Source organism: Schistocerca cancellata, chromosome 1 (assembly GCF_023864275.1).
Source record: "Schistocerca cancellata isolate TAMUIC-IGC-003103 chromosome 1, iqSchCanc2.1, whole genome shotgun sequence".
NCBI lineage: Eukaryota > Metazoa > Arthropoda > Insecta > Orthoptera > Acrididae > Schistocerca > Schistocerca cancellata.
Window position 1 is genome coordinate 152,257,125 of NC_064626.1, and position 269,049 is coordinate 152,526,173.

Consider the following 269,049-nt stretch of genomic DNA (forward strand, 5'->3'; position numbering starts at 1 on the left):
AGAAAGACGAAGGTAATGAGAAGCAGCAGAAATGAGAACAGCGAGAAACTTATATGGATTGATGGTAACGAAGTAGAGCCGCGCGGTCCAAGGCGTCGTCCAAGCGGCTCGCCTCATCGGAGGTTCGAGTCCTCCCTCGAGCTTGGGTGTGTGTGTTGTCCCTAGAGACAGTTTGTTTAAGTTAGATTAAGTAGTGTGTAAGCTTAGGATCCGATGACCTAAGCAGTTTGGTCCCATAAGACATTACCACAAATTTCCAATTTCCATGAATAGATGAAGTTAAGGAATGCTGCTACCTAGGCAGTAAAATAACCAATGACGAACGGAGCAAGGAGGAAATCAAAAGCAGACTAGCTATGGCAAGAAAGGCATTCCTGGCCAAGAGAATTCTACTAATATCAAATATCGGCCTTAATTTGAGGAAGAAATTTCTGAGGATGTGCGTCTGGAGTACAGCATTGTATGGTAGTGAAACAAGGACTGTGGGAGAACTGGAACAGAGGAGAATCGAAGCATTTGAGATGTGGTGCTACAGACGAACGTTGTCCGCAGCTCGTGGTCTCGCGATCGCGCTCTCGCTTCCCGCGAGTGGGGACCCGGGTTCGTTCCCGGTGGGGTCCCAGATTTTCACCTGCTTCGAGATGACTGGGTTTTTGTGTCGTCCTCATCATTTCATCGTCATTCATGAAAGTGGCGAGGTCGGACTGAGCAAAGGTCGGGAATTGGTACAGACGCTGATAAGCGCGCAGTTGAGCGCCCTAGAAGCCAAAAAATCATCATAAACAGACGAATGTTGAAAATTAGGTGGACTGGTAAGGTAAGGAATGAGGAGGTTCTACGCCGAATCGGAAAGGAATATGTTGAAAACACATAAGGAGAACGGACAGGATGATAGGACATCTGTTAAGACAAGAGGTAATGACTTCCATGGTACTAAAGGGAGCTGTAGAGGGCAAAAACTGTAGAGGAAGACAGAGATTGGAATACATCTAGCAAATAATTGAGGACGGAGGTTGCAAGTGCTACTCTGAGATGAAGAGGTTAGCACAGGAGAGGAACTCGTGGCGTCAGAAGAGTGATGACCAAAAAAAAAAGTGGGAGGGGGGGGTATCTCAACAACACGCACACAGTTCATAGACACACATGTAATGTGTGGGCGAGCATTGTCATGTCGAAAAATGGCACCACGACACTGTCGCATGGGAGGTAACACATGAAGACGTAGGATGTCCTTGACGTATCGTTGTGCTCTCATTGATTTCTCAGTCATTACCAGCAGTGACCTGATATCATACCCGATGGCTCCCCACATAACGATGCCGGGAGTAACACCGCTGTGCTTTTCCAGAGCGTTGGAAGGATGTGACGTAACTCGGTCGCAGACATACCACAATGCGGCCACGGAAACACTTTAAACACAGACGTTTGCGTTGCCTCCGTCTGGGACCGCTCTGTGCATGAGACGGTAAATCCCATGTTTGGCTACTGCTAGACTCCGTCCAGTGCTGTGGGATGACATAGAAGATTACAGGAAGCCCATTGCTTGTTCCCGGGATGACAGGCGCTGATAGAGTAACGACGTTCTTATTGCGTAAGACGACGGTCAGATGGTGTCGGCAACAACGTAGAAGACAGTATGTCTGCCCTCATGTTCCCATACAGTCCAACATCAAGTCACTGGCACATCCTGATGGCCGACTAATCTGGATATTGCACGATTCGATCAGCCAACCAAATTGACCCCCAATGACGCCCCAGTCCAGCTCTGTCTGGTGCTATTAATGCTGTCTCAGACGAGCACCCGGCATCTCCGTGTTCTCAGAGTGGTCAGTCAGCTTGTTACGCTGTCCGTCTTCCTTATATCCCTACCCTGCTAGGTGTGGTAACAACTAGGACTGTTGATATTTTTAAAAATATCGAGAATCCGATATATTGATATTTTAAAAAATGTCATTATCTGCTCTCGGTATATCTGCCTATGAAAATATCGACTCCACATAGTAAATATATTGCCGGTTTTAGAGCTCTACATTTAAGTACTGATTTATTATTAGATATTCTGTAAATCAACAAGCTAGCAGCCTCATTATTCCCTTAGAGCAAGAATTGAAAGGAAAACGATGCACGTTCAAGATTGGCGATAGCCACTATGGTAACAATGGTTACTGCATATAAGTGGCACAATAAAAGGTGTCTGAAGGGTCCATCGTTCGGTTTCGTCACATATCGGATCTGTCCGGAACACTTCATGCTGACTTTCCTGTTTTCGTTTCTGGAAACGCCGGCGACGTAGCAGTTGTGGTGCCAAAACTGCGTGGTGCAGCTAAACGTCACAGTTTCTTTTGGTAGCGCCGAGCACCGATAATGTCAGCATTTCCCCTCACACATCTCCGGCACCTCGAACACCAATCTTGTCGTTTAGCTTCTTGTTCATCATTTTCGGCAACTGTTTTTGAAGAACGGCGATGTGAAGAAATAGCACACTAGGCGCGTTAAAATTTGTTTTGTAACGTGACTAGTGTGCTGTTTATTCACACCGCCACGCGCCAGTGCAGTCGGAGTTCTTTTCTGCCACACGCAATTGCTTCACACAGTCAGAGAGAAAGATTGGACGTGGTGAAAGCTCAAAAAGTGGTAAGGCTCCTTCACACAGTGAAAGTAAATGTATGCTCTACTACAATTTCAGTAGAACAACTTCAAATATTTTCCGAAAATTGTGAAAAAAATGTAATATAAAATAAGAATATCGGCACTCGATATTGCCGTTTTGATATCCATATATCGGGGGAAATGTATCACCATTGTATATCAGTTGGAAAATTTATCAATATATCTATATTTTATCATCAGCTCTAATAACAATACGAAACATGAGCAACACCTATGTACTCTGTTGGCTGTTCTACACGTCACAGAGAATTGCAACTCTAATCATTTACGTACCCGCTGATTGTCTGCATGTGTATCAAGTTGCACTGAAATCCCACCACATCCTCTGGGTGCTTCATTTTTTTCGTCAGGCAAAGTGCGTGATCAGTTAGCGTTGGTGCGCCAAAACAGTTGACATCTTATCTAATTTGTGAACGTTTTGATGTTGTATCATTTAGAAATACATAGTATGTGCAGTTATATAATATAATGTTAACATTCTTATGCAAGACAATCACACTCATTGCACCAGTTGTTTTATTCCACTCTTTTTTCCTTGGACACAGGGCAATCGTTATGGTCAGTACTAGTTTTATTTAGTGGCAGTTGTATTAAAAAGAAAAACTGTACGTCCATTTCAGCTACTGGGCCATTCTCATGTGTCAGTTTTGTCTCACTCCATCCGAATAGGCCTCGGAAGATCCAACGATATTGACCAAACGCCGAGTCTTCCTCAGCCGATAGGAGTCACTGGATTCGGATATGCAGGGGTATGTGGTCAGCACATTGCTCTCCTAGGCGTTGTCATTTTTCGTGACTGTAGCCGCTACTTCTCAACCAAGTAGCCTCAATTGGCTCACAAGGGCTGAGTGCACCCCTCTTGCCAACAGCGCTCAGCAGCCCCAGACGGTCCAAATGCTAGCCACGCCCTACAATATTTTACTTCGGTAATCTGACGGAAACCGGTGTCACCACTGCGGTAAGGCCGTTGGCTTCACGTGCCCATTAGCGGACTACAAAAGACAGACAATATTGCGTATCTTAAAACAAGAGATTAGGAGAATGATATTTTTACTTTGCGGCGGAATGTGCGCTGATATGAAATTTCCTGGCAGATTAAAACTTGCCCGCGAAAGGCAAAGGTCCCGAGATCGAGTCTCGGTCCGGCACACAGTTTTTAATCTGCCAGGAAGTTTCAAGAGATTAGGAGTTATACACAGCATAACTATGATAATCCTGTGAACAAGTCGTTATAAGTGAAGTGTGACATATATTTCACTAATGACGAGGTGTTACTGAATATCTGGGAGTAGGCATTAGGAGTGATTTAAAATGGAATGATCATATAAAGTTGATCGTCGGTAAAGCAGATGCCAGACTGAGATTCATTGGAAGAATCCTAAGGAAATGCAATCCGAAAACAAAGAAGTAGGTTACAGCACACTGTTCGCCCACTGCTTGAATATTGCTCACCAGTGTGGGATCCGTACCAGATAGAGCTGATACAAGAGATAGAGAAGATCCAACGGAGAGCAGCGCGCTTCGTTACAGGATCATTTAGAAATCGCGAAAGCGTTACGGAAATGATAGATAAACTCCAGTGGAAGACTTTGCAGAAGAGACGCTCAGTAGCTCGGTACGGGCTTTTGTTGAAGTTTCGAGAACATACCTTCACCGAGGAGTCAAGCAGTATATTGCTCCCTCCTACGTATATCTCGCGAAGAGATCATGAGGATAAAATCAGAGAGATGAGAGCCCACACAGAGGCATACCGACAATCTTTCTTTCCACGAACAATAAGAGACTGGAATAGAAGGGAGAACCGATAGAGGTACTCAAAGTACCCTCTGCCACACACCGTTAGGTGGCTTGCGGAGTATGGATATAGATGTAGATGTATATTTTGTATAGCTGCTAGTCCTTTACTTTAAGATACATATTGTCTTTATGTTATAGCGTCCGCCCCGATTGCTGAGTGCCGCCGGTACGGTAGCTCAGCGTGTTCGGTCAGAGCCGGTTCGCCTCTGTAACAAAAAAACTGAGTGGAACGATCAACCACATAATTTGAACAGGATGTCTTGCGACGTCCGCAACGACCAAACACAACGAAAAAAAAAAAAAAAAAAGTGGCCAGCGTGACGGATTGCCGTCGTACGGGCCAGGGTTCGATTCCCGTCTGAATCGGGGATTTTTTCCGCTCAGGGACTGGGAGTTGTGTTGTTTTCATCATTATTTCATCCCCATCCGGCGCGCAGGTCGCCCAACATGGCTTCGAAGGCCATGGCGGCCGGACCTGCCCCGTAAGGGGCCTCCCAGCGAGTGACGCCAAACGCTGATTTCCATATTTTATAGTCACATACTGAACACATGAGAATGGCCCAATGGTCAAAGCTGGACGTGCAAAATTTTTTGATACAGCTGGAGCTGCCTTTCAATAAAACTAGTACTGACTTTGTCCTTTGTCCAAGGGAAAAAGTGTTGGAGAAAGTAACTGATTAAAATACTGTGATTCTCGTGCTTAGGAACATTACTATTACATTATATGATACTAAACTAAACTCCGTCCGAACAGGCCTTGGAAGGCCCAACGGTACCGACCGGCCGCCGTGTCATCCTCAGCCCACAGGCGTCACTGGATGCGGATATGGAGCGGCATGTGGTCAGCACGACGCTCTCCCGGCCGCATGTCAGTTTCCGAGAATATACTTTGATAGGTTATATATTTTTAAATGATGCAGTTCCACAATGTTCACAAATTAGTCAACACGTGCATTTGCTTTTGTGCATCAATACGAGCTGATCATGTATTGTTGTGTTCCTCTCGTGGTCAGATATAATAACATCCCGTACAATGTACAGTGATACAAACGGTATCGCTGAATTTAGGTGCAGCAATGTCCGAAAATATAACATGACGAACTACTTTTTATTTTTTTAAATCACTTTTATTTCTCTGAATTTCTTTGACTAGTATTATTGGATAGTGGACCAACTTCAATAAATTTCTTCTAAAATAAAATATTCATTGCATATACATGTTGTCCAGTACTGACATCGGAATCTTTGACTATGCGCAAAATAGAGGATGATTCGGGCAGAAACAGAAATCATTTGCGATTTACTGTCCTGTAATTACTATGTATCATGAGCTATCTTCAATCATTGAAATCCCAACTATCAAAATCAGTCTAAATGATACATAGGTGAAAACGCTGTTGAGTTACAAAATATGATTTGCTGTGTTTGCAGGTTCTACATCTACATTTATACGCCGCGAGCCACCCAACGGTGTGGGGCGGAGGGCACTTTACGTGCCACTGTCATTACCTCCCTTTTCTGTTCCAGTCGCGTACGGTTCGCGGAAAGAACGACTGTCGGAAAGCCTCCGCGCGCCCTCGAATCTCTCTAATTTTACATTCGTGATCTCCTCGGGAGGTATAAGTAGGGGGAAGCAATATATTCGATACCTCATCCAGAAACGCACCCTCTCGAAACCTGGACAGCAAGCTACACCGCGATGCAGAGCGCCTCTCTTGCAGAGTCTGCCACTTGAGTTCGCTAAACATCTCCGTAACGCTATCACGCTTACCAAATAACCCTGTGACGAAACGCGCCGCTCTTCTTTGGATCTTCTCTATCTCCTCCGTCAACACGATCTGGTACGGATCCCACACTGATGAGCAATATTCAAGTATAGGTCGAACGAGTGTTTTGTAAGCCACCTCCTTTGTTGATGGACTACATTTTCTAAGGAGTCTCCCAATGAATCTCAACCTGGTACCCGCCTTACCAACAATTAATTTTATATGATCATTGCACTTCAGATCGTTCCGTACGCATACTCCCAGACATTTTACAGAAGTAACTGCTACCAGTGTTTGTTCCGCTATCATACAATCATGCAATAAAGGATCCTTCTTTCTATGTATTCGCAATACATTACATTTGTCTATGTTAAGGATCAGTTGCCACTCCCTGCACCAAGTGCCTATCCGCTGCAGATCTTCCAACATTTCGCTACAATTTTCTAATGCTGCAACTTCTCTGTATACTACAGCATCATCCGCGAAAAGCCGCATGACACTTCCGACACTATCTACTAAGTCATTTATATATATTGTGAAAAGCAGTGGTCCCATAACACTCCCCTGTGGCACGCCAGAGGTTACTTTAACGTCTGTAGACGTCTCTCCATTGAGAACAACATGCTGTGTTCTGTTTGCTAAAAACTGTTCAATCCAGCCACACAGCTGGTCTGATATTCCGTAGGCTCTTACTTTGTTTATCATCATCCCGGAGTGTCTGGATATGCTGTTTCGAGCCACTTACTGATTTAACGTAAGACCAGAACTTCCTAGGATTTTCTGTCAAGTCGGTACATAGAATTTTACTTTCGAATTCACTGAACGCTTCACGCATAGCCCTCCTTACGCTAACTTTGACATCGTTTATCTTTTGTTTGTCTGATAGGTTTTGGCTGCGTTTAATCTTGGAGTGAAGCTTTCTTTGCTTTCGCAGTAGTTTCCTAACTTTGTTGTTGAACCACGGTGGGTTTTTACCGTCCCTCACAGTTTTACTCGGCACGTACCTATCTAAAACGCATTTTACGATTGCCTTGAACTTTTTCCATAAACACTCAACATTTCTGTCGGAACAGAAATTTTCGTTTTGATCTGTTAGGTAGTCTGAAATCTGCCTTCTATTACTCTTGCTAAACAGATAAACCTTCCTCCCTTTTTTTATATTCCTATTAACTTCCATATTCAGAGATGCTGCAACGGCGTTATGATCACTGATTCCCTATTCTGCACTTACGGAGTCGAAAAGTTCGGGTCTTTTTGTTATCAATAGGTCCAAGATGTTATCTCCACGAGTCGGTTCTCTGTTTAATTGCTCGAGGTAATTTTCGGATAGTGCACTCTGTATGATGTCACTCGATGCTCTGTCCCTACTACCCGTCCTAAACATCTGAGTGTCCCAGTCTATATCTGGTAAATTGAAATCTCCACCTAAGACTATAACATGCTGAGAAAATTTATGTGAAATGTATTCCAAATTTTCTCTCAGTTGTTCTGCCACTAATGCTGGTGAGTCTGAAGGTCGGTAAAAGGAGCCAACTATTAACCTAGCTCTGTTGTTGAGTGTGAAACGTCCCCTTAGAACAATTTCTAAATTACTGTGCTGATAAACCTCTTGCATTATTTGCTTTTCAAACAGCTGAGCAAAACTGAACGTACTGAAACATTCACTAAAGTGACACACAATATTTTTTAGCGCAACGCAATCTGACTTTCAAAAATCCCTACAAAAGAATGGCCCTGACTAACATTAACCTATACCTTTCAAAAATCACTTACCTCACAAAAATCTTCATTACTCGAACTACTGCAATACAGCGAGCGCCACTATTGCCAGCTAAATAAAAGATTCAAACTACGGAAGGCACTAACTACTGATAGGGATAGTTAGCAAATGAAAGATTTTGATAGAGAACAAACAATGTATTTACCTTAATAGTCATAATATATATAGCAGTTCATGACATCCAGTCTTACAAATTTCAAAACTCCGCCATTTCTCTCCCCACATCCACTACTGCTGGCGGCTCACCTCCAACTGCCCAACGCTATGCGTTGTTAACAGCCAACAGCCCAACACTTCGATGGCTGACAACAATGCAAACTAGCCACAGACTGCACACAGCACAGCCAGTAATTTTCATACAGAGCGCTACGTGGCGTTACCAATATAAAAACCTAAACAGCCTACTTACAAGTGTAACCTCCACCCATAATAATTAACAGGAACCATCCACTTCTACTTCACTACAAGATAAACTACTACTAACAGCGATAAGCACGCCACCAGCGGTTGCATGCAATCTATCCTTTCTAAACACCGTCTGTGCCTTTGTAAAAATTTCAGCAGAATTTATCTCTTGCTTCAGCCAGCTTTCTGTACCTATAACGATTTCAGCTTCGGTGCTTTCTATCAGCGCTTGAAGTTCCGGTACTTTACCAATGCAGCTTCGACAGTTTACAATTACAATACCGATTGCTGCTTGGTCCCCGCATGTCCTGACTTTGCCCCGCACCCTTTGAGGCTGTTGCCCTTTCTGTACTTGCCCGAGGCCATCTAACCTAAAAAACCTCCCAGTCCACGCCACACAACCCCTGCTACCCGTGTAGCCGCTTGCTGCGTGTAGTGGACTCCTGGCCTATCCAGCGGAACCCGAAACCCCACCACCCTATGGCGCAAGTCGAGGAATCTGCAGCCCACACGGTCGCAGAACCGTGTCAGCTCTGTACCAAAGGTCCGCAGTCAGTCCCGTTGACGCTGCAGGTGAGCTCTGCTTTCATCCCGCTAGCGAGACTGGCAGTCTTCACCAAATCAGATAGCCGACGGAAGCCAGAGAGGATTTCCTCCGATCCATCGCGACACACATCATTGGTGCCGACATGAGCGACCACCTGCAGATGGGTGCAACCTGTACCCTTCATGGCATCCAGAAGGACCCTTTCCACATATGGAATGACTCCCCCCGGTATGCACACGGAGTGCACATTGGTTTTCTTCCCCTCTCTTGCTGCCATATCCCTAAGGGGGCCCATTACGCGCCTGACGTTGGAGCTCCCGACTACCAGTAAGCCCACCCTCTGCGACCGCCCGGATCTTGCAGACTGAGGGGCAACCTCTGGAACAGGACAAGCAGCCATGTCCGGCCGAAGATCAGTATCAGCCGGAGACAGAGCCTGAAAGCGGTTCGTCAGACAAACTGGAGAGGCCTTCCGTTCAGGCCTCCGGAATGTCTTTCGCCCCCTGCCACACCTCGAGACGACCTCCCACTCTACCACAGGTGAGGGATCAGCCTCAATGCGGGCAGTATCCCGGGCAGCCACAGTCGTAGTCCGATCAGGGGATGCGTGGGACGAGCTGGCCGTTCCTGACAAACCCACATCCAGACCACCACAGTGATGCCCATTGGCAACAGCCTCAAGCTGTGTGACCGAAGCCAACACTCTCTGAAGTTGGGAGCGAAGGGATGCCAACTCAGCATGCATCCGAACACAGCAGTTGCAGTCCCTATCCATGCTCAAAACTGTTGTGCAAAGAACGTCTGAAATAATCTACAGAGAGCACAAACAATTTGACACAAAATTTAAACGGTTATTAAAATACAAGGTTGCCTAGTAAATGCAGTAATGCTCCTACTTGCAACTGCTGACGCACTGCTCGGCGGCAGAAGGAGACTCCGCGATTTTACACTATTCAGGTACTAAAACGCGATGCTACAACTCTCAAATACTATAATACGCCTGAAATTTATGAATTAAACAATGCAAGTACCAAAAACACGCAAAAAATTAAGAATTAAACTATGTAACAAATAAGTGAGCTAGGAGTATACGACTTGCTGCTGGCAGCTGTTAATCCAACGGCAGCAGGGAGCCTCTGTCATTTCATACGCATACGACCAGAAAAACGAGGAATACATATTCCTTACTAGCACACCTTCTCAACTAGCAGCAGATTCTTGCACAGATCAAAAAAGTAATATCATACTAAGCTTATCATTGCAAAAACTTTCGCATGATCCAGGGAAGGCAGCTGATTCCATTGATCAAAAATTTATGGTATCGTGACACAGTTACCTCATGATGCAGTTTTTGGCCGAGCTGAGTTGGCAGTTGATGACTCGCTACGACATAGGTTTTATTGCGAAGATATGCCCATCGCATTCTCACGTTAATGCATGATATGTTGTGGTTGTTGTCAAGATAGTATACATGTTGTTGTTGTTGTGGTCTTCAGTCCTGAGACTGGTTTGATGCAGCTCTCCATGCTAATCTATGCTGTGCAAGCTGCTTCATCTCCCAGTACCTACTGCAACCTACATCCTTCTGAATCTGCTTAGTGAATTCATCTCTTGGTCTCCCTCTACGATTTTTACCTTCCACGCTGCCCTCCAATACTAAATTGGTGATCCCTTGATGCCTCAGGACATGTCCTACCAACCGATTCCTTCTTCTAGTCAAGTTGTGCCACAAACTTCTCCCCAATCCTATTCAATACCTCCTCATTAGTTACGTGATCTACCCACCTAATCTTCAACATTCTTCTGTAGCACCACATTTCGAAAGCTTCTATTCTCTTCTTGTCCAAACTATTTATTGTCCATGTTTCACTTCCATACATGGCTACACTCCATACAAATACATTCAGAAATGACTTCCTGATGCTTAAATCTATACTCGATGTTAACAAATTTCTCTTCTTCAGAAACGCTTTCCTTGCCATTGCCAGTCTACATTTTATATCCTCTCTACTTTGACCATCATCAGTTATTTTGCTCCCCAAATAGCAAAACTCCTTTACTACTTTAAGCGTCTCATTTCCTAATCTAATTCCCTCAGCATCACCCGACTTAATTCGACTACATTCCATTACTCTCGTTTTGCTTTTGTTGATGTTCATCTTATATCCGCCTTTCAAGACACTGTCCATTCCGTTCAACTGCTCTTCCAAGTCCTTTGCTGTCTCTGACAGAATTACAATGTTATCGGCGAACCTCAGAATTTTTATTTCTTCTCCATAGATTTTAATACCTACTCCAAATTTTTCTTTTGTTTCCTTTACTGCTTGCTCAATATACAGATTGAATAACATCGGGGAGAGGCTACAACCCTGTCTCACTCCGTTCCCAACCACTGCTTCCCTTTCATGCCCCTCGACTCTTATAACTGCCATCTGGTTTCTATACAATAGCCTTTCGCTCCCTGTATTTTACCCATGCCACCTTCAGAATTTGAAAGAGAGTATTCCAATCAACATTGTCAAAAGCTTTCTCTCGGTCTATAAATGTTAGAAACGTAGGTTTGCCTTTCCTTAATCTAGATTCTAAGATAAGTCTTAAGGTCAGTATTGCCTCACGTGTTCCAACATTTCTACGGAATCCAAAACTGATCTTCCCCGAGGTCGGCTTCTACCGGTTTTTCCATTCGTCTGTAAATAATTCGCGTTAATATTTTGCAGCTGTGACTTATTAAACTGATAGTTCGGTAATTTTCACATCTGTCAACACCTGCTTTCTTTGGAATTGGAATTATTATATTCTTCTTGAAGTCTGAGGGTATTTCGCCTGTCTCATACATCCTGCTCACCAGATGGTAGAGTTTTGTCAGGACTGGCTCTCCCAAGGCTGTCAGTAGTTCTAATGGAATGTTGTCTACTCCAGGGGCCTTGTTTCGACTCAGGTCTTTCAGTGCTCTGTCAAACTCTTCACGCAGTATCATATCTCCCATTTCATCTTCATCTACATCCTCTTCCATTTCCATAATATTGTCCTCAAGTACATCGCCCTTGTATAGACTCTCTATATACTCCTTCCACCTTTCTGCTTTCCCCTCTTTGCTTAGAACTGGGTTTCCATCTGAGCTCTTGATATTCATACAAGTGGCTCTCTTTTCTCCAAAAGTCTCTTTAATTTTCCTGTAGACTGTATCTATCTTACCCCTAGTGAGATAAGCCTCAACATCCTTACATTTGTCCTCTAGCCATGCCTGCTTAGCCATTTTGCACTTCCTGTCGATCTCATTTTTGAGACTTTTGTATTCCTTTTTTCCTGCTTCATTTACTGCATTTTTATATTTTCTACTTTCATCAATTAAATTCAATATTTCTTCTGTTACCCAAGGATTTCTACTAGCCCTCGTCTTTTTACCTACTTGATTCTCTGCTGCCTTCACTACTTCATCCCTCAGAGCTACCCATTCGTCTTACTTTCCCCCATTCCTGTCAACTGTTCCCTTATGCTGTCCCTGAAACTCTGTACAACCTCTGGTTTATTCAGTTTATCCAGGTCCCATCTCCTTAAATTCCCACCTTTTTGCAATTTCTTCAGTTTTAATCTACAGTTCATAACCAATAGATTGTGGTCAGAGTCCACATCTGCCCCTGGAAATGTCCTACAATTTAAAACCTGGTTCCTAAATCTCTGTCTTACCATTATGTAATCTATCTGATACCTTTTAGTATCTCCAGGATTCTTCCACGTATACAACCTTCTTTTATGATTCTTGAACCAAGTGTTAGCTATGATTAAATTGTGCTCTGTGCAAAATTCTACCAGACGGATTCCTCTTTCATTTCTTAGCCCCAATAAATATTCACCTACTATGTTTCCTTCTCTCCCTTTTCCTACTGTCGAATTCCAGTCACCCATGACTATTAAATTTTCGTTTCCCTTCACTACCTGAATAATTTCTTTTATCTCATCATACATTTCTTCAATTTCTACGTCATCTGCAGAGCTAGTTGGCATATAAACTTGTACTACTGTAGTAGGCATGGGATTAGTGTCTATCTTGGCCACTATAATACGTTCACTATGCTGTTTGTAGTAGCTTACCCGCACTCCTATTTTTTTATTTATTATTAAATCTACTCCTGCATTAACCCTATTTGATTTTGTATTTACAACCCTGTATTCACCTGACTTGTTCCTCCTGCCACCGAACTTCACTAATTCCCACTATGTCTAACTTCAACCTATCCATTTCCCTTTTTAAATTTTCTAACCTACCTGCCCGATTAAGGGATCTGACATTCCACGCTCCGATCCGTAGAATGCCAGATTTCTTTCTCCTGATAACGATGTCCTCTTGAGTAGTCCCCGCCCGGAGATCCGAATGGGGGACTATTTTACCTCCGGAATATTTTACTCAAGAGGACGCCATCATCATTAACCATACAGTACAGCTGCATGCCCTCGGGAAAAATTACGGCTGTAGTTTCCCGTTGCTTTCAACCGTTCGCAGTACCAGCACAGCAAGGCCGTTTTGGTTAATGTTACAAGGCCAGATCAGTCAATCATCCAGAATGTTGCCCCTGCAACTACTGAAAAGGCTGCTGCCCCTCTTCAGGAATCACACGTTTGTCTGGCCTCTCAACAGATACCCCTCCGTTGTGGTTGCACCTACGGTACGGCTATCTGTATCGTTTAGGCACGCAAGCCTCCCCACCAACGGCAAGGTCCATGGTTCATGAGGGGGGGATAGTATACATATACCACTTCTAATATTTCCTTTGGACTCACTCCAAAAATGTATGTTCTTTATTTATAATTCCTCCACTTAGAAAAGTTCGTAATGATCATGAACTCGCTCGAAAAATTTATTTACTTTTATTTATAATCCCTCCACAGTCACAGACGTCCACACCAAGTTAACATAACCTTTTTGATTACAATTGGAGACAAGTCGCTTGCCACATCAGGTAGTAGATCATACGCTGATGAGTCAAAACATTGTGACCACCTGTTTAATAGCTTGTTTGTTCGTCTTTGAAACGATATTCATCACTGATTCTGCGTATCAGAGGTACATAACACAGGCTCCTATTATCTTATCCATTTTCATATTGTCAAACTTTTTAAGCCAATGTTTTGTGCATCGCTCTGTCACTGAAAGATCTACATCTACCTATACAAGGTGGTCCATTGATCGTGACCGGGCCAAATATCTCACGAAATAAGCGTCAAACGAAGAAACTACAAAGAACGAAAGTTGTTTAGCTTGAAGGGGGAAACCAGATGGCGCTATGGTTGGCCCGCTAGATGGCGCTGCCATAACGGATATCAACTGCTGTTTTTTAAATAGGAACACCCATTTTTTATTACATATTCGTGTAGTATGAAATAAAATGGACCACTGTTTTCGCTTTGTGGTAGATGGCTCTGTAATAGTCACAAACATACGGCTCACAATTTTAGACGAACAGTTGGTAACAGGTAGGTTTTTAAATTAAAATACAGAACGTAGGTACGTTTGAACATTTTATTTCGGTTGTTCCAATGTGATACATGTACATTTCTGAATGTAATTTCTGAGAACGCATGCTGTTACAGCGTGATTACCTGTAAATACTACATTAATGCAATAAATGCTCAAAATGATGTCCGTCAACCTCAATTCATTTGGCAATACGTGTAACGACTTTCCTCTCAAAAGCGAGTATTTCGCCTTCCGTAATGTTCCCACATTCATTGACAATGCGCTGACGCATGTTGTCAGGCGTTGTCGGTGGATCACGATAGCAAATATCCTTCAATTTTCCCCACAGAAAGAAATCAGGGGACGTCAGATCAGGTGAACGTGCGTGCCATGGTATGGTGCTTCAACGACCAATCCACCTGTCATGAAATATGCTATTCAGTACCGCTTCTACCGCACGCGAGCTATGTGCCGGACATTCATCATGTTGGAAGTACATCGCCATTCTGTCATGCAGTGAAACATCTTGTAGTAACATCGGTAGAACATTACGTAGGAAATCAGCATACATTGCACCATTTAGATTACCATCGATAAAATGGGAGGCAGTTATCCTTCCTCCCATAATGCCGCACCATACATTAACCCGCCAAGGTCGCTGATGATCCACTTGTCGCAGCCATCGTGGATTTTCCGTTGCCCAATAGTGCATATTATGCCGGTTTACGTTACCGCTGTCGTCGCTAAATAGAACGCGTGCAAAAAATCTGTCTTCGTCCCGTAATTTCTCTTGTGCCCAGTGGCAGAACTGTACACGACATTCCAAGTCGTCGTCATGCAATTCCTGGTGCATAGAAATATGGTACGGGTGCAATCGATGTTGATGTAGCATTCTCAACACCGCCTTTTTTGAGATTCCCGATTCTCGCAGGACTGCTACTGATGTGCATATTAGCCGCGACAGCAGCCAAAACACCTACTTGGGCATCATCATTTGTTGCAGGTCGTGGTTGACATTTCACATGTGGCTGAACACATCCTGTTTCCTTAAATAACGTAACTATCCGGCGATCGGTCCAGACACTTGGATGATGTCGTCCAGGATACCGAACAGCATACATAGCACACGCCCGTTGGGCATTTTGATCAGAATAGCCAGACAACAACACGATATCGACTTTTTCCGCAATTGGTAAACGGTCCATTTTAACAAGGGTAATGTATCACGAAGCAAATACCGTTCTCATTGGCGGAATGTTACGTGATACCACGTACTTATACCTTTGTGACTATTACAGCGCCATCTATCACAAAGCGAAAAAAGTGGTATAACTAAAACATTCATATTTCTTTACGTATTACACGAATATGTAATAAAAAATGGAGGTTCCTATTTAAAAAAAAAACGCAGTTGATATCCGTTTGACCTATGGCAGCGCCATCTAGCGGGCCAACCATAGCGCCATCTGGTTTCACCCTTCAAGCTAGACAAGTTTCGTTCTTTGTAGTTTTTTCCTTTGAAGCTTATTTCGTGAGATATTTGGCCCGGTCACGATCAATGGACCACCTTGTATACCCCACTAGCCAACAAGCGGTTGAAACGTCCCCTTAGAACAATTGTACAAGACTGTGCTTAACCTGACACACAATAATTTTAGCGCAACGCAATCTGACTATCAAAAATCCCTGCAAAAGAATGGCCCTGAGTAACATTAAACTATACCTTTCAGAAATCACTTACCTCACAAAAATCTTCGTTGCTCGAACTACTGCAATACAGCGAGCGCCACTACTGCCAGCTAAATAAAAGATTCAAACTACTGAAGCCACTAACTACTGATAGGGATGGTTAGCAAATGAAAGATATTAATAGAGAACAAACAATGTATTTACCTTAATATTCATAATTGACATCCAGTATTACAAATTATCAAAACTCCGCCATCTCTCTCCCCACGTCCACCACTGCTGGCGGCTCACCTCCAACTGCCCAACGCTATCTGCTGTTCACATCCAGCTATAGCAGTTCATGACAACAATGGCAGGCAACAATGCAAACTAGCCACATACTGCACACAGCACAGCCAGTGATTTTCATACAGAGAGCGCTACGTAACGTTGCCAATAAGAAAACATAAACATCAAACTTACATAAAGAAAACATAAACAGCCTACTTACACGGTGCGTGGAGGAGGGCACAATTCGCGCCAAAGTCATATTTCCCCCCTCTGTTCCACTCGCGGATCGAGCGGGGGAAAAACGACTGTCTGAACCCCTTAGTACGAGCTCTTATTTCCCTTATCTTTGAATGGTGATCATTGCGCTATTTGAAAGTCTGTGGTAATAGTATATGCTCCACATTCTCGGCGAAGATTGGATTTTGGAATTTAGTAAGGAACCCCATCCGTTTAACACGTCGTCTATCTGCAAGTGTGTCTCACTTCAACTTTTCTATGAGGTTTATAACGCTCTCGCGATGGCTAAATGTACAAGTCACGAATCTTGCAGTTCTTCTTTGAGCCTTCTCAATCTCTTGAAGGAGACCCAACTGGTAAAAGGTCCCATACAGACGAACAATACTCTAAGACTGGACGAGCTAAAGTATTGTAAGCAATTTCATTTGTTGAAGGACTGCATTGCTTCAAGGTTCTACCAATAAACCGCAATCTACAGTTCGCCTTACCCGCTACTTGTGTAAATCTGATCATTCCATTTGAGATCATTTCGAATAGTCACACCCAGATACTTGACGGATGTTACCGCTTCCAAAGATTGGGCATTTATTTTGTACTCGTACATTAACGGGGATTTTCGCTTTGTTATACGCAGTAGGTTAAGCTTACTAATATTGAGAGGTAACTGCCAGTCATTACTCCACGCACTTATTTTCTGCAAATCCTGATTGATTTGTTCACAACTTTCATGTGATACTACTTTCCTGTAGACTACAGCATCATCGGCAAACGGCCTAATGCCGCTGTCAGTACCTTCAACCAGATCGTTTACGTAAATTGTAAAAAGCAGCGGACCTATTACGCTGCCCTGGGGCACACCTAATGTTACGCTCGATTCTGTTGAAGTCTCCCATCGCTCGTACGTCGACTGCTGTCTGTCTGTTAGATAACTTTCTATCCAACCGCTTATGTCATCGGATAGACCGTAAGCGCGCTCTTTTTGGAGCAAGCAACTGTGCGCAACTGAGTCTAACGCCTTTCGAAAGTCGAGGAATATGGTATCAACCTGGGAGCCGCTATCTAGAGCCAGCTGTGTCTCGCATGACCGCTGTTCCCTAAAACCGTGCTGGTTTCTGCAGATGAGCTTCTCAGAGTCTAGAAAGGTCATTATGACTGAACACAAAATATGTTCCATCCCCATAAAATATGAAAGAGCACCTTGGAACAAGTAGTGTTATGTAACGTTATTCCCTTTATTGAATCAGAAGAGTATGTCCCTTTGGGAGGGTGAAATGATCTGGGCCGTCTTCAGCTCCACGGCTGTATCAGCCTGTTGTTATTTATATATCGCTGTATTGATTATCCCGGTTGTTCGAAATGGGGTCTGTTCTGCGCAACGTGTTTGAAACATGTGCACTGCAGAAATTTTCCATAATTTCAATTAACACACAGCCAACAGTACTATAAAAACCTAAACCACCAAGGAAATACGAATCAAAATGAGTAACCAAACAATAACAAGTAAACTCGATAATACAAAATGAACTATCCTATGAACAGAAAAAAACAGCTAATCTATCGATTCCCACCTCAAGTTAAGTGTGTGTACCCTGAGAAAGACTTCAGGTGTGCTCTCATGCGAGCAGGGGCCTACTCCCAGTGTTAAGAGACTTTACTACATATATTTTTTATTTCATGCTACGTCTACTGCCACTGGTATATCCACCACACGGTTGGATTGCCCGCATTGTCTATAGCAAAGTAGGATTCTAAACATCGCACACTTTGCGGTACTTGTATTTTCAAAGTAAATGATGCACTTACAGCCCATTAAAAATAATACATCGCATTTCACTGTTTAGCGTTTAGGCGAACGTGTAGTTATCACGTGCGAGGTGGCGCAGTGGTTAGGACACTGTAATCTCATTCGGACGGATGACTGTTCAAACCCGCGTCCGGCCGAACTGATTTACGTTTTCTGTGATTTCCCTACATCTACATGGATACTCTACAAATGACATTTAAGTGCCTGGAAAAGGGTTCATAATCACCTTCACAATTCTCTATTATTCCAATCTCGTATAGCGCGCGGAAAGAACGAACACCCTTATCTTTCCGTACGAGCTCTGATTTTCCTTATTTTATCGTGGTGATCGTCTCTCCCTATGTAGGTCGGTGTCAACAAAATATTTTCGCATTCTGAGGAGAAAGTTGGTGATTGGAATTTGGTAAGAAGAGTCCGGCGCAACGAAAAACGCAGTGTGACGCACAAAGCAGGTGTGAAGAGGTAAAAAAAATTCGTATGACGTGTGTAGTGGACTATACATCTATTGTTTAAAAAAAATTACCGATCAATCAATGGAAGCAAATGTACAAAAACTGTAAATCATACCGACAGCATTTTTTTGTTATTACAGTGTCAATTGGAAACGAACAGTGAAAAGCCACAAATCTCCGTCCGATCCATGTAAATACAATGATGTTCACATGTTGTATGTTGTATATTAACCGGGGACCTATAAACGACGGAGAGGCTCCGTCCCCACGGCAGCCGCAGTAGTCCACAACCCCATGACGACCACCGCAGTCCACATCACCCCTCCGCCGCCCCACACCGAACCCAGGGTTATTGTGCGGTTCGGCTTCCAGTGGTCACGTGCCTGGTACACGTGCCAAACATCGTGTAGAGCCCCCGCGAGCAAGCAAAAGTGCCTCAACACGACGTGGCATCAACTCGACTAATGTCTGTAATAATACGAGGATGTGGAGATCTCTTCTGAACAGCCCGCTGCAAAGCATCCCAGATATGTTCAATAATGTTCATGTCTGGGGAGTTTGTTGGCCAGCAGAAGCGTTTAAACTGAGAAGAGTGTTCCTGGAGCCAGTCTGTAGCAATTCAGGACGTGTCGAGTGTCGCATTGTCCTGCTGGAATTGCCCAAGTCCGTCGGAATGCACAATGGACATGGAGGGATGCAGTTGATCAGACAGGATGCTTACGTACGTGTCACCTGTCAAAGTCGTATCTAGACGTATCAGGAGTCCCATATCATTCCATATGCTCACGCCCTGACATGCAGAGTCCGTGGATTCATGAGGTTGTCTCCATGCCTGTAGACGTCCATCCGCTACATACAATTTGAAACGAGACTTGTCCGACCAGGCAACATGTTCTAGCCATCAACAGTCCCATGTCGATGTTGACGGACCCAGGCGAGGTGTAAAGCTTTGTGTCGTGCCGTCAAGGGTACCCGAGTGGGCCTTCGGTTTCGAAAGCCCATATCGATGATGTTTCGTTGAATGGTTCGCACGCTGACACTTGTTGATTGCCCAGCATTGAAATCTGCAGCAATTTGCGGAAGAGCTGCACTTCTGTTATGCTGAACGATTCTCTTCAGTCGTCGTTGGTGCCGTTCTTGCACGATCTTTTTTCAGCCGCAGCGATGTCGGGGATTTGATGTTTTACCGGATTCCTAATATTCACGGTACAGTGGTGAAATGGTCGTACGGGAAAATCCCCATTTCATCGCTACGTCAGAAAAGCTATGTCCCATCGCTCGTACGTCGACTATGACAGCACGTTCAAACTGCTTTAAATCTTGGTAATGTACCATTGTAGCAGTGGTAACCGATCTAACACTTATTGTCTTACACAGTCGTTGCAGACCGTAGAGCCGTATTCTGCCTGTTTACGTATGTCTGTATTTGAATACGCATGCATATATCAGTTTCTTTGGCACTTCAGTGTATAATGAATCATTTCAGTTAGTATCGTTCTGTGCTCCAGACACTATTACAGCCTGAATCATGTACATATGTAGCATTTTGTCTAACTGCAATATGGTGGATGGTGCTGCTGACATGGATTAGCGAGTACGCAAGCTCAGGAGCACCAACTAGTAGAAACTACACTTACGTCTGTATTCTGGACTACTTTTGTAAATTACTTCCGTGGCAGTATACTCTTTTATCGAGTGAGGTGCCGCAGTGGTTAGCATACTGAACTCGCACTCGGAAGAACAATGGCTCAAACCCGCATCCGGCCATTCTGTTTAGATTTTCATTGATTTCCCTAAATCGCTTCAGGCAAATGCCGGGACGGTTCCTTTGAAAGGACACGGCCGAATTCCTTCCCCGTCCTTCCCTAATCCGATGGGACCGATGACGTCGCTGTTTGGTCCCCTCCCCCGAATCAGCCAAGAACCAACCAATATACTCTTTGAGTAATTGTAGGAGAGATCAATGTCTATTTACTTCTTCAGTTCTAACTATGTAGTAACGCATTTTTACTAAAGAAGAAAGCCATTTCTGCACAGCGTCGGCAAGTCAATTTTGTTTCTCACAAGCTGCCTATGGATAAGTACAGTTAAAGAGAACGCACAACGTAATTTGGTTCTTTCAAGCAACATCGATGATGACGTGAAACTTTATCCCATAGTCGCGAACCTCGGTTTGCATTCTCTGTCGGGAGCTTATCAGATGATGCGCCCATGAAAAAAAGGCAGAGAACATGCGGTTGTAGTGAAGGACAGGGGAGCTGTTGCAAAAAGTAGACGACCTTCATTCGTTAAAAATGCGTTTAATGCGAGAGAAATATAATGCAAAAATATTTTTAACTGAAAGACAAAGCGAAATCACCGAAGAGCATAACCTTAAAATGAAAGTAATGAATTTCAATTACGAAATGGAGAAAACATCAATTCCGGTTCTTTAGACAACGTGCTTCAGAGCTGGTTGGCTGTTTTTACTGTTGCCGAACGTCAGTCACGTTCAGGATTGTGGAATATCAGTATGTTTTGTACAAAGAAAACATATTTTATTTGCTTGATATTTTTCCCACTGGTTGATACGTCATTTTAATATGTCATGTCACGTTTTCGCATGATATAATAATTGTGTTTATTATTTCAGCATCAGCATATTTAGTTTTTGTAATTATCACAATCTAATACATATTTGTATTGCAAAGTTATAAAAGTAGACATGCTGTTTTTCTTAGAAAACATCTTTATTGTATAATTTTGTGTACTGCAGTGAGGCATAACATGAAAATATTAATCCCCTAACTGCAAAAAAAAAAAAAAAAAAAAAAAAAAAAAAGGGCGAGAGAGGAACATTTCAAGTGACGACCCAGTGCCTTATTTATCCATTTAAGAAGGAAAGGTCTTTACACTAACGTTATTTTACTAGTAAATTAGGTACAATTTTAATTAAAATAATGAAATATAATAGGTCCTTTGACAGCTTGGAATGCGGCATCAGCTTGCGGCTGAAATTCAAATTGGTCGATGTCATTCACCTCCACAGCATCTGGGTGAAACACATCTACATCTACATTTATACTCCGCAAGCCACCCAACGGTGTGTGGCGGAGGGCACTTTACGTGCCACTGTCATTACCTCCCTTTCCTGTTCCAGTCGCGTAAGGTTCGCGGGAAGAACGACTGCCAGAAAGCCTCCGTGCGCGCTCGAATCTCTCTAATTTTACATTTGTGATCTCCTCGGGAGGTATAAGTAGGGGGAAGCAATATATTCGATACCTCATCCAGAAACGCACCCTCTCGAAACCTGGACAGCAAGCTACACCGCGATGCAGAGCGCCTCTCTTGCAGAGTCTGCCACTTGAGTTTGCTAAACATCTCCGTAACGCTATCACGCTTGCCAAATAACCCTGTGACGAAACGCGTTGCTCTTCTTTGGATCTTCTCCATTTCCTCCGTCAACACGACCTGGTATGGATCCCACACTGATGAACAATACCCAAGTATAGGTCGAACGAGTGTTTTGTAAGTCACCTCCTTTATTGATGGACTACATTTTCTAAGGACTCTCCCAATGAATCTCAACCTCGTACCCGCCTTACCAACAATTAATTTTATATGATCATTCCACTTCAAATCGTTCCGCACGCATACTCCCAGATATTTTACGGAAGTAACTGCTACCATTGTTTGTTCCGCTATCATGTAATCATACAATAAAAGATCCTTCTTTCTATGTACTCGCAATACATTACATTTGTCTATGCTAAGGGTCAGTTGCCACTCCCTGCACCAAGTGCCTATCCGCTACAGATCTTCCTGCATTTCGCTGCAATTTTCTAATGCTGCAACTTCTCTGTATACTACAGTATCATCCGCGAAAAGTCGCTCGAACTTCCGACGCTATCTACTAGGTCATCTATATTTATTGTGAAAAGCAATGGTCCCATAACACTCCCCTGTGGCACGCCAGAGGTTACTTTAACGTCTGTAAACGTCTCTCCATTGAGAACAACATGCTGTGTTCTGTTTGCTAAAAACTCTTCAATCCAACCATACAGCTGGTCTGATATTCCGTAGGCTCTTACTTCGTTTATCAGGCGACAGTACGGAACTGTATCGAATGCCTTCCGGAAGTCAATGAAACTGGCATCTACCTGGGAGCCTGTATTTAATATTTTCTGGGTCTAATGAACAAATAATGCGAGTTAGGTCTCACACGATCGCTGTTTCTGGAATCCATGTTGTTTCATACAGAGTAGATTCTGGGTTTCCAGAAATGACATGATACGCGAGCAAAAAACATGTTCCAACTTATATTCCAAGGCTGTGCAGAATTACAACAACCACATTAACATTCCAACAATTGTTTCTTATATCGCATGGTTTTAGTTAGAATTTGGAAATGTTTCTCCCCAACACGGGAAGATACGTTCTTTTACACAGCTGACAGCAATATGGGCGCTATCGTAGCGCCTTTCAGCTCTTGTGTGAGATCGAAACACAGGAGTCATAAGATGTCTGAAGAGAACACATCCACGACGTCCAACAAGCAACCCATCATACTGTCATTTTAAATTCTGCAGTAACTCTGCTGTTGTCCCTAAGGCGCGCATCATGTGTGGAGCCCGACGAACGGCTTACCAAAGACTTCACATAGGCATCGCAAATGATTTTTGTATGGACAGAAAAGAAATTCTTCCGATTTTTGTATGGCTCTGCTTGTGCATGACTATCGGGAATCCACCAGTTGACTAGCATTCCCCCTTGTTACTTGATATATTTTCTTGGTTCTGTGGCATGGACACATACAGTGGCTTTAAGGTACGTAAACTGTTTATCACACTGTTGAAAGCACTTCCAGCAGTAGTACGATGGATGTTAATGAGATCCCGTGCTGCGATTTGATAAGTAGTTTTGCCTTATTTCCTCTTAAGTTAATAAAGTATGATCGTACTCATTGATGATGCTCTCCTCCAGTTATAAAGTAAATAAATTTAGTTCGGGAGTAAATGAAAAATTTTCTCCTGTAGTAATTTATTCCTTTAATTCAGTACTCTCGACTAGACGTTGCCGATTTCCTTCTCTCATTAGTAACTTACTACTTTAGTTTCACTTACTCTTGGTTGATGCTCGCCACCCCTAGTTCTCCATTCAAGTAATACAGACACTAATGTTTTCATTGAACTACCGCCCAATAGCCTTCACCTCTAGTAGTTGAAAAATTCACGAGCACATTCTGAGTTCAAACGTAATGATTTACTCTGAAATCCAGAATGCATGGATAAAAGTAACCAGTTGGATTCGGAATTTCGCTTGCCGGCAAAGGAGAAGTAATTCTTACATCGTTCATCTGTGACTGTGGCGGGAAAACACAAGGTACCTTGCAAATACACGCCTTCACTTATAGTGGCTCGCAAAGGACGTTTACATTCGGACGTAGATGACGACGGTTTCAGCGCGAACGCACTTATCGAATGTGTCCTGGGACATCAAATGAACTTCGGACGTAGATGACGACGGTTTCAGCGCGAACGCACTTATCGAATGTGTCCTGGGACATCAAATGAACGCCTAATCAGTGCCGACTGCAAGATTTTGGCGCACTAGGCGAGCTGTGTGTGTTCCCCTCCCCACCCCTTCACAACCCACACTCTCTCACGCCACAATTTATTACAGCTTAGCTGTATTGTAATATTACATGCCTGAAATGAACAATACAATGATTATAATCCTTAATAAGAAAGTATAAAAATCTACAAGATAAGAACATCAGGACCACTGCAAATTGTTCCCATAGGATTTTTATTTATTTGTTTATTTATTTATTGTTTTGGCTGAGAAAACCACAGTCTTAAATTCTGACGAAGTAAATTTAAAGATGAAATGTGAAACCGGAACATGCAATCGTCTATTACCAGAGGTGCAGTAAAAGAAATTGGAAGATTTTTTTAATGAAGCAAACGAGTTCTATCGACAGGTTATAGATACTTAACCGATTTTCAGATGCTCATTCCTAGAAATAAGGACAATAAATGATAATTTTAACAGTAGTACAACACTTTTCATATTCACCTGGTGTTTTCTAACGTTCTGTTGAATATATTAACAAATTTGGTAGCACGTGAATGGTGCTTGCATGGCTACAAGAGTAACGCCTTATATTATGTTGTTCTGGAGCCAAAACCAAACAGTCCAAACAGAGAGAATATATAATTTGAACTGTTTTCTCGATTCACATCCACGATTTGGTGGCCTGTAAATTTCCGCGTATCGCCTATGCAGTAGAGCCGATTCTGCTTCTTTAATAGCGGTCTTGGTATATGCTCTGAGAATTTAGACTCTCATTTTTTCGTTGCCGACTCTTATGAAACGTTTGATAGATTACGTATTCCGTCGTATTTGGCGCGAAAGTCGTGACAGATATTAAAGTCCGATATTAGTGGCGAGAAGCGGTCAGCGAGAGTCGATTGGCGTAAGCAGTGTTGCCAACGGCAGACTGTTACCTAACCTGGTCAACGGACAGAAAACAGCTGACGCTAGCGACAGTTCAGCGTGGGGGTACAGAAGATACGGAGCTGTGGAGTTTAAAACAGCGAAATCTGTTAGTTTCCGCGGCAGTAGTGCGTCGGCATTGCTGCAAGACGTATGAGTGTTGGCAATGACTGGTGCAAACATTATGTTGTTTGTTATAGGTGTGATCTTGTTTGTTGCTAATGAAATATCATGTGTACCACGAATGCCTCCAAAACCCCTATATTATTCGAAGGGTTCTGCTTCGTTAAGGTATTTGGACACTGTGGATGAAAACGTTTGTGGATACAAGGTAAGGCATTACATCAATATCACGTTTAACATTCACAAATTGGAAGACTGCTTATGTCTTTGTACTAGTATTGTAGTGCATGTTTGTTGCCTTTTTTTAATCCTGTGTATGGAGGTTGTACTTCTACTAAAAAGGTTCGCATTACCACGCTTTACGCAACATCGCAACCGACAGTATTCATCATTATCATCATCCAGTATTGTTCTACGGAGGTACCTGTCGAGTACTTCAAATCAATTATAATATCCTTCTACCGGGTTTACTGTACCGGTACACTGTGGTGGCTGGACTTATGTCAGATAAACTACTGCAACAATATTTGTTACTGCAGTCTGTGACACATTAAAGGAAGGTGCGGTTTGTAAAAATTGTTTGTTTTGAATACTGATAGTTGCGTTGCTGGGGCTGACGGGAAGTAGCGTGTGCTAGGAGTGGTCACATAATTGCTAGTGGAAATTGTTTAAAGATTGCCACACCTGCGATGAATGATTGAAGGATCGAACTTCAAGATAATGATAATTTTTTTAAAATTATGCTCTGTATAATTATTTCAGGAACTTTGCTTAAGAAACCACTCCGTTGCTTTAAAGGTCCTTCAGACACCTAAAAAAAAATCCAGGAAGAAGCAATTTTTTTGCTTTGCGCTTAACAGATTGTACATTGAATCTTAAACAATCTAGGCGTTTTTTTGTTTTAAGGCAAAGAGTCATTATTTTAGCTCGCAAATGTACACTGTAACAAATTGCTTATATAGTTTCTTTTTTAATTGTTGCGTTTACTGCTGTGATTTGTGTGTTGCAAATTCTGATTCTGCCTAATTTTTTTCATGAATTATTAAGACACAGTTATTGCAGTGTAAACGAAGAAGTAATTTACTTTTTAAACACTGCTACATCGCTGTAATAAACTGATAGATTTAAATTTTATTGTCGATCTTGTGTGAATATAGCCACGAAGCTTAATGTTTTGAGTCTATGCTCGAGTTGATGAGATGGGATTTCTACTAATAGGTACAGCCTCGAGCGCAATTTGCCGTAGGCGTACATTAATTAGTTACGCGCAAATAGTGGACACTAAGACACGACATACGTAGTGTATTTTTCTGTTTGAGACCATCAGATTAATTCTGAGTTTACGAATACCGGATGAATCGTCAGCAAAACATGTTGAACTTTCTAAATAAAGTTTAGTGTTGTCAAGCAGGATTAAGAATTTTAATGATTGTGAGACAGCGAATGCATGAAGGGCCTTGAATTACAAATGAAGTTATTGCTTAGCGTGAAGTGACGGAGCGTAAGCTCGGATTGGGAACGATCAGAAAAGAAATCGATCGTGCCCGTTTCACCGGAACTGAAACCTCAGAAACTTGAATTACGAAAGACATGAAGTTGCTGTAGAAACCCAACCAGTTCTGCGATGATGAGGCCCTTAAGAGCATCGGTTTTGACTATCGGTTCATTGCAGAATCGTATAGTGTAGGTTGGGGTAGGTGATAAAAGCTTGGTTAGAGATCAGCTGTTTGACTTCAAGCTTTTTTCCAAACGTACACGGTGTGCTCCCACGAAAACAACTCCAAAGCCCCTCCGCCGCGGAGAGTGGTTAACATTAATTTTATTTACCAGGTTTGTTCAGTAATCAAAGCCAATTTTCATCAAGCGAAACGTCCAAGAATGGTCTGCAAAAAAATAGAACTTTTAGCAGGACAACGCCTAGTTTCTCATTTCGATTATTGTAAATCGCCAGCTGACACAATTGTGACTTTAATCTGTTTCTCCGTCTGAAAATTATTTTCTAATTGAGGTTCATTGTAAATGTAAACTCGTATTTGGCGGAATTCAGTGACTTTTTTTCGAAATGGTTCGAAGAAAGCGCGCCGAAGTGTGCGATAATGGTAGGTTGCCAAGTCGAAATTTAAAGTTATAGATATGAAAAAAAAATTTTTTTCTAATTTGTTACTATTTTATCCATCGGTATTCATGTACAAGGAACAGTCAAATGACAACGAGTCAGATGGAAGAAAGTAAGCAAGCTGTTTCAGAAGTTATCACCATAACCACTAATACTCTTACATTTATCCCACCGTGAGACAAGACGCCAATGCCTTCATGGAAAAGAATTTGCGGTTGCCTACAGAACTATGGTTGTACCCAGACGTGCAGCTCTTCGTGCGAAGCAAATCGACGATCGCGAACGTCTTCTCCAGGACTCCGAAAATGAAGAAACCGCATGGGGAGCGATCGGAACTTCAGATCAAATTTCTGCAGCGTAGTAGACAACATGCACGCCCAAGTGTACATTGCAGAAGCTTCGCTGGGAAGCTCTGTAACATCTCTCTCCACGCGATTTCCATATTTTTGGAGATCTTAAGAAAGACATTGGTGGCTGTCGATTAGCTTCGGACGAAGAGATGTACGCCTGGGTACAATCGTGGTTCCCTAGGCAACCGTAAACATTATTCCATGAGGGTATTGACCGTCTTGTCTCCCTATGGGACAATTCATTTAACAGTTATGACGATTACTTTTGAAATAATAAACAGTTTACTTACTTTTCTATTTGGCTTGTTTTAATTTGAGTGCCCCTTATACTTCGACATTTTGTCGGAAGTCCGTAGGCATGCAATTGATCAAATGTAGATTTTGAGGAGACTTTAATTAGGACACTATTGTTCTTATTCCTCCCTTAACATTTGGTTACTGTTCGACTATCTAATGGTTACTAGAACGATGTACGTTTACTTGAGAGAGACGGTTGCGACCAAGCTTTGAAAAGTAGCCTGGCAGTTACGTGATTCGATTTATGGAAGCCATCCAATTGCATATACGTGGTCAGGGCTACAGGATTACGAATGAGATAGTCCAGGGAAAAAGTCCATAGTGTATCATCGTAATAACAGAGAAGCGTACACACTTCATATGTCTCTTCACATAGTTTCGTCTTTCTCGTCGAAGTCTGGCTATTCGCGTAATTTTTCTTTGAAGATTTTGGGGTGCTACTCATCCTCTACTGAGACACAAAGAAATGAGACTTAACATAGTACTAAGGAACTATTTCTCTTGAGCTACCGTTTTTCGAGCTTTAACTTTGTCCTTACGCTGTAACAAGTTTCACCAAAATCAGTCATCTGAGGTTCAGTAGCGAAACAGTTTCTACTACAAAGTTTATCAATTTTGACACAAAAGCACCTACAAAAATGTGTACGCGCCAGATATGTTCAGGAAACGTTTGAATCCACACGTGCCTCAGAGTATTTCTGAATGACGGCTTCTGCAAAGCCGTTTTCGCCTTCCAGCGGAGCTCAAGAACTGATCAATAGTAAGGTGCCTATGACTTTTGATGAAACTTGACAAAACTAGTAAAATAACACAGTTAAAGGTCGATAAGCACTCATACCTAAAGGCAAACAGTCCTTTTTTCTGCACTACATATGCAGATCACAGAAGAACAAGTAACGATCTGCCACCCCTCTTGATGACAGATCTACGTGGAACAACATGCTTCCTTGCCAAACTGCTACAATTCGGAGATGACGTGTTTGTGTATGAGGCAAGTGCCACAGTGCAGAGGAATTGCAAAAGATATAGAACACGCACTAGAATGCGGAGAAATGTCTTAGCCATAGGCCAGAGGGCTGTCAATTCGGCACCCACTAAGGCCCAGGAACTGCTTCATCTTTCGCTCTGACACAAACAGCCTGAACCCGAAATCTGCCAATGGCAAGGAATAGTCGTGAAGAGTTAGCCTGCTGAGAGGAAATGCTAGGCAGCTTCCCGAAGTCCTCCAACCCATACAGATTCTGTGCTAGGCAGCCAAGAGAAGTAGTGCGCGCACTGTAATTAATCTTGGAACAACACACTTAAGAGATACTTTACAAAGTGTTGCCAATTGTTTAGGGCAGTGGTTCCCAACAAAATTTTCTCGATGACCCCCTCATCAAGCATGATTGGTACCTTGTCATATCACAGTATCAAGTACCTAAAAATGCCAAATTAAAGAGTCTTTTTATACGTTTTCTATTTTTGGTACTTAGAACAAACATTAACGTATTCATTATTGAAAAAATATTGAGCTTGAAACTGTAGGAAGCGGTGAAAACAAAAAATCTGGTATCGAACGAAATATATTTAATGTATTTTTTATTCTAATAGCGTCTTGCGGACCCCTCTGGCATAGCTCGCGGACCCCTGGGGGTTGGGAACCGCTGGTTTAGGGAAATCCCCGCAACAAGTAAGCTGTGTATTATGCCAGGTGGAAATTGTGAGTTATTATTCGAACGTAGTTTGCCGGATTTTAGCGAAGTGTACAGATGTTCACAACTTACCGAAGAGGTCTCGAAGAAGTATGAGCCAGCTGAATAATACCATTATTTAATTCGTAGTTGCTGGAGGAAGTAGAGCTGCTCAAGCTCGCGCAGGTAGTGTTGCCAATCATATAAATGGGAGCTGTGCTTCGGACTTCTTTCAAAGCAACTCAAAAATTTAGACTGATGGTCAAAGCTGGCCAACGGATAATTGAGCCTAATAGTGTACGTTATGCTAAAGCTGACATCGTCCTGAAGTTTGGTCTGAACACTGTAGGAAAAATCTGTTGGAGGTGTGCCGGCCGGGGTGGCCGAGCGGTCCTAGGCGCTACAGTCTGGAACCGCGCGGCCGCTGCGGTCGGAGGTTCGAATCCTACCTCGGGCATGGATGTGTGTGATGTCCTTAGTTAGGTTTAAGTAGTTCTAGGGGACTGATGACCCCAGAAGTTAAGTCCGATAGTGCTCAGAGCCATTTGAACCATTTTTTGTTGGAGGTGTTACACACTTGTTTTCCTCTGATCCTTGATCCGACTTACCCTGTCAGCTGAATGGGGACTCCAGTTTGATGTGGGCTCCGAACGGAGCAACTTGGCATTTTTCACATTAACAAGCCATTGCCAGGGGGCATAGGAGATAAGTGACAAAAAAAAGCCACGGATCTTTGAATATGTAGTCTCGCATTTACCCATATCTACATCTACATCTATACTCCGCGAGCCACCTTACGGTGTGTGGCGGAGGGTACTTATTGTACCACTATCTGATCCCCCCTTCCCTGTTCCATTCACGAATTGTGCGTGGGAAGAACGACTGCTTGTAAGTCTCCGTATTTGCTCTAATTTCTCGGATCTTTTCGTTGTGATCATTACGCGAGATATATGTGGGCGGTAGTAATATGTTGCCCATCTCTTCCCGGAATGTGCTCTCTCGTAATTTCGATAATAAACCTCTCCGTATTGCGTAACGCCTTTCTTGAAGTGTCCGCCACTGGAGCTTGTTCAGCATCTCCGTAACGCTCTCGCGCTGACTAAATGTCCCCATGACGAATCGCGCTGCTTTTCGCTGGATCATGTCTATCTCTTCTATTAATCCAACCTGGTAAGGGTCCCATACTGATGAGCAATACTCAAGAATCGGACGAACAAGCGTTTTGTAAGCTACTTCTTTCGTCGATGAGTCACATTTTCTTAGAATTCTTCCTATGAATCTCAACCTGGCGCCTGCTTTTCCCACTATTTGTTTTATGTGATCATTCCACTTCAGATCGCTCCGGATAGTAACTCCTAAGTATTTTACGGTCGTTACCGCTTCCAATGATTTACCACCTATGGCATAATCGTACTGGAATGGATTTCTGCCCCTATGTATGCGCATTATATTACATTTATCTACGTTTAGGGAAAGCTGCCAGCTGTCGCACCATGCATTAATCCTCTGCAGGTCTTCCTGGAGTACGTACGAGTCTTCTGATGTTGCTACTTTCTTGTAGACAACCGTGTCATCTGCAAATAGCCTCACGGAGCTACCGATGTTGTCAACTAAGTCATTTATGTATATTGTAAACAATAAAGGTCCTATCACGCTTCCTTGCGGTACTCCCGAAATTACCTCTACATCTGCAGATTTTGAACCGTTAAGAATGACATGTTGTGTTCTTTCTTCTAGGAAATCCTGAATCCAATCACAAACCTGGTCCGATATTCCGTAAGCTCGTATTTTTTTCACTAAACGTAAGTGCGGAACCGTATCAAATGCCTTCCTGAAGTCCAGGAATACGGCATCAATCTGCTCGCCAGTGTCTACGGCACTGTGAATTTCTTGGGCAAATAGGGCGAGCTGAGTTTCACATGATCTCTGTTTGCGGAATCCATGTTGGTTATGATGAAGGAGATTTGTATTATCTAAGAACGTCATAATACGAGAACACAAAACATGTTCCATTATTCTACAACAGATTGACGTAAGCGAAATAGGCCTATAATTATTCGCATCTGATTTATGACCCTTCTTGAAAATGGGAACGACCTGCGCTTTCTTCCAGTCGCTAGGTACTTTACGTTCTTCCAGCGATCTACGATAAATTGCTGATAGAAAGGGGGCAAGTTCTTTAGCATAATCACTGTAGAATCTTAAGGGTATCTCGTCTGGTCCGGATGCTTTTCCGCTACTAAGTGATAGCAGTTGTTTTTCAATTCCGATATCGTTTATTTCAATATTTTCCATTTTGGCGTCCGTGCGACGGCTGAAGTCAGGGACCGTGTTACGATTTTCCGCAGTGAAACAGTTTCGGAACACTGAATTCAGTATTTCTGCCTTTCTTCGGTCGTCCTCTGTTTCGGTGCCATCGTGGTCAACGAGTGACTGAATAGGGGATTTAGATCCGCTTACCGATTTTACATATGACCAAAACTTTTTAGGGTTCTTGTTTAGATTGTTTGCCAATGTTTTATGTTCGAATTCGTTGAATGCTTCTCTCATTGCTCTCTTTACGCTCTTTTTCGCTTCGTTCAGCTTTTCCTTATCAGCTATGATTCGACTACTCTTAAACCTATGATGAAGCTTTCTTTGTTTCCGTAGTACCTTTCGTACATGATTGTTATACCACGGTGGATCTTTCCCCTCGCTTTGGACCTTAGTCGGTACGAACTTATCTAAGGCGTACTGGATGATGTTTCTGAATTTTTTCCATTTTTGTTCCACATCCTCTTCCTCAGAAATGAACGTTTGATGGTGGTCACTCAGATATTCTGCGATTTGTGCCCTATCACTCTTGTTAAGCAAATATATTTTCCTTCCTTTCTTGGCATTTCTTATTACACTTGTAGTCATTGATGCAACCACTGACTTATGATCACTGATACCCTCTTCTACATTCACGGAGTCGAAAAGTTCCGGTCTATTTGTTGCTATGAGGTCTAAAACGTTAGCTTCACGAGTTGGTTCTCTAACTATCTGCTCGAAGTAATTCTCGGACAAGGCAGTCAGGACAATGTCACAAGAGTCTCTGTCCCTGGCTCCAGTTCTGATTGTGTGACTGTCCCATTCTATACCTGGTAGATTGAAGTCTCCCCCTATTACAATAGTATGATCACGAAACTTCTTCACGACGTTCTGCAGGTTCTCTCTGAGGCGCTCAACTACTACGGTTGCTGATGCAGGTGGTCTATAGAAGCATCCGACTATCATATCTGACCCACCTTTGATACTTAGCTTAACCCAGATTATTTCACATTCGCATTCGCTAATAGCTTCACTGGATATTATTGAATTCTTTACTGCTATAAATACTCCTCCACCATTGGCGTTTATCCTATCCTTGCGGTATATATTCCATTCTGTGTCTAGGATTTCGTTACTGTTCACTTCCGGTTTTAACCAACTTTCCGTTTCTAATACTATATGCGCACTATTTCCTTCAATAAGAGATACTAATTCAGGAACCTTGCCCTGGATACTCCTGCAGTTTACCAATATTACGTTAACTTTTCCTGTTTTTGGTCTCTGAGAACGGACGTTCTTTATCAACGATGATAATGTCCTCTCTGGTAAGCCGTCAGGTATTTTATCGTTTCGCCCAAGGGGGGGTCCCTCTAACCTAAAAAAACCCCGTGTGCACGCCACACGTACTCTGCTACCCTAGTAGCTGCTTCCGGTGTGTAGTGCACGCCTGACCTGTCTAGGGGGGCCCTACAGTTCTCCACCCAATAACGGAGGTCGATGAATTTGCAACCATTATAGTCGCAGAGTCGTCTGAGCCTCTGGTTTAGACCCTCCACACGGCTCCAAACCAGAGGACCGCGATCGACTCTGGGCACTATGCTGCAGATATTAAGCTCAGCTTGCACTCCGCGTGCGATGCTGGTTGTCTTCACCAAATCAGCCAGCCGCCGGAAGGAACCAAGGATGGCCTCAGAACCCAAGCGGCAGGCGTCATTCGTTCCGACATGTGCTACTATCTGCAGCCGGTCACACCCAGTGCGTTCAATAGCTGCCGGAAGGGCCTCCTCCACATTACGGACGAGACCCCCCGGCAGGCACACAGAGTGCACACTGGCATTCTTCCCCGACCTACCCGCTATTTTCCTGAGGGGCTCCATAACCCGCCTAACGTTGGAGCTCCCTATAACTAATAGGCCCGCCCTCTGTGACTGTCGGGACCTTGCCGGAGAATCGGCCACTGGCCCAACAGGCGAGGCATCCTGTGGTGGCTCGGAAACGATGTCATCACCACTAGGAAGCACCCCGTACCTGTTGGAAAGGGGTAAGGCAGCTGCCACGCGGCCAGATCCCACCTTCGCCTTTCGGCCAGGCACGCGCGAGCCCACCACTGTCCGCCATTCACCCTGGAGTGATGGCTGACGGGGTAAGATGCTCACTGCCGGAAGACGCAGCGACATCAGGGGTTCCATGTGATTCCAAGGCCACCGAAGTAGGCATAGGTCTCACCACAGTTGCCCCAACGCCACTACGAGCCGACGCCTGCGCCTCGAGCTCGATGAGCCTAACAGACAAAGCCTCCACCTGCCCCCGAAGAGTGGCCAATTCTCCTTGCGTCCGCTCACAACAACCACAGTCCCTACACATGACTATGTTTACCCTACCCTATACGGTTACAAATTCCCAAGATAATCTTCTGATGAGCTACTCTGATAATCAAGAAACACTCACTGAAATACGAGACGCGAAAACTACGCTAGGTTTTCCCAGAAAAACTATTTAAAAGCTAAGCGCAGCAAGTAAGTACAAAAACGCTTTATACAAACAGTACTCGCTGCTGCTGGTGCTCTCGCTCTGGCTGTCACAAGACAACTGCTGATTCAAGTGACTAGTGGCTAACGGCCGCGAAACAAACAAAGACGGTTTTAGGGCGCTTTCTGTTCTAAACGATCAAGAAAACACTAAGAAATCTAACACGAAAACTACGTAAAGTTTTATCAAGAACTGTTAGTTACTATGCAGAGCAGATAAACACAAATAGAATCCCTTCCTTAGTGGAAGGTCGTAAACAAAATGCAAAATAAACGCTTTATACAAACAGTACTCGCTGCTGCTGGTGCTCTCGCTCTGGCTGTCACAAGACAACTGTTGATTCAAGTGACTAGTGGCTAACGGCCGCGAAACAAACAAAAGACGGTTTTAGGGCGCTTTCTGTTCCAAACGATCAAGAAAACACTAAGAAATCTAACACAAAAACTACGTAAAGTTTTATCAAGAACTGTTAGTTACTATGCAGAGCAGATAAACAGTATTTGTTACAGCAGTGATGTCAACAGCTATCTAACGAAGACAACAGTTTAAAAATACATAATTTTAGCACTTCGAATGATGCTGCTCTGAAGTAATGTTTGACTTTAAAAATTTGTGCCTGCTACCACACATATTGTCATAACACGATCCCGCATTTAATACGACCACCGCGTACGTTGGACGTCAACGTGTATTATCAAAATGGTTCAAATGGCTCTAAGCACTATGGGACTTAACATCTGAGGTCATCAGTCCCCTAGACTTAGAACTACTTAAACCTAACTAACCTAAGGGCATCACATGCACCCATGCCGTGGCAGGATTCGAACCTGTGACCGTAGCAGCAGTGCGGTTCCGGACTGTAGCGCCTAGAACCGCTCGACCACAACGTCTGGTACCCGCAGATGGCAGGTGGCAGTACTAGCAGCGGAGAGTATTGAATCGTGGCGGCGAGACGCGGAAAGCAAAGTGAAGACGTCCTCGTCGTAATGCGGAAAAGAAACTACACTACTGGCCATTAAAATAGCTACACCAAGAAGAAATGCAGATGATAAACGGGTATCATTGGACAAATATATTATACTAGAACTGATATGTGATAACATTTTCACGCAATTTGGGTGCGTAGATCCTGAGAAATCAGTACCAAGAACAACTACCTCTGACCGTAATAACAGCCTTGATACACCTGGGCATTGAGTCAAACAGGGCTTGGATGGCGTGTACAGGTACAGCTGCCCATGCAGCTTCAACACGATACCACAGTTCATCAAGAGTAGTGACTGGCGTATTGTGACGAGCCAGTTGCGTGGCCACAATTGTCAAAGACGTTTTCAGTTGGTGAGAGATCGAAAATCTGCTGGCCAGGGCAGCAGTCGAACATTTTGTGTATACAGAAAGGCCCGTACAGGACCTGCAACATGCGGTCGTGCATTATCCTGCTGAAATGTAGGGTTTCACAGGGATCGAATGAAGGGTAGAGCCACGGGTCGTAACCTATCTGAAATGTAACGTCCACTGTTCAAAGTGCCGTCAGTGCGAACAAGAGGTGACCGAGACGTGTAACCAGTGGCACACCATACCATCACGCCGGGTGATACGCCAGTATGGCGATGACGAATACACGCTTCCAATGTGCGTTCACCGCGATGTCGTCAAACACGGATGCGACGATCATGATGCTGTAAACAGAGCCTGGATTCATCCGTAAAAATGACGTTTTGCCATTCGTGCACCTAGGTTCGTCGTTGAGTACACCATCGCAGTTGCCCCTGTCTGTGATGCAGCGTCAAGGGTAACCGCAGCCACGGTCTCCGAGCTGATAGTCCATGCTGCTGCAAACGTCGTCGAACTGTTCGTGCAGATGGTTGTTGTCTTGCAAACGTCCCCATCTCTTGACTCAGGGATCGAGACGTGGCTGCACGATCCGTTACAGCCATGCGGATGAGATGCCTGTCATCTCGACTGCTAGTGATACGAGGCCGTTGGGATCCAGCACGGCGTTCCATATTACCCTCCTGAACCCACCGATTCCATATTCTGCTAACAAAAATGTCCATATGTGTGTGAAATCTTATGGGACTTAACTGCTAAGGTCATCAGTCCCTAAGCTTACACACTCCTTAACCTAAATTATCCTAAGGACAAACTCACACACCCATGCCCGAGGGAGGACTCGAACTTCCGCCCGGACCAGCCGCTGTCCATGACAGCAGCGCCTTTGACCGCTCGGCTAATCCCGCGCGGCTATTCTGCTAACAGTCATTGGATCTCGACCAACGCGAGCAGCAATGTCCCGATACGATAAACGGCAATCGCGATAGGCTACAATCCGATCTTTATCAAAGTCGGAAACGTGATGGTACGCATTTCTTTTCCTTACACGAGGTATCACAACAACGTTTCACCAGGCAACGCCGGTCAACTGCTGTTTGTGTGTGAGAAATCGGTTGGAAACTTTCCTCATGTGAGCACGTTGTAGGTGTCGCCACCCCCGCCAACCTTGTGTGAATGCTCTGAAAAGCTAATCATTTGCATATCACAGCATCTTCCTCCTGTCGGTTAAATTTCGCGCCTGTAGCACGTCATCTTCGTGGTGTAGCAGTTTTAATGGCCAGTAGTGTATTTGCGAAATGGCTCAGGTTGTGAACAGTTCGCTTGCCGCCGTGGTTGAAGTGTACCACGCATGGCAAAATGGCGCTATCCAAAATCAGCGCAGAGGCAACTGCGGTGCACCACGGGCTATAGCTGACAGGGGTGATCGGTGGATGTGGAGATGTGTACGGACAAATAGATGTGCAACTGTTGAGCTACTGATCGCCCAGGTTACCCAAGGGTATACTAACAGTGTTTCCTCAATGAGGGGCCTCCACAGCAGGCGACTGGTTCGTGTATCCATGCCGACTGCTGTTCATCGGTGACGAAGGCTGGAATTTGTACGCTAGTTCCGCCACTGGACGGTTCAAATGGTTCAAATGGCTCTGAGCACTATGGGACTTAACTTCTGAGGTCATCAGTCCCCTAGAACTTAGAACTACTTAAACCTAACTAACCTAAGGACATCACACACATCCATGCCCGAGGCAGGATTCGAACCTGCGACCGTAGCGGTCGCGCGGTTCCAGACTGTAGCGCCTAGAACCGCTCGTCCACTCCGGCCGGGCTCTGTATATCCGTACAGTTTTTAAAATTAGAAGGAAGGTCAGCATTGGCCGTAATTTTGTTGATTTATTAACAGCAAAATCTATTTTCGATCACATAATGATCATCTTCAGTGCTGGAAGTTAAACATTTCACATAGCGCTCAGAGAATAAGGAACAAAAGACCAGAAATACACCTGAGTATAAACCAACTGTTGTTAGAACATACCTTTAGCATACAAATTAAAGCTCGTAGGTACTGGTGTCTAGTTATTAGCAATAACAGAAGCTATGAAACGATTTCTTCAGGGCTCCCTGTAATGCCAAGTTGTGGTGTGTCTTTATGTCTTGACCGAGCGAGGTGGCGCAGCGGCTAGCACACTGGACTCGCATTCGGGAGGACGACGGTTCAATTCCGCGTCCGGCCATCCTGGTTTAGGTTTTCCGTGATTTTCCTAAATCGCTCCAGGCAAATGCCGGGATGGTTCCTTTGAAGGGGTACGGCTGACTTCCCACCCCGTCCTTCCCTAATCCGCCGGCCAGGGTTGCCGAGCGGTTCTAGGCGCTACAGTCCGGAACCGCGCTGCTGCTACGGTCGCAGGTGCGAATCCTGCCTCGGGCATGGATGTGTGTGATGTCCTTAGGTTAGTTAGGTTTAAGTAGTTCTAAGCTCTAGGGGACTGATGACCTCAGGTGTTGAGTCCCATAGCGCTTGGAGCCATTTGAACCATTTGACTTGTTCAACTGATGCTTCTGTAACAGTCGCATCTACACTTAACCATGCCCGGGTACATAGGTTGGCATTTATCCTCTTGAAAATCGTGCTTTGCCACTTTGTACTTCCTATCGGTTTAATTTTTTAGAAGTCTGCCTGCTTCCCCTGTTGAATGTTTGTACGCTGGTGTGCAAAACTTAATGAAGAAAGTAACTTTCGAATGATGTGTCACTGCCATGTAATGTAGCTCGATGAAACATGTACCATACCTAGAAAGAACAGCTACAGTATGGTACAGACGGTAACTGAAAAAAATACACAATGAGGAGAACATAAATTACACTTTTATTCAAAGACAATAATTACGCTGAAGTCACAGTGCGTCTTTCCAACTCGGCCCACACATGCTGTATGGGATTTAGGTCGGGAAAACTGGAATGGCAGTGCATTCGCCAATATCCTCAGTCAGCGCTGTGCGATGTTTTCGCGCATTGTCATCCATAGAAATGCAGGCAGAGCCGAATGCACCCCTGAAAAGACCCACGTAAGGAAGAAGTACAGTAGCACAACAACATGGACCGGTGAGTGCATCGTATTCAGATTAGTAGGTCAGTACACCCACGCAACATTATACCTCCCTACGCCGTAGAACCACCAAACGATTATATCCGACGATGTACCTGGGTGCATTACGTTTTCCCATCTCTCCCCGTACGAGAGTAGGTAATGCACTCAGGAATATTATCCGAACATGATTGTTTAGGTGGTCCAATTGTCTTGGTGTGTTGCGTGGGTGTACCAACATCCAGATATTTGAACAGTACATTCACTAGTCAACGCTATTTCACACTGTACCCCTTCCCCATGTGCGTCTTTTCATAGGTGCATTCGGCCCTGATTTCATTTTTATGGATGACAATGTACACGAATGCACTGAACAGAACAGGTGGAGAAGCTCAAGAAGGAGAGGGTATTCGGCAAATGGGCGTGGCCTGCCAGTTCATCGCATTTCAATCTCATCTAGCACATGTGGTTTGGGATGAGGAGACACGTAGTAGCATGGCCATATGCATCAGCAACCATCCAACACTGGTCACTGGTGAGCGGAGGACTGGAACTGCCTACAACAAGCAATCCTACCAACTTTGGAGCCAGTGTGGGGGCACATTGCAGAGCTTGCAGTGCCTTCGACTGTGATCACACACCACGACCTGCCGTTTGTAATTGTCGCGAATGGGTCGCGGATGTGAGTAGAAATGCATAAGATTGCATAAGATGAACATGTAGGAAAGCAACCTAACGTCAGCCAGGGCGCTGGGAAGCAGGAGAGGTTGCGTTTTTGTGGCAAGGGACGCTGGAGCTACGTGTCCAGCTACGACAGAATGTTCTGGAAGGAGGACAGGACACGGGAGACGCGCGTGCTCGCGGGGGATTGCATCAGACGAGCCTATATGAGCAGGGCCGCTGGTGCTGCTAGGGAGTTTCCTTCGACAGTTGCCTCAGACGCTGGACCTGAGTTACCCTGCCCTCGGGACAGGACTTTGTTTCTCATGGCACTTAGCTGCACTGGGTACATGCAGGATTGCCCAACTTACATTCAATGTGTTGGTGTCTCATAGGGTTCGACGATGGTCTTATCCTACCTCGCGTTTCATCTCAGTTACTTCATCAGAAATTGTTGTTGTTGTTGTTGTTGTTGTTGTTGTTGTTGTGGTCTTCAGTCCTGAGACTGGTTTGATGCAGCTCTCCATGCTACTCTCTCCTGTGAAAGCTTCTTCATCTCCCAGTACCTACTGCAACCTACATCCTTCTGAATCTGTTTAGCGTATTCATCTCTTGGTCTCCCTCTACGATTTTTACCCTCCACGCTGCCCTCCAATACTAAATTGGTGATCCCCTGATGCCTCAGAACACGTCCTACCAACCGATCCCTTCTTCTAGTCAAGTTGTGCCACAAACTTCTCTTACCCCCAATCCTATTCAGTACCTCCTCATTAGTTATGTGATCTACCCATCTAACCCTCAGCATTCTTCTGTAGCACCACATTTCGGAAGCTTCTATTCTCTTCTTGTCCAAACTAGTTATTGTCCATGTTTCACTTCCATACATGGCAAATACTTTCAGAAACGACATCCTGACACTTAAATAAATACTCGATGTTAACAAATTTCTCTTCTTCAGAAACGCTTTCCTTGCCATTGCCAGTATACATTTTATATCCTCTCTACTTCGACCATCATCAGATATTTTGCTCCCAAAATAGCAAAACTCCTTTACTACTTTAAGTGTCTCATTTCCTAATCTAATTCCCTCAGCATCACCCGACTTAATTCGACTACATTCCATTATTCTTGTTTTGCTTTTGTTGATGTTCATCTTATACCCTCCTTTCATGACACTGTTCATTCCGTTCAACTGCTCTTCCAAGTCCTTTGCTGTCTCTGACAGAATAACAATGTCATCGGCGAACCTCAAAGTTTTTAGTTCTTCTCCATGGATTTTAATACCTACTCCGAATTTTTCTTTTGTTTTCTTCACTGCTTGCTCAATATACAGATTGGATAACATTGGGGATAGGCTACAACCCTGTCTCACTCCCTTCCCAACCACTGCTTCCTTTTCATGCCCCTCAACTCTTATAAGTATACGTCCTTTATTCCACCGAGTTCCCTTATCTGCAAAGAATTTCCAGCTTGGTTTCCAGCACCAGGACTTCCAGTTGGACGAGCCACCTCTTTGCTGGATTTAGCGACTAACTCCCATCCTGATCCGCCCACAGGAAACTACAGACGCGACGTAATGTTCAAGGGAGCATCATGAATTGCGGTGACTTCAGTGTAATTATTGTCTTTAAATAAAAGTGTCATTATAGTTCGTCTCATTGCGTAATTCTGTACTATACCGTAGCAGCTCTTTCTACAAGTGGTTCACGTTTCATCGATATATGTTACTTGGCTGTAGCACTTCATGCGAAAGTTGCTTTCATCCTTGTTTTGCACACCAGTAGATTTTCCTCTTTAATCAACTGAAAGTCTCGCGTATTGTCCAAGGATTTCTGCTGTACATCGTCTTTTTGCCTAGTTTTTTCCTCTGCATCATCTCTATAAGCGAGCTACCCATTCATCTTCCATTGTATTCTCCTTCCCTGTTTGTTTTCCGTTGCTTAAAGCACCTTTCGAAACTCTCAGCGAACTCAGGTTATTACAGCTTATCCTGGTCATACATTCTTAGTTTCCAGTTTTGCAGTGTCTTCAGCTCCAGTCTGCATTTCGTACCCGATAAATTATGGTGAAAGTCAGCATCTGCTCTTGGAAATGATTTGCAGTGTACAACCTGGTTTCGGAGCATATTTACATGAAACCTTCATTTTGTCTTTCGCATGTAGCGCCATCTTTCATGATGCAGAAACGAAATGTTGGCAATGATTAAAATGTTCTGAGAAAAACTCTTATCAGGTGACTACCTTTCATTTCTTTCCCCCATTCCATGTTCTGCCGTTTTTCCTTGTCTTCTCACAATCAAACACCGGTCCTCGATCAGAATTAAATTTTCTGTCGTTCAACGTACTGAATAACATATATTTCAATATTCATCCGCGGAGCTGTTAGGCATGCATATTTGAACTACTTTAGTGGAACGTGACTTTGACATATATGTGATGTACTTGAAATCTTGAAAACTATGTGATGGTGTTACTAGTTTCAAAAATTAGTACGCGGTTAAGTCTCTAGAAGACGTTGTGTGATATTTTATTTGTAAATACGAGTTTAATGGCAAAGCGTGGCATCTACATGTACAAGATGATTTAGCTTGCTGCATCGTTTTCTCTGATGTGTTACTGTAAATTACACATCCGGTGTTTGATTTCACTATAATGTGTTATTACTTTTATTTTAGTTCTGAAAACCAATGAATGGACGAAATTAGTGAAAAATTATAAAACAACAAAATTATTATGTAAGTCAAATAAAATACAAAGTTTTGTTACTCACAGACGTCTCCATTGCGACATTATATCTCTGTTTGCCTCTTCCATTAGTGCATCGTCTAGGTCTCTTATCGCAAGGGATCCCGGGGGGGTGGGCTGCCATACAGAACCGATGACCTTCTTATCGGACGCTAGTGTCCACGACCGCGGTTATCACATGCACAGCATTTTCCATTGGCAGTATCCTGGCTGTAACACTGAAGTAGCAAATAACTGGGAAAATAACATAGACAGTTCGAACTTCTGCTGTTTCCTTCTTTCCGGTCCGTACAGTGCCTGTATTGAAGCTTAGTTGATTTTCCAAGTGTCGTAAATTTCTGGTTAAGCATTCACGGCGCTTTTTATCTCTCTCTTTTCTGACACGTCCAACGATGTCAAAAGCTGCGTTAACCCCTTAATTCCGAATGTCCCGAATTCGCATCATACCAGTGCTGTGCTAATAAATTCTGTTAAGTGTTTCGGGTATCTCTAAAGCAGCACAATTTTTGATTTTTATCTTTTCATGGCAGTTTACTGTGTTAAAACCCCATGAACGGTGGGCGAATAGAAGCGTACATTATGCGTTATGTTTCGTGCGTAGGATACTTTCGTATAATGGGTCGGTGACATATTTAATCGGTAGCAGTTATTTGCGATTTGAGTGGGTGTTTCTACACCCGCACAGCTTAACAGTTGAGCCCTATTCGCTTTTTTGTTTTATGCTGTAAATAAGCAAGGAACAAATGACAATGTAAGAGAGGAAGGAAAATGAGTACTGAACGTCCCGATGACGAAGTGTTCAAAGACTGAGCTCAAGCTCAGAATTTAGAATTAAATCGGTCGTGTCCTTTTCAAATAATTCTCCCGACGTTCGCCTTAAACGATTTGGGGAAAACTTAGAAAACCGAAATCTGAATGGCCGGGCAGGGATCTGAACCGGCGTCCTCCCAAACGAGACTACATTGCACTGACTCGTTCAGTTTAGTGACTAAAGATAGTGACCAGTCCACAGTGACCAGACTGCTTACCTAACATAAACGCCGAATCATCCTTCCCGCATCTTTAAAGAGTGTAGCTTCACTTTGTGTGCGAATCTATTCATTGACGAATTCAGGGGAGGGCGTGGTGTGTTGGCAGAAGCATCAATCCAAACTTTATCCGTTATTACGGAAACGGTTGGCTGGTCGGAGTACAGCGGCTGGTGTTTATACCTACCATGCAAACTGGACAAACCTGCCTCCTTTGCCGAGGTCGCTAATGCAAGTTCGTATTGCGGTAATGGGTTTAGATGATGCCGCTTCCAATCCTGGCGGGGGAAGAAAAGCGATATTGTTTGGCGAACAAGGGAACGGGAGGTGGTAGCGTACAGTATTCTTGATCACCATTTTGCACCAACGTCCTTCCTTAAAATCCAAATCTCCTCACTGTGTCTCGTGGAGTGAGGGCTTGTGACACTGTTGATGGTGATCGTCCATCAGGTGGGGATGTTAAGCAGGCTTTCTCTCTCTCTCTCTCTTCCTCCCTCTCCTCCCCTCCCCTCCCCCTCTCACAGTCATCAACAACACAAACACGACATAAAAATATACACGCACTCAGTGTTGTCAGCTACTGTGGGAATCAGCACTGTCGCAAACAAGGAAGGAGAGAAGTTGCGATGGCTAGTGGCACGAATCCAAAATTATCTGTACATATCACGTGCCGATTAAGAGAGCACTTTATTTCTACATCTACATCTACGTGATTACTCTGCTATTCACAGTAAAGTGCCCGGCAGAGAGTTCAATGAACTACCTCAAGCTGTCTCACTAGCGTTCTATTCTCGATCGGCACGCGGGAAAAACGAGCACTTAAATTATTTTGTGCGAGCCCTGATTTCCCTTATTTTATCGTGATGATCATTTCTCCCTATGTAGGTGGGTACCAACAGAATGTTTTTGCAATCGGAGGAGAAAACTGGTGCTTGAAATTTCATGAGAAGACCCTGTCGCAACGAAAAACGCCTTTGTTTTAATGATTGCCACTCCATTTCACGTATCATGCCTGTGACACTATCTCCCCTACTTCGGGATAATACAAAACGAGCTTCCCTTCTTTGTACTTTTTCGATCAGTCCCACCTGATGCGGATCATACACCGCACAGCAATACTCCAGAACAGGGCGGACAAGCGTGGTGTAAGCAGTCTCTTTAATAGAGCTGATGCACCTTCTAAGTGTTCTGCCAATGAATCGCAGTCTTTGATTTGCTCTACCCACAATATTATTTATGTGATCGTTCCAATTTAGGTTATTTGTAATTGTAATCCCTAAGTATTGTTGAATTTACAGCCTTCAGATTTGTGTGACTTATCGCGTAATCGAAATTTAGCTGATTTCTTTTAGTACTCATGTGAATAACTTCACACTTTTCCTTATTCAGGTTCAAAAATGGCTCTGAGTACTATGCGACTTAACTTCTGAGGTCATCAGTTGCCTAGAACTTAGAACTAATTAAACCTAACTAACCTAAGGACATCACACACATCCATGCCCGAGGCAGGATTCGAACCTGCGACCGTAGCGGTCGCTCGGTTCCAGACTGTAACGCCTAGAACCGCACAGCCACTCCGGTCGCCCTATTCAGGTTCAATTGCCACTTTTCGCACCATACAGATATATTATTTAAATCATTTTGCTAGTCGTTTTGCTCATCTGATGACTTTACAAGACGGTAAATGACAGTATCATCTGCTAACAATCTAAGACGGCTACTCATATTGTCTCCTATGTCGTTAATATACGAGGGCCGTTCAGAAAGTAACCTCCGGTTGATTTAAAAAAATACACCAAGTTAAATAAAAATATTTTAATATATACATCTTACAACTACATCTTTGCACTATTTTTCTACATAGTCTCCATAGCGATTGAGGCACTTATCGTATCTCTTCACAAGCTTTGAAATTCCTTCTGCATAAAAATCACCCGCTTGTGCCTGGAGCCAGCCTGTGACCGCATCTTTGAGCTCTTCGTCGTCATCAAACCGCTGTGACCCGAGCCATTTCTTCAAATGCATGAAGAGGTGATAATCACTTGGCGCCAGGTCTGGGCTGTAAGGTGGATGGTTGATAACGTCCCACTTGAAGGACTCAAGAAGGGCCGTTGTTCTGCGAGCAGAGTGAGGACGGGCGTTATCGTGCAAAAAAACGATACCGGAAGTCAGCATACCACGGCGTTTGTTCTGTGTAGCCCGTCGTAACTTTTTTATTGTTTCACAGTACACGTCTTGATTAATGGTCGTACCACGTTCCATGAATTCAACCAACAACACCCCTTTGGCATCCCAAAACACCGTTGCCATCAGTTTTCTGGCAGAAAAATCTTGCGAGCCTTTTCTTGGTTTGGTAGGCGAATTTGAATGTGCCCACATCTTTGATTGTTCTTTTGTCTCAGGGTTCACGTACCTAATCCAGGATTCGTCACCGGTCACGATTCTGTTTAACAATGGTTCTCCTTCGTCCTCATAACGTGACAGAAAGTCTAATGCAGAGGCCATTCTTTGAGTTTTGTGGTGGTCGGTAAGAATTTTGGGCACCCATCGTGCACAGAACTTACGGTAACCCAATCTTGCTGTCACTATCTCGTACAAGAGAGTCTTAGAAATCTGTGGAAAACCAGTAGACAACTCCGACATTGAGAAACGTCGATTTTCACAAACTTTTGCATCAACTGTCTGAACGAGTTCGTCAGTCACCAATGATGGTCTACCACTCCTCTCTTCATCATGAACGTTTTCTCGTCCACTTTTAAATAAACGTACCCATTCACGGACAACTCCTTCACTCATAACTCTTGGTCCGTACACGGCACAAAGCTCACGATGAATAGCTGCTGCAGAATATCCTTTGGCTGTAAAAAAAACCTTATGACAGCACGCACTTCACATTTGGCGGGGTTTTCTATTGCAGCACACATTTCAAACTGCCACAAAAACTAAACTAGTGCAGGTACGACGTTCACTCGACCACGGCTTGATGCCGACTGACCTGTTGAGTGCGTGAACGCACAGATGGCGTCGCTACTCCCCCCACAACCCGCACTGTGACCGATCGGAGGTTACTTTCCGAACCGCCCTCGTAGATCAGGAGCAATAGACTGCCTATAACATTTCCCTGGGGAACGCCGGATATTACTTCTGTTTTACTCGATGACTTTCTAAAAAGAAAAGAAACATAACTTAATTTCTCATAATAATAATAATAATAATAATGGCGTGTGACGAGGGCCTCCCGTCGGGTAGACCGCTCGCCTGGTGCAAGTCTTTCGATTTGACGCCACTTCGGCGACTTGCGCGTCGATGGGGATGAAATGATGATGATTAGGACAACACAACACCCAGTCCCTGAAGGGAGAAAATCACCGACCCAACCGGGAATCGAACCCGGCCCCTTAGGATTGACAGTCTGTCGCGCTGGCCACTTTTTTTTTTTTTTACTCATTTTGTTCGATATAGTTCGTTGCGTTTGGTCGGGGCGGACGTCACAGGACATCCGTTCAAATTGATCGTTGGTTCATTGACTCAGTTTTTTTATTACAGAGAGCACGCAGCCCTCTGACCGAACACGCTGAGCTATCGTGCCGGCTTCCACTCAACTATGATGTGGCCTGATGTGATTGATGTGCTTTCTGTCTCGGCTGTGTGCAGTTACTGCCCACTACTACTACTCCGCTGCAGGCTAAGTATCGCCTTCCAATTACTTAGTACTGATGCTCTCGAAGACTGCGACCGAACTCGCCCGACCAGCGATGGGCGGCTGGTTGAGTCAGCCTTGATAGGGGACGCTGAACTCTTTCTGGAGGTGTGGCGCTGTCCGCTCTTTCCATTGGCCCGAGAGTTAGCGCCTTCTTGATGCTGTTTTGCGGCGCTGCACTGGTTGGTGTGCAGTCGATGCGAGGACTCTCTTCTCGAAGTAATGGTATCATTGTGCGCTGAGGAAACGCGTTCCCATTAAACTAGGATTTATGCAGCTGAAAAAACCCCTCAGTGATCTGCCAGTGAAGAATTCCGTACTTACCTCGCCAAAAGCCACTCTAAGCCTTTAAAGAATCTGAGGCCAATTGGTTGCTGTACTTGGAAGGTGAAATGTAATACTGTAATATATCATTCACTCTTACGAATGGTACAACGCAGACAAATGATCGACGGGAGCGCAACGAAGTACTAAAGTAAGCTTAACATAAAAGTGCAACGCCATAAACTTTCAGCGCCTGTTTCGCACGACTTCGTTGAGCAAATTTGTCTATTCTTTTAGCGCCACTGGGCTATTATTCTCTGCAACTGTACAGAAGTTGATTCCGTGAATCAGTAGTAGGGAGTAACAACAAATATGTTATTCAAATACCCACTCCGATTCTTCCGCTTTTTTTCTCCATAAATGTTGTAGAGAAATTAAAAAAAAAAGAATGGCGTGCAGCTTTACAAAAGAAATACTGACAATAGGGCCTCAGTAAGTTTCTTGACGTCAGTCTTAGACTGTGGAATAAACTGCCCCCTCTCCTAGGCCAATAACAGGGATTTACCATTGTCTACCACTCTCAAGAAACAGACTGATGTCTTAAGAAAAGGGGTGTCGGAATCAAAGCAGTACCTCGTTTATTTTTCACCGCCATACCTGGAAGATCGTTTTCTGGACAACCAAGCTGAGCCAAGGTCGTCTTTTGTAACGCCAGTGCAGTGCTGCTTTTGATTTCCAGTGATAGTTATCGCCATATTATCTGGTTCTTCCATTTGCAGATAACTTTATAGGGGATTTTTCCTGTAGATAGTATTACAACGGGGATATGAAACTTCTGATCTTATCAATAAGGTGGTGTTGTCATAACTGTTCTGCATCGGAACAAAACTTGGCTGTACCTGTTTTTTTTTCCCTTGATATCAGACAACGCGAACCACAATGTTCTTTCAAGGAAAAACAGAAGAATCAGTCTTTTGACATGCTACCGGCCAAATATAAATCGAAGTTGGAAACTGGACTAAGTAGAGGCAAACTTTCTCAGAGGATAATTTTTTTGCAAAAAAATTAGGGCATAACTTTTTAGTTCGCAAAAGTTTAAGCGTATACGGGGAACATTACAGCTGAAAAGCCAGAGTAATAACTAAAATAGGTCGTTGTGTTAATCTATATTGCTTTGATTGGAGGTGTTTGCTTCTAAACTATGTCTGGAAGATTATATGTGTTGCATACTCGATACGTGCCGTGAGTGCAAACCACGTGGACTTACAGTATTTATGCCTAAAATGTACTTGTGAGCTTATTTCATAAACATTTCCCCAATTTTTTCAGGAAGCATTCTGTGCTTATCATGTGTTTAAAAGTGAACATTGCCTATAAGTAAGCTTCACTCTTCTTTCTGTTTAGTGTGTTCACAAGTTGTTAACGAAACAGGTGTTTGCACAACTTCTGTTGTGTTAAAAGGAGTCGATTGGCGGATGATTCGCGTTTGATGAAATTAGGGTGGCACATAAAACTACAGTGCTGCTCAACCAGGTATATCCAGATTTTCGAATCATTGCTTCGGCGCTGAATTATGGTTCTGGCGTATTCTATACGTATGAAAAGTGATTCAAAAAGTTTTTCAACGAGTGGAGGAGGAATGTAACAGCGGCTTTCATGTTATATGAGCTTGTCACTTCACGTTTTGTCTGTTTTGTGTCCTGTTACCGGTTCAAGCTGATGCGAATAACGTCTGGTGTTGAAGGCGTGTAAAAATGATAAATGCATGAACTGTACATATAAAACACAGGCATGTTCATGCTGAATGCTTTTGGTGATGTGTTGACTACACACAAACGCGCAGCGCTCTTACGCAGTTCCTTTTGTCCACAGTGCAGAGTTATGTGTAGTGTATATTTTAACTTTGTAAGCAACGGAACCGTATAATGATACGCCAAACTGGCTTGGAAGGGGTACAAGGAGTAAATTTAAAGTAACTGATAGCAATTTTATTTTAGTTTATTTTGTTTTTAACTGTCACAGAGTTTCGACGCGGAAAAATTATGAATCGTTGTCTTGGTAGGCGAATAAGAAGAGGGAAGAAAGGGCTACACCATTGATGATGAGGATGGTGGCTTATAGATACCAGACACATGAAGAAACGTAATCATTCCAGGAATAAATCCAAATGTTTCTAATCCAAATGTTCTAAATTCTGAGAATGGGTCTGAAGAATAGCATCCTGTGTATCGAAGATTCGAGCTGACCGGAAAACGACGAAGTTGACGAATGAAACGGATGGAGCAAGATCAAAGCCTAGTAGGATGTCGTTTAAGAAATTGCTCGTGCTGGCCGCTGTGGCCGAGCGGTTCTGGGCGCTTCAGTCTGGAACCGCGCTGCTAATACTGTTGCAGGTTCGAATCCTGCCTCGGGCATGGATGTGCGTGATGTCCTTCGGTTAGTTAGGTTTAAGCAGTTCTAAGTCTGGGGGACTGATGACCTCAGATGTTAAGTCCCATAGTGCTTAGAGCCGCTTGAGCTACGTCCTTTAATATAAATGACCAAGACTTCTATCGTTTTACACAGATAACATACGTAAAAATTGTTGACAAGAGGAAAATGTACTCTTAAAAGGAACGACTACGCATTGACGCACTTCAGTGTGCTGTTGCTTGACAATGGATAATAGGCTGGAATCGCGATTGCGAATAAATATAAGGGGCGATCAAAAAGTTTCCGCTAGAGGTGGTACAATCTAGAATCGGCATGTCAATCAGGAAAACCGCGTTGAGCATAGGAACAATCATCCCTGAAACGCAACTGGTTGAAGATACCCGTTTGGTAAAAGAGCCTGTCCCGGTGCGTGAAGAATTCCGTAACTGCCTTCCGCATATCCTCGTCCGACAGGAATCCTTGACCCTTCAAGGCCTTTTTTAAGGGACCGAAGGTGTGCTAATCACATGGGGAGAGCGTGGGTCTATAGTGTTAAGTGCTGGAGTGTTGAGTTGGCGTAACTTCTGCTTTACGTCATTTAAGATATGAGGGCATGAGTTATCATGAAGCAGCAGCACCCCTTATCGCATCAGTCCACAATGGTGGTTTTGACAGACATGCTCGCCCACACAATTTCTTCATTCTGTTATGGATGTCCCTCGCCATCCAAGAAAAGGTTACTAGCATCTTGATCTTGGTGAGACGCATTTGGTAATAACGTCACCTTAGTTCATTTTTCCGCATTAACGTACGCACATGGGAAAGACACGAATGCCACACTAATTCCTTGCCAACATCTCGGATTCCTCGCTTTGATGGATGATGGTATTAGTGATTCTGAACAAAAAACTTCATATGAACGTATGCCCTACTCCGAATAGTTTCCGAGGTAGAATACATTTAATATAACTTTTGTAAGTTTTTCTTGAATAACTCTAAAACCGCACTCTCCAGCGAAGACGTGTCGCAGTACAAAATTGAATTATATTAAATTTCCTATTAATTTTTTTTTCTCTAGACCTAATGGTTTGTGCGAAGAGAGCGCGAGAATGTTGGAAAAACTCGCTCGACGCGCTGTAGCTTACGTAGTTCTTATAGGCCAATTTGAGATTTACAATGTACCGTACCACAGTAGCGTAGAGAAGTCGAGACGAACAGTTTGATACGAGACACTTGTGGTCTATCAAGTTGGGAAACTACCTCAAATTGGCCTACAAAAATTACGTAAACTACAGCGCATGCGCGTCGAGCGAGTTTTTCAACATTCTCGCGCTCTCTTCGCACAAACCATGTGTTCTATAGAGAAAAATGAATAGGACCATTTTTTTGTATGAAATGTAATATAAAACTGTGATCAGTGATGAAAACAATATAGATTAAAAACTGAGCGTTAGCGGGACTCTGACCGTCGTCTCATCCACGATAAAGCGCGAACGCTAATGACTTGAGCATAATGACTTCTTAGGCCAGCACCTTCGCATAAACAGATCAGATACATAATACACGCGTAAAACTTCTCTTGCGGTTTTCTCGGAATTGCCAGAATAGCGCACCTTACTACTTGTACATTATACTGTTTTAATGGCCCACTGTTGTTGTTGTTGTGGTCTTCAGTCCTGAGACTGGTTTGATGCAGCTCTCCATGCTACTCTATCCTGTGCAAGCTCCTTCATCTCCCAGTATCTACTGCAACCTACATCCTTCTGAATCTGCTTAGTGTATTCATCTCTTGGTCTCCCTCTACGATTTTTACCCTCCACGCTGCCCTCCAATGCTAAATTTGTGATCCCTTGATGCCTCAGAACATGTCCTACCAACCGATCCCTTTTTCTAGTCACGTTGTGACACAAATCTCTCTTATCCCCAATCCTATTCAATACCTCCTCATTAGTTACGTGATCTGCCCACCTAATCTTCAACATCAATGGCCCACTAAAGATGTACAAAGCTTGAAGTAAATCCGTGTGATCCCGACGTCGTTGCCTCCCCTTGTAAGATTGATGGAAAATGAAACCCTCAAAGTATATTACGTAATTGCAAACGGCAGAAAGCTCGATTGGAATGGGCACAAAATGTAAGGGAAATGAGCTGAAGAGACTTGTAAAGGAGTTGTCTTAAGGAACTGAAACTGAGGGTAGCAAAGGAAAAGCAGTATTGCCCCAATTTAATTATCACACCGCTGCAAAGATGACTTATTAGTGACAGTGGTGTTGAGAAAATTGAACAAAGCTCCAAAGCTTCGTGGAGTCGTTATCAGACTCTGTACCAAATCTACCGTAGATCCATCGAACAAAAAACCATGGCCTGTAGTTCGAATAGAGCACAGGTGACACCCATCTACAGGAGGAGTAGCAAAAGCAGGGTGTATACGACCCGGGACAACCGGGAAATCCGGGAAAAACCCGGGAATTTTTTCATCCGGGAGAAAACCGGGAAAAACCCGGGAATTTTTCGGAATTCCGGGAATTTTTCATTGTTTTAGCTTTCGGTTAAATTTTTGTAATTTTGACTTCAGAATTGATTTTCTAGCAAAGATCGTTATTGTATCCTGCTACTGGAGAATGATACTGCAGCAATAAAATATAAACGAGAGGGAAAAAATTTTAGTGGCAAAGGAAATGTGCAATTTACAACGAAACCCCGTGCACGCACAAGCGTCTGCAAATAGCAAAAATATGTCAAAGGCCGTAGGGCGCAGACTGTTAATTCTTCGTAACAATGAACTGCTTGCTATGAGCATGACGTCACAACTGTTCACATTAGGTTCGTTTGACCAATTGCCAGCGGTGTGTTGCGCATGCGCATTTGACTAGCGTATAAGCAGTACCTTCTCCCGCTCCCCGCTAGGGTGCTACTTGTAGTTTGGCTGTTTGAGTTGTAGTGGGGAGGGGGTTAACCTGCACGTGACCCATGTTTACGTTAAGTGATTTCGCTGCTTCTCTTCGTTTACAGCTCCCACGTCACATGAAAACAAAACGGATTTCTGTGGCCGTGAGCTATCAAGTGAATTAAAATACATTATTTTATTTCCAAGTTAGTAGCAGTCAAGCATTAATCGCCTTGCAGAACAATATTTTTGCAAGTTTGCTAAAGAACTTTGGCTTGATTAATCTTTCCGCTGAGGCGATCATTTTATTTGAAACGAAGTGTTTCATTCTACAGTATTGGCTAGTTCCAACTGTTCGCTGAATTTTAGGTGCACGTTATCATCTTTTGCCATGTATGGCATTATGCCATAATAAAGAACCAAAAATGAGATCGCATAGTACTGGTATACTCCAAGAAAATTTGAATCCCAAAAACCACACTGAAAAGCTTAATATCAGATGGGACCTGCTTCATCGTGAATCTGGAAAAAGCCAATTTGCACTTCAAGCTGCATTATGCATTTTAGTATGGTTTACAAAATTCCGATGCTCTTTGGAGTATCGTCTGATGCCCTGTTTCTTTGATGGTGTAATCTAAGCTCTCTTAGTGCTTTATACACACGAACATGCGGGCTTCCTACACCACTGCAGTTGCACACGCACAATAATGTCTGTTTTCTGGCGCTCTCTGGCAACTGGTAAATCGAACCTATTTCTAACAGTCTCCGGGTAATATTGCGAACGGTGGTTAGAAAAGCGTTACTTTCAAAGTAAATTTCTTTTTACCCAAGATGAATTATGTTACGTGTGAGAAACAGGGATGGATATCTAAATCACAGAGCGTTCGAAACTGAACAGTTTGAGGACCAGCCACTTACAAAAATTTCGAGCCGCGAGACATTTATGTCATAATTTTAAATTTACTGGCATATTTGTGTGATGTATCTTAAAGTATAACACACGCAAAAAAAGATCAATATTACATGTGAAAGCTTAGCTTCTGTTGTAGCGTGTTAATCTTAGAGACCAATATTATATGTGAAAGCTTAGCTTTTCTTGTAGATATACGGTACTGTGTACATTAATGTAACCGTTAACTTTTCCTCTTGTGTGTTCGCGCTATGTAACAAGTGATGGTGCTATTGGCTGACTAAAACACGTGTACTATGCTCTGAATAGCTGCTGTCGTCGTCTGGCGAGATTTCGTGGCTTGAGATATGACTCGCTTACAAAAGGACATATCAACCTCGTTTTCAACGCTCCGGAAACTAACGCGTTGTGTTTGGTGCAATTCGAATTTATACTTTCGTAATACGAAAATATGCAGCGTATATGTTGCTGCAAAACAAAGGTCTTTCCAAAACTTCTCTGCCCCGTCTTTTCTTTTTTTCCGGGAAGATCTACGCGATTGTATAAAACATTAACCATTCCAAGGATTGATAAGTTTTACAGTTGCGAGGGAAAATCTACGGAAAACGTACTGTCATTTAGCACGGAAAAGGTGTATTTTCGCCCGGGAAAAAGCATATTTTTTTAAACGGGATATCCGGGAGAAATCCGGGAATAATCCGGGAATTTTTTTTCCTTGTCCCCGTATACACCCTGAAAAGTGATCCACAAACCTACCGTCCAATATCATTGATATACATTTGTTGTGGAATCTTAGAAAATATTCTAAGATCATACGTCTTTCATGCCAACCAGTACCGACCATGTGAAACCCAGTTCGCACTTATTTCACATGACATTCTGAAATCCATGGATCAAGGCGGTCCGGTAGATGCAGTATTTATTGACGTCCGAGAAGTTCACTCAGTACTACATTTGTGCTTGTTGTCGAAGTGGGGTAGCAAGCGAAATTTGTGACTCGATTGAGAGATCCTCGTAGGGATGACACAGCATGTTATTTTGGGTGGAGAGTCATCCACAGATGTAGAAGTAACCAGTGTGTTGGGATCTTTGCTGTTAATCCTGAATATTTTTGACAATGCAAACAATATTAATAGTAACCGCAGACTTTCTGCAGGTGATGTAGTTCCCTATAGTGAAGTATTGAGTGAAAAAAGGCAATCGGATTTTGGTAATATTTCACAGTGGTGCAAAGATGGGCAACTTGTTTTAAATATTCAGAAAAATATGTAGGGTCCTATGACTACAAAATCAAAAAGTCATAGTTGGAGGCGGTCAACTCTTACAAATACTTGGATGTAACAATTTATTGGGCTAAGAAATCGAACGATCAAATAGATTCAGTCGTCGGTGATAGACTTCGATTTATTACGGAAATGCAATCAGCCTGCAAAACTGTCCCGAGAAAGCCTACTTAGAAAGTTTCAAGAACCAGCGTTAAATGATGAATCTAGGATTATACTGCAGTTCCCTACGTAATGTACCGCTCACGTGGGGATCGTGAAGACAATATTGGATTAATTGTAGCACACAGACAGGTGTTCAAACGTCATTCTTTCTGCGCTCCATACGTGAATGGAACTGGTAGAAGCCATAGTAGCTGGTACAATGGGAAGTACTTGGTTGGTAGGACACATTCTGAGGCATCAAGGGCTCAGCAGTTTAGCACTGGAGGGAGGCATGGGGGATAAAAATAGTAGAGGGAGACCAAGCAGATGTAGGATGTAGGTTGCAGCAGTTACTTGGAGATGAAGAGCCTTGCACAGGGTAGCGTAGCATGGAGAGCTGTATCAAACCAGTATGTGGACTAAAGACGACAACGACAACAACAACAACAACTCCGCCATGAACTTCACCTTGGTTTCAAAGCACGGATATAGATATACAACAACAAATACGGGGCACCTCGTGCCCTGACGCGGTTGCCGATATTCCTCCAAAGACAAAGATGTCTCGTAGTCGGAAAGAAGTCGCGTACTGAAGTGATCCAGCGCCCAAGAGAGAACTAGTAGTGTCTTCCCCCTCCCCCCCCCCCCTCTCACAGCCGTAAAAGTACTTTTTTGATTTCTTGCTACGTGAGTTTGCAATTTTGGAGATAGGTGCAATAAAAATGAAGCATAATTGAAACTATAACTATTCACTGAGATATGATACAGGGATTAAACGTTTAGCACAGCGATTAACAAAGAAACTTGACTTCCAGTGCTTTAGCATAAGTGAAGCTTTCGTTCGAGTTGGAAAACAACAAATTACCTGCCTCTGAAATGGCTCTGAGCACTATGGGACTTAACATCTGTGGTCATCAGCCCCCTAGAACTTAAAACTACATAAGCCTAATCAACCTAAGGACACCACACGCATCCATGCCCGAGGCAGGATTCGAACCTGCGACCGTAGCGGTCACGCGGTTCCAGACTTAAGCGTCTAGAACCGCACGGCCACACCGGTGGGCTACAAATTACCTGACACACAAGTTAAGGCCTAGTCAGAGTGATCTTAAGACACTACAAGCTTTAGCAAGCCGTTGACTAATGGCAAAGCATGGTCCATTCGGCTACAGAGACGGCCTGAAAACTGATGTAATATTATTAAGCTGACATAGAAGGGTTCTTCTTGAACTTTTTTATTGGCAAAGCGCACCGTGCGAACTAGGGTTGGTTCGAGAACATGTTACCACACAAGCGACCTATCATTTGGCACCGCCAACCCCCCCCCCCCCAATCACACCCATTTCCCTCGTACACCTCCACCCCTGTCAGTTTTCGCTACTAACTGTGGGCCGGCCGTTGTAGCGGAGCGGTTCTAGGCGCTTCAGTCTGGAACCCCGCGACCGCTATGGTCGCAGGTTCGAATCCTGCCTCGGGCATGGATGTGTGTGATGTCCTTAGGTTAGTCAGGTTTAAGTAGTTCTAAGTTCTAGGGGACTGATGACCTCGGCAGTTAAGTCCCATAGTGCTCAGAGCCATTTGAACCATTTTTTACCAACTGATACGCACTGTATACAAATCCAGCGTTAGCGATAGTCATCTGTTCAATAGTAGTAGTAGTAGTAGTAGTCATTGTCTATATTACGCTAATTAGAAGAAATGACATTGTGACAACAGCGTGCGCCGAAGGGAAGGCTTCTTATCATAGACGGAAGATAGAAACCAGAGATAGTGTGACTCACGACTTCTCCTGGTTAATTCTTAAATCTTGCTGTCTCTTTCTTTCCGCCGTGTTTTGCGCCTCCTGTATGCGCCCATGGCGGGAGCCTATGTCGCCATCCCCTTGGTACGACCCTTGTCGAAGACGAAACGTTAGGGAACAAGCATCTCGCCCGGAAGTTTTTACTGAAGATGTCTTGAGTAATGTTGATTACGTTTTCCAGATAATCATGGTTCAAAAGTGAAAGTGCATAGCATCTATTAGTACTTAAATTAACGAAATTAAATTTTGTTGTGTCTTTCTTTCAGATATTATGCGGAAGTAAAATATTTTTAAAAAGTTAGAACATATTGTAAATAGGGGCCGCGGAACTGTGTGTCCCGAGCGACCTTAAACTAGTTGTTAGCAGAACAGCTCGTAGGACAGGCGTTTGCGGTTGAGTAGCCAGCAACCTTGAATTAGCTGCACGAGCTGTTTGCTGTGCAACAAGCACGTGGCCAGTTAGCTGCCCGCTGCTTGCACTGTGAGCTGTAGTGGTCACACTCCGTAATGCGGATTCAGTGAATAAACAGATTATTGCCCGGCAAATATCAGACGTTTGAGCAGTAGATTGTGCGTGCTTGGAGAAACATATTGTACCACGACTTTTCGTTCAACGGGCCTTCGAACTACAGTGCTGATCCAGGGACCGACGAAGTTCGTGGCTGGAATTAGGCGGCGAATTGTTCTCGGAAGAGCCTTCACGCCTAGCGAAACTCCCTTTGTTATAGTAATCTGCCGAACAAAAATGGTTCAAATGGCTCTGAGCACTATGGGACTCAACTGCTGTGGTCATAAGTCCCCTAGAACTTAGAACTACTTAAACCTAACTAACCTAAGGACATCACACACATCCATGCCCGAGGCAGGATTCGAACCTGCGACCGTAGCGGTCGTGCGGTTCCAGACTGTAGCGCCTTTAACCTCTCGGCCACTCCGGCCGGCTCTGCCGAACAAACCTCATTTAGTTTCTAATCGTGGTTTAGTTTTCACCCTTGATACTTTTGTCTGTTACCTGTCCTTGATCTCAAGTTACTGTGCGTGTTATTGGTAAAATTTTTGATGTGAGACCGCTGCAAGGAGGGGACACAATCCAAACTCCGTGTCCGGTCCAGGATACGTGTTGAGTAGTAATCATTGCGGTTGTGACTTTTCATGCTTTCCCGACGGATCTGTTGCAAATACGCTTCTCGGGTTTGCCACCGGATCGTCTTGTGTATGATTAAGTGTGCAAAATTCTACCAGACGGCTTCCTCTTTCATTTCTTACCCCAATCCATATTCACCTACCATGTTTCCTTCTCTCCCTTTTCCTACTATCGAATTCCAGTCACTCATGACTATTAAATTTTCGTCTCCCTTCACCACCTGAATAATTTCTTTTATCTCATCATACATTTCATCAATTTCTTCATCATCTGTAGAGCTAGTTGGCATATAAACTTGTACTACTGTAGTAGGCATGGGCTTCGTGTCTATCTTCGCCACAATAATGCGTTCACTATGCTGTTTGTAGTAGCTTACCCGCACTCCTATTTTTTTTATTCATTATTAAACCTACTCCTGCATTACCCCTATTTGATTTTGTATTTATACCCTGTATTCACCTGACCAAAAGTCTTGTTCCTCCTGCCACCGAACTTCACTAATTCCCACTATATCTAACTTTAACCTATCCATTTCCCTACTTAAATTTTCTAACCTACCTGCCCAATTAAGGGATCTGACATTCCACGCTCCCATCCGTAGAACGCCAGTTTTCTTTCTCCTGATAACGACGTCCTCTTGAGTAGTCCCCGCCCGGAGAGCCGAATGAGATACTATTTTATCTTCGGAATATTTTACCCAAGAGGACGCCATCATCATTTAACCATACAGTAAAGCTGCATGCCCTCGGGAAAAATTACGGCTGTAGTTTCCCCTTGCTTTCAGCCGTTCGCAGTACCAGGACAGCAAGGCCGTTTTGGTTATTGTTACAAGGCCAGATCAGTCAATCATCCAGACTGTTGCCCCCTGCAACTACTGAAAAGGCTGCTGCCCCTCTTCCAGAACCACACGTTTGTCTGGCCTCTCGAAAGATACCCCTCCGTTGTGGTTGCACCTACGGTACGGCCATTTGTATCGCTGAGGCACGCGAGGCTCCCCACCAACGGCAAGGTCCGTGGTTCATGGTAGGGTTCTTGTGTAACTCGCACAATATTTCCTCGATGCAACTGCTCGACATCCTCAGGTGGTGGTAGCTGCTGCTTTCACTGCTGCAAGGCGCCACTGATGATAATGGCGCGGCGGCATCGGAATTCATCATGACGGGTGCAGGCAATACGCGTGCGCGTGAAGACGCTCGTGGTTGGAGGAAAACGGCGCACCTGGTGCCCCCTGCTGGGAGCCGCAGAAAGGCCACCCGCGCGTCCGCTATGGGCAATGACTGTGCTGCCGGACGTTCCTCCGGTTAAAGTCTGAACTAAATCTCAGTTACGCGTTGCGTCACTTGATGAATCGGAAGTTCTTGTTTTCCCTGTTTTTGATTTAATACCAGCCAGTGTTGGATTCCAGGCGGCGCTTAGTTGAAAACCTGCATCCCTGTTGATAAGATTGTCCTCCGTGCGGATATGTATGGCTTCGTTAACGACACAGTCCCAGAAAGATGACGCTGGGGATAAAATTTCCGTCTGTTCGTAACGCATACGCAGTGCTCCGCTACTGCTGATTTATCATGTTGTCCCAGGCGTGTATGACGATGGTGTTCGACGCAACGTTCTTGCACGGTTCGGCATGTCTGTCCAAATTAATATTTTCCACATTGGCATGGGATTTTATACACGCTACGTTTCCTAAGGCCAAGATCGTCTTTGACCGAGCACAATAAATTCCTTAATTTTGCTGGTGGCCGAAAAACACACTTGACGTCGTGCTTTTTGAGGATTCTTTCTATTCTCGAAGACATGCCGCCAAAAGGGAGCAAGAACGCTGTTGCAGTGGGTGCCTCCATATCTTCATTTACATCCCTGCTTCGAGTTTGCTTGGAACGGAATGCATGGCGTATCTACCTATCGGAATAGTTATTCTGTTGGAATACCGTTCTCAGGTGTTGTAGCTCACCAGGTAGACTGTCAGCATCTGAGACTACATGTGCTCTATGCACCAAAGAGCATAGGACACTACCGCGTTGCGCAGGATGATGGCAACTTGTGGCCTGCAAATATAGCTCTGTATGAGTTGATTGTGCGATAGACGCTGTGTCCCAGCGTACCATCAGCTCTTCTTCTAAGACGTCCAGGAATGGTAAGATGCCATCCTTTTCCACTTCCGTAGTGAACTGTATATTGAGATGGAGCGAGTTCAGATGTCGGAGAAACACAGGTAATGTCTCTACTCCGTGGGGCCACACCCGGATGGGTGCCGACCGGATCAGCAGGTTAGCGCGTCACGATTAGGCTCTGAGCACTATGGGACTTAACATCTGTGGTCATCAGTCCCCTAGAACTTAGAACTACTTAAACCTAACTAACCTAAAAACATTACACACATCCATGCCCGAGGCAGGATTCGAAACTGCGACCGTAGCGGTCGCGCGGTTCCAGACTGAAGCGCCTAGAACCGCTCGGCCACACCGGCCGGCCGCGTCACGATTAACGAGGAGAGCTGTTGGACGTGGTCTTTCGGTGGTTTCTCACGTCCGCAAACATGAAGAAGACTCTGTCACCCGAACATGAGATTTGCGCTGGACGCATACAGATGGGATACACAGATTCTCTCCCAGGTGGTGCATTGCGACGGAGGGGAGGGGGGGGGGGAGGAGAGAGAGACGAATGCGTCCGTCAGGAAGGGTATTCATCGCCAACTGTTACTAACATTGCATCAACCATATAACAATTGCCGACCCCGTAGAGGACGGGAAAAGGCAGGGAGAATGAAGAAGAAGGTCTTGGTAGAGGATTCCAAGCGCTTAGCAACGATGTAATCAGCGTCTTTGCTGAGTATGAACGTATGCATCCGGTAACACAAAGTTCACTCCGTCGAGCAATATTAGTGCTGAGCAGCCGTTACGCGAAGGCGCAAACAACGGAAGTAATGTACGAATCTTCCATCTGCAGGAAACGTGTTAGCACCAGTCCTGACAGCATGCGAAACGTTAGCGAAAGCATTCCGAGCAGATTGATTGCTGCAGAACAATTCAACGTTGTTGTTTTTGTTGTGGTCTTCAGTCCTGAGACTGGTTTGATGCAGCTCTCCATGCTACTCTATCCTGTGCAAGCTTCTTCATCTCCCAGTACCTACTGCAACCTAGATCCTTCTGAATCTGCTTGGTGAATTCATCTCTTGGTCTCCCTCTACGATTTTTACCCTCCACGCTGCCCTCCAATACTAAATTGGTGATCCCTTGATGCCTCAGAACATGTCCTACCAACCGATCCCTTCTTCTAGTCAAGTTGTGCCACAAACTTCTCTTCTCCACTATCCTCTTCAACACCTCCCCATTAGTTATGTGATCTACCCATCTAACCCTCAGCATTCTTCTGTAGCACCACATTACGAAAGCTTCTATTCTCTTCTTGTCCAAACTAGTTATCGTCCATGTTTCACTTCCATACATTGCTACGCTCCATACAAATACTTTCAGAAACGACATCCTGACACATAAATAAATACTCGATGTTAACAAATTTCTCTTCTTCAGAAACGCTTTCCTTGCCATTGCCAGTCTACATTTTATATCCTCTCTACTTCGACCATCATCAGCTATTTTGCTCCCCAAATAGCAAAACTCCTTTACTACTTTAAGTGTCTCATTTCCTAATGTAATACCCTCAGCATCACCCGACTTAATTCTACTACATTCCATTATCCTCGTTTTGATTTTGTTAATGTTCATCTTATATCCTCCTTTCAAGACACTATCCATTCGATTCAACTGCTCTTCCAAGTCCTTTGCTGTCTCTGACAGAAATACTGTGTCATTTTTATTTCTTCTCCATGGATTTTAATACCTACTCCGAATTTTTCTTTTGTTTCCTTTACTGCTTGTTCAATATACAGATTGAATAACATCGGGGAGAGGCTACAACCTTGTCTCACTCCCTTCCCAACCACTGCTTCCCTTTCATGCCCCTCGACTCTTATAACTGCCATTTGGTTTCTATACAAATTGTAAATAGCCTTTCGCTCCCTATATTTTACCCCTGCCACTTCAGAATTTGAACATTGTCAAAAGCTTTTTCTAAGTCTACAAATGCTAGAAACGTAGGTTTGCCTTTCCTTAATCTAGCTTCTAAGATAAGTCGTAGGGTCAGTATTGCCTCGCGTGTTCCGATATTTCTACGGAATCCAAACTGATCTTCCCCGAGGTCGGCTTCTACCAGTTTTTCCATTCGTCTGTAAATAATTCGTGTTAGTATTTTGCAGCTGTGACTTATTAAACTGATAGATAGGTAATTTTCACATCTGTCAACGCCAGCTTTCTTTGGGATTGGAATTATTATATTCTTCTGAGGGTATTACGCCCGTCTCGTACATCTTGCTCACCAGATGGTAGAGTTTTGTCAGGACTGGCTCTCCCAAGGCCGTCAGTAGTTCTAATGGAATGTTGTCTACTCCCGGCGCCTTGTTTCGACTCAGGTCTTTCAGTGCTCTGTCAAACTCTTCACGCAGTATCATATCTCCTATTTCATCTTCATCTACCTCCTCTTCCATTTCCATAATATTGTCCTCAAGAACATCGCTCCTGTATAGACCCTCTATATACTCCTTCCACCTTTCTGCTTTCCCTTCTTTGCTTAGAACTGGGTTTCAATCTGAGCCCTTGATATTCATGCAAGTGGTTCTCTTTTCTCCAAAGGTCTCTTTAATTTTCCTGTAGGCAGTATCTATCTTACCCCTCGTAAGATAACCCCCTACATCCTTACATTTGTCCTCTAGCCATCCCTGCTTAGCCATTTTGCACTTCCTATCGATCTCATTTTTGAGACGTTTGTATTCCTTTTTGCCTGCTTCATTTACTGCATTTTTATATTTTCTCCTTTCATCAGTTAAATTCATATATTTCTTCTGTTATCCAAGGATTTCTACTAGCCGTCGTCTCTTTACCCACTTGATCCTTTGAACAATTCAATAGTTTGACAAAATTCATTTTTTCTTGCAGCTGTGACAGCTTCTTTCAATTGGCGACGGCTTGTGACGTGATGAGTTAATGCTATTCGAAGTTGGACTTGGCCGTGCAGTTCTATGCGCTGCAGTCTGGAGCCGAGCGACCGCTACGGTCGCAGGTTCGAATCCTGCCTCGGGCATGGATGTGTGTGATGTCCTTAGGTTAGTTAGGTTTAATTAGTTTCAAGTTCCAGGCGACTGATGACCTCAGAAGTTAAGTCGCATAGTGCTCAGAGCCATTTGAACCATTTGAAGTTGGCCTTATTGTCGTTGAGGGTGGGAGCGGCGTCATTCATGTCCAAGTACTGGTCAGCAAACCATATCAGAAAATAAACTAAGAGGGCGTGCTGAAAAGTAATGCCTCCGAATTTTTTATATGAAACTTTTTAAGCTTTTAAATAAAACAAACATTTTCTTAAAATTCTCTCAGCGAGAGACTATTTTGTCGATAACGCCACTGTAGAATCTTTGAGTTTGTTGATAGTGCCACAACCACACGTCTGCTTCTGCCGCTTCATCACTGTCAAAGTTGTTCTTTAAACTTTGGAAACAGATGACACTCGGATGGGGCCAAATCGAGGCTGCATGGAGGAGCATCGATCAGATGTCGCAGCGCTCGAGTGTTGTCTGGGATGGTCAAGTTGAAAGAAATGAATTTCAATAGGAGGCACGTCTTCTTCGATTAGAAACTCGATTACAGCAAGCTATTTCTCACTCACCGATATAGTTACATTACACACTGCCATATTAGACACTGCATTTCGGGACGCTCTAGCGGTAAAGGACAGCAAATATAGAGACGATGATAACGAGAGGATAACGATGTAGAATCTTAGCGTTTCTTTTATTTAAAAAGCTGTAAGAGTTTTCGCATAAAAGATTCGAAGCATTACTTTTCAGCACATCCTCGCACAAGACCAATTTCATTAACCAATAATAATAATAATAATAATAATAATAATAATACGTTCCCACATACAAGTATGCACCACAAAACGTACTGGAGAATGATGAATACAAATTATACTGGAACAGAACCATTATAACAGATAAAACAACACCACATAACAAACCTGACGTCATAGTCACCAATAAAAAGAAGAAATTAACACAACTAATCGAAATATCCATACCCAATACAGTAAATATACAGAAGAAACAGGAGAAAAAATTGAAAAATACATCCAACTGGCTGAGGAAGTCAAGGACATGTGGCAGCAGGATAAAGTTGACATTGTACCAATTATACTATCAACTACAGGAGTCATACCACACAATATCCACCAGTACATCAACGCAATACAGCTACATCCAAACGTATATATACAACTACAGAAATCTGTAATTATTGATACATGTTCAATTACTCGAAAGTTCCTAAATGCAATTTAACATATACCGTACAGTTAAAAGGAAGTCACGCTTGATCAAGGTCCGCGTCACTTTCCATTTTTAACCAGACATTACTTCTGAGAAAGGAAAGAAATAATAATAATAATAATATGCTGAAAGTGATGTATATAAAGATCCAAAATGAACAGTTAGTGGCTGACTCATAAGTAAGTGTATAATGCATAAAGAGTACCATCCTGTCACTTCTGTTGGGAGCTGGGAAGACAGGGAAAAATTTAGTAACTTTTCGACAGTTTTAAAGTCATTATCTAGAGAGAGAGAACGTTCCGCGTGAACTCTGTACTGTCATACTAACTACGTGCAAAATGAACTCCTTGCAGACACCACGGTACAGAAGTTTTTAACAACTTCACAAATGTGACGCGTCTCTGCAGAAAAAAATGTGTATGCTAAAGAACAGTATCCAATGTGGAGGCACTCAAGGAAAACATACCTCGGCTTAGTGACTAGACAGAAGTTTAGTCAAATCCAGGTACTTGCCTTCACCAACCGTAGATTTTTGCCGCACTTCCAGCTATTCCACTCCCATTGAGTTTTCTCTGAAGGGTAAAGCTACTGGAATAGCGGACTGTGTTACTATGTTCCTGAAGAATCTGCCGCAGCGCTGCAAATGGAAAAATGACACGAAGCTAACAGTCACCAGTAGATGTCGTTTGATATTCTGCGCAATATCAATGGAGATACTATCGAAGACAGTGCTGCCAAAGCAGCGTTACTAAACACAACCTTCCGAAGTGCCTTCGCAAAAGAAGACGAAGTAAATATATCAGAATTCGAATCCAGAACAGCCGCCAACATGAGTAACGTAGAAGTAAATATCCTCGGAGTAGTGAAGCAATTTAAATCACTTAATAAAAGCAAATCTTTTGGTGCAGGCTGTGTACCAGTTAGATTCCTCTCAGAGTACGCTTTAATACCTCCGTACTTAACAAGCATATACAACCGTTCGCTCGACGAAAGATCCGTTCCCAAAGACTGGAAAGTTGCACAGGTCACACCAATATTCAAGAAAGGTAGTAGGAGTAATCCACTAAATTACAGGCCCATAACATTAACGTCGATATGCAGCAGGATTTTGGAACATATATTCTGTTCGAACATTGTGAACTACCTCGAAGAAATCGATCTATTGACACACAGTCAACACGGGTATAGAAAACATCGTTCTTGTGAAACATTACTAGCTCTTTATTCGCATGAAGTGTTGAGTGTTATTGACAAGGGATTTCAGATCGATTCCGTATTTCCGGAAGGCCTTTGACACTGTACCACACAAGCGGCTTGTAGTGAAATTGCGTGCTTATAGAATATCGTCTCAGTCCTGTTAGAGAGGTCACAGTTCGTAGTAACTGACGGAAAGTCATAGAGTAAAACAGAAGTGATTTTTGGCGTTCCCCAAGCTGTGTTCTTAGTTAGTTTTTAAAAACCGAACAGGAGAGTGATACAAAAATTGGACATGGGATGGTAGTTAGGACCGAATCCGAGCCAAAGACTTAGCAGTCTCGTTCGGTATCATCTACGCTATGAGAACAACTGACATATTTTATCTGGCGGGCCGCCTGAATTTGCGCGCAACGCCAACTGCCTGACTGGCTAACTTCAATGCTAATAAACTCGGAGACGGCGCAAAGTATCGATTTTTCTCTTAACAATTATTTCTCAGCAAAACCTACTCCGCGACACCCTTGCAAGCATATCAGACCGTTTCTGATCACCATATATATCAAGATGAAGAGAGAACGAGTGTGGACAAAAGAATGACATGCACTTGCTGCATTTGTTGCTATAGGTACACTTTTCTTCATAAGTAAGGGAGACTGTAATGAGCTGTTACGTTTTAAACTTTATGTTTGGAAAAAAATCAAATTTTGTAGTTAATTATCTCAATTTTTACCACAGTTTTTAATAGATTTGGAAAATTCTAGAGTTTCATACACCTGTAAGAATGGTTTGTATGCTGTGCAAAATTCATCAAAGAATCTCTCTTACTTGTGAAGAAAAATGTACCTAGAGCAACAAATGCAGCCAACAGTAAGTGGAAAAAATGATGAAATTTCATATGTAAAAAAAAAATTATTTTGTTATGTTTTTGCACTTCCACTGCTATGAGTGTGAATCCTGAATCCTTCCTGGTCATGCTGACAAAGTTTTATGAATTTTTTTGTAAAAGTATAGACAGTAGAAAATAAAATGTCCTGTGGTGCCTCTCCTGCTCCAAGTCGGCCCGTTTGACATCCTACCCCCTTAAAGCCGCGCGGGATTAGCCGAGCGGTCTCGGGCGCTGCAGTCATGGACTGTGCAGCTGGTCCCGGCGGAGGTTCGAGTCCTCCCTCGGGCATGGTGTGTGTGTGTGTGTGTGTGTGTGTGTGTGTGTGTGTGTTCCAGTCAATGTTAACAGCGGAGCAGATCCTTCCTTAATTGGATGAGATACGTAATAACTTGGGTGCCGTTAAAGATAACCCTGGATTCCAACGCTTGTTTTATGTATTTTTTTTTATACGCAAATGAGGATCACATCCCCGTTTTCTCTTTGTTATTTTCCTACATTTTCAATTTGCTTTATCATCTTCATCAAGCTAGGTGGCGCAGTGGTTAGCAGATTGCACTCGCATACAGGAGGACGGCGATTCAAAACTGCGTCCCGCCATTCTGACTGAGGTTTTCCGTGATTTCCCTAAATCACTTCAGGCAAATGCTGGGATGGTTCCTTTGAAAGGGGACAGCCGGCTTCCTTCTCCATTCTTCCCTAGACCGATGGGACCGATGACCTCGCTGTTTGGTCTCCTCTCCCCAACCAACTATCATCTTAAAAAAAAAAAATCATCCAGAAAACTTCACATATTATGGGACACACACACACACACACACACACACACACACACACACACACACACACACACACACACAGATATATATATAACAATTATTACTACAGTGAAATAGAGAACTTAATTTTGACCTTACAATTGCAGGAGATTTGTTTCGCGTGATATAAAAATTCTGGTGCTTAAATAAAAGCTGTGAGCTAACAACAATACCATTAAGGTTTTATGAAACAGTGAACACAAACTGCTTTTGTCTTGTATTGATGATTGCTGTAAATATGTGTTCCACAATCCATGGTGGAATAGTGCTGTCGACAGAAGATCTCAAGTTATTCCATGTTTCTAGAATCTTTTTACGCCGTTCCCCACAAATGACTTTTGATAAAATTGCGAACCTATGGCGTATTGACTCCGTTGTGTGAATGGCTTCGTGATGTCCCCCCGGAAAGGCCACAGTTCGTAGTTATTGACAGGAAGTCATCTAGTAAAACGGAACTGATATCTAGGGTTCCTCAAGAAAGTATTATAGGTCTTCCACTTCTTTTATTCCACATAAACGATTTAGGAAACAATTTGATCAGCTCTTAGAGTGTTTGCTGATGATGGTGTCGTTTACATCTACGTCTATACTCTGCAAACTACCGTGAGGTGCATGGCAGAGGGTATGTCCCGTTGTACCAGTTATAAAGGTCTCTTCCTGTTCGATTCACGTATGGAGTGCGGGAAGAATGCTTGTTTGAATGCCTCTGTGCATGCAGTAGTGATTCTAATCTTATCTTCACAATCCCTAAGTGAGCAATACTTAGGAGATTGTAGTATATTTCTAGATTATTCATCTAAAGGCGGTTCCTGAAACTTTAACAGACTTTCTCGGGATAGTTTGTCTGTCGTCAAGAGTCTCCCAGATCAGTTCTTTCCGTATCTCTGTGACACTCTCCCATGGATTAAACAAACCTGTGAGCGTTTGTGCTGCCCTTCTCAGTTTACGTTTAGTATCCCTCTTAGGCATATATGGTACGGGTCCCACACACATGAGCAATATTCTAGAATTTCTAAGCAATCTCCTTTGTAGAGTGATTACACTTCTCCAGTATTCTACCAATAAACAGAAGTCTACCATCTGCTTTACCCACGACTGGACCTGTGTGATCATTCCATTTCATATCCCTGCAAAGTGTTACACCCAGCTATTTGCATGAGTTGGCCGATTCCAGCTGTGACTCATTGATGTCACTTATAGGATACTACGTTTTTTCGTTTTGTGAAATGCAAAATCTTACAGTTTTGAACTTTTAAAGCAAGTTTCCAAGCTCTGTACCACTGACTGAATATTTATGCAGCTTCTTTCAGATAGTACTTGATTGTAAATAACTGCATCATCTGCAAAAAGCTTGATTTTACTATTAATATGGTCTGCAAGGTCATTAATACACAACATGAACAGCAAGGATTCCAATACACTTCCCTGAGGCACACCTAAAGTTACTTCTATATCTGACAATCTCTCTCCATCCAAGATAACATGCTGCGTCCTCCCTACCAAAAACTCCTCAATCCAGTCACAAAAATCATTTGATACCCCCCTATGATTGTTCATTCTACAATAAGCGTAGATGTGGTACCGAGTCAAATGCTTTTCGAACATCAAGAAACATTGCATCTATTCGGTTGCCTTGAGCCGAAGCTTTCAGTATGTCATGCGCGAAAAGTGCAAGTAGGGTTCCGCATGATAGATATTTTCTAAATCCATGCTGGTTGCCATAATTATGTTCGAGCTTAGAATATGTTCTAACATTCTACAACAAAAAGATGTCAGGGATATTGGACAGTAGTTTTGTGGATCACTTCTGCTACTTTTTTGTAGACTGGTGTGACCTGTGGCATTTTCCTCGAACTGGGCACAGTTTTGTGTTCGAGGGATCTATGATAGATTATAGTTTGAAGGGGGATTAACTCAGCCGCAAATTCAGTATAGAATGCAACGGCGACTTCCATCGGGCCATGAAGCGTACTTAACACTGTTACCAGTACTTATTCCATTCTTCTTTGCAGTGGTATGGCGCAAGTCTCTTGTGTTTTCCTTTGTAAAGGATCATTTGAAAATGGAATTAAGCATTTCGGCAAATGCTTTACTACCCTCAATTTCAGTTCCTGTCTCATTAGTGACTGGACACTAACTTTGCTTCCACTAACAACTTTAACATACGACCAGAATTTCTTTGGGTTCTGTGAAAGATCACTTGACTATATTCTGCTATGGCAGTCACTGAAGTAATCATGCATTGCCCTCTTGACAGCCAAAAGCGTTCATTCAGCATCTCTCTATCTGTAGCCCTACTCTTTGTTTTCCAACTATTATGCAGCAGTCTCTGTGTTTATTTAGCAGTTTCTTTGCAGCGACAGTATACCATGGAGGTTACCTCCCATTAGGAACTTTCTACTGATTACATACACTATGTGATGAAAAGTATCCGGACACTTGGCTGAAAATGACTTAAAAGTTCATGGCGCCCTTCATCGGTAATGCTGCAATTCAATATGGTGTTGGATCACCCTTAGCCCTGATGACAGCTTCCACTCTCGCTGGCATACGTTCAATCAGGTGCTGAAAGGTTTTTTGGGGAATGGCAGCCCATTTTTCATGGAGTGCTGCACTGAGGCGAGATATCGATGTTGGTCGGTGAGGTCTGGCACGAATTCAGCGTTCAAAACATCCCAAAGGTGTTTTATAGGATTAGGTCAGGACTTTGTGCAGGCCAGTCCATTACAGGGATGTTATTGTCGTGTAACCACTCTGCCACATGCTGTGCATTATGAACAGGTGATCAATCGTGTTGAAAGATGCAATCGGCATCCCCTAATTGCTCTTCAACAGTGTGAAGCAAGAAGGTGCTTAAAACGTCAATGCAAGCCTGTGCTGTGATAGTGCCACACAAAACAACAAGGCATGCAAGCCTTCATGAAACACACACCCACACCATACCACCACCACCACCACTGTTGGCCCTACATACGCTGGCAGATGACGTTCACCGGGCATTCGCCATACCCACACCATGCTATCGGATTGCCACGTTGTGTACCATGATTCAGCACTCCAAACAACGTTTTCCACTGTTCAATCGTCCATTGATTACGTTACTTACACCAAGCGAGGCATCATTTGGCATTTATCGGTGTGATGTGTGGCTTATGAGCAGTCGCTCAAACATGAAATCAAAGTTTTCTCATCTCCCGTCTAACTGTCATAGTACTTGGCAGCGGATCCTCATACAGTTTGGAATTCCTGTGTGATGGTCTGAATAGGTGTCTGCCTATTACACATTAGGTGCCTCTTCAACTGTCGGCGGTCTCTGTCAGTCAACAGACGAGGTCGGCCCGTACGCTTTTGTGCTGTACGTGCCCCTTCACATTTCCACGACACTATCAAATCTGAAACAGTGAACCTAGAGATGTTTAGGAGTGTGGAAATCTCGTGTAAAGACGTATAAACAAGTGACACCCAAAAAATGGTTCAAATGGCTCTGAGATCTATGGGACTTAACTTATGAGGTCATTAGTCCCCTACAACTTAGAACTACTTAAACCTAACTAACCTAAGGACATCACACACATCCTTGCTCGAGGCAGGATTCAAACCTGCGACCGTAGCGGTCGCGCGGTTCCAGACTGTAGCGCCTAGAACCGCTCGGCCACTTCGGCCGGCTCAAGTGACACCCAATCACCTGACCACGTTCGTAGTCTGTGAGTCCCGTGGAGCGCCCCATTCTGCTCTCTCACAATGTCTAATGACTACTGAGGTCGCTGATATGGAGTACCTGGCAGTAGATGGCAGCACAATGCACCTAATATGAAAAACGTATATTTTTGGGGGTTTATGGATACTTTTGATCACATAGTGTATCTTTATACTTGTTTTAGTTGTCTTTTGTACTTTGGTTATCATTGTTGCCACAACCGCTTCTGTGGCCTTAATTAGAGTGAAAAGCTTACAAGATGTTGCAGTTTGTGAGCAACATATAAATCTGAAAAGAGAAAGAGAGAGAGAGAGAGAACTGTACAAACCAAACATGTGAAACCACACACTCTAATTTAGAAATGAATAAGCCATGGAATGAAATACATTTTAGTTTACAAATTAGAAGGTAACATTTGTTAATTACATGCCAAGTTCATGTTGCAGGCTACAATTGTTGGTCAGTGTGACCACCATCTGCATCCAAGATAGCCTGGAATCACACTAGATGTTCCATTTCACAACTGTTCACTGCACTTTGAGAATGGTGGGCCATGGAATATTCAGCTGTCCTGACCCTGCTCATGTATTGCTTGAAGATGTCACATTGTGTCCAGCATTCTCATCCACGGGGCCAGTAATTTCTGCAACAGTTTGTGGCAAAAATAGCTGTTAGCCTGTTTCAGAAGCAATTCCCAAATCTCCAGTTAATTTGAACACTCTTCATTTATTTAATTTGTCAGTACTAATGAAGAGCAGCAGCACTATGCTACATATTTTGATAAAACTGGTTTACAAGTAAAGTCCTGTTCACTTTGTTCAGACTTATGTTGACTGTCTACAACTGTAATGCGCACGAAAACTTGTTTCAACCCTATGTTGCCATACCTGTACTGGTACCTAACAGCATGTCATGTTACTGACACCACTAACAATACAAATCTACAGCACAGCCTCAACAACATCCCTATAAAGTTGGGTACCCACATGATAAATAGCTTTTCTCCAACACTGTCTCATGTTGTGAAAGCGTAACTATAAACATCCTGCAAATACTGTTGAATAGAAGACTTTTGAAAAAGAGCTTGCAAGAATCTGTATGTCGAGCAAGTTACATTGCCCTTAAAGTTCTTTTTCGAGACAAGAAGACGACTTGGAGAGGTGTCATGTTGTAAAAGAAAGTAATTATGTATTGAATTATATTGTGGTATTGGGAAAAATAAATTATTTAAATTGTAAAAAATTGTTTTATGGGAAAGTAAATGTGGGAACTGCTAAGTGATGTATTATTGTTTTGTTACAGGCATGTCCAAAGCCAAAACCTGGATATCTGAATGTGCACTTGGTGGCACACACACATGATGATGTTGGTTGGCTGAAAACAGTGGACCAGTATTACTATGGAAGTGAGTAAAATTTTAAAATGCGTTGAACATCTGACTATATATATATATGATTCAATTTTCACCCTTTGCTCCATCCCCCTACCCTACTTTCTATTCCCCATCTCATTTTTAAGGGAAAAGTAAGGAAAAAATAGAGTATTTCTCATTTTACATAAACTATGGTTGTTTTTTATATACTCATAGTTGTCACCTTGTAATAAGAGTCAGTTTGTCAATAAAGTACCAAGCCATGAATTTTAAAAGAGAAGTTCAGGTCACAGATTTTATGAAAAATATGGCTTTGACACGGTATTGTAATTTAAAGATATTTATCAGTATTCAATATCCAATTAACGGCTTCACCCGTAATTTCTGGGAAATCACTTAATTTCCCATAGTATCTTCTCCTGGATCACAGTTAGCAAAGGGCACCACAGTCTGCTAGGCTGTTTCACAGTTACATTGATATGCAATGATTGTTCATGAGATTATGATTCACAAATGAAATGTCTTAAGAACTTGCTTTGTGTCATTTTTCAGTTAATCTGTACCAGTAGTCTTGAAATTTTCCTGTTTGCATTTTATATACTTTTTGCCATTTCAGTACTAATGGTACTGATGAAAAAGTGTGTGTTCTTCATTATATGAAAAACTGAGTACTCTGCATATACTAACATATTTTTTCATAAAGTATATTGTTGTTTACAATTTTTTTCAGGCAAAATGCTTGTTTTTACGATCAGCAGAGCGTTTTATTGCAGTATTTTCTATCCAGTCATTTTATTTTGTGTGTTTATGATTTAAACTATTAAATATTAATGATGTTGGCATTCTTGTTTCTTCTTTTAATTCTTGAATGAGTGCTCTTTTATTTCCATTTTTCTTCCATAGCATAATGTGTTTACAAATCTAACATCATACAGAATATGAATTGCACTGTAATAGAGTTAGTAGATGTGTGTGGCAACTTCTTTGCACTTGTCATGTATTAGAGTTTGCTACTGCAAGAGAATTCACAGAACAGGGTCTTGAACTTAATAAAAAATGGAAACTCAAACTATGCAGGAGTTTTGCTGCCTCTGCTAGGTACACATGGAGGATGATGCCATTAGGAAGAGAATGTGCTCTGATAATTTCATTTTGAATGTTGGTAACAGTGGCTGTCAGTCATATGGAGACAAGCCTCCAATAGCTGTAGCAGCAAGTAATTTGCAGTAGACACTCAAAGAGTTTTAGGAAGCAGAAGTCCGAGAGGAAAATTGAGGAGGAGAGGATTCTGCAGTGAGGTAGCAGTCATGGCTGAGACTTTAGGTGAGGAGTACCAGGTCATGATCATTTTTAAAACAATTGTTGGGCTCAGTAAGGTGAGGGAGGATTTAGTAAGGATTTTACTAAAGAGGATCATGGTTGGCAATAGTCTTGATAGGGACTAGGCTTATGGTAGGACAGTGACTTGGATAGGATTGCCACTCACTCAGACCATTAATGTTAATTTTATACAGGTGCTCCAACATTATGGTCACCCTCACATTAACAGTGCTATGCAGCATGTGTTGGACTAAGAGTGTGCTGATGACTACTGACAAGGCACACACTTTGATGGTACCAGTTGAATATATCCTTAGTTCCAGCTAGACAGGCCTGCACCTAAACTGGATTGAGAAGGAATGGTTGGTGAAGCCTGTAAGTGACTGTAGTGTCGGTGGACCTGGGCTCTCATTAGGCCAAATTCTGGTGATAATGTGTCGAAGAGTTAGACCTTTTTTTAAGATGAAATCCAGTAGAAGGTGTCTCTCCTGAGGAAAGTTCCTTTCACGCTGGTAGAGATTTCAGTAAAGGGGAATGTAGATCAGAAGATACAACAATATTATTTCAACAAAATATTAATGGAATTAAAGGAAAAATCAGTGAATTTCTAATAAATCTTGACTCTGACATTTCTAGTATATCGGAGCATTATTTACTGGGTGAAGAAATACAAAGGCTTTCTTTGGAGGGATACATTTTATGATTTCTATACAGAGAGTTTGTTGCAGAAGAGAAGAGGAGCCATTTATGTCAAATGTGCTGACTCATTCAAAAGAACTTATATACAAAACATTGCATGGACAAAATATTTGAAGTGAGTCCAGGAGTGTTTAAATTTTCTTGGAAAAAAACTTTTCCTTAGAGGCCTCTTAGGTCCCTAGTTTAGGCTGGGTTGTCCTCTCCAGACTGTGCTCGGCTGGATTCTTTAGAAGAACATGATACTGATTTTCTGTGGGGACTGCAACATAAACTTTCTGACTAATTCTCCAGAAAAATGAATGTTAATGGATTTATTTGAATCTTACAACCTGATACTGATAGTATACTTCCTAGCTGGAGTTCATGAGAATAGCAACATGACCATATTATTACCTATTTGATGGGCACAATGTGAGAAAAATTAGTAACAGTCAGATCATGATGCACAGATAGTAATACAGGAAAGAATCAAGGCAGACTCATATCTCAAAGTAGTAAACAAAAGATTGTAATGCGGACACTTAGTCAGGCTCGTGGGGTTAAGTTGGCAAGAAGTCTGCACTGCAGAAGACCTGAATGACGAGTGTAATACATTTATTCAGATCCTTATCACTTGCTTTAATAGTAGTTCCTCTTAAAAAAAAATGCAGTCACATATGCAGTGCTAATAAGCAACCTCTTTGGATAACTAATGGCATTAAAATAATAGGAAGAAATAAAAGCTTTATCATGATATGAAGAACATTCAGAGCTCAGTAACAGAATTTTAGTACAAATAATACTGAAAAGTGCTGAGTAATGTCATCAGTCAGGCTAAAACAATATATTATACCAAGAGAAATATGAAGCTCACGGGCCGGTATTAAAACTATATGGTCATTTATGAATATAGGTGCTTATCGTATTACACCTTCTTTGTGTGAGAATGAAATTATTAGTGATCCACCATAGTTGTGCAAAATATGTAACAATTGCTTCATGTCAATAATTGGTGAGTAAAATGAAACTTTTATTTGTACAAGTAAATATGTAGAACTTTGAAAGCTGGTATTTTGACGCACCTAAATCACATACAGCTACAGGAAACAAAGACAAAACTGAATTAGTCATTGCACCATTAAAGAGTAAAAACTCCCAAGGGTTTACCCCCAGGGGTCACAAATCTTTTTTCTGAGTATATGCTTGGCTACCATGGCACCCCGGCCCTTGCAGTGCTACTTACCTTTCCATGCTGCAAGTCTATCCTTCTACTATTCTTCTTTTTCCCCCTCTGCCTTTCCATTGGGTTCTTGATGCCAGTCATGCTTCAATTTGATTTATTATTTTGGACACTCGTTTTTCTCTCTTCCAGCACTTTCCACAGCTTTCCATCCTTTACTATATAGTCACCTTTGTTGGGTTTGACCTACAGTTCCTCTTCTAAGTTTTACAGTGGTGTGGATCATACATTAAAGGTTGCAGACTGTGGTCTACATTCCATCTTTTGTGCCTTCGTATTTTTGCGACCTTCCTTTCTAGCAAAAGTAATCACCAAAACCTAACACGGTAGCCATCCTGTTGTGGGAGGGGGCAGGGGCACAGGCATATGGCTCTTATTTGGCCATTGATCCTTGCCTGGTTCTCTCCCCTCCATACATGGGAGAGTCCGTGATGACCTGTGTGACAGTGATTATTTTCTGGTTGTCCTCTCCCTCCCTCTGCATCACTTACTTGGGTGTCCATCCAGATGGGCTCTCAACAATGCTGACTGAGATGCCTTTGCCCTTAGCATAATACCACATGGAGGTATCAATGTAGCTGTCCAGAGCACAACCACAGTTATTTTATTGGCAGTGGACTTAGCAGTTACCTATTCCTCGGGATCCTCCTGTTGGAAGACAGTCCTCGGTGTACTTCAGAAACCACCATGACTGTTAGACTGGAGATGGGTTCTCTATCGACAGAGAACCTCATTGGCCTTAAACAGCTCCATGCCTGCGTCTGGTACCTAACAAAATGACATAAACAAGAATGCTGGGAACAGTATGCACTGGACCTTGCACTCTTCCTTTGCATGTTAGGGCAAAGGTTCAACACCTCTATGGATACCAGTCCCCCACTGGTGTACTTGGTGTATAACAGAATGGTGTTTTCTACACTGAATTGTGGTTTATTAGACTCATAACGTACATAATCTAAATCATTTGATTCAGGTACAGGAGACACGTCAAAATTTTGGTAAAGTTTTACCATATACATACAACACCTGATTTTTAACAAATGGTACCATACCAATAATACAATATAAAAATACACATACAATAAAAAACTAACAATTAATTACAACAACTGATTTTAACAAATGGTATCATAATAATAATACAATTTTGTTACAGATACAATAAAAGACTAACAATTAATTACCCCTTGCTCAAATTATCATTTCATCCTCTATGAATTCTTCTACTGAATAGTAGCATTTATCCCACAGAATCTGCTGTAGCCTTATTTTTAGACACTCTGGCTTCATATTAAATATATTTTTGCCCATTAGCTTGTTATATATTGTCATCCCCATATACTGTGGAGTTCATGCATATAATTTCAAATGGTGTGTGGGTAACATAAAATTATTTTTATTTCTTGTGTTGTATGTGTGGTTAAAATGATTTTCCTCAAATAATTTTTGTCTGCTGTGTACAAAGATTATAATTTCATAAATGTATATGGAGGGAACTGTTAGGATTTGCAGGTTCCGAAATAAAGGGTGACAAGATTCTGTTTGTTGGGCACTACACATGTATCTTATAATTTTCTTTCGCAGTTTCAGTATTCGAGATACACTATTTGAATTTCCCCAAAAAATGATACCATACCTAATGACAGATTCAAAATAACTATGATATGCAATTTTCCGTGTACTCATGTCAGTAGAGTTTGCTAGTATTTGCATTGCAAATGCGAAGCTGCTTAGTTTATTTAATAGGAACTCAATATGTGTGCTCCAGTTTAAGTTGTTGTCCACATTTAGTCCTAGGAATTTGACTGTGTTAACTTCTTCCATAGGATGATTGTGATGATGTATTTTAAGATCCACACATTTCAAATGTTTGGTTTTGAAATGTACCATATTGGTTTTTGTAACGTTCAGTTTCAAGCCATTTAACTGGAACCAGTTTTCTAGAGTGCCCATTATGCTCACAATGGAGCTCTGAATTTTTTCTGCATCATCTTCAATTAAAACAGAAGTGTCATCCGCAAACAGAACTGATGGGGAATTTATATTTATGGGCACGTCTTTTACATAGAATAGGAACGGGATTGGCCCCAAAATGGAGTCTTGAGGCACACCTTGTGATACTGTACTCCATTTAGAATAATAATTCACTGCATTTGATGTGACACGTACCCTTTGCTTTCTGTTCTGCAAGTATGATGTGAACCATTTCAGAGCTTTGTCCTTAATCCCATATTTGTTTAATTTCTAGATAAGCAAGTCATGGTTCACCGAGTCAAATGCATTTGAAGAGATCGCGGAAGATACCAGCAACTTTACCCCTCTGATCCAATGATTTGCATATCTTCTCAATAAAGCTATTTACTGCATCCAGTGTGTTGTTTCCTTGTTGGAATCCAAATTGGTTACTTACAATAATATCATTTTTTACGATAAAATTTTTGATCTAATTTGCAGCTACTTTCTCTAACACTTTTGACAGGATTGGGAGAATAGAAATAGGGCAATAGTTTCCCATATCTTCCCTCGACCCTTTCTTGAACAGATGATGATGTTACTGAAAAATTTTTCAGCGTTTTGCTTGAGCCTCTTTGAGAATTATCAGCCTGCATTTCATGTTCTCAAACAGTGGATGGAGTAAACTGACTTACCTTTAACTACACATCACCTAGAACCATCTTCACTGAATGTGAATTCTGCAGTGCTCTAGCCCTTTGCCCTGATGCACCACTAAGAGCCAGACCACATCCACAGCCAAATGCTGAAACACCTATCAGTCCATCGCCAATGCCACATCCTAGACACTTTTGACTGTATCTGAAGTGAGAGTGAGTTGCCACTGCGTGTTTGCCCCGATACCGAAAATGGGCAAACACCACACTGAGGTAAACATCTATCATCCATTGTCTTACTAATGTTCACTGCAAGTTGCTCAAATGTATGGTGAGCCAGCAGCTATGTTGATATCTTGAGACCTGGGGTCTTTTGGCTCTGTCCCAAAGCAGTTTTTTCCAATACTATTCTACTGCAGACAGTTTGGTCTGTTTAGAGTCTGCCATGCAGGTAGCTTTTGCCTGGTGTCAACATCTTATCACTGTCTTCTATGACACTACATGGTGTCATCACATACTCACCACATGGCGTCATCACATTAGTGGAGTCTCCAGGCCCCACACCATGTTTTTGTCTGTAACGTCTTGTCACAGTATCCTCTTTAGGTTCAAATTAGTGATTCTACGGTATCTGCCATATACAAGAGAATAGAGCCCTGCAAGGCTCTTTATTGAGTGTTCTTTTTCTAGTGGCTACCAACGATACATCTGCAGGTGTGGGATATACAGTGTTATCTTCTCTGTACGCTGCCGATTTTTGCATTAAATACTGTTTTTCCACTGTGTGTGTTGCTGAACACATGCTGCAGGGTGTCATACAAAGGTGCAATCCTAGGCTCTCACCATGGCTTCCGATTTTCAGCTGCCAAGATGTGCATCATACACTTTCACCGCGTTCACACTGTCCGTCCACTACCAGAACTCTACCTCAGTAACAAGTTGCCCCATGTGGTGGAGTGTTATCTCTTTTTGGGACTGGTCTTCAATGTTTAGTTGACAAACCTTCCCCATTTTTGTCAGTTTAAGCAAACTTATTGGCCACACCTTTATATTGTGCTGCCTCAGTAACACCACCTATGGCATAGACCACTCAACACATTTGCAACTTTACGAGGCTCTTATCCTGTTCCATCTTGATTATGGATGTCTGGTATATGGCCTGGCATCACCTTCAGAATTGCAAATGCTGTATCTGACACACCATTGTGGTGTCCAGTGTGTGATGGTTGCCTTATGAACCAGTGCTGTGAACAGTCTTCTTCCAGAGGCTGGGGTCCCTTGACAACAGATTAGGTGCCAACCACAGCTGAACTATGTGATACACACTTTCTGTTGCCTTGAGCATCCAAAACACAATGTCCTCTTTCTTGATAGGGAGATCCATCTCTCACAATACAGGCTCAGGACTGCAGTTCACATACAGTCTCTCTGATACGAATTCTAACTTTCTCCAGTGTTGGCTCTAGTCAAGGAGCAATCACATATACCCCCACAATGTGTACCCCTTCCTCAAATCTGTCATGACCCATCTTTTGGACTGAAACTCTCTGTTGACCCCATTGTTTTTTGCCACCTGTACCTGGCCATCCTTGATGCATTTCCTAGTTCAGAAGTGGTATACACTGACGTTGGTTGACAGATGAACTGGTTTTGACTACACACATGCAAGATGCAGTGATCAATCTTACCTGCTGAAGGAATGCAGTGTATTCACCACAGAAATGAGGGCCATCACTCAAGCCCTCAGTCATGTTGGTTCTTGCATCAAGAGATGTTCTCAGTTGTCAGTGACTCCCTGAGTAATCTTCAGGCAATTGGTCCGTGCTACCCTTGACACCTGTTGTTCATGACTATCCAGGATCTCCTTTCTGACGTCTATCGAGCTGGATGGTCAATTGTCTTTATCTGGACCCCAGGTCACTATGGGATCCCACGGAATGAACATGCTGACATGTTGGCGAAATTGGCTGCCAGGATGCTGACTTGGATATGGGTTTACCAAAACTCAACCCTGGATTGACTCTGCACTGTCAGTTGTTGGAGGCTTGGAACATGGATTGCTGTGCCCCGCTCTCTCCGAACAAACTGAGCAGTAAAGGGGACCGTGGCCATGTGGCAGCCTTTCCTTCATGGCTCTCACAGGGAATCTACCATTCTGTCGGCTTCGCAGTGGCCACACTTAGCAAACCCCTGCCACTCTTTGGCAGGTTCATGCTTGGCTACCTCGGGATCCTAGTCTTTGCAGCATTTTTCCCTTCTGGGCTGTATGTCTATCCTCTTGCTATTCTTTTTCCCCTCCCTTGGCAAACATGTCTGGGATATTCTTGAGAATATTCTGCATTCTGTCACTGACATGCGAACAGTCTCACCTTTGTTTTTCACTCCCTTCTCCTTTCTTTGTTTCCCTTCTCCTTTCTTTGTTTCCCTTCTCGTCTCGACCCTCCGCTTTGGCGTTTGAGGATCCTCTTATCTCTTCTTCCTCCCAGTGCCCTACTGAAGGCCGGCCATGCATCTGATGCATAACAGGTGACTGAGTAATGCGTAATTCCCAGCCCTGGGTCGACACGTAGTGATCGCACGTACTCCTTGGTACAGGCCAGGCCCAGGGAGGGGTGATTGCCTGAGCTGTAACCTTCCAAAATTGCTGATTGGTCCCTTTGCCAGATGTTCGGGAGGTGTGACCTGAGAGGTGAACAATCACCTAAGGCAAGTGTGCCCCCTTGTGAAGGGGGCCTCCAGTTGGAAGTAGCGTGCCATCGGAGACACTGGCAATCATCTACCCACTCATCTTCTACAAAACGTGAATGCAACAAGGCTAATGAGTCAAAGAACCTCCCCCGCTGCACCACAATTCCTAGTGGTCTCAATACTGAAGATGGTCAGTCCTTCGCCATGGTAAATCTGTTCATTATTCAGAAAGGTGTGGATGCAATTGCTGCCCCTGTGAAATCCTGCTCTCATTTGTGGAATGGCACTTTGCTTTCGAAGACCACTTCTGATTCTCAAGCACAACAACTGCTTGCTGCCTTGCTTCTCCACGGTTACCCTGTTTATGTCCAGGCTCACATAACTTTGCATTCTTCTTGTGGTGTAATTTACACCAGGCCACTCGACGGTCTAACCAAGGCTGAAATACAATCTTCCCTCTCAGATCAGGGTGTCATTGCCATTCATCCCTACTGCCCACCCGCTCTCTTTATCACCTTTGATACAGTGGTGCTTCTGTCCAAACTCAAAGCAGTCTATCGAAGGTGATAAAGAGAGCGGGTGGGCAGTAGGGATGAATGGCAATGACACCCTGATCTGAGAGGGAAGATTGTATTTCAGCCTTGGTTAGACCGTCGAGTGGCCTGGTGTAAATTACACCACAAGAAGAATTCAAAGTTATGTGAGCCTGGACATGAACAGGGTAACTGTGGAGAAGCAAGGCAGCAAGCAGTTGTTGTGCTTGAGAATCAGAAGTGGTCTTCGAAAGCAAGTGCGAGTGGTGCTTCTGTCCAAACTCAAAGCAGGCTATGAAATTATCACCGTCTGGCTATACATTCCGAACCCGATGCGCTGCTACCAGTGTCATGATTTTAACCACACTAGAACGTCTTGTTGACACCCAGCCAAATGTGGCACCTGTGGTAGGGATGCACATGAGGGTGATTGTCCACCTCCTTCTCACTGTATAAACTGCAATGGTGGCCATGCTGCCTCCCCTCGGGAGTGTCCAATGTATCTTGATGAACGGGCTGTTCAAGACATCCTGGTCAAAGAAAAGCTGCCTTATCCAGTTGCTCGCAAGTTACTGGCTAGTCGCAAACTCTGTGTTCTCCCATCTGGTAGCTATAGTTCTATTCTTGTTACCCCTCGCTCCATGAAGGACATGATCATGCAGACATGCAACCTCCAATCAGATCTGAGGTCGTGAAATTGTCCAGTGTCAAGGTAGCATCCCCATACACCGCCCCCCTCCCCCCCTCGCCCCAACCCCCCATCCAGCTGTGCAACAAGCCATCAAACTCTTGCCTCCAGGGGCGAAACCACATGCTATACAACCAGTAGGCTAGAAAGGAAAGGAGTACTCCCATGAAGACTTCCTCTGTCTCTCCAGCCAAACAACACCTGAGTTTTCATCTAACCAGAGAGGCTTGAAGAAGTTCTCCAAAGAGAAACGGTCCTCTCCTTCACCACCTCGAAGGTCCTCTTCAATGGTGTCAGCACGTGATAACCTTAGATCGGCCAGCGTCCATGTGGCTGGTGCACACCAACAACTGTTTTTTGGCGTTGGACTTCACAAATCGACAGCACAAGCAAGCTGATGCTTCTGTGGACCCCATGGAGCAGGATCCTCCTGCTTCTATGCCCTGTAATAGCACCTCTTCCCCAGCTGTCACTTTGCAGCAGCCGAGGTGACACCTCCACGTCTTCTCCTCATCATGACTCTCCTCTAATGGAACGTTTGCGGTCTTCGGTCCTACAAAGAGGATTTATGGCTGCTTTTAGCATTGCAGGGTCCCACTGTACACTGCCTTTAGGAAACGAAATTGTGCCCTCATGACTGCTCGGAGCTTTTACATTTCTTACCAATTCGTTTTGACCATTCCCCTGGGGTCGGCATTCCCTCTCATGAGGGCATCATGCTGCTCATATGGGGTAACATTCATAGTCAACACATCTCGCTGACTACCAATCTTAAAGCTGTGGCAGTTCACCTTTACCTTCCTCACCTGACGTTTGCCCTGTGTAGTATATATACGTCCCTCCATAATTCGCTGTCACTAGGCAGGCTTCCTTCAACTTATTGGGCAGCTACCTCCTCCATTTTTGCTACTTGGTGACTTTAAAGCACATCATTCCCTTCTGGGTTATCCCAGGGCCTGTCAGACAGGTGCCCTCTTGGTTGACCTTCTTAACCAACTTAGCCTCTTCTGCCTTAACACCGGAGCACCCACTTTCCTTCTCAACTCCTCACACACCTATTCCCATTTGGACCTGTCCTTCTGCACTGCCCAGCTTACCCATCGTCTTGAGTGGTTCGTTCTTTCTGACACCTACTTGAGCAACCATTTCTCGTGTGCTATCCGTTTGCTGACCCCCTACCCCATCCACGTGAATGCCTAAATGGCAGCTTCCTAGTTCTGACTGGCAGCTTTACACCTCCCTGGCGACCTTTGAAGAACCAGATCTCCCCAGTTGGGATGACTGGGATGATTATCTCACAAAAGTTATCCTTACTGCTGCAGAACGTTCCATCCCCCACACTTCCTCTCTACCACGTCGTGTCCTGGTCCCTTGGTGGACTGAGGCATGCCACGATGCAATTTGCTCACGTAGATGTGCTCTATGCCCTTTTAACTGCCACCCTATGCTGGCAAATTGCATTAATTATAATCAGATGTGTGCTAAGTGTCATCACGTTCTTTGGGGTAGCAAAAGAGCTAGCTGGATTTCATTCACTAGTTCTTTTAACAGTTCCACATCTTCCTCTGCCTTATGGGCCAACCTCTGGAACCAAGATCCGTTCCCCAGTTTCCGGCCTGACAGTCACTGACAGTGTCACCATGGACCCTATTGCTATGTGCAACACTTTGGGCTGCCATTTTGTGGAAGTTTTGATCTCTTCCCACTATCACCCTGCCTTCATCCATCGGAAATGAGCAGAGGAGGCTTGGATGATACCCTACTCTTCTCCAAATCGTTAGGGCTACAGTGCCACCTTTACTATGAGGCAGCTAGATCGTGCTCTTAGTTCATCCCAATCCTCCGCCCCAGGGCAAGATGCCATCCGAATTCAGATGTTGCAGCACCTTTCTCGTGCGGGCAAGCACTTTCTGCTGAACTCGTGTAACTGAATCTGAGCAGAGGGCACATTTCCTGGATGCTGGCATGAAGCCACCGTCATACCCATACCTAAGCCCGATAAGGACAAAAACCTTCCTTCTAGCTACCACCCCATCTCTCTTAACAGCAGTGTTTGCAAGGTGATGGAATGTATGATTCATGCCCGGCTGGTGTGGTGGCTCGAGTCTCGACATTTACTAATGAATGCACAGTGTGGATTTCAAGCGTGGTGTTCTGTAATCGACCATCTCATTACTTTGTGCACCTGTGTCATGAATGGTTTTCTGCGGAAATCCCAGACTGTGGCTGTGATTTTTGACTTGGCCTCCAACACCTGCTGGAGAACTGGTATCCTCTGTACTTTTTACACGTGGGGCTTCTGTGGGCACCTGCCCTGTTTTCGTCGGGCATTTTTACAAGATCAAGTTTTCAAGGTGCGTTTGGGTTCTGCTTTGTCAGACACCTTTATCCAGGAAAATGGTGTGCCTTAGGGTTCCGTCCTGAGCATCATCTTCTTTGCTATTGCCATTAACCCTATAATAGCCTGTCTCCCGCTGGGCATCTCCGGCTCTCTTTATGTAGATGATTTTGCCATCTATTGCAGTTCTCCATGGACCTGTCTTACTGAGCGGCGTCTTCAATGCTGTCTTGACCATCTTTACTCTTGGAGCATCGACAATGGCTTTTGCTTTTCCCCTGACAAAACTGTCTGTCTGAATTTCTGGTGGTGCAAATGGTTTCACCCAGCATCTCTACATCTTGGACTTGTTGCCCTTCTGTTCGTTGAAACTGTGAAATTTCTGGTGCTCCTGCTCAATAGGAAACTCTCTTGGTCCTCCTATGTGTCTTACCTGACTTTCTCCTCTGTAGTTATGTATACCGTTTGTCTGCCATGCATGGCGACCCCTCCTATGCCTCCTTCTTTGATGATTTCTTTGGTTGTCAGTATGGGCTCGTCCCTCTTCTGTTACCGCCTGGAGTCCGATTTCGCCACTTGCTACAGTGGGTTAACTTCACACTACCTGCAACACTCCCAGTGAGTGTGAACCCTCCACCACCTTGGCTTCGTGAAGTAGCCCGTGTTAACCTTGGCCTTCATTCACATCCTAAGGACACTACACCAGCCTTGGTGTATCGCCTCCGGTTTCACGACCTTCGTGTGGAACTTCGCGATAGTACCTTTGTCTACACTGATGGTTCTCGGACTGACTGTGAGGTCAGGTGTGGCTTCGTCATTGGCACCCGTGTCTTTCGATATCAGCTTCCAGCACACTCATCAGTATTTACAGCTGAGCTGTTCGCCTTGCATCAGGCCCCGGAGTACATCTGGCGATACAGTCTTTCCAATTGTGCCCTCTGCTCAGACTCACTCACTGCCCACCAGAGTCTATGTGCTCTGTACACAGCTCATCCATTATTGCAGCGGGTCCAATAAAACTGTCACTTGCTTCGTGGAGTCAGTGTCATGTTTCTGTGGGTCCCTGGCCATGTTGGCCCAGCAGTAAACGAGGCTGCTGATGCTGCTGCCAAAGCTGCAGTCCTCGTACCTCAGCCCGGGAGTACCTATATTCCCTCTGATGATCTGTGTTGCCGTCTGTCAGGAGGTGTTGTCCCTTTGGCATTGCCAATGGTCCTCCCTTCATGGGAATGAGCTTCGACTTATTTCCCACTGCCTTGGACGACCTCCTCTCGGCCCTCCCACCAGGAGGAGATTATTTTAACTCAGCTGTGGATTGGGCACTGCCTTTTTAGCCATTGTCATTTGCTAAATGGCACTACCCCACCGCTTTGTACACACTGTGCCCAAATTTTAACTGTCCACCACTTCCTGCTGGAATGCCCTTTTCCAACAATTTAAGTTCCAGCTTGGGTTTGCCATCTGATTGATCAGCTGTTTTAGTGAATGACGCGCGGGCTGTCAACCGCGTTTTACTTTTAATCCACGGAAGCAATATGGCGAAGGCCATTTAACTTTTAGTTTTGGACCTCCATTTCTGTAAGGTGTTTCTTTACCCTTTTCCAACATGCCAGTTTTTAGCTGTCTCCTATTTTGTCCATTGAGACTGACGTATAGTCGTTTAACTCCTCTCTGTGTTTGTGTTCTCTAGTTTTGACTAGGGCGCGTATGACCCCAGTTGTTTTTTGGTGCCTTAAAGCAAAACGAAACAAATACCATAGTGATATGTTATGATGTGAGGATCCATCCCACTGTCAGTGTGGCATCTATCTAATAGTGGCCCACATCCTACAGGACAGCCCTAATTTGGCCACCTCTCAGCGAAACCTTAAGCTTGCTGACACACTGCCTCTGGTGCTAGTGGACTACTGGCCTACACCAATGCAGCTAATCTGGTTTAATGCTTTATGTTTGAAGTTGCTTTCTACTCCTCTTTGAGGGATAGGTCACATTGGCCTTGCCAACCATTTCAGGGATTGAAGGGGTCCGTAGCCAGCTCCAAAACACAGTACCATTGGCTGCCCTTGCTTGATGATCTGACCTGGCTTCTGCCCCTTCAACTTTTTAAATTATTCTTATTTTTTTATTTTGTCATTGGTTTACTGTCTCATTTTCATTGTTCTATTTCCTTAGGTTTTATCAGCTTGTCTGTGTTTCAAGTTTTTCTTGTGGTGTTAGAGGGTGTGGAAAACTGGCAGGATGCAGAGGGTGCATCTACCATTGCATTAACATGCCCTGGTGACTTCATGCTGCTTTCTGAATGGCAACTTACCCACATTCACCTTCTTACACCCCTCTCTCACTTCTATACTTGCTTCTCTCTTGTGGTTTAATTGATTCTTAGTTACATTCAGTTTCCTCAGGATTTGTCTTCTGTATCTTTCCTCTCCAATAGCTTTCCCAACTTGAAGCATATAGGATGTAGAGGCTGAGACCTGGTAGTTTGGTCCTTTCAACATTCCAGTCCAACCCAAAGGGAATGATAAAATTTCAGGTAGGATTATGAAGACTATGTAACATACATTAGTTCTGTACTGCTCACCTGTGCAAGAAGTCTTTCAGATGTCGTTCAGTTTTCTGACAAATTGGGATACTCATTAGTAAAACCACCTTATAAAAAGGGTGAAAGTGGTATTGTAGAGAATTACTGGTCTTTCTTATTTGCTACCAGCATTTTCAAAATCTTTTGAGAAACCAATGTACAGGAGCACACCTCAGTACACATAATATGCTGCTTGAAACATTTGTAGCATTTTTACATAAGTTTAATAAACACGACAGAGGCACATAACAGAGACTCGTCAATAATATATTCTTCTTCACTATTTACAACAATCTGCCAATGCCTGGGATAACTTTCTGATTGTGCGACTGTAGAAGTCACATGGTTTTGAGGCAAGGAACTCGTCGAGCCATATTAGGAGTGTGTTTTCATCTCAAAAGGTGAAAACCTGTGGGTGCAAGATCAGGTGAATAACGTGGGTGTGGAATGACTTCCCAACTCAATACATGTGTAGTTTTCTTTGTTGGTTTAGCAGAAAGTGGGTGGGCATTATCGTGGAGTAGTATCACTTCACACAGTCCTCCTGGTCATTGTTCTTGAGTTGCATCTGCAAGGCATCTCAGTTGTTAACAGTAAGTATCAGCAGTGATGCATACACCATGGGGAAGCAATTCATAGTACACCACACTGTCACTGTTCCATCAGGTTCATAACATTATTTTTTGTTGGTGTATGCATGTCTCTGTATGGGGACTTGTTGCTTTGTTTGGTCTGAACCACTCCCTTGTTTTCCTTATGTTAGCATAAAGACACCATTTCTTGTCACCAGTAATGATACAAGATAGGAATGGCCTGTGTTGTTCACAAATCAATTGATAATAAAGAAGCAGAGACGCATATATGTGGCCACAGTGGTTTAGGCTCAGAGCATGTGGTACCTGTGCACCTGATTTTTGAACCTTTCTGATTGCATGCAAGTGTCACACAATGGCAGAATGATGAGTTCCGCAATTGTCAGTCCTTGAGTACGCTGATGTGGATCATTGTGGATTAATGCATTTAAATATCTCCATCAAAGCCCGAAGGTCTTCCTGAACGAAGAGTGTCACTATGTCAAAACGATCCTCCTTAAAACAAGAAAACCATTTTCTTGCTGTGCTCCATCCAATGGCATTATCCCCATACATGGCACAAATGTTTCTGATTGCTTCCATTGCTGTCACCCCTTTACTGAACTCGAATTGAAGAATGTGTCAGAAATGTTCAGATTTCTCCCCTTCCATCCCATTTTCTAGTGTACACAGCTCCACTCGCTTTAAAGTTCAGTTTCTTATGCAGAAACTGTCTCTGACAATTAACATGGAGGCTCGTCTACTTTGCTCACTTTCACTCTTTTATCATATGCAGCATTATACTTTTGGGCAACTCTGTGCTCTCACCTAGAATATTCGTAACCCAGAAATGGGCAATCAGTCTTATATGAGGTGTGAGTTTATGAATTTTGTGTATGCTGTTGTTCTGGTGTCTTGCAATTATATATGCATGGTGACAGCAGAGGAAGAAATCCAACATTCATTCACTGAACACTAGGGGGAAAAACAATATGCACTTGAATCACACTTCCTTAAGCACTGTATGGGAAAGTTTGTGCTGTTCAGCTGGTTTCATTTTCAACAGGCTTCCAGCAGAACTGAAAATACTGAGTGCTAAACCCCAAATATTCAGATCCAAGTTGAAAGATTTCCTGTTGGCACACTTGTATACTGTACAAAAGTTCCTCTCAGTAGTTGAGAATTTTCTCTGCAATGTGTTCTTTATTCCTATACATTCATTCTTGTGTTTTAGTAATTCTTTGTTCATAAATTGGGTCACATAGCCCCAAGGAAACTGATAAATAAATAAATAAATAAATATAAAATGCACTGCAAGCAGCTATGTTATTGCTCCCCACATTATAATTTATAATTATACCTGTATACTGTTCACCAAGGCAGTTATGAAGCATTTGATCTCAAGATAAAAGTGATGTTACATTTTGAAAAAAAAAAAGAATTGTCTAACTATAGGATTTTTTTGACATCGCTATTGATGCCTGGCTGAAGGCATGCAGACAACTTAATTTACCTCATATGGAAAGACATATGACTTGTATTAATGAAAATTCTAGTAGACAACCTTCCTGTCTTGATAACATTGTCACCAACATTCAGCAAATCAGTAAGGTCTAAGGTTGTTTAGGATGTGTGTTAATTTTTTAAATCAGATTATAAGGGTATGAGGTTAAAAAAAGAAAAACTAAAATATCTGTATTGTAATGAAATGATGACACTGATAATTACAGGTCAGTTTAAGACGCTAGTATGGAATAGTGTCATTGACAATGCTCTTCATGAGGATGCATTTACATTATTTATCAATGCACTCTCAGATATACTTAAAAAGTATTGTTAAAAAAAACTGCTGGAAAACATGATCTCACTCCTGTGCATGAATGCTCCACACCTGAACTGCAGAGCCTCACAACTCCAGTATATGGGTTCCAGAGAAAATGAGCTGCATAAGGTTCAAAAACAACTACAGAGAAGAAATAGACTATCCATCCAACAGGAAGGCAATTTATATTTTCATAAATAGCTCCCAAAACAATCATAAAGCTGCACCACATATTATCAAGGTTCATGGATGGAAGTAAGGATCACAAGAATACTTCCTCCAAGTATGGTATCATATCTAATTTAAATTCTTACTTCATTAATGCAAGTAACACAAATAAGACTGCAGAAAATGAACAAGGCCATAAATTTGACAATACCCAAAACTAAAATTATTCCAACGGTTTCCTGAGTCGTTTTGAATACACATTTTCTACATTTTGATAGAAAGAGGTAATGTCATTATCATAGCCATATCAAACTAAAATCACTCAAAACGAGAGGACATGAAATTGTATGGTCTCTCTCTCCAGTTTTGTGATTAAAAACAGTGAATATAATAGCACATCCGCTGTGTCCACTGATTATGTGGATAGTTAGAAGTGACTGTTTCCCTTCACCCTTAAAAATTAGAATTGCTATGCCTTTAAACAAAAAAGATAATGTATCATATTGTAACAGATGCTGCCCAGTGTCTTTTGTACATATCCTTTGAAAAGTAGTAGAGTACTGCTTGCAGTTCCAAATTTGTGAACATGTTTACAAATAAAATTCTATGTGATTTGTTGACATAGAAAATATTCTATCATGCACAATTCCTTTGCAGAAAATAGAATTATTTGAGATAAAAAATTAGCTGAATTTGTAGAGTAAACAGTAAAGAGGCACTGTCACACATATATCAAAAAACTAAAAATTGGCTATATGCGAGTGGGATTTGCGTGCTGAGGGTTCTGTGCAAACTTAATTTTTGTGTATGTGTCATTGAAAACCTAGATTCCCAGTATGGATGGGTTATATATAGAATCTCAACATCTCAACTGTTTTACCTGTTTTCAATGCAGTAATTGGCAAGATATCTGTCCTGGGGAAATCAAAGGTCCCTCGAACACAAAACTGTGCCCAGTTCGAGGAAAATGCCACAGGTCACACCAGTCTTCAAAAAAGTAGCAGAAGTGATCCACAAAACTACTGTCCAATATCCCTGACATCTTTTTGTTGTAGAATGTTAGAACATATTCTAAGCTCGAACATAATTATGGCAACCAGCATGGATTTAGAAAATATCTATCATGCGGAACCCTACTTGCACTTTTCGTGCATGACATACTGAAAGCTTCGGCTCAAGGCAACCGAATAGATGCAATGTTTCTTGATGTTCGAAAAGCATTTGACTCGGTACCACATCTACGCTTATTGTAGAATGAACAATCATAGGGGGGTATCAAATGATTTTTGTGACTGGATTGAGGAGTTTTTGGTAGGGAGGACGCAGCATGTTATCTTGGATGGAGAGAGATTGTCAGATATAGAAGTAACTTTAGGTGTGCCTCAGGGAAGTGTATTGTAATCCTTGTTGTTCATGTTGTGTATTAATGACCTTGCAGACCATATTAATAGTAAAATCAAGCTTTTTGCAGATGATGCAGTTATTTACAATCAAGTACTATCTGAAAGAAGCTGCATAAATATTCAGTCAGTGGTACAGAGCTTGGAAACTTGCTTTAAAAGTTCAAAACTGTAAGATTTTGCATTTCACAAAACGAAAAAACGTAGTATCCTATAAGTGACATCAATGAGTCACAGCTGGAATCGGCCAACTCATGCAAATAGCTGGGTGTAACACTTTGCAGGGATATGAAATGGAATGATCACACAGGTCCAGTCGTGGGTCTTCAAGAGGCATGCGGGGAATCGGCATTGCCATAGAGAATAGTGGCACATTGGGTGAATGCCTTCAATGAAGGTCGGCAAACTGTGGTGGAAATGCAGCAGGCAGGTCATCCTAGCGTCTCTGAAGAAGAAGCGCATGCTTTTGCTGCATTAGTGGGCTGTGATTGGCGCCATACAATTTGTGAGATCACCCACGAAACCAGATTAGCACATACAACTGTGCTTTGCATCCTGAAGGAACTCCTGGGTATGAGAAAAATTGCATCACGATGTGTTCCGCATGACTTGACGGAGATGCAGAAATGGATGTGTTAAGATGCTCCTCAGACGCACTTGGAGTGCTATGAGCATGGAGGAGAGGCTTTCTTACACCGTATCGTAACACTGGATGAGACATGGGCCACATTGTACAAGCCAAAACTGAAACGCCAGTCTAACAAATGGTGTTATTATGGGTCTCTGCAAAAGTGCGTCAGAGCCCCAGTACGGTGAAAGTTTGGCGATTCTCGTATACAACTGTGATGGTGTTATCCTAGCGTATTACGTTCCTCCACGGCAGACCATCAGTGCACAGTATTACTGTTCATTTTTGGAGCATCACCTGTGACCGGCTTTGCGATAAAAGCGGCGACACTTTCTGCGCAACCACCCATCATTTTGCACGAAAATGCACAGGCGCATACAGCACAAGCTGTGGCTGCTCTGTTCGGTCGATGGAACTGGGAAGTACTGTACCATCCACCATATTCTCCAGACTTAAGTCCTTGTGGCTTTGATTTGATTCCGAAGATGAAGGAACCACTTTATGGCATTTGCTTCAGAACTGTTCCAGAGATTCTACAGGCAGTAGACCGCTCCATTCGCAGTATCAACAGAACAGGCTCTGCTAACAGTATACTACACCTTCTACATCGCTGGTAACTGGTTCTACACAATGCTGGTGACTACTTTGGAGGACATTAACAGGTGCAAACATGCAACTTTTTTGTATCGGTTGTGAATAAATAGTTTCCACTATTTAAGTTCCAACTCTCATATTTAACATTTTGACAGCTCAGTCACAAGATGTATAAATGAGTACATTCAGAAATAGCACCTACTGAAAATGACTCAGAGGAAAGGCGTTGTATTTAGTAGAGAAATTCAGAAGGTGTCCTAAAGATCTATATCTACACTCTGTAAACGCCATGAGGTGCATGGCAGAGGGTACATCCCAATGTACCTGTTATTAGGGTTTCTCTATGTCCATTCACATAAGGAGTGTGGGAAGAATGATGGTTTGAATGCCTCTGTGTGTGCAGTAATTATTCTGATCTTATCCTTGAGATTCCTATGTGAGCAATATGTAGGGGTTGTAGTATATACATAGAGTATTCATTTAAATATAATTCTTGAATGTTAATAGACCCTCTCGGGATAGCTTACGTATGCTTTCAAGAGTCTGCCAATTCAGTTCCTTCAGCATCCCTCTGACATCCTTCCATGGATTAAACAAACTTGTGGCCATTCATGCTGCCCTTCTCATTATATGTGCAATATACCCTGTTAGTCCAATTTGGTACTTCAATATTCTAGGTTGGGTTGCATGACTGATTTGTAAGCAATCTCTTTTGTACATTGATTGCACTTCCCCAGTATTCTACCAATAAACCTAAGTCTATCACCTGGTTTAACCACAACTGAAACTATATGATCATTTCATTTCATATCCCTACAAAATGTTACAGCCAGGTATTTGTAGACTCCAGTAGTGACTCATTGATATTATAGGATACTACATTATTTCATTTCGTGAAGTGAAGTGCAAAATTTTACATTTCTGAACATATAGAGCAAGTTGCCAATATTTGTACCACGTAGAAATCTTATCAGGACCTGATTGAATATTTATGCAGCTTCTCTCAGATAGTATTTCATTATAGATAACTACATAATCTGCAAAAAGCCTCATGTTACTATTAATATTGTCTGCAAGGTCATTAATATACAACATGAACAGCAAGGGTCCCGACACACTTCCCTGGGGCAGACCTGATGAGAACTCTCCATCCAAGATAATATGCTGTGTCCTCCCTACCAAAAAGTCCTCAATCCAGTCACAAATTTCGCTTGATACCCCTATGTGATCGTACTTCTGACAATAAGTGTAGGTGTGGTACTGAGTCAAATGCTTTTCGGAAATCAAGAAACATTGCATCTATTCGGTTGCCTTGAGTAAAAGCTTGCTGTATGTCATGTCAGAAAAGTGTGAGTTGGGTTTCATGTGATCGATGTTTTCAAAATTAATTTTGCAACAGATGTATGTCAAGGATATTGGGCAGCAGTTTTGTGGGTCACTTCTACTACTGGTTTTGTAGACAGGTGTGACCTGTGCCTTTTATCCAAGAACTGGATGCAGTTTTTTTCAAGGGATCTATGATCTATTATAAGTAGAAGAAGGGCTAACTCGGCCACAAATGCTGTATAGAATCTGACAGGAATTCAATCAGGTGCTGAAGCTTTTTTAATTTTAATGATACCAGCTGCTTCTCAACACCACTGACACTAATACTTATTCCATTCACCTTTACTGTGGTATGAGGATTGAATTGGGGCAGTTGTCCCAGGTTTTCTTTTGTAAAGGAACATTTGAAAATGGAGTTAAGCATTTCAGCTTTTGTTTTCCTACCCTCAATTTCAGTTCCTGTCTCATTCACTAGGAACTGGGCACTAACTTTGGTGCCACTAACAGCCTTTACATATAACCAGAATTTCTTTAGATTTTGCGAAATGTCATTTGACAATATTCTGCTATGATAGTCACTGAATACATCACTCATTGCTCTCTCAACAGCCAAATGCATTTCATTCAGCATCTTTTACATATAGCCCTACACTTTATTTTACACCTCTTGTGCAGTAATCTGTTTCTTTACAGTGACTGTATACCTTGGAGGTTCCCTCCCATTATGAACTGTTCTGCTGGGTACACATCTATCCAGTGTGTGGTCAACTGTTCTTTTAAAAGTTTATATGACACTACCTTTAAACTTGAACAAGAGTTTCTCCACATGCTCCTGCCCTGTGGTGAAAGTTTAAAGTTCTTCATTGAGATATGACACCACTGATTTTTTATCTCGATTACTGAGTATATATATCTTTCTACTTGTTGAATTGTCCTTCGTACTTTGGTAATCATTGTTGCAACAACTGCATCGTGGTCACTGATGCCAGTTCCGATGTGGGAATACTTGAAGAAGTCAGATCTATTTGTTGCCAGTAGATCCAGTATATTTCCATCATGAATGGGGTTCCTAACTATGGTTTGTGTGTGTGTGTGTGTGTGTGTGTGTGTGTGTGTGTGGTGAATATAAAGATGGATTATAAATAAATAAAATTGTTTCTTAGTGTAATTTTATTGAGGTAAATATTTTTAATGAAACTAATGGGACATAACTATACTTTTATTTATCTACATCTACATCCACATCCATACTCCGCAAGCCACCTGACTGTGTATGACATATTTGTGTAACAATAATGAAACTTCCTGGATGAAGCAATCTGTAAAATAAGGGAAGGTAACCACTTACTTATAGTGGATAATGTATGGAGCACAGAAAGACTTAACTGAAATCAGCATTCACACTAGCTTCCAGGCATTCACTCTTTTTTTCTGGCAACAGTGTACACATTCACATACAAGACACAGACACACCATAACACACACTCCTGTGGCAATGTGTGTACTATTGCTAGAAAAAGAGCTATTGCTGAAAACTAGTGTGAATGCTGCTTTCTGTTACATATTTCTGTGCTCCACTCATTGATCCGCTAGAGGTAAGTGGTTGCTTTTCCCTTATTTTACCTATTGCACATTTGTGTGTCATTTCATCATCATCATCATCATCATTTAAGATTGATTATGCCTTTCAGCGTTCAGTCTGGAGCATAGCCCCCCTTATACAGTTCCTCCATGATCCCCTATTCAGTGCTAACATTGGTGCCTCTTCTGATGTTAAACCTATTACTTCAAAATCATTCTTAACCGAATCCAGGTACCTTCTCCTCGGTCTGCCCCGACTCCTCCTACCCTCTACTGCTGAATCCATGAGTCTCTTGGGTAACCTTGCTTCTCCCATGCGTGTAACATGACCCCACCATCTAAGCCTGTTCGCCCTGACTGCTACATCTATAGAGTTCATTCCCAGTTTTTCTTTGATTTCCTCATTGTGGACACCCTCCTGCCATTGTTCCCATCTACTAGTACCTGCAATCATCCTAGCTACTTTCATATCCGTAACCTCAACCTTGTTGATAAGGTAACCTGAATCCACCCAGCTTTCGCTCCCATACAACAAAGTTGGTCGAAAGATTGAACGGTGCACAGATAACTTAGTCTTGGTACTGACTTCCTTCTTGCAGAAGAGAGTAGATCGTAGCTGAGTGCTCACTGCATTAGCTTTGCTACACCTCGCTTCCAGTTCTTTCACTATGTTGCCATCCTGTGAGAATATGCATCCTAAGTACTTGAAACCGTCCACCTGTTCTAACTTTGTTCCTCCTATTTGGCACTCAACCTATTTGGCACTCAATCCATTTATATTTCTTTCCCACTGACATTACTTTCGTTTTGGAGATGCTAATCTTCATACCATAGTCCTTACATTTCTGATCTAGCTCTGAAATATTACTTTGCAAATTTTCAATCGAATCTGCCATCACAACTAAGTCATCCGCATCTGCAAGACTGCTTATTTTGTGTTCACAAATCTGAATCTCACCCAGCCAGTCTATTGTTTTCAACATATGATTCATATATAATATGAACAACAGTGGAGACAGGTTGCAGCCTTGTCTTACCCCTGAAACTACTCTGAACCATGAACTCAATTTACCGTCAACTCTAACTGCTGCCTGACTATCCATGTAAAGACCTTTAATTGCTTGCAAAAGTTTACCTCCTATTCCATAATCTTGTAGAACAGACAATAACTTCCTCCTAGGAAACCGGTCATATGCCTTTTCTAGATCTATAAAGCATAGATACAATTCCCTGTTCCACTCATAACACTTCTCCATTATTTGCTGTAAACTAAAGATCTGGTCCTGACAACCTCTAAGAGGCCTAAACCCACACTGATTTTCATCCAATTGGTCCTCAACTAATACTCACACTTTCCTTTCAACAATACCTGCGAAGATTTTACCCACAACGCTGATTAAAGAGATACCTCTGTAGTTGTTACAATCTTTTCTGTTTCCATGTTTAAAGATTGGTGTGATTACTGCTTTTGTCCAGTCTGATGGAACCTGTCCCGACTCCCAGGCCATTTCAGTTATCCTGTGTAGCCATTTAAGACCCGACATTCCACTGTATTTGATGAGTTCCGACTTAATTTCATCCACCCCAGCCGCTTTATTGCACTGCAATCTATTGATCATTTTTTCCACTTCCTCAAATGTGATCCTATTTCCATCATCATTCCTATCCCATTCTACCTTGAAATCTGAAACATTACTGATCGCATTTTCACCTACATTGAGCAACTCTTCAAAATATTCCCTCCATCTGCCCAAGGCATCCACAGGATTCACCAGCAGTTTTCCTGACCTGTCCAAAATACTTGTCATTTCCTTCTTACCTCCCTTTCGAAAATGTGTATCATTTTTGAAAATAATTTTATTTTTTGTTTAATCTGCAAGAGCACATTTGATCTGCAACCTGTTTTCTCTTAAACAGCTTGTAGTTGAATGTAAAAGTGTGAAAGATGGCTCCTTAAAATGTTTGTTTATTGTATGTTGTATAAAATTATCATCCTTGTTATTGGCCTTGCAGTTCTTGTCTTACATAGACTGTTTTCTTCCATAGGCCGTTCTATGACACAGAAGGCTGGTGTTCAGTATATATTAGACTCGGTGATTCAGGCTTTGGCCCGTGATCCATCAAAAAAGTAAGTAATTATTATTTCTGTGTGCACATAAATTTAATTTTGTTGTATAGACATCACAAAATTTGGCAAACAAGGTTTTAAAATGTGAGAGATGAGCTCATATCGAGAACAGAATTTCTAGGTTTGCATGTATGCAATGTGAAGAGTAATGAGACCTAATAACAGTATGAATGATATGGCAATGCTGTATTGTTGTACTTGTATAGACCGGTGTGTTCATCCCTTCCAGAGTTTTTCAGCTCCGTAAAGCCATCGCGTGGTTTTTGAAAGCTCCATCAGTGAAGTTTAGTTTTTGTTGTGTGTTACGAAAACGGAACAGCAGAGTTTAGAGTAGCATTATGTTCAACTTGGGTAATCTGTGAGAGTGACTTTTCAAAAGTTGAAGCAGCCCTATGGGGAACATTCCATAACAAGAGCACAAGTGTTTTTCTTGCAAGGCCAAGAACATGTTGAAGATGAACCTCATTGAGGAAGACCTTCACTTCAAAAACTGATGAAAGCATCAAATGTGTGCATGCTCTTGTGAGATCAGACTGACATGTAACAATAAGGATGTAGGGTGACTTGTTAAGCCCCAACACAGGCACAGTACATCAAATTTTGACTGAAATTTTGCACATGCAAAAGGTTTGTGCCAAAATGATGCCAAAACATATCACAACTGATCAGAAGGACAATTGAAGAAATGTGCATTGATCATCATGAGAGGATTGCCAATGACCACGAATGTTTGTCACCTAATCACAGGTGATGAATCATGGATTTTTTAGTACAATTATGAGACAAACCCGCATAGTAAGGAGTGTTATAGTGAGATATCTTTGTGACTGAAAAAAGCTCGAATGAGCAAATTGAAGATAAAAACGATGCTGATTCCCTTTTTTGACAGTAGGGGTATCATGCATAAAGAATTTGTTCCTCTAGGAGTAACATTTAACCAAGTGATTTACAAAGATGCCCTTGAGAGATTCAGGAAAAGGGTAATCGAGTGGGATCGGACATTGTAGACAAGTGGATGTGGCATCATGACAGTGCATGCCATATGGCCACTTCCATTACAGAACTTTTGACTCAAAAGCCATTCCTGTTGTTTCACTGCCCCCATTCAACTGATCTGAGCCCTTGGGACTTTTTTCTTTTCTTGAATTTGAAAAATGACTTAAAAGGAACATCATTTTGAGCCTCAGGAGAACATTCAGAAGAATGTGACTGACATGTTAAAGGTCCTACCAGATTGAAGCCTTTCATTGCTGCTACCAGGACTGAGAACGACAGCTCCTCAGGTATATAGCTGGTGAAAGAAACTTCTTTGAAGGGGACAATATTGTTGTTTGCAAAAAATTAAAACTTTGGTGGATAAAATATCAGTCTCATTACTTTTCTCACACCCCTCATAAATTCACAAGGAAGATAGACTAAGCATATTATTGCCTATGTGTTTAGAATAATAAATTGAGGGCATAGTAGCTCATGCACTAAAACAACACTTTTTGCTTATGTTTATTTTTATGAATAGTTACGTTATAACAATCTGGGGAACAAATGAGCAGAATATACAAACAACCTTTAAGCTAAAAAAATGGTTGGTGTGATTTATAATTAAAAGTAAATAGAGAAGCCTCAGCACTAAGTTGTTTAAATATAAGAGGGTTTTGGCTGTTCTCGTGAATAAATTACGTAAACAATGATCCAGATGAAGAGACACTGACCAGCACCCTTCGAACAGGTCCTCTACATGAATGTGGAACCAGATGCAGATACCATTTATGTCTCAGTAGGAAAAACAGTACAAAACCCAAAATAGTGTGCTGTGTAATGAATTAAATTATACACAAGATCAAAGATAAAAGTGAAATTGTGCCTCTAGGAATTCTTTTTAAAATTATCTGTTACCAAAATGTTTTTATCCTATCAAGGATTGCCTGAAAGGATATGTAAATTATGTTGACAATTATGCTACTCATAACTGCTGTTATTAAGAGGCATTTTACAATACAATTCTACAGAATTGTGATGTACAACTATGAAACATAGTAAAGCAAATAATGTGTATATAATTTAACTGGATAGATAAAAAAAATGTATTCAGCAAGTGGCGGCAGGAGAACACACACATAAAAAAAAGGTTTTACAGAGGCAAGAGTGTGCTGAAACCATCTGCACAGTTCAGATTGTCTACTGGTGGATAAATAAATAAACTGATAAATTAACATTTATCACACTTAAAACTGAATTTGCACTCATTTTATTAGCTCTGTTGCGATGTGCTACTTGTATATTTTTTTGTTCCTCTGAAAGTGAAACTTTGTTTTCAATTGCAGTTACCATTTTTCTAAATTGTGATAAATGTAACATACATTACCATGAATAAACATTTTGCCTTTTTGTAACTGTTATGTTCTCTGCAAAAATAACAACATTGTTGATGATGTATATATAAATCTCGTATTTGCAATTTGTGAAAAAGTATAGCTGTTATCAACTGGAAGGTTATTTAAGAATGTCATTTTTCATGGCAACAATCTTGAACAAATGTGTCACAGATTTCTTGCCTCATCAGGGTTGTGTTTGATCTCAAGTTGATGAAAGTTTCCTAAATGTTTGCAAACTGGGTAACTGAGGTGGAATTTAACATGCATGACTATCCGGGCGGGTCTGATGATGGGTAAGGAATATGTTGTAGAGAAATATGCAGATATCTGTTCATTTCATTTTTCTGCCATCATTGTTTAATTAGGTTTTGTTCTGTTTCCATGTGAAATAATATTATATAATGGCTGGCATATTATTTCATTCCATTTGTCATGCATCATTGCATTTTGCTAGATTTGATTCTGTTTTCACTTGGAATAATACTTTGTACTAACCAACTTCTAATTTTAACTGCAAAAGGGAGATATGATCTTCTGTCATCATTTTCTCGGTTTGAACATTTTATGCTATTATTCTGCTTTTTGTTGTTAAATGCTTTCATTTTCTATGTATATGTGTATTACAGAAAATAACCATCAAAATATACATCTTACCTTATATTTGCAGGTTTATTTATGTTGAAACAGCCTTTTTCTGGAAATGGTGGAAAGAACAACATGACTCTGTTCGCCACCAGGTAAAAAGGCTTGTTAGTTCCGGTAGACTGGAGTTTACAGGAGGTGCATGGAGCATGAATGATGAGGCTGGGACACATTACCAGTCCACGATTGATCAGTTTACATGGGGATTGAGGTAAATGCCACATGCTGTATTCACATGTTTATATGTGTTACATAACTTACACAGTAAACACTAGTGGAAAAAAATAAGCAGTAGGATCCTATTATATGAGGGGCAGTCAAATGATCAAATGAAAACCAAACACTATGCAATTTTCACATTTTGGTGACCTAAAGAAAGATGTACACAGACATCAGTTCCAGTCCGAGAAGGAAGTGAAAGAGTGGGTGCAGTCGTGGATCCTTCAGTGGCTTACCACATTCTACAAAACAGTAATTGATCATATCATCTCCCGGTGGCATAAATGTGTTAACATGTGTGATGAATACTTTTGAAAGGCACCATTCCACGTTTCTTTTGTGGTAGTTGTTTGGTTTTATTTGACTGCTCCTTATTGTTTAAGAATCTAATTCTGCTACAAATATTACAACCATAAAATAACATTTGTGCATTTCCAACATAAATTTTATTTGTAATTTCGTATCCTCATGTTTGGCATGAATTTTTTGGCATTACAAACTGAGCACTGTTTGCCACATTGTTACAGGAAGCTCAATGACACTTTCGGGGAATGTGGAAGACCTCGAGCTGGATGGCAGATAGATCCATTTGGTCACTCACGTGAAATGGCTTCTATGTTCGCACAGATGGGATATGATGGTTTGCTGTTTGGTCGATTAGATTACCAAGATAAATCGGCAAGACTTAAGTCAAAGACAGCAGAAATGATCTGGCAAGCTAGTGCTAATTTAGGTGAGTGGGAAAGAAAAGTCAAATGTTGGAAGAGAAATTAAGTTTGCATCTACACAGATGAATTGAAGTTTGTCATAAATTGCGCTCAAAAAGAGAGAGCAATGTCCATTGATTCCTCCTCCTTTCCTTTTAAGCAAATTATGTGAAATAGTTCAGACAAACAGACAAGTAGGGTTGATCTCATATTACAACAAATATGATTTAACTCCACTTTCCTGGAATCATAGAATACATAAAAGACGTGATTCCAATACTGGATATATACAGCCCAATCAAAGATGCTCCATGCTGTGGTAAAGAAATTAAGAATCTGCTCTGCTTGCCATTAAAATTTAGAGCAACATGAATGTGTGATGCAACAAGCATCAAGTGGCATGTACACTGAGGTGACTAGTCGTCGGATATCTCCTAATATTGTGTCAGGCCATCTTTTGCCTTGGCAACATGATACCCATTAATGACTGAAAATGGTCTCCAAGTAGCCACGCATAACCATTTCTAGTCAGTCTAGTCATTTCAGTTGCACCAGAGCACCCAGTCCACTCCATGCAAACACAGCCCACACCATAATGGAGCCACCACCAGCTTGCACAGAGCCTTTTTGACAATTTGGGTCTATGGCTTCATTGAGTCTGCACCACACTTGGACCTTACCATCTGCTCTTACCTACTTGGATCAGGATTGACCTGACCCAGCCACTGTTTTCCAGTCATAGAGGCTCCAAACGATAGTCATGAGCCTAGGAGGGGTGCTGCAAGCATTGTGCTGTTAGCAAAGGCACTCTTGGCAGTCATCTGTTGCCATAGCCCATTAATGCCATATTTTGCCTCCCTGTCCTAATGGATACTTTCAGTGTACATCCTATGTTGATTATTTCATGCAGTGTTGCTTGTCTGTTTGCACTGACAACTCTACACAAATGTCATTGCTCTCAGTTATTAAATGAAGGCCGTCAACCACTGCGTTGTCCGTGGTGAGAGATAATGCCTGAAACATGGTATCCTCAGCACACTCTTGACACTGTGGGTCTTGGAATATTGAGTTTTCCAATTATTTTCGAAATGGAATGTCCTATGCATCTAGCTCCAGCAACCATTCCGCATTTGAAGTTTGTTGATTCCCATTGTGCAACAATAATCACATCGGAATCTTTTTACATGAATTATATGAGTTTAGATGACAGTTCTGCCAATGCACTGCCATTTTATACTTTGTGTCTGTGATACTACCACTATCTGTATATGTGCGCATCATGTCCCATGACTTTTGTTATCTCAGTGTAAAATACTGTATGCTTGGATACGCAAATGAGCAGCATTTCAGCCAGTTGCACAGAGGAGGTAAGAGGAATGCTGTCTACATTCTGTATCCAAGGGAAGATTATTCAATGAGTTTTCATTCAGCAGTCACATTTAAATGTTGCTGGTTTGTGAGATCATGCTTCGCTCCTTGTAAGGAGTGATGTCTGCCAGCATGTGTCAGAATTCAACAGAATAAGACCACATCCTGTCAGGACCGTGGTTTATTGTATGGCAATAGTGCTGCTCACATTGGTTGTGATGTCAGGGCCATTGGTGAACTTAAAAAACATGTTTTAAATAATAACTATTACCCAGTCACTTCACAGTTGACGTTTTGTAAGGGAGCGCTGTGAGCTGTTTCCGTACTCTGCTATTCGTTGTTCTGAAGGACACGTCAGTGGTCTAGTTGCGCTCAATCAAAATGTAATATGGTTCCTGAACTGTACTTGATTACAGCAGTGGATAAAATGAACTTAAAACTGCTTTTTGTGAACAAATTCTTTTGTCAAAAGACAACAGAAATGAACACAAGGAAAATAACTTTTTTTATGGCCTAAAAATTTAGCAGAGTGTGTAGGAGACAACGGATTTTTGTTATACATTCACTTTTAATATGTTCTTTTATACGAAGCTGTTGAAAAATGAAAATAAAAAAGTTGTGTTACGATCTAAAAATTGAAGAGAACATGCCATACATAGACATTAATAGTTACTTTTACAGAGGTGCATTCAAAATTAAAATTAAACTGTTGTTGTAGATCTAGTAACTTGAATGTTTAGCAGATAAAAAACATGTTTGGTATTAATACTTGAATCCATAGGAAAAGTATGAAATGAAAAGGAAATAGAGATTTCGGTGCACGAACTGCGAACACACGCAGAACTGAATTTACTATTCCATAATTTTACAGACTAATGCGGAAAAATCAAATTTGTTTTATAATCGAATAGTTAACGTGTAAAGCATTAGGTTCTATGTAGCTAGATGCTGGATAATAAGTGTACACAATACCTTTAATCCATGTGAGGGCTGAACAGTTTTGTACTGCAGCAACTGCTCTCACCATAGCTCTTTCTAGCGGTATGGCAAAGTTTTTACATATTTATTGACAGATCTGAACTACATTATTTATTAACACTTTTTCATGTGAGCGTACTCTCCGATAACGTATATTTCTGCGATAACTGTACATTTCAGCAGACGCCAACAATACACATCAGTTGTGATATACTACAATATCAGTACGACTTGACTGTACAGCGCTAAGCGGCCTGTGTCATTCGGGTATTGTTTAGTATTGTCGGGCACCTTCGGTCATGTCTGCACGTAAATGAGGTTTAGTTCCACATTCTGCCATTGGCAATTGTAAAATAAACAGGTAATACGTAGTTTGTAAATATGATGAATGTGCTCTAAGTTATAATAAAAATCACATTATAATCTTAAATTTTTAAAACTAATATGAATAAACAAACGAACTCACCAGTCAGCAAAGTTGGCATCTGGCTTTGACGGCAGGAAACTCATTGATCATATGTTCACAGTTCAGACGGTTATCAGGATGTTAGCTTCGATGTGAAGATTGGACAAGGCGTTCAATCTCTCCTCAGACAACGTAGAACGTAGGTAAGATTTCAGTCTTCATGCCGGCACTGTGATTGTTGTGTCGTGTGCTGTGGATGTGTGCCAGTCCCACCCACTGTTCAACACATTTTTCACACTCCCCGTGGCGCTACTCTGTCCTGCTTTCACACTCGTAGTGTTACTGCAATTATTGGACTTTTTATACTATGTATTTATTTGCAAAAATATTTATACAAATCACACATGTTTTTGATGTTGTGTATCGTGTCTGTGCACGAATCAAAGTCTGGGGATATCAATGGAACACCTGGAGTAGCGCTTGTATCTGATATAGAAGCAGCTTCAAAAGGTGTTCCATGTTCATCATCAGACTTGGACGATGAGTCACTTTCATCTTCACAGTCACTACCCATTATGAGAGAAAGAGCTTCTTCCACAGTCTATCACTTATCTGCCATATCACTTCTAGTAGAAACTAATTGAGGTTAACAACACGTCACTTCAGTGACTGTGTTGTTAACTACAGACTTTGAACAAAGCCGCAAGATGGTGCATAGGTCAGACTTCCACACAAGTTGAGCTTTGTGAAGTGTAGAAATACAATGAGGCAGAACTGCTACAGCAGTCCACCGGCTGGGCGGCACATTCACTCCCAACTTCTGCAGAAGTTCACTGTAGCAAAAGGGTTAAGAGCTGAAAACGAGCATTCTGCTAAACAATTTGTAAGTGCCATATGTAGAAATATTCTAATAGCAATGTCAATGCTCAGAAACACGACTGTATCACTCATCTCAGAAGATTTCAAAAGTTCTGTGAAATTTACACATTCACTAGGGAAGGAAGGCTCTAAATCTGTGACATATGACGCTTGAAGTATTGCTGCACGTTCAGCAATATCATCAGGTGAACTGTTCTTAATGTTACTGAAAACTGTGAAGCAGTGCAGCAGTGTTCTGTAGCTTTCCTTCCTCCTCACTAATTAGGCGTACAAGTTGTTGAATACTGGGAGAAATGTTTCGACTCTAAATTTTTCCCTTCCAGTCAGAAGAAATTCTTCAGAGTACGCTTCTTTATCATCATGAAGTTTTCGTTTTTGTGATCTTTTATAGGTGCATTCATAATCTACATCAGTCAGAATATCCATGGATTAATTTTCATAATAGTCGAACATGCCATGAATAGATGGAATAAATCATACAAGTGATTCATATAGTTCATGCACTATTTTATTATCGATACTTACACTTTGCAATTTCAGATTTACACTATTAAACCTCTGTAGTATATCCTTCCAAACTGTCATCATGAATACTGTTTCTAGTCTGCTGAGCTCATTCAGTAAAGCTGAAGCCTCATTTTGCACAAGTGGTTTTTCAAATGTATTCTTGGCAATATGTGTCAGGGCATTGATAATGCCCTCCCAGTTTCCATATAGACTTATACACGCTTCCTCTCTTGCTGACCAACATGTTTTTGATAAACTTTTTACCGTTTTGCTTCCTGGTTTCATGAAAGAAAGAAGTTTATCCCAGCGCTATGTAGAAGCAGAGAAAAAATTATGAAGGTTTTGCACTACATTGAAAAATGAAGATGCTTCCCGGCAACAGCTTGCAGCACTAGTGCTGACTAAATTCAAAGAATGTGCTGCATAGGCACCTAATGCACTTTCGGATTTCATTCTTTAATGCGTGCCTGCAAACCAGTGTAGGGTCCTAACATATTGCTTGCATTGTCATATGACTGGCCACTACTGTCAGTAATATCAATGGAATTTGTAGACAGGACTTCAGTATGGCCTCAGCTAAGCTTTTGGACTTTTGTCCCAGTTTTCGTAAAAACAGAAGGAAAAATTCAAGAGGTTCACCATTCTCGTTCTCATACCTTAATATGAAAGATAATTGATTAATATGTGAAATGTCCGCAGTAGAATCTACTATTATATAGAAATATTTGGCAATTTTATTTCACTTTTGATAATTCTTTTTATTCGTTCAGAAAGAAGCTCTATTATTGCATTACAGATTGTTGAACAAAGATAACTTGTATGTCCCTGCCCTGGATTTCCATATCACTCAATGTGCTCTGTGAGAAAAGGATCAAACTCAGCTATAATTTCAAGAGACATTATAAATTGGCCATTATGTAATGAATAGAATCTTTCAACGTGTCCACTTAGCGGAAGTCCACGACTTGTTAGCTTCTTCACTACTGCAAACACCCTTTTCAACACACTGCGCCAGTACATTTTTTCTGTCTCAACATATGACTTGAAATGGTTATGTTCCAAGTGACTTTTTTTCCTTCTTAAGAGTGATAACTCAGAATTTTTGTGTTCAAGTGAATTCTCATGATGAGATAAAATATTAGAAATATTTTTTTCTATCTGCAATACCATTAGTAGCAATCGTGGCCTTACCTTCGAAAAATTTACATGGTGCACAAAAAAACAGCACTGGTGCTACAGGAGTATACTAGAAAATCACACAGAGTTGATTCGCCATTTAAAAGTTTATGGTAAAATACATTTTTTATTCAAATATCTGGTTTTATTGCCTATTGATCTTCTTGAATTAGAAAAATCACCATTACAATTTTGATTAATGCCACATTGTAAGACAATGTTGATTGTTGATTCATTGACACACCATTCTGCAGGATCATCACTAATGAGGGTATTTCTTTCTGTAATGTCTGACTCGACACTTAGTTTTTCGTAGAACTCAAAATCGGGAACAGTTTGCTTTTCTTCATTTTTAACTTTTTGTTCTGTCTGTATTTACTTCTTTTACAACAGCTGCAGTGCCAGAAATATCATCCATACTACTTGATCAGAAGAGCTTTCGAAATGTGGTGCTACAGAAGAATGCTGAAGATTAGATGGATAGATCACATAACTAATGAGGAGGTATTGAATAGAATTGGGGAGAAGAGGAGTTTGTGGCACAACTTGACTAGAAGAAGGGATCGGTTGGTAGGACATGTTCTGAGGCATCAAGGTGTCACCAATTTAGTATTGGAGGGCAGAGTGGAGGGTAAAAATCTTAGAGGGAGACCAAGAGATGAATACACTAAGCAGATTCAGAAGGATGTAGGCTGCAGTACGTACTGGGAGATAAAGAGGCTTGCACAGGACAGACTAGCATGGAGAGCTGCATCAAACCAGTCTCAGGACTGAAGATCACAACAACAACTACTTGATCTCAAAGTCGAACCAGCAACATTTTTTGCGAAAAATTTATCTAATCTGCCAAGACTTTTTAGAACATTGGCTTCTCATTCTCGGCTTTCCTTCAATAATTTCCAAAATGCCACCTCACTTAATTTTGCACGTTTGCTTTTTTCACTGTTATTCATATTAAAGCACTTACAAAATTTTCAACCAGCAGTCAAAACAAAAGAAAAAAAAATGTAAAAAGAAAGAAAGAAAGAAAGAAAGAAAGAAAGAAAGAAACAAAGACTGTAAGACTGTATCCAGTTCCAATTGTACTACACTGCATATGAGCACAAAGCCTTTTACTGTAAACACAGCACACGAGCAAAGAACATTATTCCTATAAACATGGATTGGTGAAATGACCAACTTGGATTACTCAACCTAACTGTGCTATGTAAGAACAACAATGCAGAATAATTTAATTTCATTGTCGCCTATTTTTCTGCTCTCAGTGAACAGTAGAAGCACACCTGTCAGCTGGAACTCACCTTGCAAAGAAAATGGGACAGTCTCTTTTTTTGGTTTCTGTTTCCTGTGCTGCCAGAATTTTAGCTGGGACGCAAATATGTTCTGAATATTCTTGACACTGTCTTTCTAATTAAAAAAGAAAGTAATTTTTTCAATTTCTTGCAATGAGGTGTGCTGGATCAACTCTTATCCCACTTATTCTTCCAACATTTTTGTGGTCTCTGTGGGCAGAGAAGGCAGACTACAAAGTTTAACTAGTCTTGTTGGCATTTGTGTGAACACTGCTGTTACATCTACATGCAAATGCAGCTTTTGTTCCAACATAAAATAAAAATAACATTTCCTCAAAGAAAAAAAGTGTGGTTAAGAACTTTAATATAAAATTTGCACTACAACATACTATACGATTGCACAGAGTGGGAACTTTGATATCGTGCAGGCTACAGCACAATAAATGAGACAAATGAAAGTTTGTTTCTTCTTCTTTTTTTGCCAAAAAAAGTAACTAACTAAATAAATAAATAGATTTTTAAACTGTTGTGGAGTGTATTTCACACATTATTAGATATTCTACTTATGTTCTGTTTGTATAAACATGTATTTAAAAATGTAAAACATTCCCATTATCAACATGTTTTGTTAAACGGGTGTCATTAATGGTTCAAGTGGCTCTGAGCCCTATGGGACTTAACTTCTGAGGTCATCAGTCCCCTAGAACTTAGAACTACATGAACCTAACTAGCCTAAAGACACCACACACATCCATGTCCAAGTCAGGATTCGAACCTGTGACCGTAGCGGTCGCGCAGTTCCAAACTGTAGCGCCTAGAACCTCTCGGCCACCCCGGCCGACGGATGTCACTAAATCAAAGCTCAGATACTGAAGACCACAGAGCTTTCACATTAATTACAGTAATGGAGGGTTGACTTGATACTTCCTTGTAATTTCTACAAGAAATAGAGTCAGATTTTACACACTGAGTCCTACACATGTTACAGTATTTAAGAAATTACTGATTAGTATATCACAGCTTTTCAGGGGTTCCAGTATTTTCATGGGTAAAAGATGGTAGGGTTAAGTAGAAACCGACGACATCGTCGGAATAATAATGTTTAAAACATTGCATTGTGGATTGCCATCCTGACAGCTTACTTCAAAATATTTTGAACAATTATGAAGATGATACCAGACAGAAACCCAATGTTAAATTTCCATTCAGTCACCAAGTAAACTGTGTATATTTCCGCACTTGTATTGTCGAATTTCGTTCTTAAGTCTTATTTAAACTAGCAAGTTGTTTATCAATATTAAAAATTTCTTTGACATTTCAGTAGAGAGAGGTTTGTCAAGTGGCGTGCCCAACAACACAGGGTATTGGAGTGGCGTCACTTCTCTGAAAATACCTTAATTTCATTGGAAATTGAAAGTAAACTGATAGAAAGAAAGAATGGAAGATTTTGGAAGTTCATTAAGAATATACACAGATAAAAAAAGCTTACTGGAGTCTTGTGATACAGCACTCTGAGTGAGCTTTTTTCTCTGCATTCTGCTGTAACATTTTGAAATTCTGTTTTTCATTCCAGTTCAAAGTAATGTCGCAGTGTTCATAAAATATCTAATCTAATTTTTCTTAGTTCTATGAACCAGAAGCCATTCTATCTGTGTATTTCACTTATGTGTCAACATGAATGAAACACAGTTGTGGGCGTAGTAGTGAAGCTATTTCGTTTGCACAATGTGTCACAGTATGATTCAAATGAACCTCTTCCTGGGCAGATTCGAGTGCAATTCTGATTCCAAAATGACTGTGATTTAATATGTTTGTGAATGCTAGGTTGGTGTTTACTTTAACAGAGTTTGTAGACAAATTCTATATTCAAAAATTCAGCAAACTCCACAATCTGCAGCAAAACTATTGCCCCCCCCCCCCCTCCCCCTCAGTTAAGACAGTTATGTTACATCCATGCAAACATAGTGGACTTAATAATAATTACAAAATTTTTAGATTATGATAAATATTCTAGGCTTTTTTGTTACTGTAGAGTATCACAATTGTTTCTAGAAAGTATGTAATAGTTCTTTGCCACAAATGTAGGAGATACATTAATACTGGGAAAGAATTTCTCACATAGTTGATTATTTTAGTGCAATATTTTCTTTCTTCAGATCACTAATACAGCAATATGACAATAATGTCGTCCTACTCTTTTCAACAGGAAAGGCAAGCGAGCTGTTTACCAGTGTTTTGTTCAACACTTATAGTCCGCCTCCAGGATTCTGCTTTGATGTTTTGTGTGCTGATGAACCAATCATAGATGACAAGGACAGTCCTGACTACAATGTTGATGAAAGGGTAAAGTGATTACTTGTTGCCATTTATCTCCATTCATGAGTGGTGAACCATGTGCATCCATTTCCATATCTTATTCTACTCCATATGTTTTCCTATTGAATACGCCCACTCCCCTTCCCGCCATTCTCTTCAAGCTGTACTTACGTTCTCATGAATTAGGTTTTCTATCTTTATTTTACGATTTGTTGATTTTTTTTCACTCTCTCCATTAGTTCATAAAATTCCATTTTTGCATCCTCCACTGCTGTTTAAAAACTAGTCAGTGATTTAACTGTGAATTCCTTCGTTATGCTTTGCTTTCTGCTATTCCCCAACTGTCGAAATGTAATGCAGAATATTAAAAAAATTGCTACTTCTTATGCTTTTCATTGTTCTGGTTTCAGTTACAATTAAGTGTAGAAGGTTGTACTGTTGCTACAGAATGCTTATATGCTACTCTGATCTACAAGTTTTACAAGTCAGTTGTGAAAGAGCTATATAAAACTCATGTTAATAGCATGAGAAGTAACAATTCCAAACAACCTTTTATTCATACAACTTGTGTTCTTTGCCAGATATCAGTATTGTCATGTAAATATGACCTGAATGAAAATAATAAATACTTGAAAATATAATGTCATTTGATGGATAATAAATCCACTCACAAAGTGGTGGCAGAAGAACACTCACATAAAGGTAGTGAAATTTGCTAGCTTACAGATTCAGTGGCTTCTTCTGGTGGAAGGGTTGAAGCGAAAGAAAGGAGGGGGAGTGGGGGTGGGGGGGAGGGTGAAGGAAATGGACTGGTGAGGTTTAAGAAATGGGGAGTGTTTGGAAAAGTCGCCCAGAATCCTGGGTAAGGGGAGAGTTATATGCAAGGTGGGAGGGAAAGATTGATTGTTGGGGACTGAGGTGGATGAGATTAGAAAACCTGAGAGCTTAAAGGTTGAAGATATAGTAATTTGCAAGACAGAAATCATTAACAAAACATTGTCCACAAGTTAATAAGAGTAAAAGATAATTGCATGTGATAGAATTGGGGGGAGGGGGGAATAGACAGATCAAAAAATAACATACAGAAAACTAAATGGAAATGAAGAAAGGAATAGCTATTAAGATGTAATGCTGAGACTGAAGAAATGGGGTAAAGGTGTTGGTCCATATGGCAAAGATGTCGTCATTGTATCCAGACCAAACCAGGGGTTGGAGACGAATGAATCCCAGAGAAGCTCCCCTCCAACCAGTTCATAAAATAAAATAAATTTCTACAATACGTATGGCTGTTGGTAAATTATTGCATCAAGAAGTTCATGCCAGCCGTCATCCCACGATCCATACTGGATCAACGAAGATTCCATCAAAAGGTTGGTGTAGGAAGTAGCCATCCTGGTTCCCATGGCCGTGCCCGTAATTGTTTGTACATCTACCCCTCAGAGGTAAATTAACAGGTCAGCCTCACCATGAATCCATATGTAGGTAAAGACATTGAAAATGAAATGATCACATGGTGTTGATGGCTGTGAGTCCCCACCTGGGGAAGTTTGGCTGCCAAGTTGCAAGTCTATTCAGTTGATGCCCCAATGGGCAACTTGTGGGTCGATGATGATGATGATGACGACGACGACACGCCACCCAGTCCCCAAGCAGAGGAAATCTCCAATCTGGCCGGGAATTGAACCCAGGCCCACTGTATGGGACGGAGACATGCTGACCACACAGCTATGGGGGCAGATGGTAAAGGCACTAATTTAGCATAACAGAAACTGCAGCTTCCTTGGAAGTAACGCATTCTCTCTTAATTTTTTTGTTCATTTGTAGTACGTGTATAATCACAAATAGAATATAACAAATGAATTTGTTAGTTAAGCTATGCAGATTAATTTGTGGCTGATGTAGCCCTGGATCTACAATATTTCTGAACCGGGGCAAAAACTTGATAGTGTTGCCCTCCCAATCCCCTCCAGCATTTGAGATAGGATGTCAAAAATAAAAAAAAAAAAATAGATTTTTCAAAAATATGTTCATTTTATAGTGCAGATCTTTCTGGAGAGTGTTATATGTGTTTGAGGAAAGGTAAGTTGTGGTATTCAGTCTTAAGTGTGCCACAGTGCAGTGCCACCCCTTTTCATACAGCATTCTTATATAGCACATCACTGTAATTCACTCTGTGGAATTTCAACATTTATATGTTGTAATGGAAGCCACCAAACCTGCATACAGGACAGTGGAAATTAGTGTCTTGTGGTGCCTCTTGTGCTCCCAGTTTGTCAGTTTGACATCCTACACCCCTTTAAAAACTCCCAATTAATACTGGGTTGGATTGTTTGTGACTGGGAGGAAAAGAACTGTTCAAGAAATTTGCACTCTTGTTGCCTTTTAGCTAAATACTTTCTCCCTTGTGTGACATATTATTAAATATAGGGAACATAAAACCAGGAAGACAAAAGTCAAGCAAGACATACACATTTTTTCAGTCTTTAGCTCTCAGCATTTTTTTCTCTCTCATCTTGCTACAGCTTTACATGGTGTGCTTTCCTTTCTGCGAAAGAATCTATTACCTCATCAAAGTTTGTCAAATATTTTGTTACATGAAAAATAAACATTTCGCTGTCCAATACTGAAAAAGCTGTTAATGCAAATATCGTATTTACTCGAATCTAAGCCGCACTTTTTTTCTGGTTTTTGTAATAAAAAAAAACCGCCTGCAGCTTAGAATCGAGTGCGAAGTAAGGGGAAGTTCTGAAAAATGTTGGTGGGTGCTGCCACAACTAACTTCTGCCGTCGAACATATGTAGTGCTACACAGGCATGCTTTGCAGGCACAAAGATAAATACTGGCGCCAAAACCTCTGCGTCAGTAAATAAATTTAAAAAAAAGGTGGAAGATGAGCTTTTTTTTCTGCGCCCCGAGTTTTGACCACTGCATTTTCATACATTATCCAACGAAGTAAATACAAATTCCGTATTGTTCATCGTTGAATGTAGGAGCATTTCAATGTACAAAGTAAATCCGACTGGCAAAACTGTTTGGGATGTTTGTCAATATGGCCAACTCTACGTTCTGAATTTTTTCCTACCTGTGAGAAGAGATGGTTGGTAATAGGAAGTTTTATGAATTGTGAATCACATGCAGTATTCTCTTCACCATGAGAATAATACGAATATAAACATTTTGCCATGTATTCTTTTGTGTGTGCTGCTATCTCATTTGAATGCTGTCTGCCTAATAAACTATGAAACTAGAGTGAGACAACAGCATACACGGAAGAATATACATATCATGTCATGTTTATATTCGTATTATTCTTATGCCTAATAGTGATAGTCAGAAATGAAGCACGGCAATTGACTAGATTTTTAAATCTAAGATGACTCTAATTTCTGTGCAGAATGTAATGTACTAAAGAGGCATCTGCAAAGATTTTCAAATGGAGAAAAATTTTCGCTAGACTCTCGTTCAGAACATCTTCTATCATACGCAGTCTATTTTTTTTTTTTTTTTTTTTTTTTTTTTTTTTTTAAATTGTAAGCAGCGGTAGTGTGCACAAAAGCAAGCCATGCGGCGACAGGTCGTAAATGCTCATTATCAGAATGTGACAAACAATGCATGACGCGGTACAGTAATGCATTTTCAGCTTAGAGTGACGTAAACATCTATAGCAAAGAGAACGGCATTTATCAGATCAAAGAAAAATAAGCTATCAATTCAAACCAGATGAAGCACGTGAAAAAGGAAGGGTACCCGTATAAATACGGGCGGAGCGCCTGACGCATAGCAATGGCTACCTGGTAAAGCTTAACTGCTAAGCTTACGACTCGAACCAAACTACTATAGCTGTATAGTCATTCATTCAACGTAAATTGTGTCTCATATTACAATGGACCAACTTCGTTTCGATTTGGAGGTGTGGCCAATAACTTTTCTCTCCCCTTGAATTTAGAGTCTCAAATTTCAGGTGCAGCTTAGATACGGGAAAATTTCTTTTCCTTGATTTTGAGTCTCATTTTTCAGGTGCGGCTTAGATTCGAGTGCAGTTTAGATTCGAGTAAATATGGTAGTACCCAAGACAAATGTGGTTTCTTGATTTGATTATGTGTATTTTGTCACTGTCTGCTAGATAAAATGAAATAGCCCTTTCTAATATTGCAGCAATGTAACACATGCCAATTGAGCTAGGCTGTTTTGGCTTAAATGGTTATTTTTATGTACTTCATTTACATGAATAATAAGACAGAATATAATCCATGAAGTACCAGTATTGGATGCCTATTACGTCTGCTACAAGCAAAAAGTTTTATGTTAGGAAATAGTTTCACATTTCATTCATAAGCTCCAGTTTCTTAAGCATGAGATCGAAAAGTAGCAGTACAAAATTTTTATATAAATTTGAAATTGTCATATTCTTCCATATAATTTGTGATGTCCCTGTTTCTTCTTCTTCTTCTTCCTCGTTCTAACAAACAATCTTGTCATCACTAATTCTGTAACTATTTCTGCCAGCATCAAAACTTCTCCTCCAGTTGACTTCACTAACCCTGCCAGAATCACCAGTTTAGTTGTTGTTGTTGTGGTCTTCAGTCCTGAGACTGGTTTGATGCAGCTCTCCATGCTACTCCATCCTGTGCAAGCTTCTTCATCTCCCAGTACTTACTGCAACCTACATCCTTCTGAATCTGCTTGGTGTATTCATCTCTTGGTCTCCCTCTACGTTTTTACCCTCCATGCTGCCCTCCAGTACTAAATTGGTGATCCCTTGATGCCTCAGAACATGTCCTACCAACCAATCCCTTCTTCTAGTCAAGTTGTGCCACAAACTCCTCTTCCCCCCAATTCTAGTTAGTTATCCAGCATTTATTCTCTTGTTGGACATTATTATGTGTTCGTACTATGCATTTTCTGCACTATTTTTGAGAATAGACCTTGAAGGGGCTGCTAACCGGCGACTGTATAACTGGTAGTGTAGCAATCTAGCAAAAAAATTTGTGTCAAAATTTCATTTTCTTGGATACACCAAGAAGATTGTATGTAATCTTTCTACCTGTAATTCTTATTAGTCCTTTTTTTTCTTACTGTAATCTGAACCTATGGATTTTGTTAATAATTTTAACAACCCTGATGATTTGCACACCCAATCAACCACATAAACAAACAGCGATTGGCATTCACCCGTTAGGATTTATTCGGTTCAGCTCGTGTGGCTCCATTCTGTTTTATCTGTGGGAAAGTTTTTTATTTCTAGACGTGACGGGAATCCCCAGGCAGAGACATAGCAAACACTATGCATGCATTCAAAAATCAGCTTATGGTTCGTTCAGATAATGAACTTAGAATGTGTTCAAAAATATTCAAAAACCAATTGGGATGTGTTTCGAAATCATATGAATAATCAATAGACCAATGTGCACTGGATGCTAGGCGCTTTATGAAACAAGGGTTTTTTGTTCAAGAATGTGAATTTGGCGCCCCCTGAAATTGCTGCCCGGGGCAGATACCCCAATTTGTCCCACCTCTCCCCACGTGGATCCGAGCTTGCTCTGATGTATACCTTGTCTCATTTGCATCCCTGGAAGGGCAGCAGCTGGAACACTGCTCAAAGGGGTCATTGTAGTTGGAGGAAAAGAAGGTAGGAATGGTAGAAAAATAGAATAAAAAGTACTAAAAATGAAAATAAAGTGAGTAATCTCGTCTTTGTACATTTTTTCTCAAGTATATGAGAGAGAACAGAAGAGAGAGAGAATGAAAGACAGGGAAGGAAAATTTGTTTTCATGATGAACTCAGAATTGTCTCAGAAGATAAAATCATCTTAATACAGGTACTATACTGAAAGGAAATAAATAAGAAAAACAAAATAGTCATTTAATGAGTAGGAAGGAAATTTAATGTGTAGTTTCATTTACACTGTCTAAAAATAATGCTGGTCATATTCTGAAAGTACAGTAGTCTGTGTTTTCAGAATTGTTGTCAACCTGTGAAGTTTTACCAACAAATGTAGAAGATATTATTAGTTCTACTTAATTCTTTGTTGCACACATTTTTGACATATATACTGAAAAGATACAATGATTTGTTATTGAGCATACAATTCACATGCTTCTTACATTTAGTGAATTAAATTTATTCTACGCCTTCAGTTTCTTGTATTTGATCATATTTTTGCCACATATTTAGTTATTGTTCACCTAGTTCAACCTTTACAAGATGTAGCACCTTATTCTTATTCTAACAAATGCAATTTCAATAACAGTTTCCATGCCTCTTCATCTCCTGTCACCCCCTGCCAGTTGAAGCCTTTATTTTCCACTGTTTCTTTATCCTAATAGTGATTTGCCGTGTGATTTTAATCTTTCTCTGAGATTACATCCTAGTACTGACTTTGTCCATCTTCCATCCTTTCATTGTGTGATATGTCTTCCCACTCCAATTGTAGAGCCTTCACCATTTCCACAGTGTCCTTTATTCTTGGTCGTTATTCTTATGTCTTCAAGTTTTTGCCAGTCTTACTTAATGAGACCCTATGAGTGAGTGACCTTTGCATAGCTCTCAGAGTTGTTCATATTGGTGTACATGTCTTATTTTTCTTCTTTCTTCCATCAATATGTTCCCAGGGGTGGGAGGGACACACTTAAAAAGTTCATATTTTCAGAAATCATTTAGTTTGCCATTTTATATGACTGAATCTCAGAAGGGTTCACCTTGATTTCTATGCACTGCTGCTAAATTTTGCAGATTTGTTGTCAGTTACGTCTCTTCTAATGATAAAAACATAATATATTTTTTAGTATATAGTGTTTTAGTGCATATGATATGCCATACATAAAGTAAACATTTTACATATGTTCTGTAATTATAAACCATCTTCTTGTGAGCAGGTATCAGCTTTTATTAAGTATGCAGAGCTGCAATCTCAGTACTACAGTTCTAACAATATAGTGTTGACTATGGGAGGAGATTTCACATACCAAGATGCTCATATGTGGTATAAAAATATGGACAAAATGATAAGGTAATTTTAATTTTTAACAGTGCCCAGCATTATTCATTTACTGCTTGGAACAAAACACAAGTCTTCAAATTGTACTAAATTGAATTTTATAATTAACACTTGCTAATGTGAACCTCTAGAAATCAAATGTCTTGGTTAATTGAAATAGTTGTCCAGTCCCTTGATAAACCCCCAATCAATAAAATAAAAGAAAGTTGCAGCAGCCAGAGACTGTTTCTGAAAGCTCATTTTCTGACAGTCTTTTTGTTGTGCCTGTCTGCGATCGAGCTATCCGCTATATGGTGAGTACCAACTATTCTTTTCGTAATATTGTTACATTCCATCTTGGATTTTCCATTGTTGGAAATATGTTTTTTGTACAGTACAAATCAAAATGATTGACATTGCAGAACACCTGCAAATACCATATTTTCAATCAGCAGCTATATAAGACTCAGGAATTCGAATTGTTTCAGTAATTGCTTCATCAGGCAACTTGCTGTGACATTCCTTTGTTTACCCAACAGTACATACATGTACAGTCTTAGACATAAAAATTGACCATCGGCCAGCCGCCACAGAGACTGAGTCCAGGTTGTTCACTTAAGATGGCCAATAAAACCGACCAGCCCTGACAATGCTAAGTCTGGCAATCTGCACAATTTGACAACACTGTAAGATGTGGAAGTGTCAGGAGGAAGTGTTGTCTACTTCCGATATGTTGTTGTATTGTGTGAGCCTGTGGTCTAGCAGTCATAGGCATGCTTTGTAAACATATAGTCACGTGTTCTGGTCCGACTGTATCAACTCTTTCTTTTAAAACCATATTTCGGCCCTTGTCTAAAGTTATGAGTCTGACTGAACATTGAAGATAATTCACTTCACATTCAACCCACCAGTAATAACAAATGCTTCCAGAAGCAATTCCACAGGACATCTCATGGCTGCGACGTGATCAGAACAGCTTATGCTCAAGCGTTTCCTTGCACTGCAGCAGCTACCGGCCACCGGCCAGTCGCCACCTGCTGCCGCCGCCTGAAATTGGGCACTGCCCAGGTGAACATGGCGCGATGCTATCAGTGCATGTATTAACTGTCATTTTCGAATTGAAGTTCTGGTTATCATCTTGCAGTTTAGCATTGGATTTTGCACACTTGAAAATCATGAACTACAGTTAGGCATTGCAAAATTGGGTCGCAGGCAGAAAAAGGTGTAACACCTGCAACACAATATTTATTTTTGGTACAATAGAGGGGTGAATGCAGTTGAGGCAGCTTAAAGATTTTAACTGTGTGTGGAGCGTGTGCTTTTGGGGAAAATGTGCCAGAAAAAGATATTCCTGTTTCAACAAAGATCATTCTGGCTTGAATAATTTTCCACATTGAGGAAGTCTCAACTACTGATATAAGTGATGGATTACCATTTAACCATCATCCTACATTTGCATTCAACAGGCAAGGTTCCGAAGTCTGGAGTAGGAGTACTTCATGCTCTAATTCGAAACAACAAAACTCAATGGAGTGACTATTATTGCAATTTTGGTTGAACATCATCAGGTCACTCATTGAACATTCCTATGCAATATGGTTACTGGTGATGTGTTATGATGCCTTTGTCGTTAACTTCCTAAGAAGAACTGAAAGGCTGAGCCCTACCAAAAGACGTAAACTGGAGCAAAGAGTAGTGTGAATGTAATATTTTCAATCTGATAGCTCCAAAAGTGTGTTTTGCACTATGAATATTGCTCCAAGGGTGTGTCCATCACAGCTATAATTTGTTGCCGACAACTGAGACACATTTCAGTTGCAGTGTAAGAAATTTGACCGATAAAACTACATCATGTGTGCTACTGCATGATAATGCACTCTGTTAATTTGGGAAACAAAATTATCCAGGAGATTGATAGGGAAGTCAAATCTCAGGCACTTGTCCCTCTGATCGTATACTCGTAAACTTTTAACTTTCTCCCTCTTGATCAGTCAACCATCAAGGCAATTCATTTCCAAATGAAAATGCTCTTCAAACTACACTAGTTTAATGACATCATTAGAACCAGCAGGTTTCTGCAGCCATAGAATTTGTAAACTACTTTAGCATTGTCAGATTGTTTTAGATATTGTGAAAGAATATACTGTTGCTGATTAACATCTCTTTGATGATAACTTTTTTGTCAAATAAACTATTGGAAAACATACTTCAAATATTCACTGTCCTAATACAAATTAAATTCAACTTACTACAGAAACATCATGACAGCAGTCTATTTTAATAAAGCATTAAGTGTCTGTAAGACGATGGTGCCTATTTTAAAACAAATTAGTAGGATATTACCGACTTTTGCCTTTGAAAATGTCTGTATTTATTTCATGTGCTGTGTCACACTCAGGTAGTATGAAAATATGGCAGTTCATAGATAAAATTATGTATTCACAACGACCAAAAATATGTTGGTAGAAAACAAAAGTGTCATTATGAATTGTGCAGTGCCATAAAGTTTTCACTTTTAGACTAAGGCGTACTGAAAGTAGCAATACAAATTTTGCTCAGGCATTGCCTTAGGATTTCCTTCTTGAGTTTCTATCTGCCTGCCTGCTTGTAGCTCTGCTACAAAAGAATTAAAAATAAAGCTTTCAGCAAGTCTCAAAATGTGAACAAAAGCAGCTTGCACCTGGTAGGCAAGCATGCTACCTCGGTGCTAGCAAAGAGGTGCAGCATATGTGTCTTACTTATTGGCCTTATTGGCCCAGTAGACACTATGACAGATTAATAACAATATAAGGTACGAGAGTAGTTGTATTCCCATGTTGAATGATTTTCATTGACTCAAAATTATTAAATGATATTTTTATATCACATCTCAAGAGAAAATCACACACATTATTCAATTGAAGTGACATGATAATATCAAGTGAATTTAGCAGGATAGTTCTGTGCCATCAAGGAAGTAATTCATCGGTCACAGAGTTGCCAAACATATTCTGCATTGTTGCCAAGTTTCAGTTATACTAGCAGAAAGGATACCAGCTGATGTGTTCTGTGAGTGATGTTGGAAGTGACTATAGCTTCGTCTCACAGTTGTGGGTAGCAAGGGCTGGAATATCCTCATTATATGTCTAAGTCTTATTCACATTTCTGTAAGTAGATTTAGATGTTAGAGTGTAATTATTTGTAATACATCGATGCACTGAGTGCAAACGAAACATCATAAATTAATAACTGTGACAATTATTTGTGTTTTATTGTCTTAATTGGACCGAAACCTTGAAAGCGTATTCATTAGATGTGATTCACAATTTTGTAGTTTCTCCAGTGGTTGAGTTGGCAACATACCTTTCTTATACAATATTATTATTGAGATCACTGTCATTGGCACACCTGCCGGAAGACAGCCATGACCTGACTTATTGTTGTCAGCTTTTCTGATGGATCTTCTGCCATTGCTCGAAACATGAAGACTTAAAGGTGAATTTGAATATTCCGTATGGCGAAAATCTGATGTTTTTATTCTTCCGTCTCTTAGCATTCAAAAAATAATTGCAATAAGTTGCAGAAAAGTGCCTGTGAACCAACAATTAATAATGCAGCCATAATTAGTGGAATCTAATAAACTCCATCTGTCATCTGATAATTGTGAAATACTACTTTTTTCATCTGCATAGCACCACAGTATGAACTCTAGCGTTTCATAGGATTCGTATACTTAATTTCATTGTGATCGTTTTCAATGGCAGTAGAGTAGGAGCAAAACCATCTGACTTTAATATAATTTTCCAGCAGGACTTGAATCGTTAGCTACAATTGCAGTAGCACATCCAGCGTGATATCAAGAATGTGAGCATTCACTTATTGCTGTAGTATAAGCTAGGTAGAAGGAAGCAGGTTTCCCACGAAGTAAACGATGAGAGACACAGTAATTAACATATAAAGTAACCATGTGGCAAACATAAATTTTCCAAATCGCTATCACTTATTAAACATGAATTCTTCAGAAAATTGTAACTATAACTAGTGAAATGAGGAGGTTAATGCACCTCCAGTCCGTCACTATCACTGAATTGCCAAACATTTTCTGAATAGCACTTAAGATAGAAGAGTGTGTGTGTGTGTGTGTGTGTGTGTGTGTGTGTGTGTGTGTGTGTGTGTGTGTGTGTGTGTGAGAGAGAGAGAGAGAGAGAGAGAGAGAGAGAGAGAGAGGGACTATGAATCGAAACGGACAGCCTTGTTAATCAATTACGTATTGAAGGACAGATGTCCAGGCCGTTAAAATAAAACTATGGCGGCAGATGATGATTTGTGTCTGACCAGGTTCGAACCCGATTCATGGTGTCTTTTCCTTCAGACATGTCTGAAAGAACTGACACCACACATATATGCATATACAGGGTGTTTCAGGAGGAATAGTAGAAATTTTAGCAAGTGGTAGTATAGATTAATTGCATAAAAATTCCATATAAATGTGTCCACTTTTTATTAAGTACAGAGATACAGCTGTTAGTACGCAACCCTAACAAACTCAAAGCAAAGGAAAAAGACTTTCAAAGTTAATTTTAAAAAATTCCCCCACCAACTTCCATGCACTTGGACTTCTCTTGATAACTCCATGTGTAGCTCTTCTAAGGTCGTCTTTGCATTCTTGTATGAGGGATGCACTATTCATAATCTGAACGATCAAATCGGCTCATGGGTTTACATTTTCTTTGTAGACTTCACATTTAACCCCCCCCCTCCCCCCTAGAAAAATCCAAAGGGACAAAGTCTAGGAGCCTTGGTGGCCAAGAAAAGTGCCCACGTTTACTGATCCATCTTCCTGGAAATGTTAGGTTTGGATGATGTCACCTGATGACTAGACTGTGCAGGAGTCCCGTCATGCTGGAGGAACATATGCATTCTTGTAGCCAAAGGAACCTCTTCCAATAATGCTGGAAGCTCGTTTTCAAGGAAGCGTAGACGACGGGGTCCTATAAAGACCAACAAATGAGACAAAAATGCATTGAACCCAACTTTATGTACTCAATAAAAATTGGACATGTTATATGGAATTTTTTCGACAGTTTGTATGTACTGCCATCTCCTAAAAAATTTACTATTCTTCCTGAAACATCCTGTATAATATTCAGGTCTCAAGAGGCCATCAAAAGTTTTCAATGCTAGACTCGTGTCATTGTTTGAACCCTCTTGGGGATACAGTGTAGCTGTGAGCAAGTGGAATAATGGACAGGGGGATACCACGTATGTGGATGGAAATTTGCATCTGATGAGGAGTGTGCGTAGATAGGTCCTGCAGGGAAGTTGGCTGTCATGTCTCGATAGTGCAATGGGCAGTGTGTCTGCCTAGTAAGCAGGAGGTCCAGGTTCAAACCCTGGTCGGGCACAAATTTTCATCTGCTGCCGTTGCTGTATTTCAAGGCTCTGTGATAGTGTGGATGTCTGTCCCTCGATATTTAAAATGCAATTGTTTTTTGATGCAATACAGGTGATTTGTGAACATTTGTATTGTCATCAATATAATGGGACTTCAATGGCATCCATTCCTTAGTCGTTGCTTTGTGATTGCACTAACCCATGTCATATACACACAAAACAGATTATAGCACATATTTAGTCAAATAACGAATGGTCAGTATACAAATATTTACAAAGAGTAGAAGCAGGATTGCAGCAAGCTGATCACATAACTAAGCACAACATAAAGTACCTGTGTAGTGAGTCATTTCAGCTGCATAGCTGACAGTAATATTTGTCAAGCAATTCAAGGCAGAATTAATTTAATACCCACACGATGATCTGTAGTCATACTGCATCATTAGCAACTTGTGCATGGAATACTACGTTCGTTAAATCAGATTACTCAAGCTGATGCCCAATAAAGGGAAGTGACAACGCTACCACACTATCTTTACTTAGGTTGTCAGCACTAGATTATGTGTGGCACCATTACCGTTACTGTAAGCAGTTTGACAGCATAACACTATCACATCCACTGACAACCTGTAGCACTATCATCACACATTTGTTACTCATAGTGATTACAAGTTGCTGATGTTTGTCAAGAATAGCAGAAAGCATCTCATGAATGTGAAATTCCATTTGCATTACACCCAGGGCAGAGAGAATCCTAAATAACAGTAAGAGGTTACCCAGCAAAGGGAAGAGTCAATGTATTGTCTTGAGTTCTTGCAGTTTGATATTAATGTAGTTCCCAATGGTTTCCCACTAATGGGTCCTTTTGGCTATCGGAATACTCAGATGGGAATTATTAAAGTGCACTTGCCAGAACACTCAACTACCTTAATAAAACCTCATTTTAGATTGAATATGACTCAGAAAGTGATGTTTTTGACGTTTTTGTCCACCTCCTGATGACTTACTGAATGAAGTCTGAAGTGCACTCTCAGTTGTGTTGCCTGCAGCATGAGTTCTGTAAACTGTTATGGCAGCTGGCAGTCATTGCTGATACAGACATGTGCAAATATCTTCACTGATCTAGGGGAACTCATCTTTGTTGTATTTTTTCCATACCATAATTAGCACAATAACAAACAGCTCATTCTGCTGAAGAAATTCGTGCCCACAAGTCCTTAAATAAGAATCTGTGAGTATGAAAGGAAACAGACTGTTGGACAAAATTATGGAGAGCTCCCTGCTTTTTATGTTTCCGATAGGTCCTATGATAAGAATCTGGTACCATGTTATACTTCAGAACCCTAAACTGATTATTTTTCACTTCATACAAAACAAAAGCTCTGATATGAGAAGAGGAAATGACTTATATGTTTCTCAGAAACTTTAGTTTTTTGTGCTTATTTTCTCACTACATACTAAAACAAGGGCATTGATATGAAAGGAGGAAATGAAGTATATGCTTCCAAGACATAATATTTCCTTGCGTGTTACTACTGCGAGCATGAAAGCTGTGCAGTTAATTTTTGTGTGTTGGATAAATTTTGATGTCACCTCAAATTACTTAGTGAAAAGGTTCCTATTGTCTTAGGATTGAAATAGAGTGGACCTTTCATCACTGGTTAATATTCTGACATGATACCCATTCCAATCGCTCCATGGCACCTGTGAGTAGAGTCTCACATTGGTTATTATAAGAACATACAGGTAGTCATGTCCACTCACTGCAGTGATGAAGTATCTGCTGCAGTGTCCATGCTCAACCAACATAAACAAATCGCAGCGGCATTGGGCACTGCTAATTGCCGCACTTGTCGTGAGCCGCGACAAGAGCGCACTGTCTCTCCTAATGATATTATGAAGTTAATATATCTTACTTAATTAACGTAATTATATATATATATATATATATATATATATATATATAATAGAGGGAAACATTCCACGTGGGAAAAATATATTTAAAAAGAAAGATGATGAGACTTACCAAACAAAAGCGCTGGCAGGTCGATAGACACACAAACATACACACACATACACACAAAATCTGGCTTTCGCAACCAATGGTTGCCTCGTCAGGAAAGAGGGAAGGAGAGGGAAAGACAAAAGGATTTGGGTTTTAAGGGAGAGGGTAAGGAGTCATTCCAATCCCGGGAGCGGAAAGACTTACCTTAGGGGGAAAAAAGGACAGGTATACACTCGCACACACACACATATCCATCCTCATATACACAGACACAAGCAGACATTTGTAAAGGCAAAGAGTTTGGGCAGAGATGTCAGTCGGGGCGGATGTACAAAGACAAAGATGATGTTGAAAGACAGGTGAGGTACGAGCGGCGGCAAATTGAAATTAGAAATTAGCGGAGATTGAGGCCTGGCGGATAGCGAGAAGAGAGGATATGCTGAAGGGCAAGTTCCCATCTCCGGAGTTCTGACAGGTTGGTGTTAGTGGGAAGTATCCAGATAACCCGGATGGTGTAACACTGTGCCAAGATGTGCTGGCCGTGCACCAAGGCATGTTTAGCCACAGGGTGATCCTCATTACCAACAAACACTGTCTGCCTGTGTCCATTCATGCGAATGGACATTTTGTTGCTGGTCATTCCCACATAGAACGCTTCACAGTGTAGGCAGGTCAGTTGGTAAATCACGTGGGTGCTTTCACACGTGGCTCTGCCTTTGATCGTGTACACCTTCCGGGTTACAGGACTGGAATAGGTGGTGGTGGGGGGGTGCATGGGACAGGTTTTACACCGGGGGCGGTTACAGGGGTAGGAGCCAGAGGGTAGGGAAGGTGGTCTGGGGATTTCATAGGGATGAACTAAGAGGTTGCGAAGGTTAGGTGGACGGCGGAAAGACACTCTTGGTGGAGTGGGGAGGATTTCATGAAGGATGGATCTCATTTCAGGGCAGGATTTGAGGAAGTCGTATCCCTGCTGGAGAGCCACATTCAGAATCTGATCCAGTCCCGGAAAGTATCCTGGCACAAGTGGGGCACTTTTGGGGTTCTTCTGTGGTAGGTTCCGGGTTTGAGGAGATGAGGAAGTGGCTCTGGTTATTTGCTTCTGTACCAGGTCGGGAGGGTAGTGTGTATGTCTGTGTATGTTTGTGTTTGTTTGTGTGTCTATCGACCTGCCAGCGCTTTTGTTTGGTAAGTCTCATCATCTTTCTTTTTAAATATATATATATATATATATATATAAGAAAGATGATGAGACTTACCAAACAAAAATGCTGGCAGGTCGATAGACACACAAACATACACACAAAATTCTAGCTTTCGCAACCAACAGTTGCCTCGTCAGGAAAGAGGGAAGGAGAGGGAAAGACGAAAGGATTTGGGTTTTAAGGGAGAGGGCAAGGAGTCATTCCAATCCCGGGAGCGGAAAGACTTACCTTAGGGGGGAAAAAAGGACAGGTATACACTCGCACACACACACACACACACACACACACACACACACACACACACACACACACATATCCATCCAGGGATTATATATATATAATGAGGGAAACATTCCACGTGGGAAAAATATATCTAAAAAGAAAGATGATGAGACTTACTAAACAAAAGCGCTGGCAGGTCGATAGACACACAAACAAACACAAACATACACACAAAATTCAAGCTTTCGCAACAAACGGTTGCTTCGTCAGGAAAGAGGGAAGGAGAGGGAAAGACGAAAGGATGTGGGTTTTAAGGGAGGTCTTCGTGGCAAACGAATCTGCTCCAGTCCGGAATCCTTGAACCATTACACCAACAACCTGAAAACAGCTTTCGCATCCCCTAACTACCCTCCCGACCTGGTACAGAAGCAAATAACCAGAGCCACTTCCTCATCTCCTCAAACCCGGAACCTCCCACAGAAGAACCCCAAGAATGCCCCACTTGTGACAGAATACTTTCCGGGACTGGATCAGATTCTGAATGTGGCTCTCCAGCAGGGATACGACTTCCTCAAATCCTGCCCTGAAATGAGATCCATCCTTCATGAAATCCTCCCCACTCCACCAGAGTGTCTTTCTGCCGTCCACCTAACCTTCGTAACCTCTTAGTTCATCCCTATGAAATCCCCAAACCACCTTCCCTACCCTCTGGCTCCTACCCATGTAACCGCCCCCGGTGTAAAACCTGTCCCATGCACCCTCCCACCACCACCTACTCCAGTCCTGTAACCCGGAAGGTGTACACGATCAAAGGCAGAGCCACGTGTGAAAGCACCCACGTGATTTACCAACTGACCTGCCTACACTGTGCAGCCTTCTATGTGGGAATGACCAGCAACAAACTGTCCATTCGCATGAATGGACACAGGCAGACAGTGTTCGTTGGTAATGAGGATCACCCTGTGGCTAAACATGCCTTGGTACACGGCCAGCACATCTTGGCACAGTGTTACACCGTCCGGGTTATCTGGATACTTCCTACTAACACCAACCTGTCAGAACTCCGGAGATGGGAACTTGCCCTTCAGCATATCCTCTCTTCTCGCTATCCGCCAGGCCTCAATCTCCGCTAATTTCTAATTTCAATTTGCCACCGCTCATACCTCACCTGTCTTTCAACAACATCTTTGCCTCTGTACTTCCGCCTCGACTGACATCTCTGCCCAAACTCTTTGCCTTTACAAATGTCTGCTTGTGTCTGTGTATATGCAGATGGATATGTGTGTGTGTGCGAATGTATACCTGTCCTTTTTTCCCCCTAAGGTAAGTCTTTCCGCTCCCAGGATTGGAATGACTCCTTACCCTCTCCCTTAAAACCCAAATCCTTTCGTCTTTCCCTCTCCTTCCCTCTTTCCTGACGAAGCAACCGTTTGTTGCGAAAGCTCGAATTTTGTGTGTTTGTTTGTGTGTCTATCGACGTGCCAGCGCTTTCGTTTGGTAAGTCACATAATCTTTGTTTGTTTATATATATATATATATATATATATATATATATATTACTATTTTAAGCCAACCTAGCATATTTGAGCTAAACATCAAACTTGACCGCATGGGGTAACTACGGGTTTGAAATACCGCATGATCCCAGCTATTCGGCAAAACGGGAGTGCTAAAACATGTTGCCAAGGGTATAATGATTACTCCCTACGATTATGGCGGATGGAATAACAAAGATGATGTGACTTACCAAATGAAAGTGCTGGCAGGTCGACAGACACACAGATGAGGCAACAGTTTGTTGCGAAAGCTTTTGAATTTTGTGTGTATGTTTGTGTTCGTTTGTGTGTCTGTCGACCTGCCAGCACCTTCATTTGGTAAGTCACATCATCTTTATATATATATATATATATATATATATATATATATATATATATATATATATATAAACAAAGATGATGTGACTTACCAAATGAAAGTGCTGGCAGGTCGATAGACACACAAACGAACACAAACATACACACAAAATTCAAGCTTTCACAACAAACTGTTGCCTCATCAGGAAAGAGGGAAGGAGAGGGAAAGACGAAAGGATGTGGGTTTTAAGGGAGAGGGTAAGGAGTCATTCCAGTCCCGGGAGCGGAAAGACTTACCTTAGGGGGAAAAAAGGACGGGTATACACTCGCACACACACACATATCCATCCACACATATACAGACACAAGCAGACTTCTGACTGCAGACTGCTTGTGTCTGTATATGTGTGGATGGATATGTGTGTGTGTGCGAGTGTATACCCGTCCTTTTTTCCCCCTAAGGTAAGTCTTTCCGCTCCCGGGACTGGAATGACTCCTTACCCTCTCCCTTAAAACCCACATCCTTTCGTCTTTCCCTCTCCTTCCCTCTTTCCTGATGAGGCAACAGTTTGTTGCGAAAGCTTGAATTTTGTGTGTATGTTTGTGTTTGTTTGTGTGTCTATCGACCTGCCAGCACTTTCATTTGGTAAGTCACATCATCTTTGTTTTTAGGTATATTTTTCCTTCGTGGAATGTTTCCTTCTATTATAACTATATATATATATATATATATATATATATATATATATATATATATATATAGTGCAGAACACACTTTTGGAGGTATCAGATTGAAAATATTATGTTCACACTACTCTTTGCTCCAGTTTGTCTTTTGGTAGGGCTCACATTCATTTCTTTTTAGGAAGTTAACGATAATGGTGCCATAATACATCACCAGAAACAGTATTGCATAGGAATGCACAAAGAGCAACCTGGTGATGTTCAAGCAAAACTGCAATAATAGCTACTCTGTCAATTTTTGTTATTTCGAATTAGAGCATGCAGTACTCCTATACCATACATCTGAGACTTGCCTATTTGAATGCATATGCAGCATGATGGTTAAATGGTAATCCATCACTTATATCAGTAGTCAAGACTTCCTTAATGTGGAAAATCATTTGTTCCTTAATGTGGAAAATCATTTGTGCCAGAACAATTTTCATTGAAACAAGAATATATTTTTTCCCGCATTTTTCCCAAAAGCACTTACTCCACACACAGTTAAAATCTTTTGAGCTCTCTCAGGTGCATTCACCCCTCTGTTATACCAAAAATAAATACTGTGTTGCAGATATTACACCTTTTTCCACCTGCGACCCAATTTTGCAATGCTTAACTATAGTTCATGATTTTCAAGTGTGCAAAATCCAGTGCTAAACTGCAAGATGATAACTAGAACTTCAATTCGAAAATGACAGTTACTACTTGCACTGATAGCGTTGCGCGGTGTTCACCTGGGCAGCGCCCAATTTCAGGTGGCGGCAGCGGGTGGCATCTGGCCAGTGGTTGGTAGCCACTGCAGTGCAAGGAAACACTTGAGCATAAGCTGTCATGATCGTGATGCAGCCATGAGGTGTCCTGCGGAATTGTTTCTGGAAGGATTTGTTATTACTGGTGGGTACAATGTGAAGTGAATTATCTTCGATGTTCAATCACACTCATAACTTAAGATACTGTTGGATGCGAACATGTGACTGTAAGTTTAGAATGCACGCAGATTACCACTAGGCTATGGGCTCACACCACACAACACAACATCTCAGAAGTAGACAACACTTCCTCCTGACACTTCCGCATCTTACAGTTACAGTGTTGCCAAATAGTGTAGATTGCCAGACTTACCATTGTCAGGGGCGATCGGTTGTATTGGCCACCTTAAGTCAACAACCTGGACTTAGTCTCTGTGGTGGCCGGCCGGTGGTCAGTTTTTGTATCTAAGACTGTACATTAGTCTTGTAAAAATGACTCCAGAGAAATATTTATTTCAGGAAAAGAAAAAGATTATTGAGGTTATGAAAAACTGAGTGTGAAAAAGAGAAGTAGTGGTGCTTTCATGATTCTGCCATTTGTGCTGCTGACAATCCTGAAACAGAAAAATCATAAGGGTGAAAACATCTCATGTGGAAGGAGGAAGCAGACTCAGCAAGGTGCTTGCCTGTGTCTTGAAAAATGCTTATTAAGCAGAAGACCACACCTGTCTTCCATTGTTAGTCTGAGAACTGAAGGGTTCACAGTGTGGTATGGTTCACTAACTCAAAGTTATAACATAATTTTTAACGGGTATAGTAATGATGAAGGCTTGACGAAAAGCATAATTCCATAACAGTCTTTTCATTGTGCCTCACCCTCACCCTGTCATCTTTTGGTGAGCAGCAGTCTGTCCTTTCCGTAATTCTTGATATTCCAACCTGGAGTTTCCATTGTTTAACATCATTTTAAGAAGATTTGTGGAGGAAATGTGAGCATTCATAACATTTTTCTGATATGTAAAAATGAACTAGAAAACCTTCTGGCAAATTATGATTCATAATGAAATGGGACTTTTTTTCGAATGTATTCCTAACCAAATGTTAACTTTTAAGGATTAAAAATTTCATTGGAGTGGGAAGGGGGAGGGGAGGGGGGGGGGGGGGGAGGAGGAGATTTGGCTAATAATGATGTGATACTTTTGTGTGCAGTAAACATTGAAGAGTATCAGATACCAAAACCTTTGTTGATAATGAAAGCTGTTAACCCCAGATGTTTGAAGAATATTATAACATTTTCTGTGTCTTATCGCCCCAACAAAAGGGGCTTCGGAGAGTGGCTCTTGACCATGGACGAAGACATGAAACAACAGAAGTGGAAAATCTTGCTCTTTATGGACAATTATACTGTTTATCATAATCTATCACTTCTAGATATTGTAGCACATCCCCCCCCCCCCCCCCAATTGAAACACCACATTAAAATTAAACCACTTGATCAGGGAATAATTCAAAATTTTAAAACATTGTACCACAAAGAAGTTGTGATGACATTGTGGATATCATCAAATATGATCTTTTGACAGTGATGGCGTGGAAGAATGTTACCTTGACAGTAGTTTTGAACTGTGGAGATGTGGATTCATCAAGGGAGCTCAGAATGAAGTGGAGATCAGAGAAATGTACTTGGATTTCCACAATAAATGTAGCACTCCTAATTTTGGAAAAAAAGTGATATTTGATGATTTTGTACATTTTTATAATATTGTGGAAGCCTGCAAAAAAAAAAAACCACACACACACACACACACACACACACACACACACAGTCGCTTCCATTTGTGGTTCCCGAAGTGGCAATGCCGTCCTTGTAAATGTTGCACCTGTGGAACAATATAATAGAAATGATGATGATGATGATGCTTTGGTTGCAATAGAAAATATCCTTGACCAGACATGCTGAAGGTCACTGAAGCAGTAAAATAATCACTGATTTCTCTACAAAATGTACAACGGGAATTTTTAAAGTAAGAATCAGCAGGGCTTTGTGTCCACACATTGTGTCATGTGACATCCGTTCATGGTCAGCCGCTCTCACTATGCCACCATTGCGTTTTATGTCTGTGCCGATGTTGGTTGTGTGGTTACACTGCTTCGTTTGTTGCCAAGTCAACCAGAAATTCTGCCGATTGTAATGTGCGCCCAGTTATCCAGTTCTTACATGCAGAACAACTTCATCTTGCAGAAATTTGCTGGCAGATTGTTTAAGTTTATGGTGTGGGTGTAATGAGTGATGGAAATGTGCATAAATGGTATAGGCTGTTTAATGGAGGAAGGACAAATGTTCATGATGAAGAGTGATCTGGACGGTGTACTGTTGTTGTTGTTGTTGTTGTTGTTGTTGTTGTGGTCTTCAGTCCTGAGACTGGTTTGATGCAGCTCTCCATGCTACTCTATCCTGTGCAAGCTTCTTCATCTCCTAGTACCTACTGCAACCTACATCCTTCTGAATCTGCTTGGTGTATTCATCTCTTGGTCTCCCTCTACGATTTTTACCCTCCACGCTGCCCTCCAATACCAAATTGGTGATCCCTTGAAGCCTCAGAATATGTCCTACCAACCGATCCCTTCTTCTGGTCAGGTTGTGCCACAAACTTCTCTTCTCCCCAATTCTATTCAACACCTCCTCATTAGTTATGTGATCTACCCATCTAATCTTCAGCATTCTTCTGTAGCACCACATTTCGAAAGCTTCTATTCTCTTCGAGTCTAAACTATTCATTGTACATGTTTCACTTCCATACATGGCTACACTCCATACAAATACTTTCAGAAACGACTTCCTGAGACTTAAATCAATACTCGATGTTAACAAATTTCTCTTCTTCAGAAACACTTTCCTTGCCATTGCCAGTCTACATTTTATATCCTCTCTACTTCGACCATCATCAGTTATTTTGCTCCCCAAATAGCAAAACTCCTTTACTACTTTAAGTGTCTCATTTCCTAATCTAATTCCCTCAGCATCACCTGACATAATTCGACTACATTCCATTATCCTCGTTTTGCTTTTGTTGATGTTCATCTTATACCCTCCTTTCAAGACACTGTCCATTCTGTTCAACTGCTCTTCCAAGTCCTTTGCTGTCTCTGACAGAATTACAATGTCATCAGCAAACCTCAAAGTTTTTATTTCTTCTCCAGGGATTTTAATACTTACTCTGAACTTTTCTTTTGTTTCCTTTACTGCTTGCTCAATATACAGATTAAATAGCATCTGGGAGAGGCTACAACTCCCTTCCCAACCACTGCTTCCCTTTCATGCCCCTCCACTCTTATAACTGCCATCTGTTTTCTGTACAAATTGTAAATAGCCTTTCGCTCCCTGTATTTTACCCCTGCCACCTTCAGAATTTGAAAGAGAGTATTCCAGTCAGCATTGTCAAAAGCTTTCTCTAAGTCTACAAATGCTAGAAATGTAGGTTTGCCTTTCCTTAATCTTTCTGCTAAGATAAGTCATAGGGTCAGTATTGCCTCATGTGCTCCAACATTTCTACAGAATCCAAACTGATCTTCCCTGAGGTCAGCTTCTATCAGTTTTTCCATTCGTCTGTAAAGAATTCGCATTAGTATTTTGCAGCTGTGACTTATTAAACTGATAGTTTGGTAATTTTCACATCTGTCAACACCTTCTTTCTTTGGGATTGGAATTATTATATTCTTCTTGAAGTCTGAGGGAATTTCGCCTGTCTCATACATCTTGCTCACCAGATGGTAGAGTTTTGTCAGGACTGGCTCTCCCAAGGCTGTCAGTAGTTATAATGGAATGTTGTCTACTCCCGGGGCCTTGTTTTGACTTAGGTCTTACAGTGCTCTGTCACACTCTTCATGCAGTATCATATCTCCCATTTCATCTTCATCTACATTCTCTTCCATTTCCATAATATTGTCCTCAAGTACACAGCCCTTGTATAGACCCTCTATATACTCCTTCCACCTTTCTGCTTTCCCTTCTTTGCTTAGAACTGGATTTCCATCTGAGCTCTTGATATTCATGCAAGTGGTTCTCTTTTCTCCAAAGGTCTCTTTAATTTTCCTGTAGGCAGTGTCTATCTTACCCCTCATGAGATAAGCCTCTACATCCTTACATTTGTCCTCTAGCCATCCCTGCTTAGCCATTCTGCACTTCCTGTCGATCTGCTTTTTGAGACGTTTGTATTACTTTTTGCCTGCTTCACTTGCTGCAGTTTTGTATTTTCTCCTTTCATCAATTAAATTCAGTATCTCTTCTGTTATCCAAGGATTTCTACTAGCCCTCGCTTTTTACCTACTTGATTCTCTGCTGCCTTCACTACTTCATTCCTCAAAGCTACCCATTCTTCTTCTACTGTATTTCTTTCCCCCATTCCTGTCAATTGTTCCCTTATGCTCTCCCTGAAACTCTGTGCAACCTCTGGTTCTTTCAGTTTATCCAGGTCCCATCTCCTTAAATTCCCACCTTTTTGCAGTTTCTTCAGTTTTAATCTACAGTTCATAACCAATAGATTGTGATCAGAGTCCACATCTGCCCCTGGAAATGTCTTACACTTTAAAATCTAGTAGTAGTTTTTCACATTGTTACTGACAAGTTTCACTAATTTCACTATAAAAAAATGTGTGTGAGATGGGTGCTGAAAATGTTGACAGAAGAACACAAAACAAATAGAATTGCTTGTTCTTTGTCTGTTTTGGAGCTCTATCACGAGGGTGATAATGAGCTCTTGAGCCAAATTGTGACCAATGATGAAATGTGGATTGCACACTACACTCCAGAGAATAAACATCAAACCTGTAAGGGGCATCATTCAAACTTCTCGACGAAACCATGACAATTCAAGCAAGAATCTTCAATATGGAAATATCATGGCCACTGTTTTTTGGGATCAGAAAGGCATTCTTTTGGTAGACTTATTGCCAAGAGGAATGACAGTAAATGCCAACAGTTACTGTGAAACATTATTAAAGCATAGGTGCACTGTTCAAAATCACCGGCGGTATCTGCTCTCTAGCAGTGTCATTCTGCTTCACAACATTGCTTGGCCTCACATTACAGCAAGAATGATGACATTGGGAATTACTTGGTTATCCACCACAGACTTTCATCTGTTACCAGAACTGAAGGATATTTGTAGTGGAAAGTACTCGGAAAATGGCGACACGTTGAAAGAAACTGTTACTGACTGATTTAACAGTCAGGTATATATGTATTTTCAGAAATTTGTGTCTTTGATTTAAAACATTACTATAAATAATTATTAGTAAAACAGAAAAAAGAAATAAACTTTCTTTAATTTGAGGTTTAGTTGTTACTTTCTGATTTCTTTTTGAAGAAGTGCAAAGGTTATGGAAACTATAGTACTGTCTTGTAACTTTTTTTTCTGTGGGTGATACTTTTATTAATTCACATAGATGTGTGTCTAATACCACACAACCTGTCACTATAGGTGTTGATCGCCACATAAGATGAGATACAATCATTTTGACATCATGAAGTGTTTAATTTCATTGTGTGTCCATAGCAGCCAACTATTACGGATTGTCCGTAATTATTATGGATTTATAATTTTCATTGTGTAGTTAGCTTTCTGCCAGTCATAAGCTACTAAAACATTTTATAGATTGTAATGATTTCTTTGCAGAGTGTGTAATAAATGCATCTACAAATGATTTCAATGTACAAGCCTAGCGTGACAGCATCTAGCGGTGGAACTGAGAATTTGGTAGACTCATCATTTTTGCTCAGAAGTTGTAATGACCTGTGAATATGACCATGCATGCTAGGCAGCGATAATGTGCCTGTGCATCCGGAACATAGTTCTACGCTCCAATGTCAGGCGCGTAATGGGGCCCCTTAGGTATATGGCAGCAAGGGAGGGGAAGAAAACCAAAGTGCACTCCGTGTGCATACCGGGGGGAGTCATTCCAGATGTGGAAAGGGTCCTTCCGGATGCCATGAGGGGTACAGGGTGCACCCATCTGCAGGTGGTCGCTCATGTCGGCACCAATGATGTGTGTCACTATGGATCGGAGGAAATCCTCTCTGGCTTCCGGCGGCTATCTGATTTGGTGAAGACTGCCAGTCTCGCTAGCGGGATGAAAGCAGAGCTCACCATCTGCAGCATCGTCGAAAGGACTGACTGCGGACCGAGTGGAGGGTCTGAATCAGAGGCTGAGACGGTTCTGCGACCGTGTGGGCTGCAGATTCCTCGACTTGCGCCATAGGGTGGTGGGGTTTCGGGTTCCGCTGGATAGGTCAGGAGTCCACTACACACAACAAGCGGCTACACGGGTAGCAGGGGTTGTGTGGCGTGGGCTGGGCGGTTTTTTAGGTTAGATGGCTTTGGGCAAGTACAGAAAGGGCAACAGCCTCAACGGGTGCGGGGCAAAGTCAGGACATGCGGGGACCAAGCAGCAATCGGTATTGTAATTGTAAACTGTCGAAGCTGCGTTGGTAAAGTACCGGAACTTCAAGCGCTGATAGAAAGCACCGAAGCTGAAATCGTTATAGGTACAGAAAGTTGGCTGAAGCCAGAGATAAATTCTGCCGAAATTTTTACAAAGGCACAGATGGTGTTTAGAAAGGATAGATTGCATGCAACCGGTGGTGGAGTGTTCGTCACTGTTAGTAGTAGTTTATCCTGTAGTGAAGTAGAAGTGGATAGTTCCTGTGAATTATTATGGGTGGAGGTTACACTTAACAACCGAGCTAGGTTAATAATTGGCTCCTTTTACCGGCCCACCGACTCAGCAGCAGAACAACTGAGAGAGAATTTGGAATACATTTCACATAAATTTTCTCAGCATGTTATAGTCTTAGGTGGAGATTTCAATTTACTAGATATAGACTGGGACACTCAGATGTTTAGGACGGGTGGTAGGGACAGAGCATCGAGTGACATTATACTGAATGCAGTATCCGAAAATTACCTCGAGCAATTAAACAGAGAACCGACTCGTGGAGATAACATCTTGGACCTACTGATAATAAACAGACCCGAACTTTTCGACTCTGTAAGTGCAGAACAGGGAATCAGTGATCATAAGGCCGTTGCAGCATCCGTGAATATGGAAGTTAATAGGAATATAAAAAAAAGGGAGGAAGGTTTATCTGTTTAGCAAGAGTAATAGAAGGCAGATTTCAGACTACTCAACAGATCAAAACGAAAATTTCTGTTCAGACACTGACAATGTTGAGAGTTTATGGAAAAAGTTCAAGGCAATCGTAAAATGTGTTTTAGACAGGTACGTGCCGAGTAAAACTGTGAGGGACGGGAAAAACCCACCGTTGTACAACAACAAAGTTAGGAAACTACTGCGAAAGCAAAGAGAGCGTCACTCCAAGTTTAAACGCAGCCAAAACCTCTCAGACAAACAGAAGATAAACGATGTCAATGTTAGCATAAGGAGGGCTATGCGTGAAGCGTTCAGTGAATTCGAAAATAAAATTCTATGTACCGACTTAACAGAAAATCCTAGGAAGTTCTGGTCTTACGTTAAATCAGTAAGTGGCTCGAAACAGCATGTCCAGACACTCTGGGATGATGATGGCATTGAAACAGAGGATGACAAGCGTAAAGCTGAAATACTAAACATCTTTTTCCAAAGCTGTTTCACAGAGGAAGACCGCACTGCAGTTCCTTCTCTAAATCCTCGCACAAACAAAAAAATGGCTGACATTGAAATAAGTGTCCAAGGAATAGAAAAGCAACTGGAATCACTCAACAGAGGAAAGTCCACTGGACCTGACGGGATACCAATTCGATTCTACAGAGTACACGAAAGAACTTGCCCCCCTTCTAACAGCCGTGTACCACAAGTCTCTAGAGGAACGGAAGGTTCCAAATGATTGGAAAAGAGCACAGGTAGTCCCAGTCTTCAAGAAGGGTCGTCGAGCAGATGCGCAAAACTATAGACCTATATCTCTGACGTCGATCTGTTGTAGAATTTTAGAATATGTTTTTTGCTCGAGTATCATGCCGTTTTTGGAAACCCAGAATCTACTATGTAGGAATCAACATGGATTCCGGAAACAGTGATCGTGTGAGACCCAACTCGCTTTATTTGTTCATGAGACCCAGAAAATATTAGATACAGGCTCCCAGGTAGATGCTATTTTCCTTGACTTCCGGAAGGCATTCAATACAGTTCCGCACTGTCGCCTGATAAACAAAGTAAGAGCCTATGGAATATCAGACCAGCTGTGTGGCTGGATTGAAGAGTTTTTAGCAAACAGAACACAGCATGTTGTTATCAACGGAGAGACGTCTACAGACGTTAAAGTAACCTCTGTCGTGCCACAGGGGAGTGTTATGGGACCATTGCTTTTCACAATATATATAAATGACCTAGTAGATAGTGTCGGAACTTCCATGCAGCTTTTCGCGGATGATGCTGTAGTATACAGAGAAGTTGCAGCATTAGAAAATTGTAGCGAAATGCAGGAAGATCTGCAGCGGATAGGCACTTGGTGCAGGGAGTGGCAACTGACCCTTAACACAGACAAATGTAATGTATTGCGAATACATAGAAAGAAGGATCCTTTATTGTATGATTATATGATAGTGGAACAAACACTGGTATCTGGGAGTATGCGTGCGGAACGATTTGAAGTGGAATGATCATATAAAATTAATTGTTGGTAAGGCGGGTACGAGGTTGAGATTCATTGGGAGAGTCCTTAGAAAATGTAGTCCATCAACATAGGAGGTGGCTCACAAAACACTCGTTCGACCTATACTTGAGTATTGCTCATCAGTGTGGGATCCGTGCCAGATCGGGTTGACGGAGGAGATAGAGAAGATCCAAAGAAGAGCGGCGCGTTTCATCACAGGGTTATTTGGTAACCGTGATAGCGTTACGGAGATGTTTAACAAACTCAAGAGGCAGATTCTGCAAGAGAGGCACTCTGCATCGCGGTGTAGCTTGCTCGCCAGGTTTCGAGAGGGTGCGTTTCTGGATGAGGTATCGAATATATTGCTTCCCCCTACTTATACCTCCCGAGGAGATCATGAATGTAAAATTAGAGAGATTAGAGCGCGCACAGAGCTTTTCAGACAGTCGTTCTTCCCGCAAACCATACGCAATTGGAACAGGAAAGGGAGGTAATGACAGTGGCACGTAAAGTGCCCTCCGCCAGACACCGTTGGGTGGCTTGCGGAGTATAAATGTAGATGTAGATGTAGATGTCTGGCATGGAAGTCGCCCGATGTGGTGTCAACTGAAATAAGACTGGCCCTCGGCAGCCAAACTTCCCCGGATGGGGCCTCCCGGCCAACAATGCCATAAATTATTTCATTTCATTACATTGTGTTTGGTGGTAATATTCATCCATTTAGAATTCAAAAACACTGTGTAAGCCATTAAGAAAAGTTTTAGTTGTTTGTTAAAAATGTAAGTAATTAGACTTTTTTGTTTCTTCAGCAACTGTTCATAGTGTTGGTAAAGAAAAGCCTGATAAAAATGATAATGCAAAATTAAACGGAGCGAAAGATATCCCAAGTGAAAGTGAGAAAAGCACTGAACCGAGTTCAGTCAGTCATATTGTGTAACACCAAAGTGTCAGTACAGTGGATGGCAGTGTTATGAAAAAATGTAAAATTGGATGGGAATTTCAGAAACAGTGAAGTAAAGAATGGCCATGTTTAGTAAAATCATATAAATCAGACTGACTTGTGTTTTGTACAATGTGTTCATGAGACATTTCTATAAAGCATAATAGTCATGATGACTGCTGTTGTGTTCTGTTTAAAGTACATGCAGACTTAACAAACCTTAACTCTTCAAATGCATGATTGTATGAAGACTCAGTCACCAGTGCTGAAATGCTTTGTAGTTCATTTATTGCTGAACAAGACCTGCCAATTTCTTGTGCAGATCATAATTCGTAGCTGTTCAAAAACATGTTTCCTGATTATCACATTGCTAAAAAATACAGTTGTGGAAGAACTAAAACAACATCTGGAACATACAATGATGTAGTAGAATACTTAAAAGAAAACACCTTTTCTATTCCAACTGATGATAGCACAGACGTTAAAGATGTGAAACTATATCCAACTGTTGTTACTTACTTTTATGTTAAACAGGGAAAGATGTGTGCCACAATACTATCCTTGCTGGAATCATATTTACCGTATTTACTCGAATCTAAGCCGCACTTTTTTTCCAGTTTTCGTAATCCAAAAAACCGCCTGCGGCTTAGAATCGAGTGCAAAGCAAGCGGAAGTTATGAAAAATGTTGGTACGTGCTGCCACAACTAACTTCTGCCGTCGAATATATGTAGCGCTACGCAGGCATGTTTTGTAGGCACAAAGATAAATACTGGCGCCAAAACCTCTGCATCAGTAAATAAATTAAAGGAAAAGAAAAAGTGGAAGACGAGCTTTTTCTCTCTGCCGCGAGTTTCGACCACTGCATTTTCATACATTATCCAACGAAGTAAATACAAATTCCGTATTGTTCATTTTCGAATGTAGCACAATTTCAGTGTATTACGAAAATCTGACTGGCAAGACTGTTTGGGATGTTTGTCAATATGGCCAACTCTACGTTCTGAATTTTTTCCTATCTGTGAGAAGAGATGGTTGCTAATAGGAACCTGATGAAATATGAATCACATACAGTATTCTCTTCACCATAAGAATAATACGAATATAAACATTTTGCCATGTATTCTTTCGTGTTTGCTGCTATCTCATTTAAATCCTGTCTGCCTAATAAACTACGAAACTAGAGTGAGACAACAGTAAACGCGGAAGAATATACGTATCGTGTCATGTTTATATTCGTATTATTCTTACAGTCAGAAATGAAGCACGGCAAGTGACTAGATTTTTAAATCTACGATGACTCTAATTTCTGTGCAGAATTTGATGTAATAAAGAAGCGGCCGCAAATATTTTCAAACGGTGAAAAATTTTCGCCTAACTCTCGTTCAGAACATGTTCTATCATACGCAGTCTATTATTTGGTTCTTGTTGATCATTATCAAAGAAAGCAGCAGTGTAAGTAACAAAAAATAGCAGTCTCTTGCCATTGTTTCGCTAATGAGACGATTCCTCTCTCTCTCTCTCTCTCTCTCTTTTTTTTTTTTAATTGTACGCGGCGGTAGCACGTACAAAAGCAAGCCATGCCGCGAGCCGCGACAGGCCGTAAACACTCACTATCAGAATGCGACAAACAATGCATGACACATTGCAGTAATGCATTTTCAGCTTAAGAGTGACGCAAACACCTATAACAAAGAAAACGGCATTTATCAGATCAAAGCAAAATAAGCAATCGATTCAAACCAGACGAAGCACGTGAAAAAGGAAGGGTACCCGTATAAATACGGACGGAGCGCCTGACGCATAGCAATGGCTACGTGGTAAAGCTTAACTGCTAAGCTTACGACGCGAACCAAACTACTGTAGCTGTATCGTCATTCATTCGACCTAAATTTTGTCTCATATTACAATGGACCAACTTCGTTTCGATTTGGAGGTGCAGCCTAAAACTTTTCTCTCCCCTTGAATTTCGAGTCTCAAATTTCAGGTGCGGCTTAGATTCGGGAAATTTTTTTTTCCTTTATTTCGAGTCTCATTTTTCAGGTGCAGCTTAGATTCGAGTGCGGCTTAGATTCGAGTAAATACGGTAAATACTGCCGAAGGAATTTTTAACCTCTTGAGTAGTGAGAGCTCCTAAGAAAATGAATTCCCTGGAAAAATTGCATTTCATTTGCATGTGATAATGCAAATACAATGCTGCTTTTTTGAAGAAAGTTCAGCCACTCATAAGAATTTAGCCTTGTTCCTGGCACCTGTTTCATTTAGCTGCAGAAAAAGGCATGAAAATCCTACAATATTGTGATGCTGAAGAATTTGTAATGGATTTTCTACTCTCTCCAAAAAAGACAGTTTACTTTTAAACTTTGTCAAAATATATATGGCAATAAACCCCATAAAACGCTGAATTATGCTTGTTCAAGATAGCTCTCTGCTCCAGTCAATAGAAAAGAATAATTGAACAATGGGAACTTCTTGTAAATTTTTTCAGGGGGGAACTTCAAAAACTGTAAACAATTCTCACTTATCTAGAGTGCGCCCTATTGTAAAAGATACAGTAACTAAGCTATATCTTCTTTTCTCATGTAATACCTTTCATTATTTACCAAAGCAAATGTATTCCTTCTGGAAGAATAGCCAGTAATTCACAGACTTCATAGCATCCTAAATAACTTATTCACAGATTTGCTTGTAAGATTTGTCAATTCTTCTGTGGCACATATTTCTGATAGTCTGCTGAAATTGAAATTTCAAAAAAGTAAATATCACAAAGGGGATGAAGTTATTGTCATTGGTGTAGACACTATAAGCTACAATCATTATATCAAGCTCAAAAAATCTGTAGTTACAAACTTTTATGAAAATGTCAGAAGAATTTTTATCAACTTCTGTAGGTAATCAAAGAAAAATTTTCACTACACGATAACTTATTAAAAAAAAAAAAACTTTAAAATTATAGGATACTGGATCTAGGAAAACAAAATCTTAATCTGTTGTAAAGCTAAATGCGCTATTTCCTGACATCCTGAGTGATTGTGGGGGAAAAAATAATTAGATTTTGATGACTTTGTAATGGTGGAAGAAGAAAGAGCTGGTACTGCTCGGTACAAAATATCTGCTATGTGTGATGCATCAGGCATTAAAAAATACCCATTACTTAACCAGCTTTTGTCTGCTTTACTGCTTATTCCTTATAGTAATGCTGCCTGTGAGAGAGTTTTTAGAAGTGATAGGGAAGACAGTGCTGAATTTTGGTCTAGTATGAATATGGCAACCTCAGATTCTTTGAGCATCAGTAAAATAAACCATTTATCTTCAGGAAGAGCACGTTACCAAAATAATTTATCAAAGTTCAGATTCAGGCTGCAAAGAGTGCAAAAAGAGTATCACTCATGAGAAAATTGTCTTCAGTCACCAGTGAAGATACTGTATTATACAAGTAGAGGCAGATCCAGGAAGAAGAGGCAGATGAGAATACTTGTAAATATTTTTGTATAAAACACTGAAGACAGGCCTCTCATCTCATTATGTAAGTGGATTTTGTTCACATGTTTTACTTTTCTTTTAATTAATAATTTGAGATGTATACATGTTTTGATTTTGCAGTGTTTGTAAATCACAAATGTTTCTAAGCATATTTGTTTATCAAACTGATTTTTAGCTTTTTCCATTTTTAGCTTTAGCCATATTTCATTTACAATTGTTTTAATTGCTGGAAGATCTTCATTATTTGGGACTAGAAAGTGTCTGAAATACAGTGTTTAAAGGCCTAACACACAACTCTAATTTTTAAAATTTTCCAACCAAATCACTCCAGGCAAATGAAAGGATGGTTCCTTTGAAAGGGTATGGCCGATTTCTGTCCCCATCCTTGACACGACCTGAGCTCCAGCTCCATCTCTAAATGACCTCGATGTCAATGGGTTGTTGAACTCTTAAGATCTAAGCTGCCCCCCCTCCCCTTCTCCCCACATTTTTTATGGGAGACCCCAACTTTCATATTTGCCATGTGATTACTGGCTGTCACTTCTCAATGTTGGCAGCTATGTGTGTCAATTGTAAGAATTATTTAAGTATGAAAGCTGTCTGACTGCAAGAGCTAAAAATTTGGAAGATATGCTTACACTTTTAAAGCAGTTAGTCTCTTGTTACGAATCACGACAGCAGTAAGTCCACAGTAACTGTTAAGAAGTGCCAGTGATAGTAACGCTTGTTAATGCAAACGAGGCATCAGCAGAAAACTGTGGTGTGTTGACGCATTGGTTATTATTAATACCTCAGCTGGGACTTGGGAGGAAATGTTTCAAATCCTGATGTGAGCATTTTGATTTGGATGCTCTGTGGTTTCCCTAAATCACCGTAAATGAATATAGGGGTTAACAGGGCTTTAACTGCCCCCTTTTCCAGTTCTTCTTGAATGGAGCTACTGTAATAACGCATTAAACTCTAAATTTGTTCTTAACAGTGCTTACAGTTTTGTTCCAGGGTTGTGCTGCTACCGTACTCATTTTAAAAGAATCTTTGGTTCCTCCAAAAGAAGCACAGTCAATCTCTTTTATCACACCTGTCCATCTGATGTAATGCTCAGTATCTGAGCTCTTATTGATAAATAGTCTTAGATTATTGCCCACACTAATTGACCATCTCAGTACATAAGGAACCTGAACAGTTAATCACACTTATCTGGTGTTATCTTTGTCTCTCAGTAGCACTCACAGCCAAGGACAACATATTGCATTACATTATTTAAAATGCCTTCAGGGCAGTCACATATTTGAGAACTCATTCCATATGCTTTTTGTTATTGGTCCAAAGTGTGATAAAATCTTGAATGCTGTTAAGAAATTAGGAATGCAGAATCTGCTCTGCTTTGTACCTGCAGGCTTTACAGAATATTGTGTGTGAAAAAGGCAAGATGTGGCACTTTCTCAGTTCATGCTGACTTATATACAAGAAGCAAGAACTGGTATCATTTGTATAACAGCCACTCGTTTTTGTTTACAAAATGTTCCCACCACCACTTGCACACACTGATTTCTTTCAAGTTTAGTTCTTTGGACTACAATTTTCTGACAACTTGTGAGGTCTTTGCTCATTGCATGGAAGTCTTAAAAAGCAATCTTCCATTTCTGAAATCAGCAACACCATGCTCAAATATTTTATTGAGTTATCTTATTTCTTATACTGATTTGAAAAACTTTTAATATTCTACAAGATATTAAATTTCATCAACTTCCCCACCGTTAACATGAACATCATATTTATTAGAGGTAACAGAAATTATGAGATGTTTACAAATTGAGCTCTTTAGTCTGACCAACCCAAGAAATCTTAAGTAACAGGAGTATCACTCCTCCTGTAAGTTCATTATACCAATTATATTGTGAAGTCACTACAAGGAATTGTATGCAGCACCCATTTTTCCTTGATGGTTTTTCAAGAGTTCCACCAAGTTAGCTGGCAGTGGCTGGTAACCACATCTGCACCTGCTACCCTGTTTTACCAGAGGTACAGTGCTGGGTCTGTGGTGTCACGTCATGCTTCAGAGGAAGATCTTAACCTCATCAAAACCCAAATCACTAACAATGCCCAGATATCATGGGGTGGGAACTGAATGCTTGTGTAGCCAATTGTATAGAAAAATTGATGCTGGTGACTTGTTTCCCTACAAACCCATTAATAATTTTCTGCAATCTGACTCTCGGCTATGGATTTTTTAGTGCTTCTGAGACTCATCTCCTGACTCTGCCTCTGCCCTTCTCTCCAGCCCTCATACATCTTGCTCTTTTCATCTTGATTCCTACATTTCTCTTTTTCACAGTAAATAAAAAATTTAAAAGTTCTTAAAACTACAGCCTCAATATTTAATTAGTGTACTTGTTAGTAGACAGCCATATATATTTCCTTCTATTATAACTATATATATATATATATGGTTATAATAGAAGGAAACATTCCACGAAGGAAAAATATACCTAAAAACAAAGATGATGTGACTTACCAAATGAAGATGCTGGCAGGTCGACAGACACACATCCTAACACAAGCATACACACAAAATTCAAGCTTTCGCAACAAACTGTTGCCTCATCAGGAAAGAGGGAAGGAGAGGGAAAGACGAAAGGATGTGGGTTTTAAGGGAGGACATCTCTGCCCAAACTCTTTGTCTTTAAATATGTCTGCTTGTGTCTGTATATGTGTGGATGGATATATGTGTGTGTGTGCGAGTGTATACCCGTCCTTTTTTCCCCCTGCGGTAAGTCTTTCTGCTCCCGGGACTGGAATGACTCCTTACCCTCTCCCTTAAAACCCACAGCCTTTCGTCTTTCCCTCTCCTTCCCTCTTTCCTGATGAGGCAACAGTTTGTTGCGAAAGCTTGAATTTTGTGTGTATGCTTGTGTTAGTTTGTGTGTCTGTCGACCTGCCAGCACCTTCATTTGGTAAGTCACATCATCTTTGTTTTTTTTTATATATATATATATATATATATATATATATATATATATATATATATATATATATATATATATATATATATATATATATATATATATATAGGTCGATAGACACACAAACATACACACCAAATTCTAGCTTTCGCAACCAACGGTTGCCTCGTCAGGAAAGAGGGAAGGAGAAGGAAAGACAAAAGGATATGGGTTTTAAGGGAGAGGGTAAGGAGTCATTCCAATCCCGGGAGCGGAAAGACTTACCTTAGGGGGAAAAAAGGACAGGTATACACTTGCACACACACACATATCCATCCACACATACACAGACACAAGCAGACATTTGTAAAGGCAAAGAGTTAGGCCCAAACTCTTTGCCTTTACAAATGTCTGCTTGTGTCTGTGTATGTGTGGATGGATATGTGTGTGTGTGCAAGTGTATACCTGTCCTTTTTTCCCCCTAAGGTAAGTCTTTCCGCTCCCGGGATTGGAATGACTCCTTACCCTCTCCCTTAAAACCCATATCCTTTTGTTTTTCCTTCTCCTTCCCTCTTTCCTGACGAGGCAACCGTTGGTTGCGAAAGCTAGAATTTTGTGTGTATGTTTGTGTTTGTTTGTGTGTCTATCGACCTGCCAGCGCTTTTGTTTGGTAAGTCTCATCATCTTTCTTTTTAAATATATTTTTCCCACGTGGAATGTTTCCCTCTATTATATTCATATCATTATATATATATATATAAATATATATGAGACATATGTCAGACTATGGTATCATTAGCTGCAGAGCTATTGTGTTTGGATTATTGTGCTTTACCAGAGAATCGTATGTTATTTAGTATTGCGTGTGTGTTCCAAACAGTAATTGAAACTGATGCTGGTTGCTTCATAACTATAAAGTAAAACAAAAGTATTTATCTGCAGGTGAAACTTTTTACTAAATATGCAGAAAAACAAGCTGACTTTTACACTTCCAACAACATATTAATCACAATGGGAGATGATTTTCACTATCAGGATGCTCATATGTGGTTTAAGAATCTGGATAAACTAATTTGGTAAGGAGTTCTCTTTTATATGCCAACCTGAATTTGAAGTGCAGTGACATAGTCTATGCACAGAATACATTCAGTTTATAGTATCCATAGTCATCCATGAATTATTTCACTCTTGTTGTAGAATTCATAAGAAGAATTTATTCCTTTTAGAGACTTAGAAGTGTAACAATGATGCTGTGATTTGTTTTTGTGAGAAAGAAGATATAGTGAATTAAATGCTTTTCTTCATCAACAGCTAGTCACTTCTAACACTATTTATAAGACCTTTCTGTACAGCACAATGAGAATGCAAAGAAACAACATAGCAGAAATAGCTCTTGTAGGAAAAGGCAAAATACCTGTACATTTTTGCAGCAGTTATGTTCTTAATTGAAAGGAGATGCAATATTTTTTGTTTAGTTTGAATGATTATTTGATGGACTGCATAATGGTCTTTGTTTCCAATTTATTTTATTTGACCTTATTTTTGTTGATAGGTATGTCAATGCAAACAAATCAAATGGAACCAAATTAAATGTGTTCTACTCAACACCTGCGTGCTATTTAAAGGCTCTTAATGATCAAGATCTGATGTGGCCTGTGAAAAATGATGACTTTTTCCCTTATGCAAGTGATCCACATTCCTACTGGACTGGTTATTTTACATCAAGGCCAACCATGAAAAGGTTTGAACGATTAGGGAATAATTTTTTGCAGGTGAGTGAATATTTAAATGGGTATTAGTTTCCTTCCCCCTTTTCATCCTGTATCTTTTAGAACCAGAAACTGTAATGCAATTGAAGTGGAGTTTCATCTAGAACAAACTTCTTTAATGTATACAGGTCTGCAAACAACTTTATGCCCTGGCTAGTGTGGGACCCGAAGACTGGAAAGACCTGAACAGGATGAGAGAGGCAATGGGTGTCATGCAGCACCATGATGCTATAACAGGTACAGAGAAGGAGCATGTAGCAAAGGATTATGCCCGGATATTGTCAGATGGCTTTTCAGAATGCCTTGAAGCTATTGAGGCAGCTTTTAAGTAAGTTTGAAAACATGATTGCCACTTGTTCTGTGTTGGGTATTCTTTGTAAAATAACTTATGTTGTGATTAATGTACAGTCTTAAGTAATATTCCATAACAATGATCTTTTTCTGGGTGAAATTAAGGTCAAATGTCTGCACTCATCAATAAATATTGTAGACTTTGTGGTAATCCTATAAGTAGTATAATTTATTTTTGGAAACCAATGACAATTAAAGGATATGTTATGTTTGAAGTATATTAACAACACTATGTACTCTGGAAATGTGTATGAGAAAATGTGGAAGCAATTAAAGTAAGATATTGTGCTTAAGTATAAAAGTCAAAGTTGAATACAGAGAGGTTAAAGGACATATAGGTGAGGGTAGAACACTTTACCGACAGGCATATTGGAGGAACAAAATTTTGATGTTTTCAGTAGTGATTATTTTGCTTTTTATTTTTATTTTATGGTTACATTGCATACATTGAGTAGACATCTAATGCAGGGCAAGTCAAGAATATTAAGACATTCAGTAAAACATATTTACTTGGAGCAACACTTTGACTTGTGTTGATAACACTGTTAGTTTTATATAACATTACTTACAGATTTAGTTTATTATGTAATCCTTAACAGTGTAATATTCCTTTTCTATTAAAGTGTCTTCCAGTTTGGGTGGGGATGGTCAAGGGGTTTTAGTGATCAACAAACTGTTTTACATTCTTAAGCAAAATATACAGATGTGTTTAACTATTTACGCAATATAAAAATTCAACAGCTTGTGCTACACATGAATGTCAGAAGACTCAATTCAGTGGAGCACTTCATCAAATGTTTCATGTAGGCTCTTGATACCACCAAGAAAATTTCTGTCAGGCACTCATTTGCAATGTGGCTCACTACCTGAATCTTTGTCACATGTACTGTCAGTGCAAAAGCCCCACTTGTGCGTATTTGCACATAACTTCTTCAGTCTTGAATCTATTGAGCTGTACCCACACCACTGTAAGACGATGAAAGCCTGGAACTTTTTAACAGTTGAATAAGCTCCTGATCCTGGCTTTTCATACCTTCCATTCATTTTTCCATTTAGCACCCTGGCTGAATCAAGTGGAGAGCATTTGGATTCCTTCTCATGTTAGTCTTCTGTCTTTGAGATGGTCTAACAGGCAGTGAGATTCAGTCTGTGAAGAAGGATTGATTAAATTTTTCAATCTTGATGACAGAGTTTGCAAATAGCTGCCTTTCAATGAAGGTGAACTGGGCAGATGTTCAGTAGTACTGGTAGTCAGCATGCAGGAGTAAATCTGACTCTGCTGCTAATGTTTCTCATAGCTTTGGTCAAATAAACGACAGCTTTCGGCTAGTGAGCACTTTGTAGTGAGACTGATCTGCTGTATTTTGCTGCAGAGTATAACACATGGGAAGCTCCACAGAGAACTAATGTATTTGCTCCCCATATACTATCTGCCTGTTTCTCACTAGGTGCACCCATGTTTATACTTTCTTACTTGTGTTGGAAAGGCTTTTATGTATGTCAACAGTCTGTCTAATGTGACACAAAGGTATCTTAGCTTACCATTGTACTTGACTATGTCAAGGTGACCAAACCATGAACTGATCTTTGCTGATTATAGATGGTTAGAGAGGTGGAAAAGACAAATTGTTTGCCCTTGATAAGCTGGCAATTGTTGCAGTGGCTGTCGAGCTATGCCCCCACGTTAAGGTTGCAGAGGAGAGAGGATTGGTGAGGGGAAGGCAGTGCTGGCTGCTTGCGCTGCACCACTACCCGCTTTCTGTGCTTAACATGAAATCAGGAGTGGCACTTGTAGACATATTGCCTGCTTAAGTGGCACTTTCCTCAGATCAGAAATCATTTAATTTGTTGACATATTCAAGCCCGAGAGTTTTACCTACAACTTATGTATTCTTTATTTATCACAAATAGTAAAAAATGAAAGTAGATGAATGTAGAGCTTACGACACATCAAGTCAAAAGTCAAAAACTGATTTTTTTAATGTTTGCACATTGCGTTTATTAAACACAAGTGTAATTAACTGTGCCTGAAAGTGATCAGTCATTTGTGTTTGATTCAATATCATGGTAATCATGGCTCGAGGGTGTGGAATTGACGATAACTTCATCGATGGCTAATTCCATTATTGCATCTCGTGCCCAATACTCTTAACTCCTGCTGCTACATACCTGCAGTAACCTTGCAAGTCATGTGGGTTACTGAAAGAAAAGCAACATTAATAAAATTCTGCACTCATTCCTTTGACATGTCACCAGTGACATTGTTCTGCCTGAAATTGTATTTTATGTGGCCCCTGCCAGTTTTATTGGATGTAGATCGCAGTTGCAGGGTGGTAAATGGTCTGCTTTGTGGCCACTACTTTCAGCGATTTTGTTCATGATGTACAATTTCATGGCTGGTTTTTTTCCTTTATTTTGGATAACAGTTCAGCCTTCGTCATGGAGACATTCTAGTTTATTTGCCTGTCTTGCAGCCATTCTGACATCATAATCATGAAATCATATTGCAAGTAAAGGGAAACAGTTTCTTGCATGAAACTTCCTGACAGCTTGTAACTGTGTGTCAAACTGGATTCTCAGGTTTGACTCACGGTCTGACACACAGTTCTAATTTGTCAGGAAGTTTCAAATCAGCATACACCCTGCTGCAGGCTGAAGATTTGTTCTAGTTTCTTGTATCTTGCTGCAAATACTTGCTGAATTTCTCATTTTGTGTAAGTTTTTCTCAAACTTACAAAAGCTGTGTGTGTTCAGTACTGGTCAGTGTTGAATCAGAAAAACAAGTATGAAATGAGTTTATCAATCAATGTGTTCCACCAGAAGGGAAAAGCAAAGTGGCCGTACAGATGTCTTTAAATTTTTGCTGGTTTTTAAAGTTACTATAAACATAAATGCATACATTTGTGATAAAAGCCATTAATACTGTGTGCAAAAATGAGAGTAATTAAAAGGCAGTCTCTTGGTGAGACACGGTGCCACATTTTTGTTTCCTGTTATCGAATATTTGATTATACAAAATACAAGAGGTGTTTGATATTTACATATGATGCCCTCGAAGTCTTTAATCTGAGTGAAGACCTCTGATTTTAGTTAATTGAATAACATTTCTTGGTAACATCAATATGTACTCCTCTTAATATTTCTGTTTTTTTATTTTAGTGCTTATTCACAGTTTTTATTCATTAATAATAATGTAACAACAGTGGAGATCGCTCTGATTTTTAAGAGTAATGGCACTTGTGTTGGTAGTGGACACAAGCCTTTCATAATACTTTGACTTCAGGGGCAGCTTGATGTTGGTAGCACACAGAGACAAATGAATATCTTTAAAATGGCACTGATTTTCTCCTCTTCTGGCAGCAGTACCACAGTCGTCAAGTTATCATGGGCAAACAGTACTTCCATTTCAGGAACATTAGGTCTGAGTTGCCATGTCTTAAAATAGTCATAAAATTTAATGAGGCTGTTTGTTAGGTGTTTTTTACATTCAGAAAAATCTTCCCTCCAGTATGAAATCGCAAGGTAAACTACATACTGAAATTTCTTGGTGGTCAAGTTTGACAGAACTGTTGTGTAGAGGCTGAATTACACCAGAGCAAGAACATATCCTTAAGCCAAGCTGTCACTGAGTACACATCATTCACTCTCCTTCTTTACCTTAGCACACTTGAAACCATTGATTGCTCAGATTGCTTAAGAGGTTACCTACAGTCTTCCAAGGTACTGGTTTCAGAAATTTCAGTGTTAGAGCCTTGCACTACACCATGCCATAAGTTGTTGGCAGTTTAACAAAAACTTTCCTGGTCTTGAGTTTCTTCTGGCATGCAGTTTGTATGTGAGAAGTCAGAGTACCTGCTCACAGCAGCTTCTATGAGGCCTGAATCCAACTGGTTTAAGTGGTACCACAGAATTAGTTTGTCCTATTATTTGGTCTGAGAAGATTCTTTTCACTAATTTGCAAGGGGAAGCTAAGTAAAGATATTGGGTGAAAGTGCTCTGCAGCTGTTCCTTCCTCCCGGTTTACATAACTTTATCACTTACTGGTGATGTTCCTATCCAAAGCAATTCATTAAAAAGGGTAACTAGCTGCTTCCACTTTGTAGGACCACTGTACACAAAAAATTCAGGGTGTAGCCCATCTGTACCTATAGCTTTTCTACATTTTGTATCGCTAAGGGCTGTCTCAAGTTCAATGATCATAAATGAAGAAGAGAATTCTGGGTTATATTGTAGAAATTTCTTGACCTCAGGAAGTTAAAGCAAATTTTTGGTGAGTAAAGAAAGTACTTAGTGAAGCCAAGGGATAGATGACTATGAGACAATGATTGTAAAACCAATAAAAGGGTAACATTCCTTGTGTTGAAGTACTCCGTGTAGAAGTCTCAGTGGGGTAGGGAAGCTACAAAATATGAAAATAGAAATGGAAAGCTCTAATCTAAAAATAATAGGAAAGAAAATAAGACTCTATGATCAGACATGTTTATATAATTTATCAGTGACAACAGAAATGGACATAATGGTGTAGGTGTAGTTATGAATAGTAAAGCAGAACAAAGAGTGAGTTACTATGAAGAGTACAGGGATTGAATTACTGTCTCAGAATTGATAAACCAATGACAACTACAATAGTTCAGGTATATATGTCAGTGTCAAAGGCAGAAGATAGAGGGGTAGAGAAAGTGCAGGAGTGTGTTGAATGGATAACTATACTCTAATACTCATGGGTGATATGATAGGGAAACCTAATAAAGACATAGTTACTGGAGAATATGGACTCAGTAGTAGGGATGAGAGAGGTGAAAGATTCTTTTGAGTACTGAAATTAATTTTCACTAGTAATAACAAATATACTGATCAGAAATCACAAGAGGAGGAGATATACCAGGAAGAAGACCTCGATTACTTCATGATGTGAGAGAGATTCTGAAATCAGATGCTGGATTGTAAGGTATGCCTAGGTGCAGAATAGACTCATCCTACAATTTAGTAATGGTGAAGAATAGTTTAAAATTTAAGAAAATCATCAGAAAGAAGCAATGTGTAAAGAAGTGTAATACTGAAATATTAAACAATGATGTTGGGTATTTCAAGTCCTCTTAGGCTCTAAGTATTGTGATGATCAATACTACACTAAGCAGTTCAGTTAAGACAAATGGAGATCCTTAAAAATGCCATTCACAGGAGTGGGAACTGTGAAAAGAAACATTGGATAACAAAAGGAAAAAGAAATAATTTGTCAACATAAGAAAGAAATAAAGACATGCACAGGAAAATAAGGAAGTTATACAGCAATACAAGTCACTTAGGAGTAAAATCAACAGGAACTGCAAAGAAGCTGAATTGAATTGGCTACAGAAAAAAATGTGAATAAAGAAAAAAGGAAACAGCCATTCAAAGGAGACATGAAGCACATAGAAAGGTCAAAATAACATAGTGCATAATAAAAAGCAAAGCTGTCAACATTTTAATTGCAAAAAATAGCTCCACTTTTAAGTGCAGAAGAGAGAGCAAATAAGTGGAAATACTACATTGATTGTCTCTACAAGAGGGAGGAACTATTTGCTGATGTAATAGAAGAAAAGTGTCAGTGTGAAAGACATAGGTGACCTAGTTGTAGAGATTGTTTAACAGAGCTTTGGAAGACTTATGATGAAACAAAGCAAAAGGAATTGATAACATTGCCTTGGAATTTATAAAATCATTTTGGGAAGAGCAACTAAATAATTATTTGAGCTAAGTGTTTAGAATCTGAGACTGGAGACATAACATCAGAATTTTGGAAGAATATTGTCCACACAATCTCAGTGATTCAAAGGCAGATAAATATTTAACTCCTTGTGCAACTAAGCTGCTGACAAGAATAATTTACAGGGTGATGGAATAGAAAATTGAGGCGATGTTAGATGACAATCAGTGTGACATTAGGAGAGGTGAAGGCACAAGAGAAGAGGTTCTGGCATTGTGCTTTCTAGTGGAGAGCTTGCTACTGGAAATAGACTTCAAAAAATAAAAACCCGTTCATAGGATTCGCCAATTAAAAAAAATCCAGAAATGCAAAATGGTGCAAATGTTTAAAAATCTCAGAAACACAAAATAAGCTGCCAGGAAAGACAGATAATATATGAGTACAATATGTAAAAGAAGTAGGAGGGAGCAAGTAGAATCGAAGACCAAGAGAGAAGAGTAAACGTAAATAGCACTCATGGATTAGGTCTTAGGCCTGCTCTGACTGGCTGGCTGCTGCCTAAAAGGCAGTACGAGAAGCCATCTATGATATCACCAATCCGTCCAGCTATTATTGCCAGTAGATGAATCTTGACAAGGCCACTGTTTCTTTTGATCCTCTTCCGAACCTCCCTACATCAAGCAACACAACCATTCAGCTACAGATGTGATCACAAGAGAGAAAAGTTCAGGTAAAAAAAAAAAAAAAAAAAAAAAAAATATTGAGAGAGAGGTGCTATCACTCTCCCCTGCATTTAAACCTGTACATTGAAGATGCAATGACAGAAATAAAAAAGAGATTCTGGAATGAAACCGGAACTTCAGGTGAAAAGGTATCAACAGTAAGACTAGCAGTGACAACACTATGCTTAATGAAAGTGAAGAAAATTTACTTGACCTGTTGAATGGAATGCAGAGGCTAATGAGCAAAGAATTTGGATTTAGAGGAAACTAATGAAAGATAAGAACAATGAGAAGTAGCAGAAATGAGATAAGCGACAAACTTAAACGTAAAAATTTGTAATCCAGGCAGTATACGAAGTGAAGGGATTTTGCTACCGCAGAAGCAAAGTCACGTGTTACATACAAATCATGGAGGATAATAAGAAGTGGACTATCACAGACAAAGAGAACATTTTTCACTAAATGAGGTCGACTAGCATCAGACTTAGGTCTTAATTTGAAGAAGAAAGTTTTCAATATGCATCTGGAGCACAGCACTGAGTGGGAGTAAATCATGGATTGTGGTAACAGTGGAAAAGAAGAGATGATTACTTAGTAGAAGGTACAGGATGAGAAATCAAGTTGTAGAGCCCATAGAGAGCGAAAGCAGATAGGAAAACAGACTTTTTGTTTAAGAAGTGAATAACTTTTTCATTTCCTGAATGTGTGAGCTGTACTGAACAAAAGTTATTATGGAAGATAACAGATGGAGAATGCCATGTAGATTGTTGAGGTCACAATTAGTATAAAAAATGTAAACGGTGAAGAATATATCTGATAATTGTGGAAAAATAAAGGGCAGAAGGCAGTATTTTTGCACTCTAAAGATGTAAAACAGGAGTTACATCTTTCATATACATATGTTAATGGCAACTATGCAATAGTTGCATTGAAATAAAGCAGTTAGCTGAAAACATATTAAAAGTTTATAATCTGATAGCACATGTTCAAAGTAATTGCTGAACAGTTGTTATTTTGAGATTATTAGTGATCTTTCCATTACCCTTTTTTTCACATTGGTTTCCATAGTTATGGATTGTGATGGATAATTAATAAAATCTGTTTACAGGAAAATTATACCAAAGTCATCAGTGGTGAAAGATGAACTTTCAGAAATACCAATCAAGCCATGTTTGAAGCTCAATGTGAGTGAGTGCCAGGTATCAGAAGTGAATAATTCTTTTGTTGTTTTTGTATATAATCCATTGAGCTATCCTACATCTCACTATGTGAGACTTCCAGTGACTTCAACTTCATACAGCGTAAAAGACCCAAATGGTATGCATATTTGTGCAGCAAATTGTTATATGGAATTGATATTCTGTATGTTATTACACCAAAGCATAATGAACATATGTTCATCCCATTTTTTTGTTTGTTCAAAAAGGGAAGGAACAAATTACTCAGCTGGTCCCGATACCTGAGGCTGTCCTGACCGCACCTGGTAGAATGAGTGATGCTAAAAATGACCTGATATTCAAAGCCACAGACTTGCCGCCATTAGGGTTCCGAGCCTATTACATTACCAAACTGAATAAAGAGCAACAGAAAGAACATACAAGTGAAAAACTTGATGAAGCACATGAAATAGGTCATAAGGTAAGCTCTATATTAAAAATGCTGTTTATCAACTGTAGACTCTAAACTCTTGCTCCTTTTTTATGCTTGAAATTAATTTCCGGAATATCTTACAAAAATATAGACTTGTCTAATTAATTTACTGATTTTCCATTTAAGCATTAACTTTATAATTAATTAATACAAGTGTTCTTTTGTAGAAATTTAGTCTGAAGTTTGATGATGTTACTGGGAAAATAAAAAGTATTGTGAGCCAAGGACATGAGATAAAAGTTAAGCAGGATTTCTACTACTATAAAGGGTTCCTTGGAAATAATGAAGTATTTGAGAACAGATCTTCAGGTGCATATATTTTTAGACCTAATGGCTCTGAAGCAGTGCTTGCAAGTTCATCTGTAAAACAGAAAATTATCAAAGGTAAAGAAGCATTCATTTATAATGAAAGTAGTTATGTCCTACATGCATGCAAATACACACACACACACACACACACACACACACACACACACTCAGTATATCATCAAATTTACATGTACAAATATACAATGGGCCAGTGATAGCAGCATAAGCAGGCAGCCTGCCTTCAAGAAACACAATGTTGTCTTACATGGCATTAGTATACTATGATTCACCCATTGATGTTCATGCATAACATCTAAAAAATTTCTGGTGTTAGGTATACAGTCATTTCCTTTAAATAAATCTATGAAAATAAATTGTTATAAGTGCTGGCCTGATGATGGAGCAGATTTAACATACTGTGTGTAGTATTTTACATATTATTTTTTCACATATTATGTGATGCAGATCATATTGAATTTTTTTTCTCTCCATTGTAAAAGGACACAAAAGTTATGGTGCAACAATTATCCCTTTTTATTTTTATAAAATATGATGACTTTGTTATTATTATTATAGTACATACCAAGTAATTAAAATTGAATGCTGGACATCGATATTATTGCCATCTCTGCAGCTGTCATGATTACTTGGGGAGTTGATATAGGAGTCGTAGCCATATCTGCCATGATCAAGATGAAGTTATCATAATGGAACAAGATGGAGTTACAGCAACTAGGGAATATTTTGTTTTGAACAATTCTCTTTTTACTGTGATCCAAGTATATGATGGAAGGGTATATTTCTGTGATGAAGAGAGATGTGTAACAGAAAGCAATAGCAGTACTATCAATACAGCATCATTGCTTAGCTCAGTTTATAGAAACCATTTGTGATGTAAATATGAATTGAAAATCAGCCTTTGCTTACTAGAAGACAGTGCTAAAAGTTATCTAAAATTCATACACAGCAAATTGCCCACGACTAAGTAATTGACGTAAATACATGAGGCGTGTAAGCTGTAATCCTCAGAGACTCATTGTGGGAAGAATAATAAATATGACTGGTTAAAGTAAGTTGTATTTTCAGTTGATACGAATAAATTCGACATTCAGGCCTAACCTAAAATGTTCACCTTTGAAAGCTAGAAAAAGCTATTGGCGCTTGACTAGAATACATCTTTTGGGTTCTGGAATCATCAAAAATAAAAATCAGGGGGCAAAAGCCTATTCACAACTTCTACAGAAGTCCAACTGCAGTTCTAAGAATCGAAGTGTGTGAAAGGACTCGGTAGCTTGAAGAAGTTGATAAGTGAATGAGACAGGATTGTAGCTATCTCCCATGTTAATCAATCTGCGCACTGAGCAAGCCATGAAGGAAACTTGAAAAGAAATTTGGAAAGAGAGTAAAAGTTCATGGTGAAGATATCAAAATTTGAAGGTTTGTTGAGAACGTAGTGAGTCAGGGGTAGTCGAGGACTTAGCAAATGAGCTGCAAGGAATGGATATTGTGTAGAAAATAGGTTGTAAGGTGAACATCAATAAAATTAAAACTAGGGGCAATAGAGTATAAGGTAGATGATACTATAAGAGAGACTTACATGTGTCTGTATTAGCAATTTATCTGTCAAAGTAGCACTATACAATGATCTGTCAACTAAATAATGGGAAATAGTTCTGTCAACTAAATAATGGGAAAACAAAAGTCATGTAGATACATGTGTGAATATACATATGTGTTTAATGAAGAGTGGACAAGATAGATTGTCTGAAATCAGTTAGGAAAACCTAGATCAGGATGCCCAGCCAGAGCAGAGGCATGAATAGCAGGTGGGTTTTGCTATTTAGGGAGCAAAGGAACTAATGACAATAAAAGGAAAGATATAGAATGTAGACTGGCAATAGAAAGAAAAGCTTTTGTGGAAAAGAGCAATAGCTTTACATTGATTAAAAAATTAGTGTCAGGGAGTCTTTGAAGAATTTGTTTGGAGTGTAACCTTATAAGGAAGTCATATCTGGGCAAATAACAGTATTCACAAGAAGAGAATAGAAGCTTAAACTGGTAAGAACCAAGAAGTCTTCAGAAAATGGATATCATGTGCCAAGCAAATTTTGAATCTGAAACTGGTAATCATTATCAAAAACAGAGGAAGCAAAAAGTTTGTGCTCACATTTACATCCTTCAAGAAATCTTAAGATTCAGTAGATAGATGAGCACTGTTCCAAATTTTAGAGTAGATGAGTTTGGATAGAAAATCCAGTGCACTGATTAAACAGGCTTTAAGTGAAATAACAAGTCGAAGGTCAGAGGAAAGCTTTCTGTGGCCATAAATATCAAAACAGGTGTGAAACAGAGAGATGGACTCTCCCCTTTGCCGTTTAACTGTGTTCTCAATAAGGTGATCAGGGAGTGGTAATTAGAAAGGAAAGGAATGGGTGAAATATGGTGTGCAAGGAAAAAAGAATACAAGTAGATAGTGTAGCATTCACAGATGATATTGTGATATTGTTGGAATCATTAGAAGAGATGGTTAGCCAAATGACAGAACTACAGGGACAAGCAACTAAAGCAAGCCTAAGGTCTCTGTCAAGAAGATGCAGTTCATAACAAAAATCAAGGCAGCTCCTAGATACAAACTATGAACATCTACAATAAGAATAATATTTTAATTAACGAAAAACTGAGACATTACCAGCCAGTGATCTGCCCTGAAGCTTTATATGCAGCAGAAACTCTTGACCTAGTAAGAGCAGGAGTACTTATGAGACTAGAGGTGGTGAAACGAAAGATTCTAAGGACAATATTCGGACCTAAAAGGACAGAAGATGGTGAATTTAGAAGAAGAGCAAACCAAGAACTGTGTACCAGATAGACTCTCAGACATCATCAGGAAAAGGAGGAGCTTGTTTTTGGACACATCCTTGGAATGAGCCAGGGGAGGTTAGTGCATTTCGTACAGTTTCTGGTGAACAAGAAAACCAAAGTACTTAAGATCCAAGAGGTACAGAGAGATCTGGAGGAAATTGGAATACAGGAACCAGAGATATACAACAAGGTGAACTTTAAATAGAAAACTAGGCTTTCACAGGTTTCAAAAACAGGACTAGACCCAGAAAAAAATCATCATGGGAAGAAGAGTGAAGGAAGTTGCAAAGTATGAGAGTGGAAGAATATTGGACAAGGAGAAACATCAGAAGAAACAAAGCTGACATGAATTTATATGGTCCTCAGATGGCCAAAATGAGATGAAGATGAATAAGAAGAAGCTACTGTATTTATCTGAGTACAAGATGACATTGCTTATAAGACAACCCTCCTTACCACCACCACCCCCCCCCCCGCCCCCCACACCCCCTCCTCTCAAGAGACCTCTTGTGAAAAACTTATTTTCAACATGTTCTGACTAGTCAAAATTACAAACTGTTGTATTGACGTAAAGTATCTGCCTAAAAAGATAACATTATACCTATTTTAAATTTATGCCATTTATTGATCGTCTACATTTTCGTAATACAAGGAGAAATAAAATTAATGAAAAGAAATGCTTTACAATAATTTCCTTTCTCACATTTTTCACTTGCTGACGCCTGTCATCTGTGGTATCACTATTTTTAATCATCATACTCACTGCACAGCTGTGAAATTTGAATTTTCATTGTGTTTCTTCCACATATGTTGTGATTTCTGAGGTTGTGATTATATGGGACCTGAGAACACATTTGTTTTTATCCAAATACATATCGGGTTTCACTTCTATTCTGATGTGAAATGTTACAATGTCTCTTGCTTATACACATATCACTTGCCCACCGCTCTCACTGGCTGCATAGAACCAGCAGTTGACATACCCCCTTTCATTCCTGTCATATGTCACGCTGAGTGTCGAGAACATTACAGTGCTAAATACATGTGTATGCCATTGGTCCCCATCTAGACTTTTACCATCAACTGCAGAAATGAATACTCTTGTTGAGTATTTGTCCAATTTTAAGGTCAGTTCAATTTCGAGTACAAATGGATTCAGGCAAACTGTAGTTTAAACATGGTAAATGTTCTTGAAAAGCCAGGTATGTGGTATGCATTTTCATAGTTGGCAAAATGATGTAATTTGTGGTCTGCTCACTAGTTGCCTCCCTGCTTTCATAGTTCTCACTTCGCACCCAAGCTGGTATCACTGTTCCCCCTCCAACTCTTCTGTAGTACTAAGCTTGAGTAGCTGTGAAACACGGACTACAATATATTCTAGGGTGCAAATCATATGTAACAACAGCAACTAATACATAAATAAAAGATCGCCATTATGATTCAGTCCAATTAGCATACTTGTGCTCATCCTGCCATCTACTGATTTCTGTTCATACTATCACTGACCACAGGTCTTACCACTGTAATTTATTCTCCTGACAACAGTTGCAATCAGTTTATTTCATTTTTAGACATTTCATACTTGATAAATTTTCCTCCTTGTTTCATCTGAATCGTGTTCTAAAATTGATTAAAATCTGGTAACGTTTTTACCCAGTATTCTAATACATGAACAGTGACTGAATTTCTCATTAGTAAATCATTACGGTCTTCCATAATCAGATAAAATATTGATCTGGTTTCAGAAACAAGCAATGTTTTTTTGAAGGACATTTTCGCAGTTGAATGCTACCCTCAGTAAAAAATAGCATAACGTAAGTGTAGGCTTCTGCAGCCATTGTCACTGTCAATAAAATTCTTCTGGGCTGTTGATCACATTGTCAGTATATAAATTTGTCAGACATTTTGGCCACCATTGCAAGTGGTCTTCCTCATGGCTGTGCTGAGTTGACTGCTGAATGAGAGAGACTTTTTATCTTATATAATAGCAGAGGAAACTGTTTATGTAATTTGATAGAGTACTTGAGGATAGGAGGAGAAGTGTTAGGTGTTCTTTATTGGTCTTCATATTATTCCTTGTCATTGGTGGATAAAAAAGGGTTTGACTGGTGTTTATATTATTTCTTGCCATTGGTGAAAACATGAATTAAAAAAGGGAGGTTGCTGTGACGTAGTGCCCTTTACTTGCTGCCAGGTGCGGGCTTCGGCATGCCTGCACTCTATGTACATGTGACCATGGTCTCCCATGCGCCTGTGTTAGATGCTCTGCTAGCAGCCACAACACCAGAAGCCAATACCCATTCTCTCTATTCATGTTGGCGGGTCACTTGACTATTTCTATCACTCTCTAACCTTCCTCCTCAATGTAAACGGCTATATCGCCAGAACATGGGCTTCATGGAATATTATTCCTTTGTCATACTCATCCTGGTATTCCGTGGAGCCCGCATACTGGCAGAACAGCCATCTACTTTGAGGAGAAAGATTAGAGAGGCGATAGAAATAGTCAAGCAACCCACCTACATGAATAGAGAGGACACGTATAGGCTGCCAGCAGTGACAACACTGTGGGAGGACAGAACGTGCAAAGCATCTCACTCAGGCATGTGGGAAACCACGGTGGTTGTATGTAGACAGAGCACAGCCACGCTGCAGCCCACATCTGGCAACCAGCAAACAGCGCTATGTCACAGCTGCCGCCTGTTTCCAATTCATATGTTTCCACCAATGGTAAGATGTAATGTAAACGCCTATCAAGCACATCTTTATCCACCAATGACAAGGAACAATATAAAGACCAATAAAGAATGCCTAATCCTCTGTCCTTCCATCTTCAAGTACCCAATCAAATTGCATAAACAGCTTCCTCTGCTGCTATATAAGATCTAAAGTCTTTCATTCAGCTGTCAGCTCAGCACAAAGAACTGAGGAAGGCCACTTGCAATAGTGACCGAAACGTTGGACAATTTTATATATTGACAATATGGTCAACAGCCCAGAAGAATTTTATTGGCAGCAAACAGCATAATGTTTGTGTATGGTATCCATACATGTATGCGAACTTTATTGCAAACCTGTTCAGATACAAGAAGAGTTTGTAAGATGATAAAATTTGGTGCTATTTCCTGCTGTGTTTCACAAAACTGTCAGATTTTAAGCAGACCAATAGACTTTTATACTGGCTGGTTTATAGTTTCTTGTGTATCCCATGCACGAGCACCATGTGAGTCAGATGTCACATAATTGTTCAAACTACGATGATACTGTATCGAGCACTTCATCGTACCCCTCTGTGGGTCCGGGGCTTTGAATAGGCCCGAGGTATTCCTGCCTGTTGTACAAGGTGACTAAAAGGAGTTTCAGATGTTTCAGCCTTTATGTGATGGTCCACTGTAGGGTTTGACCTCCATTCTCAAAATTTTCCCGAAGAGCAAGCCAATTGGGGAAGGGGGCCTTACAAGGTGCATTGTGTCCATCGTGCATTGAGATTTTTAGCCCACTTTCTCATCGTCGCATTGCAGTTCTGCCCATTCTCCATCTCTTGGGCAAGGACACCTTCCTGGGTGCGTTTTCCAACTATGCAGTGTTGATTTCTGCGTTGACGATGACCATGAACTTCTTTGCACCTGATATCCAGCATGGTAGCCAGTCCATTGTGGTGGGGCTGCCATTCACCCTGTTGGTTATAGCCCCCTGACCACACATGGATCGCTCTGCTGATGCCTGCATCATTAACTCCCCACATATGCCAAGGGATAGATGCCTATCCCCTTGGGGCATTGGGACGCCCAGCAATGGCCATCCTGCCATGTGGCCTTTGCTGCAGTTGGATGGCACCCTGGGGAGAGCCCCTGGTCGGAGTGAGCGGCATCAGGGCGGACGACACGCGATGAAGCTAGTCCATCATTTCTTGCAGGTGGTGAAATACCAGCAGTCCCTAAGCAATCATGAGCTCAATTCAACGCACAAAAGTACGACCCCAAATCGTTCCCTTCCTGGCCACACTATGGGAGGAACGTCAGGCTAAGGATGGCAGTGGAGATTGTCTGGGGTGGCCTGCGCCGGCTATCTGGCACAAAGGTCCACTCCCCAATTTCTGGCCTGACTGTAGCGAATGAAGTCCTTGTGGATCCTGAGGATGTCTCAAATGCCTTCGGCCACTTTTTCGCATAGGTCTTGAGCTTTGCCCATTACCACCCTGCCTTCCGCCCCCATAATCAAGCAGAGGAGGCACGGCCACCTTCTTTCCAGTCTTTGAATCGTGAAAGTTACAGTGCCACCTTCACCGTGCAGGAACTCGAAAGTGCACTCGTCCAGTCCTGATCCTCTGCTCTGGGGCCCGATGGTATCCATATTCAGATGATGAACAAACTTTGTCCTGCAGCTACAAGCTTTCTTCGTCACACCTATAATCGTATCTGGACTGAAGGTCATGTTCCTACACACTGGCATGAAGCAATTGTTGTTTCCATACCCAAACCAGGAAAGGACAAACACCTTCCTTCCAGTTATCGCCCCATCTCCCTTACCAGTTGCGTCTGCAAGGTGATGGAGTGCATGGTAAATTCTCGATTGGTTTGGCTCCTTGAATCTCGACGCCTCCTTACCAATGTCCAATGTGGCTTTTGTAGGCGCTGTTCTGTTGTTGACCTCCTAGTTACCTTGTCAACCTTCATTATGAACAACTTTTTGCGTAAGCACCAGATGGTGGCTGTGTTCTTCGATTTGGAGAAGGCTTACGAGGCCTGTTGGAGGGCGGGCATTTTCCGCACCATGCACACTTGGGGCCTTCGCGGTCGCCTCCCTCTATTTATTAAATGGGTCATATTTTCAGGGTACGTGTGGGTTCTGTTTTGTCAGATGCCTTTCGCCAGGAGAATGGGGTGCCCCAGGGCTCAGTTTTGAGCGTGGCCCTTTTTGCCACAGCTATCAATCCAATAATGGATTGCCTTCCAGCTGTTGTTTCAGGCTCCCTTTTCGTGGACGACTTTACGATCTACTGTAGTGCTCAGAGAACATGTTTCCTGGAGCGCTGTCTTCAGTGTTGTCTAGACCATCTATATTCCTGGAGTGTCGCTAACGGTTTCGTTTTTCTGGTGAGAAAACGGTCTGTATGAACTTCTGGCGTTACAAACAGTTTCTTCCACCATCCTTCCATCTCGGTCCTGTTGCTCTCCCATTCGTGGAGACAACAAAATTTTTAGGTCTTACATTTGACAGGAAACTTTGCTGGTCTCCACATGTGTCTTACTTGGCTGCTCGTTGTACCCATTCCGTAAATGTCCTCCATGTTCTCAGCGGTACATCATGGGGAGCAGATTGAATGGTCCTGCTTCGCTTATATCGGTCCATTGTCTGATCAAAGCTGGATTATGGGAGCTTTGTCTACTCTTCTGTCCAGCCGTCCATCTTACGCCGTCCAAACTCTATCCATCATCGGGGGTTACGTCTGGCGACTGGAGCATTCTACACCAGCCCTGTTGAGAGTCTGTATGCCGAAGCTGCCGCATTACCGCTAAACTATCGGCACAATATGTTGCTTTGTCGGTACGCCTGCCGACTGATGTCAATGCCTGACCACCCGTCATATTTCTCCTTCTTTGACGACTCTCTTGACCACCAATAGGGACTGTATGTATCTGCCCTGTTACCTCCTGGAGTTTGCTTTTGTCGCCTGCTTCAGCAACTTGATTTTACCCTCCCTACGACTTTTCGCCACCTTGGCTCCAGGCTCTGGTTCGCGTTCACCTTGAACTCAGCTCACTCCCAAAGGAGAGGACCACGGATTCGATATTCCACTCGAGGCTTGTTGAACTTCGTTCGAGGCTTACTAATAATGTCTTTATTTACACAGATGGCTCCAAGGCTTCTGCTGGCGTCGGATGTGCCTTCGTCATTGGGGATGATACCTTTCAGTACCCGGCTCCTTGACCAGTGTTCAAGCTTTACAGCTGAGCTTTTTGCTCTCTATAAGGCTGTTCAGTATATCCACCACCATCGTCATTCTCCCTATGCTATCTGCTCTGATGCTTTGAGCGCCATTCAGAGTCTCCGTGACCCATATTCGGACCACCCTCTTGTGCAACAAATTCAACGGTCCCTTCAGTCGCTAGCTGATACTGGCCCTCGTGTCCTTTTTTTGTGGATTCCTGGTCACGTTGGTGTATCTGGGAATGTAGCTGCTGATGCTGCGGCCAAGGCTGCTGTCCTCCTGTCTCGGACAGCTTCCTTTTGTGTCCCATCAACTGATGATGTTAGTGGGGTTCTTTGTCGGTGTGTTTCATCATTGTGGCATGAGGCTTGGTCCTCTCTCCATGAAAATAAGCTTAGGGCCATCAAACCGATCCCAATGGCTTGGACGACCTCCTCCCGCCCTTCCCAGTGAGAGGAGGTCATTGTGGCCAGGTTGCGGATTGGGCAGTGCCGATTTAGCCACTGCTACCTGTTGTCCGGTGACCCCGCCCAGCAGTGCCCCTGTGGTCATCCATTGACAGTGCGCCATGTTTTATTGTCCTGTCCCCGTTTTATTCACTCTCGTGTTGTCCTGTGTGTGTAGTCTACCTTGCAGGAACTTTTAGCTGATGATGCTCGAGCAGCTGCTCATGTCCTTAATTTTATTATATTGACGGACTTGTCCAAAGAGATCTAACTCTTTTATTTTGTTTATCTGCATCTTTTTAAGTACTTTCTGGTGTTGCCCCCTTGTGTTTTTCTACACTATGTGTATACTAACGTTTGTGACTGGGCACTAATGACCTTAGTAGTTGAGCGACCTAAACACAATTTAAAAAAAAACCTTCTGTTGTTTAGTGAGCCAAATACCTGCTGGCCTAGTACATTACCAGATTTGTGATTTGATTTTGAAACCCCTTGCAGATAAAACTCTTCATTCATGATGCAACAAAATTGGTAGATGTAAAGGTAATTTCAGCAATACCCCAAGAGAGTGTTACAAGGCCATCATTGTTTACATTTTGCATTAACAATCTATAGGACAGTGTTGGAGGCTCTATGAGGTTGCAGAAGACGGTAGTGAAATGCAAGGGGACTTGCAGGGGATTGTTGATTGGTGCAGTGTCTTTCAGGTGACCCTGAATGTAAATTAATGGAACACATTACACATACGTAGGTGAACAGGTCCTCTGCTCGCTGAAAACACTATTGGTGATGAATTACTGGAAACAGTAACTATCATAAAATACTAAGGAATATCAACTGAAACTGTCCTAAATCAGAATTACAACTAATTGCATGAGCATTATGGAGATCCTTAACAAACCCCAGTGGTACATAATACAAGAAAGCCATTATGTGTCAAGGAGATGTTTACTGTTGAAAATTTAAGTATGTGCACTCCAAGATGATATGGACAACATATTATTTCTTCCCACATATATCTTGTCAAATGGCCATGATGTGGAGGTCAGAGCCTGTACAGAGCCTTACTAACAGTCAGTCTTCCCACTTGCTATTTGCGAATGGAACAGGAAATGGGGGAAAGATGGTGGTACTGAAGTGAGCTCCACCACACACTGTAAAGTGGATTATGGAGTATAGATGTAGATTTCTTCAGTACATGTCATGCTTTTCCTCTACTCGTGACTGTGTAGTCGCAAACACCTTCATTTTAATTTCCTTGTAGTCTACTACTTGCACTGAAATAGCACATTTTGTGTAGTGCCTCTACAGCACAGTTAATTAGTACTCCACTGTAACCACGATGCACTGGCTGTTCTATGTTTTTTAAGTCATATCAGTTCTCAGTGAATTATGTCTTAACTAGTCATCTCTTTCATTTTTTCCCATTTGTCAGGAAGTCCTTTATTGTAACACATACCTAAATTGATTGACTTCATATTTAATATTTTATGAATATGATAGTTGCTACTCATATGGTGGAGATGCCGAGTCACAGATAGACACAACAAAAAGACTGTCAAACAAAGCTTTCGGCCAAACAGGCCTTCATCAGAATACACACACACACACACACACACACACAAAAATGCAACTCACTCATACATGACCACAGTCTCCAGATTAAGCTTTGTTAGACAGTATTTTTGTTGTGCCTACTGTGAGTCGACATCTTCACTAAATGGCGAGTAGCAACTGTCCTTTTCATAATTTTGTTATTATTCCATGCTATATTTTCCATTGTTTGACTTCATATTCATTTTGTCTTTGCCTGATTCAGAAATACAGTGTTCAAAAAACAATCCTTTCTTTTTTGTTTTAAATAAATCTGATTGCATTTGTGATCTAAAAATTGCATTTGTGATCTAAAATTAATCATTCAAATTGTATATGTAAAATTGTAACACTCCAAAAAAGATATAAATGTGCACAGATCTATTTGTCATTGTTGTATGTGTTCCTTAAGGTCCACTTGTTGATGAAGTTCATCAAGTCTTCTCAGATTGGATTAGCCAAGTTGTTCGAGTTTACAAAGGAGAGAACCATGCAGAGCTAGAATGGATGGTTGGACCTATACCAATTGAGTAAGTGTAGTATTAATAGAGCACATTTAAAAATTAGCAGTATTAAAATTGAGAAGTTAAAAGTTTGCCACTGAATTGTTGGTGATATGATATATCTTAACACGGCAGCTATATATAAAATTAACTACTTGTACATAATATTAAACAATGTTTGGTGATTTACTTACCAGTAACATTGCATGAAGTAAAGTAACAGATTTACATTCACAGAAGAAATTTTAAACTGTTATTTATTTCTATATTATGTGCATTTTTCTAACCTGAAGTAAAATACATTACCATTAGGTTACACAGAGAACTGGTGGTTTACTCAAAAGGGTAATAAGATTTTCCCTGAAACCAGGCTGCAGAGGTTTTAGAATTCAAAACACTCCTGGACTCTTGTGCATGTTGAAGCTTCACTTCTGGTGTGCCTGATGGATTAACAACAAGGATTGGTGTGCCAGCCAGCCTGGATGTGGTTTTTAGGCAGTTTCCCACATCCCACTAAGTGATTACTGGGCTGGTACCCAAGTTCCACCTCAGTTATATGCTTCACAATTTATAGAAAACTTTCACTCACTTTCACAACTAACACTACCACAGACAGTTGGGGTAGATACATTCTGTCCCTGTGATAACAGAACAGCCCTTGCCAACCCTTAAATTAACCATGCCAAATTTTTTAATAACAATGCTGAATCTGCCTATGTGGCAGAAAAAACGAGGGGGGGGGGGGGGTTAAGTTTGAGAATTTGAGGGTTGGTGTTGATTTGGGTTCATGTCAGCAACAGTGAAAGGAGTTGCTAGACACATAAGCAATGCTGTTGGAGTCATCAGTCTGAAGAATCGTTTGAAGCAACTCTCATCACTAATTTATCCTGAGCATATCTTCTCATATTTGCGTAACTACCGTGTCCTACATCCACTTAAACATGCTCAGTGTGCTCAGATGTTGAACTTTTCATACAATTTTCATGCTCTGCACCCCCTGCCCCCCAAATCTCACACATTCCACCTACAATTTTTAACCTGCCCCCACAGTCCAAACTCCCCTTGATTACAAAAAAAATTAAGTATTCATTTATGCCCCAGGCTGTATCTTATCAATATATGGTTTCTTCAGTTGAACTTGGGTCATAGAGTTATTTTCTTTCCAATTTGATGTAGTACCTCCCCTTCAGTTACTCAGTCTATGTATCTAATCTTCAGTGTTCTTCTCTAACACCACATTTTAGAACCTTCTTTTCTCTTATTGTTTGTACTATTTAGCAGCCACAGTAGTTTTACAGTTTTACACTCCAGACAAGTACTTTGAGAAATGACTTCCTAACATTTAAATTTTCTGTTTGATGTTAACATATTTCTCTTTTTCAGGAAGGCTTTTCTTTCTCATTTGTACCCTCCTTACTTCAGTCAACATCAGTTATTTTTCTGCACGAGTGTTATATTTAAAAAATTTAAAAATAATAAATTATTTCAAAATATTATTGGTGTTAAGGCACTTGCAACATACCAATTTTGAAACTGGAAATATTAGCAACATAGAAACCTGCTAATGACATGGAGTAATTTTGTAGTCACTTAAGGCTAAATCTCTGGAAAAGTGAGAGTTCAACCTAAACTTTTTCTAGTTTCCAGGTCTTGTTTCTGTTCTGGAGGGGGGGGGGGGGGGGGGCGGCAGTTAATTATAATCTTCAATCCTCAACAAATCAGTCATGGTGATGTATTGATTTTGTAAATGAATGTTGCTCACTGAATTTCATTAGGCTTCAAAATGATATTCCTTGCTATTAAGTACTGTAACAGGTTTCATTTAAATCAAACTAGAAACACCAGTTAATATCAACAGGGACCATTAAATGCAGCACACCATGGACTTTATAATTTTAACTACATGTGCCAGGGTACCTTTTAAGATATTGTTATTGCATTTTACTCTTTTGTTTTCATTTTATCTGAATATTACAAAACACACTCATTAAACTGCATGAGTTTTTATTGTCTTCTTCAGACGTGCACACCACAGATGCAGACAGCACACACTCTTGACAGCTCACATTCTGCTTCTTTTTATGGTTGCCAACCAAAGAAAACATACAGAAAATATTGCCAACTTTCCAACAGTTGTGCCAGTGATTGCAGTGCAATCTTCTGAGACCACCTCTTTGTCTTGTAATGTTTTTCTAAAATTTTCTTGACTGTTTATTCATCACAATCTATCTTGCAAGGAACCCCTCGAGTGCAAGTTCGCTGGTTCAAAGGCCTACTCTTTGGGAGTTACAAACTGTGTAGGATGTTCAGGTAGATTATCCAGTCTCAAAGAATGCATATAGAATTGTATTGGTGTAATGGGATGATGAGAACTGGTGGAATTTGATGACATGCAATCAAATGCAAAACAGTTTGTCATGGAGTGTGTCATGAAACTGGCTATCCTTTAAGATGCAGGTGCAGACAATATAATAATGTGTTTTAGCTGTGGAAAAAACAAACAGCCAGAGACTGAATTTGTCCATTGGTTCCAGGTGGCACGAATTGCAATGTCACACACTTTTCAGGAGGGATAGTTTGCTCAAAAGGAGTAAGATTTTGTATCCAGGCCAGGAATCAAGGAAAAGCAAGTTATTTTGAACAGCTGTTGGCCAAAAGCAGTGCTCATACCATAATTGTAGTTCTCTTACACCCATTTTCCCACTCACATAAATATTTTCTACTACCCTTGCAATATCATGCATGTGAGAAAGAATCATAGGAGGCAGAGCACCTCCAACTTCTCCCAGCACAATAAATAACTTTCCAGCAAGACTACCATCCAGATTAACAGCCAACATAACTGTATACAAATGTATTAAGGCATTGATGTTAGTTGATCTTGATGCAACTTATTTAATGTCATGAATTTCCAGGATTACTTTCAAATGCATTCCCTCTTCGAATCTCAATTGACCGGATTTGAAAACAAATTCCTTACTGAATGGTGGGATAAGTTTGTTTCTCTTGTCTCCAAATTTTCAGTCTGATTCCCCAGTTTATTGTGCATCGTCAAGTTGACGCTTTGTTTAAAATTTTGTTATCTTACATCTTCCAATTCTGTTGCACTGTTTGAAGTTCTGCAGCTGTCCACTGCTTCCCTTGAAATCACTGTAATCTATGTTGTGTGCAATTGGATGTGCATAAGTGCACACTGTCATGTACATAAGTGCACACATTCCACTGACTCAAACTGCTGAAACTCTAATATCTTATATGCCACTTCTTCCTCAGTGTGCAAAATTCCTTGGGTTCCATTCTGACAAAATGTCAACTTCAACAACTGTTGTGGTACATATAATGCAAGATTTGTCATTGTCATTGCCTTGCTTTGTATCAACACCACTTACACTGTAGTACCGTCGCCAGTTACTTGTCAACTAAGCATTTCAACTACGCTTTGTAGCCTCATGCTGTGCTCACCACTAGATACCTCCAGTCGCACCCTCTGTTGCCATTAGCAGCCAATATTGTAGTTTTCAAGTCAGACAATGTGTGGGCCATTGAATGCCTTCTTTAACATCATTGTCCTTTTGCAACCTTGCACTCAAGGGGTTCATTGTTATTAACAAGATCCTTCATACTTATCTGCATGTTACCATCTACAGGCAATTTGTATTTGACCACCTTTTGACCTGTTTATGCAGATACATTGCAGCGTTACTAACAGATCAAGTTTGTCACCTTAAAACAAAACCAGCTTTAATGGCTACATTTCATTTACGAAACTTGCTAACTCTTTTAGAGATGATTGACATGTGTCACTCTTCCTTTATTATTTTTATTATTATTATTATTAGATATTCCACATAAAAATATCATCTGGGTTCAGTTGTAAATAATTTCAGGAAATTTCTGCCAAGTTCACTAGAAAATAATGTAGTCAAAACATGCAAAATGCTTTCAAAATATGTTATTGCATCAGAATGCAGATAAACCTGACATGGGTTCAGTGCTTAAAAATGGATGTGCAACAGACCCAGAAACTGAAGCAATGTTAGTTGACTTTGGTTACTGTAGTAACACTGTTCACGTTACGTCGCACTTCACTTAGCGTTGACCGGGACTGTGTCCTAGGCATGCCCGATGTTAACTCACTGGGCACGGCCCGTCCTGCCAGAGTTGTTGTTCTTGTTGTTACGCCGGCAGAGGTCGCGTCCGAATTCTCGCGTGCCCTCTGGTGGACGGGACTCTACTTGCGGCAACTACCGTCCGTGACGCGCCGTGCCAATGTGCCCCCCCCCCCCCCCCCCCCCCGCAATCTTTCTGGTGGCTACTACAGTTACCATAACTGCAGCTTATATAAGTTCCAAAAATTACGATGTCAGATTATACATTGTTTAAATTCAATGTATTTGAATTTCCAATTAACATTTGTATGCTTCCTTAAATCTGGTTATGGGTTTTAACTATACAAATCATGCCAATATTTCTAAAATAGTTTCTGTGTTAAAATATCACAGCTTTTATGCTCACATCAAAAAATGTTTTTTTACCAGTGGGCAGATGTTCTGTGAGAAGCGACTGGTTCCACCTGGAACAGGAGCCAAGTTGTCTGAATGAGCAAATAAAATAAATAAATATCACAGTGAAGTGCTTTGTGTCATATGTGATACTGTCTTAAATGTGGAAAAGAAAGGCTTTCAGGCTCTGAACCAAAATGCAGTGACATCGAGACACAAACAGTTATTTTGTATAAAAATGGCACCACCACAGCTCCCATATTAAATCTGCATCATGGAGCTCAGCAACCTCTGTGAAAAGTGGCGGTTCATCGCAGTCTTTTGAAACAGCAAAGTTACATAATGTCAAAGACAGCATCAGTATTGCTGTACTAATACTGTATGTGTTTAAAAAGCTTTTTGTTCAAATTTTGAGCTGCTGCCTGTCAAGGCATTTGTGATCTTCTTGAGTCTGTTTCCTGAAGCTGTTCCACAAGGCCTCAGTTTGAATAGAACTAAATTCTAGCACATTCTGACTAAAGCCCTAGAATCGTATTTTAAGGAGCAGCTGCTGAATGACACTAATAATGTGTATTAATCACTGTTTTTTGGTGAAACAACAAAGAATGCTGGTGCAGAGAAGTTAGAAATGGTGGTTCATTATTGATCAGCATCTCAGAATAAAATTGTGAGCCATCATTTATTGACACTTTTCATTGGTAAAACAACATCTGAGGATATTGTTGGTAAACTTATAAGCACATTAGTTTCAGCAAACCTTTCATTGTATAAACTCTTAATATCTGATAGCCCCAATGTTAATAAAGTAATGAGACTGCTTAACGAACAAGTTTATCTTGTAAGAAAAAATATACTTAATGATGTAGTCTTGTAGTATTCACCTCAAATACAATGCACGCATTTTTACCTAGTTCACTGGAGCATTTCGGAAATAGGAGTCATTGATACATTTGCTTCACAGTGAAATAAAGAGACTTGTTAAAGTGTTGCTAGGAAGACATTGTGAATCATTAGCATTGAAGACTTGTGAAATGTCAGATGATATTTCATAAGACTCCAATTTTCTGCCTCAACAAGACTGTTTTGTGATGATTTTGTTACAGCAGCTCACCATAAGCTATTTGAAAAGGATGGGCTTCAGTCCTAGATGCTTGTTAAGAAATATTGTACTGATGCATGTAAATATGTTCATGTTAAAGACAACACAGCAGGTTCCAGGAATGTGGAGCAGTTCCAGTGTCTTCAACCATGTAACAGAACATGACCAGAAAGTTTCAATGATTTTGGAAGCACTGCAAAAGCATTACTGCTGGATATTGATTGTGGTCAGCCAGTAGGTGAATGGAAACTTCTCCTTTTGGAAACCAGCAAAAATTCAAATACAACACAAACTGCAATTGACAGTTATTGGAACCAGTTTATTGGTAGGAAAAGTATGACAGGAGAATCAAAATGTCCACAGTCATGTAATGTGGTGAAAGCAGCTTTGGCTCTGTCTCGCAGGAATGCTGAGATTGAAAGGTTTTCTGCATCAACAAGATATCTTAACCAATATTCTTGCTTTCTTTGGTGCACTGTTATAAGAAATGCCACAACTGTCCAGAAGAAGAAAGAAGGAAGAAAAGAAAAGACAAAAATATGAAGAAGAACAAAGAGCTGGTCAGCAAGAACTCATCAAAAACTTACATCTGAGAAAAAGGGGATTTCATCACTGGAAGAAATACTTAAACAAAAACAAAAAAGGCATTAATAGAAAAGAGTTATTGCACCTAATAAGTTGTGCAATGAAACTAATGAGACTTACGGTTGCCGTACATAAGAAAGACTTTTAAAAGGCAAGACTTTCCCAGGCTATGTTGACAGGTGCTCTGCAGGTCCAGAAAGTAGTTCAGAATTGGAAACAAGATTAAAGATGCTCTCTAGTTTAAAAGTGATGAAAGTAAAGGTGTTTGTATGACACCATTTTTAACAAAAAAATCAAAGAATTGAGTGTTAATTACTCCAATGTAATTTTCTGTGCAGTTACATGCTAATTTTTTAATCTTATCTTACTTTCAATACATGCATTATCATATTTATTAGTAATGTTAGAAAGTTTGTAAACTGTAGACAAATTATCTAATTACGGGAATCAGTGGCCAAATCATGTCCAAAATCATTCATTTCCTATCAGTATCTGTGTGGTATATTGAATTTTTTTTTCTCTTTATACACGAATAAAAAGGTAAAACACATTTGAAGCAAGTCAATTTTGACAGAAATTAGAATAAAGGTTAAAGAAATTATTTTTTTCTTATATGCAAACAGTTAATTTTGTTTTTAAGTGTCCTTTTTGGTAGAGTATTTTGTTTAAATCAATAATGTTGTTTTTGAAATAGATGTTGTCACATCCTTGATAAAGTTAGCCACTTTTAGTCACTTTTTGTCAAATTTGTAACTTTTACCTCCTTTTCCACATCCAAAAATTGTTGGTAGCCCTACGTAGTGTGTTTAGACTGTGGTTGTTTTTCTCTTTAAATAATGAAAACTATTTGAATATCTGTGCAAGCTGAGACACTCTATACCTTTAACTCTTTTTATACTCAGTTAAATTTTTGTACCTACCATGCTTTAATCGTTTTTATATCCTGTAGGAAGTAAAATTGCTCATGTGCATAAAATGTTAAGTAGCACTTACCTTAATTTCAGGGATAATATTGGCAAAGAAGTAATTACCAAATTTAGTTCCTCAATTCAAAATCGAGGAGTATTTTATACTGACTCAAATGGCAGAGAACTCCTATGGCGTAAGCGTAATTACCGACCCACTTGGAATCTCAGCAATGCTGAACCAATTGCAGGAAATTACTACCCTGTGACAACAAGAATTCTCATACGGGACAAGGATGCAGAGTTGGCAGTCATACCTGACAGAGCTCAAGGAGGATCTAGTATAAAGGATGGAGAGATAGAACTAATGGTAATATGATTTATTCGTAAAAAGTTAATAATGTGTAAAGTATAACAGCTTGATGTCCATAAAAGTTAAGATGTGGTGAAGAATGATTAGACTACTCTGCTTTGGTATAGAAATATTTTGAATAATTAAAATGACCTCCAGTGTTGTATCTTTCTCACAAGAAATGAAACAATGGAAAATCCAGGATGGAATGTAACAATACTTTGAAGGATGTCATGTTTGGCAGCGTGCTCAGCAACAGGATGGTACACTTTTTTCTTGGGCCACAGTTTGCCAGTGGCCATCCATACGGACAGACAGCTTGTTGGTTGTCATGCTTACATAAAATGCAACACAGTTGTTGCAGTTTAGCTTGTAGATCACATGACTGGTTGCACAGGTAGCCCTGCCTTTGATGGGATAGGTGATGTTTGTGACTGGACGGGAGTAGATAGTGTGGGAGGATGTATGGGACAGGTCTTACATCTAGGTCTATTACAGGTGTATAAGCCATGAGGTATGGGGTTGGAAGCAGGAGTTGTGTAATGATGGATGTAAGACCAGACATCCTCACACCACCACCTACTCCAATCCGGTCACAAGCATCACCTATCCCATCAAAGGCAGGGCTACCTGTGAAACTACGCATGTGATCAGCAAGCTAAGCTACAACCACTATGCTGCATTCTATGTGGACATGACAAACACATAAATGGCCACTGACAAACTGTGACCAAGAAATAAGTGGACCACCTTGTTGCTGAGCATACTGCCAAACATGAAATACTTCATTTCAATGACTGCTTCACAGCCTGTGCCATATGTTTCAGCCCCAACAACACCAGCTTTTCTGAATGACGCAGCTGCGTAGCTGCCCTACCCTCTATCCGCCTCGTACCTGCGTGCTCTCCAGCGGCACTGCACTGTCTGCCACACTTACCCTACTATCCTTCTCCATGCCCCAGCCTCCCCTTTACCACCACCCACCATGCATTGGTGCTCTTGCTCTCAGTGTGACTACAGTTGCCCGAGATTGCAGTCGTGTGTGCGAGATGAGTTTGAAAAAAAAAAAAAAAAAAAAAAAAAAAAAAAAAAAAAAAAAAAAAAAAAATTATATATATAAAAACAAAGATGCTGTAACTCACCAAATGAGAAAGGTTGGTAGATAGACACAATAAAAAACACACACACAAATTTCAAGCTTTCGCAACCCGAGGCTGCTTCATCAGGAAAGAGGAAAGGAGGGGGAAAGACGAGAGGATGTGGATTTTAAGGGAGAGGGTAAGGAGTCATTCCAATCCCGGGAGCGGAAAGACTTACCTTAGGGGGGAAAAATTACAGGTATACACTCGCGCACACGCACACACACATATCCATCCGCACATATACAGACTGTCCTTTCAGTGTACCGGCATTTTCATTTTACTGATATTGACTACTATCCTATTCATAATATTGAAAATAGTAAAGATTTTTATGTTTGTGTAGGGAAAATGCAGTATTCTTCTCTTTATTCATGTATTTTTATGTGTAAGATTATAATCTCTAACAGGTTAAAGCTAAAATTTTGTAAGTGTAATTGAACTCGATAATAATATCAGTAGAAAAACATAATATTGAAAATGTTGTGGTAAACCATTTTCATATTCTGACTGTAATACAATAGGTTTCAATTCATGGAAGAATAACTTTGTTATTTTTCTTTCCATTAGGTGCATCGTCGACTACTCCACGATGATGCATTTGGTGTGGGGGAAGCACTGAATGAAACTGCATATGGCAAAGGCCTCATTGCAAGAGGACAACACTACATTGTAGCAGGTGCCATAAAGACATTTAAGAACATTTCTTTGGCTGCTCAAGAGCGAATGCTAATCCAACAGAAAGTGTTAGCTCCCTGGATATTCCTTGCTCCAGCAGATGATATTTGTTTTGAGCAGTGGCAAGAGACATACAAGATGGAGGTACATCTACCTTCTTTCCATTTGAACATCTGTTTTAACATTTAAAGATTAGGATTTATTTATAACCAATTGTAAATATTGGACAGTACTTTCTACTATCTAAATTTCATTTCTTCAGCTTGTTGACTTTCTTTATAGTTAATACTCATCCTAACATTATGGTTAGTTTTGATAATGAGGAGGAAAAATGGGAAAGGGGAAGCGTAAAAAATAACTGCAATACTATGTGTGTCACTGCCATTCATTGATATAAGGGGACAGGACCATGATCTTTATATTGTTTAAAAAAACCCATTGTCATGAACATCATAACCAGTTTGAGGTAGTCACTGTTTTTATTCCTTAGTGACATGTTTTGCAAATTAGACTGTGTTTTTACCATAATTTTCTGTACAACAGTTGTTCTCCTTCTGTTGGAGACAACAACAGAAATGGTGCAATTAGATTATTAACCCTTAAACGTAACTTCTTTTTTTTTCCCCCTTCTTTTTTGCCAAATTTTGTATGTTGTTGTTATGGTCTTCAGTTCAAAGACTGATTTGCTGCAGCTCCCCATGCTACTGTATCCTGTGCAAGCCTCTTCATCTTCAAATAACTACTGCAACCTACATCCTTCTGAATCTGCCTAGTGTATTCATCTGTTGGCCTCCCTCTGATTTTTAACAGTGAACCGGTGATTAACTCTGAAAGAGATTCATGGTACTGCAGGTCAGAATCCTGATGCTCTTTGAAACATGCTACCCCAATTCTTACAACATACATTTATTAAAAGACAACAATAAAAATTTTTTTGAAAACAAAAAGAATTCTGCAAACAAGGGCGTCCTGGTGCAAGTAGATTTCGCAGAAAATTATACTGTTAAACTGCAGATTGAAGTCCAGAGCACCCATTGGTCAAAACCACAAATCATTTTGTTTACAGCATGTGTTTGGGACTCACAAAAAAATGGAGATTCTTGTACTATTGTTAGTGATGAACTTGATCATAATAAATATTCAGTGCATGCTTTCCTAAGTAAGATTTTTGAGTACATTATATCCACAAACCCAGAGGTAGAATCTGTCACATTCATGAGTAATAGTGCAGCCAGTCAATTTAAGAAGCATTTCTTGTTTGCCAACTTGAATATTTGCCACATCACATGTTCAAGGTGTCTGCTTTTTGTTGTCGAGTGTCCAAAGCTGCACACCAAAACATGATAATCAGGATACAAATGTAGTACCAGATGTTCTTTAGTGACTGTTAGTGCTGAAGTGGATATAAGCGGAGTTTATTTTTTCAAAGGTATCTTTTCAAGTTGCACAAGTATATATGGGATTTTAAATTTCTGTTGAAGTAACTAAAAACAAGATAACACAGGATTTTACATTAAAGTGTTAGATTTATTTAACTTATTAAAAAATTTTTGAAAACAAAAAGAATTCTGCAAACAAGGGCGTCCTGGTGCAAGTAGATTTCGCAGAAAATTATACTGTTAAACTGCAGATTGAAGTCCAGAGCACCCATTGGTCAAAACCACAAATCATTTTGTTTACAGCATGTGTTTGGGACTCACAAAAAAAATGGAGATTCTTGTACTATTGTTAGTGATGAACTTGATCATAATAAATATTCAGTGCATGCTTTCCTAAGTAAGATTTTTGAGTACATTATATCCACAAACCCAGAGGTAGAATCTGTCACATTCATGAGTAATAGTGCAGCCAGTCAATTTAAGAAGCATTTCTTGTTTGCCAACTTGAATATTTGCCACATCACATGTTAAAGGTGTCTGCTTTTTGTTGTCGAGTGTCCAAAGCTGCACACCAAAACATGATAATCAGGATACAAATGTAGTACCAGATGTTCTATAGTGACTGTTAGTGCTGAAGTGGATATAAGCGGAGTTTATTTTTTCAAAGGTATCTTTTCAAGTTGCACAAGTATATATGGGATTTTAAATTTCTGTTGAAGTAACTAAAAACAAGATAACACAGGATTTTACATTAAAGTGTTAGATTTATTTAACTTATTAAAAAATCAGATATTTTAGGTTTTAGCGTAGCAACAACAGCAGAACAATCTATGCCTGTACAATGTCATGATGTTGTCCAAATGCAATTTGGCCCAAAGTGAGCCTGGGGCCTAGAGTACCTTTGAATGAGGTCACACCTTAATGACTATTACTGTGGAAACAACTGTGGCATAAGGCTAATGTACATTTACATTTTTAATCGTCATCATCCTTAAATCTGTTTCAGTATTCTGGACTGAAGAAGAGCTTGCCACCGAACGTGCAAATACTTACACTGGAACAGTGGAAGGGTACAGCATTGCTTTTGCGTATTGAACACATTCTGGAAAAAACTGATGACCCTGATTTGTCAAAACCAGTTACCATCAATCTTAAGGTAATTTTATGAGGAAATTATGCAGCCTGTTAGTTTTCGATGTGTTGTTGCTGGAATCAGTTTTCTGATGTATTTCTAATATTATTTCTTTATGTGCACACTTTGAATGGCAAAGGATAGTACTAACATATAGCGGAGATGCTCAGTCGCAGATAGGCACAACAAAAATACTCTGACAATTAAAGCTTTCAGCCATTGGCCTTCATCAACAATAGCCACACATATACTCACACATGCACGCACACGCACTCATATGCAAATGCAGCTCACACACACAACTGCAGTCTCAGGCAGCTGAAAACACTGCGAGCAGCAGCACGAGTGCATGATAAGAGTGGCGACAGGATGGGGGTAAGGAGGAGGCTGGGACGGGGACGGGGAGGGGGAAAGATTGTATGGTGGGGCTGGTGGACAGTGAAGTGCTGCAGGTTATACGAGAGCTGTGTGCAGGGGGGGGGGGGGGGGAGGGGGAGGAAGTAATGTAAAAGGAGAGAAATAAAAGAGAGAAATGAAAATACTGGGTATGGTGGTGGATGGTGGCATGGCGACTGTGTAGTGCTGGAATGGGAACAGGGAAGGGGCTGGATGGGTGACTAACGAAGGTTGAGGCCAGGAGGGTTATGGGAATGTAGGATGTATCACAGGGAAAGTACCCACGTGCACAGTTCAGAAAAGCTCGTGTTGGTGGGAAGGATCCATATGGCACAGGTTGTAAAGCCATCATTGAAATGAAGGATATTTTGTTTGACAGCTCGTTCAAAACCAGAGTGGTCCACTTGTTTCTCGGCCACAGTTTGTTGGTGACCATTCATGTGGATAAACAGCTTGTTCGTTGTCATGCCTACATAGAATGCAGCACTGTGATTACAGCCTAGCTTATAGGCTATGTGACTGGTTTCTCGGGTAGTCCTGCCTTTGTTGGGATAGTTGATTATAGTGATCAGACTGGAGTAGATGGTGGTGGAAGGATGTATGGAACAGGTCTTACATCTAGGTCTATTACAGGGGTATGAGCCATGAGGTAATGGATTAGGAGCAAGGGGCTGTGTAAGGATGGATGTGTATATTGTGTAGGTTTGGTGGATGGCGGAATATCACTGTGGGAGGGTGGGAAGGATAGTGAGCAGGACATTACCCATTTCAGGACAAGAAGAGAGGTAATCAAAATGCTGGCGGAGAATGTAATTCAGTTGCTCCAGTCCTAGGTGGTACTGAGTTATGAGGAGGATGCTCCTCTGTAGGTTTGGGAGGTGGTGGGAGACTGGAAAGATAAGGCAAGGGAGATTTGTTTATGTAAAGGGTTGGGAGAATAATTATGGTCAGTGAAGGGTTCAGTGAGACCTTTGGTGTATTTCGAGAGGGACTACTCATCACTGCAGATGCGATGACCATGAGTGGCTAGGCTGTACGTAAGGGATTTTTTGGTATGGAATGGCTGGCAGCTGTCGAAGTTGAGGTATTGCTGGTGATTAGTACATTTTATATGGGTGGAGGTACTGATGTAGCCATGTTTGAGGTGGAGGTCAACATCTTGGAAGGTGGCTTGGTGGGTTGAGTAGGACCAGGTGAACCAAAGTGGTTAAGGTTGTGGAGGAATAAAAATTATCATAACTTTTTTCATACTATTAAATTTGCCCATATTGATCAACATTTATTTGAATTGCTTTTTGAGGTAGTTAACATAAGAAATCTAATTTATTAATCTAAAATTAATTAATATCAGTAGGATATACTTTTTTCTTACATCCAGTTTAAAGTGTGGTGACTTCAGTTGGTTTAATTAATGCTAATTACAGTTATATCCCAGCCAAGTTTAACTGTTTTATTCTTTGTTTACTCATGCTTCTTGGTATAAAAAAACATATCCAGTTCATTCCTAACTTTCTGTTCAAATGTTAACAAGAAGATTGATGTCATTTAGATAGATGTGTAATGATCTTTCAAGGTTTGCAAAAACAGACATAATGTCTTATGGGATAACAGCAATAAGTGATTTTATAATGTTACTTAAAATCTGTCTGGATTGCAAATTTTTTTTTTATTCATATGACCGGTTTCGGTTCATTCAGAACCATCTTCAGATCTGATATTTCAGTTACAGGAGTAACCCGTCCAAATCCAGCAACTTTTACATCCATGTGACGTAGCATGTGAAAGTTGATGGATTTGGACGGATTACTCCTGTAACTGAAGTATCAGATCTGAAGATGGTTCTGAATGAACCGAAACCGGTCATATGAATAAAAAAAAAAAAATTGCAATCAAGACGGATTTTAAGTAACATCTTTCAAGGTCTTAGTTTGAGTATACATTGCTATTTATGTTATTTTGGTCACGAACATTCATTGTTTCATTTTGCAATGATTCAATTGTATCTGCGTTTGATCATGTCACTGTTAACTTGGGACTGATCTCTACTACGGCAAAAACTGTTAGTATTGTTCTTGTTGTTGTTGTTGTTGTTGTTGTTGTGGTCTTCAGTCCTGAGACTGGTTTGATGCAGCTCTCCATGCTACTCTACCCTGTGCAAGCTTCTTCATCTCCCAGTACCTACTGCAACTTTCATCCTTCTGAATCTGCTTAGTGTATTCACCTCTTGGTCTCCCTCTACGGTTTTTACCCTCCAAGCTGCCCTCCAATACTAAATTGGTGATCCCTTGATGCCTCAACACATGTCCTACCAACCGATCCCTTCTTCTAGTCAAGTTGTGCCACAAACTTCTCTTCTCCCCAATTCTATTCAATACTTCCTCATTAGTTATGTGATCTACCCATCTAATCTTCAGCATTCTTCTGTAGCACCACATTTCAAAAGCTTCTATTCTCTTCTTGTCCAAACTATTTATCGTCCATGTTTCACTTCCATACATGGCTACACTCCATACAAATACTTTCAGAAATGACATCCTGACACTTAAATCTATACTCGATGTTAACAAATTTCTCTTCTTCAGAAACGCTTTCCTTGCCATTGCCAGTCTACATTTTATATCCTCTCTACTTCGACCATCATCAGTTATTTTGCTCCCCAGATAGCAAAATTCCTTTACTACTTTAAGTGTCTCATTTCCTAATCTAATTCCCTCAGCATCACCCGACTTAATTCGACTACATTCCATTATCCTCATTTTGCTTTTGTTGATGTTCATCTTATACCCTCCTTTCAAGACTCTAGCCATTCCATTCAACTGCTCTTCCAAGTCCTTTGCTGTCTCTGACAGAATTGCAATGTCATCGGCGAACCTCAAAGTTTTTATTTCGTCTCCATGGATTTTAATACCTACATCGAATTTTTCTTTTGTTTCCTTCACTGCTTGCTCAATATACAGATTGAATAACATCGAGGAGAGACTACAACCCTGTCTCACTCCCTTCCAAACCACTACTTCCCTTTCATGCACCTCCACTCTTATAACTGCCGTCTGGTTTCTGTACAAATTGTAAATAGCCTTTTGCTCCCTGTATTTTACCCCTGCCACCTTCAGAATTTGAAAGAGCGTATTCCAGTCAACATTGTCAAAAGCGTTCTCTAAGTCTACAAATGCTAGAAACGTAGGTTTGCCTTTCCTTAATCTAGCTTCTAAGATAAGTCGTAGGGTCAGTATTGCCTCACGTGTCCCAACATTTCTACAGAATCCAAACTGATCTTCCCTGAGGTCGGCTTCTACCAGTTTTTCCATTCGTCTGTAAAGAATTCGCTTTAGTATTTTGCAGCTGTGACTTATTAAACTGATAGTTCGATAATTTTCACACCTGTCAACACCTGCTTTCTTAGGGATTGGAATTATTATATTCTTCTTGAAGTCTGAGGGAATTTTGCCTGTCTCATACATCTTGCTCACCAGATGGTAGAGTTTTGTCAGGACTGGCTCTCCCAAGGCTGTCAGTAGTTACAATGTAATGTTGTCTACTCTCGGGGCCTTGTTTCAACTCAGGTCTTTCAGTGCTCTGTCAAACTCTTCACGCAGTATCGTATCTCCCATTTCATCTTCATCTACATCCTCTTCCATTTCCATAATATTGTCCTCAAGTACATCGCCCTTGTATAGACCCTCTATATACTCCTTCCACCTTTCTGCTTTCCCTTCTTTGCTTAGAACTGGGTTTCCATCTGAGCTTTTGGTATTCATACAAGTGGTTCTCCTTTCTGTGAAGGTCTCTTTAATTTTCCTGTAGGCTGTATCTATCTTACCCCTTGTGAGATAAGCCTCTACATCCTTACATTTGTCCTGTAGGCATCCCTGCTTAGCCATTTTGCACTTCCTGTCGATCTCATTTTTTAGACGTTCGTATTCCTTTTTGCCTGCTTCATTTCCTACATTTTTATATTTTCTTCTTTCATCAATTAAATTCAGTATTTCTTCTGTCACCCAAGGATTTCTACTAGCCCTCATCTTTTTACCTATTTGGTCCTCTGCTGCCTTCACTACTTCATCCCTCAAAGCTACCCATTCTCCTTCTACTGTATTTCTTTCCCCCATTCCTGTCAATTGTTCCCTTATGCTCTCCCTGAAACTCTGTACAACCTCTGGTTTAGTCAGTTTATCCAGGTCCCATCTTCTTAAATTCCCACCTTTTTGCAGTTTCTTCAGTTTTAATCTACAGGTCATAACCAATAGATTGTGGTCAGAATCCACATCTGCCCCTGGAAATGTCTTACAATTCAAAACCTGGTTCCTAAATCTCCGTCTTACAATTAATCTATCTGAAACCTGTCAGTATCTCCAGGTTTCTTCCATGTATACAACCTCCTTTCATGATACTTGAACCAATTGTTAGCTATGATTAAGTTGTGCTCTGCGCAAAATTCTACCAGGCGGCTTCCTCTTTCATTTCTTACCCCCAATCCATATTCACCTACTAAGTTTCCTTCTCTCCCTTTTCCTACTTCCGAATTCCAGTCACCCATGACTATTTAAATTTTCGTCTCCCTTCACAATCTGAATAATTTCTTTTATTTCATCATACATTTATTCAATTTCTTTGTCATCTGCAGAGCTAGTTGGCGTATAAACTTGTACTACTGTAGTAGGCGTGGGCTTCGTATCTATCTTGGCCACAATAATGCGTTCACTATGCAGTTTGTAGTAGCTTACCTGCATTCCTATTTTCCTATTCATTCTTAAATATCATCATTACGTAAAGTTTGGGAAATGAATACTAATTTTAACTTTATTGCATTTCTATTATTTTCACACCATATAAATACAGCTCGGGGGGAAAAAGAAACACTGCAGCATTTGTCACATGATTTAGTGTGTTGTTTTATTCTTAACTACCTGCAAAATAAGTTTTGTAGATCATTGTAGAATTAATACAATACTTGGTACAGGAAGCTGACTCTTTATTAAATTTATAAAAAAAGTCAGTTGCGTGTGCAAATTTAAGTGTGTTAATTTTTTACTAATCTGTTGTTTTGCTCCTGGTGGCACCCAGCAGTCCATATAAAACAAAGCCATCCACATATGCACACTAACAAGTTTCTTTTCATTCATGATTTAAAAAAAAAAATATTGATCAAGATTCATCATTAGTACGTTCCTGCAAAGTATGATACATCTCAAAAACTGTTAGGATGAAGTTATGGATTTTGTGTGTGTGTCTTGCAGTAAAATAAAGTTTTTCACCTGATCCGCTTGGTGCCATGCAATCACTTCATTCAACACAGTCTTCTCTCTTCTTGTTAGGGAAACAGTAGCAAAGTGTTTCCAGCTTCTTAGCCATTCTTCAGTGTCTGTAAATGATAGATGACCACTTAGTTCTGGCATGCTCCTTCGAACTTTGGGAACAAGTATCTCAGTTCATTTTATTCCTGTGCTGAACTACCTTGATTTTTTTTTTTTTTTTTTGTCAGTTATTATACAGTCTAAAATTGTTTACCACAGGTACTTCAAGGAATCAGAAGAATGCTTTTCTCTACTACTTCAGTGATTTTTAGACCAAATCTTAGCTATTACATAGTAGTTGCTCTTTGTGATCTGCTTTTTGTTTATCAACATTGTGGCAAGTGCTCAGCATCAGCACCGGTCTCATATTTTGCTGTACTAATATGTAGAATATTACATGTCTAGAACCTATCTATGAACATGTGGAAAATGAGCCATGTGAATTCTACAATAATTCATTGGACAAATTAAAAATTATTTGTGTTGTCAATTAAAGGTCTGGTCTCATCAGCACACTGGTGGTAGGGCAGCTGTAATAGTGTATTCCCTGAGTCAAGTTAGCTAGAACATAAATACACTCGCCCAATCTTGCTGGTTTTTATGGATTGTACTTTTTGAAGGTGATGCATCCATGAAAACGTACTGTGGTTTTGTCTGTGGTAACGCGGTAGCTCCGAGTAAAGTGTTCCAAGAATGTTATCTTCAGATGCAGTAAAGAATTTTGGACCTTACTCGGGCAACTTTGGAATATGTGGATCTTTGATGGAGGGCTTACACATAACATACAAAACATTTGTATGAATCTTGAACTGAAAACACATCCAAATAAAATACATTGTAATTAACTCAATAAATAGTTTTCTGGTATATCTGGTATCTGATATAGGGGCTTTGAATCAACAGCCTTGGTCCCAAAAGTATTTTCAGTTTGAAAAATGCCATGTTACCACCCTGAGCTGCTGAAAAAGTTTTTTTGATTACAGAACCAGTTTCAGTTGACTGACCATCCTCAGGTTCATAAAAATATCTGCTGCATTATGTTTGGCAAAATATAAAACCATTAATGTCAGATGATAAAACCTGTAATCATACTGTAATACTGTAATATAAATTAAATGGTTAATGTATAAAACTGTGCTAGGTAGTGCAGTCATTTGTGTTATAACTGTAATTGGTGGTAATGTTGTGAACAGATCCATATCACAGCATTGACGGCAATAGCAATTATAGTATTAACAAGTGCACTACCTAGCACGTTTTATTTATATTATAATAAATAATTTATATTATAAGTTAATAGTGTCTAGTTCATGGTTTTATCAATTTACAGAAATTATTTTTATATTTCACATAATATGATACTGCAAATACTTTTATGAACCTGAGGATGGTCAGTCAATTAACATGACATTTGTCAAATATTTATAAGCTGTGGGGCACCACCTACCGAAAATATTTTCGATTCACTTACGGTCTAGTTTCATCAGTCATTCCTTATAGAATTCTTGTGTAACGTGCAAAAAGCAAGTTTTGATACAAAATGTTGATATGTTTTGTCTGCAATGGTCTGTAGAAGTTGACCACTTAAAATAGAAGGATAAATTGCACTGTTTCTGGTGATTGGGTGCTTTGAGTAGTTAACTATTTTTTCTGTAATGTTATTCTCACTAGGTAATGCACACTTCTCCAAACAACCGCACCCAATTTGCTATCGTGCACATCACTGCCTTCACCAGGCAAATTGTAGTTTTGGGACAAACCGTCATCACTTGACCAACTGTCAAATTCTGCACAGATAATCACTTATATAATAGCTTGATTCATGAGTCTTATTGAGAAATTTTTCAGTTTCACTGTCACTAGGATTTCAGAAGGAGATGAGTACTTGAACACAGTAAACAGATCCAGATAAATGTAGAGTGCAACAGTTATGCAGAGGTGAAAAGAGTTTGACAGGATAGTATGGAGAGTTGCATCAGTTCCATCTTCAGATTGATTTTGTCAACAACAACAGCACTGACTGTATCATCAAGATGTACTATAAATTGCTGCTGGTATAATTACCAACTTGGATGTGGTTGTCACTCATTTTTGACAGCAATTGAGCTAAATTCTTTGCTTGTACGTTTTTGTATCTCACTTGTACAAATTATGAAACTTGAACAAAGACGTGTAAGGGTGATAGTATGGATCCCATACAGATTGCCAGTGTCACAGCCTACAACGTTTAACAGGAGAATTCAGTGCTACCCAGAAGAACACATCACTACCATTTCTTATGCATATTTGAATTTTTAATAGCTTTTATTTGCAAAATTCCTGAATTATATATTTTGTTCCTGAAATATCTATTTTCTCCTCAAGCAAATGTTTGATATGTGATATTGTGTACCTTATAAGAGTCCATTAGTGCATTTAAAAAAAAAAAATCATTTATCACATTTTCTGACTACCATATCATCAAGCGTTTTTTTGTACGAATGAAATGAAAAGTAAGTGAAATGAAAATGAAATGAAATACTTTATAAAGAGTAAAATCCATCAGAAAGAGTGATTTTATGTTGTATATTTTCACACTTATAATCATTGCAGCTTGTTTGCTCTTCATATGTTCTTTTTGTGTTTCGATATACTTGTCCTAATTGCAATGAGTTATTGTTATTCTTGCACTAGTTGCTGATTTGAATATGCTTGTATAACCATTGTAGGATATTCCAGTGGATTCATTAACATTTGCGCTTCTTGATTCAGACTATCACATCCTATGCATTTGGTTATGATTAGAAGTTAATCATCAGAATGACTAAAATGCCATGCGCAAAACGAAATGGGTGATCCATATATGTTTCCCCTGTTGTAATATTCTTAAACTAATTAAGTCATTGATGTGTGGTTTCTCAGCCTCACCCACTCAAGCTGAACTTTTATAGTAAAGGAAATGTTTTCTTGTAAACTAAGCTTAATGTACTGCTGCTTTGAAACATATGTAGCAGGTATTCTCCATTTTATAGTTTACTGTGTAAATTAATAAAACATGGAAGCAATAATTTGTTGTGCCTGATCTATCTGCTTGTTTCTCTGCAGGATGTCTTTGCTCCATTTTCGATTAAATCTGCTCGTGAAACAACTCTTGGAGCAAATCAATGGCTGTCTGATTCAAAACGTCTGAAATGGAGAGTAGAATCAAATGATATTCATCGTGATACTTACTCTCATCATTCATCCTCTTATTATTATGATGATGATGATCTCAGCATTACACTCAATCCAATGCAAATTCGTACCTTCATTATTGAAGTGAAAGGGAAATTTTATGGTATCAAATCAAGAAGTTAACAACAAGGACAATAGTGTGTAATACGGAGGCAGATATTATTTATGGCACTGGTGTTTAAAATTTTAGTCTACAACAAAAGAAGTGCTCAATTATTGTTCTATTTGTGGTTTCCATTTTTAGATAAGGAGATATTATTAAGTTTTAGCTGACTGTTATGTTTGTGTAGTTGAAAAAGTGTTTTAAGTTTCTCTGTTATACATTTTTGTAAATAAAGTGTTTTCTGTCTTTTTGTAATCTCATTTTCTGTTTTGTGTGAAAGTGGTACATAGTCTGACTATTGTAAATTATATGCAGCTCATACTGCTTAGTGCAAAACTTCATAAATCTGTCAGTGGCCCATTTTTGTAGGATAAGAAAGTAAAAGTTCATAACTTTATATTAACTGTAATAAATGACAGCTTGGGAACATTTCAAAAGCACATTGCTGTCATATACTCACGTGACTAATACAAAAGAGATTTCCTGTCGTCTAGTATATTAGGGATGTCCTTTATAGAGAGAAGAGATTTCTTGTCACCCATTGTATTACATATATCCTTAGAAACAGAGAGAGACAGTTAATCAACAGCGCTGCATTCTGTGACTGTGTATAACATCTACACATTGAGGCATCTTGGAGCAAGATTATCTTGATAGATAAAGTATTAAGAATATCATTTTAACTGTAGAAATTCTTCAGAGGCCTTAGACGTGATTTATACCATTCATCTGGTATCACATAAAAATCTTTCAATTTGATATGCATTGCAAGTCGTTTGCAAAGTTTATCATGCTTTTACCTGGTCATCTCACATTTATGTGAAACATATACCAATTCCAACATGCTTGAAATTGCTGATTTCGAAAATTTGAAAATGGGGAAAGGACTCATATGATATCATAACAGTGGACACCTGGACTGTGTAAAGTTCTGGATGATACTTGCTACTTTCTGCTGAGGGGAAACATCATATATATACCGTATTTACTTGAATCTAAGCCGCACTCGAATCTAAGCCGCACCTGAAAATTCCCAAATCTAAGCCGCACCTGAAATTTGAGACTCGAAATTCAAGGGGAGAGAAAAGTTTTAGGCCGCACCTCCAAATCGAAACAAAGTTGGTCCATTGTAATATGAGACACAATTTAGGTCGAATGAATGACGATACAGCTACAGTAGTTTGCTTCGAGTCGAAAGCTTAGCAGTTAAGCTTTACCAGGTAGCCATTGCTATGCGTCAGGCGCTCCGTCCGTATTTATACGGATACCCTTCCTTTTTCACGTGCTTCGTCTGGTTTGAATCGATTGCTTATTTTACTTTGATCTGATAAGTGCCGTTTTCTGTGTTATAGGTGTTTACGTCAGTCTCTCTAAGCTGAAAATGCATTACTATATTGTGTCATGCATTGTTTGACGCATTCGATAGTGCGTGTTTACGGCCTGTTGCTGCTCGCGGCATGGCTTGCTTTTGTGCGCGCTACCGCCGCCTACAATTAAAAAAAGAGAGGAATCGTCTCATTAGTGAAACAATGGCAAGAGACTGCTATTTGTTGTTACTTACACTGCTGCTTTCTTTGATAATGATCAACAAGAACCAAATAATAGACTGCGTATGATAGAACATGTTCTGAACGAGAGTTTGGCGAAAATTTTTCTCCGTTTGAAACTCTTTGCGGCCGCTTCTTTAGTACATCAAATTCTGCAACAGAAATTAGTCATCTTAGATTTAAAAATCTAGTCAGTTGCCGTGCTTCATTTCTGACTGTATCACTATTAGGCATAAGAGTAATACGAATATAAACATGACACGATACGTATATTCTTCCGCGTTTGCTGTTGTCTCACTCTAGTTTCGTAGGTTTTTGGCAGACAGGATTTAAATGAGATAGAAGCAAACACGAAAGAATACATGGAAAAATGTTTATATTCGTATTATTCTTATGGTGAAGAGAATACTGCATGTGATTCACATTTCATCAGGTTCCTATTAGCAACCATCTCTTCTCACAGGTAGGAAAAAATTCAGAACGTAGAGTTGGCCATATTGACAAAAATCCCAGTATTACCAGTCGGATTTTCGTAGTACATTGAAATTCGAAGATGAACAATACGGAATTTGTATTTACTTCGTTGGATAATGTATGAAAAAGCAGTGGTCGAAACTCGGGCGGAGAAAAAAAACTCGTCTTCCAATTTTATTTTTTTTTAATTTTTTTTACTGACGCAGAGGTTTTGGCGCCAGTATTTATCTTTGTGCGTACAAAGGATGCGTGTGTAGCGCTACATATATCCGACGGCAGAAGTTAGTTGTGGCGGCACCTATCAACATTTTTCAGAACTTCCGCTTGCTTTGCACTCGATTCTAAGCCGCAGGCGGTTTTTTGGATTACAAAAACCGGAAAAAAAGTGCGGCTTAGATTCGAGTAAATACGGTATATATTATAAAATTTTTTCTTAAAACATATTTTTTACATCTTTTTCCAGTGTCAATTTCAGATATCAATTGCAAAAAATTTTATTATGCTTTACTGGTTTAGACAAATTGATTTGTCATCTTCAGAAGCCTAGTTTAGCAATGCTGCAGATGAGCAACATGTTTCCTGGGGTGGTTCAAGATTGTGGGGCACCCATTGGGCATACACTTTGCACATGTGCAGTCATTCCTTCATGATTGTGTGAGCACTTCCAATGCTCAATCCAACCATGGTGGCTATGGCTTTCACTGACACTTGGCAGTCCTGGGTAATGAGTGAATCCACCAGCTGGATGATGTCATCGGTAATGCAGTGTGGTGCTCCAGACCGTGCATCATGGGGTAACGACAACCATCCTTCCCTGAAGCGCTTGTGCCATGCCTTGGCTCTTGCAAGGGACATGCGGTGTTCGCCATACATTTGTGACATTCGTTGATGACTTTTCGTTCTTCCTACTCCTTCCACTGTCAGAAAATGAACAACACCTCTTTGCTCTTCTTTTGATGCCCCATGTCACTATTTGCAATGCGCCTGGCAGCATTGGATGACTGATGCATACTGCTGCTAGCTCTGTATAGTCACGTGACATGCATGCATGCTGTCTAGCAATGGGTTGTGAACGTCCACGCTCTGATCAGAACCACACCTCATTACAAACGCCATGATAATACCCTCCTGTCACCAGTTTGCGCATTCCAAGCTCCTGCTCTTTTGTTTTTGAATGCCCCTTATACTTCTGGAGTACTGTGCAGTTACCAGTATCTCTACATATGCTCGTTTTTTATTAGTCAATATATTGTGCAGCATATGTTCTTTGTTGTTTTTAGTGAAATTCCGAAGGATTTTAATGCAAATATTGCATAAATATCTCCACAATGCCAGTGATAGAAATTTCATATATCCTTATTAAAATAAAATTATTGTAATTAGTGACATCAAAATAATGTCATTTATGATGAGTAACTAAAGGAAAAATGAGAATGGTTATAATTAGTCATTCATAATAAGCTAAAGAAATACATTACCATGAAATTAAATGTTTCCATTGAATCCAATGCAGTCTTCAGAGAAATATGTTTGTAATTGCACAAAGTGTGAAATGTTTGTGATAAGGGGGAATGTGAATGTTATTGCTCATTGTTTCACTTGCAGCAATTGAAGCTGTTCTCTTTAGTTCCTGCCTAATCACACACTCAGAATCGCCACATATTTGGAAATAAACAAGCAGATATTTATTTCATCCCTCATTCTCTAACCAAACAAAAATATTTAATAAATCAAATAGTGCAGAACATATTGTATTATAATCATAACAAAGTTCCATGAGGAGAAAAATTTGCTACATATGGGAACTGAATATGGAAGACGGCTATAGTTTCCATGATTTCACTTGGATATCATATAACGATTTTGAATTTCTGGCAAATATGGTATCACTGTATCTTAAAAAAATTGCAGGAAAGTAATTACAACTAGACATGCAGTTAGTCTTAGTTTTTTCTCAGTGGAAGAGTCATTCCAGATGCTTGAGTGTATTTCACATTTGAAAGTAAGCTATTACGTACATCCTTATTTTCTTTTGTATGCAGTCTTTGTCAGTATTCTACCAAATGTAGCAGCAGTTTCCTGCAGAGCATCTTGTTTTATTGCTGTAGTTGTACTGCTTGCTTCATATATTCCACAAGGAGCTGTCAGCCTGGTAACAACTTAACAGTCTGATGCCTCGTCGACTGCATTTTTTTCCCCCCTCCAGAAAAACTTAAGACAGCGAGAGAAAACAAAACACCTAACTACTATACAACAGATGCCACGACATGACACACACACACACACACACACACACACACACACACACACACACACACGAGGTAAAGCTTGACACACACGCCTGAAATGACATGGGGTTTTACTGAAACAAAAAACTTGTCAGTAGATGGCACTGGACAGCAACACATCATTGACACCGCATGAGAGTTGTCTATAAAATGAGCTGCAGTGATAGCTGACATGTTACTGAATTGCATTATCCATAGCTTGGTATGACTTTTATGCAGGATGACGCTCCACCCCATATTGCTGCATTTGTGGAAGATTTGTTGCACACATTGTTCAGTAGGATCACATGCTGAACCACCACTTACGTCATACTTGGCCTCCCAGGCACCAGACCTCAATCTGTATGATTATTGGTTGTGAGGTTACCTAAAGTTGTGAGTCCACCATGATTGTCCGATATTATTAGGGATTTTAAATAAATGTCGTGTGACTAGGGCCTCCCGTCGGGTAGACCGTTCGATGAGCGCAAGTCTTTAGATTTGTTGCACTACGGCGACTTGCGCATCGATGGGGATGAAATGATGATGATTAGGACAACACATCATCCAGTCCCTGAGTGGAGAAAATCTCCGACCCAGCCAGGAATCGAACCCAGGCCCTTAAGATTGACATTCTGTTTCACTAGTGCTCCGCTACCAGGGGCGGACACTGTATCATGCTGTTCACAACACTGTCCCCCTGACTACGGGCACTGTTTACAAATGACAATCGACACATTGAGCAACTGTTATAAACATCATCATGTTTGCTAAGAATAAGTTGGTAAGGTAATTATTGCTTTTATATCATATGGAGCACCACCTGTCAGTCATTTTGTGCACCTTTTTTGGTTTCAGTAAAACCCCATGTCATTTCAAACATGTGTGTCAACCTCTTATGTTTTTTATGGACTTTTGAGTAACCCTGTACATCAAACAATGTTTAGAAAACAATAATAAATGTCTTTTTACATTATCCTATGTGTCTGGTTTTCTTTCTGAGTGCCGAAGGCATAAAAAATTATTTTTCTCCGAATTGAACTTTTATTTATGTCTTCATTTAACCACAAAGTAGGTTTTTTTCCTTTGTCCAAGTATTCTAATACCTATATACTCTTTTGCGTTCAGATATGTAGTGTGTCTCATGTGAGAACACTCATTCAAAACATACCAAATCCTCATGAAGCCATCCCAGTGAGTCATAAAAACAATGTAAATGATGAAGTGCAGATGAAGAGGACACAAAATCTATTACTACAGCATGAGGGAATGCAGCAAGAACTGGTTATCTGCAGGTCTTGGTTGATAATGCCATGGTCCCCTGTTTCTACATGTACACCGTGTGTAGCGTACTCAGGATTTTAGAACTCCACACTCAATGTAATCAGTTCATCATTGACATAATGTGTTACCTGCCAATTTACATAAATGTGTGTGACAAGCACTCGTCACAATAACCAATTTTGACCAGAAAGTTTTTTTGTGCAAAATGGATTTAAGAGTGTAGTATTTCAATTTCTTGTTCACAATTATCTTGACAGAGTAGTAGTTGGATAGATCTGTTGATCATATACCCGGATACTGCCATTTTGTGGACCGTGGGGTGACAGGAGGAGCTGTGGATGGCAGTGTGCATTGTGGTATGTTTCCAATAAATTTCAAACTGATACCTGTTATTCTTTATTCTAATGGTAAGTTCTAAAAAATTTAAACAGTCACACAATGGTGGTGCTTAACTGTGAATTTTATATTTTCTATCATCCACATCTACATGCCTGCAGTAGTAGATGATGTTTTTGAGGATGTGTTGATTGGAATTCAGGATTCCATGTTCTAATTTATTTATGAATATTTTAGCTAACAATCCGGAAAGGTTTAAGTATGTTGCAAATCCATATGTCTGTTTGTAAAGTTTATTGTTCAGTATGAAGATATGGCCATAGAGAGCGGTGGAGGAAATGGATAAAGAGGGGGGGGGGGGGAGACAAAGGGAGAAGGGAGGAGGAAATACACAGAGAGAGGTGGGAGAATGAGGTGGGCAGGTAGAAGGAGAAAGCTGAGTGTATGTAGGTGTAAAAACTCCTTCCAGCCCCCTAGGCTTAATCATGCAACTAGAATTACAAGCAAGACTTTTCTATTTATTTGAGTGGCTACCAGTTTTTAAGTAGAAATTTCTCAATGGAGTATGGAGAAATGATTTTAAAACTTGCTTTGCTACGTGCCAGACATTTTATGTTATTAGGAGAGTCATCAAAAAAATTTGTCACTGCATACTGAACTCCTTACTGAGCCACTGACAGCTTTGTAAATGGGTAGAAAAAGGTCATTTTTCACTTTAGTGTTTCAGGTATCGACATCACTGGCCTTCCAAAAATTGATAGATTATTTGGGGCAAATTTCATTAGTAAATATTTGAATTGTGACAAAGCAATTAAATAATCTAGCTTCTTGAAGAGGTACCTAAATGATATCCGTGGGTGAACACCACATATGTTTCTTACTGCTCACTTTTGTGCAGTCAATACTTTCTTTCTAAGTGATGAGTTACTCTATGAAATTATTCCATAGGACATTATTGAGAGGAAATACACTCCTGGAAATGGAAAAAAGAACACATTGACACCGGTGTGTCAGACCCACCATACTTGCTCCGGACACTGCGAGAGGGCTGTACAAGCAATGATCACACGCACGGCACAGCGGACACACCAGGAACCGCGGTGTTGGCCGTCGAATGGCGGTAGCTGCGCAGCATTTGTGCACCGCCGCCGTCAGTGTCAGCCAGTTTGCCGTGGCATACGGAGCTCCATCGCAGTCTTTAACACTGGTAGCATGCCGCGACAGCGTGGACGTGAACCATATGTGCAGTTGACGGACTTTGAGCGAGGGCGTATAGTGGGCATGCGGGAGGCCGGGTGGACGTACCGCCGAATTGCTCAACACGTGGGGCGTGAGGTCTCCACAGTACATCGATGTTGTCACCAGTGGTCGGGGGAAGGTGCACGTGCCCGTCGACCTGGGACCGGACCGCAGCAACGCACGGATGCACGCCAAGATCGTAGGATCCTACGCAGTGCCGTAGGGGACCGCACCGCCACTTCCCAGCAAATTAGGGACACTGTTGCTCCTGGGGTATCGGCGAGGACCATTCGCAACCGTCTCCACGAAGCTGGGCTACGGTCCCGCACACCGTTAGGCCGTCTTCCGCTCACGCCCCAACATCGTGCAGCCCGCCTCCAGTGGTGTTGCGACAGGCGTGAATGGAGGGACGAATGGAGACGTGTCGTCTTCAGCGATGAGAGTCGCTTCTGCCTTGGTGCCAATGATGGTCGTATGCGTGTTTGGCGCCATGCAGGTGAGCGCCACAATCAGGACTGCATACGACCGAGGCACACAGGGCCAACACCCGGCATCATGGTGTGGGGAGCGATCTCCTACACTGGCCGTACACCACTGGTGATCGTCGAGGGGACACTGAATAGTGCACGGTACATCCAAACTGTCATCGAACCCATCGTTCTACCATTCCTAGACCGGCAAGGGAACTTGCTGTTCCAACAGGACAATGCACGTCCGCATGTATCCCGTGCCACCCAACGTGCTCTAGAAGGTGTAAGTCAACTACCCTGGCCAGCAAGATCTCCGGATCTGTCCCCCATTGAGCATGTTTGGGACTGGATGAAGCGTCGTCTCACGCGGTCTGCACGTCCAGCACGAACGCTGGTCCAACTGAGGCGCCAGGTGGAAATGGCATGGCAAGCCGTTCCACAGGACTACATCCAGCATCTCTACGATCATGTCCATGGGAGAATAGCAGCCTGCATTGCTGCGAAAGGTGGATATACACTGTACTAGTGCCGACATTGTGCATGCTCTGTTGCCTGTGTCTATGTGCCTGTGGTTCTGTCAGTGTGATCATGTGATGTATCTGACCCCAGGAATGTGTCAATAAAGTTTCCCCTTCCTGGGACAATGAATTCACGGTGTTCTTATTTCAATTTCCAGGAGTGTATACAAACTTTGTCAGGTTGTTGACATGTTTGTTTCCATGATTAGTAATTATACGAAGAGCAAAAGCCACTGAACTTAATTGTGTGAGAAACTCAGTAACATGCTTCTTCCAGTTAAAGTTTTCATCAATATGTCACCCAAATATTTGGAGCATTCTACACTATTTACTGATTCCCACTCATGTGCTACATTAATTGTTGACATGACTCTATTTATTGTACAGAACTGAATATAGTGTGTTTTTTTCAAAATTTAGAGAGAGTTCATTTTCTGAGAAACACTTTATCATTTGTAGCAAGGTATCATTTACCATCTCTCTCAGAGAGGGGGAAGAGGAGACTGGCACATAAAAGGAGGAGAGGGACCAAGATTGGGGGGGGGGGGGGGTTCAAATGGCTCTGCGCAATACGGGACTTAACTTCTGAGGTCATCAGTCCCCGAGAACTTAGAACTACTTAAACCTATCTAACCTAAGGACATCACACACATCCATGCCCGAGGCAGGATTCGAACCTCCGACCGTAGCAGTCGCGTGGTTCCAGACTGTAGTGCCTAGAACCACTCATGGGGGGGGGGGGGGGGGGTGGTGGAAGAGATGTGTAAATTATATGTGACATATACATTTATGGATGAAGCCACAGGTATTCAGTTAGGATAGATATAAAGTAGACCATACGTTTGTAAATCCAGGATGTCCTCCTAAACCCCAGGAACGATTTCAGCTAAATTGGCAACACAAACAGCAACTTCATGAGTATCAGCAATGTGGGCTTTATAACCTCCTAGTTCCAACAGTAGTGCAGATATGAGTAAAAACGTGGTTTTTTTTTCAGTCACTGCCATACAGGCTGTCCAGCATGATATCTGTGTTGTGTGGGAATACTACTGTCCTACCCAATCGATCTGTTTTCCAGTGTAGCCTACATGTCAGGGGCAACAAACGTTTTTACAGTCCCAAACACATAGGCTGTCCAGCACAACAGATGTGCTGTGTTGGAGTACTATCACTCAGCTTTATCAATCTTCTTTTTCATGGCACCCTATATGTCAGGGGCAAAAATCGTTTTACTAGCCCCTGATGGAATGCAGTATGAGAGTGGTAACAGTCTACTTTATTGGCTTGTTTTACAGGTGACGGGGCAGTTGGGTGGGTGGTTGGACATCGCTGGGAGAAGGTTGAGGGTGGGCAGAGAGTGGCAGATCAGAGGGGATGGACAGGGGGAGAGAGAGAGAGAGAGAGAGAGAGAGAGGAGGTGGAGGAGCTGGACAGGGAGAGGAGAGAGGGGGCAGAAGGAAATGATAGGGAGAGGAGGAGTAGAGACATGGAAGGAGAGATGGGGACAGGAGGAGATGGACAGAGAGGGGGGAATGAAGGAAATGGATACAGGGAAAGGGGGAGGAGATGGTGGACAGGGGAGATGGGGAGTAGGAGATGGACAACAAGAGAGTGGGGAAGGATGGGATGGAAATAGAAGGGGGAGGAGATGATCAGAGAGTGGGGGAGTGGGAGATGGACAGAGAGAGGGGGAGTAGGAGATGGTCAGAAGGTGGGAGAAGGACAGAGAGAGGGGGTGGATGGAGAGATGTGGATGAAGGTGGAAAGTACAGAGGTGTAGTGGGCAGGTGAAAAAGCAACAGGGGTGAGGAGGAGACAGATAGGGAGAGGGTTGAGGAAGAGATGAATAGGAAGAGGTGGGGAGGAGGAGATGGAGGGAAGAGGAGATGGATAAGAAAAGGGGGCAGGAGAAACTGAACTTAGAGAAATGTAGAGAGATGGACAGGGAGAGGGGAGAAGAAAGGATGGGTGGAGAGATTGGGAAGGAGGAGATTGTTTTATTTTATTTATTCATTTATTTCTTTTTCTGGTGATCCATGTTGTGACAGTATCACAGGGTATGGAACGTGTCAGAAATCTATGGTAGCACATAAAAACAAACTAAATGATTTCATATTACAGGAAACAGTAACTTAATTTCTACTACAGAAAATCAATTTTGAGAGATAAATAAATATTACAAAATAATAAGAGTTACAGAAAATAAATATTGCAAATATGTGTTTACAATAAACAATAGTCAGGATTACAAATGTAGATTTGGGCACATATTTGCATTTAACAATACAAGAAACGCTAAACATTGTAGTTCAGCAACTCTTCTATTGTATAAAATGATCCTTGTAATAGGAACTGTCTTAATGTTTTTTTAAACAAGAGCTCATCTACTACCAAACACTTAATTATTGAGGACGGGCTGTTAAAAATCTGACAGCCAGTGAAATGGACTCATTTCTGTACCATACTTAGATTTGCCTGTTCATAGTGGATATCATGGTTTTTTTCATCTCATGATTATGATACTATTCAGTTTAAAAATGGATTTCTCGTTCCTTATGAAGCACAGCAAAGAGAATATATATTGCGCAGTGGATGTAAGGATTCCAAGTTTCTTAAGATTCCTGCATGTGGCTCTAGGATGGACTCCACACATGATCCTTATGGCTCTTTTTTGTGCGCACAGTACTTTTTTACCCAGTGACTGATTACCCCAAAATATAATTCCATATGGCATAATGGCATGAAAACAACCACAACAGGCTGACTTCATGGTTTCCATACTTCTATAAGAAGGAACAATGTGTAATGCATAAGTTGCTGAACTCAATCTTTTGCATAGATCCAAGATGTGGTTTGACCAGTTCAGTTTGCTATTTTGAGATATCCACCCTGGTTATCACCTGCTCACCTATTTTTACAACTGTTTCTTCATCTTTGAATGTTGTGTGGAACTGAATGTAGTTTGTTTTAGTGTAATTTAAAGAAAGGCCATTAATATTAAACCAGTTCACTGTTTCACTTAAAATCTTATTTGTTGTTTCCTCAAGTTTATCTACTGAATTATCAATAAGGACTGTAGTGTCATCAGAAAAAAATGGTAAATCTACAATATTCGGTACAGAGAAGCTGATCATTTACAAAAATAATAAAAAGTAAGGGGCTCGGAACTGAGCCTTGGGGCACTCCACATGTGATGGTGCCCCATTCTGAAGATAATGGGACTCCATTTTGACTATCCACTACAACTTTCTGTTTCCTGTTTGACAGGCACGAGTCAAGCCATTTCCCTGATGAACCACTTATACCAAGGTGGGCAGCTTTTTGTAAAAGAATTTGGTGACTGACACAGTCAAAAACTTTTGTTAGGTCACAAAAAATCAAAACCACCTTTATTTTTTTGGTGATAAGAGTCCAAGACTTTGCCAGAAAATTCAAATATTGCATCATATGTTGACAAACCTTTCTGAAATCCAAACTGACTTTCTCTGAGGATATTTTGATCCCTGAGATGCTTAACTATCATGGCATGTACTAGTTTCTCTAAAACATTTGAAAAACTTGTCAGTAGTGATATTGGCCAATAGTTAGCAGCATCTGTGTTATCTCCCTCCTTATACAGCTGTTTTACCAATGCATACTTAAGCCTTTCAGGAACTATTCCTTGCTTAAGTGACGCATCAAAAATGTGGCAAAAGACTCTACTTACATGGCTGCAGCAGTATTTTAATAATTTGTTAGAAATATTGTCAATCCCAGTAGAGTTTTTACTTTTCAGAGATTTAACAACTCTTGCAATTTCTTGAACAGTGACTATTGTTTCCTTCATGTGTTGCACTGAGCTAGGTACTCTGACTTTCAAAATTTTGATGGCTTGGTTCACGGAGACTTGTAAAACTATTTTTTCTGTTGATGTTAAAAAAGTGTTTGCTTAATGTGTCTGTAACTATTTGTGGATTTCTAACAAGATCACCTTCACTTTTTATTTGGATATTTTTACTACAAATTGCATTTTTCCTTGTTTCCTTCTTTACAAAATTCCAAATAGTTTATACTTTATTGCTGGAGTAATCATTTCTGTCTACAAGCACATGTTCTTTGCTGCTTGTATGGTCTTATTCAGAATTTTATAGTACCGTTGTCCAAAATAGCAAGAAACAGTGTGTTTACCATGATATCTGGGCCTCGTACACAGTACCACCACCAGAGAGTGCTTCATCAATTCCGTGACGTAAGATGATGGGGGTAAATAGCGGGAATCAGTGTGGTTGCCGTGAGGTCTGGACCTAGTACACAGAAATGTCACCAAAGGGTGCTGCTGTCCGTTCCGTGACATAACCCAAGTTGACTGTCTGGAGGGGAAAATGACTCAGCCTGCGCTGGGCTGCTGGAGGGTGGAAGAGAGTACTTTATTTATTTTGGAACAGTTTATTTAGGGATGGATTTGAGATAGTATATTTATCACACTGATACAAAACACACGCTCTGACATGGTTGGGGTCACGCCACACAGCCCACAAACCTGTAAACTACACCTAAATAATGCTCTGGAGACATACAAAAAACTCCTAAATTACCGAAATAATTTCAATACAGACATGCAAATTCCTCCTAATCCAGTACACTGATGTGCAGAAATGAAATTAATTTGTAAATTTTCCAAATAATGCATAGCCCAGCCTACAGATCTGCTATCCAAATAATGCAACAGTCACGCAATCAACGTGGGCAAGCACTGCCCGCCACCTCTTATTCACTATACCATGCAGGAGGCTACCGGCAGCCCCTGCAAAGTGATGCTGGCATCAGCTGTCAAACCATGCACAGGCACCCTCAAGCATGAGGCAGTGAAATCCCTTTCATACTTGGTACCTGAGAAATTGCTCTTAAAATATGTGTTCACCTAGGCACCATTGCTGACATGACCAGACGGGAGCAAAGAACTATTTGCAGTGCGAGCTGACACCAACGTGAGCCACTACCAGACGCAACCCAGCACGAGCCATTGCTCTCTTGCTGCTGCTGCCTACAGTGGCCGGGTGAAAGTAGAGTCTATTTTCAGGTATACAGTTCTCTGAGTGTTATACTGACGTCACAGAGCTCCACCGCCTCCTCTTGCCGATCCCATATGCAACACACCTGTGGGCAGCATGTGTGTTTTACCATTGGTGGTGTGATACTTGGGGATAATGATGTCACCGAATAGCACAGAGTGCTTTGTTCCTAGCACGACATGCGAGAAGCATCTAATCATGCTTAACTGCCCAGCATGAGTGATGCAATGACGCGAAGTGCACGTACATAGCTACAAACCATCGCAAGCGCATCTAACAAGGTTCACAATCTTATACTAATGTCACACAGGTATGGAAAATAAGGACCGAGTCAACCACTTGGAACATGTATAGTGTCCCAAAAATAGTTAATGCTCGCTTTCTTAATATCTCAACTTGTATGCATGGAAATTCTTGCCCTAACAGAACCTGTTTACGAAAATAGCACAGAATAACGTCGAATGCAGTATTCCTCGTGGACCTAACATCGTATCCCATCCATCACATGTTACCCTCCTGCTTTCAACACACACAAACGTTCCCTCTGCCATGTAGAGGCTCCTATATCCCAGCACAAAAGGATGTCTTGTGATGAATCGAGCATTATGACTGACTCTTTTCGAATTTACTCGCCAAATTACTGATGCCTCTGGTATTGAAGCACTGTCCACCTTCCATTTTTTCTTTCTGCAGATGAGTCTTTCAGCGGGAAAAACTATTTTACACAGATCGCCATATTGCACTGACAATTAAACCCTGCGAAGTGCACCTACCCTATCGTTAAATACGGGAAGACTCTTACTCAATTACACTGCTCTCCCACTCAGGACAGGAGCTTGAATGTTAGAGCGTGAAACCAATCTCCAACCCAGCAATATATCACCCTGTACCATGTCAATGTAGTAAACATACAATTCCTATCCTGCGCCATACAAAATCATCCCTTTTACATCATTTGTACAAATACCGCGAAGACAGACAGCATCGTCTGTACCCCTCACAACACTAGATATTTCCCTGTGAGGTCAGTGGTCATCCACACACAATGGGTGGCCAGAGCAACCCCAGCAGACTGAAGTCACTCTCAGAACTGTTCTAAAAATTCGGGCTTGCTTCACCTCAGTACAAACACATTACTGTTTCTGGTCCAGACTTGCTTCCTTGTTTTTCTACACCCATCTCCAGACTCTGGGATTACAAGAACATATGTATTTTCGCATGGTTTGCCATAATATTATACCATTTTCGCGGTGCTTCTCGATATCAAGCACACAGCAGTATCCTACTGATCACTCGCGCAACATAATTCCGAAGATATAGACTGGAAATTATTTCTCTATAAACCCGAAACTTTAGTGCTTTTCCCGTCTGTGAGTACATGTGAGGACAATGAGTGAAGTATTGGAAATACATCCTGCTGACAACTGTGGCTCTGGAAATAGAAATATCTGTAGCATTCTTATGACTTGACATACTCTTTCCTCTGTTATCACAATATTCCATAGTCATCTCCTTTGCACATGTTGGAACACAAAGACATACTTTATAAGCATGATGCCCCAGGTGAACCTATCACGCATCCCCTACTACGACTAAGTGTAATACTTCATCAAAAATTGATTGCCTATGATATGAAATAATACTGAGCGAAAATCAGCGATGGGTGGACATGTCTCACAAGTTTTTCTTCTGAGTGCCACAACTGCATCTTAGAAAGAGAGACCTAATCTGTCAGATGTTAATAAACCCATTTGTAACAACTACTGTATGTTCTGTCGCAAGCAGTCTTGGTTCTAAGGTACACACAAGTATCCATGTTAAAATCTATACTGGCTTTATAAATCTAGGTAAGACATTACCTCTGAAAGAGGTCGTTTTTCCGGACAAATACTGAGATGGTGATCGTAGAAATGTGTAGTATGAGACCAGCACTCCAGTTACACGTAGCCCACAATGCAACCTCATGATAAAATCGCTGAAATTTGAAAGTGATTTGGCTAAGGAATGTGATATGTAAGCTGTATTTGCTACTCCCTCACTCTGCTCCAGCTAGATATTTCTATAGTACTTGTAATGTATTCTGTCTCGATAGCATGTCAGAAGTTCTGTGATATATCCATTGAGTTGTAGGTGATGACTGATTGAGAAGGATCACAAACAGTAGTCGATGCTGTGCTGATTGAGGCCATAAGTTAATGTACACAAGCTTTTCAGATCTCTAGTGTTATGCTATATACTAGAAATGATGTCTGTGATTTGGAATCAGGTCTATCCATTCAAGCACATACTTGCATTGGATCCTATTGACAAGTCCTTTAGTTATTACAACCACTACTCAATCATATTTCTGTCACTCTCATATCTTGAAGCGAGTCACCATTCTTGAACCTGACTGCTACAGTAAAATTCCAACCTGGTTTTAGTCAGCCCTATGCATCTTGCGACTGCTCCTATTTCTACAGCTTTTTTCATGTGATCATTCCAGTTTAAGTCGGAACTGAGCAGAAGTCAGAGACAGCCATATCCACCACCTTCTGCAACCCATGTAGAAACAGAGCGACCTGGGTTAGTGCAACAGGACCATGTTTTGACCTTTCAGTTTAAATGCGTGCATTGTGGTGCATCTCCAAACCAGATGCAGATACTATAGTCCGAAGCAGTTACATGTCCATTCACATCTATCAACCCAACAATCTATCATCATTATTCTGTACCATCCAACATAGAAAGATTATGAATTATAAAAGTTCCACTAATTTCATCCGATATAGAACTCCACTATGCACCGCTGCTGGTGCGGTGACACGCAGCTGCGGTGGGGATCCAGTGTGGTGAGAGAGATGTTGCAGTGTTCCCCAGAATAGCATAGGGTGCATTCCTCCTAGCATTCCTAACAGAACAGCCCGTCTGTCACTGAATTTGCCCGTCAAACTGCTGCTGCTGATGCCCGTGTGGGACAATCCTATTAAATATACGGGTATTGATCCAATGCAGAGGCCAGTTTAAAGTTTCATCACCTCTGCTGTAGAATACCGATGATAGTATGTTGAGCTGATAGATGTGAATGGATGCGGATCTGCTTCATACTGTAATATCTGTATCTGGTTTGGAGACACACTGCAATATGCGCATTTCCACTGAATGGTCAAAACACGGTCCTGTTGCACTAACTAACTTGTGAGACCTGTCCACCCATCGCTGATTTTCGCTCAGTATTATTTCATATCATAGGCAATCAGTTTTTGATGAAGTATTATACTTAGTCATAGTAGGGGATGTGTGATAGGTTCACCTTGGGCATCAGGCTTATAAAGTATGTGTTTGTGTTCCAACATGTGCAAAGGAGATGACTGTGGAATATTGTGATAGCAGTGGGAAGAGTGTGTCAAATCATACGAAAGGTACAGATCTTTCTGTTTCCAGAGCCACAGCCATCAGCAGGATGTATTTCCGATACTTCGCTCATTGTCAAATGTCATACAACTGAAACCACAATTGTAAAATTTATCTGTAAGTACAAAGATCAAATTTATATGTGACCAATTTCATAGGATGATTCTGTGTATACATGGCCTGTGGTGGGAATGATTCAAATTTCCCATTAAACGGTAGGAGCTGTCAGAATGGAGAGTCCTGTTGGAGTGCAGGAATGTATATGAATTAACTGTGTGGTCCTCTAGCGAACTGAATAGCAAAGGAATACTTAGTATGTGTTGGACAGCTTTCATGATCAAGTGGAAATTTGACAATATTGAATATGGAGGTGCATTTGCGCCGGACTGTCATTCCTTCCCATGTAAATTGCTCAGCTGACTGCTTCTGGTCATTTCACACCTTTATTTACTTGAGAGAAGATTGATTGTGGTGTGTGCATCTAGCATGTAGAAGACACGTTTGCCGATTCTCTAGACATAAGAAACACTTTAGCTGACCTTTTTAATTATACAGATGACATCAAATCTGTTACATCACCAACATTGGTATTTGAGAGTGGAAATATCAGTTTCAAGTTCTCACGTAAAGGTCCTCACAGACGGAATAAACGCTAAAGTTTCGGGTTTGTAGAGAAATAATTTCCAGTCTAATCTTCAAAATTATGTTGTGCGTGCCATCGGTAGGTTACTGCTGTGTGCTTGATATCGAGAAGTACCATGAAAATGGTATAATGTAATGGCAAACCATGCAAAAATACATGTTTTCTTGTAATCCCAGAGTCTGGAGATGGGTGTAGAAAAGCAAACAAGGAATTCCAGACCAGAAATAGTAACGTGTTTGTGCCAAGGTGAAGCAAGCCCGAATTTGTAGAACAGTTCTGAGAGTGACTTTGGTCTGCTGAGGGTGCTCTGGCCACCTGTCAGAGATGCATGACTGCCGACCCATAGGGAAATATCTAGTGTTGCGATGGGTATAGACAACGCTGTCTGCCTTCACGGTATACGTACGAATGATGTAAAAGGGATGATTTTGTATGGCGCAGGATAGGAATTGTATGTTTACTACGTTGAAACGGTATGGGGAGATATATTGCTGGGTTGGAGATTGGTTTTGCACTCTAATATTAAGGCTCCTGTCCTTAGGGGGAGGGCAATGTCATTGAGTAAGAGTCTTTCCATATTTAACGATAGGGTAGGGGCACTTCGCAGGCTTTAATTGTCAGTGCAATATGGTGATCTGTGTAAAATGGTTTTTGCCAACTGAAAGTCTCGTCTGCAGAACGAAAAAAAAAAAAAAGAAGGTGGATGGTGCTTTGATACCAGAGGCATCAGTCATTCGGTGGGTAAATCCGAAAAGAGCCAATCATAATTCTCGATTCATTCACAAGACATCCTTTTGTGCTGGGATATAGGAGTCTCTATGTAGCGGTGGGAACGTATGTGTGTGTTGAAAGCTCGAAGGGTAACGTGTGATGGATGGGGTACCACATTAGGAATGTGAGTAAGACTGCGTTATATGATATTCTGCGCTATTTTCGTAAACAGGTTACGTTAGAGCAAGAATTTCAGTGCATACAAGCTGAGACATCAAGAGTGTTAACTATTTCTGGGACACTATCCAATTTCAGGGAGTTCGACTCAGTTCTTATTTCACATAGCCATGTGTCATCAGTATAAGACTGAGAACCTTGTTAAATGTGCTTGCGATGGTTTGTAGCTAAGTGCACGCACTTCATTGCATTGCATCAGTCAGTTAAGCACGGTTAGTCGCATATTGCATGTCACGCTAGGAACAATGCACTCTGTGCTATTTGGTGACATCAGTATCCCCAGGTATCACATCAGCAATGCTAAAACACATGTGCTGCCCAGAGGTTTGTGACATATGGGACCAGCATGAGGGCACGTTGGAGTTCTGTGACGTCAGTGTAACACTCGGAGAACTTTAACTGTATACCCAAAAATAGACCCTACTTTCACCCAGTCACTGTAGGTAGCAGCAGCGTGAGGGCAATGGCTCATGCTCGCTTGTGTCCAGTAGTGGCTCACGTGGCTGTGGCGTGCTCTGCAAATTGGTGTTCACTCCCATCTGTTCGAGTCAGAAACGGTGCTTGTGTGAAAACGTATTTCAAGAGGAATTTCTCAGTTACCAAGTATGAAAGGGATGTCACTGCCCCATGCTTGAGGGTGCCTGTGCGTGGTTTGACAACTGAATGCTGCATCACTTCGCCTCCTGTGCAGTCTAGTGGACAGGGGATGGCATGCGGTGCTTGCTCACGTTGATTGCGTGACTGTTGCATTATTTTGCTAGCATGACTGTAGGCTGTGCTAAGCGTTATTTGGACAATCTATGAGTAGATTTCATGTCTGCACATCAGTGTAATCCATTATTTAGGAGGAATTAGCATGTCTGTACTGAAATTATTTTGGTAATTTAGGAGTTGTTTGTGTGTCTGCAGGGCATTATTTAGGAGTAGTTTACAGGTCTGTGGGCTGTGTGGCATGGCCGGCCGAAGTGGCCGCGCGGTTCTGGCGCTGCAGTCTGGAACCGCGAGACCGCTACGGACGCAGGTTCGAATCCTGCCTCGGGCATGGATGTTTGTGATGTCCTTAGGTTAGTTAGGTTTAACTAGTTCTAAGTTCTAGGGGACTAATGACCTCAGCAGTTGAGTCCCATAGTGCTCAGAGCCATTTGAACCATTTTTGTGTGTGGCATGACCCCGAGGATGTCAGAGTGTGTGTTTTGTATCATTGTGATAAATATACTATCTCAAATCCATTCCTAAATAAAGTGTTACAAAATAAATAAAGTACACTCCTTCCACTCTCCAGCAGCCCAGTGCAGGTTTAGTCATTTTCCCTCCCAGACAGTCATCTTGGGTTATGTCTCTGAATGGACGACAACACCCTCTGGTGACATTACTGTGTACTAGGTCCAGACGTCGTGGCAACCACACTGTTCCCCACCATTTCCCCCCTTCCTCCCCCATCATCTTGGATTACATAATGGAACTGACAACAGCGCGCTCTGGTGGTGGTACTGTGTACTAGGCCCAGAACTCATGGTGATCACACCATTTCCGCCATCTTGGATAACAGTACTTGCATCATCAGCTGACTTCATTGTGGCTGTCTTGGATTATGTCACGAAACAGACGACAGCGCCCTCTGGTGGTGGCACTGTGCACTAAGTCAGTTGGACTCCGGACCCCATGATGACCACACTGTTTTCCACCATTTCGCCCCCACCCCAAACTGCCATCTTGGATTACGTCACAGAATGGACAACAGCGCCATCTGGTGGCAGTACTACCCCAAACTGCCATCTTGGATTACGTCACAGAATGGACGACAGCGCCATCTGGTGGCAGTACTGTGAACGTCAGTTGGATACTGGACCCCATGGGGACTACACTGAATGGCTGTACTGCATCAAATTCTTTAAATAAAGACTGGTGCATGCAAAATAAAGACTTAAGTCCAGCACAGGTCGATTCCTTTTCCCGCCAATCCCTAGGAAGAGGTGGTGGTAGGATGACTTAGGTTAGTGGGGGGTAACCCAAGCACCCTTTTTTTCCCGCCATTTTCTTAGGTTATTAGAGATAGCCCAAGTGACCTTTCTGTACTGCCAAAATTCAAACTTCGTGCCAATCCCTAGGAAGAGGTGGCGGTCAGCTGACTTGGGTTTATGGAGATACCCCAACTGCCCTTTCTTTCCCGCCATTTTCTTAGGTTAGTAGAGGTATGCTGCGTTGTCCTGATGGAATTTGTACTTCTTGCCATTTTCCGGGGGAGAGGGTTAGGTTAGTGGAGGTAGCCCATTTGATCTATCTTCCCACCAAAATCCGCCATCTTGAATGATGTCATGGCTGCCATCTTGGATGATGTCATGCAGTGTTACCAAGTCTACACGCTGCCTTCTTGGATGATGTCATCAACGTCATCTTGGATACAAAAGGTAATAATGGATAGTGGGGCTGTACCCTCCTTGCCACAATACTTATGTCATCTGTCACACAGGTCTACTGAAGGATCATGTCAACAGAGCATAAATCCTTTGCTTTTCTTCTATTCCACAATACTGGTTTTAAATTAATTTGCCACGCAGTTTGAGATGCCATGTCACAGAATGCGTGGCCCCTCCCAGCGGAGGTTCGAGTCCTCTCTTGAACATGGGTGTGCGTATTGTTCTTAGCCTGAGCTAGTTTATGTAATGTGTAACCGATGACCTGAGCAGTTTGGTCCCTAAGGAGTTCACACAAAGTTGAAATTTAAATTAATTTTTGCAATCCCTAAGATGCAAATTTTTAAAGTAGCATTTGGAGAGTGTCAGTATCGTGAGAACCAAGAATTTCGAAAAATACAAGAAATTGTAAAAAGAAAATTGCAAGTTTCGTTTCATTGTAGGAGAGTGCTCATTTGATTTGCTGAAGGTTGGCCCATGTCTGCGGTCTGAATGGCTGCAACAAAAACTTTCCAGGTTTGAACAGGTGGCCATTCGCAATCTGACCGTATATGCTTCCGATAACAAATTGGACATGGGCTGGGAGTCCATGGCCCATGGATGGACTCGACAAACAACATGAAGCTGAGGGAAGGGAAGGCAAAGTAGAAGGGTAATTGTGGCATTGCCAATGATGCCAGAAAAAAAATTGGTACTCCTGGAAAGACAGCATCGATTTTGATACAATGATGGTATATGACGCCTGAGGGATACTACACTCCTGGAAATGGAAAAAAGAACACATTGACACCAGTGTGTCAGACCCACCATACTTGCTCCGGACACTGCGAGAGGGCTGTACAAGCAATGATCACACGCACGGCACAGCGGACACACCAGGAACCGCGGTGTTGGCTGTCGAATGGCGCTAGCTGCGCAGCATTTGTGCACCGCCGCCGTCAGTGTCAGCCAGTTTGCCGTGGCATACGGAGCTCCATCGCAGTCTTTAACACTGGTAGCATGCCGCGACAGCGTGGACGTGAACCGTATGTGCAGTTGACGGACTTTGAGCGAGGGCGTATAGTGGGCATGCGGGAGGCCGGGTGGACGTACCGCCGAATTGCTCAACACGTGGGGCGTGAGATCTCCACAGTACATCGATGTTGTCGCCAGTGGTCGGCGGAAGGTGCACGTGCCCGTCGACCTGGGACCGGACCGCAGCGACGCACGGATGCACGCCAAGATCGTAGGATCCTACGCAGTGCCGTAGGGGACCGCACCGCCACTTCCCAGTAAATTAGGGACACTGTTGCTCCTGGGGTACCGGCGAGGACCATTCGCAACCGTCTCCATGAAGCTGGGCTACGGTCCCGCACACCGTTAGGCCGTCTTCCGCTCACGCCCCAACATCGTGCAGCCCACCTCCAGTAGTGTCGCGACAGGCGTGAATGGAGGGACGAATGGAGACGTGTCGTCTTCAGCGATGAGAGTCGCTTCTGCCTTGGTGCCAATGATAGTCGTATGCGTGTTTGGCGCCGTGCAGGTGAGCGCCACAATCAGGACTGCATACGACCGAGGCACACAGGGCCAACACCCGGCATCATGGTGTGGGGAGCGATCTCCTACACTGGCCGTACACCACTGGCGATCGTCGAGGGGACACTGAATAGTGCACGGTACATCCAAACCGTCATCGAACCCATCGTTCTACCATTCCTAGACCGGCAAGGGAACTTGCTGTTCCAACAGGACAATGCACGTCCGCATGTATCCCGTGCCACCCAACGTGCTCTAGAAGGTGTAAGTCAACTACCCTGGCCAGCAAGATCTCCGGATCTGTCCCCCATTGAGCATGTTTGGGACTGGATGAAGCGTCGTCTCACGCGGTCTGCACGTCCAGCACGAACGCTGGTCCAACTGAGGCGCCAGGTGGAAATGGCATGGCAAGCCGTTCCACAGGACTACATCCAGCATCTCTACGATCGTCTCCATGGGAGAATAGCAGCCTGCATTGCTGCGGAAGGTGGATATACACTGTACTAGTGCCGACATTGTGCATGCTCTGTTGCCTGTGTCTATGTGCCTGTGGTTCTGTCAGTGTGATCATGTGATGTATCTGACCCCAGGAATGTGTCAATAAAGTTTCCCCTTCCTGGGACAATGAATTCACGGTGTTATTATTTCAATTTCCAGGAGTGTAGATGTACTGATAACAGTTTCAACTTCGTCCGCCAACAGATGGTGTATGGCACAGCTACCAGAGCGTAATTTATGTTTACCTTTCAACAGGGTATGCTCATAGCGAGAAGGTTCAGTGTGGTGCAGACGTGTGAAGCAAGCAGGCAACCATGCAACTGCTTTCTACAGCCAAATGAGTGAGTTTGAAAGGGGTCAAATTGTGGTCTTCCAAGTTGCAGAATGGTCCTTTGGGGGAGTTGTTGCACACATTGGACATGCTGCATCAGTTGTACAACGATGCTGGTATCAGTGGTCACGTGAACATTCTCACACCCGTAGACGAGATTCTGGATGTCCACGCAGCACAGACACCCACCAGGATCGTCATATTGTAAAGGCAGCATTGGCAGATCGTTCAGCTACTGCACTGTATATAGGAGTGCTTGTGAGGCTAGACATGTTAACACAAACTGGTGTGAACCAGTTGTCAACAGTGGGACTACGGGCACGCACACTTCTAGCACGTCTCCCACTCGTGCCGTGGCATCGACGTGGACTGCTTGCGTGGTGCAGTCACAGGATCACTTGGAAGGCGGAGTGCCACACATGGTCTTCAGCTACGAAACCACACACTGCCTGCACACAGGTGATGGTAGTTTGCATGTATCTCATAAACTTGGTGAACACTCTGTTGTGGAGTGCATTCATCAAAGACACACGGCCCCAACCTGTCCTTACAGTCTGGTTTGCGATAAGCTACAACGCTCGTTCACCTTTGGTGTTTCTGGAGGGTGCATTAGCCAGCACTCGGTAGGTGCAGAATATTGTTAGACTCGTTCTTCTGCCATTCTTGCAACAGGAAAGTGATGTGTTGTTGCAACAGGATAATGCTTGCCCACCTACTGCTCACAAAACCCAACATGCTCAGCAAAACGTTCAGTAACTCACCTGGCCAGCACAATCTCCAGACTTGTCTCCAATTGAGCACGTGTGGTATATTATTGGATGAGTAGTGATTCGTATGACTCATCAACCAACAACTCTAGCAGAACTACATGAACAGTTCGAGCAGGTACGGCATAATGTATCTCATGATGATAGTCGCCACCTGTATGATCGACCGGATGCCGGAGTTAGCGCCTGCATTGCCGCCCATGGAGGCTACACCACATACTAATATGGGTGTTTCAGTCTGGTACCTCAAAACAGAAAAGTGATGTGTTGTTGCAACAGGATAATTCTTGACCAGCCATTTCCCACAAAACTCAACGTGCTCTTGATATGCGCAGTCTCAACAATAAATCTTCAGTGATTTGGAAATCTCTAAAGGGTTGCACTAATTGTTTTCTGGTACTGTAGTTCTTAAAACAACTGTGTAACACAGGTATACTTCTCAAATTTTTGGACAAATGCTTTCCATATTTTTGTTTATATGAATTGTAATACCTTGGAAATTTGCTGATCTATATAAAAAGAGCTGATGTAAACAAGTTATCAGTAAACAAAACGTTTTAAGACAATAACGATATATTGTTATTATTTTTAAAGTCTTAGGCACCTACGGCTCGTTAAAAATGAGAGTGGCAGCATATTCTATTTAGGCTCGAGGGGAGGGCGGGCAGTATCAAATTGTAACCCCCACCCCAAGAACCTCACCTTAGATCCGAGACTGTAGAGGAACACGTTTATACAACAGAGAGAGAGAGAGGGAGAGAGAGGGAGGGAGAGAGAAAGAGAGAGAGAGAGAGAGAGAGAGAGAGAGAGAGAGAGGGAGGGAGAGTGAGAGAGAGAGAGAGAGAGAGAGAAGGAGGGGGGGGGGGAGATATGTTGGAGGTTCTCCACCTTTGCAACTTGTGTGATGTGTGTTACAGCTCTCATAAGAATTTAATCCCTCTCCCACACAATTCCAAATTCGGTCACTGCTCCTCCAAATACATTCCTGAAATTAATGTCTAAAATTTTAAAGCTATTTGTTGAACAGTCCTCCTCAACCTTATGACAACTGATATTATTTTAAGTAGAAAACAATGACGGCGACTTTTACACTTTATATAGGCCTACACTGCTAGAAAAAAAAAATACAACACCCTCGAGGACAAGATCATCTTATTGTCAAGTGAGGTGACATGTAGTTCATCTTTCTAGAAGAATTCAGACCAAATGAAACACACGTTACAGTAAGTAGTGCCCAACAGTTGCTTCATTTCACTGCATATATCCTGCCTCACTCTGGTGACAATGCAGACCTGTAACTCCCATGGAAGCTTTCGGAAAGGTTTCGAATGGCATCCTATGATCGATCGTCTTAATTGTCTTGCACCTTTTGTTGCAATTCAGCATTGGATCTTGTAGACCCTGAAGAATGACTAAGTGCCTGATACGTGTTCAATTAGCGAGAGATCTGGTAATCTTGCTGGCTATGGCAATCAAACTTCGCTGAAGTTACTCCATCAACCCAATCTCATGATACAGGAGAAAGAAGTGCTGCAATCTTCAGATGTTGGTGGAACAGTTCTGAAATAGCATCCAACCTTCATTTCGTATAACAAATTCTCTTCTTCACAATAGCATGACTCACCTTCTCCGTTATCATCTGGGCAGTGGGGTCTTAATAAAATGTGTCACTCTGGCAAATTCTGGTATTATGCTATAGTTCCGACACCTCATTTTCTTACATGTGAGGCCATCTCCCCACAAAGCCGTTTGATGTGAAAGTCTCAGCTTTGCACCTACACCAAGTGCAGTACCTCTGATAAGTTCCATGAGTGGTGTTGAAGAAGTTGTACGACGCCTTCCTATGGACGCTGCCGAAAAAATTAGAAGCGAAGCTTGCAGCGCTCTCTTGAAAGCCCCTTCTCAGCTGAAATATTACTGTATCTCATTGCTACCTATCAGCACCCCTCGGAGAGCATTAAAGATAAACACCAGTCCTAATTGTCCAATTGTGAAGTGACCTGTTTCCAAATTACATACAAAAATAACCACTATTTCAGTATACATATAATTCGAAAACGATGCTTTGCTGATTAACATTGTTCTTATGAGAGACACACAATATAAATGTAAAGTGAATACTGTAACTAATCTAAAGAAATGTAGCACATGGTCAGGATGTACCAGCAAACCTATCATTATAAAATTACTACAGCAAATTAAATAGAACATATAAATAAAGCACGTTAATTGAATCTCCGATATATGTTAGCACTAAAATTCAGGTACTAGTTGATTTGTTATGAACAAATTTAGAAATGTAATTGTTACCTGTAACATAATTAGTCAGAAAATTTTATATTAACTCGTAACTAAGTTGAAAATAGGTTCACCTTGTTCAGCACTGACATCGTAAAATTTTAGCAATGTGAAGCTCATATTCGGTTTAACTTTTAATTGTGATTTTACATAAAATTGTAATTTTCATTGTAGCTAATTGTTAACAAAAGTATAAATAGAGGTCACGCAGGCGCCTTGGGGCACTCGTTTTTTGGCTAGGGTTGCGAGCAAATATATTGTAGGCTCACTCGTTTGTTGATTGTTGTGAACTTTGTGTCGTTTGATGTCAACTATGGGTACATGTGATGGAACCGGTACAGTTCACCAGGCTCGGATACCAGAGTCCTGGAAATATATTGGTATTAAAACTGCACTGTACTTTGAATTTATTTGGGAGTTTTCCGCAATCCTTTTCATAGGCTGCACAGCGACGAGACATGAATCCAGAAATTTTACAGAACTCCGAGAACTAAACAACTCTCAATGTTGGTAGAATTGACGTGAAAACAACAGCGCTTCGACTGAGCATTTCACTCAAAACATTTGCAACTAGGAGCTGGGAAAATTTAAACATCTCACAGCACAGTTATATAACCTCTGGAGAAATAAAGGTAATTCATCTGTTCTGTTACCACATATATGGTCTACTTAGTGATACTATGTACAGGAAGATTGATTACGACCCTACAGTATGTTCGCAATAGAAGATGCGTACAGTCCTGAATTCCTACTCGTTACCTCCAGAGACCATCAAGAAGTTGTGATCACATAGCAAAGGTCTTCCTTTACAGCCTGTAGTAAGTAATATTGATGGCCCCACATATGATCTAGCCAAACATCTTGCTTTCTTGCTGAGACCATCGGTTGGCAAATGTCCACGTCATACACGGAACTCTGCCAATTTTATCAACAGAATGGGGGCTCACCACCTAAGTAGTCCGGATCTTCTAGTGAGTTCTGATGTAGTATCTCTTTTTACAAAGGTACCTCTTGGCGCTAATTGGTAAACCTTTTTCAGTCGGACATCACTGCTTTGTTTCCTTAACCTATTTTATATTTAACCAAGAATATTTTGAACAGACTGACAGCGTCACTATGAGCAGCCCCTAGTCTCCTCTGTGGCTAATTTTTTTTATGGGGACTTAGTGATACTATGGACTTGAATCATCGGTTTCTAAACCAACCGTTTTTCTGAGGTTCGTGGATGATACTTTCGTAGTGGGCCCCACGGAGAAGATGAGTTATGGAGTTTTTTCATCATCTTAAATCCATTCATGAGAATGTTTGATTTACTATGGAATTAGAGAAAAATGGTTGTCGCCCATTCCTGGATGTTTTGGTTAGACAGAAGAGTGTGGGACATTCTGTTTGCTGTAAGCCTACTCACACTGATTTGTACTTGCAGCCTCTAATTGCCATCACCCATCCCAAACTATGAGTGTGCTTAAAACCCTTGTACACAGGGCCTATACAGTGTCAGATGCAGATAATTTACCTAGAGAGCTTGCAAATTTAAGGACAGTGTTCAAAGACATTGGATGATACTCGCCCTGAAAAATTAACAGGGAGTTCTCAGCTGAAACCAAGAACCGGGATGTGGATAAAGAGGAGAACGCACCAGCAAAGTCCTTAGCTTTTCTTTTCTTCGTTGGAAATATTTCCTTCAAAATAGCAAGAATCCTTAATAATTTTCAGCTGAGAATGATGTTCCGCTCATCATCTAAGATTTCGGACCTGCTGGGATCAGAGATGGATAATTTGTTACTGTGGAAGGCGGGAATTTATAAAATACCTTGCCAGTGTGGTATGGCTCATACAGGATAAACAACACACACAGTGGAAGAGCTTTGGACAGAACATAAACGTTGCACTAGCCTTCTGCAACCCAGCAAGTCTGCAGTTGTGAAACATTGTATTTCCAACTGATGTTCAATGGAGTATGACAAAACATTAATGTTGGCCACAGCAACGTCTTTTTGGGACTCCATTATAAAAGAATCCGTTTAAATACGTATCGCGGAAAATCTAATGAACCGTGACAGCGGCTACAGTTGCATAATGCGTGGAATCCCGTCATCTCCGAGATTTTCTCCTAACGAAGATGCCAGAATACTTCGATAACTGTGCCACAGACAAAGATATGTTACTCTGTGACAGCGGCGAGCGGAAACGCCGAAGGCAGCTTATCCTTGCAGTTCCACCAGCGAGGGCGCTGCCACCGGACGGTGTGGTCCATCTGTCAGCATGACTTGATTCATGCGCGGAAATACTATCAGCGTGCTACATAAGGCGGAGCGGAGAACATCTTCGTCAGTCTTCGATGGCTCGCCTGAAGATGACTGGCTGGTGCCCAATTGAAATATTGTGGAATGAAGTTTACGACGACCGGCTGCAATCCCGAAATCTCTTCGAACATTTAATTCGCCGGGAAATTTTTAAATTTCACAGGATTACATATTCTCTGCTGAGGCATGGTTGCACTCTGGAATGAGTGTTTCAAACCTGTTCACGTCTTAAACGCAGCGCCGTTACTGTCTGCAGAGTGAAACTAGAGGCTGGTCAGACGGGCCTCCGGAGCTCCACCTGATCGCCCGTGACGGTGGCAAATGAATCACTAACTCTACAAACCTTTAGTGTGGTGTCATTCATTCACAATGGGACCACAAGTAAACATAGTCATTGCCAGAAGCAATGAAGAATGAGTGATGGAGGCATAGACACATACAGAAGATATTTATTTCCCTACCACACCACGTCAGCTCACTTACTTACACATCTAAGCACAGCCCCGCTCAGTCCAGTCAGCAATCATCGCCAAAAACGACAGCATCGTTGCTCTACCGAGCCAGCAGCGCGACGATTCTGTTAGACTGAACTCTGAATAAATGTTGATCGTCAGTTGTAATCTGTGAGAAGAGAACAGTATCTCATCTGTATCGAGGGATACATTAATGTTCAGTAACATTAAGAAATTACTTGTGAGATTCCTGTAGACATGGATTGCAACAAAGTTATGTATTTCATCTTGTTGAAGTTCTAATAAAGTACTCTGATATTTTCTAGGTTCCAATATGTCTCGGTGCCTCTAGGAGAAAAGGTAAGAACCCACCACTGTACTGGCGAGTGATATTTGATCCAATGCGACACTAAAGATGGACATACGAGGTGTGATTGGAAGGTTTTAAGAATGGATCCGCTTCTGCTTACTGGTTTGCCGGGTAGGTACACGGAGGCTGGGGAGTCAGTCATTGCCTTGTACTTGTACGCCCTCTGACAGGAATCTGCGTTTCCTTTATTCAGTTTGTTGTGGCATCTGGTTGAGTGCAGGTCTGTTAGGCCTAGTTGCTGGATTCTGTCTGCATGAAAATGGACGTAAAAACGGAGCAACGAGTTTGTGTGAAATTTTGGTTTGAAATCCTGAAATCAGTTTCTGTGACTTACGAACTATTAAAAACAGCTTCTGGAGATAATTGTATGACCCAGTCAAATGTTTTTGTCTGGTTCAACAGATTTAAAAATGGCCGCGAATCATGTGAAGATGAACCACGGCCTGGTCGTCCTTCTACCTCAAAAACGAACGAAAATGTGAAAATTCGCGACTTAGTGCTCTCTGATCGTAGACTTACAATTAGGAAGATGCCTGATGAACTTAAATTAAGTTTCTATCCAGTTCAGTCAATTTTAACTGAAGATCTGAACATGTGTTGAGTCTCCGCAAAATTAATTCCGAAAGTGTTGTCAAGTGACCAGAGAAAGTACCGACCTGAAGTGTGCCAAGATCTGATTAATCTGGCTAAAAATGACACAGATTTGTTGAGTAGGGTAATTACAGGTGACGAATCGTGGGAATATGGATATGGTCCTGAAACCAAAGTGCAGTGTTCCCAGTGGAAGACTCCAGGTTCACCACGACCGAAAAAAGCACGACAATATCGGTCGAAGGTGAAGACAATGTTAGTGATTTTCTTCGGTTCTGCCGGTATTGTGCATCATGAATTTACCCTGGAGGACCGACAATTAACCAGGAGTACTGCAAATGGATACATGAGTGTTTGCGCGAAAAGGTGCGGAAGAAAAGGCCTGCATTGGGAACTACACCATGACAATGCTCCAGCTCATTGTGTGTTCTCCATCGTTGAATTTTTGACCAAATTCCTGTGCTTCCACAACCGCCATATTCCCCTGATTTGGCCGCTGCGGACTTCTACCTGTTTTCTGAGCTGAAATTTTCACTGAAAGGGAAGCAATTTGACTCGATTGAAGACATCCAGGCAAATACAGAGAGTGTCCTTAACACACTCCAGGAAAAAAAATTCCTGGAATGTTTCCAAAAGTGTTCAGTCAGAAAGCGACTATTTTGAAGGAGATGCATCACAGTAGCATGTAAGTACCACCATTGTACAATTACAAGCCCATTCTTAAAACTTTCCAATCACACGTCATATATAACCTTGATGTCACTGAATATAGTCCTTGAGGGTGTTGCATTTTTTTCTGGCAGTGTACAAATAGTAGAAACAAAAGTTACCTCATTATCTCCTGAATAGAAAGATATCTGGGGGACCTGGTCTTTGGTGTCTAAAGTGCGATAGCTTCAAAGTCCGGTAGCACTAATATGACCACCGCCTATGTTCGACATCAAAGTGCAATAACCACTCACAGACAACAGATGGCAGGACTAGCAGTGGAGGGTATATGAAGCATGTTGTGGGGAGGGGTGGGACGCGTAAAACAGAGCAATAGTTGTCACATTGTGGAAACGGAGCGATTTATCTGAAGTCTGAAGGGGCATGATCATTGGCTTTCAGGCCAAGGGTGGAAGCATTTCCTAAACGGCTAAGTCTGTAAACTGTCTGCGTGCCGCCGTGTTTAAAGTATACCACGCATGGCGAAACTGCACTATCCAACACAGGCGCCGATGCAACTGTGGTGCACCATGGGCCATAGATAACAGGGCTGAATGAAGACTGCGGAGATGTGTACTGGTGAAAAGACGTGTAATTGTTGAGCAGCTGAGCACTGAGATGAACCAAAGGGCTATCAACAGTGTCTTTCAACGACTATTCAGCGAATATTGCTGCTTTTGGGCCTCTGTAGCAGGCGCCTGATTCATGCACTTATGCCAACTGTTCTTCATGAGCAACGAAGATTGTAATCTGCACACCAGTGCTGGAACTTGATGTCCACTGAGCGGTGACAGGTGGCCTTTTCAGGTGAATCAATTTAATGCTCCATCGGACAGATGATTGTCATCAAGTACGGAGTGAAACGTCTGTAAGAAAACAAACTGCAACAGTCATCGGAAGAGTCGAAAACGACGGAGGGAGTGTTATGACTTGTGGAATATTTTCTTAGTATTCCCTGTGTGATCTCGCCATTCTGGTAGGCACAATGAATCAATACAGGTAAGCATATATCCTGTTGTACGGGCAGATACGCTTGTTAAAACGCATAGGAATACCAGATAACTACAGCCATAGTCATAAAAAAAACTTCACACACAGCCTCTACATCTACATCTACGTGGATACTCTGCAAACCACATTTAAGTGCCTGGCAGAGGGTTCATCGAACCACCTTCACAATTCTCTGTTATTCCAATCTCGTATAGTGCGCAGAAAGAATGAACACCTATATCTTTCCGTACGAGCTCTGATTTCCCTTATTTTATCGTGGTGATCGTTCCTCCCTATGTAGGTCGGTGTCAACTAAATATTTTCGCATTCGGAGGAGAAAGTTGGTGATTGGAATTTCGTGAGAAAATTCTGCCGTAACGAAAAACGCCTTTCTTTTAATGACTTCCAGCCCAAATCCTGTATCATTTCTGTGACACTCTCTCCCATATTTCACGATAATACAAAACGTGCAGCTTTTCTTTGAACTTTTTCGATGTACTCCATTGTAGGCAGTCTCCTTAGTAGGTCTGCTACATTTTCTAAGTGTCCTGCCAATAAAACGCAGCCTTTGGTTAGCCTTCCCCACATTTTCTATGTGTTCTTTCCAAATTAAGTTGTTTGTAATTATAATACCTAGGTATTTAGTTGAATTTACGGCTCTTAGATTAGACTGATTTATCGTGTAACCGAAGTTTAACGAGTTCCGTTTAGCACTCATGTGGCATACTTTTCGTTATTTAGGGTCTACTGCCACTTTTTGCACCATTCAGATATCCAGTATATCTGCCCACGCCGTCGTCATTCGTTCACAGTATTAATAAAACAGTAGATGACATTCAGATGGTTGGTAGATCGCGTAAATGACAGGATGAGTGAGCCCCCCAAAAACATATTAAAACAGTAGTTCAAAAAGTTGGGCAGAGGTCCTGACGCCACACAAAATGTCAACTGTTTCGATATTACCGGTTTTTCGTCACCTATATATATATACATATACATATATATATATATATATATATATATATATATATATATATATATATATATATATATATATATATATATATATATTGCGAGGTGCTGGGGCTAGTAGTGTATTTAACACTAAATTCTTCTAGAATCTTCATATGAAAATGATGCTCTAAGCCCCTCCTTTTCTAACTCCGACTTTTGCTGCTGCACATGGATTAAGATGAAATGTGAACTGACTGTCATAGACACTGCAAGTGGAGTAGAAAAGAGTTTGGCCCCTGCAATAATTTAACTGAATAGAAATTAATTAGGTAAAGTAAAGTTTCATTAACGTAGTGAGAAATGAAAGGGTTGCTTTACCGATTCACAGAATGAAAGTTCTGTACAAAATAACAATTTGATTTATTATGACTAAACTCAAAATAATAAACAAAACACATGAAACATTTACAATACGTCAAATTGGATATTCAAATAAATGTTGTGAAGGTGAAGTTGTCCATAAACTAGCTTGTGACGTTTATGACCAAGTGGTTCCTCGCAACTCATATCTTAAGAGAAACACCCAGCCAACCCAACATTAATTGCTGCTACAGTAGTGAGAACTCAGACAATGAACATCAAAGATAGAACCACGTAAGAAAAGACGGGAATAGGTGCGCTCTCCTGAGCTCTGATTATCACAGAGCAAAATTCCCTAATCTGCTGGTGCTGCGGACATACATTACCAAGCTGTCTTCTTAACTGCAAGGACACGATCTGGTGTACTGGAGGCGATGGCTGGTTGCTTCGACGTCCCGTCGTGGTGATGATAATGTCGCGAGTATAGCCCGAAACAAATTCTCCTGGTCTGGTTGTTCCAGACTAAACACTTCCTAACAACACAAATACGCCTCTGAGGGAGACGAAGAAGGCTCGCTACACGAGCACTGACAGTACAGTGATTTTAACAAGAGCTGTCATACAGTAACTCTGATACATTCAACTTTAGTCGAAACTGCTCAAGACGGACAACATAGGCCTCTTGTACGCAGAACGCACAATTGCCAACTGTACTCGGAAAGTTACGTCGAAGTCAAAACTTCAGCAACTTCGTCAAACAATTACAAATTAATGAAAGTATATTAGACAGCCAACGGAAGGCAGGCCGTCCAGAGCAGCGAGAGCTCAGTCTTGGAACCTACTCCGACCGAAAGGCGAGAGCTGACCCTCTCAAGAGCACCTGTACAAGCTGAACACAGAACATTCCCACCCCGACGACAGTGGCCGTGGTTAAACGTTCCAATCAGCAACTCGAAAACCGGAGGAAAATTCCCCTCTATTGCCGACGCACTACTATTCCACCAATGGAGATACTTGGCGCCAATTTCTGCGCTGATTTTGCTACGTCACAGAGCTATCCCTTGAGCCAGGCAATCACAGTTACGATTTTGCAGAAAACTCGGGAATTTGCCCGCCAAGACTGCCTGGGAACACAAGTCATTCCCATGCCTCGCTGGTAGCCCGCCAGAAAGTGTTTTCAGTAAGTTTCTGCGAAGTAACAGAATCTCTAGCCCAGCCGCTCCGTCAGACCGCTGTGGGCATGTCGCTCCCGCTCTTATGACAATGTCAGCATCTGGAAAGCATCCACTCGACCCCCTCACACCCGTCGGCTTAACCCCTTCAAGTTCAGCAGATCTCGCCTGTCACTAGACCACCCGGGTAACGAGAGACGCTGCATGGGAAGTCAGCATGTGAAGGAATAGCGACTTCTCACCACATGCAATTAGAGAGGAAAATCGAATTAGAGTAAGATAGAAATATGAGAGGGGCTCACGCCACCTCTCAATATATATATATATATATATATACAGGACATTAAAACACTAACACGATGCACTGTGAGTGTGAAACCGCAAACAGAGCATTCTGGTGCTCTTTATGCTGCAAGACATAAGCGTGTGTCACTGAGCAGTGCCTCCACGTGGGAACCATTTCGTCCCTTATTGGAGTTCGAAAAGGAAGTGCTCTATGGTTGAATAGTTGGTCTGACCAACTGCAACTTGTTGTTGGCCACTTTCAGCCACTGCCTTTCCCTCTCAGCCGACTCTCTTCGTCACCCATGACACGACAGCCTGTTGGGGGATGTTAAGTCGACCTATAAAATTTTCCTGGCAGACTGCTTTTGCTGCTCTGTCAGCTTCCCCTACAGTCCCTCGTGTTCAGGGACCTAGCGAAAGCCACCTCTTTCTTCTATCTGTGCAGGAAGTGTATAGTCTCCTGGACTGTCCTATCTGATGGGAAATACGCTCAATAGCTTCAGAGCACTAAGAGCGTCTGTGCAGATAAGAAACTTCCCTCCGTGTGATTAGGCACCTTCTTGAACGCCCACATCCCTGCATACTACACAGAGAAGTCGTCTGGCAGGTGGATTTTAAAGATAACAGAGCACTCAAACTCTCCTCTTGCTTTGATCCGTATTTGACAGCCACCATGTTCACAATACTTCGATAAAATGCTGTTAAAAACCCTTTTTAAGAGTATAGACAGAGTGCTGATCTTGTTGTACTCCATCATGTCCAAGTTAAGAGTGGGCCTGTGAACGATCCAGGGAGGCTATTTGCTCGATTCGTGTTTAGGAACTGGTATGTCTGCTACACCAAGTTGCTCTAATAGTCCATCACACAGAGAGATAAAGGCCTATTGGCCCAGCGACCGACAATCCTTCCTTGAATGGATTGTTCATCCCTTATATCAACAACAGGACTTTGGAGATCAGTGTCACTTTGTAAACATGACACACCATGTGGAGGTCTCACAGGATGGTGAAAGGTAACTCATCAGCATCTGCACAGAAGTTATAAATGGCACTGCTTCGGTAGGCTACCGTGCCCAGTCTATTGCTTGCACATTCACAGAATTCTGTTTCTGTAAATAGGGAGGTCTAGCTGAGCCATACCCTGAGCTGCCATAGTCAAGTCGCTTGTGGACATGTCAGCAGACTAGACCGATCTACTGCTGAATTCTTAGAGCTTAAACATTTTAAGAAGGTTAGTGCCTTCAGATATCTACATTTTAAATAATGGAGGTGTGACAGCTGCATCAACCTCTGATCAAAGATAAGATCCCAGAACTGCATAAAAGTCTTAAAATCCAAAATAGTTCTGGGAGAATAAAGGATTAATGCAAGCAGTTCTTTTCTCTATTGTATTTCAAATGGGTTCTGTCAGTCTAATCCTCCAGCCTCTTAAGGGTGAGCTGTAGTTAACCTATCGTATTCGTGAAACTGGAGGAACAGCGGAATACTGCAAAGTCATTCCCAAATGCGGAATGTTTTACTGAAATCCTTGTTCCAAAACAGATACTATTGATTGCTATACCAAAAGAAGAGCTCCTCAAAACACTGCCCTGACGAACACCATTCCGTTGATGGAACTGGTGAGAGTATGTAGCACTGATACCAAAAATATCATTCCACAAAGAAGAACAGCAGCAGTATGGTGAGACGTTCACAAAATCTCCATTGATGCAGTTGATGGACCGTATTATGGCTCCAGGTGGTACCTATGCTCTTTTCGGTACAATTAGAAATGGACTTTTAATTCCCAAGAAGCTCAAACGATCGGAAGACGTAGGGCAAAAACTGAAGCTCATCTGAGAGGTACAAATTTTCGTGTAGGAGACACAGGTTAAATTTCAGCAATGTCTCAAATAATCATGCGGTAAGTGAATGCACGCCCCAGAAAGATCAAATTATAGCACCTTTACAGGAAGAACAGGCAGAAATTCGAGAATCCATATTTTCTTCGTTTGGTATTGCAAAGGATAAAATAAATGAATGGCTGCAGGTGCAAGAAGGGCACAACAAAATCTCGTCACAGCAAAACCAAAACATTGTCACAGCAAAACCAAAACATATAGCACCGATCGAGGTGGCGCAGTGCCTTAGTACACTGGACTCGCATTCAAGAGGACGACGGTTTTTTTTTTTTAATCTCATTTTGTTCGTTGTTGTTCATTCTAGTTGTTGGGGGCGGACGCCCCATGACGCTTCTTAAAGTTCATCGGTGACCCATTAACTCAGTTTTTATTACAGAGGGCAGCTAACCTTCTGACCGAACACGCTGAGCTACCGTGCCGGCTGTCGGTTCAACCCCGCTTCCGGCCATCCTGATTTAGGTTTTCAGTGATTTCCCTAAACTGCTTCAGGTAAATGCCGGAGTGGTTCCTCTGAAAGGGCACGTTTGACTTTCTTCCCCATCCTTCCCTAATCCGAAGAGACCAATGACCTCGCTGGTCTCCTCCCTCAAATCAACCCAATCAAAACCTATTGGGACCATTCTCCACGACGTCAAAATGATCAGAAAGTCTGCACTGGCGCTGTTGATTTCTGTAACTCACAACTCACTTGCCACTCGTACTGCCATCTAGTGCCATTTTTCAAACTGGACGGGTCAGTCTGTTCTGCATAATCTGCTCCCTGTCAGGAAATATTGTAACTTCATGTGTTGGGAACTGGGCTTTCCGTGTCCTTTGGGCACGCAGCTAGCAGCAGCACAGAGGCAACTTGTAAAATACAGGGTGAGCACAAAGTCTTGCCCTGATTATAACAATTTATTACAGAATAAGCGTTTGAAATAATAATTTACATTTGATGCCGTTACATAGGTTAGTGTTACTAGTTTTTTTTAACACCACTTACGTTGGTAAACCTCAACGTGTGCTCCCTTGGTAGTTTGGAGAATGTTGAGACAGTATTCCAGTTCCCGCTAGTTGTTATGTAACATGTGTTCTGTCACAGTGCCCTCACTAGCTTGTATCCTAGCCTTCAGTTCGTCGACCTCAGCAACCGGTGTGACGAAGACTCTGTCCTTGATATAGCCCCAGAGAAAAAATTCAAGGGGCGTAATGTCTGGAGAGGGGAGTAATTTCCGGATCGGTGGATTGGAAGGAACGGTCCAACATCCTGGCTACCCCGCTCTCCAGAAGCCAAGATGATTTTACATTTTAAGAAGATTATAGTTTTTAAAATCTTCATTTCCGAGGTGAGTTTACGGTCCATCAAGAATTTTACATCCCAGAAGGTTTTAATTCTCAAGAAAATTTTGGTTCTCAATAAGCTTTTAGTTCTGAAAAATAGTTTGTTTGGTTTTTATTGTTTTGTAATTCTTTCGTGCAGTTAGAATTTTGGTTAGGTTATATTACATCTCATCATTCTCTCTACCAAAAGAAAATACCGTAGTTCACAAGAAGATAGTTATTGTAGCCAAATGTTAACGCCTTCGATGATGAGTTATAGTGAGTTCAGCGTGGTGTAAAAAGGGAAGAACGAGCCCAACTGCGAGAAACGAAAGATTCTGTTTTGAATACATTTATGAAAACGTTTTGAAATGATCAGATTGTCATCATATTGCAGATATTTACTACTGTATCTGTCTTAGCAGTGGAAGCTCGAAACTTGACCCCGCGAGATTCGGCGGGACACTTAGCTGCGTAGGTGAAACTATAAACTGTGCATGGACACTTTATAGACATGCTTTGATTCACGATAGACAAACATTTTATGCCATAAAAAACATCACTGAGCCAACTAGACTGTCGCTAATCCTAAGCCAAATAGAAAGACGTGAGGCTCGGCGAATATCTTGGTGCGCCACTGTTTCGCATAAGCGATCAAGGTCGTTTGATGCGAGGTTATATCAATGAACGATTTCTAACTGACTTTTGTTTACAATATAAAACAAGCAACCTCTGTTGATGGTATTGTCTTGCAAGCATGTTATAATGTACAACAGACCACATTGCAGCAGAATGTCTAAATAAAACCGTTATTCCTGTGCGCTACATGTAAAATGTGGCTTAATGATCAGAATTACGACTGATGTATTCGTTGTAGCCCATCTGGCCAGAACGCATGCACTGATTCGGTTGGGGAGGACGCCATAAATCCGTTTTCTTCTCTCCTGAGGCAAGCTGGGCCACAACTGTTGTATCTGGTCCTTGATATCCTGGATGCTTCCACTGGAACAGAGTTGATGACCCGATTTTAACTTGTAATAATATTGAGACAAATGTCACTAGGTAACTGAAACAGCGCTAGATGTAATCGGCATGGTCTAGAGTTTCAAAAAAATCCGTTAGATGTCCCTACGAGCACTGTTTCCTCAACGCCAACGTGCCTCAACATTGGATAGGGTGTACAGGAACGCGAGACAAGGCTTTACACTCTTGGCCTCCTAGTTCCCCTGACTTAACACCATGTGATTTCTTCCTGTGGGGATATGTTAAACAATGTGTTTACGTTCCTCCCTTACGTCGTGGCATTAATGAACTAAAAACCAGAATATCAGCTGCTGTAGCTTCAGTGACAGTACCTTACACTCAGTTTGGGATGAATTCGGCTATCGGCTAGATGTCGTCCGTGCAGCCAATGGAGGACATATTGAACATTTATGATGGATTTTTATAAACTTCTGTCTTTTCTGAGTAATTTAGTTGGTGTTAAGCCATTCTTCCTAATAAATAATTCTATTTCAAACCGGGTCATTCTCTTTGGGACACCCTGTATTTTGATATCTTACTGGTCGTGCAGTACCTCAACATCACGCAGATGTTTCACTGAGACACGTGCAATCTGTGACAAGAGCATTGTCCAGTTGAAAAGTGGCACCATGATACTGTCACATAAGAGGCGACACATGATGGTGCAGGGTGTTTGTGACACACTATTGTGACATCAGAGTATCTTCAGTAAGTAGCAGCCGTAACCTGAAGCGATACTCGATGGCCTGCTGCATTATGATGGCAAGAGTACCACCGCTGTGGCTCTCCATACATTGGAAGACTGGAATCTCTCCCCAGGTCGCCGCCATATTCGCTGATAATGGAAATATGGGCTAGTGCAGAAACACGATTCATCACTAAACACAGAGTGCCGCCTTTCATTCGCAGCATGCTGATCACAGCTACACTCTGAATCAAGTTGTTTGTGTTGTGACGTTAACAGCAGACTATGCATGGAAGAATCATTCCCCAGTCTGACTGCTGATAGTCTCTGACCATTGGTGTGGGACTACACAGAATGTTGCTGGGAGACAATTACTTGTTCTTTGATGGCAGGCTCAAATGTTGCATAACACATAGTGGTGATCAGGCAATGTCAAATAGAACCGCCGGCTGGAGTGGCCGAGCGGTTCTAGGCACTACAGTCTGGAACCGCGCAACCGCTACGGTCACAGGTTTGAATCCTGCCTCGGGCATGGATGTGTGTGATGTCCTTAGGTTAGTTAGGTTTAAGTAGTTCTAAGTTCTAGGAGACTGATGACCTCAGAAGTTAAGTCCCATAGTGCTCAGAGCCATTTGAACCAAACAGAACCTTGACATTGAGTATGCCTGGCTCTCACATTCTGATACATTCCAACATTGGGCCACAAATCTGAATATTGTACAATTCGACGAGCTGGCAAAATAGAGACCCACAATGAGGCCCCTTTCAAGCTCTGTCAGGTGCTGATAACGCTGTCTTGTATTACACGGCATCTCAATGTTCGTGGAAGGTATACAAAGCGTGTCAGGGGGGCATGGGAAACAATGCAGTCGCTGTCATAATGCAGAACTATTGCGAGTTATCTGAAGTCCAAAAGGGCATGATCATTGGCTTTTGGGACAAGGGTGGAAGCATTTCCAAAACTGTTGTCATGCCACCATGGTTAGAGTGTACCACGCATGGCGAAATAGCGCTATCCAAAACTGGTGCTGAACCAACTGTGACACACCATGGGCCATAGATAGCAGGGGTGAATGACGGCTGTAGAGATGTGTACAGGCAAACAGATGTGCAGCTGTTCAGCAGCTGACCACCCATCTCAAACAAGAGGCTATCAGCAGTATTTCCTGAACAATCGTTCAGTGAACGTTGCTGCATATGGGCCTCTGCAGCAGGCGTTTGGTTCATGCATCCGTGCTGGCTGCTATTTATCAGTGATGAAGGCTGGAACTTGCACGCCAATACCACAACTGGATTGCCACTGAACAGCGGCAGACAGCACTTTTAGATGGGTAACATTTTATACCATTGGCATATATATGGGGTTAAATGTCCAAATACAAATGATCGTATGGCATTGTTGGCCGGGAGACCCCATTCGGGAGAGTTTCGGCCACCGTATTGCAACTCCTCTTTAGTTGACGCCACATCGGCGACTTGCTAGCCAATGACGATGAAAATGATGATGAAGGACACACAACATCGTGTCCCCTGCTGGGAATCGAACCAGGGCCCCCTGCATGGTAGGTGGTAACGCTACCGCTACGCTATGGAGGCGGATGTGAAATTTCCAAATGGTCTTGGACAGAGGAGGAGCGTTATAGTCTGGGGAATGTTTTTGTGGCATTCCCTGGGTGATCTCATCATCTAGGAAGGTACAATGGATCAATGCAAGTATGCATATGCCCTTGCAAATCATGTCCAACTCGACAAGCAGTTTGTTTTTCCTGGGCACAATGGCATCTACCAGCAAGACAATGCAATGTGTCATACAACCCACAGCGATTGTGTGTGGTTTAAAGAGCACCAGGATGAGTTTACAGTACTCCCCTGGCCACTAACCTGCCTTAATTTAAACCCAACGGAAAATTTGTGGATCCACCTTGATTGGGCTGTTCGCACCATGGATCCTCAACCGAGAAACCTAGCTGTCCACGGTATTGGAGTCAGCATGGTTCCACATCCCTGTCGGTACCTTCCAAAACCTCACTGATACTCTTCTTGTGTGTCTCGCAACAGTCTGCACTGCAAAAGATGATTATTCAGGCTTTTGACAGGTGGTCCCATTAATGTGACTGGACAGTGTATATGCTAGAAGAACACTAAACACGAACAATAATAATGCACTTTGGTGACACCGTTCTATGTGTCACAGAGAATTGCAGCTCTAACCATTTACTCACCTGCCAGTGGTGTGTATTTATACGCTGTTATATGGACATTTGACCAAGTCTTCTGGGTGATTCACTTTCTGTCAGGCTATTTGTATGAGTAAATAGTCTCTCCTGTAGGACAAGAGAGTGAGCAACTGTCTCAATGGGAAATTTTCTACATACGTCATCAACCCAATGACTCTTTGCTACTCAGAATGTTCGGCAGAAACAACAAAATTTGAACAAGTGCTGCATAGACTGTAGATAAAAATGTTGATTGATCCATGCAGCTGACAAGGTTGGACCAAATCTAAACAGTACACATAAGAGGACGAATGGGAATGACCGCAGTCACTAACAAATTAAGAGGGACACGCTTTAGAGAATATGGGCACACTATCAGAGTGACAACAATTCACGGTATAAACTTAGCATTATGGCTGAGAAAGAAGTCGAACCCGCAGGCGCCACAAGTAGCTATGTGTAGTGAAGGCCAAGGACACCTGAGTCACAGACCTCAAATCCGAGAATGTGCTGGACGGACAGTTGGTGTGGAAAGCAATCAACCAAGCAGACCTTACGTCAGTACATGAAACATGCTAGGAAAGTAAATGCAGTGAAGCGCACAAAATGTGTGAAAATCGGAGACGATATTTGCACAAATGACTAATAATACCTTATAAACGGACGTCAGTTTAATATGCAAAGACAATATTTCAAGAATATGTTACAATGTTCGTATCTTCGTTTTCCATATAAATATCACAATATAATCAATTAATCTGCCAAGTTATGCAATTCTAATGGAATTTTGTACTGAAATCCCGAACACGCCTTTTTTCCTTAAATACTGTTCTTTAGACAGTAATTGATAGAGATAACCATCGTCGCATGTTTTCAGGCGGTGCTTTCCTGCAGTGTGTTTACGTAATTCAGCAGATAAAAGAGTTACCTCATATTTGAGATTCGTTGGGCAATAGTGTGACGAGCCCACATATTGTCTGAGAGCACTTGTCAAGTCCTTGATAGGTGCTATCACACATTTAAAGTTCGATCGCGGCCTGGACCTAATCACAGCAACTTTCCAATGTCATGGCTGATAAAGCAATGGAAAATGGAAGATATTTTCCTTCAATAACACTTTATTGCTAATGACTTTTCGCGGTGACTATTTTGTGTGTGTGTGTGTGTGATTGTGTGTGTGTGTGTGTGTGTGTGTGTGTGTGTGCGTGTGTGTGTGCGTGTATGTTTTGTTAGGATCCTTTGCTAGCAAGAAACGCACCCAGAGCCATAGGGATCGTGTAAAATATCTATCGGTACTGTAACCTAAAGTGGAACGACTACATAATATTAGTAAGCAAAGTAGCTATTAATACGAAGATTGTTTTGAACACCACAGTGCTTTACTAGGTATGGTCCCGTTGGCGGTAGTGTGACGTTGCTTTCCTCCGACCTTCTACATCTACATCTACATCTACATCCATACTCCGCAAGCCACCTGACGGTGTGTGGCGGAGGGTGCCTTGAGTACCTCTATCGGTTCTCCCTTCTATTCCAGTCTCGTATTGTTCGTGGAAAGAAGGGTTGTCGGTATGCCTCTGTGTGGCCTCTAATCTCTTTGATTTTATCCTCACGGTCTCCTCGCGAGATATACATAGGAGGGAGCAATATACTGCTTGACTCCTCGGTGAAGGTATGTTCTCGAAACTTCAACAAAAGCCCGTACCGAGCTACTGAGCGTCTCTCCTGCAGAGTCTTCCACTGGAGTTCATCTATCATCTCCGTAACGCTTTCGCGATTACTAAATGATCCTGTAACGAAGCGCGCTGCTCTCCGTTGGATCTTCTCTATCTCTTCTATCAACCCTATCTGGTACGGATCCCACACTGGTGAGCAGCATTCAAGCAGTGGGCGAACTGACTTACGCAGCCAGTTGAGGGGAAGCTACAGTTTAACGCTGAGACAGAACCACGGTGCAGCTCGCCATTTTTCACATCAACAAACATTGCCAGTGGTGAAAGAAGTAACAAGTGAGAGATAAAAATCCATAGATTGTTGACGGGATCAAACCTGAGATGGCTGGATCTGTAGTTGGCACTTTATCACTTTTTTTTCCTTCAGTCATTATGTCCTTAGATGTGTACGTAAAACTTAAATTTAAATTTTATCACCAAGTAACCAAGCCACACTACATACTGACTGCAAGTGTTATACCATGAACACCTTGACTTGGTGTTACCAAACTGATACTTCAGTATTTCCATGCTTATGGGATATGTTAAGTAAAATTCATCCATCAGCGAGTTTATGTCCAGCACAGTAAAAAACCATTTCTACAGGTGAAGAATGGGTTGAGCACAATTGTTTATGAGTTTCTCTTAGTATTAATGGAATGTATCATGTGAAGTTCACAAAGCAGATCACATATCGAAGAGACAGTTGGTCGCAGTGCAATGACTGCAAAATCAGTGATAATGAAATGGACTCAGGACAGTGGTGTGGAACAAAGAGTATGCACAGGTAGCTTCCATAATGAGTACCACACTGGAGGATTGTAAGAGTGATTGACTGGCTCTGACGAAATGACTGATGTCAGTGGCTGAAATCCAAGTAGAGATTGTAGGCAGTGTATCATCACAAACCGTTGGGAACAGATTACTGGTTGAGATCTCGAGCTGTCATGTGCCGTTTGCCAGTCGCACCATACTACAGACAACGAGACTTACATGATGGAGACCCATAGTCAACTGGAAAATTGAGTAGCATTCTGTGGTGTTCACAAATGGGAGTCACATCTGTTTGGGGCAATCAGATCAACACCAACGAGTCCATAAGTAGCCTGGTGAATGCCCATAAGAAGCGACAGTTGCCCTCACCATTAACTCTCCAACTCCTGGAATTAGTGTGAAGGAAGCTACTGTATGCAACAGCAAGACTAATTTGATAACTGTTGAAGGGAGGCTGAATGCTCTCTAGTGAGTGCCTTCATGACCAGAGTACCAAATGTCGCATCACATTATGATAATGCAATTCCTACGACATAGGCCTTGAGGAATATACATATCCTTAGCTAACTAGTCCATTCCCATAATCTATCATCCATAGATGTCTGGGATGTGATAGCAAGGCTTTCATACAAGCCTTCAACCAGCAGTCTTCATGAGCTGTCAAAGCATGTTTTTCAGACATAACGAGAAATTCCTCATGATGATGTTTAATGACTGGTTGTATCCATGCCTCAACGAATACAAGAGCGTATTCGTGCCTATGAAGTCACATCTCCTAGTGACGTCATCGAAGAACATCAGTTCCAAACGGTGTGAACGAGTTTAATAATTTAATACTCCACAAGGTCTGATAAATATTGGACTAGTGCTTCATGGTGTAACACGTTCCATTTCCGTCACAGTAATTGTAGGAGAAGCAGATGTCAGACTGCGATTTAGTGGAAGAATCCTGAAGAAATTTCATTCTTCCACAAAAGAAATACTTCACAAAACACTCATTCGTCCATTTTTTGAGTGTTAATAGTTGGTCACGGACACTTACCACGTTAGTTTAATAGAGCACATACAGAAGATCCAATGAAGAGCGGAGAATTTCCTCAAGAATTCGATTAGGAAGCGCGAGAGTTTAATAGAAATGCTCACTAATCTCCAGTGACAGACTCTAGAGAAGAGGCGTCTCGAGTGTTGAGTGTTAAAATTTCGGGTGTATACGTGTCAGGATGAATGTGGCAACATATCATCTCCTCCCACATACACTATCTAGGATCAGGATACCCCTGTATAATGCAGAATTGACCATTAAGTGTCAGGAGAGGCGGATCCACCACTATAAAAAGAGGTGGGCCGTATTGTGTTGTCAGCAGATTTCTACTGCTCGACTCACTGCATGTCACATCGTCGCTGCTGTCGTTCGTCTTGCTAGCCTACACATCGCCAACACGTCTGGACGCGGAAAGGGGTGGTTGAGTTCCTGCTCAATTTGACTAGAATGACAATGATGGTAAGAAGAAGCTGGAGGCAGACCAGTGATAGTGGTGTCAACAACTTGGCCACGTTTACAAATACTGTAGAAATGCGGTTTGCTTGCTTGAAGTGTGCAAAGCATATGGCATACACAGTTGCACCCAAGCCCCTACCACGCCGTAGCGGAGAAACGAGGCAACTGTCCTCCAATTGAAGCAGCTGATCGCCGCTATTTGCAGGGATGAATCCTAGTACTGGGGTTGTGATTTGAAGTATATGAGACGCAACAAGAGCAAATTGAAGCAAAAATTAAATACATGTTTGTTTAAAAAAATACTGAGTATTCGACTCTATTTTAAAAGTATACATAAATGAATCAGGTTTCCTAATTTCCGAAATACGTCTGCATAGAGACGCGAAATTTAAGAATGTAAGGCTCTTTCTAGACAAGGTGGAGCGAGTTTACATCGAGTTATTTGCATTAGATAATTACATGAAACTTTTAAAGTAGCAGACAGTACGATTATATTTGCCCCTAACTCCTTTGCCATTGCAACATTAGTGGAAAGTCCATCACAAGTAACAGCGAACACACTGACATTTACATCATACAACATTGTAATGGACATCTCCGATAACATGTCACTGTGAGTAGCGTTAATAAGCGAGATTACTTTATCGTTTACTAAGTTTTTAGCTTTTAGTTCTAAAATATTTGCTAATTTGCAAATCTTCTGCGTCTTTCTTTTGCACTTTTTGTTCACTGTATTTAACTTAGTCTTACATTGCCCAATTTTTCCTTTCTTCAATTTTTTCGAACTTTTCCTTCAGCTTACTTGGACTTGATGGAAATGAATACTTGTGGTCTCCAGTGTAACCAGAAACGTGCACATCCACACACACACGTTTTCTGCTGTCTCAACATTTCTTGGCTTTGGCTTTGGAGTTTTCCTTGCCTTGGTAACCTGGAAAAGGAACGTTCAAAATTATATACACTGATCGTATTACCACACTATTTAACCTAGGCCCATATTGCATGATTCCAGGACACTATACCTTTTTCAAATGAGTTGCAAATCCAAATACTGTCGGTATAGCATCTTCCTTCAGTTGACGTCTATTTACATAATTTTCCATGTAACAATTCTCTTCAAAATGAAGAGAGCACAGCAAATGATTTGCTGTCGGTTGGGAAGTTCTCTCTCTGAGTAGCAGCCAACCATTTCCGATTTATAAAATCATTTGTAAGGGGAAACCTAAACAAAAACAAACGCTCATGAGGTATTATTTCTCCATGAAAATACTATATACAAGTAATAGAAAGTAACAAACAACCAGAAATGACTGAACTGTGAAATGTAATATTGTTTCCGTCTTCGTCTTTGCTTCCGTTCTTACTGTTACAATTAAAAGCAGCACACGAACGAACCATGTTTACACACTGTTTCCGTGCAAATGGCGGCTTGTATCACGTTCAATGTGGGAACGCGACACTAGCGCCAATGCGCGGTCTAGTTTTTATTTAGTTAAGTCTATGGTTGCACCAAGTCATGCGATGAAGCTGTGTGTTGTGGCAACTGCAGAGACGCACACACAGTAAACCATCGTGGCTGCGGTTATATCAAGAACTGGAGCTGCGAGAAGAAGAAGCGGAGACACTCCCGCAAGGCCACAAAAGAAGAGGCTGCAGTGTCCTGCAACACTGAGAAAGAGGTGCTCGCAGTCACCTCGTTCCCCCACCACGTTGACACTGCCGAAGAGTGGGAAGCAGACCGCGCTGGCACGATGAAGAGAACGATGACTTCCGTGCAGTGTTGCGGAAAGCTACCGATGACGCAGTTGCTGCACTCAGATTGGTGATGGCGAAGGAGAGGGCGGTCCTGAAGGAGGTGTTGGACGAGGCGCGAGCCAGGTGTGGCATCTACGTGAGGCCCTGGGCCGTGTGCCTTGCACAACCCAAGAAGAGATGCCTGGCCCCATCAGGATGGGGCAGATGCAGAAATACAGATGGTCACCAGGATGGCTGATGTGAAGAGACAGGTAGGTGACATGGGAATGGGGACACCTGCCCTAGCCATGCAGACAGACAGCATGGATGCTATTGCCACACCAGCCTGTGCAGAAATGCAGGATGCTGAGGAAATGGCCATGGGTACGGAGAAGCTGGCCTCACCTGCCCAGTGTCCCGAAGCAGGTGCAGCAAAGACTGAAGAAGAAGAGGTGCCCTCTTTCAGATACCTGTCCCTACTGGACAACACCGATGTGAAGGCAGATCACTGTCTCTCTCTGAGATGGCACCTATCTGCACTATGACTTTCCCTATCCCTTCTCCACTACCGATATCTGTGATCTCCCACATCAACCCTACGAATTCCAATTTGGGTGTGAACCCTTGAACTCGGAACTCAGGTGCCAGGAGTTTAACCCATCGGCAAACCAGGAACTCATCAATTCCTACCTGCTGAGAAGGGGTCAAGTGTTTTCGGGATAGTTCGACACAAACAGATTATTCCACCTTCAGTAAGATTAAATTCTATCCACCAAAGAAGAAGAAGAAGAAGAGGAATCTTCTCTAAGGTCATCTTGACTAGTACCCATGTCTCTTTATGATTTTTTCAGATAACCTTCAAGCCAATCCAGTTAAGAGAGGTCATCACCAAACCAACAGGAACAGGAGGACTGACAACTATCTGCTCAAACTCCTTACACCCTAGACCACCAGTCAGCGTCAGCATCATTGTATTATCAGCAGAGAAGCAACAATAGCAGAATGACCCAATCGGGTGAGCTCAGTGACTTCAGATGTAGACTAGTCACTGGATGTAACTTGAATAACAAATCCATCAGCCTGGGGGGAGGAGGAACCAGAGGAGGAACTTACCCCTCCTGGAATATTAAAATTTTAATTACTTACAGTATTCTCTTGCTTACAGTGCTCTCATGCGTTTCTAGAAATAATTGCCTGCGATTCTACTAAAGAGGCAACTGCAAATCTGTGGCTTTAGGAATCATTAAACAAGCAGTAAAGGAAACAAAAGAAAAATACGGATTAGGTATTAAAATCCATGGAGAAGAAATAAAAACTTTGAGGTTCGCCGATGACATTGTAATTCTGTCAGAAACAGCAAAGGACCTGGAAGAGCAGTTGAACGGAATGGACAATGTCTTGAGAGGAGGTTATAAGATGACAAGATGAACATCAACAAAAGCGAAACGAGGATAATGGAATGTAGTCGAATTAAATCGGGTGATGCTGCCGGAATTAGATTAGGAAATGAGACACCTAAAGTAGTAAAGGAGTTTTGCTATTTGGGGAGCAAAATAACTGATGATGGACGAAGTAGAGAGGATATAAAATGTAGACTGTCAATGGGAAGGAAAGCGCTTCTGAAAAAGAGAAATTTGTTAATATCGAGTTTAGATTTAAATGTCAGGAAGTCGTTTCTGAAAGTATTTGTATGGAGTGTAGCCAAGTATTGAAGTGAAACGTGGACGATAAATAGTTTAGACAAGAAGAGAATAGAAGCTTTCGAAATGTGGTGCTACAGAAGAATGCTGAAGATTAGATGGGTAGATCACATAACTAATGAGGAGGTACTGAATAGAATTGAGGAGAAGAGAAATTTGTGACACAACCTGACTAGAAGAAGAGATCGGTTGGTAGGACATATTCTGAGGCATCAATATTTAGTATTGGAGGGCAGCGTGGAGGGTAAAAATCGTAGAGGGAGACCAAGGGATGAATACACTAAACAAATTCAGAAGGATGTAGGTTGCAGTAGGTGCTGGGGGATGAAGAAGCTTGCACAGGATAGAGTAGCATGGAGAGGTGCATCAAACTAATCTCTGCACTGAAGACCACAAAAACATCAACAGGAATCACTACACAACATAGGACACACCTCTGCAGCCGAGTTCGCTAACCCGCGCCTGTGGACCGCTGCAGTGTCACTCGAGCCCGAGATACACCCGCTCAAATCTTGGCCGTTGAATATTTTCACCGCTAGTGTTTGGCTGGCAAGAGAAGAATGGGTAATAGCGTAAATGTCCTGATCACTTGTCTTTGTGCCAACGGCTTGGATTTAATTCCGAACCTCTTTGCTGTGTCTCATTAACGGAGGGCATGCGACAGTGTTGATAGTTATCCGTTCCTTGTATGGAGATGTTAAAGCTCGGCTGCGCCCTTGATGCTATTCGCGAGGAATAGACACACAGTTGACTCTTCATACAATCTCGGAGGAAGGCAGTGGCAAACATCCTCCACTAGAATTTTGCCATGAACAGTGACGCAGGATTCCTGCACCTACTCTCCTACACTCATTCCCTGAGTATGGCATCACTTTAACTTGTGTTGTAACACAGTCTATCAGTCTGTTCACGAGAAATTGTGCCATCTCCTCGGCATGGCAGCTGTCTTGGTGCTCTCTTGCATTGAAGAGTGTTGGAAAAGTTCGCAGAACAGTACCAAAATAGTCTGTAACCTTTCTCTGGTCCCGTCCAAATCCTGACACATCACAAAATCCCAGGAAACTTCGATCTTCCCTCAAAGTGCAACATAAACAGGGCTGTAGTATACGTGGTCATCATCTTTTTCCAATTTACACAAGCACAATCCCACTTCCCTGTTACCCAAATTAATCATAACTTTCTCTATGAACAGACAAGACTTGCGGCTTGGTGAGATCCTTCAGAACACCCTGTTGTATGCTACAGGTGTATCCACTTGTGCTTTAAGCCAGGATTGTCATTAGACTGAGGCAAATGGGGCATTGCCCCTGCCGCCTGAAAGAAAGAAACGAGAAACAGGCAATGGGAAATTAAAAAGGAAAAAAATTGGTAAGATTGATCGGCCATGTAAAGTATTTCCTTACGTAAAAACAGTCAAAGTGGGTTTTGGAAATCATTCTGACTATAATGGCTGGGATGTTGCCAAGTGTTGTTTATCTCGTTTTCCGCAGCGACAACGGTGCAGCATGGACAGTGACGGGAGCACGATGGACAGTGGCATAACCCAGGACACAATACTTCATTGGCGTCCCCTCCCCCCTCCAAAAACACATATAGTAATATAGTATATACAATTTACTGCAATAACAATATGTTTTCTGGAAAATCTAGTTCGTCTTGGAGACCATTTGGTGCCCCTCTGCAAGTGGTGCCCAGGGCATGAGTGAGTCCCGGCCTCCCACCCTGCGACTGAGGATGGAAATCAGACAGTACATATGAGGTGCGACAATAAAGTAATGACACTGATAATTTTTTGCAAGATGTGGCAACCAGGCTTGCATAGGCACAATATCTTTGACCTTGGTCTATAAGCTGCTTCTAGTCCAAGCAGCACATCGATACAATTGCTCAGTTGTGAGTTGTGCTGTAATAAGTAAACACGTGTTTGTGTCTCTCATCACAGAAATGGAACCGCATAATATTGCGCAATGGTATGCCATTTGTTTTTCCATTAAATTGGGTGAAAAGGCATCGACAACTTACGGTAAGCTTCAGATGGCTTTTGGAGTGGAGGTTACGTCAAGAGCTCAAGTTTTTTGTTGGCATAAAATGCATAGTGAAGGCAGAATGAATGTAGAAGATGAAGACCGCCATGGACGAACCTAACCTAACCTAACTTAACCTAACCTAACCTAACCTATCAATCTTATGGACGGATGTCAGCCTGGCCAGAGTGCGTGAACTCGTATGATCTGATCGAAGATTATCCGTGAAAATGATTGCAGAAGAACTGAACATCAACCGAGAAATGGTTCATCTAATAATAACTGAAGATCTTGGTACCGGTATGAGAAAGATTTGTGCAATAAACGGTTCAAATCTCACACCACAGTCTGTCAGTACAGTAATTTTTAACCTCAAAACAAATTTCAGTACTACCACAGCCACCTTATTCACCAGATATCGCTCCGTGCGACTTTTTTGTATTTCCAAGAGTCAAAATGGCGGTCAAGGGACACCATTTTCAAACAACACAAGATGTTCAAAAAGCTGTGACTAGGGTCTTGGAGTATATTACAGAAGGTGTGTTTCAGAAATGTTACCATCAATGGCAGAAGCGCTGGAAGAAGTGTGTGCCATCAGAAGGGAACTACTTTGAAGGAGACAACACTAAACTTGACTAAAACGGTAAACAACATTTTTTTCACATCAGTCTCATTACTTTATTGTCGCACCTCGTATAATGAATCAGCTTCTCGGCCATCGACGAATGATATAGGCAGCGAGAATAACAAAAAGTTTATTTAACAGAATTCCTACAGCTGCCAAAGGTGTGTAATGCCTTGGGCAGGTGGGCTCACATCAGTACAAAACCAGTGGCGTTCTGCCTGCAAAAGAACGCCAGTGACGAAGTCACTTGAATCAGGGGCCTTACAGCCGGAGCAGCGCCAGTAACTCGCCAATAGTTAAAGGTGTGGAACTGCTGAATGCCAACAGCCAGTGGCAGCAGGTGAGAAACGAGGCACGGACCGACACCAAGGACTCATAGGTAGTGTCTGGAAGTTGGGTGAAATCAGCCATCAGTAGGCCCCAACTGGAAGGAAACAATTCAGCTCAAGGCAGCATTGGGACTGGGTGCAACTCATAGGCCCTTAGCTGTTGGGGGCAGCGTTAGTAGTAGCTGAGGCTGGATGAGTCTGAGAAGAGATTGTGGTCGACAACAGATACCTCATGCGCAGAGTGGGCAGTCTTTATGGCCACTCGAGCCATCCCTGTTGCCACAGGCCGTCACTTTCGACCACACAGACCACAGAAGCGTAGGTTTTAGCAGTGTCGGAACTAGAATTATTTTATGCCTACTTATACGAGTAAGTTGCCAATCGTCTTCCAAAGTATTAAAAATACTTGCAGCTAAGTTACTTAATTTCATTTTTGCATGATATTTCTCTTCTGTTTTCGGCATGGCTATTGTTCATAAGAAGCATATTTGAAGTACAAACATGAATAAATGTCTGATGCACGAGACTTAACAGAGCTGCTGTCGAGTTACCGTAATGTATACACAGCGACTGGTTAAATTTCTAACAAAAGCTGTGGCTGTTGCAAAAACTGAGCCTCTTTTTCCAAGCCAAAGTATTCTTTTTTAAATTTACGTTTCGTAAAGAGTCAAGCATTGTTGTCACGTTTGGCAGTACCATCAACAGGAGAAGGGTGGCGCAAATTGTGACAGTCTTATTTGATTGGTGAAGGAGTGTAACAGCCAGAGATGTTGAAAATTCTTGACTGGCAGATCTCGACTGGTGAAGGACTGTAACAGCCAGAGATGTTGAAAAATCTTGACTGGCAGATCTCGAAGTGAGACTCCTTACACCTCCCAAGGAAACTGCTTTTGAAACCTCAGGACCCATCTTTCAACATTGAAACCATGAATGCTCAGCCCCTGCATACCTGTCCCATAGTGAACGTGCGGATGGGAGTAGACTCGCACAGAGATGTATACAAGCAGTCATTCTTCACACGCTCCAACCGCATAAAGTACAGGAACAGTCTTTAAGGTTTGGTTCAATAAAAAAATCTCCTCTGCCTCGCTGATAACAATGATATGCGAAATAAGGAAGGTGTACAAATGTGTGGGAAATGAAAGAGCATGAAATATTAATTTTTCTAAAAAATTGACCATTTTGCACACGCAGGAACGAGTAAAAACTCATTGAAATACACTAAAAAACGAACAAAAAAGAAAAAAAGACGCACCACTTAGGAATTACCCAAATGACACGGAAATTGGTAGATGTGATGTACATGTACAAATAATTGCAGTTTCAGAAAAATTGCGTGGTTTATTCAGTAGAAAAATCTTCATAAATTGAGCAAGCCAGTAATGGATGGCCCTTATGCAAGTAGCTATTCGCCGTGGCATTGACAGAAAGAGTTGTTGCATGTCCTTCTGAGGGATTTGGAGTCAAATTCCGTCCAACTGTAGTGTTAGATCATCAAAATTCCGAACTGGTTGGAGCGCCCTGCCCATAAAACGTTCTCAATTGGTGAGAAATCTGGCGACCTTGTTCGCCACAGACATTTTTGCACACAGAGGACAAGCAGAAGAAAGTCTCGCCAGGTGCAGGTGGGTACTATCTTACTGCAATGTAAGCCCAGGATGGCTTCCCATGAAGGGCAACAAAATGGGCCGTAGAATATCGTCGACGTATTGCTGCCTGTAGGGATGCCATGGATGAAAACCAAAGGGGTCCTGATAGGAAAAGAAATGGCACCCCAGACCATCACTCCTGATTGTCAGGCTGTAGGATGGGCGACAGTCAGGTTGACATCCCACCAATGTCCAGCGCATCTTCAGACGTGTCTTCTGCCTGGAATCTCATTGACTGGAGTAGAATTGTCTTCAATGATGAGTCCCCCTTCGAAAGGAGTAAAGGAGTCCCAAAGACCAGCAAAGATGTGTCTGGAATCTCACCAATTAGAGTAGAATTGTCTTCAGTGATGAAACTGAGTCCCAATGACCAGTGAAGACATGTCTGGAGACGTCCTGGAAATCGGTGATATACCAACCTGACTGTCACCTGCCATACACCCTGACAAACAGTGTCTGCAGCGCCATTTCATCTCATAACAGGACTCCTTTGGTTGTCATCTGCGATACCCTTACAGCATAACGGTATACAGACGATATTCTACACTCTGTTGTGTTGCCATTCATGGCAATCCATCCTGGGCTCACATTTCAGCAAGATCATATCCAGACGCACACAGTGGAAATTTCTACTGATGAACCTTACCTTGTCCATTAAGGTCACCAGATCTCTTCCCAATTGAGAACGTTTGGAGCATTATGGGCAGGGCCCTCCAACTAGCTCGGGATTTTGTGGATCTAACGCTCCAGTTGGACAGAATGTGGCATGACATCCCTCAGCTGGACATACAACAATCCAACAAGTCTATCGATCAATGCTAAGCCAAATAACAGCTTGCATAAGGGACAGAGCTGGACCAATACATTATTGCCTTGTTCAGTTTATAAAGCTCTTTCTCATGAAGAAACATCCAATTTTTCTGAAACTGCAATGATTTATTTATCTGCACATGTACATCACATCTACTGATTTTCATCCCATGTGGATAATTCCTTCGTGGTGCGCCGTTTTTTTCCCCTTAGAGTGTAATTTTTGTTCTGTGGACAATAGGCCATGGTTTAACGCATATTTCTGTGCATTGCGTTTTGTCTCCTAATGCTGGAAACATCAGCAAAGGCTATAAAGACTCACATAACAGTTTCAAATTTGAGCAACCTTAGCAAGCCAAGGTGCACAGCTTGTCTATCTTCAGTCTTTCAAAAGCACAAAAGCAGCTTGAACAGAAAGGAATCCTTTCACAGGGAAAAATTCTTTAATGTCACAAGAAAAATTTCAGCAGAAAAGAGAAAGGACTGAAATGATACAAGTCAGGTACCAAATAAACCAAAGAGCACCAACTCCTCCCCACTACAAGGTCCATAAGAGACATACACTGTCCAGTCACATTAATGTGACCACCTGTCATACGCGTGAATAATCACCTTTTATAGCGTGAATGAGGAGTACAGTAAGTGAGTCAGTCACGTTCTCGAAGGTACCAATCAGGATGTGGAGCCATGCTGACTCCAGTGCTGTGGCCAGATGCACTAGGTTTCTGAGTTGAGGGTCCAAGGCACGAACTGCTCGTTCAAGGTGGTCCCACAGCTTCTCGATTATGCCTAAATCCAGGGCTTTTGGTGACCAGGGAACTACAGTACACTCATTCTGATGCTCTTCAAATCACATATGTGTGGTTATTCCTGATGTGCGGAGCGGCGGCAATCATTAAATAACACACTAACATGCGCTAATACAACTTTATTATGCGAGAATATTTACAACGTCTTATACAGTCTGCAGTACACAACAGAAAGCTAAGCAATATGGCGGCGCACAATAAGTCCACATGGGTCAGAGAGCCTGCTATGGCGGAGATATCTCACTCGTAGAGTCGATAGTCGCCCGTGCAGTGCGGAGCACGGTGGTGCGCCAAGTCCTGTGCCGGCCCAGTGGGGGTGGGGCATTTGATGGTCACAAAAGCACTTGTCCCTGGTGAAATCACACGCACAACACTTGGGGGTAGGTGTAGCAAGCTCGACTGAAGCTAGGACATAATCCCTGTGCCAACGGGGTGGAACCACAGGTCGTCCAGCCCGTGATGTAGGCTGCAAGGGGGGAGGAAGGGGGGGAGGGGTGGTGGGCCCGTCCAAATCATGATGGGGTTCCTGGGAAGGAGGGCAGGCGTCGTGTACATCGGTGTGACTTGCAGAGTGCTCTTGCAAGGTTCACGCAGGTTTCACCCAGTGGAGTGAAACAGTTACTTGTTTGCCATTGTTAAGTATCGACAATGTGGAAGGGCCTCGGGACAGGACTTTAAACGGACCAGTGTAGGGAGGCTGCAGGGTTGTCCGTACTGTGTCGTCACGATAAATTCACATGCGGCCAGTTCCTTATGCACGAACACACGAGGCCTACAGTGGGCAGATGGCAAGGGAGGTTTGATGAGCGCGATGTGCCCTCGGACGCTCTCGACGAGTGCTGGGAGCTCGGAAGAGCTTGGTAGTGGTGTATCCTCAACGAATTCGGCTGGTAAAACCAGAGGCTCCCCGTAAAGGATCTCGGCGAGGGAGGCTTGCAAGTCCTCTTTGTATGCGGTGCGGAGGCCTAGCAAAACCCAGGGGAGAGATTCAGACCACTGGCCACCGTGGCACATAAGTGCAGCCTTAAGCGTGCGGTACCAGCGTTCCACAAGTCCATTGGCCTGGGGGTGAAAGCAGTTGTGTGAAACTTTGCGACGCCACAGTATGAACAGAGGGAGGCGAACAGCTGTGATTCAAACTGCCTACCTTGGTCGGTGGTCAGTGAGGTAGGGCTTCCGAATCGGGAAATCCAAGTGGCAATGAAGGCCCGAGCCACAGACTCAGCCAAAATATCTTCCAAAGGGACTGCCTCGACCCATCTAGTGAAACTATCAATAACGGACAGGATATATCGAAAGCCCTTGGAAGGAGGGAGGGGACCTACAATATCAATATGGGCATGTCGCAGACGTCCTTTAGTTATGTCGAAAGTGCTTGGCGGAGGAAGTGCATGGCGGCCCACTTTAGCTCTCTGACATGGTATGCAGGCGCGAGCCCACATCCTACAATCATGTTTAACACCGGGCCAGACGTACCTTTCCGTGACCAATCTGGTGGACGCTTTGATGCCTGGGTGAGCTAGGTTGTGGAGTGCATCAAAAACAGAGTGGCGGAGAGCTGCGGGTATGAGAGGGCGGGGGCTACCAGTGGAAACAGCGCACCAGACTAGTTCTGTGGTGCTGGGGAATGCACGTTGTTCCAGTTTGAGGGAAGAGGTAGTGTCTTGTTGCAAGGCACGAATATCGGGGTCTTCAGTTTGCCGGCAGGCCAGGTCAGTAAGGTCAAGTGGGGTAGTGATGATGTTGACGCGAGACAGGTAGTCAGCTACTACATTGTCAGCGCCTCGGATATATTGTGCATCAGTGGAATATTGGGATATGAAATCCATATGGCGGAAGTGTCGTGGGGGGAGATCGCGTGAGGGGTTACGGATTGCATCTGCCAAGGGTCTGTGATCTGTATAAATCGTGAACGGGTGACCCTCGACATCGGCTTTGAAATATTTGACCGCCTCGTACAAGGCGAGGTGTTCACAGTCAAAAGCGGACTGGGATTTGGTTAATTTCTTGGAGAAGAAACGGAGGGGTTGGGGGGTATCCAATACATGTTGCTGAAGGACCGCACCAATTGCAGTGTCACTCGCATCAGCTGTAATAGAAATTGGTGCGTCGGGAGCGGGGTGAGCGAGTGTGACAGCTTTAGAAAGGGCGGTTTTGAGATTTTTGAATGAATCGGCCATCTCCAGTGTCCAGACGAGTTTGCGTTTGCCTTTAGTATCCTTACCCGCCAGAGCGTCGGTCAGAGGGATCTGGATAGACGCAGCATGGGGCAGGTGGCGCCTGTAGAAGTTCACCATGCCTAGAAAACGGCGAAGTTCGGCGAAGTTCAGCGAAGTCCTCTGGGGAAGGGAGGCTAAGTATGAGTCCAACCCGAGAGGAGGTAGGGCAGACACCCTCGGCCGTGACTGTGTGACCTAAGAAGGTGACCTCAGGACTGCTAAGCTGAGACTTCTCGTGGTTGATCTCCACTCCATTAGCAGCGAGCAGTGCAAGCACTCTGGAAAGATGGAGAGTGTGTTCCTCAGGTGAGGGAGAGAAAATCAAAATATCGTCTAAGTAGGCATAGGCGAAAGGGAGGTCAAACAACAGAGCGTCGATGAAGCGTTGCCATGTCTGTGTGGCGTTTTTGAGACCATATGGCATGGAACAGTACTCAAAGAGGCCAAATGGAGTGATTATGGCTGTCTTGGGGATGTCGTCGGGGAACATGGGAATCTGATGATATGCTTTGCTACAATCGAGAACGGAGAAGATCTGGGAACCATGCAACATCTGGGTGAAATCTTGAATGTGGGGGATAGGGTAGTTATCGATGGTAGTGCGTGCGTTAAGAGCACGGTAGTCACCACAGAGGCGGAAAGTACCGTCCTTCTTTGGCACGAGATGGATTGGTGACGACCAGTTACTATCAGATTGACGGAGAATGTTGGAATCCAAAAGATCTTTAACAATGTCTTTAGCATGGTGAAGTTTCTGCATGTTTAGGCGGCGCACCTTATGCCGCACAGGGGGTCCTTCAGTTGTGTTTATTCTGTGGCACATGCCATTGGCAATTGCACGCAAAAATGTGGGAGAAGCAGGGGCGGTAGGGGCAGGGGGGGTAGGGGCAGCGGGGGTAGGAGCAGGGGCAGGGGGGGTAGGGGCAGAGGGGGGTAGGGGCAGGGGGGGTAGGGGCAGGGGCAGGCCGAACCGTTAATGGGATCACAGCTGCGGCACAATGACCCGGCTGCTGAGGCTTGTCCACGATTGCAAGAGAGGGTGTACGGAGTTGTAGAAGCTGCTCTTGTGTCTGCAACAGTTGTGCATGTGCTTCGTCAATGCGAACATGCAGGTCGGCATTCTGAGTACGCAATGCATCGACGTCTGAACGCTCGCGCAAGAAAGCTGAGAGAGCAGAAGAAAGGTTTGCAGCAAGTGACATACACTCTGAAAGGGCAGAGTGTGAACAGTCAGTAGGAACTTCGGGCTGAGGGGAGGAATGTTGTGACACACCAGGAACACTCGAACCGGAGACGTGAGTCAGACAGCCGGCTTGCAGATTAGGGGAGAGGGCATAGTGATGAAGGAAATCGAGGCCCAGTACAGGTGCATCAACTTCCGCAACGTAAAATGTCCAGGTGAAAACCTGATCTGGGGCAAATTTAAGCAGGAGATGTGAGGAACCTAGCACCGGAATCGGGGAATTGTTAGCAGCTATCAGTGGCGGTGCACATAAGGGATCTATGTTAGGGGCGAGGGAGGGTGGGATAACACTAATGTTGGCTCCAGTGTCCACTAGAAAACGGAGTTCGGTGTTGGTGTCCTCGACGAAGAGGCGCAAAGCAGAAGACAGATCAGCAGGAGTTGGACAAGATGCCAGTAGGCGCCGTGAGGCAGCGCGGCAGGACGTGGCGCCTAGACGTGCCCGCCATAAGCGTTTGGGAAAGCGCACGGGAGCTTGCAGTTGCGAGCCGCATCACCGAATTTAGCGTGGAACCAGCAATAAGGAGAGCCAGCTTGCGGTGCAGGAGCATGGCTGGGTGGTGAGGCAGCCAGAGTGTACTCCGGTGCTCGCTCGGCCGTCTCCAGTGACCTTTGGGGCGGCAACATAAAAGTAGGTGGAGCAGTCGGGCGACCACGGGGTGGCGGGGCCGTTGCTTGCGCTGACAGCGTGGCGCGTGTCCTGCCGCGGCCAGGCTTGGCTTCTGTTACTGCATAATGCGTGGGGGCGGCGGATGCCAGACTCGAATGCTGGAGGTACCGGTGTTGAATGATACTATAGGCACGGTCAGCAATGCGCAGGCGTGCTTCGAGGGTCTCAGAGACATGGGACAATAACTGCAATTGTAGCTCAGAAGGGAGTTAGCCAAATTGTCCAAAGTGCGACGTCTGGTAGAAAGTCTGTGTCCACCAGGGCGCGTAAGTGGCGCCACAGCTGTGATGGGGTACGGCCATCGATGTGTTCCTCATGGATGATGCATTGGATCGACTCAGCAGGGGGATGGGATAAGCGTTCAATGATACAAGCTTTAGCAAATTCATACTTATTCTGCATGGGAGGCGAAAGCAGCAGGTCACTAATAAGATCTGTGTGGTCGTGCAGGTGACTAAGAAGGCACACAAATCGGGCTCCGTCATCTAGCATGCTGTGAATGTCCAACATTTTATCCACTAATGCAAACCATGTCTTAGGGTTCTCTGATTGTAGGGCTGGCAGTTTTGGGAATCTGCTAGGCGCGAGGTTCTGAGGAATGGTCGGTGCAGACGGTGTAGCAGTGTAGAGTGGTGCCAAATCGAGATTGTAGGCACCAGGGGACTGGCACACAGTAGCTGTACTAATCTGGTTATTAGGGACAAAACCACATGATTTGCAAGCAGCAGGAGTGCAAGAAGAGAGTTCAGTCTTGACATGTGAGTTTGGTTGCATAGTGTAGGCAGGTACAGTTGCTGGGGCCCCGGCTGGTGGGGGCACAGTTGGGTGTGGAAAACTCTCCAGTACCGTGGAAACAGGTGCAGTTCAGACTGGTGAGCACGCAACCGGTGTTTGCCACGCGAAAGAACCCGGCGCGGAAGTCAATAAAACGTTGTGTACCGGCGCGGATGGGGCAGCCGGTGCCGCCGCGGGCGCGGGCGGTAGGCATGCCGGAGCTGTTAACAATGGGTTCGGGAGTGTAGTGGGTGCGGTTGAAACCGACGTGGCAGAGACGGACGAAACCGTCGGGAAAACGTGCGGAAGACGAACAGGAGCCGGGATGGCGCGCGGCGCGGGAGACGCGGCTGCATCATACCTGAGAGGTTGTAAGATGTCCGTGGAGAGTTGCGTAGTCTGCGGCTGTGGAGCAGGCGTCCTGTGTGGTTGCAGCAGATGAGCAGGAACGGCAGGTGCTGGCAGTGCTGGGGCGTCAATAAGCAGAATGGAGTCCGACGGTCGTGAGGCAGCCGTAGGCGCGGGAACGTGCTACGGTGGCCAAGCGGGAACCGTAGAGTTTATCTCGGGGCCACGTAGGTAAAAATCCAGTTGACAGCGGAGTTCACTTTGGCACTGAAACTGCGGCGTGATTTCCGGAATGGATTCATTTTCCGCTTTGAAAAACTGCGTCTGAGAAGTCGCATCACAGGGACTGAACGGTTGTTGAAACATTGTTCGTAGCACAATACAAATCACTGTTAATAGCACTCGCGAATTGAACTAAAACAGATCGGGGTCACCAATGTGGTTATTCCTGATGTGCGGAGCGGCGGCGATCATTAAATAACACACTAACATGCGCTAATACAACTTTATTATGCGAGAATATTTACAACGTCTTATACAGTCGGCAGTACACAACAGAAAACTAAGCAATATGGCGGCGCACAATAAGTCCACATGGGTCAGAGAGCCTGCTATGGCGGAGATATCTCACTCGTAGAGTCGATAGTCGCCACATACGTATACTGCAAGCTGCATGACATGATGTATTGTTCTGCTGGTGGATGTTATTGTGCCGGGGAAAAAACAAACTGCATGTAGGAGTGGATGTGTTCTCTAAGGATACATGCATATTTTTGTTGATCCATTGTGCCTTCCAAAATGACGACATCACCAAGAGAATGACACGAAAACATTCCCCAGACCATAAAGCTCTGTTCTCCATTCTGGACCCATCTGATGATTGTTGCAGGGCTGCACACACAATGGCTATCTATCCAATGGAGCATGAAACGTGATTCGTCTGAAAAGCCCACTTACCACTACTCAGTGGACATTCAGTTGCGGAACTGGCACGCAAATTCCAGTCTTTGTCGCCTATGAACAGCAGTCACTGTGGGTGCATGAACCAGGCACCTGGTACAGAGACCCATATGCAGCAACAGACACTGAACGGTCATTGACAAGACACTTTTGATAGCCTCTTGGTTATCTGGGTCGTCAGTTGCTCAACAGTTGCTCGCCTATTTGCCTGTGTACATCTCTGCAGCAGTCATTCACCCCTTTTATCTATGGCTAATGGTGCACGACATTTGCCTCAGTGTCAGTTTTGGATTGCAATATTTTGCCTTGAACAGTGTACTTTAACCACGGCGGCACGTGAACAGTTTACAAACTTAGCAGTTTCGGAAATACTTCTATCCTTGGCCCGAAGTCCGAAGATCATGCTCTTTTGGACGTCAGATAAATTACTCCGTTTCCACATTAGCACAACAACCTCTAGGTTTTCCGCATCCTCCCGACGTGCTTTGTATAGCATCCACTGTTAGTGGTGCCACTTGCCTTCTGTGAGTAGCTTTCACCCATTGACGTGGGCAGAGGTGGTGATCACATTAATTTTATTGGACCATGCAAAAACAGTTTGACACACGGAGCTCGCTGAAGTCTGGAACTGGCAACTAAGTTTTTATAGCCTCTTAACAATGACTCGAGCATTAGGAGACAGAACATTAGGCATAGAAACATGTCTTGGACCTTGGCGTAACGCCTATAAAAATTAACAGTGACTCAGATGCGCCGAATTGGACCCTCCTATCACTGACGTCTACCTGCAGTAGGATTTCAGAAGATATACTGCACGTGAACATTATGAATTATCTCGAACAAAGCGATATATTGAGACATAGCGCAGATTCAAAACTGGTAGCTCTTTGTCGTCGTGAAGCAATGAATGCTGCCAACAGGGGGCATGAAATTGACTCCATATTTCGAGATTATCACATTTCTAGATTTTCAATCAAATTGCGTGCCTGTAAGGTATAGTCTCAGTTCTGTGACTGGTATTGTGATTTCCTTTCATAAAGGTCACAGTTCGCAGTAATTGACGGAAGGTATCGAGTAAAACAGAAGTGATATATGGTATTCCCCAAGAAGTGTTACAGACCCTTTACTGTACCTAATCTACACTACTGGCCATTAAAATTGCTACACCAACAAGAAATGTAGATGATAAACGGGTATTCATTGGACAAATATATTATACTAGAACTGACATGTGATTACATTTTCACGCAATTTGGCTGCATAGATCCTGAGAAATCAATACCCATAACGACCACCTCTGGCCATAATAACGGCCTTGATACGCCTGGGCATTGAGTCAAACAGAGCTTGGATGGCATGTACAGGTACAGCTGCCCATGCGGCATGTACAGGTACAGCTGCCCATGCAGCTTCAACACGATACCACAGTTCATCAAGAGTAGTGACTGGTGTACAGTGACGAGCCAGTTGCTCGGCCACCATTGACCAGACGTTTTCAATTGGTGAGAGATCTGGAGAATGTGCTGGCCAGGGCAGCAGTCGAACATTTTCTGTATCCAGAAAGGCCCGTACACGACCTGCAACATGCGGTCGGGCATTATCCTGCTGAAATGTAGGGTTTTGCAGGGATCGAATGAAGGATAGAGCCACGGGTCGCAACACATGTGAAATGTAACGCCCACTGTTCAAAGTGCCATCAATGCAAACAAGAGGTGACCGAGAGGTGTAACCAATGGCACCCCATACCATCGCGTCGGGTGATACGCCAGCATGGCGGTGACAAATACACGCTTCCATTGTATGTTCACAGCGATGCCGCCAAACACGGATGCGACCATCATGATGCTGTAAACAGAAACTGGATTCATGCGAAAAAATGTTGTTTTGCCTTTCGTGCACCCAGGTTCGTCATTGAGTACACCATCGCAGACGCTCCTGGCTGTGTTGCAGCGTCAAGTGTAACCGCAGCCGTGGTCTCCGAGCTGTAGTCCGTGCTGCTGTAAACGTCGTCGAACTGTTCGTGCAGATGGTTGTTGTCTTGAAAACGTCCCCATATGTTGACTCAGATATCGAGACGTGGCTGCACGATCCGTTGCAGCCATGTGGATAAGATGCCTGTCATCTCGACTGATAGTGATACGAGGCCATTGGGAATCAGCACGGCGTTCTGTATTACCCTCCTGAACCCACCGATTCCATATTCTGCTAACAGTCATTGGATCTCGACCAACCCGATCAGCAGTGTCGCGATACGATAAACCGCAATCGTGATAGGCTACAATCCGACCTTTATCAAAGTCGGAAACGTGCTGGGACACATTTCTCCACCTAACACGAGACATCACAACAAGGTTTCACCAGGCAACGCCGGTCAGCTGCTGTTTGTGTATGAGAAATCGGTTGGAAACTTTCCTCATGTCAGCACGTTGTAGGTGTCGCCACCGGCGCCAACCTTGTGTGAATGCTCTGAAAAGCTAATCATTTGCATATCACAGCATCTTCTTCCTGTCGGTTAAATTTCGCGTCTGTAGCACGTCATCTTCGTGGTGTAGCAATTTTAATGGCCAATAAATGGTTTAAGATACAATCTCGGCAGCCACCTTACGTTGTTTGGGTTGATGCTATCATTTAGTGTGTAGTAACGTCATCAGAAGATCAAAGCCAATTGCAAAATGAGTCAGACGATATGTATGTATGATGCGAAAAGTGGCAATTGTACCTAAATAACGAAATGTGTGAAGTCATCACATAAATACTGAAAGGAATCTGTTAAATTTCGATTCTACGATAAATCAAACAAATCTATAGGCTGTCAGTTCAACCAAATACCTAGGGATAACAATCTCGAACAACTTAAACTGGAACGATCACATAGATAACGTAGTAGCGAAAGCAAATCAGAGAGTGCGTTTTGTTGGTAGAACACTAAGAAGATCCAACAAATCCACTGAAGAGACTATCTACATTACGCTTGTTCGTCCTGTGCTAGAATATTGCTGTGCTTTACGAAATTCTTATTAAATATGGATTGACTGTGGCCACCGAAAAAGACCAAAGAAGGCCAGCTCGTTTTATGCTGTTGCGCTAAATATGGGAGAAAGTGTCACAAATATGATACGCGAGTTCGATTGGAAATCATTAATACAAAAGTGTTTTTCTTTGAGCAGAGGTCTTCCCACGAAATTTCATTCACCAACTTTCTCCACAGAACGCGAAAATGTTTTGTTGACATGCATCTGCATAGGCAGAAATGATCACCGTAATAAAATAAGAGAAATCAGAACTTGCACGGAAAGATACACTGAAATGACAAAAGTCATGGGATAGCAGCATGCACATATACAAATTGTGATAGAATCGCGTACACAAGGTATAAAAGGGCAGTGCATTGGTGAAGCTATCATTTGTACTCAGGTGATTCATGTGAAAAGGTTTCCAATGTAATTATGGCCGCATGACAGGAATTAACAGACTTTGAACACAGAATAGTACGTAGTTGGAGCTAGACATATGGGATAGTCCAATAAGGACGGGCGCTGATAACCTCGCTGTTGTGCGCCCTAAAACACCAATCATCATCATCATCCAATAAGGAAACCGGGGAATTCAGTTTTCCGAGAGCCACAGTGTCAAGAGTGTGCCGAGAATACCAAATTTCAGGCATTACGTCTCACCATGAACAACCCAGCGGCTGACGGCTTTCACTTAACAATTCAGAGCAGTGACTTTTGCGTAGAGTTGTCAATGCTAACAGACAAGAAACACAGCAGCACTGCAGTGCGGGACAGACGACGAACGTATCCTTTAAAACAGTGCAGCGGAATTTGCCTTTACTGGGCTATAGTGGCAGACAACTGATGCGAGTGACTTTGGTAACAGCATGACATCACCTGCAGTGCTTCTCTTGGGTTCGTGACCCCTAACGACTGGAAACCAATGGCGTGGTTAGATGAGTGGCAATTTCACTTCCTAAGAGCTGATGATGTGGTTTGAGTGTGGTGCAAACCACGCAATGCCACAGATCCAAGTTGTCAACAAGGCATTGTGCAAGCTGGTGGTTCTCCATAATGATGTGGGGTGCGTTTACACAGAATGGATTGGGTCCTCTCACCCAACTGAACTGATCATTGACTGTAAATGGTTACGTTAGGCTACTTGGAGATCATTTTCAGTCATTCATGGACTTCATTTTTACAGACGACAATGTACCACTTTGCCAGGCCACAACCAGTCACATTTGGTTTGAAGAACATTCCTGGGTGATTCGAGGTCATGAATTGGCCACCCACATAACCTCACATGAATCCCATCGAACACTTCTGGGATGTAAAGGACAGGCCAGTTCGTGCAACATCTCACTCATTACAGAAGGAAGCTAACTCAGTTTTTCAGGCTATAAAATGGAAGTTGCGGTACCAAACATGGGAACTGACATCATCATTACAGCTCTGACATCATCAGATAGTATGTGTAGTGTTGTGATATGAACAGTTTGTGTGTGCAGTGACTGGAAGTTGGAAATGAATGAACAGTATAGCAGTATCTTTTTACATTATTAAATAACTTCTCTGTAAGACAGTATTGTAAAACTAGGGATAAATATGATGGGACAGCACTGCTTTCAATTGACTGTCCTTATATTCAGGAGGGTGGGGGCTCCAGTCTTCATCCAGGTACTCTGCTTAAGGTTTTCTGTGGTTTCCCCTAATTATCTAAGGTAAATGCAGGGATGGTTCCTGCTATAAGGTCATAACTCACTATCTTTCCATCCCTGTCATATTATACCTGTAAGTAGGCCTATGTAAATGCCTGGATATATATGAATTACGTTACTTTTGTTTTTTTAAGCTGTAATATCAATATATGTCCAATATCCTTGTAAAAGTGATATAAGAATGAATAAAACTATTATTAGTGTCCCAGTTGCATGATATAATATCTTGCTTCTTTCTCAAGGCAACAGGAGCTTCCTCTCTCTAATACACCAACTGCCAGTAATTCAATTGCTTCTTATTATACAAAGATCAGTGGAGCCTCACATACAAAGATAGTCATTTGTTACTGCTCATGGATGCAGGGATGTCTTGAAGGAAAAGAAGCAAGCACATCAGAGGAAACATTTGTCACCTGCAATGGACATCGTAACAACACCATTCTTAGTCTTAATAATGGTATAAATTTGGTGAGGTAGAGAACCCACAGGTATCTTCAGATATGCTGTATCCAGCCCTGGCCACTATTTGGTGGGTTTCACCAGCTGTTCCAAATAGTCTCAGACAGAGTAATTCAGTAAGCCATAAAAGGTGCCAGATGGTGCCTGTTTGTAAAACTATGAACAGACTTGTGCAGTCCTGTGAGCACGGCTGTCGTCATCTTGGAAGGTGGGACTGTTTATGGCACTCTCATCATGAAGATGTAGAAGCAAGGACAACACTTGCCACTGATAATGTTGAAACAATTATGCTGATTCATGTTACAGTAACCTGAATGAGTGAGGCCAAGTAACTACATCAAAAGCACCTCCTAAACATAATAGAACCATCTCAGGACTGAACAGTACCCTCCACACAATGAAGGTGAAATGCTCCATTGTGCCATCAGTCCAATAAGAACCTTGTATCACTTGGACAGCAGAAAAGCAAGAAACATTGCACTAAATTACATCCTTTCAGTCAGGCAATCGACATTCTGCGTTGTTTGGCCCATTATGCTTGTGCCATTGTGAGCAATGACCCTTTCCCTTGTACCCAACTCTGAATGTCTGTGGGAATGCTGCAGTTGCAAATAACATTGCTGGGTGTTGACTGAGAGTGTGTGTGTGATTTTTGACAGTCAAGCCACTTAATGGCTTCTGTGTGTGCAGTTGTATGTGGCTTGTACAGCCTTAAGCAAACTAAAAAGTGTGCTCTATCAGACACATCCAGTATTACTATACCTCCTACATGTTACCCGCACAGTGTAGCACTACAATGGTGACCTACAATGAGTTTATCCATGCTTCATTCTGGGCTTCTGCAGTTATTGTGTGACTACAATGCTTCCTTCTGTATCCACATTATATTGTACAATTCATGCTTCTGGAAAGCAGTTCTCATGCAGTGGTACCTGGAGTAATGGACACGATCTTTCAGTTATCTCAAGCCATCAAAAGTTATTTTCACAACAATGAACAATGATGCAGAACAATGAAGTGTGTCAGACAACCTACTATGCAGTTTTAGGGTCTCCGTTTTCTTCACAAATCGGGCTACCTCTGAGCCACATAAATCCAACCATTTGGATTCACATTTGCTTGCTTTCACCAAGGAGTCATCCATCCCATGCATGGATTCATTTGCTCTGGATGACATACAGCCAACTGTGTTGCCTTCTCATTTGTCTACCCCAAATCCATTCACACTACATTCAAGGCATCCTCTACTGATGTCTTAGTGACAACCCTCTGGACCAGGAACTCATCTTAACCTGCCATCTTTTCAGCTAGATCAGCCAACCCTGTCGTTTTCCATTGTAGACAGAAGTTTTGCTTCAAATGATGTCACCAGTGATAATTTGAAATCTGTCACACTGCTTAGTTTCCTGGATGAACACACAGATAATATCAGTGATATCATCCTCACAACACCCACCGACAATAAATACGATGCTGTAGAAACAGCACTCTTCCACCACCTCACATGATCCTGGAATTACCGTCTGTTATGCACTCAAATTGATTTACACCTCATACTTGATCACACTCTATGGACATTGCGGGTCATCAAGCTGTTCACATAAGTGCAACTGGCTATGGTGGCCCTTGAGCAAGAACCATTAGATGTATGACTGAAAGTTGTGGATAGAATATATTCCATCATTTGATCGAAAATATATTAAAAATTCTGACAACCGTATGTTTAATGCAACTTGCAACTGCAGTGGGAGCACCTACCTAGATCCAAGCCAATCTTGCCCAACCTCCACTGACCCTGATGTCACCACATCTATCCAGAGTGGTTACCTTCACATCTGACCAGAGTGATGGCCTTCATCCCATCACAATAAAACCCCACCCATCCAACTATTGCATCACAACTGCTCTGCACAAAGCCCTGTCAAACACGCCACACCTGAATCTGCACAGAATTGCTTCTGCTGGTACCACACCCATTTGGTGAATCTATTCACAACTGCTGTTCGATATATGACTTCCCAAACTCAATGCACAGTTTGCAGGAGGTGCACAGAACTGTGCATGATATCTAAAGCACCTAGACATGTGAAATGTTGACAATAGTTTTCATCTACCCCACTCTCATCATGACAACATTGACAATAGTTTTCATCTACCTCTCCCTCATCATAACAGACTCTTTTTACTCGACTGCATCAGTGGCTAAAATTACCTCCTCGACTCAGGCACAGAAGTCAGTACTTCACTGCCCTCCTCATCATGCCTGACCCCAGCAGGTTGACCCATCCAGCTCTATGCATGAGATGACTCCATAATCTGAATTGCTGTATCTCAGACCTGCACTCTGGACCTCTGTTTTAACGTTTTCACATGAACATTTTTATTTCTGGATGTGGGTGAGTCAGACTTCCCCTATTACTTTCATTGTGTTCCTGACCTGTCTGGCAGCAGGTTGATTCGCATGGCTAGTGGCCATTCTGCCACAGGTGTCATCAGCCACACCTGCTCAGCAACTTGGTGTACACAGCCCACTTTATGCGGCAGCTCCCACCACTCATGGAAGCATCAAATGGCAATTGGTTCTTTCAGGGCTGCCTCCATACCACTGACCGCATATGGCAATACAGCACCTTTATTTCATCATGCACATAATGAACTTCCACCTGCAACATAACACTGATGCTATGTGACACAGAATTCTTGATGTCAAGAACGAACTCTGAGTGATACAGTAGCACCAGCACCAGCTATGTCATTCACCTCCACTTGATCGCACTATCACATCGCCCTCTCCAGATCATGCTGACTCTGAATCCCTTTGATGCCTGTGGACATAAACACAATACTGTATCCATCTATTGATATAAAAGTCAGTATTGCACTTTTCAGTCATCCACCCCCTAACGTGTCTCTGAGCCCTTCCTCACAAGACCGTTTCATGCACTGCACCTTTAAAAATGGAAGAGCTTGTAAGATTATCACTGTGCCTGGTCCCCCTGTGTGTCAAAGACTGTTCAGACTACCACCAGATTTGCTGAGTCATAAAGATATTGGTAGATAAATTCCTTCAAGCCAGTGTCATACTGCCATTCAGCAGTTCCTGGATTCACCCATCAAATTGATTCCCTGAAGAGATGGATCTATCAGCTTGTGTGATGATTACTGATTTCTCAATGCTCACACTATACTGAACATCCAGGATTTGATTCTATCTTCAGTGCATGCCTCTGTGTTTAGAGTCATTGACTGCTAGACAGCATACCTGCAGATCTCCATGTGACCACACAATATTCATGAAATGGCTATTATCATGTGTTTGGCTTGTCTGAATCTACGTTTTTGCTACACTGCCTTAAGAATGCCACTCAAACATGGCAGCACTTTATTGATGGACTACTACTCAAATTTCTATTCCATTGCACTTGTTGTTGTTGTGGTCTTCTGTCCAGAGAATGGTTTGATGCAGCTCTCCATGGTACTCTATCCTGTGCAAGTGTCTTCATCTCTAAGTACCTACTGCAACCTACATCCTTACGAATCTGCTTAGTGTATTTATCTCTTGGTCTCCCTCTATGATTTTTACCCTCCAATACTAAATTGGTGATCCCTGATGCCTCAAAATATGTCGTACCAACCGATCCCTTCTTCTAGTCATGTTGTGCCACAAATTCCTCTTCTCGCCAATTCTATTCAGTACCTCCACATTAGTTACCTGATCTACCCATCTAATCTTCAGCATTCTTCTGTAGCACCACATTTTAAAAGCTTCTATTCTCTTCTTGTCTAAACTATTTATCATCCATGTTTCACTTCCATGCACAGCTACACTCCATTCAAATACTTTCAGAAAAGACTTCCTGACAATTAAATCTATACTCATGTTAACAAACTTCTCTTCTTCAGAAATGCTTTCCTTGCCATAGCCAGTCTACATTTTATATCTTCTCTACTTTGACCATCATTAGTTATTTTGCTCCTCAAATAGCAAAACTCACCTACTACTTTAAGTGTCTCATTTCCTAACCCAATTCTCTCAGCATCACCTGATTTAATTTGACTACATTCCATTATCCTCATTTTGCTTTTGTTGATGTTCATCTTATATCCTCCTTTCAAGACACTGTCTATTCCATTCAACTGCTCTTCCAGCTCCTCTGCTGTCTCTGACAGAATTAGAATGTCATCAGTGAACCTCAAAGTTTTCATTTCTTCTCCATGGATTTTAATTCCTGGTCCAAATTTTTCTTTTGTTTCCTTTACTGCTTGGTCAATATACAGATTGAATAATATTGGGGGTAGGTTACAACCCTGTCTCACTCCCTTCCCAACAACTGCTTCCCTTTCATGCCCCTCAACTCTTATATCTGCCATCTGGTTTCTGTACAAATTGTAAATAGTCTTTCACTCCCTATATTTTACCCCTGCCACCTTCAGAATTTGAAAGAGAGTATTCCAGTCAACATTGTCAAAGCTTTCTCTAAGTCTACAAATGCCAGAAACCTAGGCTTGCCTTTCCTTAATCTATCTTCTAAGATAAGTCATAGGGTCAGTATTGTCTCACGTGTTCCAACATTTCTACAGAATCCAAACTGATCTTCCCCCAGGGTCAGCTTATACCAGTTTTTCCATTCATCTGTAAAGAATTTGTGTTAGTATTCTGCAGCTATGACTTATTAAAGTGGTAGTTCAGTAGTTTTCACACCTGTCAACACTGCTTTCTTTGGGAATGGAATTACTACGAGGGTGAGTCAAATGAAAACTTTAATTTTTTTTAAAAATAATATTTATTTTGCGGAAGTGATAGAAAGCTGTATCATTTTTCAATATAATATCCCTCATGCTCAATGCAAGTCCTCCTGTGCCTACAAAGTGCAGTAATTCCTTTAGGAAAAAATTCTTTTGGTAGTCTGCGCAACCAGTCATGCACCACGTGGCGTACCTCTTCATCAGAACAGAACTTCTTTCCTCCCATTGCGTCTTTGAGTGGTCCAAACATATGGAAATCACTTGGGGCAAGGCCTGGTGAGTATGGTGGATGATGAAGACACTCAAAATGCAGGCCTGTTATTGGTGCAACTGTTGTACGGGCAGTGTGAAGCCTTGAATTGTAATGTTGCAAAAGGACACCTGCTGACAGCAATCCACGCCACTTTGGTTTGATTGCAGGCCGCAGATGATTTTTTAGGAGATCTGTGTATGATGCACTGTTGACAGTGGTCCCTCTAGGCATGTAATACTCCAAACTGACGTCTTTTTCATCCCAAAAGGGTGTCAGCATAACATTCCCTACTGATAGTTCTGTTCGAAACTTCTTTGGTTTTGGTGATGAGGAATGGCACCATTCCTTGCTCACTCTCTTCATTTCTGGTTGATGGAAGTGAACCCAGGTTTCATCCCAAGTAACGATTCTTGCAAGGATGCCATCACCTTCTCATTCAAAGCTCCGAAGAAGTTCTTCACAAGCATCAACCGTCGTTCTCTCATTTCAGGAGTCAGCTGTGGTGGCACCCATATTGCAGACACTTCATGAAACTGGAGCACATCATGCACAATGTGGTGTGCTGACCCATGACTAATCTGTAAACATGCTGCAATGTCATTCAGTGTCACTCGGTGCTTTTCCTTCACTATGGCTTCAACTGCTGCAATGTTCTGTGGAGTCACAACTTGTTGTGCCTGACCTGGACGTTGAGCATCTTCCACTGAAGTCAGACCATTTGCAAACTTCCTACTCCAATTGTAGACTTGCTGCTGTGACAAACATGTATCACCATACTGAAACTTCATTTGTTGATGGATTTCAGTAGGTTTCTCACATTCACTACGCAAAAACCGAATACCAGAACGCTGTTCGTCCCTGGTGCAAGTTGCAAGTGGGCGGCCATCTTTATACTGATACTGCAATGGTATGTGTGCAATTGCACGATGCTGTCACCTACGGTCCATTCTGCATGCTGTTTGTAGCAGGCTTACCAACTTACAGGATAACAGCGCGAAATTTCGATTTGTTATTAAAAATTTAAGGTTTTCATTTGACTCACCCTCGTATATGCTTCTTGAAGTCTGAGGGTATTTTGCCTGTCTCATACATTTTGCTCACCAGACAGCAGAGTTTTGTCATGGATGGCTCTCCCAAGGCTATCTGTAGTTCTAATGGAATGTTGTCTACTCCTGGAGCCTTGTTTCAACTTAGGTCTTTCAGTGCTCTGTCAAACTCTTCAGGCAGTACCATATCTCCCATTTCATCTTCATCCACATCCTCTTCCATTTCCATAATATTGTCCTCCAGTACATCGCCCTTGTATAGACCTGCTATATACTCCTTCCACCTTTCTGCTTTCCCTTCTTTGCTTAGTACTGGTTTTCCATCTGAGCTCTTGATATTCATACAAGTGGTTCTCTTTTCTCCAAAGGGCTCTTTAATTTTTCTGTAGGCAATATCTAACTTACCCCTAGTGATATATGCCTCTACATCCTTAAATTTATCCTCTAGCCATCCCTGTTCAGCCATTTTGCACTCCCTGTCGATCTCATTTTTGAGACGTTTGTATGCCTTTTTGCCTGCTTCATTTACTGCATTTTTATATTTTCTCCTTTCGTCAATTAAATTCAATATCTCTCCTGTTACCCAAGGATTTCTACTAGCCCTTGTCTTCTTGCCTTCTTGATGGCCTGCTCCCTTCACTATTTCATCTCTCATTCTTCTTCTACTGTATTTCTTTCCCCCATTCTTGTCAGTCATTCCCTAATGCTCTCTCTGAAACTGTACAACCTGTGGTTCTTTCCCATTGCACTTACCTTCGCAATATCTATCTATCATTTCTGGAGAATGACTCCCATAACTCACACCTCAGACAAGTTTTTGATGCACTCCCTGACAGCAGAGTTCTGACCAAAGAAGAGAAAGACTGACTCTGATGAACGTAAGTCATTTTCCTTGGTAATATAGTAAACACATCTGGCATTCATCCAACAACACAGCATACAGAGACCATTTAACAGCTGCCACCATGTAGGCCTACCAAGAATTACATCAGTTCTTAAGCCTGATAAATTTTTATCGAAAGCATCTCCCACATTCAGGCACCACTCACTCAAGACCTCACCAGCAAAAACATAACTGGCAAAAGCAAAATCACATGGATGTCATAGATGCAGTCCACTTTCAAATACATTAAACGTGGGCTTAGGGGTCCACTGTTGGTGCTGCCCTGCAGGAAGAGTGGGTGGTGGGGTGGGGGGGTGGGGGGGGGGGGGTGTGTTCAATAGCCACTCCATGTTCTTCTTGTGCAAGCAGCCTCTCGGCTTCTTAATGTGCAAGTGATTAGCACATTATAGAGAGCTAGTAGCAGTATACAAAGCAGTATGGTACTTCCAGCAAGACATTGAAAGACTCCTTGTAATTATCTGCATGGATCACCATCCGCATGTTGACACTATCTGAAACCACATAAGGACCATTGCACCCATTGGTTTCAGTACTTTTATTACATCACACACTTCACCACTAATATACATCATCTGAAAGGTGTGGGAAGTTTCATTGCAGATTACTTCTTGCACATCAATATCATGTTAGCCCAGTTCGACAACAGTTTGCCAAAGTGAAACAGCAAGATCAGCAGTACAGGCTATTCTCCAGGACCCCTCCATGAAACTGTGCATTGAACTTCAGGTTATACCTAGCATGACCTGTCTAATCCTCTGTGAGTATTACAAGACTGGTCATGCCCTCTTGTCACCCATCCATTCCACCATGTCATGGCATACATCTGACTACATGTCTCTGTGATGTTTTGCAAAAACAGTCACACCCTCTCAATCCCCATCCATTCCACCAAGTCATGGCATAAGTCTGACTACATGCCTGCTGACAGACCAATTTGTATGGCATAATGGGAAGAAGGATAGTAAGCTTTGGATTCACATGCGTGTCCCATGCCAAAACAGGAAAATTTCACGTCATGCTCAGCCACCTCTGGGTCACTTTGAAGTCACAAAATGATAGTTGCAAGATGTGCACACTGACCTTGTGGAATCCCTACCCGTCTTCACACCTAACGGGTAGAAGTAGAACTGCTTAAGGATATAATGGGTGGGTGAACACCCCTGGATTTTGCATATAAGCTGTCCCATGTCTGTCCAACCAAACCATGGTCAGCAGTTTGAATTCGCCCTCTTTCTTGACCTGTGCAACATGGTCAGCACCTTGTCTATTTAGAAATATCACCCTCAGAGCAACAGACTCATTGAGCAGTGACACCACACATTCAAAGTGGCTCTCATGTGCCATGGTGGACTATGGACAGAAGCGTTATCCTGAGTACATCTGAGAGTGCTTATAGCCAACAAGCATGACCTGGAAGTCTCACTTGCTGAAATTCTATACAGTGAATTGCTTTTACTGCCAGTGGACTTTGTGCTCCAAGAATCTTATATCATGCCTCCAGACCTGCCCAAGCTGATCTCACGAGTTAAGTGACACATTGCTCACCTCTATGTACTCCCCCCTCTATTGCACTCAGTGCTTAAAGTTTTCATTCACAAGGCTCTCAAAGACTCTGAGTTGGTGGTATTATGTGATGACACAGTACAAGGGTTGCAACTCCCATTCTCAGGCCACCACAAGGCGCTTTGAAGGGACAATCGTACCTTTGAGAAATTGTTAAATGTGAAACTTATGATAGTGTTCATAACTGTCTTAAGCCAGCCTGGACACTGCAAGAAGCATTATGAGACAAGAATTCCTGCCAAGCTCAACCCACTACTTCACCTGATCATTCTCCCAATACCATCAGTGTACCTCTAATCTCTGAGTTGCAGTTTGATGTCCATGATTTCCTCCCCGAACACCACAACATCAATTTGACTGACAATGACCTCTTCATCGAGGGGCAATATTCAGACCACCAGACAGTGCACAGACAATGACACTATCTCCACATTACTTCACTGTAACCACACTCCACTGACCTTCCCTCACAGTGCTCCGGCTCTGCACTATGAGATAGGGGGGGGGGGGGGGGGGGACTCTATGGTGACTCCATGACGGCAAGAACATTGCTGTTGGTCGACTGAGATCACACATGCTATCTTTGACAGTCAGTCCATTTAATGGTTTCTGTGTGTGCAATTTTATCTCGCTTATATGTCTTTAAGCAAAATAAAAAGTACACTCAAGTGGATCTGTGTATCTTCCACACATTATACACACAGTGCAACATTACATGTCCATTGCTGCAGTTCACTTTAAATTGGTTGAGATGGGCCTGCATTCACTGACAACAGCAATTTCTGTCACATTTTAAACTGTTTACCATTGAGAAGGTCTGACACTCATCTTCATTCCCTGTCAGTGAAGATCTTTTTATGAACACTGTTCTTAACTCTTTAACACTACTTAGAGTGGTACATCATTCATCATATAATTGTTGGGCAGTTGGCATTGCTACACCAATAAAGTGGGCAACTACATTCACAGTTTGATCATGGGGATGTCCAAACAATAACTTCTTTATACCATTCTCTCATGTCTCCACATCGTTGCTTACACAGCAAATTCTGTACAACCATTTGGCAGCTACACACCATATCAGTGATTTGGTTTACATCAGCAGTGGAGATTCACATGACAGCTTTGTATCAGTTACACACCATCTACAGGGTTTTGGTGCAATCAGTGTGCTTTTTAAAGGGGTCTGAGCAACACTGTACTGCTGTATAATTAAAATATTGTTCAATAACTATCATAATAAAAGAACAGTCACATTTCTGTCTGTGCACACATTGCTGCTCATTGTCCTGAAACAATGGAGTATCATTTCGCCAAGAGGGTGCACGGATCTTGAAAATTTTTAAGAACAATGTATTAATCTTCTTTCTGGTTTCAATATTCAGTAATAATTCCTTTGACCAACAAAATCATCAATAATGTAATCCTGCTGTGTACCGAAAATAATGAAATCAGGTATAAATGTAATTGCTTCAAACTGAAATAAGCACAGTTCAGTTTTTCACTTTTCTTCACACATCAACGATATATTTCACATGGGTGCAATGGAGACAAGTTACAGTCTTGCCTCCCCATGTCCAATCATCAGTGCTGTTACAAAATGACATCTGTCCATCACAGGTCACTACCAACTCCTACCGCAAGAGTAACATAAACCAAAGATACAAAAGTCTTACACTGACAGATCATATCAATATTTATTAACAGATGACATATAAGTCGAATAGCTTACATTGAATAACAATTGCATTTTGGTTAAGTTTGAATAATCAGTTAGTTTTCAAAACAATGATTTTTTTAACAGCTTTATATGTTGATACAATCAAAATTCTCTGCTGATAACTGGCAGTGGAAACATAATTAGTCACATGTGAGTGTTATCAGGTTTCATCCTAGTAATTCAAAAACACAAATACATCAGCTTTTAGAATAAAAGAAGATGAATAAACATGACATAAGAAATATGGGTGCCAAAACATCGAAATAAATCAGTGAACTCACACTGAGACGGTCGACTATGCCAGTGATAGAAATACTATAAGAACAAAAGGTGTGTCATGTTGCACATTAGTTACAGCCATATCACCATCCTCACCATCCACTATATTACAGAATTACACAGATGTAGACTCACTACACCCCTCTCCCCCCATCCCCACCCCTCTCTGTCCCACACAATATCATGCACAAAGTTGCATGAGACTGTCTGATCCTATTAACTATAGTTTCTTCTTTTATATTAATTTCTATTATTAAAAAATTTTCAAATAAATTTTTAATGTGAAAACTTGGTGACATTAGGCAGTTTCACATTCTCTAGGTTGATAATGGCATAGTAACATATTTACAAAGTTTTTACAAAAGTGTTTTATTGTATTCCTACTCTTTATGATATCACAGTTCATAAGAATGAGAAATTACTCTACCTCTTGTTAACTTGGAGACATGAAGAAGTTTTGAATGCAGCTGATTTGTTTTACATATTATGAAATATTGTAACTAGTTTTCCTTTTCACTTGTTCAAGATAATATAAAACAGTTTACAAATTTTTAGCTGAATCTTTTTCTCCAGACTGCAATTCATTGGCAGAACACTTAGAAGGTGCAACAGATCTACTAAAGAGACTGCTTACACTACACTTGTCTGCACTATTCTGGAGTATTGCGGTGTGGTGTGGGATCCGTATCAGGTGGGACTGACAGATGATATTGAAAAAGTTCCAAGAAGGGCAGCTTGTTTTTGTACTATCACGAAATAGGCGAGATAACGCCACAGGCATGATATGTGAATTGAAGTGGCAATAATTAAAACAAAGGCATTTTTCATTGTGACAGAGTCTTCTCATGAAATTTCAATCACCAGTTTTCTCCTCCAATTGCAAAATCATTCTGCTGGCACCCACCTACATAGGGAGAAATGATCATCATGATAAAATAAGAGAAATTAGGGCTCGCACAGAAAAATTTAAGTGCTCATTTTTCCCGCGCGCCGTTCGAGAGTGGAATGGTAGAGAGACAGCTTGAAGGTGGTTCATTGAACCCTCTACCAGGCACTTGATTGTGAATAGCAGAGTAATCACGTAGAGTATCACTTCACATTTTGACATTAATTTCAGATTGACTTTAGTAATGCTTGCTTTATATTTGTTTGCATTAAACATGGATGTTTTTGTCACTCGCTCTTCCTCTTTCTTGTCCATTCTGTATTCGAAGAACAATCACGTTTCATTTCACTAGCTCTGAGCTTCAAGGTATGTGTTCCTTACACATACCACTATATGTGTTATTCTAATCATGACCTTTTCACTAGTTTCAGCATCTGAGTACAGTCAAACATAGGTGCCTGAAAATGTATCCAGCCTACAATTAATTTTGTAGAACATATGGCATATCAAACATAAAAGTTTGTTCATAAAGCTGAAAGGCCTAAAGTAAGATATGAATTTCAGCTGTTACTAAAAATAAATACAATAAAGTTATAAAAAGTGTTTTAGATATCCTTATACAGTACAACCACAGGTTTTATATACTGAGTGTATAATCGCATATTTGTTCTAAAAATCAATTATGTATGATTTTATCAGGAAGGCCCAAGATACATCCAAATAATCAAACAAATGGGTAATAATCAATTTAAATACTAGGCACACTTTATGGCAACCTATAGTGGTTTTGCTAAATAGTGATTTAACCACCCACAGCACGAATGCACATGTGATCTGAAGGTTCTCTCAGCGTATTTCCAATTTGAACAGTTCTCGGGTATCCGACCGGGTAGCATCGTAATTTCTCCACAATATTTCGGCAGACGTACACACTGCCATCTTCAGGTGGTACCTGATGAATGCTGTGCTGTTCCTCTCGGCACCCTATATATACTAGCTGTTACCTCCCCCCCCCCCCCCCCCAATTCCTCTCCTGGTGTCCTTGGTGCGGCCGGTGTGGCAGCTACTGGAGGGGGTGGGGGAAGCAGTGCCTGGGTCTGAACTGGGGTCTGCATTCTCCCTGCTCCTGTCGTCAGGGGTGGTCCTTCATCTCTGGGACCGCATCTTTCTCTCCAGTCTGAGGGCAGGGTTCCAAGCCTCACTGAGTTGCCTCACTTTATTAATTAGATCGTCCTGTAGTCGGATTTTGATGGCCTCTTTAGTAACGCAGTCCCAGAAGTAGGAGGACTGACAGAGCAATTAAAATAGTGCACATGAAAAGCATAAAAAAGATCAGAATTACTTGTGTGTGAATAATTCAATATTTTTCATTCTAATGTGGTATTTCACCACTTTCTGCAACCCTTACCAACTTGACTACTAACAGTTGTGAGTCAGGAGGTTTTTTGAAAAAAAAACAGTAAAGAGTGTGACATTGGTTTAAATCTCTCATTCTACCTTCCTTCAGTATCCCTTTATGTTTTTGACTTACATAGTTATCCAACCACAATGACAAGTGTTACTTGAACTTTTATCCAAACAATAAGAAAAATTATTTATTTTCCTCAGGTATAGTGGTGATTCTCATTAAAATATTACTCACATAAAGCTCATACTTTAAGTAACTAGTTTCATTGCCTGTCCTATATACATATTGTACAGAAATACAAAGTATTTTGCTCTAAACTAAAAATTCTTTTAAACTGACCTCAAATGTAGAACCAATGTCTTATTTTTCATGGTGTAATTACTTAGTTGATCATTCCCTTAATTTATGTTTTTTTATCAATTATTTATAGTCAGCTACATACTCATTATCATCACTTCATCTTGCCATTATAGTTGTTTTATTTAAATCATTCCTATGTCAGTTCCTATCTCAAATACAGATATCAAGCTTTTCATTTTCCAATAGTGGAGAGAATGACTTTCAAATACTGAGAAAAAATTTCCATGTCCTGTGAAAAGTTATAAATTTATAGCAAGAAAGCGAAAATTCTGTAAGACACATACCTTTTTTAAGTGAAAATTCTTTATTCTTTCAATAATTTTTGTATCTTAAATATTTATTTGACTCCCATTTTTTATTTTCTGTAACTGTCTTTCCACTATTTCCTTCTAAAAACAGGATCACTGTATTTACCTACACGAATGAAAAATTTCTCCTCTTGATTTTTAGTACTTAGTTTCCTAGTAACTCCTCTATTTTCACTGCCATTATGGGCATTTTAAAAAAGTATTTCCCAGTCCTGATTTTATCCCTAAAGTTCACTGAAATTCCACAGATGGGAATCCAATAATTATTTAGGCAATTACCATCCCACTGATCTACTCTGATTTTAATGTAAAGACAACCTAATTCAATCTCATCTTCCTCCTCTTCAGAAACTTCATAAAACAAATAACTTTCAATGTCTTTAAAATTTCTTTCAGTCCCGTCCTTTTCCTAGTTTTAGTTGGAGGCATAGGTTGACAACAAAACAGATCATTATTAGTTACACATTTTTCATTCACTTTTCTTTTTTAAAGCATTCCACCAGTTTGGTTCCATTGATTTTTGCTACTTGGCTGCAAAATAATTCTCTTTTAATATTATTCTCAAATTTATCCCAAAAAAATCTTCTCCCCTTTGCTTTCAAAGGGTACATGAAATTTTTTATTACACATGTTATTTCTATTTTATTGAAAGTCACTTCCAGTAACTATGGATTGGTCAGTATAGGCAGGTAACAACTGGTTTTTAGATGTAATTTCATCAATCACTACACCTCTTCATTTCACTAATAAAAATATTATCATTACTTAATTTCAACATTTTATTATTTCAATAAACATTCTGTACTCACCTTTAGGTTCCTCAGCACATCTTCCCTCCACAACAGCACTGTTAACAAAATTGCCTTCATTATAGTTTTCATCAACATCATTATTTTGAATGTACTAACATTCACCTTGTTATTATCATCCTCTGTTCCAAATACCCTATCCGTTTCAGAACCAATGCACTCATTACTCTCTTCATGACTATTTTGTACCTTATTATGAGCTCAGCTGTAAAAGTCACTTATAGGCTCTACTTCCAAAACTGGATCGTCTACTTGTTTCACAAAACTCTTATGTCATGATGGGTTACTGTTGCTCATGGTATCTCAAAACTTTTTACCAAAACTGATATGATTTATCTGATACTCATTGAGCCTAATCTGTCTATGTTTTACATAACTGTTCTTATCAGTTGGTTTTTGGTAAAAGTTAGAACCCCTGTTATGATCTGCTCTGTTTTGCCCAAAACTGTGGACACTCATTAATGTGGTCTAGA

The 269,049-nt window shown here is 41.5% G+C and overlaps 1 protein-coding gene and 1 non-coding gene across 3 annotated transcripts; both read left to right on the forward strand.

Moving 5' to 3' along the window:
* The first annotated feature begins 25,403 nt into the window (after positions 1–25,403).
* Positions 25,404–188,197, forward strand: LOC126167258 (lysosomal alpha-mannosidase-like). 2 transcript variants are annotated; one of them, XM_049920463.1, is made up of 17 exons: positions 25,404–25,680; positions 72,397–72,499; positions 97,279–97,360; positions 100,400–100,585; positions 101,121–101,326; positions 110,113–110,249; positions 117,099–117,232; positions 146,895–147,114; positions 147,240–147,439; positions 154,979–155,187; positions 155,297–155,508; positions 155,688–155,904; positions 167,075–167,192; positions 174,356–174,626; positions 176,318–176,569; positions 178,811–178,960; positions 187,711–188,197. In XM_049920463.1, the coding sequence occupies exons 1-17, from the start codon at positions 25,516–25,518 to the stop codon at positions 187,960–187,962; spliced, it is 3,114 nt and encodes a 1,037-aa protein (XP_049776420.1). In that variant the 5' UTR covers positions 25,404–25,515; the 3' UTR covers positions 187,963–188,197. The 2 variants fall into 2 exon arrangements, with proteins under 2 accessions (XP_049776420.1, XP_049776421.1); XM_049920464.1 differs by lacking the exon at positions 117,099–117,232 and adding an exon at positions 146,285–146,418.
* Positions 122,512–122,584, forward strand: Trnat-agu (transfer RNA threonine (anticodon AGU)). Its single transcript has one exon. It is a non-coding gene; the product is annotated as a tRNA-Thr (tRNA).
* Positions 188,198–269,049: the final 80,852 nt, after the last annotated feature.

Excerpts from the sequence above, each read along its gene's own strand:
- LOC126167258 (XM_049920463.1), top strand. The coding sequence starts at position 25,516 with ATGACTGGTGCAAACATTATGTTGTTTGTTATAGGTGTGATCTTGTTT. Across the intron at positions 101,327-110,112 it reads GCAAGCTAGTGCTAATTTAG|GAAAGGCAAGCGAGCTGTTT; the intron begins GTGAGTGGGAAA and ends TCTTTTCAACAG. Across the intron at positions 174,627-176,317 it reads ATGGAGAGATAGAACTAATG|GTGCATCGTCGACTACTCCA; the intron begins GTAATATGATTT and ends TCTTTCCATTAG.